The sequence below is a fragment of the Oryza brachyantha genome, chromosome 4 (assembly GCF_000231095.2).
Source record: "Oryza brachyantha chromosome 4, ObraRS2, whole genome shotgun sequence".
Classification (NCBI taxonomy): domain Eukaryota; kingdom Viridiplantae; phylum Streptophyta; class Magnoliopsida; order Poales; family Poaceae; genus Oryza; species Oryza brachyantha.
The window spans coordinates 448,402-708,100 of record NC_023166.2 but is presented as its reverse complement, the minus strand read 5'-3'; the positions used below and the strand labels follow the sequence as shown (position 1 = coordinate 708,100).

The 259,699-nt window shown below is 41.4% G+C and overlaps 21 protein-coding genes and 1 pseudogene across 26 annotated transcripts; 12 read left to right on the top strand and 10 right to left on the bottom strand.

The window, feature by feature from the left end:
• Nucleotides 1-8,250: 8,250 nt before the first annotated feature.
• On the top strand, nt 8,251-11,339 carry LOC102721268 (WEB family protein At1g75720-like). Its single transcript, XM_040523617.1, has 2 exons — nt 8,251-8,621; nt 10,361-11,339. Exons 1-2 carry the CDS (start codon nt 8,429-8,431, stop codon nt 11,113-11,115), a joined length of 948 nt encoding a protein of 315 aa, XP_040379551.1. The 5' UTR covers nt 8,251-8,428; the 3' UTR covers nt 11,116-11,339.
• Nucleotides 11,340-24,731: 13,392 nt separating this feature from the next.
• Nucleotides 24,732-26,539, bottom strand: LOC102712982 (very-long-chain 3-oxoacyl-CoA reductase 1-like). Its single transcript, XM_040523499.1, has 2 exons — nt 25,822-26,539; nt 24,732-25,317 (listed from the first exon to the last, which is right to left on the bottom strand). The coding sequence occupies exons 1-2, from the start codon at nt 26,451-26,453 to the stop codon at nt 24,993-24,995; spliced, it is 957 nt and encodes a 318-aa protein (XP_040379433.1). The 5' UTR covers nt 26,454-26,539; the 3' UTR covers nt 24,732-24,992.
• Nucleotides 26,540-46,208: 19,669 nt separating this feature from the next.
• LOC102720980 (WEB family protein At2g17940-like) lies at nt 46,209-47,922 on the top strand. The gene is made up of 2 exons (XM_006653049.3): nt 46,209-46,424; nt 47,059-47,922. Exons 1-2 carry the CDS (start codon nt 46,245-46,247, stop codon nt 47,755-47,757), a joined length of 879 nt encoding a protein of 292 aa, XP_006653112.1. The 5' UTR covers nt 46,209-46,244; the 3' UTR covers nt 47,758-47,922.
• A 12,374-nt stretch (nt 47,923-60,296) lies between these two features.
• On the top strand, nt 60,297-60,767 carry LOC121054137. Its single transcript, XM_040522972.1, has one exon. The coding sequence runs from the start codon at nt 60,297-60,299 to the stop codon at nt 60,765-60,767; it is 471 nt and encodes a 156-aa protein (XP_040378906.1).
• A 6,133-nt stretch (nt 60,768-66,900) lies between these two features.
• Nucleotides 66,901-71,984, top strand: LOC102720701. 2 transcript variants are annotated; one of them, XM_040522959.1, is made up of 3 exons: nt 66,901-67,019; nt 67,338-70,381; nt 71,371-71,984. In XM_040522959.1, exons 1-3 carry the CDS (start codon nt 67,005-67,007, stop codon nt 71,372-71,374), a joined length of 3,063 nt encoding a protein of 1,020 aa, XP_040378893.1. In that variant the 5' UTR covers nt 66,901-67,004; the 3' UTR covers nt 71,375-71,984. The 2 variants fall into 2 exon arrangements, with proteins under 2 accessions (XP_040378893.1, XP_040378892.1); XM_040522958.1 differs by lacking the exon at nt 71,371-71,984 and adding an exon at nt 70,491-70,590.
• Nucleotides 71,985-76,675: 4,691 nt separating this feature from the next.
• LOC102720423 lies at nt 76,676-80,774 on the bottom strand. The gene is made up of 3 exons (XM_040523339.1): nt 79,966-80,774; nt 79,768-79,868; nt 76,676-77,613 (listed from the first exon to the last, which is right to left on the bottom strand). Exons 1-3 carry the CDS (start codon nt 80,661-80,663, stop codon nt 76,952-76,954), a joined length of 1,461 nt encoding a protein of 486 aa, XP_040379273.1. The 5' UTR covers nt 80,664-80,774; the 3' UTR covers nt 76,676-76,951.
• Nucleotides 80,775-85,245: 4,471 nt separating this feature from the next.
• LOC102713260 (G patch domain-containing protein 8) lies at nt 85,246-89,403 on the bottom strand. Its single transcript, XM_006652017.3, has 7 exons — nt 89,296-89,403; nt 88,920-89,181; nt 87,151-87,305; nt 86,782-86,925; nt 86,537-86,643; nt 86,278-86,428; nt 85,246-85,601 (listed from the first exon to the last, which is right to left on the bottom strand). The coding sequence occupies exons 1-7, from the start codon at nt 89,296-89,298 to the stop codon at nt 85,515-85,517; spliced, it is 909 nt and encodes a 302-aa protein (XP_006652080.2). The 5' UTR covers nt 89,299-89,403; the 3' UTR covers nt 85,246-85,514.
• A 1,310-nt stretch (nt 89,404-90,713) lies between these two features.
• Nucleotides 90,714-97,893, top strand: LOC102713538 (tRNA (adenine(58)-N(1))-methyltransferase non-catalytic subunit trm6). Its single transcript, XM_006652018.3, has 13 exons — nt 90,714-90,836; nt 91,026-91,144; nt 92,890-93,010; nt 93,098-93,179; nt 93,267-93,337; nt 94,193-94,234; nt 94,409-94,533; nt 95,262-95,355; nt 96,083-96,345; nt 96,417-96,525; nt 96,607-96,712; nt 96,802-96,888; nt 97,377-97,893. The coding sequence occupies exons 1-13, from the start codon at nt 90,733-90,735 to the stop codon at nt 97,482-97,484; spliced, it is 1,431 nt and encodes a 476-aa protein (XP_006652081.1). The 5' UTR covers nt 90,714-90,732; the 3' UTR covers nt 97,485-97,893.
• A 3,850-nt stretch (nt 97,894-101,743) lies between these two features.
• On the top strand, nt 101,744-107,536 carry LOC102713816 (transcription factor E2FB-like). The gene is made up of 13 exons (XM_015836327.2): nt 101,744-102,277; nt 103,563-103,689; nt 103,792-103,848; nt 103,922-104,007; nt 104,255-104,343; nt 104,426-104,480; nt 105,992-106,044; nt 106,130-106,180; nt 106,246-106,294; nt 106,373-106,438; nt 106,521-106,615; nt 106,703-106,922; nt 107,002-107,536. Exons 1-13 carry the CDS (start codon nt 101,837-101,839, stop codon nt 107,065-107,067), a joined length of 1,455 nt encoding a protein of 484 aa, XP_015691813.1. The 5' UTR covers nt 101,744-101,836; the 3' UTR covers nt 107,068-107,536.
• A 14,943-nt stretch (nt 107,537-122,479) lies between these two features.
• On the top strand, nt 122,480-124,025 carry LOC107304099. Its single transcript, XM_015836471.1, has 2 exons — nt 122,480-122,708; nt 123,107-124,025. The coding sequence occupies exons 1-2, from the start codon at nt 122,483-122,485 to the stop codon at nt 123,514-123,516; spliced, it is 636 nt and encodes a 211-aa protein (XP_015691957.1). The 5' UTR covers nt 122,480-122,482; the 3' UTR covers nt 123,517-124,025.
• Nucleotides 124,026-125,428: 1,403 nt separating this feature from the next.
• Nucleotides 125,429-129,043, top strand: LOC102720139 (ATP sulfurylase 2-like; the record flags this gene model as incomplete). Its single annotated transcript, XM_015836509.2, has 5 exons — nt 125,429-125,913; nt 127,690-128,095; nt 128,166-128,426; nt 128,579-128,665; nt 128,748-129,043. Coding segments are annotated over 5 exons (1,365 nt in total), but the record flags the coding sequence as incomplete, so codon positions are not given.
• Nucleotides 129,044-129,710: 667 nt separating this feature from the next.
• LOC121054144 (putative disease resistance RPP13-like protein 1) lies at nt 129,711-131,443 on the bottom strand. Its single transcript, XM_040523001.1, has 2 exons — nt 131,405-131,443; nt 129,711-131,309 (listed from the first exon to the last, which is right to left on the bottom strand). The coding sequence occupies exons 1-2, from the start codon at nt 131,441-131,443 to the stop codon at nt 129,711-129,713; spliced, it is 1,638 nt and encodes a 545-aa protein (XP_040378935.1).
• Nucleotides 131,444-133,836: 2,393 nt separating this feature from the next.
• On the bottom strand, nt 133,837-136,688 carry LOC102719579 (putative disease resistance protein At3g14460). Its single transcript, XM_040523000.1, has 4 exons — nt 136,399-136,688; nt 135,680-135,710; nt 134,194-135,561; nt 133,837-133,884 (listed from the first exon to the last, which is right to left on the bottom strand). The coding sequence occupies exons 1-4, from the start codon at nt 136,686-136,688 to the stop codon at nt 133,837-133,839; spliced, it is 1,737 nt and encodes a 578-aa protein (XP_040378934.1).
• Nucleotides 136,689-155,983: 19,295 nt separating this feature from the next.
• LOC102719009 (disease resistance protein RGA2-like) lies at nt 155,984-170,123 on the bottom strand. Its single transcript, XM_015836508.2, has 3 exons — nt 169,827-170,123; nt 164,921-167,841; nt 155,984-156,389 (listed from the first exon to the last, which is right to left on the bottom strand). The coding sequence occupies exons 1-3, from the start codon at nt 170,121-170,123 to the stop codon at nt 155,984-155,986; spliced, it is 3,624 nt and encodes a 1,207-aa protein (XP_015691994.2).
• Nucleotides 170,124-177,407: 7,284 nt separating this feature from the next.
• Nucleotides 177,408-183,207, top strand: LOC102718733 (E3 SUMO-protein ligase RanBP2). The gene is made up of 7 exons (XM_040523088.1): nt 177,408-177,745; nt 178,560-178,936; nt 179,814-179,892; nt 180,373-180,464; nt 180,542-180,690; nt 181,670-181,747; nt 182,745-183,207. Exons 1-7 carry the CDS (start codon nt 177,532-177,534, stop codon nt 182,788-182,790), a joined length of 1,035 nt encoding a protein of 344 aa, XP_040379022.1. The 5' UTR covers nt 177,408-177,531; the 3' UTR covers nt 182,791-183,207.
• A 1,477-nt stretch (nt 183,208-184,684) lies between these two features.
• LOC102718450 (pentatricopeptide repeat-containing protein At5g08510-like) lies at nt 184,685-187,064 on the top strand. The gene has a single exon (XM_006653040.3). The coding sequence runs from the start codon at nt 184,739-184,741 to the stop codon at nt 186,320-186,322; it is 1,584 nt and encodes a 527-aa protein (XP_006653103.1). The 5' UTR covers nt 184,685-184,738; the 3' UTR covers nt 186,323-187,064.
• A 1,068-nt stretch (nt 187,065-188,132) lies between these two features.
• On the bottom strand, nt 188,133-190,844 carry LOC107303979 (probable carbohydrate esterase At4g34215). The gene is made up of 2 exons (XM_015835863.2): nt 190,091-190,844; nt 188,133-188,628 (listed from the first exon to the last, which is right to left on the bottom strand). The coding sequence occupies exons 1-2, from the start codon at nt 190,736-190,738 to the stop codon at nt 188,416-188,418; spliced, it is 861 nt and encodes a 286-aa protein (XP_015691349.2). The 5' UTR covers nt 190,739-190,844; the 3' UTR covers nt 188,133-188,415.
• Nucleotides 190,845-192,257: 1,413 nt separating this feature from the next.
• Nucleotides 192,258-199,576, bottom strand: LOC102714089 (SWI/SNF complex subunit SWI3D-like). Of its 2 annotated transcripts, none has more exons than XM_006652020.3 (7): nt 199,028-199,576; nt 196,259-196,800; nt 194,521-195,207; nt 194,262-194,428; nt 193,652-194,181; nt 192,931-193,094; nt 192,258-192,795 (listed from the first exon to the last, which is right to left on the bottom strand). In XM_006652020.3, exons 1-7 carry the CDS (start codon nt 199,395-199,397, stop codon nt 192,580-192,582), a joined length of 2,676 nt encoding a protein of 891 aa, XP_006652083.2. In that variant the 5' UTR covers nt 199,398-199,576; the 3' UTR covers nt 192,258-192,579. The 2 variants fall into 2 exon arrangements, with proteins under 2 accessions (XP_006652083.2, XP_040379239.1); XM_040523305.1 differs by having other exon boundaries at nt 192,632-192,795; nt 192,896-193,094.
• Nucleotides 199,577-202,058: 2,482 nt separating this feature from the next.
• LOC102714366 lies at nt 202,059-203,394 on the bottom strand. Its single transcript, XM_040523476.1, has one exon. The coding sequence runs from the start codon at nt 203,251-203,253 to the stop codon at nt 202,657-202,659; it is 597 nt and encodes a 198-aa protein (XP_040379410.1). The 5' UTR covers nt 203,254-203,394; the 3' UTR covers nt 202,059-202,656.
• Nucleotides 203,395-207,589: 4,195 nt separating this feature from the next.
• LOC102718170 lies at nt 207,590-209,520 on the top strand (annotated as a pseudogene).
• A 3,581-nt stretch (nt 209,521-213,101) lies between these two features.
• Nucleotides 213,102-224,027, top strand: LOC102717892 (probable L-type lectin-domain containing receptor kinase S.5). 3 transcript variants are annotated; one of them, XM_015836332.2, is made up of 4 exons: nt 213,102-213,157; nt 213,291-213,352; nt 217,408-218,736; nt 222,994-224,027. In XM_015836332.2, the coding sequence occupies exons 3-4, from the start codon at nt 217,452-217,454 to the stop codon at nt 223,836-223,838; spliced, it is 2,130 nt and encodes a 709-aa protein (XP_015691818.1). In that variant the 5' UTR covers nt 213,102-213,157; nt 213,291-213,352; nt 217,408-217,451; the 3' UTR covers nt 223,839-224,027. The 3 variants fall into 3 exon arrangements, with proteins under 3 accessions (XP_015691818.1, XP_015691817.1, XP_006653101.1); XM_015836331.2 differs by having other exon boundaries at nt 213,129-213,177; XM_006653038.3 differs by having other exon boundaries at nt 213,132-213,352; nt 217,404-218,736.
• A 2,516-nt stretch (nt 224,028-226,543) lies between these two features.
• Nucleotides 226,544-233,652, bottom strand: LOC102717612 ((-)-germacrene D synthase-like). 2 transcript variants are annotated; one of them, XM_015836342.2, is made up of 8 exons: nt 233,595-233,652; nt 232,711-232,817; nt 230,701-230,980; nt 230,210-230,588; nt 229,589-229,810; nt 228,831-228,960; nt 227,330-227,581; nt 226,544-227,122 (listed from the first exon to the last, which is right to left on the bottom strand). In XM_015836342.2, exons 2-8 carry the CDS (start codon nt 232,807-232,809, stop codon nt 226,832-226,834), a joined length of 1,653 nt encoding a protein of 550 aa, XP_015691828.2. In that variant the 5' UTR covers nt 232,810-232,817; nt 233,595-233,652; the 3' UTR covers nt 226,544-226,831. The 2 variants fall into 2 exon arrangements, with proteins under 2 accessions (XP_015691828.2, XP_015691829.2); XM_015836343.2 differs by having other exon boundaries at nt 230,701-230,977.
• Between the last annotated feature and the right edge of the window lie 26,047 nt (nt 233,653-259,699).

The following is a 259,699-nucleotide window of genomic DNA, read 5'->3' as shown; positions in this document are numbered from 1 at the left end:
CGGGCCGGCCCGTCCCGCCCTTTTTTAGGCTGAGCAGCGACCCTACTATGCTTTGCTTGTGGCTGAGTGAGTGCCCGATTGCTAGAACAGACGATATCCCACTGGACGGTACTAGTAGTAAGTGAGACTAACGAATGGTTCTGTTATCTCGATTCTGATCCAGTCGTGGTATCGTGTGGGTAACGCTGGGCAGATGCTACAGAGTCGTATTGTATTCGAATACGCCGTGCTCCCGGTTAATGGTGATGTGTCATTGGGTGATTCCTATTTCTTATGGTATGAGTAGATTTTATAACTAAAATTTGGATTGGAATAAGATGAGAATGATGGTGATTAATATTGCTACGTTTTAAACTATCGATTTGTAAATGTTTATAAATAAACTATTTTATCAAAATAGGAAAAAACTAATTATAATAGGCTTGTTATCAACCCATCTTGATGAACCCTATATCATTGTACTACTTACATGTATTATACTTGTATTCTTGAATCGTGGTTTACTGGGTACGTTTGTACTTACCCCTTGCATAAAATGTGGTTCAGAAGAGCATGTCTTCGTCAAGGTTGCTTGTGTTAGGGTCGCTCCATCCGCTCAGGCTCGCCTGTGGAGTTGTTGGGTCTTCTGCTTGCTGCTTGGTTGGTCTTTTCGAAAGCTAGGCCGACGTGCCATATTTTCGCTGCTAAGTAAGTTTTCTTCGCTGAACTTGTGCTTTTATACCTTTTCTGTGTGCAACTGAATCCTGGACAGTTGTGGCTAGTGGTATTCCTGTTTATTTCAGGTACATACCCACAAATAATTATAGTGTTGTAACCTAATAAATTCATAATACAATACTGCCATAGGACAAATTAAAAAACCGATTCTTAAATACATGCCGTTTCATTAGAAACCGGCCGATTCACTGGTTTTTACCGGTCCGGGGATCTTTGAGCATAACTGAACCATCATGGGAATTATTTCATTTTATTTTTAAAAATATTTATGGAACTATATTTCCATTGCAAACATTTGCAATTCTAACCTCCTCACGCCCAACCAGAGGGCGCGATATATAAAACGCCCTTTGAAAGGGCGCAATAGGTGACGTGGCAAACAACGAGGAGGCCACGGGCAATGACCGTTGACGTCATGGGAGGTTTTTTGTATTTTGGCCCCTTGGCGCCTTTACAAAGTGCAGGAATGGAGCCAAATGGATAATGCCACACGCGCCCGAGGGCTGGGGATGGCCTTTTTGTAGGTGGCCCCATTGCCCCCCTTTGCGAGGGTATTTTGGGTTAGTTTTGTGTTAGGGTTAAGTTAAGGGGTTGGGTTAGGGTTAGGTTTAGGTATTAGGAGCCAAATGAACCTGTACGTACGACGTGTACAGTCTGCTAGCACGAATTGAAGGCACAATCCAGTCTGCTAAAAACGTTAATGCCGTGCCATACGTTATGTTCAATTATTAATACTTCTTAGTTGCAGTGTGGCTATTAGGTATGTTTGGACAAAGGAAATATCTCATTCTCGAAGTATTGGGTTGAAAGGATATAGTAACCTGACAGCGATCTCCACAACTGCATTTTGGACATTCAGACCATTTTGGTATGCCCAACGAATTATGCCTCCAACCCATGCTAGCAGACTGTACACGCTGTACGTACTCCATCCATGATAGCAGACTATACTCGTCGTACGTACATGTTCATTTGGCTCCCAATACCTAATCCTAACCCTAACCCTAACCCAACCTCTTAAGCTAACCCCTACACAAAACTAACCCAAAACACCCTCCTAGAGGACGACAAGGAGACTGCCTGCAAAAAGGCTAGCCCCGGCCCCTAAGCATGCGCGACATTATGCATTCGACCCCCTTGCCACCCTGTAAGGGCGCCAAGGGACAAAAATACGAAAAACCCCCGATATCAACGGCGCGGCCTCCTCGCCGTTTGCCACATCACCTTGCGCTCTTTCAGACGGTGTTTTATATATCGCGCTCTATGGTTGGTACGAGGAGGATAGAATTGTAATTTTTTCAATAAAAATATAGTTCCTTAAATATTTTTAAAAATAAAATAGAATAAAATTCTCAATATGACTATCATTCCGGTTTTTCCAGTTTAACCTCTGGTTCGATCCGGTTAATTAATTCCATCCCAGCTATGTCAGGCCCAGTTGGTAGAGACCTGGCCCAAGATGGCAGAAGCCCAGCCTCCAACCTCTTCATTATTAATCGGACTCACCTCCATTTCTTTCCCCTCCTCCACGACGCCACCCCCCCCAAACCCTCGCCGCCGCCGCCTCCTCCTCCCTTCGCCGGATCCCGCCGCCGCAGCCGCGATGCCGTTCACCCCGGGGCCCTACTCCGGCGTCAGCACCCTCGCCCTCGTGAGCATATTCTCTGCTCCTCTCCCCTCCCTCCCTCCCTCCGTTCCTCCTCCTCCTCTTCCTTCCTCCTGCTGCTGCTGTTTCCAGATCGGATCTGATCCGTTGGTTGGTGCTGGTTGCTGCTGCAGGTGGCTCGGGCCTCCGCGCTCGGCGTCGGCGTCGTCTACGGCACAGTCAAGCTCTCCATCCTCAAGGTAACGGCTCCCCCGCGGGCACCTTCCGACCGGGTTGCCCCGATGATGATGATGCTAGGTCGATGATCGTTTCCGGCGTTTAGTTCAAGGCCTAGGGTTTGAAATGGAAGGTGTGGTGCCGGAATTAATTAATTTCGCCCTGGTTCCATGCGCCCAGACCCACTCGAGAATGCGCCTAGGATTATAGTTTCTGATAAAATTATCTCTGGTTCCATGCGTTCAGACCCACTCGACAATGCGCCTAAGATTAGAGTTTCTGATAAATAGAGTTTCTGATAAATAGAGTTTCTGATAAAATTATCTCTTGCTTGTTGTATCTACTACCATCTGTTTACTTTGTAGCCATGTTTATTGCCTGTATTGTAGTAATATTGATCAGCCATGTGCCTGACTGAGTGGCACTGCGGTTTAGTTGTTCTAAAGTACATGAACTGAAAACTCCACTGTCAGGCTCAAGTAGCTTATTTGTCTAGTTTGGTTGAATCCCTTATGGGGTTAGGGCCATAGGATTGAGACTTGAGAGGCACTTCTGGTCTCGCAGGAAGGGTCATCTGATATTATTTGGATGCTGTGGTGGTAACTTTTTATGTAATCATCTTGGGGACTGAGTTCAATGAGTGTTTAACACCTAACTGGGTGTCTGCTTAGATTGTTCTGGTGTTTGCTGCATGACTTCATGATGATTGTGCCAGATTTGTTGGCACTCAGGAATGAAATCATTATATCCTAGTTCTGTTCCTCCTGTTGCAGTGTTTTATCTATTGAATTGCCCTTTCATGCTAGCAAAACTTAGTTATCTTCTCCTATTTTACTTTGTAAAGAGCAAACATGTTGTGATACTTTTGCCACTGTGATCTTGGTAACATCGAAGTCATCCTCTTGACACCTGATTATGCGGTTGACATTGGTTTCATCTGTTGTATTAGTTGCTATTTTATTCCTTTTTCACTATCATTCTAGTTAATAGAATGATCAATAGTGTCATATTAGTTGCCACTGTGGTCTGAAGATTCATTTGTTTGCTATCAAGATTTCTTGTGCTATTCATCTTTCTTACTGTGTACTCGCTTGCTCTCCAGGCAACTAAACCTCACAAAAAGGAGGAAGCAAATGCGCATCACTGAGGACAGGAATGCGTGGTGGTCGCTCCAACGGAAGGATGCCATAAATTCTCAATGTAGCCCTCGTCTATACTGTGCTCTTGGTTTATGATTTGTTGACCACTTGTCTGAAACCCAGCTGGGAGATACAGTTAATCTTAGTTTTTTTTTGTTGGTAATAATTTGTCGATCAAATGATTGAAACGAAGGGAAAAGGTGATCCAATTTTTGCATGATCTGAGGTGTTAGCATTCGGCCATCGGAAGTTGATCTTGCAGATGAACTGAAATTTAGCTTTGTTATGGTGTTGATCCAGTTTCGTGGCTGCATTTTGTCCTTTTTTTTCCCCAATGCCTGAATGCCTGTTCGTTCTCCCAGCTAGCATGTCTTGTTATACTTAGATGATCCTTATCTCTAAAGTCTCGCGTAAAGATGATGCTTAATTGCTTATCTCATAGAGATTTGATATTTATCCTGATCCACTGTCATTGTCATTCTCATGTCAACATAACCAAATGGTAACTTATAATGTCGAATCGACAAATTTTATCCTCTTTAACATACACCTGCAACATTTTACAAAGACTTCCATGCATGCATCCTCCCAACTTGGATTAAGCGGGGCATGATCTTGATTGCTGATATTTGGAGCAGATAGGTACTAAGACGAGCAGGTGATACTCTGAATTGGTCATCTGGATGACTTGCATTGTGAGCTTGTACCCCATACTTTTGCACAGGTAAGAATCAAGTAGTCACATCAATTTCCCTGAAGAAATGTTGGTGGTTTTCTATCTGCAGTTTAGACTCCTGTGAATATGGAAGATAGAGTGGATTAATGTTTGTTTCGTTAAGCATCCTGCATCAAGAGCTGTTGGTTGTTTTATTAATTTATTATTTATCTTGAGAAGAGAGCTGCTGTTGTTGATACTCACTGCATGAAACACATACTGACATTTTAATGTTCACAAACGACAAGTTCTCACCATAGCGGATTATGTATCGCTCACTCTGTTTTACATTACAAGGTGTATTTGGTTTGTCCTAAATATATTTTAAGTCTGATCAAGTTCCTGAATAACCTGACCATGTTTCATTTTCAGAGTTAGCTACACAGTTGCAGATGCTAAAACCTGAGAAGCATTCACAAGCATCAGTTATACCTTTGTAACCTGAAAAGGCTTGAGGTGCAGCAGCTGGAGGAAAGTTCTTGGTTGGCCTTTTCTCAACGTTGTCCAGTGTTAGACAAGAGCCAACCTCCTGCAAGCTCTTAGGTCCCGTCATCAGCATGATGTGCTTGACCAAAACATATAAGATCCGTACTAATGCTAAAGTTCATCTCAAGATGGAACATTCTCTCGTCTTCTAAATGAACCTAAAAACTTTAGGGATGGGCATTGATCGGCCCCTGGATAATACATGATCGGTTCTACTTCAAATAAATAAATTATTAGAGCCAACCATGGATTACCCATTCCTAGCCTAAAACAGAAAATTCAGCAAGCAGATTCGACCATGTAAAATCACAACATTCAGAGAACTGGCAGTATGGCATCAGCAAGCTTCCAGGACCCCAACTCGCAGGCGATTTAAAAAGTGGTGGTTTGGAAATGTAAGGTCTCAAGTAACTGTGGAAGACGGAAATGTTGCGCAGAACGAGACAGAATGATTGTAGGAAGGAAAGCTTTGTTGTGAGACATGTGAAAACGATCCATGCATAGTTCCATACCTCAGTATTTTGAAACATCCTAAGAACAATATTATTCATGAAGTCAACCTCCCTTGATATATGCAGTCGATCAAAACATTCATCCAAATTGCAATACAAGGACATTCATTAAGGAGTGTATATGAGATCCTGGTAAAGAGAAATGAAAAGAAATTGTTTTTGACTCTGACTTCCAAGGGTAAATGACATATATATTTAGAAATATAAAATAATTTATGAATAAAATTTTATATATGTGTTCTTAGTGATCTAAAAGAAAAAACTGAAAAAAAATTTATATACGATGACAAAACCTCAAAATTAACTTAAAATTTAAGGTAAAAAAATTAAATTTTGTCTTATAAGCATAAGGGAAAAGACAAGAATGCAAGTAGTTTTCAAGATTACCGACAAGCAAACATCCTTGCAATAAGGTAGAAAACATAAAGCACGGATTTCGTACCTTGCAGGCTTGCAGCTAACCACTTTTCTTCCGAACCAAAGCCAGAAATAAGATAACTCCACTTAGCCTTAAATTCATCCGGAGTTTCAGAGCCTCAAACACAATAGCGGACCTGTTTATAGAAGAAAAGTTCATCGTCTCTTATAGAAGGTTGACATTGTCTGAGAGATGGATTTTCATTATTCAGTTAGATATCCACTCTTTTCTTATATATCATCTAAATAGTTATCAGAAAATTTGAAAAAAATATTAACAAGATGATTTAATATGAGATATATTACTTCACAAACATTCAACTTAAAATATGATTCCTACAAGTTGTAAAAAAAGTTAAACTAAAAACTAGTATACACCGATTCAAAGTTACATTTGTTATTTTTGTCACAACTCAACTCGTAGAAGTCGAGTTTGAATTTGCATGTCTATTGAGTGATATATATCATATTAATATATATTGTTAATTTTTTTAAAGAAATTATAACTATTTAGATGACATGTAATAAATGAGTGGATATCTAATCGATCGATGAAAATACTTTCCCCATAATCTGGACCATGCTTGCTAAGTGGGAGATCAACACTATGAATAGCCGCCTTCATGCATGATAGCATCTTCATCAGTAATTATAAATTTAGGTTCCTTCCCGCACATTGGTTTTAGGAATGTCTGAAACATCCACTTGTATGATTCTATCTTTTTCATTACAGAGATGAATGCAGCAGCAACCATGACACATGTTTTTCGACCATTTACTCCAGTTAATGGTGTAAATATTATACCATATTGGTTGGTTTTATAGATGAAATAATCAAAAGACAACATCTCCAAGTATAAATATCTTTTTTTATATAAGCGTAGAACACACGGCCGGACCAAATGTTTGTCATCATCCAAAACATAGTCATAGATGGATAATTAAGAGAACCGCCTATGGATATATACATATTTACCCATATGGATTTCTTGAACATACCACTAGTAAAAATACCTCGATTTTTATAAGTGTTACTCTAAAGTGCTTCGCATGTGGTGTTTACATTAATAGGGACGATTACTTAAGATATCTGCCGGTGTAAATCATTATATTTATATAGGCAGCATATGATCCCCACCCTAGCAAAAATAACATATATATGTTGTTCTCCTTTAGCGTCATCTGTAAGTCTGCATACCGCGAAAATAACATATATATATGTTTTTATCCTTTAGCAACATCGATCTATAGGTCTGCAACATGCGAAAATCATTTGTATAGTAGTTGTGAGATTTTGGTAAATCTCAGTGATCACCTGATGAATAGCAAGCTCTATATAGAGTATTTATATGTAATATATGTGTGCATACCATGTGAGAGGATTGATGATCTAATGGGCTCCATGAATCAAGTGTGTATATAAGCCCATTTGCTGGAAATTTACAAGATGAAAAAGGGCACGCGTCTAGAGATGGCCAAGAAATTAGCTTACAAAATTAGACGAGAACCATGTTTGAAAAATACCTTCCTGGCAGGCTAGCTAGCTAGGCCCAGCTATAACTAAACTAACAACCAATATATGCATCGGTATCATGCATGTACTGTAAGATGAAGACATGAATTGTGTGTTGGTAAGCCGTCCCTCTCTCTCTTATCACGTCCATAGCACGTTGCCTAAGTATTCATAAATACACGCATTTAGGGGGAGATCCTTTGGGCTGTGAATAGAACTTATATATATATATATTCTTAGCAATATCAAATAAACTATGATAAAAACCCTAAAATTAATTTTAAATTTAAGGTTAAAAATTCAAAATTTGTCAATATAAATATAATCAGAAGCGAAAAAATGAGGCTGCTATGCCATGTGCATTATCTGTACACAAATATAATCATATCGGATGTAACTTAGCTTAGGTCAGCTCTCTCTACGTGTACGTACGTAGCTAGCTCGTAGTGTTGGGACGATCTATCAGCATTCAGCAGCATGCATGATCCAGACCGTTCACCTGCAGCTGCAAGCAGTGACCCAAAAAAGAAAAAAAACAGAGAAAGAAAAAAGAAAGCTAGAAGATGGAATATTACAGTGAAGTGGACGCGAAGCAACGAACCCACACGCATTATATCATCTCAGCTGATCGATCTAGCTTGATCGAGATATCTGTATTTGTATATATCAAAAGCTACTAATAAACAACCTCCATATCGTCGTCGTCGATCGTCTCCAACTACATTCCCACTTGGTATACATCGATCTAGCTCTAGCTTGTGTTGGTGTTTTGTCCTGTCTCCAGTAGTTATAACAGCAAGCAAGCTTTTGCCCTAGCGAGCTAGCCTCCCTCCCCCTCTTGCTTGCTTCTCGATCAATATATATATCCTCCAGCTTTCTGATCCATCACATCGTATAACAGTATATATAATGATCATATCGATCTCCATCCATGATCCATCTATCTGTATATATACGGATGTGTCTTGCTTGATTCATCCATTAGATACATCGATCCCATGCATCCATGCATTTTGTTCTCAAGGAGATGATAGCTAGATTGATCGAGTTAGCAAGAGATCTATAGCTAGCTGATTAAAATTGGTGCAAAGCTAAGGTACGTCTGCCATGGCCGGCGGCGGCGGGGTGACGGTGGTGGGGCGGGCGGAGATCGACACGAGGGCGCCGTTCCGGTCGGTGAAGGAGGCCGTCGCCCTCTTCGGCGAGAAGGTGCTCGCCGGGGAGCTCCACGCCGGAGCCGGACGCCGGCTCGTCGGCGCAACATACGACCAGCAGCAGCAGCAGCAGCAGCAACAGGTATGTACGTCGCATATATTGCTATAGTTAATGTTCGATCATCACACCATGCATATGATTTTTCTGTTTCTTCATACATAAATCAATCTGAAACACGCATATATATATGGATACGACTTTTGTTTCAATTTCTTATATTACAATTTATGTGACTCTGCCTTTTATTGTTTTCAGCAATGTAAATGAGTCAAATGACTCCTCTGCCTTCAGACTAATTAGCTATCTCTTGTGTTGATTAAGAATAATCCATAACGGAAAATGACTGAGGATTAATTTCTGCTGATCTCTCTTTTGCCCCCAGTTGCATTTTCACCCAAAAATCCTAAATCCATTTCCCATAGGCGTTCCAAATTGTAATAAATTTATTGTCCCCAGCATCAGAGTTAGTTAATTAATTATTGCACTTCTTGACCAAGTTGATCCTAGCTAGCTTCTTGTTGCCTGCCATTGTGTTTACTATTCCAGATACAGTGCTAATCTAATGATAATTACTTTATTAGTCTTGCAGCGCACTTAATGTATTTAAATAATCACAATTAAAGCTTGTCTTTACCAGTTCCTCCATTGATGTCGCTGTCAAATGACTGGCCATATGCTTTGTCTTGCTACTGGTTATAGCTATACCTTTCTTCTGAATCAAGTAAAAAGATGTGGCAAAACATCAGCTAGCTAGCCTTCTCTGCCAATGTCCACGTTGTTTTCTTTGTCTACTTGCAAACTATGCTATATGGAAAGTATGTGCACTAGCTAGCTAGGACTTTGATATGTTCCTTCCATCTGAATTAAGGAACCTGTAAAAGGTGTACATGCAAAGCTGCCTAGAGCCTTCATTTGATATCGGTATTAATACTTTCATTAGGTGATTAGGTCCACTAATGATCGCTTTGTATATAATTAATGTATTCGCATGCAGCACTAGGCTTTCTGAACTTATATGTATATCATCATGATATAGAATTATACCATGTACCTCGTTATAAAAATTAATGATGCCATATGTGGCCAGTGGCTCACTTACTTCATACTTGCTCTAGAGAAGAAACTAAAACAATGCACGAAAATCCTCTACGCATATATACATATAGGGGCTATTGTATAACTGACTATTTAGGAGGGAAACATTTTTAATGTCATCTAAATAGTTATGAACAAAATTTAAAAAATAAATAATATAGGTTAGTGATACTATGATATATTACTTTACAAACATATCATGTTAAATTCGGCTTTACAACTTATAGAAAATAAAAACAATTATTACTGTAAATATGCTTGTCCTTATTCTGTTTGTTATGACATATAAAAATTCTAGGCCCGAGCCTGACAATTAGAAGAAAAACAAAGCTCAGGTCTAGCCTGACCTAGGACCTTTCGGACTTTTTATAAATTACAAGCTTTTGGGCTTCAATATCTAGGCCGGGCCTTGTGGGTTGGGCTTGGACAAGCCCCTAGTTAAACATGCTTAATTATGACTTAGAGAAGTCAAATTTAAATTTACATCTCCGTGAGATAATATATCATATGCTAATTTATGTTATCGATCAACTCTTTTCATTTGGATGCTATCAAAGAGCAAGACAACATCCTCTCAAGTGAGTAAAATCCATTCTCATTTGAGAGTCAGAATATACTAGAAACATTGTTTAGAAATAAACGCAAAATGGTAGAGTAGAGAGAAAGAAAATGAAAGTACAATGAAGTGAGAAGAAGACGGTTGGATTAATTAGTTTGCATTTTTGTTAGATCCTTGGAATTATATGGTTATATTTGCCTCTGAAAACGTTTTCATTTCCCAACAGAATCGTGCTGCCGCAACTCCGCCGGCAATACGCCACGTGCCGGTGACGGCGGATCAGCTGGAGGAGGCGAAGCATGAGCTGGAGAAGGAGCGGTCGGAGAGGCAGAAGATGGCCGGCTGCATCCTCTCCCTGCAGGAGGAGCTCAGCAACGCCATGCGGGAGCTGAAGAAGCTCAAGGCGCGCGACGACGACGACGGCGAGGGGGCGGCCGCCAAGGTCATCGACCTGCAGGTGGAGGACCTGAAGTTCATCGAGATCGACAGCAAGCCGCAGCAGCAGAGCCAACAGCCGCCGCCGTCGACGGTCACGGCGGCGGCGGGGAGCGCGTCCCCGGTCGAGTTCCAGAAGAGGAGGTACGTGACGTTCGCCGACCCGCCGACGGCACCGGCGTCGTACCGCGCGCCGCCGCCGGACGTGGTGGTGATGGAGTCGCACAGCTCGTCGCACCATCATCGTCGCAACGCCGCCCCGGCGACGGCGCCGCAGTACCGCGAGGTGCGGTGGTTGCAGAGGCAGATGTCGGCCGGGCACGAGGCGGTGAAGGCTGTGGCGGCGGAGCAGGAGGCGATGACGAAGAAGAAGAAGAAGAAGCCGCTGATGCCGCTGGTTGGCGCGCTCTTCATGAGGAAGAAGAAGAGCAGCAGCAGCTGCTGCCATGACGACTCGGCGCTCAACTCGCGCGCCGCTTTTGATGGATGATGGCAGCCATTTTATGTGTACGGCATACATCAATACATGCGCATATATGCATATAAACTTTTTACAAGGTATACTGAGGTATTAGAATTATATACTAAAATTTTTAATTTTTTAATGCCTCAGTGTATTTATCAAGGATGATAAAAAAGACCCTATACATATACATGTAATTGAGCGAGTGTAATTACATATGTACGAAAAGTGTAGTAGTTTGTTCAGGCTTGTTTTTAGACAATGAAATGAAATAAAAATTTTCATCACAGCTTTTTTTTTACCATCATATTGAGAAGGTAACTTGAGTCCTGAGGTTAAAAAAATACTTGGTATGAGCTTGGGCTAATTTATTGATGATCTCTGGCTACACGTATTTTACTTGCAACATCACCTGCGTAATACAATACTCCCTCTATTTTTTATATGACGCCGTTGACTTTTAAATCTATGTGTTACTGTTCATCTTATTTAAAAAATTTATCTAAATATACAAAATTATAAGTCATACTTAAAGTTTGCATAACAATAAATAAAATTTTTTATTTAATAATTATATAATTTTTAAATAAGACGAATAGTTAACGTGAAAATAAAAATCAATAACGTCATATAAAAAATAAGAGAGTATTAACTAGATCCATTACACAAAGACTCATGAGCCTGTGCAGAGGCCCATGATCTGCCATTGAGTGTAGTTGGATACGTTGAGGTATTAAAATTTTATACTTAAAAATATTATCTTTAAAAATTTTCTTAATGCATGACAGTAAAAGTTCTCAATTGATTGTTTTACTCAAGGACAAACAATCCTGTAATTACTTGTTATCGGTTTATGTTCCTGGTACCTGACCAACATTGCTGCTGCAACATGTTTCCAAGATCAACTGGCATATTGTCCATGAAATTGTGGCCTCTGTTTCTGACGATGAAATACATTATGTTTATCTTAAAAAAAAACCTTCAGACGAGTCTATTTTTCGTCCCTTAACTAGAATAATAGAAATATATATATCTCTAAATTCGTATAATCCGTCAAAAAAAATCCCTCGATAATATTGACTCATTATTTGTTTGGTTTTGATGACGTAGCGTCTGGTGGGTCTTACATATCAGTTTTTTTCCCTCTCTCCTTCTCTCCCTCTCCCTCTCCTCTCCTCTCCTCTCCTCTCACTCTTTTTTTCCCTCCCTCCTTCTCTCCCTCTCCTCTCCTCTGACTCTTCTTCCTTTCTTCTCCACTTCTCTCACGTCCTAGCTCACGACCAGCCTGGACTTGGACTCGTTGTTGGCTTAGCCCAGGAATCAAACTACCGGGGAGCGACTTACTCTCTCCGGCAAAAAACTCACGCGAGTGTACACACACGAGCAGCAAACAAGACGAAATATACACTGAGAATACACACTCTGGGGACGAACACCACTTTGTTTTTCAAAGTATTGCTTCTGCCACTTACATACTGATGAATACACGGCTTTTATAGCCTCGCACACACGCACACGACTAACAGCCCAGCCACGTCATAAGCACGATCATTAGCCACTAACTCATGCACAATCTGACCACACAACACGTACGCGCGTGCTCCACTAACCTGCAGCATGTAGCTAACTAATTTGCCGTTACTACTCCTTTTATTCTCTAGGCTGACTTATAATTGCTAGTCATGCATACACTAATCTCACTAGCAATGGCTAACTCTACATGCACCATGAACTAATCACAGCCTACGTGACACACATGCGTCCATTTACTTCGAGGATCCACGTGAACAGATCACGTGCCTAGCTATCTACCATCAACTAATGCAAATATTCTAAAAACGTGTACAAGTCAGGATTAGTGCTAACAATTTCCCCCCTAATCATGACTTGCATTTTATCATGCATCATCACAGAAGACATGGCTCGTCGTCCGCCGCTGCGAGCATGGCCTCTTTCTTATTCGGTTTGCGACACTCACTAGCAAAGTGCCCATGAATTCCGCAATCGTAGCACCTTCCTTTCTTCCTATCCGACTTGCGCTCGCCGTCGTCGGAGTTAATGCTTGTGTCGTCGGAATCGTCGTCATCGCGCTTAATTACGGCCGCCACTACGGCCTGCCTTGCCAAGTTGCCATGGCCACCACCATGGTTGCGACTTCTTGGCTCACTGTTCTTCTTTTCTTTGAGCGACAGACTCTCCACTGTATACGAGTGAGCAACAAATGCCCATCTTCATTTTCACGGCGCCGACCTTTCAAGCATTCCTCGAACGCCCTCAAGGGCCGATTGCCTCCGTCACGGACATCTTTGACACATCACCCCATTGCTATAATATTACAGTTGCACAATATGCTAGCTAAGGAGTAAGCATCAGCCAGCAGCACGGAAGATGTGGGACACGATCGATCTAATTCTTTTCACGGGGCATTTCCATCTGTGGAAAAATTATCAAAACACCACCCGTAAAGTCAGCATTTTACAAACACCATTAGTAAATAAGAACCCTCCAAAACACCACTAATAAACAGGGTAGTTATGCCAAAACGCCAAAACTCACACATTAGAGTGTTTTAAATAAAAATTGACATTAAAATTGACCATTCTACCCCTAAGCCTTGTATTAGCCATATATTATTCTAGAAATTAATAATATATATATATATATATATATATATTCGAATAAATATTCATAGAAAATAATATTTTCTACGATTATTTATTTGAAAATTAATAAAAAATAAAAAATATAAATTTTCGAATAAATAATCATAGAAAATATGATTTTCTACGATTATTTATTCGAAAATTATAATTTTTATATTTTTTATTATTCTGGAATAATATATGGCTAATACAAGACTTAGAGATAGAATGGTCAGTTTTAATGTCTGTTTTCATTTAAAACACTCTAATGTGTGAATTTTGACGTTTTGTCATGACTACCCTATTTACTAGTCTTGTTTTGGAGGGTTTTTGTTTACTAGTGGTGTTTTGACAATTTTCCCTCCATTGTCATGAACGCCCAGCTGCCCAATTAACATTAATCTTTTACGCATGCTCTTGAGACAGCGCATGCATCGATGATCGATCACTTGGGTATGCTATCCATATATAACCAGCAGTACCGAATAAACCCGTTTCAAAATAATTTCTTCATGCATTCTTTTCTATCACGCGCAGAAATTCCTCACATAAATTTCTAAACTTAATTATATATTAAAATCCCTGTCTAGAACCAGCCAGGGTACATAAATAGACGATATTGATTATATAACCATCGTTCTTAGAAACAATTTAAAATAACATTTATTCTAACGAAAATGCAGCGGAAAGAAAGGTAGACTAACTCTAGCGGGTACGGCTCTAGTCCACAGGCAAACTTCGACGGCAGACCAACTCACTCCTGAGAGTCACCTCCATCGGACTCAACTTCTAACTCTGGAGGGAGAAATTGGGCAAGGCTGAGTACAAACCACCGTACTCAACAAGCAGCACGGAAAAGAGGTAATAAATGATGCATAAGGGTCATCAAGGACAGACTAGGGTTAGTTGCAATAAAACAACAATTAAATAAATAACAAAGATTAAACTGAATAAAGGTGATTAAATAAATTAAAGAATAAGTAAATAACAGTTGTAAAATACCACAGCACCGTCCAACGTTACACCATGTTACGACTGACCCAGCTACTACTCAACGTTACACCACGTTGCAGTAATCCAAAGTGAAAGCCAGTTTACCTAGGTCATTAAAGGTTCAACTAATCACAGTAAAGCTGGGAGTCCGCCCGTAATTGTGGGCACGAGTATTCGAAAAGATTATACTCTGATCAGAGGTGTACTACTATACCCACAAGACACGACTCCATTACACTTGAACGTGTGACGACATACCACCATGACATACCGGAAAGGAGACCGTGATAGGACCCGTCACATAACCCTCCCTATTTAATCGCATCGCACTTCAAGTTTCACCCCCTCCTTTATACCAAGTCGGGCAGTCCCCTTTTGTGTCTTGGTAGATCCGAAAGCAGCAGAGGCTTTCATTACACCACGATTGCCGGTCCATACTCCATCACGCCTACCCTTGTCTTGGTATGTCAAACACGTCAAATAGTTCAAAGCGATGCTCCAGATCCCACCTTACCCATTCGGCATGTGGTTAGCACTAACTTACTTCTAGGATTTCCCGTGAACTGGTCCTTAATTGCCATGAGTCCGACTCTCAAAACTATGCACCCACAGCCCACTATTAGCAATATTTTAGTTGACATTAACCCGAACCGGGTAAAGAATCATAATTAACAGCTACTCAGAACTAGTAATGATTGAGTGTGATCCATGAGCTACTTGTTCTAAACATGGCTAAGCATTAACCTAGGCCTAACTCTAATCAAGTTACCCCTGGTACAGCATAAATAAAGTTGGGTAAACAACGACATAATAACAAGGGTTACCCGAAAATAAATACAATAAATACTTTAATCAAAACAATGCATATTTGAATAAATAAAGAGGGAAATTTGCAATAATAGGTTCAATATGATCAAAGATGAGTGCCACTTGCCTTGCTCTGGTCCTTGGGGAACTTCAGCGATGATCTCGAAGTAAACCGGCTCTTCATCGGGGTTCGAATCTAAGCGAAAAAGCACAAAAATAAATAAAACAAGCACAAACTCTACTGAAATAGTAAAGGAAAGTATTTTTAATGGATTATTGACAATTTTATGAATTTAATGAAATATGAATGGACCTAAATAGAGACTAGATGAATTAGATATGAATTTTAGAAGTTTTCTAGGTTTTTAATTAAACAGAAAAATCCTAAATCAATTATTACGCAATTAATAGGGCTGCTGACGTCAGCGATGAGAGAGGAGGCGCTGACGGGTGGGGACCACTTGTCGGCGGGTGAGAGAAGGAAAGGGGGCTGACAGCTGGGCCCCACGGGAGGAGAGAGGGAGGAGGGCCGGCAGTGGCTAGCAGGCTGGGCCTACCGGCTAGAGGGAGAGGGGAGAGAGGATGGGAGGGGCGGTCAGCTGACGAGTGGGACCCGCTTGTCAGCGACCAGCAACAGAGGAGGGGGATTAGGAGGAGGGTGGCTCGGCCGATTGCAAGGGGAACGGCGAGGGCGGCGACGGCGCGATTCGGCGGCGGCGACGGGCGCGGCAGCAATGAAGGGGACGGCGCCCGGCGACGGCCGGGACAACGGCGACGACGCGGCGCACTGCGACGACGCGGTGGGGAACGCCGGTCGGCTCGGGGAGAAGGCGGCGACGGCGTGACGGGCGAGGCAGAGCTCCGGCGGCAGCGGGGCCACTTCGGCGACGGCGAGGCGAAGGCGGACGTGCCGGTGCGGGCGCGTCGACGGCGACCGGCGACGTGAGCGCGTGGCGGCGGCGCACGGGGTTAGCGGCGACACCCGAGAGAAAAGAGGGGAGGAGAAGGGAGGGGTGATGCTCACCGGCGAAGCGAGAACGGCGGTGAGTCGGCGAGGAGGAACGGGTGATGGCGAACGGAGCGGGGGCGGCGATGACCCGAGCGCGGACGGCGACGCGCGGACGACAAAGTCGGGCGCGACGGTGAAAAGGGCGAGGAGGCGGCGAGGATGCTCGGACGTCCACCGGCGGAAACAGAAGCCGGCGGAAGGTCGGCGAGGTCGAGGCGGCGGCGGCGACGCGGATAGGCGGCGACGTCCGACTGCCGGCGGCGAGATCGGTCGGCGGCGGCGAGGAAGTGGTGACGGACAGGTGAGGCGAAAAGTGGCGGCGGGGCGAAGAGGTGGGGGCTCTATAGGGTGGCGGCGCCGGCTAGGGCGGGACGGTGGTTGCGGAGTCCGCACCGGCCACGGCGCGACAAAGGCGCTGGCGGGTTTGGCCACGATGCGGCGGCGCGGCGGCGTGACGAAGTCAGGGCGGAGGTGGACACGGGTGCGGCCGGCGCGGCGAGGGCGGTCGCGGACAGGCAGGCCCCGCCTATCAGTGCCGCAGGGAGGAGGGAGTTGGCGGCAGACTTGGTGTGCGGCCGAGCGGGCGAGCTGGGCCGAGGCGGCTGGCGGCCCAGGCAGGGGCACGCGCGCGCGGGAGAAGAACAGCTCAGCTGGGCAGGCTTGGAGGGGCGGAGAGATGGGCCGGCTCGGCTGGGCCGGCCCGGGAAGGAAGAGGGGAAAAAGAAAAAAGGAAAAAGAAAAAGGGAGAGGATGAAAATTGGACTTCGGCCCAATTTGGGAAGGAAAGGAAAAAGAAAGAAAAAGGAGGGAAAAAGGAAGCCCCACTCTTGTCGAATTTTAAATTAATTTATTTGGCCAAATTTTATACTTCTTTAATTTGAGTTTAAATCCAGTTAATCGATTTGCGAACCTCGATTTAATTAAATTAATTTCTTTTAGAGGGATTTTCCTGAGTTAATTAAGCTAATTATTATTTACGATTTTCTTTTACGAATTAAGGCTTAGGATAAAACTCCGGGTGTGACATTTTCTCACTTTTAATAGTATATCTACTAGACCATATAAGAAAAACTCTTTTCTTTTACCATCCTTAACATGGTAACCTGAAGTATCACACTAATAATGTTAAAAATCTTAATATATACCTCCAAATAATATGTTTATAAAATTCTAACGAATGGATGAAATGGATGTAAAAGTAAAGTTAATTTAATTCTAGTCTAAGTAAAAAAGGTTAATTTTATTCTAGTCTAAGTAAAAGGCTCTTGTGTGATGTTCTGAACTTCAACTCCAATCCAAATTAAGAGCAAGGCTAATCATATAGTAAGCAAGCTGACTAGAATACTCTTTACAGTCTTCTCTCAGCTCATCTATATAGCAATATAGTAGTTAGCTCTCCATCATTAATACATTACCCCCTTGTCTCTCTCATATAGTTTCTTGATTCTTGTGTCCGAGCCGACTATAAGCTTACATCTCACTTCTTCTCTACTTCCATCTTTCCTCTACCTTAGAGCATCTCTATCAGATGCCCAATCTCACTTTCTAAGCCAAAATTTGACCATTTTGACAAAAAATAGCACTCCAATAGATTGGCCAGCTGGCTAAACCAGCCCCTAAACTGGCCAAATTTAGCCAGCCAAACTAACTTGCTATCTATGGGCCCATAGTCTAACTCTCCCTCTCTCCTCCTCCCAGCCTCCTATCTTGCGAGCCCCCTCCCCCCACCACCGTCCGGCAAGGACGCCACTGCCGCTGTCCAAGTCCGGCCACCCCATCGTCGCTCCCCTCTCCAGTCGGCTTCTACGCTAGGACCGCCGCCTCGTGGTTGCGAGGCAGTCGCCACCACCGTCGAAGTTGGGCGCTGCCGCCTTCGAAGTCCGGCGCTTGGGAATGGGGCGAGGAGGCCGGCAGCGGGTGCTCGGGTCGTCGTCGTCGTCAGGTCGTCTTCCACCGCTTGGGGCGGGCGCTCGGGGTGTCGTTGGGTCGTCGTCGTGGCGAGGCCACCATCCCTGGCCGGCACGCCGTCCTAGGCCACGGCCGCCGCCTGTGCCATCCACCGCCGCCTGCCTCTGTTAGAACAGTGGGAGAGAGAAAGATTGAGAAAGAAAGAGAAAATGAAAGAGAGAGATTGAGAGAGAGGGAGAGAAAAAGAAAGAGAGGAGGATGACATGTGGGACCTAGCTGTCAAGGTCTCGAAACAGAGAGGGTGAATGGAGAGACCGTTGGAGTAAAAAATGAATTTGAGTGGCTAAATGAAATAGGGAGTGGCCAAATAGATATTTGGAGAGTCCAATTTAGGCTGTCTGTTAAAGATGCTCTTAGCGTTTAGCCGGCTTACGACCTACTATTATACTTGCTGTAATTAAGTGCAAGAACAATTCGATGAACGTACGCCACGGTGGTATGGTACGGTTAGTTCGTGTAACCTAGTTATTATCACTCTCTTTATTATTGGTTAATCATATTTATTTTCTAGCCTGGGCGCAATCCTAGCCTGTGCAGCCCCGACGCGGATGCATGACGCGTGGATGAGCCTACCATCCGACGGCTGGCCCACACAAAGGATGTAAATGTCTTGCACAGCCGAGCCTGCAAGACGGCTCGTGCTTGATCGGCTCCCTCAGCCGCGCCTGCAACACAGATCGCGCTCGATCGACTCGATCTAATCCCGTTTCATCCCAGTGGTAGGCTCCTCTCTGTCATTCCTCTCCACCCGTTTTCAGTCTCGCCTGTCATCGCCGTCTCTTCTTGTCGTCGCCGCCGGTGCGCTGCCCCACGCATGGGAGCCCTTCCGTCGTCGCCGCACTGCTCCACGCACGAGAGCCCTTCCGCTGCCGCTGCGCTGCGCTGCGCTGGAGGGCACCGCCTGGCCGTCCAAGGGAGCCACCGCCGCTTTTCGTTTCCACCAGTAGTATCTGCTGCCCATAGCTGCTGCCAACTTTCTCATCGCACAATGGGCCAGTGTTGCTGTCCGCTTTGAAGGTTTCTGCTTGCCATTCTTTGCAGGAATTTACAGTTAATTGATTAAGGAATAAGAACTAGCTTCAGATATATACCTCATTCAGTCTGATAGCTAGGTTGATAGGTGTATGTCAATGGACATTGACAGTTAATAATTTCAGGAATAAAATTTAGTTGATATGTATGATTCTTCCAACCTAATATATAGGTGTATGCCATTCACTATAGGTTCATATACAGTAATTATCAGTCAATTGCAAAAATGTCCTCAGATTGATAGGTCCATCCTGATTGTTAGAGGATACCAGTAAAATTTTGACTATGTGTGTTGATTGCCAAATACTAAATTGCCCCTTTCATTTCTACATACACCATCTTTGCAGGTGAGATATATGGGACGCATTATGGCTGAAAGTTCAACATTACAAGAGAAATGAATAAGATGCTGCTGAAGAAATGACACAGAACAATCAACGACAAGAAAATGGAGTGAGGACATGTTACTTTTCTGGAGGAAGTTAGAGCTGATGTGTGACATGGTTTTGCCGGATGTCAAGTTATCCTTTTAATTGTTGTAACCTTATGCAAAAGTCAAAAGAGGGAAATTGATTGCCTGAAAGGATCGTAAATGCAATGGATAGAAGAGGAGATGGTGCTGAAAGGATTTTAGTTTGATGAATGTAGTCATTCCTGTTAATCAGTACTATGTAGTCTGTACACTTTTTAGCGGTTCACAAGGATTGTAGTCCAGATGCTGTAAAAGTTTGAACCCCATTTTTTTTGTCAAATTGCAAGGAAACTTAGATCACTATGTAATCTGTACAATGTATTTCTTTTATTTGAAATACACATGGCATGTTGGATGTTCTGAAATCTGCAATGTGATTGATGCCTTTAAAATATTGTGATTGTTCATCTGATTCCTTTAGAAAATAAAATATGGATTACTGTGTGATCTTAAAACCTGAAGTTCAAATCTAGAATGTGATATGTACAAGCTAGGTATTTCAGAAACAATGTAGGTAATTCATATCTCGTACATAGCTACCAAATTCATGGACAAAACTGATAGCATCAATGAAAGTTTAGTGTAACACGCTGCAAAATGAAAAAAAATATTGTGCTACACAGTAAAAGAGTACAAGTTCATCGATACACCAAAATCTATTAGAAAAAGCCTATTCATTGTAGGTTTAGCCAAATATTATTAATTGAAATGTAACTTCCTAGCAGCCATGACTGAATCTTGCTGAACTCCAAATAAAAGACTTGTATATCCGCCTTGGAATAAAGGAGCAGCCATGGTTGAGGATTGCCCAAACAGATCATATGCAGCCATGGTGGAGGACTGCCCACACACATCATTTGCAGCCATGGTTGAAGGCTGCCCACACACATTACCAAAATCTTCATCTCCATCTTGTAATGCATCATTTAGATCTTCTCCTATAGTTCAAATATACAAAATATCAGAGCATAAAAAATTAATTATACAAGTATACAATGGAAATAAACATGCTAGAATAGGTAGGATCAATACCTTTATCCTCAGCGCTTTTCGTTTTCTTCCGTCTCTTCTTTTCAATTGTATCTTTTGATCGTCTACTCTTTGGGCCTTTGATCACTCGAGGAACTCTAATTGATATTGCACCATTTAACGTGTCCATATCACAATAATTTGAATTTAGAGGAACCTCACATATTTTTTCTTGCATCTTGCTTAGAGAACGGTCTGCCTCCAAGTCCAAATTATTAATGGCTTTCTCTAAGTTATCAAGAAGTTCTTTTGACACTGAACACTTCAATGCAATGGAGGTTGCCTTCCGAGAGATATGTGCAGCATGTGTTTTCAAAGTTTCCTTCTCACCTTCTTGTTTATCAATATTAAATCCTCTTTTCGCATATTTTGTCCATCTATTGAGTATATATTGAGATGGCATAGTGAAAACTTCATTCATATTGAAGTTCTGAGGGCGTACTTGCACAATATACCTGCAAGATGTGAATTTCATTTTTTAGATGTTTGTATAAAAAAAATATGACATGATTTAAAGTGTGCATACATACCAATGGACTCGTACTTTCTGCAAGAACATGTAATGGTCATGTCTGCAGTGTTATACACAACTGTTGCTTCATGATCTGATTCCATGGGCATAACCATGAATGTCAAGATTGACCCCTCAGTTTGCAACAATTTACATGATAATGAAAATTGTTGTGTAAATTCCTCTTCAAACTCTAAATACATCTTCCTTGTATATGAGTCAGCTGCGGTCTTCAACATAGGTAAATTTGGGATGCAAGTAACGGGGCTTGAGTTTCGTGACTTAAAATCTGCATCCAACTCATTTTCACGAAGACTGGCAGCAACCTTATCACATTCTACAAGGAGCTCAGAAAGACCAAGTTTCCTACGAAATCTTTTCTTGAAGACATTATTCATACCTTCGCTCCTTTGGGTCGAGGTCATATCAGCTGTAAAAGAATCACGAAAGACAATAGCCCACTTTTTCCTCAAATTATGTATATTTGACATCCATACGTTATCCTCAAGCTTGTATTCACTCAACAATTCATGCCACATCTTGTTGAAATGATGCTCTGATCTGTCCTCATAGACACATCTCTTAAAATCTGTTAGAAACCTATTAGGATGCTTATGAATTACATGACCAAGATTTTTACCACCATTTAGATAAATGTGCCACAAACAAAGACGATGTCTTGTATCTGGGAATACTAAAGCAATTGCTGCTGCCATGGCCGCATCTTGATGAGTGAAAATTATGTTTGGATGCTTGCCTGACATTGCTGTTAAAAAGGTTTCAAAGAGCCAAACAAATGATTCAATAGTTTGATTAAATAACAACGCAGCTCCAAAAATTATTGTCTGCTTGTGATGGTTGGTTCCAAGGAGTGGAGCAAAAGGCATTTCAAACTTATTAGTATCAAATGTGGTGTCGAATGACACAACATCACCAAAACAGGAGTAATCCATGATAGATTGACCATCTGCCCAAAAGAAATTAACTATCCGACCATCTTCCTTGTCTATCTGGATGGCATAAAAAAATCCTGGATCCTCTATTTGCTTATTCTTCAAGTATTCCAACAGTGTTTGTGTGTCATTAGATTCTAAATACTTCTTGCGTTCACGACCAATCTCATTATTGCAATCCATCTTTGAGAATGGCACTTTGTCAGCTCCTCCATACCACTCCTTCATGAACTCATACACTTGCGCTGGCTTCATCCCGGCTTCCCGTATTTGGCCAATTAGCTACCTATCTGCTTCTATAACACGCCGTTGGGACCTCAACTTGTGCGACTTATTTGGACTAACAAGACAATGGTTGTGTTCAAGTACAACCTTTTGCACTATCCAAATTCCCTTTCGACAAATACTAAACTAAACATGAGCATCACAACTCGTCCTAGTAGTGTCTAGTGATGACTTAGTTTGTCGTTGTTCTTGGTTACTACAAACTATATATTTCTGGTATATAGTTCCATCGGCTCGATGCTTTGCTTGGCTCTTTCTAATACTAAACCCGATCTTCCTAGCATAGGTGTTGTACATATCATATGCTTTCTGCTCTGAATCAAAAGCCATTCCAACTTGAGGCAAGATCAGTGTTTGTGCAATTTTATCATTGGCCTGTTGTACAATAAATGAGTTGAGAAATTTAGAGTTATATTACCACAGTACGAAATATTGTGTTTCCCGTATAATTTGTTATTAAATTATTATTACCTGATTTGGTGCTTTGTCTACCATCTCTTCACGTACTATGCAACAGAGCGTGTTGTCATTGCCACTAGCGTTGGCATCGATAGCGCCAACATCTTCTTCCATGGTCATAAACTCAGAGACATGTGCAAGACGATCATGCATGATATGATCACATATCTGTATGTATTAGCCACACATCAGTATTTGCAAAGAGGGGCATGTAAGAAGATAACTCACGATCATACAAACACATACAGTTGAAAAAGCATGAGTCAATTAGCTAGGCAACATACCTGCGTACTCTGCTTGCCATCGGCTCCACGATCCCCGACGATTACATCGTGTTCTTGTGAAGGTTGTCCTACCATGTCGTGCACCACTGCAGGCGAAGGCTGCACCAGAAGCCCGGCGACGCCGGTCCTCTTCTCCTGGAATCCTTGTCCTGCCATGTAGCAAAACTGTCTCGCTCTAGTCCTCCGCCTCTAATCACGCCCTACTCGATCTAATCTGAGTCGTGCGAGCCGAGCTGAGGGAGAAAGATCGACTTGATTCTCGAGCCCAGCCGAGTGCGAGGCATATGAGATTACTCATCTAATTCTGAGCCGTATTAGTCGCTTACTCGCTTGTGTGGGCCGATCGTCGGATGGGTGCCTCCTCCACGCGTCATGTATCTGTGTCAGGGCTGCACGGGCTGCTGTTTGCACCCGGTCTGCACCACATTTTTTTCCATATTTAAATGACCTGAGGAGATGAATTACGTTGCACGGCACATGCTGCCCACAAAATTCAACGACAGTTACACGTCCAATCGAAAACACTTGGCATATATGTATTCTCACGTCCGACGTTAATTGGGACCATGCAGGTTTATCACAGATCACGAGTGCATGATGAACCTATTCTGTAAATGCATGTGATGAATTAATGTAACTCTTTCCCCGCTGCTCCTCCATCTTTTATATAATACCATTGACTGACTTTTAGATCTACGTTTAACAGTTTATCTTATTTAAACTTTATCTAACATGTAAAATTATAAGTTATAGTTAATGTTCCTATAATAATAAATTAAATTATAACAAAATAATTAGTAATTATATATTTATTAATAAAATAAATGATCAAATATTAACCTAAAATTCAATGGACCGGGTCGTATAAAAAAAAATAGAGAGAGTATATTACATAAAATGATGGGAGATGCATACACCAGGTACCACTATACGCACGCTCACACGTACCACAGTACACATCTTCTAATAAGTTTAAAAAGAAGGAGATCAATTATAAATCTCGACCTCACTAATTTAATTCATATTAAAAGCACATCCGCATGGGCATATACTTGTAGGTATTAGAATTTTAACCTTGGTGTGCAGAACCTCGATTACCCCTCTTACTTAGACTTTGTGAGAAGTTGGATTTAAAAATCGAGCGATAATAAACAAAACCAAACAAAACAGCTCGTGGACAGTAAGAACATATCTTGAAGCAGATCTGATGGATAGAAAATCGATTGATAGATTACAATTTTCACACGCACGATTGACAAATAGCAAACTATCGAGGTGCCCAAACATATCTGGTGAGCATCAGGATTATTTAAAGCATGGTTGGTGGAGTAATAAATTAGCAAACTTCATCACCTTAATAAGTTTATATATACTTGATGAACAGCAATTAAATATGCAATTATATGTGTTGAGGAAGAAATTAAAATGAAGTGTTGATTGATGAGCGGGCGGAAGGAAGATCAGTTGAGGTTCCAGAGGATGGCCCTGTGCTGCAGGTGCTTGCGGAGGCGGTAGGAGTTGTGGGCGAAGTCCGGGACGAAGGCGGCGAGGAGCCACTGCAGCTGCTGGCCGGCGTCGGGGACGGCGATGTGGCCGTGGCCGATCCACCGCGCCGCCGCCCGCGTGTAGGCGTCCGCCGTGGCGACGAACGCCGGCAGCAGCATCCTCGCCTTCACCGCGGCGGAGAGCATGTTGGTGTGCACGTAGAAGGGCACCTGCAGCTGCACGTCGATCCCCTTGCTCCTGTACTCCACGTACAGGTTCCTCGACAGCTCCTCCACGTACCTGCACACGTAGCCATGCCATTTCAGATATATTCAATTCGCTTCTCGTGTGATGTTTATAAGTCAAAATTTGAATTTCTATTTTTAAATTTGGAGTTGATTTTAAGGTTTTTTCACCTAAGAATACGTATATAAAAGTTATATTCATAAATTATTTTTTGTTATAAATATACTGTTTGACTTTTTTTCATAAAAGGCCAAACAATCACCCAATTATATCATGGAGTAAGTGACCTAATTAACACGTACGCGTGCGCTCTAGTTAATTACAAACTTCTATTTCTCTTCTGTGTTTTCAGTCATATTTGTTGCCAGAACCTCATAAATGATTACTTATTGTAATAATATTTAGCATAATGTATAATTTTACGTATTTGTATAAAAGTTTTAGATAAGATGAACACGGTTAAACACGGTTATAAAAGTTAACCATGTCGATTTTTAAACATAGTGTTTATATGGATGCATGCATGCGTAGGCTCAAGTACATGTACGTGTATTGTACCGTTTGGAGGAGCTGTAGACGGTGTACAAGGGGAAAGAGGGGACGGCGACGGTGGAACCGGAGCCGACGTTGACGATGGCTCCCCGGCGGCGCTTCACCATGCCCGGCAGCACGGCGGCGGTCACCTCCGTCAGCGCCATGGCGTTCACCCGTATCATCGTCACCAGCCGCTCCACGTCGGCCTCGTGGAAGTAGAGCGCCCCGGGCTTGGCCACCGCCGCGTTGTTCACCAGCATCCCGACGTCGCCTACCCCCTCCACGGCTTCCCTGAGCCGCCGCATCGCCGCGTCGCCTTCCCCGGTGCCGACGAGCGAGAGGTCGAACACCACCGTCCTGGTCTCCACGCCGTGGGACCTGCGTATCGTCTCCGACACCTCCCGGAGGTTGCCCGGGTTGAGGTCGAGGAGGACGAGATTGAAGCCGCGGCGAGCGAGCTCCATGGCCATGGATCGTCCCAGCCCCGTCGTCGGCCCGGTGATGACAGCCCACGAGCCGTAGCAACGGCGGAGGTCCTTGGGCGGGAGAAGGTAGAGGGTGAGGTATGGGAGGAGGCGGAGGAAGACGACGGACAGGTAGACGGCGCCGAGGCCGGCCAGCGAGGTGAACCATAGTGGCGCCGCCGCGGCGACCATGTCTTGAGCTACTAGTTTCTTTTCGGATCTCCTACAAGCTGCTAGCTAACCTTATTAGGCTATTGCTACTGCATATTTATAAGAGCCTGTTGTGAATTTCTGATGATCGAATATATGACCCTATTGCTACTGCATATTTATATATACGTGCTAATTAACCTTATTAGGCTAGGTTATAAAATGTGCTTGCTAGCTACATTTCACGTTCGTTAACTGATTTTAGGGTATTTTATTTATTTGGTCCCCACTATATATAATTATATATCATTATATATATATATATATATAATTACAAGGGTAATTTTATCATTCTTAAAAACAACAGGGGTAATTGTTTGCCTTTTTTATGGAAAAAGCTAAACGACATATTTGCCAACGAAAAATAATTGGCAAAATTTGCTACAGGACATCGAAAAAACGTGTAATTAGCCGATGGGCACAGTAAGATCACAAATTTGCTGCAGGGTACCACAAAAGTGTAGTAATTAGCTATAGGGCACTCCGGCCAATTTTTATTATTTTCAGAGTCAAAAATTCTAAAAATGACGAGATTGCCCTCGGCGGCCAACCCGTTATGTCGATTGGGTCCAGTCAAACCAGACCCAGTTGGTCTCGGCACCGCAGCACACCTGAACCCTAGCCTACAGGATGAGTGAGCAGGCGACGACAGTGGCAACCCAGCGGCGATAAGGGCGCATAACGGGTTGGCCACCAAGGGCAATCTCATCATTTTTAGAACTTTTGACTCCGAAAATAATAAAAAATTGGCCGGAGTGCCCTATAGCTAATTACCACACTTTTGTGGTGCTCTGCAGCAAATTCGTGATCTTATGGTGTTCACCGGCTAATTACGCGTTTTTTCGATGCCCTGTAGCAAATTTTACCAAAATAATTTGTGAAAAAACTTATATATATATATATATATTCTTAGCGATTTAAAATCCAAGATTGAAAAATAAACTTGAGGGTGAAAACCCTAAAATCTACTCCAAATTAAAAGTTAAAAATTAAAATTTTGGCTTATAAATAGAAGCATAAACAAAAATATGAGTGTGAATATCAGGAGTATCATATTTTTCATGTAGAACATCAATATCTTTAGGTATTAGGTAACTCGAGGTATTTATAACAATAATAAAATTTCTCTTATATACTTATACTACAGTACCATTTACTCTCCGTCATAAAATAGATCTAACTCTTAATTTCTAACTTTGTTCAAAATAAGTTAACTATGCATTCTTGTCAACCTAGCTGTTATAATGTAAAACTATTTATTATGTTAATTAATCTAGACATTTATATCAATAATATATTGATCAATAGGTTAATTTAGACATTACTAAAAACGTCTTCTAGTATAAAATAAAGTATGTAATTTATATGAACCGCATGTACTTAATTAAAATTTGGCTTTTAAGTGAGTGAGAGAGCTAGCGCGGCAGATAGTAACGACTAACGGCCACCTAACTTGAAAAAGACGTACGGGTTGTTAATCTGTTGTTTTATATACCGATGCTATTTTTTCAGAATAAATTTAAAAATGGGCATAAATTGTTGTTTGTGTTCTAGTAGGAAAACACAGTCTCTTATATTTTCACCCTTATATTATCGCTTATACTTATGCTTATAAATTAACTAAAATTTAAAATTCTAGTCTTAAATTCGGAGTTGATTTTAAGTTTTTTTTATCATAGTTTACTTTTTTACATTTGATTATATATCACTAGGAACCTATATATAAAAGTTTTATACATAACTTATTCTTTTATTTATACACATATTGTTAAAAGCAAAAGACAGCGCCCTTAAAGTCAGAGTTAGTTAAAAGAATTTTTGAACCCCCACATACAGGTATATACATGTTTGTGCATTGCAACATATTATCGAAAATAGTAAAATTAGGTTTTGTTGAAAATAATTATTTAGTTCGTTGAAACAAGATCACATTTGTGTTATAATATGTTTACAAAATAAAATATATTTCATTAAAAAAACATGCTTTAAAAATGGAGTCGTAGGACTGGGTAAGTACAAAGAGCGGTTGTTGCATTCATAAGCACCAATATAATTGCTCACTGAACAGATATGCGGTGATAAATTATTTATTTTTGCTATTGGGTTGAAGTCATTGCACAAGGTGACATTTGTACAAACTCAAGGTGACATGACCGCATTCTTTTGTAGCGGTAAGATGCACGTTTTAGGAACTGCAAAATCGTACATTTTGTAAAATAAAAAGTTTCATTCGTCGTTTTATTTTTCTAAAATAGATTTTTAACTTTATAGTGATTAATTTTATGGTTTGCACTATTAAATATCTAACCAAAATTCAGTACAACTTCCATCCATAAAGGAAGAGTACCGATTAACAATCATCACTTATTAACTGCTTTTGCTGGCAGTTAGATGAACAGGTAAGATCCAAATAGTTCAGGTCTAGGAAGGTGGAAAGAATAAAAAAGAAGAATCCCTAACTACTTTTGCTGGCAGTTGATGAACTTTCAGTGGGTAATTAACTGGCCGGGCCGTACCTTAACAGTGAAGAAACTCCACATAGGACAGCATCTTTGGTTTGCACTCTTCCAGCAATGGTTTCATATGCAAAAGAGTAGATTTCACTTGTTTTTTTTTTTCCTTCTCAAGTCTCGGAAATAAATCAATCAATCCCTCGACAACAAAATCAAGCATTATATATCTCTTTAACTATCAAACCCTTGGTAAATGACACTGCAGAGCTATTAACCTGATATTTGGCTATTAATATTATTCAAAATTTCAGTGAAAATACGGAAAATACGTCATCATGTTTAATGTTCATTTAATGGTGAAACAAGTAAAAAAAAATCAACCATACTTACGCATATTTTTAAATAACATGAATGATCAAATGTTGTATATTGTAAAAGTTAACGACGACATCCGATAAAAATAAATGGAGTAGTGTTTTTTACTTTGTATGGTTTTGAGAGCTACGGAGTATTACTCCTACAAATTAGAAAGGTGAATATATTGATGCATTGCACAGAAGGAAGGATAGACACAGGATGATGGCAAATTAGTAGTTCAAATTAAACAGCTCTCTGTACTTAGAAGAGATACTGCAATTCCGGTTGAAGATGCGGATAGGGATGGTGACTCTGCCTTTCGCATCCTGCATTATTTGTTTCTCCTGTTTTCGGCTGGGCCAGTCTGCAATTTGTCGGCCTGGATCAATTGTATTTTCTTTGCTACTAAATGTCACTCCTCTGCGTATAAGCTAAAATTTTAATTTTTAACATTAATTTTTTAAATTGATTTTATGGTTTTTTCACCTATATTTATTTTTCTAGCCTTGTCTTTTGGATTGTAAAAAAATACATACATAAAAATTCTATTCATTAATTATTTTTGTTTACAAATATGTTATTTAGCTTTCTTCGTGAAATAGACAAAAATCACTCCATGTTGCCCATTAATAGGATGCATGTCATTACAATGCCAAAAAAGGGTCCTGGTGTTATGTCTGGTTGTTGTAATCCAATTCAATCATAAACAATAGATTACGAATTTAAACCCTAATCAGCACATGATCACCAATTAATTCAAATGCGGAAAACTTAAATAAACCTGCAGATGAAGCCATCTGATTCCCTTCTTTTCTTTTCTTCAATTCCGTCTTCTTTCCTTCGTCTCCGGCAAGATTAGGTCACCGGTGATCTGATTTGAATCTCCGACCTTCGGGTCTCCAACGGCACTGTCCTGGAATCGCCGCACGAAACCCTTCCAGCGCTTCTCTGATCGGGAGAGCTCAATTTCGAATTTCTGGTTTAGAGAATAAGCGACACGAGCGTCCCCGTGGGCTCCTCTTCTTTTATATAGCACTGGTGGGCCTCGGGGGCTTTTCCTAATCCGATTCTGACCCGTAACCACCGATCGCAGTTACGGCCCATAAGGGTTACGAATTTCAGAGTTAGAGATGGATTACGGATAGGATTACGGTGGTTATATCCTTTCCTAAATATCGGCTAACCGATAAATCAACCAACATTCTCCCCTTGATTTAGAGGTTAATTACGATTCCATCATACAATACAGCTCCCTAAAGCAATGTGTCACAACAACATTTCGCATCATTGAGACGACAACACTTATAGTTCACAATATCATACGAATAAACCCTTGATTAATTAAGCGGGTGTTGATCGAACTTAATTGCCCCGGTTTCCAGGATCTTTATTCAAGGTCATTACACAATCCCATGTTGGCCACATGTTCTTTGAACAAGTTGGGAGGTAAGCCTTTAGTTAACGGATCCGCAAGCATTGATTTAGCATTTATGTATTCAATTTTGATTGTTTGATCCTGTACTCTATCTTTCACAACATGGTATTTAATGTCAATGTGTTTGGCAGCTTCACTTGACTTGTTGTTACTCGTATAGAAAACTGCGGCCTCATTGTCGCAGTATATAGTCAGTGGTCTTTCAATGCTGTCAACCACTTGTAATCCCGGGATAAAATTTTTAAGCCATACAGCCTGCCCCGTTGCGTGATAACATGCCACAAATTCTGCCTGCATTGTCGACGATGCAGTCAGTGTTTGTTTAGTACTTTTCCATGAAATGGCTCCCCTCGCAAGAGTGAATATATACCCAGAAGTAGATTTCTTGGTATCTAAACACCCTGCGAAGTCAGCATCCGAATAGCCTAAAACTTCAAGCTTATCAGATTTTCTGTATGTGAGCATGTAATGTTTAGTTCCTTGCAAATAACGCAATACTTTCTTTACTGCCTTCCAGTGGTCCATACCTGGTTTAGACAGATATCTGCCAAGCATCCCAGTTACAAACGCCAAGTCTGGTCGCGTACAAACTTGAGCATACATTAAGCTTCCGACAGCTGAAGCATATGGTACCTTAGTCATTTCCTTTTCTTCCAATTCATTTCTCGGACTTTGGAATGAACCAAACTTGTCCCCTTTCATAATTGGAGCAGGTGATGTCGAGCATTTGCTCATATTATATCTTTCCAATACTCTGGAAATATATGATTTCTGTGATAAACCTAGCACCCCTTTGGACCTGTCTCGGTGAATCTCAATACCCAAAACGTATGATGCATCACCGAGATCCTTCATATCAAATTTCGATGACAAAAATTCATTGGTTTCTCGCAGCAGATTCTTGTCGCCGCTTGCTAATAAAATGTCATCTACATAGAGTACTAGTATAATGAATTTCCCACCTTTAATTTTGGTATAAATGCAGTTGTCCACCTTATTTTCCTTAAATCCGAATTTCTTGATAATTTCATCGAACTTAAGGTTCCATTGCCTTGACGCCTGTTTAAGTCCATAGATGGATTTCTTAAGTTTGCATCCCATATGGGTCTTTCCTTCTACAACAAAACCTTCCGGTTGAGCCATGTAAACATTTTCATTTAAGTCGCCGTTTAGGAATGCTGTTTTCACATCCATTTGATGGAGTTCTAAATCATAATGTGCCACTAGCGCCATGACAATTCTGAATGAGTCTTTCTTAGAGACATGAGAGAATGTTTCATTGTAATCAATTCCTTCTCTCTGCGAAAAACCCTTTGCCACAAGTCTTGCTTTGAATCGTTCGATATTTCCTTTGGAGTCCAATTTAGTTTTGTAGACCCATTTGCAGCCTACTGTTTTTACTCCTTTAGGAATTTCTACTAGATCCCACACTTTATTTTGGCTCATTGATTTGAGTTCATCTTCCATGGCTTGAACCCACTTGGATGAATTTTTACTGCTCTTCTTTAAATGAGGTGGGGTCGTCTACCTTCCCAATATCTTCACCCATGTAAATTTCATAATAATCAGGGATGGCAGATCTCCTGTTCCGTTGTGATCGTCTTAATTCTTGATTTTCATTATTGACCACAGACGGTTCAGGATCAGGTTGCGGAATTTCTTCTTCATTATGTATCACAGGACTCTGTTGAGGCTCATTATTTTCATGGGTTTTAATATTTTCCTCAGCAGTAGCCGTAGCACCAACTATGGGAACTACAGTTTGTGGTACATTATGAAAAATAGGGACATTATTCTCTTGGATTTCCGGAGGAGAAGAAACACTCACCCGAATTTCCTCAAGATCAATTTCCCTTTCCTGTGAGCTCCCCATTTCATAATTTTCCAAGAAGATTGCGTGTCTGGTTTCTACAAATTTAGTGACACGGTCTGGGCAGTAAAATCGATATCCCTTAGAATGTGACGGGTAACCGATAAAATGACAGCTCACAGTCTTGGGGTCTAGTTTCTTTAATTGGGGGTTGAATAATTTTGCTTCTACACGGCAGCCCCACACTTTCAAATAATTTAATGTCGGTTTTCTTCCGGTCCACAGTTCATACGGAGTTTTCGGCACGGACTTGCTTGAAACTCTGTTTAGTATGTGTGCCGCCGTTTTCAATGCCTCAATCCATAATTTATTTGATAAGTTGGAGTGACTAAGCATGCTCCGCACCATCTCCATGAGTGTGCGGTTGCGTCTTTCTGCCACTCCATTTTGTTGAGGCTCCCCAGGCATGAAATATTGTGCAATAATCCCATGAATCTGAAGATATTGAGCAAATGGACCAGGACTTTGCCCAAATGGAGCATGTTTCCCATAGTACTCACCACCACGGTCTGATCTCACTATTTTAATTTTCGTGTTGTGTTGGTTTTCAACTTCTGCTTTGAATATTTTGAATTCTTCGAGAGATTCAGAACGATCGCTTATGGGGTAAATATATCCATAATGGGAGTAATCATCCGTAAATGTAATGAATGAATCAAAACCATCTACAGATGTCACTGGGAACGGTCCACAAATATCAGTGTGAATTATTTCTAGTGGACTCGTGCTCCTAGTGGCTCCTTTCTTAATTGATTTAGCAAATTTTCCTTTAACGCAATCTATGCAATGATCAGCGTCAGAAAAATCTAAGGGGAGTAATAATTCTTCTTTAATGAGACGTTCGATTCTCCCCCTAGAAATGTGGCCTAAGCGACAGTGCCACAATTTCGATGAAGTCTCATTTTTATCATTGCAGGCATTTATGACATTCATCACAGTATGATCCAAAGAGAGCAAATAGAGTTTGTCTCGCACGAAGGCAAGACCAATTACTTTATTTAGATGCTTAATGTAACAAGTTCTCTTGGAAAAATAACAGTCATATCCTGACTCTGCTAGGACTCTGACTGAAATAAGATTTCTTTTAACGGAAGGAGCAACTAAGACATTATTAAGTATTAAATTGTAGCCACTGGGAAGCTTGAGTGTGAGGTCTCCAACAGCCTCCACTTCAATCTCCGCTCCATCAGCTACTCTTAGGTTGTGCTCCCCCTTTCTTAGCGTCTGGACGCCATTCAATCCCTGTAATGAATTAGTGACGTGCACGGTGGCACCTGAGTCAACCCACCAAGAATTCCGGGAAAACTCAACATATAGGGATTCATTAACGTTGGAAATTTCATTAATTTCATTTATACCTTTACGGGCCAACCACTCCTTGAAGCGGGGGCAGTTTTTGTGCCAATGTCCATCACTGTCACAGAAAGTGCAGTGAGGATTCTTGAATTTTGGCCCAGCTGAAGGTTGAGCAGTTGATTGAGCAGCCTTACTCCCTCCTTGTTTCGGAGGGTGAGGTGGCTTGCCCTTTTTTTTTGATCCAGAGGCTTCTCCTTGATGGAACTTCCTCTTGCCCTTAGAGTTGACGAGGTTGAGCTGGTCAATGTGTTTCTGCCTTTTGGTCTTTTGACGCTCTTCCTCTTCCACCGCATGGGAGATAAGCTCTGAAATGGTCCACTTTTCTCTTTGAGTATTGTAGTGAATTTTGAACGGATCATAATCAGAGTTTAGTGAGTTCAGGATGAAATGGACAAGATAGGCTTCCGAAATTTCCATGTCCATCGTTTTTAGTTGATGAGCCATGTGTGACATTTCCATGATATGTTGTCGGATGCCTTTCTTTCCATCATAGACAGAAGAGCCCATTTTCATGATAAGAGTACTGGCATAGGTTTTGGTACACGCCTTGTAGTTTGATTCAATGTTTGCCAGATACGTCTTAACATTGTCAGAGTCAGCAATCCCCCCTATAATAGAAGGAGAGATGTTGCTCTTGATGTACATTAGGGACACTCTGTTTGATTTCTCCCAAGCGGGCCACTTTTCATCGTAAGCCCACTTGATATTGATGTATTCCTCATCATTCTCATCCATGAAGTCAGCTAATTTTGGTTCCACAGGTGGATCCTCTCTAAGTGCGAGATCATTTTCCAACAGCCCCAAATTCAGGAGCATGTTGTTTTTCCATTCAGCATAATTAGCCCCATCAAGTGGCTCAATCCTTTTAAGCTATGACAAAGCCGCAGATAACAATTTATAATATAAAACATTTGATCAAAAATAAAATAATATGTGTATAATACTTCTCCAAATCTAATCACCGTTGGGCAGAAAAGACTTAGAAAAATAAAATAAATCCTTAATTATATCACCGTTGGGCAGAAATAATCAAGGAAGAAATAATCAAATTTAAATTGACGTGAAATCATAAATAACGTTGGTCAATAAATAACTTCACATCATAAATTCTTTCTAGCAAACTTCCCATTGGTTCCATTTGACTAGAAATAATTTTCTAAGCAATAAAATATATTTTATCAATTTTATTTTATTTTATTTATTTATTTTTTTTGCAATTTTAAACAGCCCATAACAAGGTATAAACTAATTTTTGGAATTTAAAAAAAAATAATCATTTTTTTTGGCCTATCCATTTACCGGGCCGGCCCACGAGAGGCCGGCCCGTTAGGCAGCGCGCGCGTAGGGGCACGGGCCCACGCGGCCGAGTCGACCCATGAGCGCCGACGGCCCAAATAACGGCGGCGGCCCAGGAATAAGGGCGCTCGGCCCGTGGCCGTCTAATCTGATCGGACGGCCAGGATTTGGTGCGACGAGATCAAAAAAAAACCCCGCGACCGAAACCCTAACCCTAGCCCCTTTTTTTTCGACTCCTCCCTTTTCTCCTCTTCTCCAGCGGCGGGCGGCGAGCGCCCGGCGCTGGATGGCGGCGGCGGTCTGGCGGGGAGGGCGTGCGCCAAAAGCGCGGACCATCACCCACCGGCTGGGGGGGCGAGCGCGCCCGAAGGCGGCGGCGCCCAAGCCGGCCGTTCCCGTCGGCGCGGAGACCCGGCGACGGTGACGGCGCACGCGCCGCGGAGCCGGCGAGGCCGGAGGAGGAGAGCGGAGGCGGCAGCGCCCTCGCACCGGCGCGCGGCAACTACGCACGCGCGCGTGCCACGCACGGGTCGAAGCCCGCTCGGCGGCGGCGGCGGTGGATGGCGACCGATCCCCGGCGCAAATAACGGCGGCACAGGCGTGCGCACGGATGGGCGAAGCCCACCCGACGGCGACGGCGACGACCGTTATTGCTCCGGTGAGCTTTCTTCAATCCGAAGCCGGATCAAATAGTTTTGGTTGACTGTAATTTGATCTAGGGTTTGAGGTTTTGATTTCTCGGTTTGGAATTCGAATCAACAACAGTGTATGCAGCTAACTCGAATCCTGCACCGATTAGATTAATTAACAGACCGAAAACAATCAATTGATTCATAATCAATCAGTGATGGGATCAAATACGACTAGGATTGGCTCTGATACCACAATGTTAGATAATCCAATTCAATCATAAACAATAGATTACGAATTTAAACCCTAATTAGCACATGATCACCGATTAATTCAAATGCGGAAAACTTAAATAAACCTGCAGATGAAGCCATCTGATTCCCTTCTTTTCTTTTCTTCAATTCCGTCTTCTTTCCTTCGTCTCCGGCAAGATTAGGTCACCGGTGATCTGATTTGAATCTCCGACCTTCGGGTCTCCAATGGCACTGTCCTGGAATCGCCGCACGAAACCCTTCCAGCGCTTCTCTGATCGGGAGAGCTCAATTTCGAATTTCTGGTTTAGAGAATAAGCGACACGAGCGTCCCCGTGGGCTCCTCTTCTTTTATATAGCACTGGTGGGCCTCGGGGGCTTTTCCTAATCCGATTCTGACCCGTAACCACCGATCGCAGTTACGGCCCATAAGGGTTACGAATTTCAGAGTTAGAGATGGATTACGGATAGGATTACGGTGGTTATATCCTTTCCTAAATATCGGCTAACCGATAAATCAACCAACAGTCCATTCCAATTTGTAGTTAAACACAACTCTATGGGTTAGACATTCATCATTTTTTATTTCTTTTTATTCAATATTCACCAGCTTTACCTCTACTAGTGATAGAAAACGAGAGTGCTTCCTCTTTCTAAGAAACGAAGTTGGTCAATTTAATTATATGTAGTTCAAAAACGTGGCTGGATTTCCCTTGCGGACATATTAACTGTTTTTTATTTTCAAAGTTGAGAATTGTAAATACGGAGCATATTTTTAATTTATCAGTTCAAAGTGCAAAACTTGGAGTTTACCTAAACGAAAATTTATGGTACAGAACTTTTGATTTGACCCTTGGATCCCTTTGAAATTTATACATGGAGAAAGGGAAGAACAATTCTATGTTCTCGTGGGTAGAGGCGCATGCAACTAGCCAACCCTTCGCGCTTTTTTGTTAATTATACATAGGTTTTCTATAATCTACATTGTAGGTATGACTAAATTACCATGTAATTACATTATAATTATGTTTCAAAGTTTTCAAACTTAAAGAACCTCAGAAAAAAATATAGTAGTCCTTTTTAAAAATAAAGTTACAGAGTTTTATCCTTAAACTCTATGCACTAAAAGGGTAGCTAATTAACTAATAAAAAACGGCTGTATCTGTGTGCAGTTCTACGTGCAGGCATAATATTTAGGTGCAATTTAGCTGTCATAAATATTCCTATATTGAAGACTGAAAACCCTATATATAGCCTTTTGGCTTAATTATTTGTGCTTGATCTGGCCTCCTAGTGACGATGACAACAGAAGGATTTTATGATTAATTTGCGCTAGGATTGTCTCGTTTTTAGTCATAATCCATGAGGCACTACTAGAAAGTTCGATGTTCCCTATAATTAATTAATTAATTATGTCCCTACCAGTGTGTACAGAGGCTATGCATGATAAATACGTCACCGAAAATATTGTTCACTGCAGTAGTTCTCACGAAACTGTAGAGAAATTAATAACCACGGGAGGGGCCACCATGATCTTCTATTTTTTAAAACCTTTTTCTCTCAACTAGAGATAATTAAATTTCATAGATCTCCGATCACTCCACAAGATTATTATGATGCTCTCTACTGGGCCTATCAATCATATGAGTTATTTTTATTATTTTTGAGAAGTACAATTCTATAACAAAAATTTTAAAGCGAAATTCGTATACTTACCCCAAATTACTAAATTTTTATACTGAAAGATGTGACACCTTAAAATATTTATCAAGGATGATAAAAAAACTCCAATCATATATAGCGTGTAGTAAATTGTAAGGTAACAACACTGTTAACACTTTACAAGCTAGCTTGATTTAGGCCTTTTTTAGTTCCAAAATTTTTTTCCAAAAATATCATATCAAATCTTTGGACATTTAAATAAAGCATTACAAATAGATAAACCAAAAAACTAATTGCACAGTTACGGAAGAAATCTTGAGACGAATGTTTTAAGCCTAATTAGAAAATGATTAGCCGTAAGTGCTACAGTAACCAACATGTGCTAATGACGGATTAATTATGTTCAAAAAATTCGTCTCGCGGTTTCCAACCGAAATCTGAAATTTATTTTATAATTAGACTACGTTTAAATCCGAAAACTTGATGTGATATTTTGTAAAAAAATTTTACAAACTAAACACCTACTAAGGAGATGCGTGATTTAATCAGCTGCAAGCGAAGCCACAGAAGGCTGGGCCGTACTTATATTGTCGACGTCGGAAATTTTAATTCTGGGATATCTCTACGCCTAGTTATATATAGCTGTCTCATTAAAAACTTTTCGATCAGGCCTTGCCACTGGATGCTTATAATAAATGGTCCGGAGTCTCCGGACACGTGAGCATACAGCTAGACAGTGACAGTGATATGACCTACATTATTCATAGAGACGATGGTCTCACGTAATACTGCCTCCTCTCCTTAACAATGTCATTTTTGATGTGTCTAATTGACCATTTATTTTATTTAAAAAATTTGTATAAAAACTTTAAAAAAATTAGTCACGTATAAAATACTATTTATATTTTACCATCCAGTAACAATAAAAATATTAATAAAAAAATTTAAAAAAGACGAAGAGTCAAAACATTACGTTTAAAAACTAAAAAATAAACATAATATATAACTTATAACAAAGGTAGTATATTTATATGATATTTAGAAAATATTATATAAATATGTGACTTATTGACTATACTTTCATATGATATGTTGCTATTTGGAAATGACATCTGATTGTTTTATAATACGTGGAACAAATATATGCTACTAAGATCAATATTGATGATCATGTCCGCTGAACTAATAATATGCACAATATTAGAGAACATGTTGTTGGATAAACCCAACATGAGACACAGGGCTAGTCCGGACCTTTCAGGGCCCTGGTGCGAAGCTAATTATAGAGGCTCTTATCATACTATATAATAATAATCTATATATATATATATATAAACTAGCAAAATACCAATTTTGCTATAGAAATGTATTATAAAATGTTATAGAAATTTTTTATCAACTATACTAATATCACTTGTTTAAACCAGATATAGACTGTTCCATAATATCAGAAAATACAATGGGCGAATTTGCTAAAGAACGGTAGAAAGCAGCGGGGTGCTGCCACCACTGCTAGAGATATTTAAAGTAGTGTAGATCATTATCGTGAACATTTAAATTATATTTAGAAATAATATTTATGTAGAATGTGTGTCTATATATATATATATATGAATTGTTGTCACAAATTTATACATAAAACATTTAAATTGTATGTCAGGGGCGGAGGGCCCCTAGGACTTGAGGGCCCTGGGCGGGCGCACTGGTCGTGCCCTCAGACCAGCCCTGATGAGACAGGACAATAGCATTATGTGATGGTGGGGCATTTAATTATTTACCATTCTTACTTACGAGTGGTTTTAATATTGTCATTTCCATGTGTATATGATATATGGGACTGAGCCCATATATCATATACGCATGAGATTAATTGTATTTATAAGAGTGACAAATGGTTAATTTTTCCGTCATGGGTTGGTAGGTAATGAGCGAGAATGAAATGGAGAGGGTGTCATTTTCTCATTTTACTCTACTTTGAACCATGTTTAGCATGTTGCAGACACTAATTTAGATTAAGGGGTGCACATATTATGAAAATAGATGGACTATTGGTAAAAAAAAAATTATGGACCGGGTTCTTAGGCACCCATCTCCCTACATAGCTTTGGCCTTGTCAATTGGACTCGAGCAGTATTACTATAGAAATCTTAGACATGGTATTTTCATAATACCTAACATATATTGTTGCTTACTTAATTAGGGATTGCTCAACGGTACCCATAGATGTATAATTATAAAAAATCATGTTTGTTATATACAAACATATAGTGGGATATAAAATGATTACGATAGAATTTGTCTCTCGTATATTTAGGCCATGTTTCTGCATAGGATTACAAACATTGTTAATAATAATTTAAAACAAACAATTAGATTATTATGATAACTTGTTATAATCAAGAGCCTAGATTGTTGTAATATGATAAGCTCATCTAGAGATGATTATTGGTTGGCTAAAAACCCACTACCTCAGATAATTCAAAAATAATTATCCACCTTGACATTTTTTTATATTTTCTTAATCCTTCGTATCTTGGTCTAGATCGAATAGAGACTTAAAAGAGCGATTGGGCTATCTGTGAAAATTTGACATGAGACTTAAATTGATTGTTGGGGGATGCACTGGATCGGCACGTGATCGATATGAGGGTGTTTTTAGAGGAAAGGCTCACGACCCTGCTTTTTAAAAGCAAATATAAAGTTTTGCTGGGACGCCAGCTTACAAAAGTCAGGCTCAGACCAAAACAGGAGCTAGTAACAAGGACCACTAAACATTCAAAACAGACTGAAACTAGAAGCAGAAAACAAACTAAAACTAGGCCACACCCCTCCTCGGACTTAACTTGTGAACCCCCTCCAGAAACTTCATCCTCACTTGCGACTCTTCATCCCGCCTCACTGCGCCAAAAAGGAAATTCCTTTGTAAATCAACGAGAGGTAACTAGCTTATTATTAAAAACCATATCATTTCTGGTTAACCAAATAACCCAGCAAAAAGCACCAAAAATCATCATCACAATTCTACAGCACTTAGCTGAAAAACCATCAATCCCCACTTGACAGAACATATCAAAATTGATTGGCACCATTGGCCAACCCAAAATATCTCTGCAAACACACCAAACAAGCCTGGAGACAGGACAGCAGAAAATTAGATGCTGAGGTGATTCAATCTCTCCACAAAGCTTACAAAGCTCAGAGCCATCCCACTGTTTATCTTTCAAAGTTTTCGCCGCCTGAATCCTATCTCTCGACAACAGCCAAATAAAATGTTTTACTTTCAAAGGGATAGGAGCATCCCACATAATCTCCATTCTCTTATCTACCACATCTCTGAAAGATAGAAACCGATAAAGAGATTTAGAAGAGAACACTTTTTTCTTCTCCAAATCCCACATTATAACATCTGTACTATTGTCAAGTCTAGTATCCAGAAGCAACTCTTTCAGCTCTATCCAGTTAGCCTGCTCAATATCACCAAAAACTCTTCTAAAAGTGAGACCCTCCACCCCCTGCCTAAAAAAATCATGCACCAACCAAAATTGTTGATTACAAATCTCATATAACATGTAAAAACTACTTTTGAGAGGACAATCCAAAATCCAAACATCCTCCCAGAAAGACACACTTTTACCATCCCCCACTATCCATCTACTCCCCATCCTAACCCACTTTCTGATATGAAGTAAATATCTCCAAAATTGAGACCCCTCCATTGAAGATAGCAGGAAAAAACCAGCTCTCCTAAGATACTTTCTTCTAAGCAAATTAATACACAAGTTATCTTCAGCCTCACTTTCCATCTGGACAATCCATTTTGCAAGAAGAGCAATATTTCTCTTCCTAGTATCAGAGAAACCCAAGCCCCCAAAGTCTTTGGGAAAAGCTAAATTTTCCCATCTTACCAAATGAGGGTGTTCAATGATGCTATACACAAATATGCCCTTATCTTCCATCTGGTAAAGTCACATATACCATTTTAACATGATAGAATGATGTTTCAAAGTGTATGTTTATGCTAACAAGAGAATATTAATTACCTCGTTGACTTGGGCTATCCAAATCGTGTAGGATTAATTTCTAGCTCCATATAAAGGGACTAAATACCATTTAGCAGAGTTTCGAACGGATTCACGTCGTAGTTTCATGAAGGAGGTGTTCAACTTCTATTTAGCTCTCCATAACATGATTGAGCGTTCTTTTTGTGTTTTCAAGATGAAATGGAAAATTCAATTCAACTTATCGAGTTATCCGATGGTCAAATAAAAAATAATATATGGATATATGATGCATCATAGTTTCATGCGATATAGTAAATTGAGTGGTGAAAAGTTTGATTGGTAGGATAACGATGAAAACTTCACACCGATGCCTTAATATCAAAGGAATGCCTTGGGTTCTGAAGAGGGCGACACAAATGCCTTCCATGATAATATTGCCAATGCTTTATTTACTAGGACATAGTAATTTAGTTGTTCACCTTTTGTCTAGATAAAATATTGATGAATTTTAAAATACTAATTTCTAACAATTTTATTTAGCTACTTCAAATTTTTATTTGTTATATAAAGTTAGAACAAAGCATCCAAAAATAGTTGAGGGTATTATACACTTCTAGGTCTCCAATAATCTAGAAAAACAAAGAACTCGTATTTTATAGGATGTATTCTTTGGGACCAAATTATTCCTTGGCTTTTCCGGACGTGCTTCCTAAACAGTTAAATGATGTATTTTTTTGCAAAAACATTTCTATAGAGAAATTCATCATCTTATCTTTGTAGAGTGATTTTCAACTTATAGTAGTTAATTGTGTTGTTTATACTATAATAGCTATAAAAATCGAATATATAATCTTTCATCAACCAAAAGAACATTGCCACAATAATCTTGTTTATAGCAATTTGGTTGAATAATCCAAATTATAATAATTCTAGCAGAAACAAATGGTGTCTTAAAAGTAGATATATATGTAGGTCCTTCGATGTAATAGACAATTGAGGAACATGACTATGCTGAGTTATTGAGAAGTCGATCATGAGTTGAGTAATTTAACACAAAATGGAAAGAGAACGTTAAGAGCTATTGATAGTATGAGACATATATCACCTTAAGCTTAATCGTTATCATGAGTTAAAGGGTATATACATACACTACACGTTCAACCAATAACCCATAATATTTTTATATATACATTGGGGTCAATATATTCTACTAGATACTGATGTTAGATGCGTGGATTGAAATGTGCTTTTGAGTTGTAACCCAGTGGACATGCATTAACCTACTGGGTCGCATATATAAATAAATAGGTCAGAATGATATGCCCGGATAGAGATCCAAATTAATGCGTGGTCAAATAAGTTAGGGATCCTAATGGGTCTTAGCCTAACACAATTGCATATATAGAAGGGAGCATATAGATAAAAGAGAACTTTTCGACAAGCAAAACCCTGGTAGCACCCAAACTCTGAACGGGTGAATCCCATATATAGTAGAGTCATGAAAGATTAGAGCAAGATTTTTAACCATATCAAATCATATGGCCAGCTAAAACATAAAACGGTAGCTAGCCGGCCGATCCCTGTCGTTATACATGTATCTATCTAAGTAGTTCAAAATATGTGGCCTCTCTATTTTTACAGCGACAAAAACCGCAACTGATCAGAAATCTAATTTTGCTGTGACTTTAGACGAATTTCTCAGAAAATTATATATAACAAGCATTTATTTTTATGAAACTACAGTTTTAACAGCAATGTCTAACAGGTGGGCCTAATTAAACCAATTAGACACATCATTCAGTGCGTTTACGTACCATGCTGTCATCAACTACAATTGCTCTTTTTTTTTTATGAATGCGCGCCTGGGTCGAACTACCATAAACCAATAGTCTTGACATGACAGTTGTAATTATCTAAAATTTATTCTTTAAAATCTGGAGCTATAATACCATAATGGGAATATCTAGCTAGATTTAAGATACCTAAAAGTTTCGAGAGCTATAGTAACTTTTCTTCTCCGTTGGATGAGAATCCAAATTGTTCTCCTCACTCCCATGCATTTACATATAAAAGGCTGAAAAATAAATTATTATGACATGTTAATTTTTTAAAAACATACATAAAAATTATATATAACTCATAAAGTATATATACAAATTTCACAGATAAATATTCAAAGTTAGATAAAAATAAAGTAAAATCATATATCACTACACCAGAGCAACATATCTACGACGGCCCTGTCTGATGGGCCGAAGTGTTATGTTGTTAACGAATAGAGATCTAACTATGGTATGGTATTTAAAGACGTAACACCAATTCAAACCGTGGGCCGGGACGGGCGTAGACACATCCTGGCCGAAAAACCTAGGCCCAAGGACGACAATTCACGAAAAAAACGTATAGAGCCTCGACCGGTCCGACCCTCAGTATCCTCAGGCTTTCTTGGACCGGAATTAATGGGAGATCCATCAGGGGCATGGCGGATTCATCACCGATTGTCCCATATTATATAGAGTTATGCAATTTTTTTGTGATATATTAAATGAGAAAGGTTGAGATAATTCATTACATACATGAATTAGATGAGACATTAATTGATGGTTGTGACTAGTAGAGACAAGAGATTTAGTTAACTAAGTAGCTACTACCTTCGTTTCATATTGTAAGGCTTTATAGTCTTGTCTAGATTCATTCATTGATAAATGTATAAAATTTGTATATATGTCTAAATTCGTTAAGGCTAGAAATTCATCATACATCGTGAAACGGAAGGAGTATTACTACAGAACATAGCAAATTTGATAGGTCATCTGTGACGGAACCTAATAGCCCATCACACCCACACTCATCTGTGGCGGGCCAAAATAAGGCCCGTTGTAGATGGCTCTATTCAGTTTGGCCCGTCACCGATGACATATCATCTGTGTTGGGCCAAAATTTACGCCGACACGACTTATCCGTGAAGGGCCAAAATCAGCGCCCGTGACCGATGACACTCATCCGTCAAGGGCCAAAATAAAGGCCCGTCACAGATGACTTGTCAAAGATGAAATGAGTCATCCGTGACGGGCCATAATTATGGTCCATCAAAGATGACATGAAAGACTTGTAATGAAAATTTTTCCTCCTCACCACTTTCAAATTTTTATCTTTCCCGGCCCCTCCTCTCTCCCTCCTCCTCCTGATATATTTCTCTTCTCCTCACTCGTTCTCTTCATCTCTCACTCTTTCTCTCCTCTCCCTCTCTTTCTCTTTCTCTCTCAACGCCGAGCTCGAGTGAGCGGCGTGCACGTGGCGGCCGGAACGTCGCCCCCGTCGCTCGGGCTGCCCCCTTCACGGTGGCACCGACCCCGACGATGGGCGACGACGACAACGAGTGGGCGACGACGACGATAAGTGGCCGGCGACGTGGGCCTCGTCCTGCCCGAATTTGTAGGCGGGAGTGGGCGGCGAGAGCAGGGACGACCGGTGGCGGGAGCGGGGGATCCGACGGCGGCTTGGAGTAGAAATTATTTTAGTGTACTTCTAATTGAATGTAGTTTTAGTAAAATTTCTACATGCTGTGTAGTTTTTATTTTAGTGTTAAAATTAAAATAATGTATGGATGGATATATATGTGTGGGGTTCTGAATATATATATATATATATATATATATATATATATATATATATATATATATATATATATATATATATATATATATATATATATATATAAGGCCATAAAATAAATCAAATTATTTTTTTGTTGTGTATTTCACTATCCGTGACGGGTCGTATCTCATAGCTCGTCACTGATGAGTCATCCGTGACGGGCCGTAATTTTAGCCCGTCATAGATGAGTCATCCGTGATAGACTATGAGCATATTGATAACGGGTTTTACTTTTGGCCCGTTAAAGATGATATCCATCGGTGACGGACTTTAGCCCGTCAATGATAGGTTTTTCTCATCAGTGACCACTCATCACTGACCGGACTATTGTCCGTCACAAATAAGGATTTAGGCCCGTCACAGATAACCGGTTCTATAGTAGTGATATATATATATTATATCGGCCGGTGAAATGATCGATCTGGACCATTGTTCACCTGCTGCATGATCGATAAAGATAGAATGGATGCATTGCTTGTGTCGCATGCATGCATGAACGAATATTTCAGTGAAGTGGAGCTGAAGCAACGAAGCCCCCACCGGCACTGCACCACAATATATTCGATCAGCATTAATTAATTCTTCGTTGCCTGCCTTGTGAAACTCTACATAATGTAGAATACACACAGCATATATATACACTTCCATCCAGCACTTGGAGCTTAATTTATCTTGTGCTAGCTTAGCTAGGCCTGAAGCTGGCTTGCATCGATCACACATATCGATCGTTGAAACATAGGTCAGAGTCTCAGAGATATCGTACGTTGAGGGCTAGCTAGATCGATCAAAGTGACTACAGAAATTAATGGGCGGCGGCGGCGGCGACGGCGACGGAGTTACGGTGGTTGGGCGGGCGGAGATCGACATGAGGGCACCGTTCCGGTCGGTGAAGGAGGCCGTCGTCCTCTTCGGCGACAGGGTACTGCTCGCCGGCGCCGACGGAGCTGCACAACAGCGGATTAATAGGAGTTCTTCCGATCTTAAGGTACTACTATAAATAATCTGTCATGCTATTTTTAACTAAAATCACGTACATATACGTAGTTATACTGTCATTACAATGTAACTGCCATGTAATATTCTAATTTAACTAGCACTAACATGTGCTTTTTTTTGTGAGACCTACATGATAGTTATATACTAGTTACATTTGTAACTACGTGCTAGTTAGTTAAACTTTAGTTATGCTATAATTATATTATAATTACAATTGTGTGATTGTAAGGAAAAATCACTCTGGTGGTATATATTTCTTTATTTCAGAAACGCTGGGAACTTAGCCCAAGTAGAGGATTTGAACCCAAAACACTGAGTACTACTCAGGTCCCTGTAACCACTATACTACATGCCCTTTCACTGATGGTATATATATATATATATATTCTCACTCTCTTTTTCAGAAGTCGTACTTTAGTAGCAAGCTAGCTAGCACTCATATAAGTGTATAAGTGTATAATGTATGTCAAGCCTATTTGCAGTTAAAATAAAATAATATATCAACCTGCAGTTTTTGCCAAAAAAGTTAATAGTTTGGCTTAATTTCTCATAACTCCAAATGTACACTCCTAATTTTGCCTCCTCCGTCTTCATTTCTCGTACCTCCTGGTAATGTCGAACAGGATCGAGCTGGGGAAATGCGACCATCATACCACGAGGCCGTCGGCGTGCTCGCCGCCGCGTCGCGCCAGCGCCACACACCGGCCGTCGAGCTGCAGGAGGCGAAGCAGGAGCTGGAGAAGGAGCGGTCGGAGAAGCAGAAGATGGCCGGCTGCATCCTGTCCCTGCAGGAGGAGCTCGGCAACGCCATGAGGGAGCTGAAGAAGCTCAAGGTACGCGGCCAGGACGACGACGGCGGCGAGGCGGCGGCCAAGGTCATCGACCTGCAGGTGGAGGACCTCAAGTTCGTCGAGATAGCCAAACAGAACCAACCGGCGAACGCCGCTGACACCGACAGCTCAACGGCGGTGACCAACCGCCCAGACGAGTTCCAGAAGAGGAGGTACGTGACGTTCTCCGACACACCGCCGACGGCAGCGTACCTTGCGCCGCCGCAGGCACCACTGCCGGACGTGGTGATGGAGCTGCATCATCATCGTCACAGCGCCCCCGCCCCACCGCCGCCGCAGCTCCGGGAGGTGCGGTTCCTGAGGCAGATGTCAGCCGGGCACGGTACGATGAAAGCGGCCGCCGATCAAGAGGGGAGCAAGAAGAAGAAGAAGAAGGCACTGATTCCTCTGGTTGGAGCGCTCTTCATGAGGAAGAAAAAGACGAGCTGCTGCCACGACGACTCGATGCTCAACCCGCGCACCTCCTTTTGATGATTGAATTACTACAAAATACATATATACATACATTATCTATACGATATATATACGCAAGCCATACATTGAGCTGTACACGTACACAGTTCATGCTTATTTTGATCATTGATAAACTTGATATATAATTATATATAACATGCTTATTTTGTTTGTACACATGGATGGGAGCCAATCAATCAAAGAGAACGCGCAATGGAGCGTCAATTGATCGATTTTGATTATATACTGAGCATGCAATTAATTGCGATTAATATCATAGTAATCGACAAGATTGACGACGACGACGACACGTGTGCAGCTCGCCGGTCAAAACTGCGGCCGTGACCTGACGTCGACCCTGCAGGTCGCCGGCGCCGCCGACTTGTTGAAGAACTCGACGCAGTCGGCGATGGCCTCGTCGTAGTGCGCGTTCAGCGGGTGCAGGTTCGAGCTGCACGACCGCTTCGGCGCGTCACCGCCGCCGCCTCCACGGTGGTGGTGGTGCAGGTCGTCGTGGTCGACGGTGAAGGTGACCGTCGGCGGCCGCGGCGGGAAGGAGAAGAGTCCGACGAGCATCTTCCTGAAGCCGTCCATGAGCCTGGACGGCCACCTCGTCTTGGCCTTGCTGCTGTGATGAGACGCTTTCCTCCTAAAGCTCTTTGCTTGAAGCCTAGACATGATTCCTTCCTTCCTTGTTGATGCTAGCTATCTAGCTACTATAGTCACACACTGGCTAATTGATGATTGTGTGGCTTAATTTGTGGTGATCTAAACAACTTAATTTGCAAGACTATTTGTGATGCAAGTTATGCATGTATGCATAACTACTGCTCCTAGTGGTCACTGATGGTCCTATGTATAAGTGCCTACTGGTGCTTAATTTATACATATGGTGCTAATTAATTAAAAACTTATTTTTGGTGGGGATGGGAATGCCTTTTTGGAAATTTTAAGGCTTGGGAGTACAAGGATCCATGTGCACTAATCATCACATTAGGGCCCCTAACTTAATTAATTCCATTCCTTTAGTTATTAAGGTGTCCTTCAATAATATTTTTCCCATAGAAAAATGGTGAAAGCTTTGGTTTTTGAATTAGTAGTAATAATGGCCTAGCAATCATCAATTTCAGTAAGACATTTAAGATGCTAAGATTTATTCAGATCATCTAATTATGAAAGGATCTATACTGTGACTATATATCCCAGTTAACGGACAGTTGAATTTAAATGAGAATTTCATATTTAAGCATAAATAAAAACAGGTCCCACACAAAAATAATATGGGCATGAGATATATATATATATATATATATATATATATATATATATATATATATATATATATATATAGGAAGACTCTATCCTACTATTAGGTGTAGCTACTCTCTTCACGTCTAAGTATAGACAATGTTAAATCTCATATGAATGATACAACTATACGTATAAAGTTTATATTTTCTGTTGAAAGAGAGCAAAAATATGTATGGAGGTGTTTCTGCACCTTAGACGTGAAGGAAGTAGCTACACCTGGTAGTAGGATCTAATTTTCATATATATATATATATATAGTTTAGCTACGGTGAGTTGCAACTCACAGGTTGCTCCGTGAGTCGGGGTCTAAAAACATATCAAATCACCTCTAAATTTTGATTTAGCTGGCTCACTAGATTCTTCGTATCAAAATCTCGTAGCACGTAAAAATTTTCTATTTTTAGAGATTTTTAAGTATTTTTTTGAGATTTCTAAAAGTGATCGTACTATATTAATAAAATAATCAATGTGTTATGTACCACTTTTAAAAATCTAATATATATATATATATATATAAACTGCTCCCACACAAAAATTATAAATAATATGGGCATATATATGCATCATCAGATAAACTAATTAGGTGTGTAGGCTAGTAAGTGGATAAATAATCCAATTACATTGTGCACGGGAAATTTGTTAGTAAAAAGTAAAACTAGCTGTCCAGGCATGTAAAATTGTATTGTTTTTGGGATGGAGGGGTAGTAGAAATTAGCATGACTAATCTCTTTATTTGTTAATAAAGTTCATGATCACTGCTAATTGCATCGAGATGTTGCACTCTTCTTGTTGGGATCTTTGGAAACATCTAACATGAAGATGAAGTAAACAAACATGTAGAGAATGAAATCCTACTGCCAATGTTAATGTTTAGCAAAAGTTGCCGCGCAAGTTGCGCTTGGATGTAGCTAAGTGACTTTAGTCCTGGATAATGTTCAGTAATCCTGGTTGTCATTTGTTAAATTTGCTACGCGACAGATGTTTAGCTTAGCTTTTATCTGCAAAATGAAAACAATCATGGCCAGTAAACTAATGTGAACTTTACCTGTATATAATTCAGCCTTTTGAGTTAACTGAGGAAATGATCGAGTAAATTATTAGGAACAATAGATGCTTCTACTACTCGCACTTATTCGGTTGGCTGTGCGTTAGTGAAACAACAAAATATGTAAGAAAATTACCGCAAACATTAATTCATTTGGTGCATGCATGATAACATTGATCTTTTTTCTCTCAAACATAATATGTATTTTAATATGTGCCAGCCTTGGTCATTTAATTGGTCTAATAACCAGATTTAAAACATATGAAATTTTAGGATCAAGGCTGAGCTAACTTGGATTACCATAAATATTGGGATTTCTAGGCTGTCCCGCACCCTCTCAAAAGGAAAAAGAACAAATGTTCAATTGTAAATATGAAATGAGACTGGTCCACACTCAACAGTAGTGACGGACACATGTGATTAGTAGCTGTTGCAGATATTAATTTGGTGTATAGTGCACTACATTGCTTCACATATCTTAATAAATTATGAACTTTTAAGATTAATCTAATCGATACACTAGTTAACAGCTAGCCCAGACGGATGTCAGCACTAACTTAATTGATTAATGATCTTTTAGTTCAGGAATGTAAGGACATTGAAACAGCTGTCCGTTGTTAGATTCTCTCTTTCTTGAACAAAATAAAAGCAAAGATGTATTTCTGACTTATTAACAAACCTACAATTAAATTAAAAATCGGGAAACAGAAAGCAAGCATAATAATCAAGGCCGTACGCTCAGAATTAATCATTTTACACTTTTTTTTTTCTACGTTTTTGTTTTTTGCAGGATAATTATGTCATTTTTGCATCTACAGATAATATGTTAAGGGGGAGAGCTTGTATGCCGTTACCAGTGGTAACCCCAACTGAGATATCAACCTTATCATCCATCTATAACCATGTTCTTCTTGACATCAGCACCGTTATCATATTTATCTGTCCCACGGCTCATGTGGATCTAGGCCTATTGGTCTTATTGACCATAGCATGACGTTGTATGGCTCCTATGAAACACCATGGAGGAGGGAGTCATTGCCGTACAAGTGGGAGGTAACGGTGTTTGTTGAGAAGCGACCGGTGTCCCTACACATGGAACATTTCTGATGCCAGTCTCCTTACATATATACTTCCTCTCTGTTGTGGTTGTCAAGGTAGTCCAGCATTGGCTACATGGTGACGCATGACCACTATGGCTACCATCACAGTGCAGAGAGTGGCAATGAGTCGATGCACTATGCATCTTGAGTCGAACTCATCATCCACATCATTAGGATGAAAGAGATTGGTGTTGGTGCCATACCATCTCAGATCTAGAGAGATTGGGCTCAAGCTACATGAAAACACTCATTTATTCTTTGTTGCTGCCATTGTAGCAGTAGCTCTGCCAACTACCCCCGCGCACCTGGGGCACCAACAATGTCATCGTGGATGTAGTGTCCATTTGGTGGCTTACCCTGATTTAGTATGTGAGAGTGATGAGAGGGAGAGAGTTGCTTGGCGTCTGCAGTAGTCAACGCTAGACTTGACAAGGAAGGTGTGGATATGCTCGGTCTCGGTGGTGTCCATAGTGCACCTTGAAGCTATGTCACCGTGTGCTACCACTAGATAGATATAAGAGGAGAATGATAGAGGAATATATATATAGAGAGGTAGCTACTGACATTTGGATTTGTTTGTTTAAAAAAAGTTTTTGCCAATTGTGTCACCTTGTAGACGACATGTTGGATGAAAGCCAAGTCAATTTGCTACATTGGTGCCACATAGGATGAAAACTGACATTGAAACCAATACTCTAAAAACTGAACTGGTGTGATATAGTCCGTCCAGTTTCATAATATGTATCATTTTCGACGACAATATGGTATAATAAAAAATCTCTGACCACTATTTTCTATTACAATATATATAAATAAAATCAAAAAACATATGATTTTAGTGACCTACTCCCTCTGTCCCAAGAAAAACCAATTCTTCAGTTTTCGTATCCAACATTTGACCATCCGTCTTATCTGAAAAAAATTTAGGAAATTAAAAAAAATAGTCACACGTAAAGTATTATTCATGATTTATCATCTAATAAAAACAAAAATATCAATCGCAAAAAAAAATGAATAAGACAAAGAGTCAAAAATTATAGGTAAAAATTGAAAAACTGGTTTATTTTGGGACGGAGGGAGTACATTTCAAGATTAATCAATACTTATAGTGTTCATGCTTCTAAAGTAAAAATATATATTTAAAATTTATTTGTATTAAAATTTTAAAATTTTGACTTTAACCTTCGCTGCAACAAAAATGAGCCATAGAGAAACTTTTCAAATACTGTAGAGACATTTTTCAAATGGCTTTACAACAAGGTAAAGATACATTTAAAAAAGTACCTTATAAGTGTGTTGTAGTGTTTTGTCTTTACAAACAAAAAGACAATTTATAAAATGTTTCTATGTCTTGTAGCATTTTTATAGAGACTTTAAATTATACTGCCACGGTAGCAAACCGCTGTAGAAAAATAGAAAAAAGAAACATATCTTTACACCTAACCATCCTTGAACTCAAGACCTATTGACATGAGAGTTCTTTGTCTATCGTCCATCTAATTATCTTGATTTGAAGTGATTATTTGTTTGTTAATATCTTGTCTAACATATATTTAGTTATTTACTGCGCGTTAACCTCTAATTAAGTGTCTCTAAGGAGGTTAAAATGCCTCAATAAAGTATCGATGCATATGAGGTAGACTATAAAGTGTCATAAAGATGTATATATAAGATAAATTTAGCAAATTAGGTTAGAAATTAAACTGCCTCTAAAGTATATCCAGTGTAAAAACAATAGAGACAATTTGTAAAATGACTCTAAACAGTGTCTGTAGACTATATGAGTCTTACTTTTTAGAGGAGTTTTTCAATTTGCCTTAGCAAAAGTGCCATTACCTAATGTTTTTCTACGGTGCTTATCTAAAAGAAACCGGAGGACTATTGAGTTTTGCTGTGGAGGGGAAGGTAAATCAAACTCAGAAGAGGGAGGTAAAATGTACTGTTGTTGGAGAAATAAAGCATGTAGCAAGTTGGCACCTTGCAAGGTCCATGATAATTCCTAATTAGGCCCAACCGCTAGATTGAATTGGCCCAGAAGAGCAACGGCAAAACGGGCCAGGAAAAGTTCACAAAGGGGTCCGTAAACTTAGAGCTTTTTCATCCTTTAACCAGAATACTAGAAATGTGTACCTCTAAACTTACGGAATTCATTCAAAAAAGATCCCTTTGTGGTATTCACTTATTTTTCAACTGGTTTTGCTGATGTGGCGTTTGGTGGGTCCCACGTGTCTTATTTTTTCTAAACTTTTTTCTTCTCTCTCCTCTTCGTCGTATCTTCTTTGTTTCTCTCCCGTCCTGGGGCGGACAGCGGCAGGGCAAGAAGGGCTGGGTGCGCGGTCGGCGGGGGCTGGGCGAACAGCGGTGGGAGCGTGGTGCGGAACGCGTCGACGTCCGGGACCAGCCGCAGAATCTCGTCGGCAATGCGGACGCCGTTGAGACTGTGCACGGTGGCGAGGTCGAGGCCGCGGAGCCCCGACCGGTCGCTCATGTCCACGTCACCGGGCACCACGGGGAGGTCGACGCTGGCGTAGAGGAGATCCACCTGCACGCCGTGGAACCTCATCTTGATGACGGGAACATGTGCGCCGGGCATGGGCTGGAGCTCGGTGACCCCCACCGTCTCCACCGGCGCCGGCCAGCACGTCGAAGAAAAGTCACGGTCTGTTACATATGATCCATGATCAAGTCAGTATCGTTACTAACTGTGTCGTAGTTTGTTAGCATGTTAGTCTGTGCCCGATACATGTCGCGTCCATGCAAGGCACGTTCTCCCTTCCCTTTTCTTTCGCGTCGTAGGTGTTATGCGCGGCTGTACGTACGTTGGATGGCAGTATGGCACGATTCGTAGTGGCGTGCGTGCTGCACATGTAGGCAGAATTGCTGCCATGATTAGCTTAGTAGTTTCTTTATATAGCAATCGAAGAACACCAGAAAAGCTGCCGCATATTTTTTGCAGCACTAAACACTCGAGTTCATCGTGTTCTGAGTGCGTTTCCGAGAGCTCGCCGGTGTTTTGACTTCCGGCGAACTCCGACACGGTCGACGTACGATGGCCCGACGACGAGCGCGTCGATGTCGGAGCCGCGGCCGTGGACGCCGAGGCGGTAGGAGCTGAAGGGGAGCACCAGGGTGGTGGCCTGGTCGACCATGCCGTCAGGGTACCCGCGCTGCCGCGTGAGGCGCTTCACCCAGCGGTCGACGATGCCCCGTAGGTCGCGCAACACCTCCTCGCGGACTGCTGTCGCCCCAGCCGGAGGTTCTCCAGCCGCGCCGTGCCCTCCAGGTCGGCCGCCGTCCGCTCGCGGCTCGCCGGCACCCCAGCTCGTCGGCTGTCGTTGTCGCCCGCCATCCACGGCCCACCGCCGCCCCAGCTCGCCGATCATCGCCGTCGCTGTCGCCCGGCATCGCTGTCGCCGCGCGGCCCACTGGACAGCAGAGAGCTAGATGCACCAGAGAGAGGAAGAAAAGAGAGAGGAGAGGAAGGGAGAAGAAGAGGAGAAAAGATAAAATAGGAAAAAAAACTGACATGTGGGATCCCTGGACTCCACGTCAGCAAAAACCGGTCAAAAAAATGAGTCAATACTGCTGAGGGACCTTTTCTGAACGGATTCTGTAAGTTTAGGGGTGCACATTTCTGGTATTCGGGTTAAAGGACCAATAACAAACTCGGCTCTAAGTTTAGAGACCTCTGTTAGACTTTTTTCAAACAGGCCGGGTCACTCTCTGCCATCTATGGGCCATAGCTTACAAACCCAGATACTGGGCCATGTAACTCTGTATAGCTAGAAATTTGAACCGAGTCCCTCTCAAAAGAAAAAGGAGATTCGAACTGAGTCCAAATATGATCTTATGCAAGATTTAATAATATCAATTTTCATGTAAGTTACTAAGTATTAGTAAATTTTGAGACGTCCTTTTACATGGATGTTCATGCATACATATCTATCGTACTACTTTTCTGAACATCGAAATTATGTATTCAATTCGATCATGCATCCTCCATTAGTGGTCTGGAGGATAATCGACCTTCTCACTAATAATTAAGCCGATGGCATCGCTGTGGATTCTTACCGAGAACCCGTACTAATTAATATGTTCACGCATCGGTTTAATTATTATATATATGTCGAGTGCTAAAAACTATTTTGCACAAGTTTTTTCGACAACTTTTGCAACGTATTCATTGCAAGGGCTCTTTTGAAACGCCTGACAGGGATTTTAGCATGACTTTATGTGTAAGACAGGAAATGACATGACAGGGAAAAAAAATCAAGTATGGCTATTTGGATAGATTGCAAGAAAAATGTAAGGGTGTGTTTGATTTCAGGGCTAGGATGAAACCAATTCATTCCTGATACCGTTTAGTTGGTGAAGAGATAAGATGAGTTTGACCCAAGAGAAGAATATTTCTCATATATTCAGGTCCATCCCAGGAAAATACCCGGACCGATCCGTCCTGCACCGCGCATAGAGAGACGCTACGCATAGAGAGACAGAGGGGCGCAACCGCCTGAGGGTATCGGCACCTCCTCCCATCCAGGCGGCGCGACGGCGCGGGAGGGCGGGCCCGACGGCCAGCGGCGCGTCGACGCGGGCGGGCGGCTGCGACAGCCAAATTCAGGGAGAGCGGTCGTGACGGCCAGATCCAGGTGGCGCGTGGCTGTGAGAGGGCAGCGCTTGGGGTCGCACGGGGAGGATGCAGCCGAGGTGACCACCTGGGAGGGCTGCGGTGGCCGCGGCCGGTGGTGGAATCGGGTGGCCGCCGGGGAAGGTGCTGGCCGTGGCTGGTGTTGGCGTCCGATTCCATTTTTCTTTGGTGTTTTGCAATTTATACTGATTGCTGATTCAGAACATGAAGTATACATGTGCTTTGCTGTTTTTGCACTGCATGTACATGTGCGAAGCAGAGATGCATATTCAGAATCTGTTTTCTTTTGCTGTCCTTTGTGTGTCTCTCTTTGCCTGAAATTACATCTGTAATTCCATGTATTATTTATGGTTATAGTTAATAGTAAAATGTCCCTACCATTTATTTACTAAAAAATATTCATTTTATTTTATTAAAATTATTTAAAATATTTTAAATGTAATATACATTTAATTACTTTAGGTTATTCATATATTAATTCTAGTATTGAATATTTCAATTTAGATATGAGAGGTAACCTCACCAACTTATTATGAAGAGGTTATCACATCCAACCATCACAAGTTCATCCATCGAACCAAACAGACGATGTGTTTACTTCATCCTATCTCATCCTTTCAACCAAACAAAAAACAGGGTCCAACCCATCCCTCCAACCAAACAGAAAATTGAAACTAAGGCCCTGTTTCTTTCAGCTCGGGATTATTATAATCCAGATTATTAGGAGTAAGCTGAAAGAAACAGACAACTTATTGAAGTATTATTATAATTTGGAGCCCAGGTTATTATAATCTGATAAGCTCATTTAGGTGAGCTTTTTCCAGATTATTAGGTGAAAAATTACCCACCATGTCACTCCACTGCAACCCAATAATCCAGACTAATAATATAGAAAAGAAACAACTCACAGCTTATGCTACTACAGATTATAACAATCTGCTTATAGTAATCTGACTCAACAATCTAGATTAAAATAAACTCATCGTACAAAACAGGAATGGAACCAACCCATCCCATTTAGTCCACGAACCAAACACATCCTAATAAAATTAAGGAGATATGAAGACAAAAAGAAAATTCCTATGCGGTTGCACCTTCTGTTCAAATTTATTCAAAACTCTCATGGATCGATCGGGTCATTCGGTCGGTAGGAATAACCAACTAATCCTTAATTTGTTCCGAAGGACCATATAGAATTTTTCTCAACAAAATTAAATTCAAATCCAGCGAAAAATCATATATAGATCTTTTGTTCCAAATTAAGGGGACCTAAAATGCTATAAGAAATCTCTCTCTGACAGAGGCGTAACCAGGAAATTTTTGTTGGGTACTCCTATCCATTCAAACTATAACGTTGTAAGTTGACGCGATATAAAAAATTAAACACCACGATCACATGTATGGATAAAAGTTTAGTTAAATATGATAGAATATAGAATTATCATCTTAGGACATCAATAATCCACTAATTTGACAAAATCGAAATGTTCAAATACTATGATATCCTCTTTCCTCCATGTTTTACCCAAATAAAAATAGCCCAATATAAATCTTATAATAACAATTAACAAGTAAACAATGAGATGATGTAACTTGCAAGTTTATAGCAAGTAAATAATATACATCTGTGCATGCGTAGAACAATGATTTTCATTCTAGCAACAGATTGAAATTTAATTAGTGACTATACAGAGTAGTGAGTACTAGTAACTACTAACCAGTAAGCCTGTAAGAGCGTGCTTAGATTTTTAGACACTAACTAGATAGTAATCTAGTAAAGACTGAGAGAGAGAGAGATTCAGAGACAACGCGAGCAAGTTCAATAGTATAGCTAATTACTAGCTCCAATTCATCTATAGTCAATCTAATAACCAATTCATACAATAGTTACATACAAAACATTAGTACATGGTCCCACATATCATACAACACTGTGTCTTGAAGTCCGTGTGCAGCTGGCTACAAATTAGTAGCCCACCTCTCTTCTCTCTCCTCTTATCTCTTTAAAATATACGTATAGCTGGCTTATAGCCTGCTATTGTACCTGCTCTTAGCCACTCACGGTCACAGTATCACCGCTCGCAGCAGGCAGCGAGAGGTTGGCTTGCTGGGGAGCGGGCGCCAAGCGTCGTGCGTACAGGTTGGTCGCAGCGGCGGCGGCGGGCGTCGACCAACCAACCGCAGGCAGGGCGTCAGCCGGCTGTCTGCAGCCGCAGGTGCAGGTGGGGCGGCACCGTGGCGGTGACAGCGGGCATTGGCCGCCGGCCGGAGAAGCGTAGGGGCATCGGCAGCAGGCGTAGCCGGTAGGGGGCAGGCAAGCAGACGCGAGCACCGGGCGTTGGGAGACTGTTCGCAGCAACAAGCGGAGAGGCCGCTGTCCGCTGGTGGATGGCATGGCGCAGAGATGGGCGAGGTAGGGAGTGGAGTGAGGGAGAGTTGGAGAGGCGCCGCAACTGCAGCCGCTGCTCCTGGCTTTTGCGCATCGCCAAACAAACAAACCCTAGCTCTCTTTCTATTGGGTTGGCTGTGGGGTTACTAGTTCATGGGCCGATTTTGGGTAGTCACAAGCCCACCTGGACTACCGCTGGCTACGTCCGTACTCTCTGAAGCTTCAAACATGATGTATCACAATGCAAAAGTATTCTCACATAAAAGGGCAACATTAACAATCCCCTATTCACTATGCCTCATCTTCTCCATGGCTTTGGTGAGATGATGTGATGCCACTGTAAATGTTGCCGATGATCTTCCAGCATCATGCATTCTCAAGTTGTTTGGAGTAGTATATTTTAGATTTGGACAATCTATTCAGCTACCAGCCGGAGTACATACATGTGTATAACTGATTAAGCTATATATAGCCTGTGTTTTTATCTGCATGTGTTCAGTTAGAGACTGGTCTTAATCATGCTTAATTAATCGGGTGGTCGGCCTTATAATTGGGGAGGTCAAATTAAGGTGTGGAATCAAATCCCCCAAACAGGGCAGTGGTTGCTCACTGATTTGGCCCTCTTGCATACCATATTTATGGTATTTGTATTTGTATATTTGTAGGGTCTAGATCTGTACATACGTGGCTCATTGTTTGTATATGCATCAAATCTTCTAGAAAGGCACCAGCTAACCATAATCTATGTAAACTAGTGGAAAATTGCACATTGCTTATTTCGTTCTGGAAAAGTATGCAGGATACTTATTTGGATGCTCAAATGTGTTCTTCATTTGCTCCGTTCCATTCGATAAGTCCGTCCCATCCGCTCGCAACACCGATCCTAAAATTATACATCATGTTTAAAATTATTATTATATATATGTGGTTACTTTGATTTTTCTTATTTAATATAATAGTCTAGATTTACGTTTGACCGTTCGTCTTATTCGAAATATTTATACAGATATATAAAATTATAAGTCATGCTTTAAATATATTTAGTAATAAATCCAATCATAAAAAATAATTAATAATTATATAAATTATTTAAAAAAGTTATATGATCAAATGTAAAAGTTAACCGCGCCAAATAGAAAATATACAGGGAGTATCAATTTACTGCAGTCAACAACAGCAAATAAACTCCCATCGATCAGCCCATGCACATACATGGTCTAGTAAAACAGAATTAACTATTAACCAAATTACACCACTAACACTACGTACCATCTCTAAGCATTTTCTCAATAATGATAAAAACTCAATAAAATAAATTACTATTAATTCTGAACATTTTAGTAAAGAAAAGGTTATATGAGAATACAGAAGTGATGTTTATCTATATATTATAGAATTGATATGTATCTATATTTTTGTACATCCTGATAACTAGTAACTAACGAGACTTTTAGATAAAAAAAATGTGATATCTTCCAGTGTTTGAGAAAGAACTAAAGGCAAAGCTTCCAAGATAATACGATGCATTTTCTATCAAAATTGGTCATATTCTTACACTCACTGACTAATTCCAGGCTCAGAATTTTCTCGGCACATTTTTTTTTTTGAAAAAAACGAACCTTATTTTATACGGGCGATCGAATGGACTCTCCGTATATGTGACAAATGAGACAAGTTTGACTAGGTGTCACATTGCTGGTCTTCCCTGGAATAAAGGGGTAGCCCTAGCTTTGCATGCAACATGCACCATGTGAATCAGCAAAGATACACACATGTATATCCTATATTAATATGCATGTTTTGCTTTGTATTAATTGTTGCTGTAACAAAAGGAATCAACATTTTGTGATAGAAAAATCCAGTGCTGACCACTAGTAGACAAAGAAGAAGAATCAAGATCACCAAATTGCCCTCTGCCTCTTCTTTTGTATATAAACATCTCCAAAACCTAGCTAATTACTACCTGCATCTGTAGTGACAACCATCACAGGGTAGCTAGCTTAGCTAGAAAGAGAGAACAAAAGCCGTGTGCTTATCATCAGGAGAGCTCGAGGGAGAAAATTAATGGAGGAGAGGTTCTTGGCCGAGCCGCTCAGAGCAACCACCGTGACGTGCATCCCAAGGCTGCGCGGCGGCGGCGGCGGCGCTCGGCGGCCGCGAAGGGCTGCTGCTCCTGCTTCCTCCGCCGGCGCGGCGCCGGTCTCCGTGCTGGACCGCGTCCGCGACGTCGTGCTGAGGCTCGCGATGCTGTCGGCGGCGACGACGAAGGGCGCTTTGCCGCAGCAGCAGACGGCGGCGACGGTCAAGACGTCGCCGGGCCGGTCGGCGGCGAGACGAGCCGCGGCGGTGCGGATGAGCCCGTCGTCGGCGTACACCGACTCGTACCGGAGCGAGGCGGTGGACGAGTGCATCGAGTTCTTGAAGAGGTCGGCTGCCGGCGTCGGCGTCGGCGGCGCTCATCCGGTGGCGGCCACCGTGGGAGTAGTAATAAACTCGCCGTCACCTTTGCATGCATCAGCTTCATGTGCCATGTGAAAAGCACTATCACTGTTAGCTGTACATACATAGTTAAAAATCAATAAAAATGTTGTCTTTGCCTTTCTGTTTGTGGTTTTGTGAGTGGATTCTTCTGCCTCCTCAGTTTGTTCCGGTGGCCGGAGAGATTCTGATCAGGTCCCTTCCAACTAGCTAGCTAAGCTAGGTCATGTTCATGTTCATCCATGTGCATGTGTTATAAACTGGATATGAGTTGGTAGAGATTAGTGGTGGGTGAGGAGGATTAATTAGTTTGTGATGCTGTGTCATCCTGTAAAACTGATTTGCATCAACTTGCTATTATTCTTAGTAGCACATCACATGCATTATTGGTAGTTGCATGCATCAGATATACCTAGGGAAAGTTTATACTGTTATTGAGAAAATATATCGAGGTATCAAAATTTAAATGTATAATTTTTTATACTTCGAAGTATTTAGATCTTAAGGTATCAACGTTTACACTATAACAAACAAAATATGATAACTTAATGTATTGTTTTAAGATGAGTAAAAAAGCTCCTATACATATGCTTAGTGTACAGAAATTGATATCAGAATGAGAATTGTTCCTGCTGACGAGTACAGTGTGGATATATACAATATATGAGGTATTTTGTGCATCACCGATTTTTTTTTACAGAAAATGATTCGGCACGGGAGATACCAGCCCAAATATCACGCATGTGCCCTCCCAGCCACATGCGTCTCTACATGCGATATTTTTTTTATTTTTAAACCTTTTTAATAACAAAACATGTAACAAGCTTTTTAAATTACGGCAAAAAGACACATTTCTCTTCTCTTTTCTTCCCAAAATATATAACAAGCTTTTAAATTAAAGGTTAATGATTTATTCTTATAAAGTAATATATATATGTGCTTCAATCCATATATTTTTAATATCCCTGTTTGTTGAATCAAAATGTTGTATTAGATATTTTGGCCGGTATTTGTTTTTTTTTCTTGCTGCTTCAATTAATATATTTTGGTGCTCTTAATGTTGGAATGGAGTGTTCCACCGAGTATTTTTTTTACTTTGTTTCATACTTTTATCTTTCATTTTTTGTGAATTTATGAATATTTCAGCAGCCAAATGTTTCATATATGAAAGCTAAATGTGTTTTAATTCGTGATGCAATTGTATTACTATTTTAATATATTTAAACATTTCTTACACAGTAGTGAAATACTTTTTTAGTAGTGGTGAAACATCAAAGATTGATGTTTCATCTATAAAAGCTAAATGTTTTAATCGGGATTCAACTATATTTCAAAAGTTTAATATATTGAAACACTTCTTACATAGTGATAAAACAATCTTTTTTGCTTCAACAAACTGAGATTTGGGAAAGTCACAAGATAGATGGAAAAGGTAAATAAAATATGCTCATTTCTTGGTCCCTTTAAGCATGTGTTAGGATGGATATTCATAGGCATGTGAGTTTGGTGTGCGTGTGTAGTATGTGTGCATATGCGTCTTTCGTGTAATTAAAAAAAAAGGCTCATTTCACATGCAGTTTCCTAGCTCATCCATAATTTGGTCGTATTTTGGCCCAACTCTCATGAGAGAGGAGAAGCAAGCACCGGTGGCCTCTTGATTTCGGGCCATGACTTTGTTTGTGTACAAGTCGAGGAAATGGTCGGTTTGGCCCATTTTGCAGTCAAGGGGAAGAAAAAGAGAACATATCTGCCAAGTTCAAGAGAGAAGTGTTCAGTACAATGGATATAAATTTAAGGAATTTAGGGTTTACCAATGGGTTTCCGGTTGTGGATGCCAATCAAAACTTTTTAGCAAACTTAATTCGTTGAAAGTTTTGGATTTCTTCGTTTGAATTTCCGTAATTTTGTTATAGAGTTTGCTATTTCCATTACCCACCAAACTATTAATGCATTCTGGAGAAATTAACCGTACGTATAGAAAGATTAATTGGATCCCCTGGGGTTGAAAGTAGTAGATCAAGTAATAAACAAATTAAAGAACAGGGCTTTCGCTTTATCTTTAGCTTTATATATATGTGCTCTTTATTAAGGAGAGGAGGCCCAGTTGCTAACCAGGGGTCAGTGGCATCCCAAGCAAAAAATCTGCATGCATGGCTTTGCAGATAAGAAAAAAAGAATAAATCACTAAAGCAGGAAACACTGAAGGAAAAACATAATTGCAGACCTAGCAAGCATGTTGTCACTACTAGGGTACACGAAACCGTCGGAGACCTCCAAACTGACCTGCAGTGGAGCTACGGTTACGGCAAAACAATGGAAACCACGAAAATTTTGATTTGAAAATTTTGAATTAAAAAACAGCAAAAACCGCGGTATGTCGGGGAAAGCCGTGCGGTTTTACGTAGAAACTGTGTGGTTTCTAGATAAAACCGTGAAGAGTGAAATCCAAGGGTAAAAGATTCAAAAGGTTTAGAAAATAGTGTAAAATTATATTACAAATAGGAGAGAAGTAATATGCTATAATTGTAACGGTTAGGACATGTTATTTTAAAAAAAAGGTAAATTTTAGCGTGACCTCTATTTAATTAGGGACATTACAACAATTATATATATAATAATTGATAAGTGGCAATTAATATAGAAGGCAAGTCATACTTCAAGTATATGAGCACACCACAATACAAGTAATAAGTAGAACAAATGCATGTTAGATTGTCCATAGTACAAATAGCGTGTCCATGGTACAATCCATAATACAATAGATGTTCCCACACAAGATCAATGGTTCTATCCACCATTAGAGCAACTCCAACAGCTCCTCAAATTTCGTTTCCCAAATCCTGTGTTTTAGCAAGTTTGTAAACAATATGACAAATGAATTTTTATTTTATCTTCAAGAGTTTGGGATATTGAACTTGTCAAAAACAGAATTAGTTTTCAAAACCGTTGGTAGTTAAAGGAGATTGCATCCAGCTTCTTGTGGCCGTCGCATACCTCGCATCCATCCCGCGCTGTCGGCTGCGCCCCCCGAACCATCACATCGCATCACGCACCCCGCGCCGGCGGCGCGCGCTGGCCACACCAACCCTACGCTGTCCCACACCGTGCCACAAGAAGCTCTTCCATGTATGCGGCTATCAATGTTGTTCTAGCCCATGCAAATTATGAGATGATGGGATGACCCAAATTCCATGGCGCAACACAACATCATCCTTTGACCAAAGCCTGTTCTCTGATACCAATTATCAGCAAAACACACACACGGTGGAAACTACAAACTCTGAATTTTGCCTTACTGCTACAGTAACCTGATGAACAGAGGTTCAGAGTTCAACAATAGAGTGAGTAAGAAGCAGAGCGTTTGGGCGCGGCACCGGCCGGCGGGGGTGGCGAGGCGCGCGTCCACTTGGGGCATGGTGGCGGCGCGGGGCCTTGGGGCGGCACCGGGCGGCTGTGGGCGCATGCGCGCGGGGCCAGGCTGCGGCGCCGAGCGGCTAGCAGCGGGCGAGCGGGCGGGAACGGGGCGCGGTGTGCGGGAACGGTCCTCGGCGGCAGCGGGACGGCAGGCGGCGGCAGCGGAACACCGGTCGACGGCGGCGCGAGTACTGGGCGGCGACTCCGGAATATCGAAGACAAGACCGCGACGAGGGGCGACACCGAGACTCCAGAGAAAAGGAAAACGTCGCACCGTGAATTTTCCAGGCTGAGCCGCGAGAGAAACTCAGCGTTGTACTTTCCTACATGCCAAGTAAAACCCGGACTCCCATATATACGCGCAAACGAGAAGATATGGCAAATTGCTAAAATTTGGGAACCCAGATGGCAAACTGTTGAAGATAGTTTTTTTACAATTTGCCAAAAAAACAGAGATGGCAAGTTAAGATGGGGAGCTGTTAGAGTTGCTCTTAGGCACATCATTCATGTAACTAACAAATGATTCACATAATATCTAACTACAAACAGTTCCATTTGTCCTACATACATCTCCCTAGAAAGTATAAATGTATACATACAGATAATTCAAATAGTAACTATTAACTAACAAGTAACAAATAACAAGTATGATTTTCATTTTTCATACAACCTTAACCCTACAACGTACGTACAAACACATGTGTGGATGGCTACAAATCATTCACATACTAACTAACAACGTCATTTCATATTTTTCATGCAACCTTATACCTACAAAGAAATATTATAACATGATAGCTAGACTGGAAATTAACCATCTGCCTACAAACAATTAATATAAAATGTCAACAGATCAATTACATACACAAATCGTTAAAATACCCAAGGCATTTAGATACATTTTAAATTGTATGCTCGCTCACATGTAGGCAGAAAATAGAAAACTATCAGTTTACTAGAAAAAAATCACCAATTAACGCATGGTTATCATAGTTTGAGGGCCATAACCGTGTCATTAAGGTGTCGGCGCTAGCTCCAACACCTGACAGTGGCCGTCCCAAACCACACAGCTTCCACACTACAAACCGCGATTACCGTTGCTGCCGCCCCGGTTGGGAACTTGGGATGTCCTTGCATACTGCATTTTTCTTTTGTTTTTTTTGTCATTTTTTCATTTTTCACTTTATTTATGTGTTTAAATTTGTTTTTATCTATTTCTTTCGCCAAACATCACCACATTTTTTGAATTTTCTCATTTTTTTTGAATCCAGTCAAATTTGATTTGTTCCAACTACTGACTACTGGTACCGCACCCTGGTGGAGACCTTGGTTACCATGGCAGTAACTGCGCCGTGCGCCGTGATTTAGTGAACCTGGTCAATACTACACAAACGATTATCCTAGGAAACCATACTAGGCACCATATAAGATAGGCCGGCTATATGAAAATTTTGATTTTTTAGTTTCTTTCACCATCATATTACCTTTGACATTGCATAGTTAAATTGGTAAGTATAGAAATTAAATTCTTAATAGACCTAGAATTGCCCAAATGAATAATATTATTTCTAATTGTTTCCATATATTATTCTATTTTATATGTAGGTGAGATATGCATAGCAGCCAATCCATTTTTGTTTGTACTTGGGCTACAACTCTTTTGCCTGCTTAGGGCATACACAATAGAGGTCACTCGAGTGTGTGGTCCCAAACCTAAAATCGGCGCAACGTTAGATAAGGCCGCATATAGGAGTATGAAAAATATTTATATTATGGAACAACATATATTCAATTTTTAAAAATACTTACATTTTGAAACAGAGGGAGTTCGTACTAGCAACATCAAGTAAACATCATCGTCCGTTTTGCTTTTATCTTTATCTTTGTAAGAGTTCTTTAAGGATGGCCCAGCTGCTAACCAGTGATATGAGAGGCAGTCCAAGCAAAGAATCTGATGATTATTCATGGTGCGTGCAGCTTGGGAGATAGTATATCGATTTGGGACATTAATTTGCAGAAAAGCAAAGTAGCAAAGCAGACGGAAGCTAGGAATAACTGACCAAGCTCCTTCTAGCTAGCTCTAGTCCTCCCCATTCCTCCAAGGCCCAAGCATCGTCTTGCATCCACTTCTTAGATTGTTTCGATTCTACGCATGCCTTAGTACGTTACTTCACTCGATCCCGGCCGCCCAGTTTTCTCAGCATCGATCGATCGTGATCAAGGTAACTGTTAATTAGCAACTTGCTTTCTCTCTCTAGGCCTTTCATTTATCTCTCTATAGTGTTGGTTTTCAACTAATAGCTAGCTAGCTAGCAATTAATGGATATTCATGAATGAGTTTGTTTACCGTTCTTAAAATGGTATATTAAGATATCAGTACTCGAGGTACCAAAATTTTACTCTAAAAATCTGATAGCTCCATATATTTTCTTAATAACACTAAATTTCCCGATGTTATACTCCAGTTAATTTGTAATTTCCCCGAAAAAAATAGTATAACAGATTTGATCTTAGATAATCGAAATACTTATCCATATAGAATCGTTGATTGATTGCATCGACATGTCCATTAATTACAAACCCAGCAACATTAATTATTGTCTATTCGGCTAGTCATGCAATTAATTTGTTATGGCTTGTGTGAACTATATATATGTGTGTATATAAAATGTGTAGGCCTGAGTGAATAATAACTATATAATCCAGTAGTGTGAAGGGGTGGAGAAATGGATGGATGATCAGTTGTTATCTGTATATCTGCAGCCTGCAGGCCGACCCTCCATATATCATGGGTTAGAATTAAAGCCAGCTCTTGCTTCGACATGCATATATAGGTTTCTAACGAGAGATATCCAAAGACCACCGACAGATCAACTCATCATGCCACTGGAGGAGGTAATTCACTTGTTGAACTCAAACGTACTTCCTTTGTCCCGAAACAAAACAACTTTTCAGTTATTAGATACAATGTTTAGCTCTTCGTCTTATTAAAAAGATTTTATGATTAATAATTTTATTTTTATTAGATGATAAAATATGAATAGTACTTTATGTGTGACTAATTTTCTAAATATTTCTTAAAAAAAATTTAAAATAAGACGGATGGTCAAATATTCGACAAAAAATCGAAAAATTGGTTTTTTATGGGACGGAGGGAGTACTACTGTGTATGTTTGATTGTTTAGTGATAATGCATGATTGGTTATTTTGCAGTGGACCCGGCTGGACGCAGACAGCTTCGATGGTTTAGCAGGGAAAATAATTGATTTCCTGGAGGATACGAGCAACACAAGTACGGTGATCTATGTGGAGGGCGCCGTTGGATTGGGGTCATCCACCATCCTCAAAGAGGTGGCTAAGCGACTGAGGGCCGAGAAGCTGAAGATCATCCATGTGGACTGCTCGCTGTGGCAAAGCAAGAGGGCCCTGCAGAAGGCCATTGCGCAGGAGCTGGAGCTTCCTTGGTCGGTGATGGCCTTGTTCGACCACCACGACGAGGAGGACGATTTCGACGGCGTGGAGCAGGGCGCTAGAGGGGTGATACCAGATGTCACGCGGGCGATTTTTAGTAACCTTGCCACCAGCCGCACGTTCCTAGTGGTCTTCCACAACGGCGGCGGTGGCTTCATCGATCTACAGGAGTGTGGCGTCCCTTTGATAAAGGGGCTCTACCTGTGGACGTCCCAGGTCAGGTTTGGGCCCTGGCACGGCCGCCCTACTCTTCCCCCGCAGGAGGTTGTTGGACCGAGTGATGCTGCCATCTTCGCTCTTTTGATCGGTGGGTTGTACCTGTTGCATGAGGAGGCTGCGGAGGTTGCCAGGTACACCGGTGTCCCCAAGCCTGGCATGAGCCCCGAGGTTGTCAAGGAGTGCATCAACTACTACAAGGTGGTGAGATTGGTATGTGGCAACAACCATGGCATTGACTGGGCCACCCACGCAGCTAACTTGTGGGTGTGCAGCGGGATCATACAATCCTATGGCGGTATGCCGGCATGGGAGATTGCGCAGGCTCTGCAAACCAACCTAAGATTGGATTGGGATGACCATCTCAATACTAACAAGTGGAAACTACAAAAACTACAAATAGTGCCTTGTGATTCTGTGGAGGCATCCTTCTTCTGGACTACATCTCTTGGCAACAATGACGCAACTACAGGCTGTAGTGAAACACTAGAGGCCAAAATATTCCAACACTCATCTGTTGACAAGCTGCGTGTGATACATCTCTGCTGGTGTACATTCAGTTTTGCATCTCCGCCCTTCCTCCACTGCAGCAGCCTAAGTTTTCTCCTACTTGACCATTGCAAAGACAGCGACCATGAGAATAATGAGTCAATAGCACCAAGGATGACAGCGTGTTTCCAAAAACTATGGGTGTTGGAGCTGAGTTACACAGACTGGTATTGGTTGCTATCGACAGAGGCACTACAGCTAATGGTTGAGCTCAGGGAGCTCAATCTAAAGGGAATCAAGCATTGGAGCATAAGCCATCTAAGCCATGATGATAACAATGCTAACTCTAGTGCCGGAAGAAAGACCAAGCTCAGGATGCTCAACCTTGTCAAGCTCCGAGTCACAGCCGAACCAACAGAAGATCTACATGAATCACCACTAGAGCGGGAGGAAGAGTCAGAAGAAGCAATATTAATATTCCCCAATCTATCTAGCTGGAGATTAACCCTCAGTACAATCATTCTTGAAGGTTGTGTTGAGTTGAAGCGAATTGGCCCTCATGTGCTGCCGCCATCACTAGAGTCATTTAGCTTCTCTAGCAGCAGCAATGATAATGCCCAAGTCTCGGCCAATATAGAGAGCATCTCCTTCCAGGGATGTGCCCAGTTGAAGAGTTTTTTGCTGAGAGGGCTGTTTGAGAAACTGCTGGAGCTGGACATGTCTGGCACATCTGTTAAAACCATCGACTTACGTGCAATGCGTGGCACTTGGTCCCTCGAGAAGCTCTTTCTATTGGGATGTGTGGAGCTTCGTGCAATACTATGGCCCGAACAATATGTAAGGTTGGAGGTTTTGCACATCGACGCTACTAGGTCAGACATCAGACATGGTGCAGATGTAGCAGCATCATCATCAACACCTTCTAGCTTTAAATGGCATATTTCCTTGAGGGACAGAAGGCTACTTCGCTCACTAAATGATGTAAATTCTTCCTCGGGTAACCTATGCATCGAGATTTCATCTCTTGGTAGTAATAGTATTGTTCATGTTGCTAGTGATGATTGTTGTGAAATAATAAGCAAGAGCAAGCCTGCTATAATTATCGGGGCCGCTGGCAGCAAAATCCGGCAGCGGCAGCAACAATCAGCTGCTGAAAGCAACAAGTTATATGCAGATGTCGACTTGAACGCCCAACAACAACACCTGCAGCTGCAAGCAACCATGCATGGCAACTTGATGTGGCCTTGCGAACTGGGGGGCAACACCACTCACTACATCAGCTTAAAAGATGAGAGAAGGATGTCATCGCCACTGCCTTTGCCAAGTTCCATGTGTGAAACAGCTTTAGGCCTGCATGTCCATGACAGCATATCCATCACAAGTATCACCAGCCATTCAAACATGGCACTGAGATGGCGTAACATCAGGTGGTGCAGAGTTGAGAGATGCCCCAACATAGAAGGCGTTGTTTTCACTCCACCTTCTGTTACTAGTATTGGTGAGTCCATTTTTATGTGTCTGAAGACATTCTGGGCATCCCAACTAGCAAGGGTGAGATGCATCTGGGACTGGCGCACAAGGGGCCAGCTGCGTTTTAAGCCTGGATATAGTTCATTTCAAGACCTGCAAGCGCTACACCTGGACTGCTGTCCTAGGTTGATATTTGTGCTCCCCTTATATTACAAGAACAATTTCTACGCGTGCCGTATGTTGGAAACCCTTGAGATTGTGTGCTGCGGTGACCTCAAGGATGTCTTTTCAGTGGTTGAGAATCAAGCTAGAGAATTCCCAGCGCTGAGGCGCATCCACCTTCACGATCTGCCCTCCCTGCAGACCATCTGCGGGCAAAGGATGGTGGCGCCCAAGCTGGAGACCATCAAAATCCGTGGCTGCTGGGGCCTCACCCGTCTACCTGCTGTTGGTCATGACAGCACCTGCAAGCCCAACGTGGAGTGCGAGAAGGAATGGTGGGATGCCCTGCAGTGGGATGGGTTGGAGAAGGGACACCATCCTTCCCTCTACGAGCCCACCCACCCGCTCTACTATAAGAACAAGAACCTGTCCAGAGGCTCCGTTATCAGGTACGCATGTATACATATAGATTATTACGGATGAGCAATTTTATAGTTCTTGAGGAGGTACCAAGTACCAAGAGGTACCAAATCACAGTCATTGATTGTGTTTGATCAGATGGCTCTGATTAATGGGTACCTCTTAGTACCTCGAGGAATCCACACATGGTAATTTGGATTGGGAGGGCAGAAATGGAATTTCGCGTATATGGAATACAGTGACCACCCAGCTTCTCCATCACTCCATGTCGTTCCTCCTTGCTCTCGGCGGCATCGGGGTCTGGTCGTGATGGCGCGGCGGCTGCCATCGGCAGCGGGTCGGGGAAGTCCACCCTCGCTGCTGCAGAGGTTCTACAGCCCGGGCGCCTGGGAGATATTGTTGGATGGCCATGGCCTTGACACGCTTAATGCGGAGTGGCTTCGGAGCCAGATAGGCCTAGTGAGCCAAGAACCTGTGCTGTTTGCTACCTCCATTAGAGAGAATATATTGTTTGGCAACGAGACGGCCTCCCTGAAGCAAGTTGTCGCCGCGGCGAAGATGGCCAACGCTCACGAGTTCATCGTCAAATTGCCCCATGGATACGAAACACATGTACGCAACAGTTACAGACTTACACTGCTAGCTGCGACGCGATGAGTAGGCTTTCATGGCGTTTCTTCTCCGGCGCAGGTTGGGCAGTTCTGGACGCAGCTGTCGGGAGGGCAGAAGCAGTGCATCGCCGTCGCGCGCGCTCGTCGGAGACCCAAACATTTTTCCCTAATCCATTTGTTTTTCCTTCCAATCTTACCCCTAACGAATCAACGGTTAGATTTATTTGGTAGCTCCTCAAAGACTATAAAATTAGTTATTACTGACATGCAGTCAACGATTACATACATATGCACGCACATATATACTTACATGCATGCTTCATATATCTATCGGATTGAGCTTTTTTTTTTTGGTTTATTTGATCCACTAAAAGTGTCTGATTAATTGCATGTTTTCCTGCTTGCAGGTGATTCATTCATCCTTCGCCTTTGAGCGGTTCTGTCCCTTGGGTTGTTTTATCGTTTTGCAAGACAATAAATAATGATGATGAGTACGTACGTCTCCACCCGGTGGCCAGCCACTCGTCATCGATTATGTTAATTTCTGCTTGGTTTTGTTTCACGTATGCATCATCTTTCTTTTTTTCTTTTTTTTTTGGATGAGAATATGCATTATCTTTCTGGATAGATGATCATACGTACAGATGACAGCTTTGATCTACAGCTGATCGATCTGGTGTGCTAGCTAGAGATCACTGATCGAATAAATCATCAGCATCAGTAGCATGAGAAGATCTAGTCGGTGCACAACTCATGCATGTACACCGTACCTCTCATTTCTCATTCAGCTGAGTTTGTGTTTGTGTGATTTCTCAAGACATATATGGACTGACCTCATCAGGGTGTTTACTACTCTACTTGGCGTGTATGAGTCCAAACAATGATGATTATGTGTGTGATTGTATTGATAAAAAAAAATGTCGTGACATTTATATGTATCAGTTATTCTATACATTGCTCTGTTATTTGGAAAGCATAAGTTCTGCTCTCGCGTTGATGGATATGTAAAGTATTGTTGTGCATCAAGGAACACAGAACATTGTCTGGATTGGTCATAAATTTTAAGAAAAAAGAACATAGGCTTTTGCAATCTTATACCTGTCCATGGTCACCACCTATAAGCTGCAGCTATTAGGAATTCAATGTTGAGTTCTAAAAGAGAAACTTTTTTGTAGTTGAGTAATTTCCTCTTCATATTAATTTATTTGGATTTTTTTTACTTTTTATTTTTATTTAGATAAATCTGTTATCTTTTTTCCTTACAAATTAATATACTTTTATTTGTTTTCTTCTCTGCTATGAAACGTGGTAAGGAGGAAGCACTGGATGACCATAGGGTTTTGTCATGAATCACTCACCATGTCCATATATAGCTGCTCCGAAAACATATCTCTGGTACTTCTATTTGTACCTTGTGTGTTAGGCTGTATTCGGCAGCCAGTGTTCCCAACCTCTCCCCCCCTGTTTTCCACTGTCACATTTCTCAAATAGCTAAACGGTGTGTATCGTAAAAAAAAGTTTATAACAAAGTTTTAAAAAATTATATGAATCAATTTTTTAAGTTTTAAGATAATACTTAATTAACTATGTGCTAATCCGTCGCTTAATTTTACATGCCTAAGAAATCTTTTCCCAGCCCAAGAACACAGTCTTAGGCCGCGTTCGGCACTCATGCTAACCTAGATTCTCCTTTTTTCCTCGTACACACGCTTCCTATAGGAAATTGCTTTAAAATATTATATTGATCTATTTTTAAATTTTTTTTATATTTAGTAATTAATTATTTATGTATTAAGTGTTTTTCATGTCAGATAACTTACCCAAAACTACCTAAACCAAACCCGGCCTTAGTCATACCACCAGGATTCTACACTAACCAACAAACACTAGTAGTGTTGGGCCTCTACAATTACACATATTTGGCCCATCGTGGCAGACGGGTTGCATCGATCCGTTAGAAAATAGCCCGTGACAAGAAGACACACAACAGTGGTCATTCCCACATTTTGCTTTACTTTCAGGCTCAAATTCTTTTGAGCCCTACAAAAAGGTAAGAGCATATTTTGCATATCAATTTTCCTTCTTTCCTCAAATTTTTAGCCTTGTGGTGTCGATGAACTTTCTTCAGTGCATGGCTACAACACACAACTGAAAATTACACGTTGTAAAACATAAATTTTCTGCTAGTTTCAGAAAGGAGGAGAAATTCCTTTTGACCCTCGTCGATTTACATCCATCCAGTTTGCTTAATTTGTTACAATTACGTCTAGCTTTTCCGACAGAGTAGAGTCCCTTAATATTTTTAAGCATCATGATTCATGCATTCACTGATCATGTATTCCTGTTCACTGCAGAATGAGAGGGAAAGACTATGTACCATATCACATTCTCTGATTGTATAATAATTAATTGTTTTCAGAGTTTCAAAAACTAGATTGTGACACATTTTTTTATGTATAATTAGTTGGAGTGATGCACACTTTATGCTCACCGAAAGTGCTCCAGGAAGAGATTAATTAACTAATAAGAGAAATGCAAGCGATGCTTCCAAGTCAGGGAGAAGTTCAGTAGCTGCGACTGCGAGACAGCTTCACTCCAAGAACAGCATCTTTGCCTCTTCGGAGAGCAGGAACAATGCAGCACAGCCTCCGTTCCAAAATAAACGATTTGTCATGTGTTTCTGATAGAATTTTGACTCTTTGTCTTATTTGAAAATTTTTATGATTAATATTTTTATTGATACTATATGATAAAACATAAATAGTACTTCACGTGTAACTAATTTTTTTAATTTTTTAAATAAAACAGATGATCAAACGCTCAATCTAAAAAATCCAGAAATCTTTTTTTTCTTGGACGGAGTAGTACTGCGTAACAACCGTGAAAATCACAATCCCTCTTCGAGAGTAATATTTAATAATACAACTTGTGGAGCAGCTCGAGAAAAAAGGGACTTACAGGGAGCATCAACACAGACGGTTGCCTTAGCTGGTCAACTAATTCAGCCGCTTGTAAAAATGGACCTAAACCGGCTTAGGCCACCGCTTGTCATGGTAATCCAACCAAGGGTAAGGCCAGGATAAATGCTTAAATTCTTCTCATTGCTCATGATTATACAGTATTTACAAATATTACAACAAATGTTTGTATTATGGAATAAATTTCAAATACTATAAGTGTTTATATTTTAGAATACACAGAACACTATTAGTGTTTTAAATGCTTAGCCTAGATACTACTCTAGGCTCTAGATTCCTGTGTATAGCTAGTCAGTTGACATATACGATTAAAGAGGTATAGTTAATCTATAAGCATATGCATCACTCAAATGGCCCAGATAATTAATATTTCCTTCGTCCCAAAATATAACTATATCTAGTATCGAATTTGATATTTTCTAGTATAATAAATCTGAGCAGGACGTTGTACTAAGAAAGATTAAGTCTTGTACTATGTAGCTATATTTGGGAATGTAATGAGTAATATTTTGTAATCTCTTAATGAACACTATTGTCAAAACTGCATCAAGTGGAAACAATAATGCACATAGATTCCATTTGAAACCATCATACATGTGTGATCTGGGCTTCCAGCCTTATGTCTTCATGCTTGAAGGTGCTGACGGAGACCACGACATCTTTTTCCATTTCACCTGATAGTCAGCACACAACTTCATGAGGTTTTCACCTAAATATATTTTTGAGATCACGTTTCACAGGCTCGTTCAACATGGCACACTTAGATCGGAGGATAATTAAATTGGCAATATCTAGCTAGGAAGACAACAGAAACAACATAATCATAATCATGTTGCAAGGCATTGACAACTCTGGCAAAACCCAGTTAACATAAGAGATGAGTAAGTTATTTATTTTTAAGAGAAGAAAACAAATAAAAAAAGGGTGTAACTTTGTTATAAATTTAGAAAAGAATTTAAAAGATAAAAGGACCTATATCCAAAAGCAGAAAAGATATTTAATATTTCTGTTGTTAGCAACTACACTAGCTCTAGGTGATCGAATTGGAGAGGTTACGGATTTTAACTTTTTATTTTCTGTTTGGTATTAAGTAATTGGGGAACATAATGGGTTGAATTGCTGATCTTATTGAGCAATCAAACTTGTTTGCCGTGTCACATTTAGTTAAAACAGCCCCATTAAAGTTAAATAAACAGTGCCTTCGTATTTAAATACAACTTTGGCCACTATTATTCTATTAGAAAATAAAAATAATATATAACAAAATTATAATATTGTAGAAATTTCTTATAAAAATATACATATGTTATTTTTATGCTTCCAGAGTAAATATTTTGAGAGGCATTGATGGTTGGAGTTTCAAAAGGTTGATCAAATAAAGTTAACAACAGTATAAATTTAAATTAGTAAAGTAATCGCTCCTGATCAATCGCGTACCCCTTTTCATGTATACCCATGATTTCTGGAGCTCAAAGGAATTATCTCAGTTGTTTCAAACATAAAAGGAAAAAGTATGGCTCTCTCGCTCCCAAAATAAGTTATCACTTTAAATAAAGAAGACAAATTATGAGAAGATAAAAATGACTTTGATGTCCCTTAGATCTCTTATTAAATAAGGGATGGTTGGTAGTAGGATGGAAAGAAATTTTAATAAGAAATGATTGATAGGATAAATACTAGTATACTAAACATGGTTAGTCTATTTTAGGGTAAGTTTTCACTTCAAATTAATCACCTGTCATCAAATGGAGGGAATAGAAATTTTGAACAAATCAAACAAATAAGCATGTATAGTACATGTTAACTTTCTTCAATCCGTAATTAATTAAGAACTGACCGAACTCGTAAATTTTAAAGTGAAATAGGTCGCCATGAAGATTAATCTGTAATAATCATTGATCTGATCCAACTAGAAAAAGGTGAAGACAGCCATGTGTGGTTGACTTTGCGACTAACCGTTCGGCAGATGATAAAAATATATTTGGTCAAAAAGTTTAGCAGCAAAGGCATTCATGCATGCATGTATCACATCTAGCAAAGGTGAGATTCCATCTGTCTCTACATGAATCCATAGCTGATTGATCTGATCATTCACAAGGGGTTAGGTTTTTCACTCACCTATATCTATGCGCTTCTATTTATATTTATAAGCCAAAATATAAATTTTTAATCTTAATTTCAAGTTAATTTTGAGGTTTTTATCGAAGTTTGTTTTTTAGCTGTTTTTAGATTCGCTGAGAATAAGTATATAAAATATTATTTATAAATTTATATTTTCATTTGTAAATATGTTGTTTGACTTTTTTAACCTTTTTTTTAAGTTGAGAAGAAGCTAGCTAGGTCCACCAATACTGTTAACTAGTTAAGCAAACAAGCAGGTGATGTGCATTGCCCAACTAATGCAATCACAAGAAAATTCATGCACATATATCTTTAGAAATGGTATTGGATCATGTACGTATCTTGACAAATAATTGTTGCAAATTGGGTAATACGACGACACCTTATGAATTTATGATTAATTATACGTACATGCATCGGATGAGCCATCGACCAGAATGATTAGTTGATGCGTGTAGATCGAAGCTTTGTCTAATCAACTAGCTAGTAGTTTATTAATTATATATATATATACAAAATTAATAAACTACTAGCTATATATATATATATATATATATATAATTCAGACTGACATTGCAACGACAAAAGAAACAAATTAATCAATTAAGCTAGATTGAACAAACTAATTAATTTCCCTCGAAGTGCATTTATACATTTAATTAGTACATGATCATCCTAAAATAATCAATTTCTGACGACGAATCCTGACGACCAAAGCTGGCGGCCAAATTCGCCCTTAGAAATTGGATTTCTCAAAGACGTGTTGATCGAGAAAGAGAACAATCCACGATACTTTTACATACATACGATGTTGAAATCGTTGGACGATTAATACAAACAATAATTGATGCGATTAACATTTTAAGTGTTGGGTTGTTGCTTCGATCGGTCACTCGGCGACGCGGTAGATGACGACGAAGCACGGCAGTATGGCCCTCGGGTTCGCCACGAACAGCTCCTCCAGGTTGCCGTACACGCTGCTCGCCGCCTCGTCGCCGGCCACCGAGTCGAACGCTCCCTCCTCCGCCGCCGCCGCGTCGTCGGCGTCGTCGGCGTTCCGGCGCCGGACCCGGCCGGCGATGACGCGGCACACCAGCATTGCCCGGCACCCCTGCTGCGCCTGCGCGGCGCCGCAGTCGTGCGCGCGGCCGCTGCTCGCCGTGGTGCGCACGCCGAGCGGGTGCGCGCCGACCCACGGCGCGAGCCCGTGCCGGATCGCCGCGCACACGCCGCACGCGCCGCCGTCCGCCGCCGCCGAGGAGGAGGAGGCGCAGAGCGAGGTGGCGCCGTTGAGGCCGAGCGCGCAGGCGAGGCCGGCGGAGTGGAAGCGGAGCAGCTCGTTGCCGTCGGCGGCGGCGCGCGCGGCGGTGGCGCGGCAGCGCGTGCGCACGGCGTCGCGGTAGGCCTCGAAGCGCGCCACGGTGCGCGGCGCGTTGTGCACCTTGAGGATGCGGTCGATGTGGCAGATCGGACGGTCGCGCTTCTGCCAGCTCGACTTGAAGATTATCTCCACGATGTTCCTCCCCGAGTCCTCCGGCCCCAGCTCCGACACTGCAATTATTCAAATTTAATTCATTTATTAATTACTAACTCACTGATTAATTAACTGTATTATGATTAATGTGTGCGTTAATTCTGTTATGCGTACAACTTGACCATCCAACTTACGTACGACCAAATTGATAAATGGCTACAGTGGCATTTACTTTGATCCCTTTGCCTAATTAATAGTCAGAGTGTTTTAATTGTATGCAGATAGTACAATTGGGTTGTACTTATAGCTTATAGCGGGACTGGTTAATCCTGCATAGAGCAAGCTAATCAATTGGATCTTACCGTAATACAATTAGTAGAGATTAATTAACCACACTGCTAGCTAAGTGCATTAAATGCAGTGAGTGGATCTGCATGTGCAAAGCTAAGCTTAAGCGAATCAAGCCTACTACAGTATTATCGAAGTTATCGTAGCAGACAGTGTGCAATCAAGGCACTGAAATTCAGGAGCTCAGTACTTCATCTCGGCATCATCAACAACAATAATTACATTGCATTAAGGCACTGTCCTGTGATAGGACACTCCAATTGACCTAAACAGTTCAAGAGGGTGATGTACATGTTCATGACAAAAGTGAGGTTGCACTGGTAGTTTAAAAGTTGTATTTTGGTCCTGAACACAATCTGAATTCTTCACATTTTTTGGTCCTCATGGAATACTTAATTTCTCAAACTGTATAATAAGGGGTGTTTGTTTCTAGGGACTAAACTTTAGCCCCTAGTCACATCGGATGTTTGAACATTTATTATAAATAGTAAACGTAGTCTATAAATAAAACACATGCATAATCTTGGACTAATTTGCGAGACGAATCTAATGAGCCTAATTAATCCATGATTAGCCTATGTGATGCTACAGTAAACATTTGCTAATTGTGAATTAATTAGACTCAAAAAATTCGTCTCGCAAATTAGCTCTCATTTATAAAATTAGTTTTTTATTAGTCTATATTTAATACTTCAAATTAATGTCCAAACTTCCGATATGACATGGGGCTAAAAAGTTTAGCCCCCATCTGAGTAACCCTAAGTGTGTTCTTGTTTTCTTTTGGAGAGGGTACACAAAGTGCATGGAAATCCTGTGTGTGTGTGCTGCCAACTGCTATAAATTGGTACAACTAGATTGGATGGATACTTTGCCCAACTGCTGTAGTTGTAGAAGCACTGGGGTCTCAATGTGCAGCCTTTCTAAGTACTACTAGTACTCCTACATTGATTCTCTGGCTTCTGGTGTATTGTCTTAATCAGGCACTGTGTTGTCAGTGTTGTTAGCTAATGATCTTTATAATAACTATAATCATGTGCATTGAGATATGCCATCAGCAGTCAGAAAGCTTCTAGCCATCTGCCTTCAGCAAATGGCTACATACATATACCTTTTGGTTTGCTCTTGCCATCCAATGTTGAGTAAATTAATTAATCAAAGATTAATGTTAATTTGCTTTGGGTGCTCATGTACACAAGACAGTAGCTTCCTTGTAACCCACAAAAGACAAAGGAAAAGAGGAAAAGGAAGATGCGGTTAATAGCTTTGATGAGCAGCATCTTCCTTCTCCTTTCTGTTTGTCTCCTCTCACATGGTTTGATGTGCCAAGAAACTAGTAAACTAATAGCACTGTTACTCCACTAAGGTTATTATAATAGTAATAGTAATAGTAAGATTGGTGTCTGTGGTAATATCCATCATTCTGTCATGAGTAAACCAATCATATTGACCAGCCAATATATAGCACCCGCACACGCAGATCTCAAGGCCTCTTCATTAGTGTTGCTAACTAGGATTGGTACTAGTACTATCTTAACTTGCTATACACCCCAAAAGCATTGACTACTATTCACATAATAAAAATCTCAGTTTGTCATTTCTCGTTTAGTTACGAGACCATGGGCTTGTCTCGAGAAGTTCTCGTCGAATCTTCAGAAATCATAAGTTTTCCAAATATCGCTCAGCTTACGAGAATTGAGAGACTAAGAAGTTGGCTTCTCCCTAGCGGTTTCTCAGAATCTTAATCTTTCCTAAAAAGGCCCCATGTCTATGTATAAAACGATAATCCATTTACAGCCTATGTAAAATTCATAAATTTCATCGAATTTCATATGAATTTCACGGAAATTTTGCGAGAATAATTAGCGAAGGAAATGTTGATTTACCGGCATGGCGAATGGCTTGATGGTGCTCCAAGCTTTCGGCCTTGGTGAACACCTCTCCACACTGTGAGCAAGCACACAGCTCCCGTGGCCTCGGATACCTCCTGATTAACACCAAGATTAATCGCTAATCATGTTAATTATGTGATTAATTATGGGTTTAGTGGAGAGGTAATTAATGGTGGTGATTTGTTAGGAGACCTTGACATGGGCTCGACGTTGATGGCGCGGCACTCGTAGCAGCCGGAGAGGCCACGGAGGGCGGGGTGGTGGCCGCCGCCGGAGGAGGAGGAGGCGGCGCGGTGCGCGCGGCGCGAGGAGCGGGTGAGCGGGGTGGTGTCGCGGTCGACGGACGCGGCGGCGGAGGAGGCGGCGCCGACGGAGCTGGCGGCGTCGACCACGTCGCGGATGGCGCACAGCGACGCGCCACACGCGCCGGCGCCGTGGCTCCGGAGGCGCGACAGCGCGGACGGCGCGGCGGGGTCGTGCACGCGCGCCGCCGCCGTCGCGCTCCGGCAGCTGAGCAGGCTCTTCAGCTGCTCCCACGACGACACCGGAGCCGCGGACGCCGACGCGGGCGCAGGCGCGGCGCGCGACGGCGTCATCGTCGGCGCCGCCGCCGCCTTCTTGGGGTGGTGGTGTCCGCTCTTGGCCGCGACGAGGGCCTGCTGCTTGGTGCTCTTCTTGGACGCAGTCACCGTGGCCATGGCGCGATGGCCAGCTCCACTCCCAGGAGGCGGCGTTCTTGGCATCGGTGAGAGCGGCGGCGGCGGCGGCGGCTTCTTCTTGCGCTTGGTGTGGTTCTGGTGGTGGTGATGGCGCCGGCGGTCGGAGGTGTCGGTGACAGTGGCCGTCTTGGAGGTCGAGGAGGAAGGGAGGAGGAGAGTGGAGAGCGCCATGAGAAGAGAGAGGAGAGGAGGAGACTTTTGGTAAGCGAGGTGGTACTAATAAATGTTCTCCTCTTCTTCTCCTTCCCTCCTAGTTAGTGCAACATGGGAGAAGATGTGATATATACGAAGGCCCCCCCTCTCTATACTGTTCTTGTTATGCTTTGTTGCTTTATAATTCTTTTCGTCTTAGATAATGTTAAAGTAAAACTACAAGAACTACGACTATCAGTAGCTTCTACAATATTTAGTTTGGACACCAGAATACGATATATAGATTAGTAGTTTGGACACCAGAATACGATATATAGATTAGTCGAAGAAAGTATTTTCATAAAATTAAATATTTACTTATTCTTTATATATATTATAATAGAAAATTGTAGACAAAACTATATATTTTAAAGACCGTGTTGTTGTGTAAAACACCAAGAATTATAGAAACATGAGGGAGTACAATTCTTAAACATTTAATTTTAGAAAGAAAAAAGTAGAGAAGAAATTAAGGTGGCAATGGATGTTGTGTGAGAAATTTTTTGGATCTGAAAAAAATTAAAGGAGAGGATGGAATTAATGCAACCTCCGGACCAGGGTAGTGGGGTTGCATGCATTTATTAAATACCCCTGGACCATAGTGTGAAATGTTGAGTTCACGATACTTTTCATTCAGAAACGTACAGTGGAATGACTGTTGAAATGCGCTTTTGTTATGGCAAATAACAGAGATATCTGGTGTGATAACAACACATTGCATTGTACTTTGGGTTGCCATCTCACTCTTTCTTTGGAACCAGCCCATTAAAGAGTATAATAGCAGACTACAAGCTAACTAAATGTTTATGTGGAGAAGAGAGAGAAATAATAGGTTGTAATCTTATAGCTAGCTTGGACACAAGAATAAAGAAATTACGTGGAAGTGACATGTGGGTTCTGTATTGATGATAAAGAGTTTACTACTATATGGATGGGCTAAAAGAAGACTACAAGAAATTTTATAGCCAGCTTATTGGCTATATTATTAGCCTTGCTTTTAGAGTCATACAATACAACCAAAAAATTGCAGTCTGTATTGTAACTTGTCTGTCTACTCATGAAACCTTACCACCATATGGTGATCATCAAGTTGGTGAATATTTTGTAATTAACTTTATAATTCATTGACTTAAAACTTTCTGTAAAATTTGAAGGCAAAAGATACATTTACAGCACATATAAAACCATGTAGAGTAGACAAAAAAAATGAGAACCATTGGATCCTTGGTAGGTGAGTCAAAGTATGAGTCCAGGATTGTTGCTTACTAGTCAATGTGGCAGATGTTTCATTTTTGCCTTGAAATACACATTATATTAGGCCGAAGTCAAACTACCATCATATCTAAGCATTAGTAGTGCCGGACCAATTGTCGAATTTGATTGTCAATATTAAGAATTTGTTACTGTGTATTGTCACACAGAAATGAAAAAATCGGTTTGCACATCTACATCTTTTCAAAGAAGAAATAGTGATGAACTGGATTGTCCTCTCCAGCAAAGATTGGCCCAGTTGACATTTCCTTGTTGGTACAAGCTTGCATGAGACATCCTAACATAATGGTTGGCTTAGCCACCAACAGGTGAGAAAAAACGGTACTTTCTTTCTCTGAAAACAACATGTGAGAAAAAGGTACTTATGTAGTGCATAGTATATGGTCAATAGGTTCCAATAAATTGAGCAGCTATATTATTTTGAATGGTTGGTCCTTCAGTCAGGACGGAGCTAGAACAAAATACAGAGATGGTGCCACTCATTTATTTTTAGTCTTTTGAATCGGATTTAGACTACTACAGATGACTCAATTTAGATTGAGAGGGTGCATATATGGTGAAAATAGACAAATTCTAGTTAAAAAATTTTCTGAACAGGGTACCTGGGAACCCCCCAGCTCCATATTGCTCTGCCCCTGCCTTCAGCAATGAGAGCTATCTAGGACTCCAGGTTCATAAAATTTGACCACCTGAAATCATCGAAAAATACCGCGAGTCCGCAATAGATGAAAGAAAATAAACTATCTAGGACTCTAGTTCCATAAAATTTGACCACCTGAAATTGTCGAAAAATAACGCGAGCCCGCGATAGATCACAGAAAAGAATCTGAAATTTTCTCATGCTTGAATCATGAATGCCAGATCGATCTCGATCATGTGTGTCTGCTTGATCCAATTTTTTTGCAAGTGGTAAGAGTGTGGGACAGTTTCCGAGGATAGTTGTTGGATTTGTTCACGGCATGGTATGTTTGTATGGACTGCAATCTTGTGTTGTGGAGTAGCTAGTACCAAAATCTTGTTTGGTTGCATACTGAAATTGTGTGTAGAAGAAGGTGATCAACAGGATCTTGGCAAAGTTATCATCAGGTTATCTGAACAGTACACTACTGAGATACTAGAGGTTTTTATCTCATTGTGTATCATTGTTTATAGGAGAGTGACAGGGACATTGCATTGCATGGATTGGTACCACAATTTCATAGGAACCGAAGAGCTGCGCATTATTCGCGAACATGTTCCCGAGTACAATGGCAGAGTCACTTGCAGATGAGCTGTCCAGCTATTTTTTTTTTGTAAAATAACCATTTTTCGCTGTTTAGCAGGAGTAAATAATAATTTAGAAGTGTTCCAAAATTATACTGCAATCGCTGAACCACCGAGCTAGATGTAGATGCAGAATGGGAAGTTCAGAAGCTAAGTTCTGAAGACAGATATTAGTGTGTTGATGAGAAATTTGTTGATGAGACAAGGTCTCAACAGCTAGAGTGTGGAATATTTTCCTAACAAATTAAAACAACACTCCTACAAGATATTGGAAGATTTCAGGACCAATTGGGTGAACAAAGTAATGCATAAGCTAACCAAGATCGTTATTATTAAGTTTTCACGATCTGAATGTAACTCTGATTCATTTCAGAAATCAGAAGTGAGGTTATATATCTGAAAAAGAGGAGGAAAAAAGGACAGAGGGGGGGAGGTTGAGCTTCCCCATCAAGTCACAGGATGAGGGAGTTGCTAAGTACTAAATTAATATGCTATTCTCAGTTGCTTACCTGCCTCAAGTAGGTTAACTGCCCTCTCACTTCATCCATGCCCTGATGTCCCTTTCTCTTCCTTGATATAATCTCTCTCTACAATTAGTTAATGTCAGGATCATCTACGTGTTTTGTCTCTCAAATTTGGAATTATTTGGATGCAATATTTCAGTTTCTTGGCAATAATTTGGATTGAAATGATTCTAATGTTAGCAACAAACATGCCGACAAAATGCCAGGACTCCTTGTGACCTTGTCCATGAACACAAGCATACTATATTTGCAAAAGTAAACTACTTAAATAAGATACATGACGTCTTCCAAATTCATACAAGAGGAACAAAAAATGCCTCATGTAGATTTTTGCCATAACCAAACTTAGGTTCTTTAACCAAAGTAACCTAGCATCTTAATTACCAATTAAACCTAAGCTTGCCTCTAAAAAAGGATACACAAAATTATTTCTATTTTTTAGAAGAAGTTAATTATTGCTGAAAATGTTGGCATGCTAGTGACAAGCATGCCATGGTAACATGGGAGCTAATGCTAGTGAGATATAAGCTTTCTGGCCAACCATGCATGCCACCATTTTGTCTGTTATTCCTTCTTTTTTTTATGAGCTGAAAGGAACAGTGAAGAGGGATGAGTCCGTGGTAGGTATGAGGCATCTTCAGGGTGAGCTAGCAGCTGGCTTGCATGGCACCAATTTATCACAACAAATCCCCAACCAAAATGCATCAAAGGGAGAAAAGGAAAGAAATAAAAGAAACCAGGAACGAGGGAAGGAAAAAATTGTACCAATAGAACCATGGTTGTTGATCATCTGATCAATCTGCTAACCTCTTTCTGGACTTGGGTTTCAGAACCTGTACTTTTGAGAGGAAAAATGACAACAATTCCAATAATTGAATTGGATTGGGTTAGCATTTGTTAGGACAAATGGCTGATGGATGCATCTGATCAGCATCTGACATGCTTCCACTGCACGCACTGACTTGCTCTGCAAATGTTGGCGCAGAGCAGCAGATCTGTGCATTAACTTCTGGAGATGTGAGGAGTAAAGGTAGTACAGGCAGCTGATCCACATGTATGTATGTATGTAATGTAAAAATGCAGCTGTTCTATTCTAAAACCTGGACCACAGATCCATGGATCCAACTGCTCCCTCATGGGCTCCATCAACAAGCTGTTTGCGCTTTTAATTAGCCTACCTTTTATTCTATCTACAACACTGAGATTGTCATACAGAAATATAATTATATATATATATATAGTCCTCTCCAGGTAGAAACGATGAAAAACAAGTGGTGCTTTAGTTAAGCGTTCAGCTGTTCACACACCAAGGCAGGCAACCAACTACAGTTGAATAGTGCCATCAAGGACAAGCTTTCTGGAAACTTTTGCCGGGTATGATGCAAACCACGAGTTACCAGATGCAATCCCATGTCTGAATTGAAAGGTGCTAAATGAATGCCAACACAATAATACAAAGCTGTCCCAAGGGCCTTGTCTGTGCCCTAGGACAGGATCACAGGTTTGTACTAACTAATCAAGTTCCATATCCAACAACTGTAGTGGAAACTGAGTTACTCTTCCAATGTACCCTCGACTTGATACAATTAACATTTCAACATTGAAGTTCATATGTGACTCGCCTGAGATGCCACCGTCCACGTCAGAAGGATTAAATAGTATTATCATGACAAAGATCATGGCATGGCATTACACGTGTCATGGCATGTTCACAAAATTAATTCTCTTCTGCAGGACCCTTTCCTTCAGTGTGATCACTACTGGGCAAAGATCATGATTCTTCATCACTTTCATTGCCAAATACTGATGACACTTTCGTAGCGACCTTTGGTTTCTTGCTTACGTTGCCAACTGGAGCCTGTCCATGCAAAGGAGTGATCAAGTTAACAATTAGATACTGCTGCAAAAAATACTGGTTAAACAGTGGCTTTCTAAAACAACGTAACGTTTTGGAGCTCCCATGGCATTATAGTATAATGGAGTTCACTGGAACAAAGTGGACCCTATTGGCATGTTGAAAGGATAATGGTATATGCATTGTATTCTCACTTTAGGCCAAATAAGTTAGGGCCTGTTTAGATCCATTTGGAATAACAAATGGCAAATGACAAAATCGAATAACAAATGGCAAATGACAAAAGTTTTGGTGACAAAAGTTTTGGCATTGCATTTTTGCAACTTGGTGTTTAGAGGCATGCAAAAGTTGCCATTTTTTGGGTAAAAGTGAGAGGTGGTCCGTATCCCTATGCGCTTTTTGACGAAATTTGCTATTCTAGACTGCCAAATACCAAATGCAAAGTTGTCATTTTCTTACCCTAGTGTTTAGATCCATTTTGCCAAAAAGTGCTCCAAAATAGCAAAACTTTTGCCATTTTGAAGTATCCAAACAGGGCCTTAATGTGTCAAAACTAGAGTAATGAAAAATAGTGGAGGATATAGGAAACAAAAAACTAATTCATGTAGTCTCATGCAAGCACATAAACTACTTATGGTCATATCAGTTTAACAAATTATGTTATCAAGGTAAGTGGTACCTTGGAAGGAGCCATTTTGGAGAAGCCAAACTTCAAGGTTTGACGCTGATCCTGATTTCCAGGGTTAGGCAAGTTCTTCATTGTAATTCTCTCTGATGAGCTCTCCGATTGTTCTTGCTTCTGCTGCTGCTGCTTCCTGTGAGCATCAGCCCTAAAGTTCCATTAAGGAAATTGCAAGTTCAATAAACATTAAGCGCTTATTCATAGTTAGCACGTCATCGAGTTATCATTGCCATCAATTAAAATATGGAATGGATACAGTTGAGCAAATTTTGCCAGTTCCTTCTCTTCTCGTTGTTGCTCACGTTTTTGCCTGTCATCACGGTTGCTGCTGCCGCTTTGCATTTCTCTCATTTCCTTAAACCTCTGTTGTAACCACATGGAACTTATCAGAAATGTAGCCTTGACCAACTTATCAGAAATGTATGCATGTGCATGGATACTTCACAAAAGAAAAGGGAGCAGAAGAGAAGTTCGATGCACCAAGTGTTGCAAACACATTACCTTCCTATGATTGTGGTCGTATGAGCTCAAATGAGACTCAAATTCATGTGCCAATTTGTATTGCTTGTTACAGAGACTGCAAAAGAACACCTTCTGTATCTCCTTGACCTCAGTACGTATTTTCTGCTCACGTTCTGCTATGACCTGGATTGTCATGATTTGCACCAAGCAGGAAAAAGAACCACCAAATAAAAAGTGCACAAAATGCTCAAGGTTCATGTGGGCTGATGCTAGCAACTCTCACATGAAAAGGGTGTGACAGCTTATACAGTATCAATTGTAATGTCAACAGCTAGATATAGGTTTTTCAAGTGCAAGCATCAAGCCCAAAGAAATAGAAAAGTAGGGAATCAGTGTTTGATTGCACACCTCGCGCTTCTTTATATGTTCTTCAGTCTCCTCAAGTTCTATATTTAATTTCTTCCTTTGCACATTATCTTCAGATGTGAAGAAGTCATCCTGCTCTTGCTTCCCCACGCCTAGTTTTGCATCTCTGATACCAGCTTTTATAGGCTCTATTATACCTGTATCATGTAAAAGAATGGTTTTATCATGAAGGTGGCAGCACTTTACCAGAATAAACTGAACTATTTTGTTTTTCAATGATGGTAACTGGTGAGAAAAATAGAGAGAATTCTTCAAAAATGATAGTTAATGAATAAACATCAAGGTATAACTAACAAAACAAGTAAAATTGAACAGTCATATGGAGCAGCAAGCATGCTCCATAAAGTTCAGTAAAATCATTGTGGCATGGTGATTATGACTAGTCTACTACTCTTCAAACAGCATGAAGTACAGGGGGAAAGGGGAAGGTTCGGAGAAGAATGAGGAAGGAGCAAGGATAAATCAACAACACAAAACAAAAGAAAATAGAGTAAAGTAACATCAAGAAGAACAAAAGGTTGCAAATGAATTTACTTAAACCTAAGGTGAAAAGGCCTATAGCCTAGCTGTTACAGTGCTTGAGTAACACCTCCTTGGTCTTGGGTTTGACTCCCCACAGGAGTGAATTCAGGCTTAGTTAGAAAAGGTCACTCGATGGCCCCTCAAAAACATGCGCTAAGAATCGATCTATGGAGAGTGTGCCCCTGTGTATGGGTCAGGGGCCTCAAAGTACAGGTTAACGACCGATCCATAAGGGCTAAGTTCGCGTGTGGGGGGCAAGGGTTTATGGTCTTTCTTGGCCGGTTTGGTTGAGGTTTCTTTTTAATGGGTAGCCATGAGGACAGTCATTCCCCCACCAGTCGAGTTTTTTTATTTAAACCTGAGATCCAAACAACCCCTTGCCTAAAAGAAATAACCAAGGTGAGCAAGGTTGGTGTTTTGGAATAAATAAGTGTGAACTGGGACACTTTTGACAAAGTCAAGTGAGTAAACTGAATGATTCTTAATAGACATAACGCTTATTAGAACTCATCTCATATGCATGAAATTACTTCAGCAGCCGATACATAATCATCCAATCCAAAGCACTCCAGCCAAAACATTCTATCCGGAGCACTGTTAAACAAGATAAGTAGCCTCTTAAGACCTACCACAGGACATTGTTGATAGATTTGCTAAATTCACACTCATGTAAGAATAAAACTAGCCTTTGGCAAGACAGCAATTCAAATATAGTGCCTTCCACCGAGCATCCCTCACAAATAACAATATGACAATTACAGATACTCCCTGTCAAGACAAGATTAGCATGGCAGTGAATCAGCTCTCAAAAACACTCAATTAACCTCAACCTAATGCTACAAGCCTAGAACAGCAACAAAGCAAGAAAGCTGCCACCAAAATCCTCTTGAATCTCACGGTGCCTTACTAATTCAGTTACTGTACATCCATAGCCATGCAAACCGCATGCTTTTATACATGAAGAGTAAGCCCGAAGTAAGCCTAAGACAAGACTACAAATGCCAATATAGAGACAGTTCATATTGTCGCGAGCAAGCCACAACTAAACAACTAACGAAATCAATAGGAATCGTGGAAATTGACAAGCTTAGCTTAGATGGCAGAACCAAGTGTGCCAACACTGCGCTGTTGCTGACAATGTAGTTGAGAAGATCGCGAATTGGCGATTCACAGTAGTGCGATGTGTAACAGGATGGAGAAGGCAAGCAAGAAGAGGGAGGAAGCAAAACCTTGCTCGTTCTTGCCGAGGCCCTTGCCCTTCCACCCCATCTTCTGGAGCAGCCTGAAGCCGACGTTGGAGGCGGTGAGCTGCGTGTCGACGGAGGCCTGCTCCAGCCCCTCCGTGTCGAGGTTCTCCGTGGGGCGGTGGCTCATCGGCAGCCGGAAGTCGTCGTCATCCTCCAGCCCGTACACTCCATCCCCCTCCTCAACCACCGGAGCTCCAGGATACCTCCTGCTGCTGCTTCCTCCGCCGTCGCGATCTCTCCTCTCCTGAGAACACCACCCATGCGGCGGGCGGAACAAGCAGGGGGTGTCAGAGATTCTAAGATGGATCTGGACGCGAGCCGACGAAGCAAGTACGAAGGGGCGGTCGCGGGGACTCACCATGGCTGCGTAGAGGCGAGAGGGGAGGAGATGCTAGGGTTTTCGCCGGAGACGAGCGGGCGCCGCCGCAACGGAGTGAGGAGGAGAGTAGAGCGGAGGGGAGGGGAGGTCGGCTCGTACGGTCTCTTTTGTGTTGGGCCCGAAGGTGATTATATTGGGCTCTGTGAGGCGGGCCCACTAATATTGGGCCCAAACCGGATTGTGGGCCCCTCTATGGCCCGTTTGAGGAGCTTCTCCCGGTTGCACTTTTTTCTAAAAGCTGCTTCTAGCAGAAGCTGTCCTAAACAGTTCACAACTTTTGAAAATCTGTAGTTACAGATTCTGAAAAATAAACTAAAAATTCAGAAGCTGGAGAAATTGGGTTTATGAGTTTTTCCAGATTCTTAGAAGCTAGCTACCAATCAGCTACTTCTCAGAATCTAAAGCTCCCCAAACAGGCCCTATGTAGCGCAGGGCTGAGAGCATGCACAATGGAGATTGAGGGGTCTCAACATACTACGTAAGATAGAGCTATGTAAGTCACCTGACGTGCTTTTTATATTTCACCTCTTACATATTTATATTTTAGCCATTTCCTTTTCTCTATTAGCATATCAATTGAATATTGTACATTAAAACACGTGTGACAAAAAGAACAATTACCTACATATCCTAATATTAAGTGGGCCCACGAGTCAGCCCCTATTCTTTTCTTCCTTCCCTCTTCTCCCCGCCCCCTTTCTCCCCTTCGCCCATCAGCCACCATCGACGCTTTCTCCTACGCGCCACCATCGCCTCTTCCTTTACCGCCACGGACACCGAGCATGGATCCACCTCCACTACCATCGTCACTTCCTCCTCCACGCTGCGGTCACCGCTTTCCTCATCGTCACCGTCGTCCCGTGCAGATCTCCCTCCACCACGCGTGGATCCGCGCCGCCGACACCACTACCTTCGCTGTCGTAGTCCTCACGCGCGGATCCACCTCAGTCACCGTCACCGAGCACAAATACATCGTCACCGCCACTTCCTTGCCTCCAGCGTGTGGATCCGGCAACAGCGCCATAGGATCCAGAAAAGCGCCGGTGAGCAAATCCAGACGAGCTCGAAGGTGTCGTCGCTATGGAGCTCCCCGTCAACGCCTTCCTCTCCTCTGCTCGTGGCTCCATCTGATAGGGGTACAGTCTCCTGTACGGGATACGTGCACCTATATGGTGGGGTACAGTCTCCTGTAAGGACACAGTCCATAGCCGGCTGGCACTTACATGGTGGGGTGTGGCTATTCGCCACGTCTTCTTAATGTGAATATGCCTGCACGCAACCTATTTTACAGATAGCTTTTTGGGCCGTGGAGGCCTTATTGGGCTAGGCCCAAAAAGCGGAATCTCGGCCCAGACAACAGGCATACCTCCGGCTAAAACCCTCCTCCGCCGTCTCCGCCGCTTTGCTGCTCCAACAATGGCGGCGCCGGCGATTCCCCGCGAGGCATGGGAGGGCTGCAGCGTACTCCTCGACATCAACGACGGCGATCGCCTCGCCTTCTTCCGCCTCACTGCCGCCGCGTCCGTACCTCCCCTTGCTTCTCCTCAACTTCGTCTTTCTTCTTCTTCTTCTTCTTCTTCTTCTTCTTCTTCTTCTTCTTCTTCTTCTTCTTCTTCTTCTTCATTCTCCTCGATCCCTCAAACCCTAGAGTAGAGAAGCTACTTGTGCTCTCGCTGATTTTCCCTTCCTCCTTTCATCCGGTGGTGCAGGACGGTCAAGATAGGGAACCGGACCTGCTCGCTGCAGCCGCTCGTGGGTCGCCCCTTCGGCTCCCTCTTCAGCGTCGGCCCCTCCGGTCTCGTCCCCTGCGCCGACGCACCATCTCGCGGTAAGCATGCGAAGGGATTTCCTTTCACTGGTTAGTTCCTCCTGCATTCGCTGTGGAATAGGCCGCACAGAACAGAGCTTACACAGCAGCTTCTTTGTTCTAGTCTTGGTTGCTGTGCCACTGTATACTTGATAAAGCAGGGGAATGGATTGGGGTTTGAGTTGGTATCGTATTTGTTTTCCAGTTTAGTTTAGTTCTCTTTTCTGCAATTAACCTACTTTTTATGGGTTTAAAGCTTATACATGAGTTAGATTTGGTGAAATGTTATGCAAATTGTGAGCACAGCTGTAGGCCTGTAGTTTGCACTCTTCAGTTTTTTTGGGGGGCAATTGCAAATATGCCATCGGTTTGAACCGTTATTGCAAAACTGTCACTAGAAAATTGCAAAATTGCCACCAGAAGTATCACTCGAGTTGCATCCTTGCAATAAAAAAAAAAGTTTTTCATAAAAAAACCAGTGACAAATTTGCAAAAGCCCATTTTTTTGTGATTATTATTTTTTAATTTCACCGTTCATCAAGCTTCACCCTATAGGATTGTATTGCATGTTCTTAATTTGACCTTAGTTTAGTTGTTCCAAAATTTCAGGACTAGTGCACATTTGTTGAGCTGTAATGTGTTATCATGGCATTATTTCACATTAATATGCTATTTTATAGCTTATGTCCAGTTCTATCTTTTAGCAGCTAGCACAGACAGTTTATTGGGTTGTTTCTCGAGGAATTTCATAACTCTGATGTGAAAAATTAACATATACATTTGCAAGGTAACAGCCACGTTAGGTGTATTTAATGAAGCCACCTTTTCCATAATGTAAGCAACATCTGGAAATTAGTAGCATCTAAGAATTTATACCTACTATGTTAATCCATTTTCTAAGAATACCAAAGCATGAATCAAAACATGCAGTCTTGTTTCCTTAGGAGACATCATTTTCTTATTTGCATAATGAGAGAATAGCGGCAGATATGGTTGGTACATACCAGTGTTCGCCTAAACGGCGTCTAAACGGTAGACGGAGCGAATCTGTCTTGTTTATGGCCTAAACAGTGAATTAAACAGACCGAGCGTTTAAACGAGCCGAAACGGTTTAAACGGGCTAAACAAAATGGTAGTCAGTCCGTCTAGACAGTGCGAGAGCGGATTAAATTCCGACTCGGCGAACAAAATTTGGTGACGGCAGAATGCGCGCGTCAGGGGACAAAAAATGCAATTAGGGTTTCTTCAGCTGCCGCACATTTTTTTCTTCCCCGCTACAATTACATCCAGTTCTGGTTTCTGAATTAATCAATCAATCCACTAATCAGTGATTGATTGAATGAGTTCTTATTTCTTTGAATCAGCCCTGTTGTTCAATGATGGATGAAATTGTAGTGATTGATTGCTGGTAATACTTGAACTTGTAGTCTTGTAGATTGTGTATTTTTGTGCAAAAAGTAGGAAAACCATTTAAAACGTTTAATCCGTTTAAACGCTAGACAGTGAGTAACCGCCCGCCTGACTAGCGTTTACCGTTTAGGCAAACACTGGTACATACACCACTGTTCCACATCTAGGATGAGTTGTGGTGGTGGAAATTGAAAAGAAAATTCAAAGTGAAATAACTGATCCTTTAAAATAATGTCCTACAATTGTTCTTGTTGAGTTATCCTACAAATATCTCTTTTCATGTTCGTGTACTCATCAAAATACTTCAAAGTGTGTACTTCTTTTTGTTTGTAACAATGGGTCCCATTCATATATAGATGATAGAATGCAAGATGCTGCTGATGGTCCTGTGCAGGATGAAACTAGGGACAATAGGTCTCTGGTCGATAATAATACAGCACAGAATTTATCTAGCGATGACATAGAGGCAATGAAGAGGTAAGTGGTCAGTTATCTTTGAGTAAGCTATGCTTGATTGTTCCTTTTGTAATTATGATTTATCTACTGTTTGATTTTCCAAAACAGGGATGGTGTAAGTGGTGATGAGATTGTGGAAGCTTTGATAGCAAATAGCTCCACATTTGGGAAGAAGACTGTTTTTTCACAAGTTAGTATAGTCTGTTGTCTAGTTGATTCTTGACTTCTTTTTCTAAGAACATTGAGGATTGACTTATTTGAATAATTTTGATTACAGGAGAAATACAAACTAAAGAAACAGAAGAAATATGCACCCAAAGTGCTTTTACGGCGTCCCTCTACCCGAAGGTATTTTTTTGTTGTTTTCTTATAGTTGGGAAGTATGCTATATTATTCTAGAAATAATACCATCAATTCTCATTTTTATCATTTAGAGAACCATCTTTTACCCTCTTGATTGAACTGCAAGGTTGCATATCCACTTTAAGCCCCATTTGGAACACACGAATTTCACAAGATTTTTGCAGAAGTTTCATTGGAAACAGCTTGGACTAAGACCCAATGCTGATATCTGATTGAAGCTAGTGCAACAGCCTTTTAAATTTTCTTGTCAATGGAAGATTGTCATATTAGGAGTACAGCACAACTAGGAAAACATTCTTTGCTTTATTTATGAAAATTCTCCACTTGATTGAATGAAATATGTTCTGCTCCCATTATGTTTAGTATTTTTTGTTGTTTCAATGTCACTTTAGCCTCCATTCCTCCAACATACAAAACAAGATACTAATCAATTTTTCTCTTTATAACCTATTCAGTCATCTTGAATGTAGCTCCAACTAGAGGCACTAAGTCCACCCACTCATTCAATTTCAGTTCCAAGTGCCAGTAACTTTTAACAATCACTTACGGAGGAAAAGAAAACCTAAAAAAACATCTAGTTGAGAACAAAACAACACATTGTATAAAAGATATTGTGAGTATGGTGCTTGTTGGCTTCTCGATATTCTTTGTCTCCACATCACCTATGCAGAATATTATATCAAATGGAGTGATTTTTTAAGAAAGTTGATCTGAATATCTGATCTTGAGCTAACTCAACTCTGATCTGTCAAATGCTACACACATTACGATTTAATTGCCCTATGTTTATCTAGAAGGTGGGCATATTTATCTGAACTTTTTTTCCTTTCCATGCTGCAGCATATGTGAGACATATTTCAAGAAAAGCCCAGCTCGAACAGGGTAAATACTCTGCTTAGTTCATTCGCAATCACCTCTTGGTGTTGCCAACTTGCCATTATAATCCATTTCAGGATTGTTTTTTGTTCATATGCATATAACTTGCTTTCTGAAACAAGCAAATTGCACAAAACACAACCCTCAGTCACTTTATTCTTTCCTTTCTGTGGCTTCTAGGTTTATGCGAGTTGATGCACTGTCCCTTTTGTTGTCTATGGCAAATGTCGGTCCATATTCAGATGTCCTTGTGGTTGATATGGTTGGAGGTTTAGTTGTTGGATCTGTAGCTGAACGCTTAGGAGGTAACATATTTTAATTTCTTATTTTACTTATACCTGTAGATTAAATTACATGTATGTTATCAAATTTAATATCATTCAGCTGTTTGCACGTATATGCTCCATGTGATAGCTTTTCTCACAATTTATTCTTTAAATGCTTGTTTGTGAGAATGGTAGATCGCTAGTAACTCACCATTAGTTTGGTGGCAAGTATCTATATATCAATGTCATTTATTTTAGTTGGCGTGTGCAATAACAAGTCATATGCATGTGGTATTTTATTCCTTAAGTCACACTGCCTGTTGCCACAAGCATTCAATGTATAATTCACAGTGTACAGAAGCTATAGGCACCCGGTGAACTTGAAATGTGTTCTTATAAATTCATATATGCATAAATTAGAACTGATTTTCTGGTTTTTGCTGGCATCTCAATTATAGTGCATCTATTTGTTACTAGCATAGTGCCTGCTATTGTGAGGGATGCTAACTAAATATTTAGAAGATCTTAAAATAAAATGCAAATGATTGTCTTTAAATAAAAAATTGAAATTGTATACACATGATTTAATGAGATCAATCAGACACCTATATATACACATGCAGATAATACAGTTTTATTGGGAAATCCTTCAAAACACATCTGCACATATATTCAACCACAAAATATCTTGGAGTGGGGATGGTTGTACTCCAACCCTGCATTTATGGGAGTAAAGATTATCTTTATTGATTTTCTCTGTATTACAGGTACTGGGTATGTTTGCAGCACATACCTTGGATCTGCTCCTATCTCCATAGACATTATAAGAATGTATAATTTGAGCAGTGACATGACAAGCAGGTAAATTCTTTGTTTAGCATTATATGGATTCTCTGTTGATAAAAGTAGTTTTAAATAGAGTGCACTTGGAAGTAAATATGTTCTAATTTTACATCTATACTGGCTATGACAGCATGTTAAGGAAATAATAAGAGTTGCAAAATGCTTCTATATTTTTCAAGCTATACATTTCTTGCACAGTTTCTTTTTCTTAATGAATCATGGTTGTATTTTCTCAGATATAATACAATACATTGTCTTTAGCTTGATGTATCATGAAATAATCATTGTTGTTGAGCAACTAGTATGAACCATATATTACTTGTATGTTAATCTATTTTTTAATCAGATTTTTATATCTTTGGTCAATAGTGCCATGTAAAACTATTATACTCATTTTAAGTTATAGAGGTCAATGTGAAGCAGTTGAAGCTATTATAGAAGTACTAGCAAAGTACCCATGCTTTGCAACCATACCTCAAATGTTCCATAGATTTTTTTTGAGAGGGGTAAACTTGTATTCTAGAGATGAAATAATATATTAATAACATATAGAAAGACTATTTTTTAACGCTAAAGGACATAGAGTAGTTGCTAAAGAAAATAAGATAGGTGGTGGGATGGCAGATTCACTACCACCACCATTGCATTCTTTTAAAGGAGTATAGATGAAACACACATTTTGTTGTTCAAGTGGTCCTTAAGAGTTGGACGATAGTAGACAATATTTGATAAGCTGGTATTTCAGGATTGTTCAGGCACCGCTAAGTGACCTCTGCTCCTTGCAAAATTCTGGCAATGCACCTTCTCTTCTCAATGATAACATTCAAGGTGAGGCACCAGAGACAACTGCAGTACCAGTAGAGAATAGTCAGCCATCTGTACCACAGCCAGCTGACACAGCAATATCAGATGAGAAAGCACAGTCATCTAAAGAACAATCCATTGATATAGACATCTCTGAGCCTTTATTGGATGAGCACATTAATCAGGATGGTGATTCTTCTTTAGGTAAGCAACTGACAACACTAACATGAATAAATTGTACATTTGTGACTTATTGATGCTATGTCGGTCTGTAGATTGTAAAGGCGATGAGGATGGAAGTTCAATAGCTTCCAAATCACTCAAAGCAGGAAAGACACCATCACCAGAGAAGATGAAATATTGGAGCGAACATGGATTTAGCAGGTAACGCTAAGTTACTATTGAAGAAAACTGCAATAAATAGCTGCATATTCTCATTGACATGCTGATTTTATTTTGGTGCAGTTTGATAGTTGCTGCTCCGGGCCATGATGTTGAAAGTTTTGTTGCTGATCTGCTTCCCCTCTTGTCTTATTCAGCTCCATTTGCTATCTATCACCAATACCTTCAGGTAAATTTTCGTAGCTTCTTAACTTCAATTTTTTAATCAAGATTTTTGTTTCCTCTATAAAATGTGTTTTTTCTATTATCAACATGCAGCCTCTTGCAACATGCATGCACAGCTTGCAAGTATCAAAACTGGCTATTGGATTACAAATTTCTGAACCCTGGCTTCGTGAATACCAGGTCAGTACTCAGTAAATTAACAATGAGGAAGATTTTAAACTGTTGTTCTGCTGAGTATTGGCATAGTTGTTCTTATCAATGTGCTACTGCATGTAACTAAAGACTATTTACCTAAGCCATGTTTAGCTGGCAGATAAGTTGCAAACAGTTAATTGAATATTTGTAAGTACATATGGAATTATCTCAAGCTAAATTATAATAGGGCTGGTTACAATGAAAATTCGTTTTGTTATTCTACTTATAGTATCAGGATGCATGATATGTCCACTAACTATGCCTAGCACAATAGTGTCAACATATTTAAAAACATATTTTTATCTGTTATCATGAGACACAAGAAAGACAGGTTATTGCTTTGACATAATAGCATCCAACAAATCTAGCTTTTCCAATGTTTGCACTAGCTTTTATTTTACAGCTGTCCGCAACGTCTGAGGATTTGATGTTGGAACTTATAGACTTCCCGGTCTTCCCTTTCCTTTTTACAGGTACTTCCATCACGAACTCATCCACACATGCAAATGAATGCATTTGGTGGTTATATTTTGAGTGGCATTAGGATACACAACGGTGATGCATGTAATGGAATCAAGTGAATGGCTGGCCAAGCACATTTATGTATTTTTCAATCCATGGAGGAAAAATAGGGCCACCATTTTACACGGTAGCTCGATTGCTCGAAACAATAGACACAATTTTGTAGTCTGGAGAAGGCAACTTGTATGCCAAAGCTATTTATGTGATCAGTAGAAATTGGTGTGCATATAGAGATAGAAGAACATGACATGAGCATGTACACCAAATCCATGTAACTTGCATATTGTTATGTTGTGTTTTTTTATGAAACAAATTAATCATGTACGGACTGAGATATTCGATAAGGTGTGATGTTTATTCACCTGTGAGATAAAGGGCACTCCTAAGTGTTCATCTTTGTTAAGTGTTGTGCTTCAGGACCCTGTTTTGAGATAAAGGGCCTATTTAGGTCAAATGTTTTGTTTTAGCAACTTGCCTGGGTCAGTACAAGTTTTGGTTAGATTTACGTGGGTTACTAGAATAACTGACCAAGTTATTCCTTTTATCCTTGTTGGCAATGACCGGGGTTAGTTTGCTAATTTCCTTCTCTGTTTTATTTTTCTTTAGTTTACTTTTTAACTAAACTACCTTTACTTATATTTGCTCAGACCACAGCGATTTGACAAATCAATAGCTCTTTAGGATGCTGGAAGTTTATGTGCTAGCCGGTTGAGCTATGGCCAATAAGCCGTATAAATATGTACGGAACACTAAAAATAAGGGAAAAAACCAAATATTTTGCCACCTCAATTATTCAGACCGGATGAACTGCTCTATAGACTATGTTTTAGCTTATGATTATGTTTTTAAGTTAAAATTTGAATTTTCAGCACTATGAGTATATTTTGAGATTTTTTTATCATAGTTTATTTTTTAGACTTGGCTTTTAGACTACTGAAAACATGTATATAAAAAATTATTTACAAAAGTATTTTTATTTGCAAATAAACCAAATAATCACCTCCTAATTAGTCCAATGTGGCAATCCAATTAAGAAAATAAGGGACTCACTTGACGTTCTCTCACTATTCTCTCGTTATCCCTGCACTGGTACTGGACTGCTAGAGGATGCAATAGGTGAGGAGGCAGGTCTGGCTAGCGACGGGCAGGGTGTCGTAGAGAGTAGCGAGGAGGGCGGTACGTGATAACTATGCCTACGCTTATCATGAAGGCATTGAAGGCTGACTAGTAATGTAGCTCAAGAGTTATCAAGTATGGTTGTAGAGTCAATGGTTCATCAATCTTGTTATCTGAGTTTAAGCTTAGCCTTAGAATAGTTTTGCGGCCGGAACTAGTGGCTTATCGACCTTTCCGACCTTCGCTTGTTGCCCCTTCCATTGTCTCAAGGCCAAGCAGCCATCATGCATCTCCCCTTCCATAGTGGCTTCGATAGCCTTCGATGCGAGGCTAGTAGGCTACAAAGCCCAAACTTGAGGAGGCGACCACTATCGTACGTCTTTTGCTCGACCTTTGATACAAGAAGGCTACATATAGATCAAGGAGAGAGCTATCGGTGCAAATTTCCTCAGCCTCCAATGCAAGGAGGCCTAAGTAAAATGACATAGGCTAGGCAAGCATATATGGATGGAGAGTGGTGGCATGCTTGTTGTGTAGAGGAGATTCGTCAAGTGAGCTCGACAAGCTGACCCACCGCTGCACGCTTCACCGCAGTGAGAGAGAAGATAGGGAGAAAGGGATGGGGGTGAGGATTTAAGAAGAATGGAGCTATGCATGTGTGACTTGTAATTTTCTGTGTTAACTAGATTGCCATGTCTGCATTATGTTAGATTGAAACTGGATTGGGGTTGAAGGGGTAATTTGCTCATAAAGGCTATTTAGCGAATGTTCGTGTGGAAGGTTTCCGTAGGAATGCTCGTTATTTACTCTTTTTTTGGGCATATATTCCTTTTTGGAAAAGTTTATACATGTAAAGTTTATACCATCTAATGTTTATACATATAAAGTTACATATTGAACTCTAATTCGGACTAGAATTCAATTTTTTTATTCTAAATACATATGTTTATATATTAAAAAGTATATATACAAAGTGAGGTAGACTTACTTAATTTGTTCAGTTTGAGATGTTTAGGCTGTAAAATGTTTAGTTTTTAAATTCAGAAGGTATTCAACCTTCCCAAATTAAAAAACAACCAATAGCCGAGACCTTTATTATTTGTGACTTAAAAAGCAAAGTTGAAAAATACATTGAAAGAAACCATCCAAAATAATCTCTTTTAAGTTTGAAATTTAGTAGTACTTACGAATGGTAAGTCAACGACCATTATTTCGATTTTATTAGAATAAAAATTTCTTTTGTGAAACCTACAAAAAATTGTACACTAGTATTGTACTGTACTGACCTAGAAAGGCTAGAACTAGCGTTTGCCGGGCGGACGGCCAAACCAAACGGTATCCGTTGGCGTCGCGTCCAGTCTACCGCGCGTTGACTATTACCAGCACAGCATGACATGTGGGCCCCACCCCAGGGGACGGTCGCGGGGAAGGAAAAAAGATGTAGCCACGGCCGAGCGTGCCCGCTGACAATGACACGCGGGCCCTCGTCTTGTCTGGTGGGCCCGCCTCGTCAGCGTGTGTGACGAGCGGGCGGGAGAAACAACCCAACCCAACGCGTCTTCCCGCTTCCTCCAGCTGGATAGATTCCTCTTTCCTAGACCCGGCCTACGTGAGCCGATGACCGCGGGTGACTGGTAGGGCCCACGGGACGGAAGAGAGCGTCCACCGTACACCGATGCGGCAGACATACGATTCCGTTCCGCGCGCGGCGGTGGCCAACCGGCTGGTTTTGACACCAGCGTGGGCTTTTTTGTTTCTTTGATCCATCATCCATCTCCTCCCTAGTTTTGATACAAAACCCAGCTGATTACGATTACAAAGTGTATTTTCTTGCTTCATCAAATAATGTATATTGCATCCACTTTAGCATGATTAAAACATTTTTATTTTGTTCTTACATTCTTTGTCACACATGGTTTTTATATAAATGGATAATTAATAATGCATTAATGTTATTATGATAATAAGTTATAGCAATGCTAACATATTTCATGAATTGATGATGATCAAATATGAGTCATGGTTTACTTTATTCAATATTAATGAGTTCTTTATCCTATCTTTGGAATATCCATGTTCCATGTATTTAATTTTTTTAAAAAATATATCGTAACATAATATAATGGTGCATATAATAATTATATTTAGATGTGAAAAATATTATTCTTGTTTCCTCAAGTAACATTGCCTAAATTTTGCTGAAATTTATGTGCATCCATAACTCACATACTATGTTAGCTCACACATCCCATTCATATAGGAATTTCGATTGGCCAAAAAGATATTAGATAAACTATGGGTTCTAACGTGCTTTGGCTAATGACCGGCACCACAATATCTATATGTCAAGGTTTTTCCTACAACATACCCCTCCCTAAATGTTTGACGCCGTTGACTTTTTTATACATGTTTAACTATTCGTCTTATTTAAAAAATTTACATAATTATTAATTATTGTTATATCATTTCATTTATTGTTAAATATACTTTTAGCTTTATATATTTTTCAAAAAAATTGAATAAGACGAATGGTCAAACGTACATAAAAAAGTTAACAGCGTCAAACATTTATAAACGGGGGGTAGTATTAGAGAATCGTTTAGTAGCATATTGAATCATGTAAGCGATGCATTTCCATTGTAATCGTTTTTGTCACTCGTATATCCAATTGGAACTAGCCGTTGGTTTTAGCCTTATGTTACCAGCCAGACAGCCAGATAAAGTAGGTAATTCTGTGAGCGATAAACATGAACACTTGCGGAAAATAGGTGTTGCCAGCTTAGCTTGTTTTCTTAAGCAACACAATAACAACACACCTGGACTCTACAAACAGACACCGGTTTTTATACCCCACGTTAAGTGATATCAACACGGGCACCCACTGACTTAAGGGTCATATTTTTAAGTAAAACAAATATCATAGCCTTATCATATCATATACGTACAAATGTGAAACCGTTTTTGCGTGTACAGTAACTTGTAAATAAATAACTACCAAAACTGCTATGGGGTAAACTTGATAAATACCCTATAGAAGACCTTAGGAAGCAAGAAGAAAAGAGAGAAGAGATTTAGAAGAAGAAGAGAGAGAAAGAAGAAGAAAAGAAAAAAAAACGGGAGAGAGAAGAGTAGAGAAGAGGAGGAAAGAAGTTGTTGAGTTGTTTTCCCTCCTCTTCCTCTTCTTCGTCTTCCTCTTCCCCAACCGCGCTCGCTTCCCTCCTCCTCCTCGCCGACGCGCCGACCACCAAAGCCCTACCCTCCTCTTCGCGCTCCCTCTCTCGCTCCCTGTCTCGCTATGGACGGATCCTCCAGCATCCCGCTCCCGCACCCGGCGCCGCCGCCCGCGGCCCCGCCATCGCCCGCGCCGCAGGTCTTCCTCCGCCGCTCCGTGCTGCCGCCACCGGACCCTCGCCGCGGCCCCGCGCTCCCGCACCCGCCCCCGGGAGGTGGTCACGTCCACTACTACCGCGCCGCGTGGCCCATCCCCATCTACTCCTCTCGAGGGCCCGGCCCTCGCGCCGCTGCGGCCTCCAGGCCCCCGAGGCCGCCACCGCCGCCGCATCTCCTGACGCCTACCTCTCCTCCTCCTGCTGCCCCCGCGGTGGTGCCTCCTCGGGCGCCTCAGAAGCAGCAGCAGCCGCCGGTTGCTGCGCCGCCACCTCCGGCTACCGCTATGGATACGGAAGAGGTGGCTGCGCCCCCGCCGGGGACGGGGAATCCGACGGCCAACGCAGAGGTGAGTCAATGGAATGCCCGCAAGTTAATTTTCCGTTACTGTTCGAATCATTTTGTAGCTTATTGCTGTGCTTGTATGCTTCCTTCTATCGTTTAGTTGAATCGTTCCATCAGCCAATCTTGGATGGCATGATTTTGGTAGATGTCTCTGGGGACTGTTACCATCTGGTTAGGTTGGACTTTTTAGTAGAAATTTCGGAATGCATGGCTGAATTGATTGAGTTCTGCCTGCTTCAGATACTCCTGTGGGCAATGCTACTGCATTCAGTTTTCGTTTCAGGACTAAGGGCAGCAATGTAATGTTGCAGTCAACATTTGTAGCTTTAAATATCGATACGTGTAAATATGTCCTGGAAAATGCCATGCTAGATTAAGCGCTGTTAGGTGCTTGCGACGTTCGAATGAATCTGCACTATGCCACTGCAGACATCATATGAGTAAGTATGCATCCAGAGTTGGAATATGTTTGGTAGGAGTATAGATGTGTCTGGGGTCTGTTTAATCTGGTGGGAGATTGATGGAACTTTATGTTGGCATGAAGATGGCTTTAGTTAGAATTTTTAGCATGCATGGCTGAATTGATTGAGTTCTTCCTGCTTCAAATCTTCCAGTGGGGAATAGTACTATATTCAGTCACCTTTTTCAGGAGTAAGGGAAACAATATAATGTTTCTAATGACATTTGTAGCTTGTAAGTTTGATATATGTAAGTATGATTTGGAAAAAAAACCCTGCTAGATTAAGCTCTGTTAGGTGCTTGGGATGTTCAAACGAACCTGCACTGTGCACTGTAGACATCATATTAATACTCATCCACAGTTTCTTTTATGTCAAGCTTACAGGTGCTTCAACTTATAGTGGCTCTTTGGAACATGTTTGCTAGGAGTATTCATAAGCAATAGACTTTTATGTTGTGCTCTTTGAATTGAAGTAGACGATTTCAACCTTTTGGTTCCTGGACTTAGGAATTATGAGGATGTCCTGGTACTAGGGTCTCATGATATTAGCGCAAGCCAATCCCTACCATTTGTTTTGAGAAATCTTGCAACTATGTATCATAATATGGTGGAATGAGTGTTTTGTACACCTACAGAAATTGTATCTTCTCTTTCATTCTTTTGAGGAAACCATTTTCCAGGCTCATATTTTATACTTGATCAGCATTCAGAAGCGTAACATTCGAAGATGGTTGCTGGATTCGTTATATTCTGTTAATGTATTTCTATAGTTTATCTTCAGAAGCATATCATTGACAATGTTGTCTTGTGAATGGTGTATATGTTTTAGGACAATGAGGAAAATGAAAGAGAAACTCTGAAGTCTGAAGATGGCAAAGGAGAGGCTGTGCAAGGGCCTGTTAAAGGAAGTACAACTGGCACAATGAAGGGCATCAAGCGGGCAAGGAAACTAAAGGGTTTTGAACTTCTATCCAGTTTACATAATGTGCATTTCTCTGATAATTTCATTGTAAAGTTTCATAGTGCCCTTTGCTTAGCTTATTCTAATTTCTTTTCAGGAGATGCTGGGCCTTCTTTATATTCGCCAAACAACTGTAGATACGACAGTTCACTAGGTAAAGTATTACGCATTTCTTCCAATGAAAAAAATTCTTGTTTCTTGTTTCTTATAATTATTACTTTTGACAGGTCTCCTAACAAAGAAGTTCATCAACCTTCTTGAAGGAGCAGAAGATGGAACCCTTGATTTAAATAAAGCAGCTGAGACATTGGAGGTCTGGTTTAGTTAGGGGTGGTAATGGGCCCAATTTTTTTGCAAATAAAATTTAAGGGTTGGAGCTAAAATTTTATAGAATTTTGAACTAATTTTTTTTAAGGATTAGATAGGGTTGTGAAAAAAAACCAAGGGCCTTGGCCCATTAACACTCCTAGATTTAATATTAAAAAAACGCTTAAAGGCGTTTCAATCTTTTTAATCATCTAAAGTGCCCTGACGTATCATAGTTTAATGAATTTCTGTAGGTGCAAAAAAGAAGGATATATGATATAACAAATGTTTTAGAAGGTGTAGATTTAATCGAAAAGAAGCTGAAGAATATGATACGTTGGAAGTAAGTGTAGTCTGTTTATGTTTCTTAACGCATTTCACAAGTTAAATTTTAGTTTTTACTGACAAAATAAATACGTTGAAAGGGGATTTGATATGTCAAAGCCTAAGGAGAGAGAACGTCAAATCTCAGCATTGAAGGTATGTAATATGCCATATGATCTTCATTCTGTACATATTTTATGATTTTAACTGTTCTCATGCTATAGCTAGGTAAAATACGCATGCATTATTGTGGGTTCCATTCTTTTTCTTTATTGATAGAGAGAGATTGTTCTGATGTTCTGTTGTGTTCCAAGTCAGAAATTAGGATAATTTAAATTGAAGAGATAATTCATTCTATGCCCCTGAAAATTTAGCCAATCCCTTATATACCCCTGAGTTCTGGTCACTCTCCTATATACCCCTAAATATTTGTTTTGATCCCTTCTATACCCCTCCCGTTAGTTGACCGTTAAATAAGTGTAAAAATGTCTATTTTACCCCTGAATACGTAAGGAATGAGAAAACAAAGTATTTACACACTAAAAATACAATACTTTGTTATATGACAATAAGTTTGATGTATGAGAAAGTAATATGGTAGCATAATAGATTTTTAAATGGTAACCATAATAAATTTAAGTTATCGTATTTACACATTAAAATTTTAAATATATATTAAAAATATGTGTAACATTTTTAAATTATGGGTAACATTTTTTAAAGTTATACGGCACATAGCAAATCTATTATACTACTATCACAAAAATGCATTACATATATTTTTAATAAAAATGATATATTATTTTATTATTATAAAATATTTTTGTCATGAAAAATACCTTACACGGTAAGGAATATAATAATCACACGCAACGAATTTATAGCTTTTTAATACTATATTTCACATATTTCTATTGTTTTTCTTTCTAGGCATAAGGGCAAATTGACATTTTCGTAAAAATTAAACGGTCAACTAACGGTCAATTGACCAAAAGGGCATAGAAGGGATCAAAATCAAATTTCAAGAGTATGAAAAGGAGTTAGCAAAATTCAAGGGCACATAGGGGATAGGCTAATATTTGGAGGGCATGCAAGGAATTTTCCCTAAATTGAACCATGAACTACCACTAGGTGATATGCTTATAGTCAATTTACTATATGGTTACAGAAGAGACGAATTATCCCAATTGAAGTAAATTGAACAAAAATAAAGATATGTGTTTTTGAACCAATTATGCTATGGCTAAACTTTGTTTTCAATTATGTTTAGTAAAATAATATTGGTAACAGCTGCTGGAATTGAACTTGATCACCTTGACTGTTTTGGTACCATGTTGTACCATCGAAGTAAACCATGGTTTATGTTTCCTGGCAGTTTTCTGATGTCATACCTGACACCTGTATGACTGCAGATTGTAGTTCAGAGTGAAGTTTTAGTAGATGACATGCTTGGCTATACCTGCAAAAATAAAACGTATAAGTTGATCTGAAAGTAAAATATTAAATATGCAAAATATTCAAGCTAATATGAATATATGAAACATAATGCCCGATACAAATCTTCTGTTAATCTATTCTTGTTTAGTTGGTTGACTTTCTTAAAGTTTGAAGAGCTGGCGATGCAACAGCATATTTTTAATGTCCTGTTGGATTTTGATATTTTGCAGGAAGAAATTGAGGCTCTTTATGATGAAGAATCCAGGCTGGATGATGAAATAATGCAAGTACTTTTTGAAAGTAATATGTATGCCTGATTTATATTGTCCCCGTCCTGCTCTTTTGATATGTAGTTGCTGATTATGCAGGGAGGCAGAAGAGAAACTGAATGCCCTTAGAGTTGATGAGCACCAAAGAAAGTAAGATTCTCATTTGCAGTTAAGTTAGTGTTTCTATGGTGAACTGAGTCGTGTTTGTCATTTAGGTTGTTGTATGTTTCGAAGGAAGATATCCATGTGATTCCTCGCTTTCAGGTTGGGACTCTTTTGACCTCTTGTTTATTTCTTCCTACAATTATAAAGTTATACCAGCAAGTTCCCCGTTGATGTCAGGGTTCCACTCTCATTGCAATAAACGCTCCTCGAGGAACTTATATTGAAGTCCCAGACCCTAATGCGGTATGTGATCTTTAGCTACCTTTAGTTATGTGGTTGGAGATGTTGAATCTGTGTAGGTTTTGACATTTTCTTCCTTCACCAGGATATGGACATTTATAAGGACATGGATAATCAAGAGAAGCATTACCAGATTGTATTTAGAAGTGCAATGGGTCCTGTTGATTGCTTTTTAATAAGGTAAACTCCCATGAACATGACTGGAATTCATTCTACTGTCTCTGTCTTCTGTGGTAGTCATTTACCAAACTGTTATCTTGTCACCAGTGACCATCAGGAGACATTTAACCCAGACCAGAAGACGGCACCAGACAATTTGGATGCTGCGGTCACTAGTGTAAGTTCTCAAGTCCCACAGCAGATGGATTATGTTCAAAGTCAGGCACTGGAAATTGGGGAGAGCAATGGTGGAAGAGAGCATACATCAGAGCCATCCAAAAGATATGATCCAGTGCCTGGCATTCTGAAAATTGTACCATCAAATGACGTAAGGAATCCCCTACTAAACCACGTCAGAAAGCAAATGATTAAATGCTATTTGATATTAATTCTTCTTGCTTTTGCAGACTGCTGCTGATTACTGGCTTGGTTCTGACACTGACGTTAGTATGACTGATACATGGGGCACTTAATTGATGGCGCTTCAGATTTTCAGTTTCTTTAGATAGAGAAATAGCAATGACAACACAATACAACAATTGCATTGACGGAGTTGGGTCAGCTGACCACCTTCAACTAAAATCCTGCTTTGGTAACTGCAGAGATTTTTGCGCGGTCATCGTTTGACTGGCAGATCACAGCGAATACATTGTACGCAGTAGATCATGTACATTGGCAGAACCATTTTAGTAGTTGGTGCTCTGCCACAAGCATACTTTCAGATAGATGTTGCAGTATGTTTCTGCTGTTAATTATATTGGCCTTTGTTTAGAGGGACTGCGTGTGTGCATATCAACTTAGAAGGCAACACAGTCCAGAAGGCAATGCTTATCTGGTCTCCTCCCCTTAAACGGGGGACTATTGTTGTACATTCTGGTTAGCAATCTGGAATGCTCAATGATTGATAGCATATCAATAAAGATTTTTCATTTTCAAGTCATGTTCAGGGTCCATGTGTTTGCCAATATGTTCCATAAACGGTTGTTACTCATTGTTGACATTTCGCAAGCATATGACAGTTGCAAATATACTTCTGCATCACTATTTTATATATCTCAATAGTTGCAGATCTGCATATATACATTTCCTCTGCAGGTCGATGATTGTGTGCTGAATGCAGATAGCCAGATTGTGTTGAATTCCTTATTGTGTTCACAGAGCTTCATGTGTCAGGAATGCAGTGCAGAATGCAGCAATCTGAAGGTTCCCTTGCCTGGGTATTTTAGGCCATGGATTAGCTGATCAAGCAACAGGACGAGTATGACTATGAGTTCACTCTCCAGGTATAAATATAACATATGCAGCTATTTGTTTATTTGTGCAGTGCTTAAAAAGTTGTTAGAACCTATAGCACTTAAGTGGTACTATTGTTGTTGTGATGATACAGAAACTAACAATTAATGTCATCATTTCAAATGGTGGTCCTCTCAAACTTTGAGCTAGTTTCAAGCGTGCAAAGGAATATATATATATAGCTTTTTTTAAGCGCGCATTTTTCATAGTGGGGCATAAATCTTAACTCTACTCTGCAATTCATGGAAATTGAATAAATCTTTTCCAGAACCAGCAGCAATAGAAAAACGTTCCCAGTAAAGACAAAAGACGTATACTGCCGAATAATTAATTCAGCAAGTTTCGAGAGAGTTGGAGGACCTTTGCTAATAAGTTTGTGCTCTAACTTGCACAATATAATTTCAAAGTCCTCTGTACATTGGGCCCAAGCCCAGAAGGCCAGCCCAGAAGGCCAGCCCAGAGAGAGAGAGAGAGAGAGAGAGATAGCAGAAAACCTAATTTGATTCATATAGCCACTTTTGATCTATATGCTATATTGCGAGGTCTCGGTTAACGGAAAAGTGATACTGCTTTTATAATATACGAGATGTATTTCTAAACCTACATAGCTGATGATTCTTCTTCTTCACATGTCTCTTTGTATATATGCTTTTGGTCTTTGCTCCGAAAGGAGACAGCATGTTGATGCGGAAAACTACTTGTTGCAGAGGGGGAAGGTGATTAACGGCACGTTTTCAAGGTAAAAGAGGCTTAATTGATTTTACTAAATTATATTAAGACGGTACCATTACTCTAAGACTATATCTATTTCATAATATAAGACCTTCTACTATTAATTAGATTCATACGGATGCTAATGAATCTAGTTAGACATGTTTAAATAATATATATATTAATATATAGATGAATCTAAACACAGCCAAAATGTCTTAGAGTATTATGTACAATAGAATGCACCTAACATATTGATATGGCCTCTAATAAGTTAATATGAAAACTAAAGATGAAGTACTCGAAGTTTGCAATCCAATTCAATCTCTACTTTAGACCATAACTATTTGATGGAAAGTCTTGAGTCCTTTTTTCAACGGAGAGTCGCCCTTTTAACATAGTGTCATCTTAAAATTCTATCTTAGTCAGTCATAATTGAAAACTAGTAATAGTGCACATGCAATGCAGGTTGAGATCAATGTATAAGAACTTAACCAAACATACTGTACAAGGATAACGATGTACGAATTTACCATATATATATAATAATTATCGATGACAAGATAAAGTTAGGGGACCAAAAAACTCAGGTTACCTAGTGACGGCTAATTTTAGATGATCCTGATGGTTATCCCTTGTACTTCACACGGTCAGACAAAGAAAGCACCATCCGTATTTCTGCAACACCATAAGTGATGAAAAAACAAATTGTCTGAGAAACAAACATAATGAAAAAGTTGCATTTACCATTATCAGGTTGTCAACACCTTGCAGTGCATTAACCACCTGGAGCCACGAATATAAAATTTTAATGTTTTAATCGTATGTAGAACTGCTTGAGCCAACTTTATTTGCCCCTGGCATTCTTTCCTGGTAGCAAAAATTGCTTCTAGACTTTGCTTCAGCACGTATTGAAAATTTTCTGGAGTTACGCATTTTAGGTTCCATTGATACATATGAAACTGAAAATGGGTAGAAATGCTATGCTGAAAATCCTTTGTACTCTAGTATTAGAAAATCAGATCTCCGTGATAATTACCAGACTGCCCATACGTGAAGTTACATGATATTTTTCCGCATGGTGGGAGAGAAGAAAATGGTATAGATTAAAAGAAGAAATTACTTCGAAAGTGATGATCAGTAGATGATTTGAGCAAGGTTACCCAGTCTGCACACTAAGGAAGCACACAAGTAATACAGAACTAATATTTAGTAACCCCAATTGCTTATTCCAACAGCAGATAAAAATTGATACTGACAGTTCTCGATCGAACTTCCCTTAAGAAACATGGGGTTGTGTAGAAATAGGTTACTACTGGCTGCTAACTCAACTTTATTAGATAATCCTTGAGTACCCCTTATACTTCACAGTGTGATACAAATAAAACACCATCTACATCTGCAGCACCTAATTGATAAAAACACATCATATGAGAAATGAACATAGTGTTCTAAAAAAGAGTGAAAGGAATAGAGTTCCATTTACCGTTATCAGTCAGGGAGAGATCATTGCCGCTAGTTTTAATAAGCGGACCCCTATTCATAGCATCGAGCAAGATGTATAACGCCCAACATGCATGAGAAACAGAAAAAAAAAGAACACGTTAAATAGGAACAAAACAATCGTATGAGATTGTACCGAACTGCCCTTGCAACTGCAAATGCCACCAACAACACAATCAACACACTCTCCCCAGATGGGCTACGGCGAGCAGTATTGCTTCGTGATGCTCCTACGAACACCATCAAACAAGGGGCTCTCTTGCTGGCAAGGGGATCCGTCCGAGGATTGTGCCATCAAAGAGAGCAGTAGCAGCGCGCGCTAGGAACTGCAGTTGCGATGAGAGGCTGACATGGCATCGCCGCTGCATTGGAAAGCGGTAGGAAGAGGATCGGAGACATCAGCAAGGGCACCTTCATAGGCAAGTGCAAGTGTGAAGTGATGGAGGTTGAAGTGTAGGGACCGGCAACGGAGGCGGTGGTGAGGGAGGGAATTGAGCGAGGGATTTCAGGGAATTTAACTATTTGCCACTTTTAGATTTGTCACTTATCCAAATGTCCCTCTTAGGTTTGCGCATAATATTTTGCCACTAGAGAGAGGTTGTTTCTTAATTATTTGTCACTTTTGCTTACGTGGCGAGCCAGCGTGGCGTGCCCGCATGGAAAGCGCCGTGGACCCTACCCGTCAGCCCCTCCCCTCTCCTTCTTCTCCACCTTATCCGACGGCGTGGGCGGAGGGGCGTTTCCAGCGCTAGGTGACGGATCCAGCGGAGGGGCGTCGTCGGTGACGTGGGCGGAGGGGCGTCGCCGGCGCTGAGCGGAGGGGCATCGTCGGCGTGGCATTATGCAGCAGCGACTCCACCAGCCTCGCCGCATCGATGCGCCTCCAGCCCACTCCCGCCCTGCATCACGCGTGCCAACACGGCAGCACCGGCACGGATCCGCCCCAGGCGCGGCGACCTAGGCACCTAGCGGAGGAGCTCTGCCCCCGCGACGACTGGCGTGGGACCAACAAGCCGACGGTGCGGATGGCGACGACGGAGCTATCGTGGATGCCCAGAGCACGATGAGCCGGCACAGTGTGAGATTCGGCACAAGGTTGGTGGACGGCAGCGGGAGCATGGTGGCCGGGCAGGTGGCGCTGCCGGAGTCGATCCAACGCAGATGACGACGACGACCGGAGGTGGAGAAGAAGGAAAGGGGAGAGGCTGACGGGTGGGGTCCACGTCACTTTCCACGTGGGCACGCCACTGTGGCTCGCCACGTAGGCAAAAGTGGCAAATACTTAAGAAATAACCTCTCTCTAGTGGCAAAATATTAAGTGCAAACCTAAAAAGGGCATTTAGATAAGTGACAAACCTATAAGTGGCAAAATAGTTAAATTTCCCAGGGATTTCGGGAGACACATCACGAGAGACACTGACGTTGCGGCGGATCACCTGGCGCTAGCTTAACGCTGGTCCTAAAACAGCTCCAGCGCGGAACATGCAGCGATGATCAAGGATGTGTCCTGCTAGTCGGATTGCAAGACCCATATGCGACATGGTATTTTCAGCCGTTGGATTGGTTAATCAGACGGTTTTGGATTGATAGGTAAATTCTTGTGTATGCATTGTTGGGTGGTTATACAAAAAATATAACTCCTTTTTATATGAGTATAGAAAAAAAGGTGCTACACTACATGTGTTGGGCCTATAGTTTTGTAACTTCATCTTGGACATCAACCTAAATGAGGCCCATGTTGTGTGCACCCCAACTAGATGAAGTATAATCCTATGACCTTCTTGGTCTATCCCTACACCTTTTTTAAATAGCTAGGTACCTATCTAAGGTTACTTGGATTATTTGGAACTCCAGCTTACAAAGTGTTTCAATATATCATGATCTTTAATTCCTATTTATGTTTATGTTGTTCTTGCTTAATTTTGTATCAATTTACTTGTCAGAATAAAGTTGATCTGTACTAACAAGATCAACACCCCACGAAAAAGTGTATCAATCACTGATATGAAACAAAACAACTTCTCATACAGCTATAATCTTCAAAAATTTATCTCCTACACTATAGTTATGTTCATCCCATTGAAATATCAGACCGCCACTGCTCATATTACATTTGATTATTAAAAAGAAGGAGGAAAGGATATACCAATAAAAATCATGTCGCAGCGAAATACATCTACTGTCTGACAACAATTTATGAATACGATGGGGGCACTTACGGCTTGACAGCCTTGACCCGATGTTTCTCCGGAAAAAGGAGGGTAATGGACCCCTACTGATGTGGGCCCTAGACTGTCGCCCCCTCTGCCTAGGGGGTAGAGATGGGCCTAATCATCTTGCCACCATCTGTGCATTAGGAGGTCTAGATTAGTCCTCATGGCGTCCGAGAAGGGGTCCTTGTCGTTGTCTATGTTACGTGAGCCAAAGGGCAATGACTCTTCCCCTTGCTTGGCTACCTGCGCTACCGCAACCACTTCCGCTATTAGCCCGTCACCAACCTAGGTGTCATGTGTGCCTGCGTTATAAACCTGGCCAATTCAAGGAGGTCCAAGATCTAGATGGAGGGATACTGAATCTAACCGCCAAGCTAGGAGGATGAAGGGGGTAGGGTGGCAGTGGTTAAAATTTCAATTTTCAGTTGTCTACCGTTACCTGCATGGGGATGACATGGGATCGTTTTCATCCATCATTCATTGTGGTTTTGCTTTGGTCTTGAAAACAAAAAAAGGTGGAAAGAAAAGACAAGAAGATGAAAGAATCAAGAATAATGGCACATCAAGGGCAAAGGTCCAAAGCAAAAAAGTGCCCAAAAGGAACCAGATGGCATCTTGGTTGTTGTTGACTTATTGGTTCAAAAATAAAACCTCACCACTCATCCTCATCCTATGTACTACCTTCATTTCATAATATAAAATATTTGACTTTTTTGGTTGCAACGTTTGAACATTCGTCTTATTTAAAAATTTAGTACAAATGTAAAAAAATAACAAGTTGCGTTTATACTTCTTTTGATAATAAAGTAAGTCACAAACAAAATAAATGATATTTACATAATTTTTTAAATAAGACAAATGATCAAACATTGCAAGTAAAAAAGTCAAACATCTTATATTATGAAACGGAGGGAGTATTAGATATGTTATGCCAAATCTATCTCCAATTCTCCTGTGGTAGCCGCCACAAAGAATATGGAGGGCTCCCAATTTTTTGAGCTCCCTCTCTCTACTCTGAAAGTGATGGAATGAATGCATGGAGCCTCAGCCCATCATATGTTGCTCGCTTTTTCCACGGTGATTCGTGGACATGAAACGTACTTGCTGACGGCCGTGCGTTTGGAATCAGAATAACCTCTTTTCTATGCTCCGTGACTTCACTTTCGGAGATTATTATTATGGATGGCGAAGAGGGAATGGAATCATCTTCTGCTCACTAGGATCTGATTCCGGCTATGAGAAAGAGAACCGTCTTTTTTCCTTTTTTTTTCAATGACTTGTACCAAGAAAACTATGTATATATTCTGTATACGATTAAATCATTTTTTGAAGATGAATATACTGGTAATGGTAGAGTCAGTAACATTGTAAAGCCTGGATGATGTAGAATGTGTTTTAGAGATGAAGTCTGGAAATCTGCCAAGAGTTGACTCTACTGCTAGATATTGAAATAGTATTCGCAAAAGAAGACTGCTATTCATTTTGTGGCTAGGGTAAAAACTATCATGAAAAATTCCCGAACGACATCTGTTGTTGCTTCTATACACATATATAGTTTATTTTCTTTAATTCTGTCAGTGCCATATTATAAGTTAACAATAAAAGTTAACAATAAATAGTTAAATTGGTAAATATGGTTGATACCTAATTAATTGACCGATTCTGACCGTTTTTACATGACCCCTGTAAATATTATTTGGGGTGATTGTTTGGCTTTTCTATAGAAAAAGTCAAACAACATATTTACAAACGAGAAATAATTTATGAATACAACTTTTATATACATGTGATTAGTGATCTAAAAGCTAACGCTGAAAAATAAACTATAATAAAAAAACTCCCAAAATAAACTCAAAATTTATGGTTGAAAATTCAAATTTTGACTTATAAGTATAAGCCAAAAGATGAGGTGCTCGTAGTCCAATTAGAGCTTAACTATTACGCGTATGCATGGGATGAACAAGATGTATCGTTTCTTAAAGAAATTAGGACACGTACAAAGATGTTTATTAGCTGACTTTCTCGATCGCCACATAAGTAAATTTGGTGACGTGGAGGAAAGAGAGAGAATGCGAGAGAAGAATTGTTATCATGCATGACAACGGCTTAGAGTCGTCTCTTAGCATTCATCTTGATGAATGTATATAATTTATATATGTGTCTAAATTCATTAGCATTCATATAAATCTAGACAATGCCAAAAAGTCTTACATTGCAAAACGGAGAAAGTATCTTCTAATTCATGTAAAATAAAGTATTTATATAAATTCGTAAAATCCCATTGAAAAACTTTACTTTATTCCAATTTAACAAAAATCCACTATAAATCATAGGCCAGGTAAAATAAAAACCTAATTCAGAAATATAATTCTATGTATAATGATTAATCTTATAAATTTTTAAAACTCAACATGTCATAACTTAATCACTTTAGGTAATTATAAGAACACACAATATATAGCATAATTATAGGAGCTATATACATGAAAAGTGTATAGATTTATATTTTATAGGAATTTTCTAATATATACAAAGAATTTTTCTATGCATGACGTGGGGGAGGTAGAGTCGATCTGAGTCATTCGATTGATATATATAATTCTGCATTGTTGGATTTGTCACGTGAGGCAATGACTCATGATTCACATCAGTTGGTGCACTTTAGTAGAAAAAATATCACTATAACAATTATGCATTTAATTTCAAACATATATCCTGATATACACATTCGTGTTAACAATATGAAATATGACACACGGTGGTATTTATAATACCTGTTAACGCCATAATTTGGATAATTGCCGCTGGAGATTAAACTGTGATTAAAGACCGAATCAAACATGAAACAGGACAATCGGATAGTAGACCAGGTGGAATACGACTCGGATTCAGCCGATGGAGTCTGGATCAGATAAGAAATAAAGTACGATTAGGCCTAGAATGTTACAGATAAATTCGGAAATAATCAGAGTCCGTGTAATTATCTGTTAGTTAGAGTTAGTTAGGATTTCATCTCTAAGAGATTAGAGTCCGATCGGGACTTGTTTGTTTTCTTTTATTTATTAGAAACCGTGTCGTGTTAGAGATATAGTTTGCTATTTCTTTTTATCTATTAGGGCTCGTGCTCGACATGGACTAGCATCCACCTAAGTGTATAAATATGTATGCCTGGGGTCATTGTAAATCATCTACACATCAATTAGATCAATTACCTTTGGCGCATCGCCACCCTCCTAACCGAGGTTTCAACTCTGGCGGAACTTGGCACCTGACGCTGGGCTGCATCGCTTTGATCTCTAGCGGAAGGGTAAGTTCATCGTTCCGCTGGACCATGGTAATCGCGCGGCTAGATTAGAACTGTCTCGGTTCGGTCCGATCTTCTAATCTGGTTGTGCGATTGCCAGTTATCGTATCAGTTTTAATTCAAGTTACTTCGATATCTTGAGTTGATCTGGTCGGCCACTTTATGTGATCTCCGTTGGTTTGATATTCGCTGTTTGACATATTCAATCTAGTACTGTCTCGGTTCGATCCGATCTAGTAGATTGCGTTTATCAGATAGTTTATATCAGATTGATGTACTTTGTTCAATGTTTTATCGAAGTACCAGCCGATAAGTTACCAATCAGCTCATTGGCTTGATAGCAATTCAGATCTGTTTAGTATCTATCCTGACATTGCTAGTTTTAATCTTAAACTATCTCGGTTGGGTCCGATCTTTCGTGATTATTCTTAGCAATCTGGGCTAGGTATTTTATAGATCTTGGTTGTTTGTCCGCTGTCTATAGCCGATGATTTTTGCCGATTTACATGTTCATTATATTTACATCAATAGAATAGCTGATTGCTTTACTGTATTATTTTTATACCAATCGGCTTGCTTTAGTTACATCGGCAGTTATTTATGTTGTATCGGGTTGTGAGAATTACACGTAAATTGGGTTTAGTCGATCATAACATATGATTTATTGTTTATTCCAAGTAATTTGTCGATTTATTTATTAGCCTTATCGATCTTCATGTTTCCTATAATCATATCGTGCTCGACTACATACAGCCTTGGTTAAGTCCAATCTTTGTACGTCTAGTTCGATCTGGTTATAAGGGCTCGTCCGATCGACTAAGATTAATAAGTAACTTGGCGGATTACATGGTCTAATATTTAATTCTAGTCTATTTCTGTCAAGTTTCTAGCCGATCCAAGCTTTTTACAGCCGATCGTTTATCCTATCGGTTAACCGTTGCAGCATCAATATCTAATCGGCTGGATATTTATTCACCTATCGGCTCGATAGCCGATCGACTTGTTTTACTGCTTATCTGGTTAGTTGCAGAATCAAACTAACTGGCACGCCCACGCACCTTCTAAGATTTAGGTCCTGCACTGGAGCTGTTTAGGATTGACTCCTAGGCTTTCGTGTGTGACACGTCGTCGGATCATTTTCGACGTCAATAATACCCTATCGGTATCTTTTTATATGTATATAAACATAAATGAATCAACAGTGTCAAATAAAAAGGAATGAGTATAAAATAAATTTTGTAATATATATGTATATATATTATTTAAATGGAAGCCTCTATCCTACTACCCGGTGTAGCTACTCCCTTCACGTTTAAGGTACAGAAACATCTTCATAAATTTTTCAGTTCTCTTCCAATAGAAAATACAAACTCTATATATATAGTTGTATCATTCATACGAGATTTAACAGTATATATACTTTATGTTAGGTGGTAGCAGAAACAGTTATGAAAGTGTTTCTCATCATGGACGTGAAGGAAGTAGATTCTTCATATATATAGCTACGATGAGTTGTAACTCATGGACGACTCCGTGAGTCGGGGTCTAAAAACATATCAAATCACCTCTAAATTTCGATTTATATGGCTCACTAGATTCTTCATATCAAAATCTTATAGCACGCAAAAAAAATTAATTTTTGGAGATTTTTAAGTATTTTTTTAAAGATTTTTCAAAATCTTAAAAAAATACTTAAAAATCTCCAAAAATTAAAAAAATTTGTGTGCTATAAGATTTTGATGTAAAGAATCTAGTGAGTCATATAAATCGAAATTTAGAGGTGATTTGATATGTTTTTGGACCCCGATTCATGGAGCCTTCCGTGAGTTGCAACTCACCGTAGCTAGACTCTCTCTATATATATATAACACGATAGATTCTGTCCGTTGGTTGTCCCATGAGTCATGATTTTTATGTTTACTAGTCATCGTGCACGTACATGATACGACTGAGGTCATTACAAATTAAATTGAACACACACATATACATACATACATACATATATATATATATATATATATATATATATGCATATACATATATATATATACACAATATATATATATATATACATATATATATATATATATATATATATGAATAATGGTAGTAGAAAAATATAATCCTAAGCTCTAGGATATTTCTAGAAATTAAAGCTTCATTTAAATTTGCATAATTTCAGGAAATGTGCTGCTGGAATCCACGAAACTATTAAACCATTGATTATCAATACATTGTCCGTCATGGAATGAGTTTAGCTGGGGACAACAAAATTAATAGCTAATACATGCATGAAAAAAAAAGAGTATAATTATCTACTATATATAATTGATAAGTATCTACTATATATCTATATCTATACTAATATAAAAAAAATGAGTTATAATTTTTCTAGAACCACCCAACAATGCACACATAGAATTTTACCTATCAATCCACGACCATCCGATCAGTCAATCCAACAGCCGAAAATGCCATGTCGTATCTGGGTCTTGCAATCCTACACGCAGGACACACCCCCGATCACAGTTGTTTCGAGAATCAAGACCAACAACGCCTTGAGATTCGCCGCTATGACCGTCCCTTTTCACGATGCATCTCCTAAAATTCCTCCCCAAATCCCTCCCTCAACACCACCGTCGTTGCCGATCCCTTCACTTCAACCTCCGTCACATCTGCTTCATTCCCTCCCCACCGCTGCTGGCGGATCCCCTTCCTTGCCCCTCAGTAGCATTTCTCCTTCATTCCCTCCCCACCGCTGCTGCTCTCGGCGATGGCACAAATCAGAGTAGACCGGGTAACTGAATATTAGTTCTTCATTCGTTGTGTGCTTTGCTGGTGTGTTGAGACCGGGTAACCTTGCTCAAATCATCTACCGATCGTCACTTTTTCAAGTAATTTCTTTTTTTAATCTATACCATTTGCTTCTCTTCCACAATGCAAAAAAAATATCATGTAACTTCACGTACGTATGTGCAGTGCTTCTGGTAGGTATTATCATGGAGATCTAATTTTCTGTTACTGGAGTACAGATGATCTTCAACATAGCATTTCTACTCATTTTCAGTTTCATATGAATGAATGCAGAAAATTTTCAATATGTGATGAAGCAAAATCTAGAAGCAATTTTTGCTACAAGGCAAGAATGCCTAGGGCAAATAAAGTTGGATTAAGCAATTCTACTCTGATTTATGAACTTTCCACGTATCCTTTGTTAATGCATTAATCTTTATTTAGACACTGTGAAACACAATTCTACACACGATATCTTCGATATTGTACAATTGAAATGTTAAATCTTAATACCTTGAGATAATATAATTTTGCACTAAAATTTTTGAGACCTAAGGTACTTTTTAAGGATGGTCTTATATATATGTTTGGTAGTGTGCATGTTCTCATTTGTGTGAACATGCTGAGATGAACCTCACAACTGTTTTGTTCAATTTATGGGTTTTTTTAATGTTTTTATGAAACAGAAAAACATTTAGATTGTACCCTCAGATAACAACTGAATTGAGCGCCTGCTGTGTTGATCCATATTTGGTCAGCTAACATTGATCTGAACCTTGCTTATGAATTAAAATAAAGTACTAAGAAATTTTGTTCATCTGAGTAGTGATCACCTCTATTGTTTTAGTTGCAATACATACTAATTATAACCAGTAAACGTAATCTCATTGTATTGCAAGCTAAGAGTGTTGGCTATTATTACTGAATCAAAGTGTAATTGTGCTATAAAAAAAATCACCCCTGATAGTAATACAAGCAAATGTATGTTCATTTCTGCATGGCTGTGCAGATTGGCAAGCCAATTTGACTGGTATGAACGTTCAAACATTGGTTAATCTATTTATTTTATATAATGCATGACAGTTTTCTCAGAAAGAGAGGGAAGCCTCCCCCGTTTCATTGCATCATATTCATCAATGTCAGCAGTATCGAAGTGGTATGTAGTAGTCCATAGCCTTGTTTTATAGTTTGTTCCTTCAAAGATAATGACACACAGGCTTTTAGCCTAATGCTATTAGTGGGCTGAATTGAAGATTATATTTTCTTTGCATGATTTTTGGATTTGCTTGGCATGGACTAAACAATTATTATCACCCCATCTTTTTGTTTTTAATTATGCTTATAAACTAAACTTTGAATTTTCAACCTTAAATTTAAAGTTGATTTTGGAGTTTTTTCACCGAAGTTTTTTTTCAACCTTGACTTTTAAATCACTAAGAATACGTATATAAAAAATTTATTCATAAATTATTTTTCGTTTATAAATATGTCGATTCAATCACCACATATATGTATATGATAAATTCATACATTGTTGTCCATGTACATCATGTTTGGTTGAGTTTGTATACATTGATCTCAACATGTATTGCATGTGCACCATTACTAGTAATTGATAATTGATAAGTAAACAACATTACAACAAGAAATAGAGGAAGAAGATCGTATATTTATCTATTATAATTGATAAATAAGCAGCATTAGAGCAAGGAATAGCATTACAATAAGGAATAGAGGGAGAAGCTGACCACCTCGTGATGAGCAAGAGCTAAACGTAGATCAGCCAACTCCTTATTTCTCGGCTAATGATAATTGACTCATTCCAAGGGAGAAGAGGGATCGAATTGGAAATTGTGAAATGAAGAAATGGGACTGATCAAACTTTGTAAGCTCCAAAAGATGAGGCATAAAAAGATTAACAGATTGACGACCTAAAGAATACAAAATAATTTATGATATCTGAGACGCAAGCAAGTAATAGAACATAACATTTATAAATAGATTGAAAAATTGGCTAATGATTTGGGGAGCCTAAAACGGTGCGCAATTGTGGGATGAAGATCAGCTAATGGTTAATTATTGGCAATACAGGATGATTTCACGTACAACCAATGTTCGTTTGCTTTGCAGTGGCTACAAAAATCAACCGACAGTGGCAGTCGTTCAAAAAGCAGTTCTACATTAATCCTTGTTTGCTAAGTTGAAATTTAAAAGGTGTTCTTGTATAGTGTATGATGAGAAAAGGTTGGATAACTAAGTGGGTTTTCAATCTCATACCTGCTGTGGGGTTGCTACTGCTGCTAGTCACATGCTACCTCCGTTTCATAATATTTGATGTTTGATTTTTTTAACATTTGATCATTCATCTTATTTAAAAATTTAGTACAAATATAAAAAATGATAAGTCGTGCTTAAAGTTCTTTTGACAATAGAGTAAGTCACAAGCAAAATAAATAATTTTTTATAATTTTTTAAATAAGATGAATGATCAAACATTACAGCAAAACGAATCAAATATCTTACGTTATGAAATAGATGAAGTAATATACATAAACAGAGTATCCCTATATGGCTAGATGGGGTTAACTTATGCGCATGCAGGCTGCAGCTAGCATCAACATCCAATAATTCAACGATTGACACAAAATTTATTTGTTTTGGTCAGTATTTATGACCCCATGAAAGCTTGCTGCTCCGGTGACAGCTCCGATTCAGCACTTGGATGGCTTCTTCAATGTTTGACCTGGAAATAAAATGAACTAACCAAAGCAACAAGGAATGAGGCCAAATATGAATTAGGTAAAGATGATTAGCAAAGAAACCCTGAAGAATTTATTAACCTGCTAGTAAGTTGGACAAATCCACAAAGCTTGCTACAAGAATTTGCACATAACCAATTTCCCCATATGGAGTAAATTGGTGTCCATTTTACATTGGAATGTATCCCGCACACAAAGATCTATTGCACGATACCAAAACAAAGATGCAACAATTCTTAGAATTAAGTAAACCAGAAAGTTACCCAGAAAGTTACCCACTGTTGTATTAATGAGATCATCTCCAAATTGTTTCCTTGGTAGCTATGGTGAGCTACAATGACAAAAAAAAGTAAGTAAATAAGCAACATAAGTTCAGAAAGATGACATAGCGCCGATCATATCACCAGCTCTAGAGGTCCTAATCGCCACCTGATGCTCTTCTTAAATGGTTAAATCCACTGCTACAAAGTGGTAGCTTAAGCTCAATTAGTATGAAATCTTGGCTCTTAAGATATAGATAACAATTTCATGGTACCTTAATTTGGAAACAAATATAATATATAGACATGGAATAGATAGTAGAAATTGATATGTAGCAAATCCATTAGTTAGTATACTGCATATGGAACCAAACACACAACACCAAATCTATCGGTTAATGCTGCGACGAACCTTTCAAAACCATACAAGTGCTACTGCTGAGGGATCAAACAGTTTGTAAACATTACCAGAAGATATAAACAATTGAACACCATGCAAAAGTATGAGATGGGCAGTCCAATGGCATGTGAATAAGATAGTTCATACTTGGGAGATCGATCGAGATGACGACCTAATGTTGTCGGGTGAGGTGAGCGGAGGATCACGTATAGAAAAGGTAGAGTTGAGGATTGGCATGTCTGACTGAGGTGGATCACATGAATAGCGTGTCGTGGATGTGACCTGCAACGTGGAGGGTGACCGACAACGGGCGTCGGCTTGGGAGCGCCGGGGGAGACTGGCGGCGGTCGACAGGAGCGTGGGTGTGGCCGGCGGCGGACGGGATCGTTGGTACGACCTGCGTTGAATGGGATCGGCTCGTGGGGAGGATTAGTTAACGGCGTGGAGGGCGTGATTAGAAGGGTGTGTCCTACGTAGGATTGCAAGAGAGAGACACATCTAATTATTTTAGGCCATTGGATATCTATATCTAACGGTATAAAATCGATTTAAAGTAGGATAGATTTGCTTAAAACAGGATCGAGCGCAGCTGATATTATTTAATCATGACTTTTGCCCAAAGAATATATGTTGGTCTAATCTTCTCCAAGGGATGAGGGCGATATCCGTACACCGGCCTCTACTACGGAACCCTAACCAGGTTCCTCCCATCCAGACGTACGCGCGCCGCCAACCTCTCGTACGTCTCATGGCAATGGCTTCCTTGCTCATGCGGGCATCCCATGCCGCTTGCTCCGCAGCACGCTCATGCTTCGCCCGCTTCTGTGATAGAATCAATCTCTCACTGACGCCGGCGGTGGCGGCCGCATCTCACACAGGTTCATATCGATATATCGTAGATGCACCGTCCCCCCGTCTCATCAAATTCACTGTTTTATTACTTTTGGCTGGTTAAAAACGCTGCTTAATTACCGTGCATCTGGGTGAATAGAGTATCACATGATGGGTGTTTTACTTTAGTTTTTACAGTGCGTGCACCTTGCGAATTAATCTGCAGAGGTTTGCTCTAGTCCAACAAAAAATACCCCGAGATATCGGTACCTCGTGATACCAAATTATTTCTAATCGTTGAATCTAACAGTACGCATCTTATTTAGCTAGATCTAATAGTAAAAAATAATTTGATATCTTAAGATACCATTTTGGACCGGAGCAAATATCTAATTTGCAACTCGACATGAGACCGACTACCTCTTTTTTTTCATTTTTGCTGTAGACAAGTTGAAAGAAGTTAGGGTGAAGTTCGTAGCAGAGGAGAAGTCCATTTGGGATTTGTACAAGCGCTGGTGCAAGGCTTTCAGCGTGGAGCGTGACCATGCTGAGATGCTCCACCGCTTCCCTGCGTTCAAGGCTTCTGTGCTGTTTGTCCATCACACCAACAACAGGCCTAATCTCTCCTACAAACTGGAAATAACCAAAATGGCCGACGGAAAGCTCAGGGAAATCTGCATTACTGGCAAGCGGCCTGACTATCAGCTTCGCAGGGAGCTTGACTTTAAACCTGCTCTCTTCATAGGTAGCTATCGCAGATGCTTGAGGCGGGTCTACAATGATTTTGAAGTGGTCGATGGCAGATTGTACGTTGATTTACCTGAGGGGCTTCAGCTTTGGAACCCCAGATCATGATGCGATCGGCAGCGGCGGCAACAAGCAGATTGGCGAGTCATCTGCAGTTTTCTTTAAAGCTAGCAGTGGCAAACTTTTGAAGCGGGTCTACTCTGTTTTTGAAGTGGTCAATGGGAGCCTGTTTGTTGATTTACCAGATGGGATTCATCAGCTGGGAACCCCAAAGGATGAATATGGACTCTGAATCTGCAATACTCCATGCGTCACCACCAAGCCTGAATATCTCCTATGAGTCTTCTGCATGCCATGGAATGCATATGCTGACTCTTCACTCCTGCAAAGAACACGTCTATCTCTACTAAGTTGTGCCTTGCCAATGCATGCAAATCTTCCAAAGTTGTATGCTTCTGTCCCGAGTCATGAATATTTGTGCTGGTCAAGGATGTTTTTAAGTTTCCCTAAAGGTTATATAATAATTCCAGATTCATCCACCTGTTCTAATTCATTGGAGTTATCTTTTTTGAGATAAAACTGTATCAGTTGGAACGCTAAATTCTCTCCAAATAACACAGCTGTAGCTTCCTGAGCTAATAATGTTTCTTTTGTTGCTCAACAGTACATAGAATTTCTCGTACTGGTCCATCCCACGTATAAACGAAAAAAATATCAGCCCAGGTATAAACAAAATTGCCCATCTAACGTATAAATAAAAAGATTTACTCCGATCCAACAAAAAGTATTTTTAAGGTACCGGTATCTTTGATCAGAAATGATTTGATACCACGACGTACTGGCATCTCAAGACAGACAATTTTTGTTGTACTATGAAATTGCTAATAAACGAAAGAACGTCAGCACAGGTATAAACAAAGTCTTCTAGCTATCAGTCTAATCTGCCCAGGAGTTGGCACTACTGCTCGATCGATATTAAAATAGTATTCGCAAAGAAGACTCCTATTCATTTTATGGCTAGGGTGAAAACGAAAACGATCATGAAAAATTCCCGGACAACATCTGTTGTTCCTTCTACACATATATAGAATTAATTTTAATTAATTGTGCCAGTGCCATATTATTTAACAATAAATAGTTAAATTGGTAAACATGGTTGATACTTGATGCTACCGATTCTGACCTTTTTCACCTGCCCTTGTAAATGTAATCCATGAGATTGTATTCCAACTAGAGCTTAAATATCACGCGTATCATATGCAGGGGATGAACAAGATGTATCGTTTATTCGTTTCTGAAAGAGATTACTGATCAAATCCCGTTTCTTTAGTTTCTTAACAATTAGTGACTTGACATGACATAACTGCATACGTAGGAGCAAGGGCTAAAAACTTTTTTAATCTCCTGTCACATCCAATGTTTGGACACTTATTATAAATATTAAACATAGACTATTAACAAAATTCATCCGTAATTTTAAACTAATTTGCGAGACGAATCTATTGAGCCTAATTAAACCATAATTAGCATATGTGATACTACCGTAAACATACGCTAATTATGAATTAATTAGGCTTAAAAATTTATCACGTGAATTAGCTCTCATTTCTGTAATTAGTTTTATAACAAGTCTATGCTTAATTTTTATAAAAAGTATCTAGACATCCATATGATATACGGCTAAAAAAGTTCAGCAACATCCAATGCCTCCAATCACCCGCTAATATAATCTTACACACAATAGAAGATGTGGTCAACCAAGAGTAAGACCATGAGAGTGCATGTGTCACCTCAAATGTCATCACCTGCCTTCCTATTATATATAATCACCAAATCCCATTCCGTTCCAACAACAAGGGCAACCAAACCAATTAAACCCCCAAAAAATAAGAAGAAAAAAAAAAGCGGCTCCACGCGACGCGTCCCGCGTCGAACACCTTGCGCGCCCCCACCTCCACCCATGGACACCACCCACCTCCACCTCCTCACCCCCCCTCGCCTCCGCGCCTCCGCCCCCGCCCCCGCCCCCGCCTCCGCCGCACGCCACCGTGCCTCCACCGCCTCGCTCGCATCCCACCCGCGCCTCCGCCTCGCCGCGCCGCGCCCGGGGCCACGCCCCAGGCGGAGCGCCATGTCCGTGCGGAGCTCCCTCATCGACCCGGACGGGGGCGCGCTCGTCGACCTCGTGGCCCCGCCGGAGCGCCGGGCCGCGCTGAGGGCGGAGGCGGAGGCGCTCCCGCGGGTCCGCCTCGCCGCCGTCGACGTCGAGTGGGCGCACGTGCTCGCCGAGGGGTGGGCGAGCCCGCTCCGGGGGTTCATGCGGGAGCACGAGTACCTCCAGACGCTGCACTTCAACTGCATCCGCCTCCCCGACGGCGCGGGCATCGTCAACATGTCGCTCCCCATCGTCCTCGCCGTCGGCGACCGGGAGAAGGAGCAGATCGGGGACAGGCCCGACGTCGCGCTCCAGGGCCCCGATGGCGGCATCCTCGCCATCCTACGCAGGTGACCTCCTCCTCCTCTCCTCTCCCTTCCATTTCTTACTGATTTTTCTTCTGTCCCCTTTAATTTTCGATCCGTTCTCCATTTCATCTCTGCTTCTCTGCACCGTTCAAAGAGAGCCTGTAGCTTTCGTACAAAAATGGCTACCACATGGTTAATTCGTCCAATCTTATCGCGTATTGTGTTTGAAACTCCTGTCTATGATGATGGTACTTTTGTAGTCTGCTGAAATTTTTTCAAGGCAATTTTTGGTATCAAGGTTTATTGTATTTTTTTAGATAATATCATGGTTTGGTGTGTATTGGTTTATGCACATTGTACGTGACTGTAGCAAACGAGCATCGTGATTTCGAATTTCATCTCGACTCAATCAACAAATACAGTAACAGAGCCGTTGCAGGATTTACAAGCTATCTTTTCATTCTGCAAAGAAAAATAAAACTACAAGCATATTAGGCTGTGATACCTGCCCTTTCTACCTCACATTTTGGCAGGTTTGGGGACCATAGCTGTAGCAACGTAGCACCACTAGCAAGTTTAATGGTTGAGGATTTTTTGGCACATGTTTTTGTTCTCCTTGACTGCTGCTGCCTTTCACTAATGTCACTCTCGTTGTTATCGCATAAGGATTCTCTAGTGATCCATTTTTGACCATGTGAGCAACAAGCAAATTGATTTTTAGCAGCTCCCTGGAAGGTCTAACTCTGGCCCTGTACTGTTTGTGTTGGCGACTACCACAGTTCCGCCATACTTTTGGATAAAACTGATCAAGCTATGAGCGTCGTCTTTCCGTTTTTGCTTATGCTTATAAATCAAAATTTAAATTTTCAACTTTAAATTAGAGTTGATTTTAAAGTTTTTTCATCGTAATTTATTTTTCAGCCTTTGCTTTTAGATTGCTAACAACACGTATATAAAAAATTATTTCATAAATTATTTTCCATTTGCAAATATGTTGTTTGAGAAAGCGAAAAGATGACTCCTATAACAGTTCTTTTTATCTTAAAAATGGAAAAAATATGCATTTGAAAAAAACATATCTTTATGGCACTGTTTACATATTCTCACTCAACATACTTTTGGGATGTAGAGCAAAGATGCTGTTTCTGTGGGTATGCAAATTACCGTGCATCAACTTGCATGTGACGACTCTTTTGATAGGACTAATATATTCTTGCCCTGTCTCATGGGAGATTACTCATACCACTATCAGCTTGTCACTAGTGTCCTCTATTTCTTGGAAGAACAAATTATTTTTAATTCCAAAGAAGCCAAACATATATAATTGGTTAGGAAATAGCAACTCTTTCCATTTGCATCACTGTTAAGCGCATCTACGATGCCATAGAAAAACTTAAACTCCATCTTTTTTTAATTAATGTTTTTAACAATTTTGTAAAGTAAGATTTTCATTAGTGATTTCCCACAAGGGTAAGCTTTAGGAAAGGCAAAACATTTCCACCAGTTTTTCTGACATGGTCAGCAGATAGTACAAAGGTCAACTTTAATTGAAATGCTTACGATGAAAAATCAAGAGATAACTATTTTTTGTAGTTGGTAATACGTTGCTTTCTTCACTTTTTTTATTAACTGCGAATCCGTCATACATTAAGCATTTGATTGACAAAATATTGGAAGATATGGTCTCAAAAGGCTAGGGGTGGTTTGGAATAAAGGAATTCTGTAGGAATCTAATCTTGTGGAACAAAGAAATGCACCCCCAATATTGGAAGATATATATTGGATTCTCATATGTACCTTTTTTTCTCTATTTCTCAGGGTGGAAATATACCCTCACAACAAAGAAGAAAGAATCGCAAGAACATGGGGAACAACTGCACCTGGTTTACCTTATGTAGATGAGGCAATAGCGTCAGCTGGGAACTGGCTAATTGGTGGTGATCTGGAAGTGATCGAACCCATCAAATATAACGATGGTCTTGATCACTATAGGCTCTCACCCCAGCAACTTAGGAATGAATTTGATAAGCGAGGGGCTGATGCTGTGTTTGCCTTCCAATTGAGAAATCCAGTACATAATGGGCATGCCCTGCTGATGAATGATACTAGAAGGCGCCTCTTGGAAATGGGCTACAAGAACCCCATTCTACTGCTGCACCCATTAGGTGGCTTCACGAAAGCTGATGATGTCCCGTTGCCTGTTAGAATGGAACAACACAGCAAGGTAGTCATTTGTTTATGCAGGTATTTTCTATTTCAAATTATACAGGTTACTAAACATGATCTTATGTCAGGTCTTAGAAGATGGAGTTCTTGATCCTGAGACTACTATAGTGTCTATTTTCCCCTCTCCGATGCATTATGCTGGTCCAACAGAAGTGCAGTGGCATGCAAAGGCGCGGATTAACGCTGGTGCCAATTTCTACATCGTGGGTCGTGATCCTGCTGGAATGGGCCATCCAACAGAGAAGAGGGATCTGTACAACCCAGATCATGGAAAGAAGGTCCTTAGCTTGGCTCCAGGTTTAGAGAAACTAAACATATTGCCCTTCAAGGTATTTGATGCACACAAAACCCATTAGCATTTAATGAATTATTATTTGTTTTGAGGAAACATGTAATATTTGATTCCCTATCTTTCTGCTAGATTTTGTATGTTTAACCAACTATTTGTTCTTCCTCTAAAAATAAAAATTATTTGTGCCAGGTCGCAGCGTATGATACAGTGGTGAAGAAGATGGCCTTCTTTGATCCTTCCCGGAGTAAAGATTTTCTGTTCATCTCAGGAACCAAGGTATAGATAGTTTTTCATATAATTGCTTTGCAGCAGAGACAAGTTGATTCTGTTAAAAACTAACTTTACATATCATATCCAGATGCGAGCTTTTGCGAAAAGTGGAGAGGACCCTCCTGATGGTTTCATGTGCCCTGGTGGGTGGAAAGTTCTTGTGGACTACTACAACAGTTTGCAAACTGAAGAAGCTGCCGTGGCACCTGTATGAGAAAAAGCCTACTGGTTTGCTGAGATTTGTTCAATCGCGGCAGGCATAAGATCTTTGGATCTCTCGAGTTTTGTTACTCTTTGTAGGTTGATTCGATTGATGCAATGAAATCTTTATTCCAATTGATCATTTTTTAAATGTGTTATCATGAAGCTTGACATTGAAACTCATAGTGCTGGGTAAATTGATCTGAAAGTCACCTATACAGAGAATAAAGTTGTTTTTTTTTGTTAATATTGTTCTCCGGCAGATATGAGCTACGACCAATTAACATACTAAATTATGTTCAGTATCACTGGGAAGCATCTTTGATGTAGTACTGAAATTATGGACACAGAATCAGCCTACTGGAGTTCAAATTCATGGTTGCACAATTAAATGATTATGTGCATCCGTAGTTGGTGTAGAGACCAAAAGTTATTTCTGATAGAAATGCATAGTGCTACCGTGCAATTTGCAAGAAAGGATGCTGAAGTTACTACAGAATACAAGCAAGAGCCAAGAACAAAGTGTGAGCTTTTTCGCATGCTTGTCGATTAACTCTACACTACCTTAGAACCATCAGGAATGCTCACTTTGAATCATCAGCATAAACTGAAAATGCTGGGACCAGATAAAGAATATAGGGGAAATATATAGATGCACAATACTGTGTCTCAGAAAAAAACTAAAAACATCGAACAACCTTGTGCTTCAGCTGCCAATGTCGTCAGGCAACACACACATCCAAGTTTCTCGACAACACAGTTACAACACACAAAAAAAGTAACATATGCCCCAAATACTGGTATTGGACTGACGCAAAACAATAGGCCTGAAATGCACAGACAGAGATTTCTAGGGATAAGATGAAAATCTTTTCACCAGGACATTGGCGATCTTTTGACAATTAGGATCTCCATCCTTCTGGCAGCTCTTCATGAACAATGGATCGCATTCCTCGACCTCGAATGACCTTAGAGATGCAGGAAGTGCTGGAAGTGACTGAATCTTCTTGCAGCAATCCAAACGAAGATGCTCAAGTGATGTCAGGTTCGCCAAATTCTCCGGCAATTTGTTCCAATTGCAGCAACTGAAATCAAGGGATGTCAGTGAAGTAAGCTGCTCCAAGATACCTTCTTCCCTCAGCTCCTCTGATTCGTCGATTCTAAGGCTCCATAGGGATGAGCAGCCTTTTCTTGACAGCAGCTGTGGAACAAGTGGTATGTCATCAATGGAAAGTCCATGAAGACTTCCAACTTTCTCATCTTCTCCAAGAGCCCTAAGTTTTGGACATTTGGCAATGGTGAGGTGTTGCAGCCTACTGAGATGGTTCAGGCCTTGCAAGTGAGCAAACTGGAGGCAGTCCTCAATGGAGAGGTCAGAGAGCTTTGCCATAAACTTCATCACCTCACAAGGGATTGCTGTGAGAAAGGGAAGACACCTTAGGTTCAAGCTAACCAGGTTTGCAGAGCCTCTCAGGCAACTGTGCAGGACTGTGTCTGTGACAAAGCAGTATGAGATGATAAGCCTATCAACCACTGATGCAGGAAGTGCAGACTGGGAGTAATCTTCTTCTCTTACATGGCCACGGATAAGTCTACCAGGCAAGTTACCACATCTGCCGAAAATGTTGCACAAGATTGTGTCAAACCTGTCAGGCTGCTCACCAGAGAACCTGTCAATCTGTACTACATCACTAGCACTAACATTCAGAGATGGCTCAGTTCGAGTTGCTTGCTCAACAAAGTTGCACCTTATCATGTTCACATCTTCCCTACATGTCACCACAAGGGCATTGCACTGCTCAATCTGCAGGTTCTCCAGTCTATCCGGTAGTCTTGGCAACCTTTTCAGTTTGGGAAGGCCAATGAGTCTCAGACGGCGAATGCAAATGAAAAGTTTACGTATTTTCGGAAGATCTTCTAGATTGTTACATCGGCAGAGTTGGAGATCTTGCAGGTTTCTAAGGAGACCATTCAGATTTTCTGACGACAGCCAGCTTGGGCATCTCAGTCCATTGTACTGTCGTATTTCCAGTTCTGTGAGCTGTGATGGTGGGCAGAGGCCTTCAAGGATCTCTACTTGCAGGTCTGGTGAGCAGCTATGCTGCTGCCCTGACCATTCAAGCGACAGTGATGTGAGGTGCTTCTTGTCAGTTAGCTTGGCATCTAGAGCTGCCTGCTTGCTTTCCACACTCTCAAGGCCACTGATTCTCAGCCTGCCGCGAAGGTGATTTATGCTCTTGAGCTGCTTCAGCTCATACCCCTTGTCCTTTCTAACTCTGAAGTCACACAATTCTCGAAGTGATTTCAGCTCCCCAACGTCAGCAAATCCTGGAACACCAGAGTTTGGAAACACAAAACCTGAATTCCTAATGTCACGCAAGTTAATCAGGTGCCTCATGTTTTGGACATTGGAGAAGTCTAACACACCTGCACCACAGAGCTCTAAGATCTGCAGATGATAAACTGTGTCCAATTTTTTCGGCAAATGTACATTCCTTGACCAGGGGCTATGGATTCTGAGAAATCGTAGATGCTTCAACTTACAGATGCATCCAGGGACTGCCACCATATGTCCTTGGACATCTACGTACACCAGTCGTAGCTTCTTTAATTTCTTTAGCATGACCTTAAATTCTTTTATGGTTATCCCCAATCCACCAGAAGAGGCAACGTGCCAGGATCACAGCACTAAAGGAACAAGACGCTACCTCCACCTTTTATGAACTGAAAATCAACTCTAGAAGGAGAAAGCTGCTGATCCCTCGATTGGAAGCTGATGGACAGGTCCTGACTACTCAGTTAGACATTGCGGAGGCGGCTAGAAAACATTTTCTCACAATCATGGGGGAAGCTGAAAGCCAGTCCAGAACACTGATTTTTCAAAATTTAAACATGCCCCGACTCGACCTGACAGACCTGGAAGAACCTATATTGGAACAGGAGGTTTGGAAAACAATAAGAGAGTTACCAAAGGATAAAGCTCCGGGGCCCGACGGCTTTACTGGGGCGTTCTACCAACACTGCTGGCAAGTTATCAAAGGAGACGTCATGGCAGCACTCGGGAGGTTCCAGACTGGAAACAGCCAGAACTTACACCACCTAAATACGGCGACGATCGTCCTGATTCCAAAAAAGGAGCTACCAGCAAGCCTGCAAGACTTCCGGCCGATTTCTCTAATTCATAGCTTTGCCAAGTTAGCTTCGAAGATCCTGGCACAAAGGCTAGCGCAGAAAATGGATGCTCTGGTGTCCCCTACACAGTCAGCATTCATTAGAAGTCGTTCCATACATGAAAATTTCGTTTTTCTCAAAGGAGTACTGGACAGGTTCAACAAGCAACGAAAACCCCTAATGCTCTTCAAATTGGACATTACTAAAGCGTTTGACACGCTTTCCTGGTCCTTCCTAATGGATATCATGAGACAAAGGGGATTTGGTTCAAGGTGGTGGCTGTGGATCACTTCGCTCCTAGGTTCGGCGAGCACAACAATCTTGACTAATGGTCGAGCAGGGCAGCCTTTCAAACCGGCACGGGGGCTGAGGCAGGGCGACCCCCTCTCTCAACTGTTTTTTGTGATCGCAATGGATACTTTGCAAGCTCTGTTCACGTCAGCGCAAAGGGCCGGACTACTGCAAGCAATCCAAGCCTCGAGACCAGTGCCAAATATTTCACTGTATGCAGACGATGCAGTTTGCCTATTCAGGCCTACGGCTCAAGAGACAGCGGTTGTAAACGCACTGCTTCGACTGTTTGGAGATGCAACAGGACTGCGCATCAACCTTGCCAAGAGCGCAATCACGCCGATAAGATGTGATGATGGACAAGTGACGCAGGTTGCACAAGCCCTCAATTGCCGAGTGCAAATGCTCCCAATAACATATCTGGGCTTGCCACTATCTTTGAGACGGCTAACAAGATCAGATCTGCAGCCATTACTTGATAGGTTCTCCAAAAAAATTGCAGGCTGGAAACCGAGACTACTCTCGCCGGCCGGGAGGCTTTGCCTCATAAAATCAGTCCTCATGGCCTTGCTACCCCACTACCAGACAGTACTGACTCTGCCAGGATGGGCAACCAAGGAAATTGAACGCAAATGTCGCGGCTTCCTTTGGAAGGGCCAGGAAGACATCAATGGAGGTCACTGCCTAGTGGCTTGGAAGAAAGTCACAGTACCAAAAGAGCTAGGGGGGCTGGGGATAAGAAACATAACTTTTTTCGGCAAAGCTCTGCGGTTGAGATGGCTGACTAAGAAGGCAGAGCAGCAAGGAAGACCGTGGACCCTGGTGAACATCAAGCAAGAAGAGCAATTATTGGATGTTTTCCGAGCATGGACCTCCATCCAAGTTGGCTGTGGGAATATTGTGGATTTCTGGAGAGACCCATGGGTGCAAGGACAGAGTGTTCAACAAAAGTGGCCGGAGCTATACAGCTACGTCGGCAGAACAAAGGGGACGGTTAAACACGGAGTCACAAATCGAAACTGGATCAGGCAGATCAGGGGAAGCTTGTCAGTTGTCGCGCTCGTGCAGTTTCTGCAATTGTGGGACTTGGTCAATCAGGTGGCCCTATCCAGTGAGCCGGATGTTTATACCTGGAAGTTGGAAAACCACGGGATCATACACGACGAGATCAGCGTATTCGGTGTTCTTTTTGCCAAGAATCCAATCAATCGCAGGGGCATTGATCTGGAAATCGAGGGCATCGGGGAGAGTCAAATTCTTCATGTGGTTGGCAACTCAGGGAAGCTGCCTAACAGCAGACATCTGGCAAAACGAGGGTGGCCCGGGCAATCGAGGTGCGCCTTGTGCCAATCTGGAGATGAGACCTGTGAGCATATTTTCCAAACCTGCAGCTATACATCACAGGTATGGAGCAGCCTCAGAGCTTGGACAGGAGTGCATTTTCCTCTGCCGAGTGAAGTGCAGACAGACCTGGTGGGCTAGTGGCAAATAGCCAGGGGAAGTTTTCGGACGCGCTACAGTAGTGCTTTCGACTCACTCTGCATGCTTGTCACCTGGATGGTCTGGAAACAGAGGAATCAAAGAGTTTTCGAGAGGAGGGCTGCTTCAGCGCAGGACCTTGTAAGTGACATTAAAGCAGAGATTTTAATTTGGAGAGAAGCAGGGATTTTTCGGGAGAGAGACGACTAGTTTTTAATCTTCATCTTTGTCTTTTTCTCTCGTCGATGGCCTACTGTCGATCGCTGATCATCTTGATCAGTTTGTATTTTTCTCCACAACTTTCTTAATTCAATTTGGCCGGCCCAGTTGGGTCGGCCCGACAAAAATATCAGTGTGCGCAATTTTTCCAATTTGCAAATCTTCTCCACAACCTCTGTTTGATCATTTGAGCAGACAAAAAGATGTCGGACATCAGGGGGGAATTCTTTCATGTCACCACTTTCAACTCGAAAGCAATCAGTTCCAGCAACCATGGCTGCCAATTCATGCAGCAAATCATGGATAGTGAACCACTTATTCTTACTGCCAAAAGAGTCCTTTGGTTGCAGAAATGAGCACGACACCAGTTCATCGAAGTAGTTCTGGCATACACCTTCTATTTGCCCAGCCGAATCGGTTGCATTTATAAAGGCTTCTGCTATCCATAGGTCAACTAGCTCATCACGTGTAAACATGTATCCTTGGGGAAACAAGCTGTAATATGCAAAGCATCGCTTAACCTGCACATGCAATTGCTGGTAGCTCCACCATAGGGCTCCCACGGTATCAGTCAACAGGTGCTGATCTGCAACTCTTGCCCTGACATCAGCATCTTGTTTCCGTAATCGTGCTGCCACTATTCTTGCTGCTAATGGTGATCCCTTTAGCTTTTTCACAATCTTTCCTCCAATGATAAGCAACTTTTCTTGTTCTTGGTCATTAAGACACACACTATCATCAATTGCATAATGCATGAAAATTTTGAAGAAATCATTCTCCTTAAATTCAGGTACTGGAATAAGGTCCTGGGCACCAAGAGACATTGCTACATCTTTGAATCGAGTTGTGACCAGAACTTTACTCCCTACCTTCCCATCCCTCAATGGAGAAACTAGCTGATCTAGTCTGTACTGCATGCTCACAACATTCTTCTCAGCCCTGATATCATCTAACAACAGCAAGAACCTTTTGCCTTTCAATTCTTCTTTTAGCTTCATTTGTAGAGCCTCAAGGCTAAGACTGCTGTACTCATCAGATGGCTTGCCATGGGTGGCTTCCTCGAGCATCGCCTTGTAAACTCTCTGCATGTTGAAATTTTGAGGAAGGTGAATCCACATGATGGGGGAAAAATAGCCGTCCGTTTTCTCATAATCACATACATATTGTGCCAAGGTTGTCTTCCCAGACCCACCAACGCCATACATGCCAATTGTTGAATAACACCTAGTGTTACTGGAGCTCGGTTCGTCATCAGCTGGTGCTTTACGCAGCATATTTATTATCTTGTCACGTTCCTCATCTCTTCCGATTATGACCTCTGTAACAGGCAATGAAGTAGTCACAATCCCAGTCTCTTCCGTAGCAGTATTTGTTATGTAGTTTCCATTGTTTACTGTTCTTCCCAACAGTTGCAAAAACTGAGACCCTTCTTCAGTGATTTTTTCTAGCTTCATCAAAATCTTCTTCAGCTTACTAGTTTTCCCTGATACGATACGTTGGATGCCATCTAGCTTCAACTCAATACGAGAGTGGTGCATGACCTATGTTGGAAGATAACAGAGGTATCCTTATAGATTTCCAGAGAGAGATTTTGCGGTAAAAAAAACATATAGGTTACACATTTTTTGAGCTTTACCTCCATATATGGGGTTCCATAACCAGTATATTAGATTCCCACTTCATCATTTCTCTAGTTCACATTTTAAATTTAGAGATAGTATCATTTAATTTTTAAAGTTTATTTTTATTTTGGGGGCAATTGCGTTGTTGCCCCTACTTTGAAGTCCAATAATTGTGATTTTGCCCCTTTTCAACCCTAAATTTTTCTCTTTTGAAACAAAGCCAACTTTTGCGAGTGGTTTGGACAGTCAGTTCGACAGTGTCAATTCATTGGCAAAAGGGCAATTTAAGTATTTAACAAGGGTTTTTTTATCATAATGAAAAGTACCTCAAAGTACCAAGAATTTTAGTATAAATTTTTGATATTTCAAATTACCTGGAGATACTTTTTCAAGGATGGAAAAAAACTCGTTTAACAATCCATAGCCTTATTCAGTTATTTGTTCCTGTATTTTGTACATCATTTGTGTTTTTGCCTTTATCTTGCAAATAAATTTCATCTATTTAGAACTGAGATTTTGTGAAATAATTCAATTCTGAGCTAATTTTTGACTAATATGACATTTTTGTTCAGAACTTCAACAAGATTTGGACACAACTAGAAATCATATATAGCAAGCATCACCAAGTATTATAGCAAGGAAATTGCAAAATCCGATACCTTGCTTGGAACAAAAGTCAATCCACAAGTTACTAAAACAAAACGATCTTTTCTTGTGTATTAAGGAAAATTAGATAAGAAGAAGAGATGTCGAGACCTTGTTGTGAAGGCGGTGATAATCGGCAGCATCGAAGACGTCTTCGGCGTCGTAGAAGGTGGAGCGGAGGCGCTTCGCCCATTCCTCTCGTCCGGAGGGATCGTCTCCAGCTGCTCCAGCACCAGCGCAAGCTGCGGCAGAATTCGGGTCTCCAGTTCCCGGAGCTTCCCGGATTCGTCGAAGCCGAGGAGGGCGAAGCCGTCGTTGAGGAGCATGGTGGTGATGGGCGACACGATCCACCCGGCGATGGACAGCCCCAGCCCTGCTCCGGCAACGGCAACCGTCGCCATGATCGTCAATCCACACCTCGTCAATCCCTGCTAACTACTGTACTAGCTTCGTCTTGTGTGTTTAGTAGGTAATAATCGCAAGTCTAAGTCGTGTTAAATATGTGATCCGAATTTTAACTGGAATTATATTAGTTTTCTAGTAAGTTTCTCTCAGTTGTTTTCTACTCGGAGTCAAATTAGTTTCCTAATAGAATTTTTTCGTCTTATCCTATTAGGACTCTTAGTTTTTTCCCTTATATATACTCTTGAAGTCTGCACGGGAAGAGTAGAGTTCTCATTGTTTCCCCTGCATTGTAATCATATCTTCATAGTGTTTATTGCCAGTTGGCACCCGTGGTTTTTCCCGCAAGGATTTTTCACGTTAAATTCGTGTCTCGTTTGTGCTTTTGTTTCTAATAAGTGGTATTAGAGCTACGGAGTTGCTGTTCCGTTGAATTGCATTATTCGGCGAGATCCGATCAGACACGTCGCCCTGACACCTCCGCTCGACGTCGGGTCTGCACAGAGAAAAAAAGGAGGCAGGACGCACGCGCGCATGCCCGCAGGGACAGACTCCTGTCCACACGGCACAAGCAGCAGAGAGGAGGAAAATTGATCCCTACTACTCTCACGCACGCAGAGGAAGTGACAGATCGTGCCATCCAATCCATCCAGGTTACTTTATCGTCTACAGTATAATTTTTTTTTTTTAATTACCATGTTTACCCGATCTTGTGTATCTCAAAAGTTGTCAGATCATCAATTGTGCATCGTTCCGAGCACTAGAGTCTCGCGTATCTGCTAGGGTTCAATAAATTAATACCAGCAGATTCAGGATTTATTTCCAATGGCGAGTTTGAAGTATGATCTACCTCTTTTGGACCGAGACAAGATTCTTATTGTGGCAAGTGAAGATGCGTACAATTCTTGCATAGCAAGATCTCGATGATGCGTTTGATGGATTCAACAACAAAAGAACAAATGATTGGTCCGACGATGAGAAGAAGAGAGACCGTAAGGTTATGGCATATATCTATCTTCATCTATCCAATAATATTTTGCAGGAAGTGATTAAGGAGAAGACAGCTGCCGCGTTGTGGTTAAAGCTGGAACAGATATGCATGACAAAGGATCTGACCAGCAAGATGCACTTGAAGCAAAAGTTATTTCTGCACAAGTTGCAAGATGATGAGTCTGTGATGGATCATCTCTCCACTTTCAAGAAAATTGTTGCTGACCTTGAGTCCATGGAGATAAAGTATGATGAAGAGGATTTAGGCCTTATTCTATTGTGCTCATTGCCTAGCTCATATGCAAATTTCAGAGATACTGTCTTCTATAGTCGTGATACTCTAACTTTGCAAGAAGTTTATGATGCTTTGCATGCGAAAGAAAAGATGAAGAAGATGGCACCTTCTGAAGGTTCTAACTCACAACCAGAAAGCTTGGTTGTTCGGGGCAGACAACAAGAGAAGAACACAGACAACAAATCAAGAGACAAAAGTTCTAGTGGCTACCGCGGGAGATCAAAGTCCAGAGGCAGGTATAAGTCATGCAAATACTGCAAGAGAGGTGGACATGATATTTTCGATTGTTGGAAGCTACAGAACAAAGAAAAGCACAAGGAAAATTATAAACCGAAAGGTAAGGAAGAAGAACAAGGTAAAGCTGCAGTTGCTACTGATGATAAACCAGATACATAATTACTGGTTGCTTATGCTGGTTGTGTACAAACCAGTGACGAGTGGCTTCTTGATACTGGATGCATCTATCATATGTGCCCTAATAGGGATTGGTTTACCACCTATGAACCTGTACAAGGTGGTAATGTTTTGATGGGTGATAATACGCCCTGCAAAGTTGTGGCCGTTGGTACTATACAGATCAAGATGTTTGATGGCTGCATTAGAACATTATCAGATGTGCGGCATATTCCCAGTTTGAAGAGAAATCTCATCTCTTTATCTACTCTTGATCGCAAAGGGTACAGATATTCCGGCGGAGACAGAATTTTGAAGGTAACAAAAGGCTCTCTTGTTGTGATAAAAGCTGACATTAAAACTGCCGATTTGTACCATCTACGAGGTACTACGATAGTAGGTAATGTTGCTGCAGTTACTGGTTCATTATCGAATTCCGACTTTTGGCATATGGGTCTCGGGCATATGAGTGAAATTGGTTTGGCAGAATTGAGCAAGAGAGGATTACTAGATGGACGAAACATCGGAAAGTTGAAATTTTGTGAGCATTGCATTTTTGGCAAACACAAGAGGGTGAAGTTTACCACATCTACACATACTACAGAAGGTATTTTTGATTATGTGCATTCTGACTTATGGGGTCCTTCTCGTAAGAGGTTATTTGGAGGTGCTCGTTATATGATGACTATCGTTGATGATTATTCGAGAAAAGTTTGGCCCTATTTTCTAAAGCACAAATTTGAAACTTTTTCGGTATTTAAGGAGTGGAAGACTATGGTCGAAAGACAGACTGAAAGGAAGGTAAAAGTCCTTCATACTGATAATGGGATGGAGTTCTGTTCTAGGCAATTTAAATCATATTGCAGGTTAGAAGGCATTGTGCGCCACTACACCGTTTCTCATACACCTCAACAGAACGGCGTAGTTGAGCGTATGAACAGGACAATTATTTCAAAGGCCCGTTGTATGCTGTCAAATGCAGGTTTACCTAGACGGTTTTGGGCGGAAGCTGCTTCCACTACTTGTTATCTTATTAATCGCTCACCCAATTATGACATCAGTAAAAAGACTCCAATTGAGATGTGGTCTGGTTCCCCAGCTAATTATTCAGACCTGAAAGTATTTGGTTGTATTGCTTATGCTCACGTTGATAATGGTAAATTGGAGCCTAGAGCTATTAAGTGCATTTTTCTTGGTTATGCTTTGGGTGTGAAAGTCTACAAGTTATGGTGTCCTGAAACCCAAAAGGTTGTGATTAGTAGAAATGTCATCTTCAATGAATCAGTTATGTTGAATGATAAGTCTTCTACTAATGTTCTGTTAAGAGTCAGCAGAAAGCAAGCGTGCAGGTGGAGCGCTTGATCAGTTCAGGACATGTACCAGAAAAAGAGAATATTGTTAGTAACCAAGATGTACCGGTTATTGAAGAGTCAGACTCTTCTGTTGTTGAGCAGTCACCAAAATACTCTATTGCACAAGGCAGAGCTTGGCGAAATATTAAAGCCACTCAAAGATTGATCGAAGAAGCGAACATAGTTGCTTATGCTATGAGTGTGGCGCAAGAAATCGAAGGTAATGCAAAACCTTCTTCATATTCTGAGGCTATTGTTTCTGCCGATAGCAATAGATGGATAGCTGCCATGCATGATGAGATAGAGTCACTTGAAAAGAATCATACTTAGAAATTAGCGGAATTGCCAAAGGAGAAGAAACCTATCCGTTGCAAATGGATTTTCAAAATAAAGGAAGGTATATCTCCAACTGATGAGGCAAGATATAAAGTAAGGTTAGTTGCTAAGGATATAGCCAGATTCCAGGTATTAATTTCAATGATGTGTTTTCTCCAGTTGTGAAGCATAGTTCAATTCGCACTTTACTTGGTATTGTTGCAATGCATGATTATGAACTAGAGCAATTAGATGTGAAAACTGCATTTTTACATGGGGAGTTAGAAGAAGACATCTATATGGAGCAACCGGAAGGTTTTGTTGTTCCTGGTAAAGAAAACCTTGTCTGTAGGTTGGATAAGTCCCTTTACGGGTTGAAACAATCACCTCGGCAATGGTACAAGAGATTTGACTCTTTCATGCTTTCTCAGGATTTTAAAAGATCACAATTTGATAGTTGTGTTTATCTCAAAGAGGTTAATGGTTCAGCTATATATCTGCTTCTTTATGTTGATGATATGTTGATTGCTGCAAAGGACAAATCAGATATAGCAAAGTTGAAGGCACAACTGAGTAGTGAGTTTGAGATGAAGGATTTAGGTGCAGCAAAGAAAATTCTCGTTATGGAAATTACCAAAGAAAGACAGTCTGGCAAGTTGTATCTTAGCCAGAAAGGTTATATTGAAAAGGTACTTCGTCGCTTCAATATGCATAATGCAAAACCAGTAAGCACTCCTTTAGCTGCACATTTCAGATTATCTTCAGATTTCTGTCCATAATCAGAAGTTGATATTGAGTACATGTGGAGTTCCATATTCAAGTGCAGTTGGTTCACTTATGTATGCCATGGTATGTTCGTGTCCTGACTTATCACATGCATTGAGTGTTGTCAGCAGATACATGGCTAATCCTGGCAAAGAGCATTGGAAAGCAGTTGAATGGATTTTCAGATATCTGCGTGGTACTTTTAATGCTTGTTTGCAGTTCGGGATGTCTAGAGATGGACTTGTTGGTTATGTGGATTCAGATTTTGCTGGAGATTTGGATAGGAGAAGATCGCTTACAGGTTATGTTTTCACTATTGGAGGTTGTGCTGTTAGTTGGAAGGCAAGTTTGCAAGCAACTGTTGCCTTATTTACTACTAAAGCAGAGTACATGGCTATTTCTGAAGCTTGCAAAGAAGCTATTTGGCTCAAAGGCTTGTATACTGAGCTTCGTGGAGTTACGTCTTGCATAAATATATTTTGTGATAGTGAAAGTGCAATTTGCCTTACAAAGGATCAAATGTTTTATAAGAGAACTAAGCACATTGATGTCAGATATCACTTTATTTGAGGCGTTATTGCTGATGGTGATGTTAAGGTATGCAAAATAAGTACTCATGATAACCCAGCTGACATGATGACAAAGTCAGTTCCTGCCACTAAGTTTGAGCTTTGCTCAAGCTTGGTTGGTGTTACAGTATAGTCCAAGAGACTATTTGGCGCGCAATCAAATTGACCTATGAGGTGTTTATTGGTGATTGATGATTTTGATGCTACAAGAGAAAATTTCGTCTCAAGGTGGAGATTGTTAAATATGTGATCCGAATTTTAACTGGAATTATATTCGGATTAGTTTCCTAGTAGGTTTCTCCTAGTTGTTTCCTACTAAGAGTCAGATTAGTTTCCTAATAGGATTCTTTCGCCTTATCCTATAAGGACTTTTAGTTTTTCCCCTTATATATACTCTTGTAGTCTGTACGGGAAGATGAAAGTTCTTATTGTTTTCCCTGCATTGTAATCATATCCTTATAGTGTTTATTGTCGGTTGGCGCCCGTGGTTTTTCCCGCAAGGGTTTTCCACGTTAAATTTGTGTCTCGTTTGTACTTTTGTTTCTAACAAGTCGTGTGCAAAATTTGGTGGACTGATCAATCATACGCTGCCTTGACTTGGTACGGTTTAATTTGTATATTTATTCATTTTGAAATTATCGTCGCTGTCCGCATGCATCCAGTGGTAGCAAGATTAGTCAATTAGGGTGTGTTTGGTTACTTGCATTATCCTAGCCTGGACTATCTCTCGCATTCAGGGCCTGGCTGTGGGGATACTCATGCACTTATTTGGTTGTGGGTATCAAGTTAGCCTGGTTAAAAAGATATTATGTTTGGTTTCTTGTACGAGAAATATGATAGAGGAAAGATTTTTTTGTCTGTTTGATTACATATACGATGCATATATTTTTTGTTTGCCTGTATAGTATTTTGTATAACTATCCACACCCAAAATAAAATCATTGAAAATAGAAAAAAGTGGAAAAGGAAAAAAAATGAGGAGGAGGCAGGGTCCACGGCTGCTTGTTGGAGGACGACGACCAACATCGCAGCAAAACAGCAGCGCCGGCGAACGGCGTCTAGAGGGTGGACGGCGTCGGCGGTGGATGAGGGCGGCGGCGGCCATCTCGGGTGGGCGGATGGGGACGGCGGCGACAGATCTGGGAGCAGGACGGCCGCAGCAGACACCGACGAGGGCAGCAACGGACGGCGTCGAGCGGACGGACTGGGGCGGCGGCGGAGTGTGTCGACCTGGCGGATGAGGGCGGCGGCGACATATCTGGGGAGCAGCAAGGCGGAGTGCGTTGACGGGTCGACGGCGGACGGCATCAACCGGGTGAACGGGGCGGACGATATCGACTGGGCGAACGGGGCGGCGGCGACTGGGCGAATGGGTCGGTGGCGGACAGGGGCAGCGATGGGCGGTGGGGAGAAGGCAGATGCTCGAGCTCGTGGGCGACCGTTTCTCATTCGCGCACACGCGCTTGCATCCGCCGAGCCAGGCCCGAGAGCGAAGTTGGCCTACTGCGTTTCTCGCGGGCCTAGCTGCGGGACTAATTTTGCATGAGTTTAACCTGGCTGCGAAAAACATGCAGGCTGCCAACCACTTTCGTTGCATCCATTCATGCGAGCCAATGTATACGCAGGCAACTAAACACCCCCTTAACTGCTCTCTCGGTTATAAAGTTTCTATTATTAAAATTTTATATAAGAGTATAAGCATTTCTACACCGACTTTTATGATTTTAATTATTCCAATAATTTCATAGAAAGAGGATTTGAACAATTCAAAATTCAAAAATTGGTCACTAAAATAATTAAAATAAAATCTTTTAACATCTTCTTGGACTATTTAATAAATAGTACAGAAATACTTATATTTTGGAATGGATGTTTTACATTCTAATTTCTAGCCCTCAACTTCGTCTGTCAATGAAAGCTAAAGCTGCTTCGATTATTTCTCCATAAATTTATCCATATTGCAACTTGGAGGAGAGTAAATCCACGTGAGGCCATCTATCCTCCGACACCCAGGACGTCCGTAATCTTGTGCCGGTTTGACAGTTCTTCATGAATGATTGGTTGTAGAGTGACCGGATGGAAAAAACTAAAACATACATATCTATAAACGAAAAATAATATGTGAATGAAAAATTTATATATTCTTAGCAATCTAAAAGATAAGACTGAAAAATAAATTTTGGTAAAAACCCTAAAATCAACTTTAAATTTAAGGCTAAAAATTTAAATTTTAGCTTATAAACACGAGCCAAAGCGGACGGATGGTATTAAAGTCAAACACGAGCCAAAGCGCAACCAAATTCCGTGGCGACTATTTCGACTGATGGAACTAATTATATATGATGATTTTCTTGAGGGAAGCTAGAGAGGTAACCTACTTCTTCCCTCCCTCAGTTTCTCGGATTCTAATGTCCGTAGGGATGAGCTGCATGAGCAGCATTCTCTTGACAACACTTTTGGCACACAAGTTTTATGCCATCAATGTAGTGCAGGTAGAGCGAGGTTCTCCAAGATCCTCACCTCCATGTTGTCTTCCCACTTGGATGCGCTGGTCGAGGTGAACCAAAGCGTCTTCATTAAAAGCCGCTCCATCCACGACAACTTTCACTATGTCCAACTGGCGGTAAAGCCACTGCATGCTAGGCACACCTCTCGCTTTCTTCTTAAGGTGGACATGGCTAAGACCTTTGATACGGTCAGCTGGCCCTTTCTGCTAGAGGTCCTTGCCCACCTTAGCTTCAGTCCGCGCTAGTGCGACTGGATCTCCATCATCCTGGGGGCCTCCTCCTCGAGAAAATGGACATTGTGCCACGTTCAAATAGTGGTTTCGCTAGAGTGCCATCCCGAAAACGCGTTTCTTTAAAATGCCATACCAAGCGAGTGCTTTCATCCACTTTGCCATTTTTTCTGGTTTTTCGAGTTTTTCTAATTTTTTGGCTCATCAGCCGGGCGACGGGCGACGTGACCAAAATGCCCCTGTTCCATATGAATGAAACGTGCTCTGGTGTGTTCTAGTCTAGCCAGTTCGTTCAGGAGGAGACAGCCACTCCTCACTCGTCTTCCTCGGCTGCCCCCGTGCCCCCCCTGCTTAGTCGTCGTCGCCTCCATCCTACCCACTGCAGCCACCGTCCCCAGCCAGTTGCTGTGTCCCGAGCGCCACCAATCCAGTCGTCATCGTCAGCCGCCATCCCTAGCCACCGTCCAGAGCTCATCCACAGCATGGTGTACACATGTAAGAGTACTAGGGTTAGGGTTTGGGTGAGGGAGGCAGGACTTCATCCCCAACCCGAGGAGCCCTGTAGCCGGCAAAATGGTTGGGTGACGGTCCTCGGCGACTATGGACTGTAGCTGGCAAGAGCTCCTTGTAGGATCGAACAAGATCAAACAAACCTACCAGAGGGGGGTGAATGGTAGGGAAAAACAAAACCCAAAAATCTTTTGCGGAATAAAGGATTACCTCTGGCAAGAGCTCCTTGTAGGATCGAACAAGATCAAACAAACCTACCAGAGGGGGGTGAATGGTAGGGAAAAACAAAACCCAAAAATCTTTTGCGGAATAAAGGATTACCTCTGTCGAAGAAATTGACGCAGGCTTGCTACCTTGATCGCGTCGCTCCTGTGTCGCCGCTATCTTGATCGCGTCGCTCATGTGCCGCCGAGCAGATCATCGAATCGCGCCACTCCTATGACGTCGATCGGATCGTCGGAATCCAAAAAAAAAAACACCAGTAGATGAAAGCCGAAAACGTAGATTGAATGATCTTGACTTTATTGCATCAACTGGTATTTACAAAATGTACCAACAGCACTCCTATCAAAATCGTCGATCTAGAACCAACAACTAAGTCTCACAAAAAGCACACCGGGGGCATACCCCTCGGTCTCTATTTATATCGAAAAGTCTATCACCAAATAAGAGTAGGACTCCTTATACTAATATGACTCATCTCTTAGTTTTCCTAATTAAATCCAACATGCCAAAATCAGGCGTGCTACAGTAGTCCGGCTGCTACAGTACCCGCCGCGCTACAGTAATCCGGGTCCGCTACAGTAATCCGATCCGTTGCTACAGTGCCACGTGCTACAGTAATCCAGGTACTACAGTATCGTGTGCTACAGTATGGACGCTGCTACAGTGTCCGAACCTGTAGCAAATTTCTTTTCTTTTCTCATCCAGTTTTGATCCGATTTACTTCCCGATTTTTCCGGCGCTTACACATACAACATGTGAAGCCCGTTACGATTCCATCCCACACGGTGTTGCTCCACCATGTGCCAACTCGTATTCAATATCGTCACCTGGCATCCTCGATCGTCCGGACCTCAGCTCCTCCCTGAGCCTAGTCACGATCCCACCGCCATTGACCGATATTGACCTCAAGTCACCTGCACAACTAGAGACAAACCAACCGTTTCCGAGCACAGATATCACAACCTGACTCACATTAGTTACACACACTCGCACCAACACCTTGTTTCCAAACCAAATTCAATTTATAAACCAAATGGTAAGCCAATTGTTCATCAGAAAATATTAATCATGCTTATGATCTTACACTCCTGGGTGGGTAAGTGATTGCATTTTCAACTTGTAGCTGCAATTTGTTGTTTCGATTGTGTCTGAGTTCGTCGTAGATTGCGCCTCGTTTAACATGCCTCATTTTTTTTTTTATCTCACCAAGCTCGAGGAGGAGCCTACGCGTAGTTTAGCTGATGCGAGAGTGGGAGTGGGAATGGTAGAATCTGGTGAGGGATGTGTACATTCTGAGACGGGGGTTGTTGAACCGATATGTGTTGTTGAACCAGGAGTGGTCAATGAAGTTAATGCCCCTGTTTGTGTAGATTGGGATAGCCTAGAGATCTTGGCTCGGAATGAGAAAGAAGGGAGGCTAGAAATAGTTGACGATGACAGGTTGTACGAGTTGTTGGGATTGAGGGCTGAGGATGAGCAAGCAGAGAGAGCTAGGCAGGCTGATGGTGAAGGAGGAGCAGAAGGTTACTCAGATGGCAGCCACAATGGTGGAATAGGAGGTGCGGCAATTCCAGTTGATGATGCAATTCCCGGTGAAAGAGTGATGACATATGACCCTGATAACCCTTGCATGGATCTTGGAAGCCTATACCCCAGCATGAGTGAGTTTAGGTTGGCTATGAGACAATTTGCTATCAATAAGGAGTTTGAGTTGGACATGGTGAAAACTGACCCAACTAGATTTATAGGCGGTTGTAAAGTGGATGGATGTGTGTGCCATATTGTCGGAAGTAGGCAGGCTGACATGAAGACAATTAAGGTTCATTTACATTTCTGTGTTGTGATTTCAGACATACTTTTTAAAATTATTTGATCTTGTTTAATTGGAGTTGGGCAATTGATGCAGGTGACGGTCCCGAGGGATTTGCATACTTGTACATCTAGCAGCAGGAGGAGGACAACTACAGCAACCAGTAAATGGGTAGCTTCCAAGGCAGTGAGAATACTAAAAAAAAATCCAGGTATGGGGCCTAAAAGCTTGATGACCCGGTTGCAAGAAGATCACAAATGCATAATTAATTATGATGTAGTGTGTAAGGGTAGGCAAAGGGCTTTGTTGGAGTTGTATGGGTCATGGGAAGAGAGTTTTCACATGCTATATAGATGGAGGGCACAAGTGCTAAGAACAAACCCTGGTAGTGTTGTAGAGATAGATACAAAGGAGGTTGATGGGAACGTTCATTTCAGCAGATTTTTTTGGGCACTCAAGACTTGCATTGATGGGTTCTTAGATGGGTGTAGGCCATACATTAGTGTAGATTCTACTGCTCTGAATGGTAGATAGCCTGGACACTTAGCTGCTGCCACAGGTATAGATGGACATAATTGGATGTATCCTTTAGCTTTTGGGTTCATAGATGCAGAAACAGAGGATAATTGGGAATGGTTTATGAGGCAATTACATAAGGCTATAGGAGATGTTGAACCATTAGCTATCTGCACTGATGCATGCAAAGGACCGGAGAAGACTGTCCATACTGTTTTTAGGCATGCTGAGCAGAGAGAGTGTTTTTGGCATCTAATGAAAAATTTTGTGAAACGATTTAGTGGGGATGGTCACTTACACATGTACCCAGCAGCTAGGTCTTATAGGAGAAGAGTCTGGCAAGAGCACATGAACCAAGTAATAGCATGCCCTGGTGTTCTTGAGTGGCTTGAGACCTACCATCCATTGAAGTGGATGAGAAGTGCTTTCAACCCAGCAATAAAGTGTGATTACATCACTAACAACCTTGCAGAGAGTTTCAATAACTGGATCAAAGACTATAAAGATCTACCTGTATGTGAATTAGCTGACAAGTACAGAGAATGTGTTATGGTGCTTTGGAACAAAAGGAGGAGGATAGCATAGAGATTGAGTGGGAAAATTTTACCTGTAGTGACACAACAATTGAGGGCAATGACGAGGGGATTGGGTCACCTGTAAGTGGTTAAAGCTGATTGTTTCACTGCTGAAGTTGTTGACACTAGCACAACTCATGGGAAGTATGTAGTCAAGGCTTGCTTGCAATATTGTTCCTATGAAGTGACACCTAAAACATCACCTAGAAGAAGTACAAGAAAGCTTACGCCCAAGAAAGGGCCCAAGAAATAAATTGGCCTATGTATCTGTTGGTATTAATATTTTGGTTCAAACCTCTGCTTATGTCAGACAACTTATGTAATATTTTGGTTGATACCTCCATTTGGAGCTATTAAAGCTCCCAACTATTTGGACCTCTATGTATGGCAAAACTACTGCTATGGAGCTCTTAAAGCTCCCAACTATGTGAAACTGCTATGAGACCTCTATGTTTTTGTCTCTGCTTTACTTGTCTGAAGCTGTGCAAAAATTGTTTCATAATTTTTTTGTGTACTGAACTGCGAATTTGCACTTAGTGCTTTGCATTCTGAAATTGTCTGTGTATCTGAATCTGAAATTTGCAAGATCATAGTTCAAAAAATGTATCTAGTCAGTGCTTTGGATTCTAAACTTTCCAACTGCTACCTTGCATTCAGAAATTTGCAAGAGCATAGTTCAAAAATTGTATCGATCAGTGCAACAGCATGGCTGCATTCTGAAGTTTGCAATCTGAAATTTGCAACTGCTATCTTGCTTCTAAAAATTGCAACAACAGAGTTCACCAAAATTACAACAGAATAGTCACGGACTGATTTTTTAATCATTCCTGTAGGGGATGTACTTGAAATAAACAGGAATCTCACACGCACAACTGTCCAGGATTCAGTTGCGCACATAAAAGGTATAAAAGCACAAACTCAGCGAAAAATACTTACTTAGCAGCGAAAATATGGCACGTCAGCCTAGCTTTTCAAAAGACCAACCAGGCAGCAAGCAGAAGACCCAACAACTCCACAGGTGAGCCTGAGCGAAGGAAGCGACCTTAACACGAGCAACCTTGACGAAGACTTGCTCTTCTGAACCACATTTTATACAAGTGGTGAGTACAAACGTACTCAGCAAACCACGATCCAAGAATACAACTAGAATACATGCAAGTAGTACAAGGATATAGGGTTCATCAAGATGGGTTGATAACAAACTTGTTATAAATAGTTTTCCCTACTTTGAAAACAATTTATTTGTAAACATTTATAAATCGATAGTTTAAAACGTAGCAATATTAATCACCATCATTCTCATCTTATTCCAATCCAAATTTTAATTATAAAATCTACTCATACCATAAGAAATAGGAATCACCCAATGACACATCTCCATTAACCAAGAGCATGACGTATTCGAATACAATACGACTCTACAGCGTATGTCCAGCTTTACCCGCATGATACCACGACTAGATCAGAGTCGAGATAACAGAACCGTTCATCAGTCCCACTTACTACTAGTTACTGCCTAGTAGGATATCGTCCGTCCTAGCAGTCGGGCACTCGCTCAGCCACAAGCAAGGCATAGTAGGGTCGCTGCTTTCATAGGTGCCACTGTTGTGAGATCATGTCAACTTGGCCTGCGGCCTCTTACACATGTCCACTCCTGTATGCTCCTAGAGACGTTCTAACAGTCATTCGTATAGTGGGACCACATACTAGGTTAAGTCCGATTACTCGATCATGTGGATGGGCGCAAATTATATCACTTTCCATGGCATAAGAGGGTTTATCCTTATATCCGGGGAAGCAACTAAATTAGAATAGCACATGCAATATAATAAACACAGTGATACATGTCATAATATCCAGAACAACAACCTTCACCCGGAGTAACCTTCCATATCACTCACAGCGAGTGATTTATATCAAAACAATATTTTATGCAGCCCGATAGCGTCATCATGTGACGACGGGCAAAACAGATGTATGTGTATAGAAGTTTGGTGGTATTATCCACTACAATGTTAATCTAATGAAGTGTACAACTTATACCTAGGTTATCAGAGAACAGAATATGGTAGTTTGTGGTATTGGCAATAATAGTAAATTAAGTACAGGCAATAACTAATGTAACATGATTATTTGAAAGTAATAATACGCCAAAATAACTTTGCAAGTAAATAATGCATAAAATAACTAAGTGGTTCTCTACTTAGGTTCTCAAGATGATCAAAGGATGGTTTCGTGGCTTGCGTTGCAATATGTGGTTTTCTGGGAACTTCAACGTAGTCGTCTGGGTCCACGTCAGCTCCTGCAATGGCTTGATAGACTTTTCTTCCATACGATCTAGCGCACGCACACAAGAACAAGCAATAAACAAAACCATAAAACTAAAAGTTGTAAATAAACAATAAAATAACAACAGAAGTTGGAGCTGGCTGAAGAGAGATAACAGCTGGGTAGATGATTGGTGGGATTTGGAAGGCTTTTAGACTGATCTAGGATTAAGATCATGATTGTATACCTAAGTGGAAATGATCTAGAGTTAGAGTGGTGTATGATAGATATTGGAACTAAGGAAGATAACAGTCTATGATATGATTTTACGTGGCTTCGCATAATGTGGGATTAATTTATGTACCACATAAATGGAGATCGATTATAACTCGGGACAAAGGTTGATTCGAATAAAAGAAAATACAGATAGACAATGGATGGTTGAAGGTTAGGGCTTGCTATCCCATTGGATAGAAATAAGATTTTAAACTATATATGAGAGAGGCTATGTGGTGACGTGTCGAAAGAGAAAACGATAAGTCTGATGAGATTATTTTGTGATAAACAATGTAAGCTTGGAGTCAGGAGAATGTCAATAACTGGATCAATGTGTGAGTCGTGATAGCTGGTTGTATGACAGTTTGAAGTGGTGGTTCTAAAAAGATATCATAACAAATTGGAGGATGAATGAATTTGAATAAGCTTTGGTTGTTTCGAAGAATAAGGTTAGGGTTGAAAGTCCGGATAGATATGACTTAGGGCTTATAGATGCAAATGATGATAGTGGAGGCTAGAGTTATGGGGTGGGATGATTGTGCTATGATCATATGTGTCTTTATAAGATGAGGGGGTGATTTATGTGTTAAACAACGAGCAAACTTGGGATTTAACCCGAGATATTGTCATAGACATGGAAATTGATATAGATAAAGGAATATAAATGGGTTTATAGTTGGTGAATGGTTACAGATGCTTAAACTGGAAACAAGATTAACCGTGTGAATTGTATACGTATTTAAAATTACACTATGCGTATCGGAAGAGAGTATAGGGATCAGATATGGTTGACTTAAATCAAAGGGGTGACTAGAGAATGAGGATAGGTTATTGAGTTATTGAATTAAATCAATAACTTAATTGTGTATGGGATAGCGTATAAGAATAAAAGAATTTGGGAGTCAAATGGGTCAGGTCGAGATGAATGATATGAGCTCGACGCTTTGAATGACATCGATATTTTAGGATGAGGTGTGGATTTGGGTAATATGATTTAAATAGATAAGGACAGTTAGCCAGAAAAAAGTTTATCGGGTCAGGGTTGAAATGAAATTTAAATAAATTCGAAATATTCGATGAATAGTAAACCTGGTTACGACTTCAGAACTTTGGATGGTGACGAAACTATCGCCGTTGGATCCAGAATAATTCAAGGAGTTAAGAATGGGTCTCGGATTTTGATTCCAAGATCAAAGGATAAGTGAACCAATTGAACTAGAGAATAAATAATTTCTGAAATTATTTTCTTTTAGAAAAGGATTGAACTAAAATGTGGAATGGTTCGAAGAGGTATATAGCTTGGTTTTGGGCCCGTGTTTAATATGATGTGAAGGGATAGTTGCCTCCGAGGTTCAGGTACTTCAAGATGTAGCGGAAGATTGTATTTTGAGATGGTTGAATCAAAAGATGAACCGAAACTTAGAATCGATTTAAATCGTGAAGATTGATTTCAAGATTCTAGTGTCAAATAAAATGGATGATTGTAATCCAGGATTCATGTACTATACAGTATACAGTATAAAGGAAGACTTGAACAATTTTGATCACTGTGACAGTAAACTGGAAATAAACTAAATAGATGGTTCACTGTATTAGTTTGTTGGATTGTGGTTGGGCTGAGTCAAATGGGAACAGTGTCTGCTTGGCACTGTTCATCCTCTTTCCTGGCTATCACGTGAGCACAGAGAAGAGGAGAGCAAGGGCGCCGGCGTCCAAGGGATGGAACGGCGACGATAGCCAAAACACAATGCATCCCGTAGGATGGCTCTCCCACAGGAAGCAACGTCTGGCACTGGGGACAGGGGAAACAACCAGAACATGGCCGCAATGGTTTGGACCCGGGAGGAGAGAGGAGGATGAACCAGCGAGCTCCGGTGGATAACGCGGCTGGGTTAGCACGTCAAAGGTGTTCCACGGTGAGGATTCCATTTTTGTGGTTGGTGGAGGCATAAGGGTAGTGTAACAAATTGTTCACGTCGGGTTGGATCTAGGTAAAGTGCAGCCATGGCGGCGGCGCTCTGGTGAGGCTCCGGCGAGGGAGACGGACGGGAGGCTATTGGGGACTAGGGTGAGGCCAGCTGCAGCCTCAGCGGAGGCCAGGTTGGTTGGGAGCAGCGGCGCGACGTGCGCCGGTAAGGGCAGAACAGGGGAGCGACGGCCGGCGGTGGCGCCGATGGGTTCCGGCGGCGATTGGGCTCGGGAAAGTGAGGGGAAAAAGGTACACGGTTATGGCGAAGGTGATGGATACCTTGATTTTGGAGGAGGGGAGTCGGTGGTGGCGAATTCGGAAGAGATGGCGTCGGCGGCTAGAATGGAGCCGACGGTGTCCTCGCGTTGGCGACGACAACTCCGGCGACGATGCACTTGCTGGTTCGGGGAGGGGGATGATGGGAGGCAAGAGCTCTGCTTTCTCTGTGGTTGGCGGCTGGAAAAGAGAGACGGAGAGGAAGTTTGGAGAGAGACTAAGGCGGTGGCAAGGAGAAGCGGCGGCGAGGGGATGACAACGGAGCAGTACTCGACTTCAAGTCGGTTTCGGCTATGTCGGTGGCGAGGCGCACATCCTACGACGACGCGTGGGCGCTGCCGTGGCCCAAACAGCTGCGTGGCCTTGACTTTGGCAAGGCGGCGACGGCAGCGGCGCCCACAGAGAGGCCGGGAGAGAGAGATTGTGTGAGACAGAGAGAGAAGCAGATGGTAGATGGTTGGGTGGATGGTTGGCTCGGGTGGATAGATGAATGTACGAAATGGCGATTTCCGTCGGATCGGCGGCAAATCGGAATAAATAAACTTGAGAATTTTTGGTATTGAGGGTGGTTTGGAAAATTCGGAATATATTTAAATGGGACATGAACATGTGTTTTGAACTTTTGGTGGCGACAGTTTGATATCGATATCAGAGTATTGAGGGTGAATCTGAGTTTGAGGTAGATAATTGAGTAAACGGTGATGGCGATTGGAGCCTAGGTGCACAATACGAAAGAGCGGCAGAGAGAACGAGAACGATCAAGAGAGAGATTGACTGGTCTGGGCTAAGCTAGCTTAGACTAAAAAGAGATGGGCCAGATCGATTTCAGTCCAGCACAAAATAGAAATAATTTTGGGAACTTCTAAGATAAATTTGTATAGGCAAAGCAACGGCAATTCACGTAGTATTTGGTAGAGTGTTCCAAGTTGTGAACTCAGAAATTTGTATTTGAGGTGTCTTTGAGATATTTGTGATACCTTTATATGAAGATGAAGATGAATATGGAGATTTTAGAATTTGGATAGTAATATGAATAGAGATTCGATATGGAACTTAGGATAGAAATAGGATTGAACAGAATTAAATAAATACGACTGGAATTTCTAGATATAAGCATGACTTCGAATAAGGATATTTATGAACACCGGAATTTTGTGGCACGAACTTGACAAGCAAATAATTGGAAAAAGAATAGACAGACACTTAACTCTAGGATCAATGGTGGGAATCGGATAATGGTTAACCATGGATGTATTTGAATTGATGGCAGTGACTTAGATAGACTGTGACGGATAGGATAAAGATAAAAGAGGATTGTATGGAATGGTCTTAAGAGCTCCAACTCGACAGAATAGAGAACGGAACTTTTACAAATATTTTCGCAAAAATTTTACCCTAAAATTTTTAGTATATTACAATTCCATTCAAAAAATTTACAACAGCAAAGTCACAGAGAGACCACCGAAGGCAAATTTATATTTTTTTTATCACTCCATTCAGCGTTACAAACTCGCAGAGGTCAATGCATTACAGCCGACTGATTATACTTCAACTAGAAGAGGTCACTACATTACACACGACTGATTATACTTCAACTACTCCAGCTTAGAAATGACTGACACTAATTATACTACTACATCCAGCACTCAAATTACATCATTTCGCATGAAAAAAAATCAAAACTAAGACAATTTGGCCAATGTTGATCAACACAATAAACTTCAGCCATTTTTTTTTATCTCCTCCATCTTTGCTTCACTGATCATGGCATCTTCACCGTGATTTGATCTTGCCATTGGTATTTCACCTTCATCGTTGGCATATAGATCCATTCCTTCAACCATCCTCTGGTAACTATCCAACCACTTGAAGAAAGTGCATGAATTTGGAACCTACAACAGCAACAAAAATATTTCATTTCCCAATTCAATATGAATGGCCTACTATACAACAGTCAAACATTAAGAAATTACTAACAAATTGTTCGTTCCTCTCGTATTTGAAGAACACCCGACCTCCTTGCTTCCAAGATTTGCATTCAACAATGGCACTCCCACACCTTGGACACTTCACAAGAGGGAGACCACTGGGACCAACTAGAAATCGAGATAATTATTGGCCGGGAGAACGAAATGAGCTTCCTTGAGACATGCTGCCTTCGCTTGTCGCTCCTCCTATCCACCGATGCATCGCCAAAATCCCTAGGGTTAGGGTTCTTACTTGCCTGGATGGGCAGCGGCGGCATGAGATGGAGGGATACGGCGGCAGTGGTGGCACAGCGTCGGGGGCGGCGGCACAGCGGCGGGGGCGGCGTCGCAGCGGAGGGGTGGTCGCTGCGTCGATGTCCTGGGAGGAAGAACACGCCGGATCAGATGGAGACCAGAGCATGTTTCATCTGGAATAGGGGCATTTTGGTCACGTTGCCTGGCTGATGAGCCAAACAAATTGGAAAAACTAAAAAAACCAGAGAAAATGGCAAAGTGGATGAAAGCACTCGCTCAGTATTGCATTTTAAAGAAACGCGTTTTCGGGATGGCATTATAGCGAAACCACTATTTGAACGTAGCACAATGTCCATTTTCTCCTCCTCCCGGGTTCTGATCAACTGGGTGCCAGGGCCCTGCTTTCCTCACCAGAGGGGCCTCCTTTAGGGGTACCCCCTTTCCCCATGCTTTTTATTCTGGTCATGGATGTGCTGAACACGTTGCTACGCAAAGCCTCCATGACAGGCGGGCTGCTACCACTGGGTGATCAGGCCATTCGTCTTTAGGCTTCCCTCTATGCGGATGATTTAGTCCTTTTCCTCTCCCCCATCCATTAGGTCCTTGAGTTTGTTCAAGGCATCCTCTCGGTCTTCTGCTTAGCCTCCAGAGTCCACACCAACTTTGCTGAGTGCTCGATCACTCCGATTCGTTGCTCAGCGGATGATCTGGAGCTGATCCGCTCCTCCTTAATCTTTGATTTTCCTTGCACCTACCTCGGCATTCCGCTCTCCGTCCGTAAGCTCCCGAGGGTGGCCTTGCAGCCACAGGTTGACAAGGTATCTCGTCGCTTGCTCCCGTGGAAGGGTTGGCTCCTTTCCCTTGCTGGCCACACGGTGCTCGTCCATTCGGTGCTCTCCTCCATCTCAATCACTGTGGCCATGTCGGTCGGCCTACCGAGTTGGACACTAAAGGCGATCGACAAGAGGCGTCGCACCTTCCTTTGGGTGGGCTTGGACTTGGTCCATGGGGGGCAGTGCAGAGTGGCCTGGACTAACGTCTGTCACCCTAAAGCTCTGGGAGGGGGGTTGGGGATCCCGAACCTAAGATTTGCTGGCTTCGCCTTGCGTTTACGCTGGCTTTGGCTTCAGCACTCAAGCTGCACCTATTGGGTCGGTCTTAAGGAACACTCTGAGCGCAGTGTCTTTGACATGTTCGTCGCCTCTTCCTTCTTCGTACCTGGTAATAGGAATTAGCTCTCTTCTAGGCTAACTAATGGATCAACGGGCGCTCGATAGCTTCCTTGGCATTGCTTCTGCTCCTTGTTGTCCCTCACCATCTCTGGAATCAGTGCTCTGTCATTGCTGCCCTCGCCAACGACACCTGGATCTTTGATATCTGGGCGGTGCTTACTATTTCGGTCATCGGTTAGTTTCTCCTCGTTTAGGAGGCGGTGCGGCATTTTTAGCTCTCGCCCAGGGTCCTGTACCATCTTTGTTGGCGCTGGACGAGGGACCATCGCTACTCTGCCCTCTCGGCCCTTCTTTGTCAGCCAATAGTCCTTTTCGTGTGCCGACTTGCTTTGGCACACAAAGGGCCCAGACAAGTGCAAGTTCTTCCTCTGGTTCGTGCTCCGGCGGCGCTGCTGGACTGCCGACCTGCTTCACAAGCACGGCATCGCTAATCACATGGTTTGTCCTTTGTGTGGCCAGGATCCCGAGATAGCGGACCACATCCTCCTTGACTGTGTGTTTGCTAGGCAGGTCTAGCTCCAATAGTTGTCGTCCCCGGGTTGGGCGTCCCTCTCACCCACCAGAGGCGCTTGTCTTTAGGACTGGTGGCAGTCTTCTAGAGCCAGCTTACCTCAACGCATGAAGCCCAGCTTTGGCTCCTTAGTCCTCCTCGTCACCTGGCAGCTGTGGAATGAGCGGAACAGCAGAATCTTCGACTTAGCGTTGTCTTTTGTCCAAGCTATTAAGGGGCTCGTCGTTTCGGAGGGCCAGCTATGGTCTGCCACCGGCATTGCCACATTTGGGGATTTCTTAGGAGCGTAGAGCGGGCCTACCCCTTCCCCTTCTCTTGGAGTTGCGTTTGTTTCATAGTCGTGCTTCTAGTTTAGGCTCCGGTTTCCTTTTCTGAGTCTCAGCCTAGGGGCCGTCAAGCCTCTAGGCGTCGTGTTTCAGACTCTTTCCTTCTAATTTATTGACGTGCAAGTCTTTTGCGCATTCAAAAAAATAGTAGGTAGAGCATGCCAAGGGCTTGCACTTTCTTGTCCTATTCGATGGCCGTTAGGTTGCAGGTAATCCAGGATGATGATGGCCCACCCCTCCGCCTCTTGCTTTTTCTGTCGGCCCCTGATTTCGCTAATCGGTAACCTTCTGTGTTTATCAGTACCAATCCCTGGATCAGTAGTTGGTACACACATACATAGTTGGATCATCACATATCATGACAAAAAGATAAGGTGGAAAGGGTTTAATTACGAACCTTTGGTTAAATCAAAACCTTTATAACAGCAACAGCGAAAGCAAAAGAAAGCAGGAGGGCACATCTGACACGACACAGGCGGCGGCTGGGAGACAGAGACCGTTAGACAACCGCTTCAACTAGGATAACTCTGTAGCTCTACAACGGATCTAGAGCCAAATCCTCTTGAGCACTGGAGGTTTATATTTAGCAAGGGTGAGTACAAGCTACTCAACAAACCACCATGTAAATATGCACATGCAAGGCTCTAACAAGGAAGGCTATAGAGTTATTTTGCATAAAAGCGACTTCTCAAATAGTTTTCACAAGACCTATTTTCTAGCGGCAATTTCTATACCATGAGTGTAATTAAATAGCCATGAAGATTCTATCAGTCATCCACTGATGGTTTCCCTTCCTAGCATCCATGCCATCTTCTAGATAATTCAACCCTTTGCATCTCAAGGAGTGAATCACCTAGGCAACCATACACATCTTTTATTCTCATCTCATACTCATATGTTGGGTTTTATAAGTCTAACCAAGTGTATGTCATGTCCCGGTGCTCATATTCGAGAGCACGGCTATTCGAATAGATTTAAACACACAGTGGTTGTACACTTTCCCCATGCTCTACGACTGTCCAACACATGAGACGTGTCATGGCAAAGCCTTTCGATAACCTTACTTTGGCAGTGCCCGCTCCATAAACTTTAGTTCCCATTGCACCCTAGACGTGCGGTTACTAGCAGTGAGGGGAGTTCTGGCGTTCCCGAAGGAGGATTAAACCAACAACATAAACACAACATACTACAACTCACTGGAACTAATCTACCCGGTCATTCCTTGTGTATAGTAGGCTTCCCGCCTACTCGCACACTCATAAGAACCATCACGGCTTGGGCACCGCCTCCGCTCGACTATTTACTAAGCTAGGTCTATACCCATTCGAGAAACACGGTTGTACGGTCCTTAATTGATCAGGGCGGCTAACCTTTCCCTGGAACCACCCATATTCCCACAGTTCCGCTCTGATCAAAAATAGTTTTTATCTCAACATGGCTGGGTGGCGCTCATGCCACCACCTGCCGTCATGCAATTACTTTCACTGAGTAATGCCTCAACATCATCATAATCATTCAAAAGTATAATATTACATAAAATACAGCTAATAGTAGGGCTAAGCAATGTCATAAGTTCACTAGGTTATAGTTGAGTAATGAGGCTACAAAGGTTTCAGGGTAATCAAGCATATGATGGGTATAACTAACTACAGTGGGTCTCTAATTGTTCTGCGTGTAATTTAAAGTAAAAGAATGCATTTTCAAACATAGGTTCAACATGGTCAACATGTGTGGTGACTTGCCTGATTCGAAGTCTCGCAAAGTTGGTTTCTCGTATGACTCGCTTGCTATACCCAGGTCCTCGCACGACTCGCTCGCCACTCCCAACACTAACAAAACGAACGATCGGCGCAAACGTGAGGACGCTAACGGAAAAAAGCGATAAAAAGGACTCTGGACGATTTAAAAGAAAGAAAGTGTTTTTCGAAGAACGACTGAGTAAAATAAAAGGTAAAGACTTTTATAAAATAGATATTTTGAAAACATGTTTATTTGAAAAAAAATAAAGGTTGAAATCAAATATTTTCTTAGAAAAGAATATAACTCTTTTCGGAAAGAAAACAACTAAATTAAATAAAATGGAGGAGTTTTAAATAAACAAAGGTTTTTGCTAATAAAATAGTTTATAAATAAAATATAGGTTTTGAATAAACCAACATGCTAACTTTATTTAGAAAATAGATATATTTATATACTAATAATAGATTTGTGGCGGTTTCCAAAACAAGGGAGGGAGTAAACAAGTATTTAATTAAAAATAAATAGTTTTGAATAAATTTTTTTGAATAAACAATAAAGGTAAATAAATATTTTTGGATAAATAATTATAGCTCCGAATTACTTAAATTGCTCGCTAGGTTAAGAATATTGTGGACTCGAGGGAAAGATTTACCTGAGTACACTCAGGTCTGAAAGAAATGGAGGATGTCAACAGACTTCGGAAGATAGAGAAGATGAATAAATGGGCTTCGGCCTTGGATAGAGGCTGAAACAAGGGTGGTGGGCCAGAAAAAGGGTCCCAGGTGGGGTCCAATTTACTTTCTCTTTCTTTTCCTTTTCTTTCTTTTTATTTTTCTCTTTTCTCTCCTCCTTTTCTCAACACCCTCCCGTATTCTCTCCTTCCTCTCTCTATCTCTCAGGGAGGCGGCAGGGGAGGAAAGCAGGCGGTGGCCGGGAGGGTGAGCCGGCGGAGGCAGAGAGCGGCGCAGGCGGCGGGGAAAGGAGGCGGCTGTGCCGGTGGCGGCAGGAGGGCGGCGGCCGAGCCTTGCTCCTTTGGCCTGGCGGCGCCTGGAGGGGAGAGAGCGCCGGCGGCGGCTGAGGCGGAGGGGGCCGGCCGGTGCTGGGGCGACGGCTGGGCCTTGCGCCGTCAGCCAGGCGGAGGGCAGGGAGCGCGACGGCAGCTGGGGCGGCAGGGCGCATCGGCCGTGTGGCGAGGAAGAAGGAGGCAGAAGCGGCGGAGGAGTAGAGGGCTCTGCCCGCCTTTTATAGGGGAGGCCGGCGAGTAGCTGGCGGCGGGGAGCAGCGGGGTGGCGAGCTGGCGGATGCGGCCGTCGGGCAGAGGGGAGCGCCGGCCTGGCGCACGCGACATCGACAACGTGCCGGTGACATCGACTTGGCGACGACGCGACGACGGCTGAGGCGACGCGTCGGCCAGGCGGTGGCTTGTGTAGGAAAAAGGTGGCTGGTACGGCAGCGGCGAGGCGACGCATCGGCCGGACGACGCCACGCGACTGGGATTTGGCGACTGGGCTTTGTTGCTTGCATGATTGTAGTGCATGGAAATGTATAGGATGTCCGTGGAAAATATTAGTGGTATATTGACAAAAAAAATATAAATGGATGGAGTTTATCGGTCTTCCGAGAAATAATTAGATACGATGAATAATTGATTTTCGCTAGAATAATATGGTCTTGGATAAATGGAACGGATAACAGTCGTAGAGATTAGTATTTAATCGGACCACTGGAATTTGGAATAAAAGAGATAGATAAAGGATGAGGCGAATAATATTTATTTGGACGATCGAGTCCAGAACAAAAAGGAATATTGGGACGGATAGAATACAAGGAAAGATACTTAATTTGACGGTAGAAGTTCGGAATAAAATATTCTGAACGGATATTACATAAGACGAATAAAATTCGTCAGGGCGATTAAGCACTCAAATAAATAAATTTCCGACGACCGGAAATTTTATTTGCACAGTTAAATTCTCTGAAAAGAATTTTAGTTGCGCGGATTTTTGGAGAGTCGGGGACGCCGAGAAAGGAATAGATGATTTTATTATTTCTCTCAAACAATTGAGCTCGGGGGTTTGGTATGATAATAAGGATTTTTGAGATTTGGATTTTTGATTAACGAAATTTTTGGACTCGCGAAAATCATGATGTTACAAATACCTATTGTAGGATCAATATGTCGACTATAGTGGGGGTGAACAGATGATATAAAGTTAAATGACACCTAATTAAAACTAACCTAAGTTGCTTGGCTCGGTGAGGGACAAGTCTAACTAAGCACCTAGGTTATATTTTGCAACACTAGGGTAAAAGTGGCTCAAATATATCACTAGGAAAGTAAATTGCATAAATGTAAATTCGACAAGTAAAAGAGGCAATGAGACAAGAATTTTTTCACCGAGGTTCGAAAACTCGCCGGTTTCCTACTCTCCGTTGAGGCGAGCCCAACTCCACCGCTCAACCACAAAGCCACCACACGACCCCTTCATTAAGGGGTGCGCAAGGCGGGAGCCGGCCTACGAAGAGGACTACCCAAGCCTCGGTCACTCAGGGTAGTTCTTCTTTCACTCCGAAGGTGGTGAACTACAAACCACTCACAACCAGCGTCGGGCCTCCTCCACAATCTTCTTGGAGAGGTCACCGGACAACTCCTCCACAAGCCGTCTAGGAGGCGGCAAACTCTAAGAGTAACAAGCGATAACCCGGCTCAGAGATCAATGATCAAGTGCCACACTAGCTCTACAATGAAAGCAATGCACTGGACTCTTGGTTAGAACAACCTCAACCACACTAGATGGATGAACGCAAAGCTTAAGTGGGTGTGTGAGAGATGCAAGGGTTGTATGCACTTGAAAATGGGTGCCAAGAGAGACCCCTTGCTGCTGGTGGGGGAGTGTTTTTACTCCCACCAACCAAAACTAGCCATTGGGGTCAAAATCTCCCAACTCTGTGTACTGCCAGTCTGACTGGAGGTATGTGGCTGGTTAGACTGTGCTACTCGCTACTCTGCAACAGCTAGAAAACTAGTCGTTGTAGCCCTGTCAGAGGACCCCATCGGCCTGGCCAGTCAGACCGGCCTCGGCTCGGTCAGACCACCCTCGGCTCAGTCTGACTAAATACAGCTCCGGCGGCTTGGGATCGGGCATCCCAGAGCACACCATCCCGGCCTCTAGGGGGCCGGTCAGACCGCCCATATACCGTCGGTCAGACCGTCACTAGGTGGCCCGTCAGACCGGCCAGAGACCGCCACTAGGTGGCCAGTCAGACCGGCCAGAGATCTTCGGTCAGATCGGCAGCAAGCGTGTGGTCAGACCGGCCCTGGTCAGGCCGAACACGGTAAATAGAAGTGTGTGTTGTGAAATGTGAGCACAATTCTAAAAGCATAATGACCTAATGTGGCAATTAAGATCATCTCTTTGCTAGGTCATAAGCCCTCTTAATAGTACGGCGAAGCTAAAAATAAACTAGCGAATTTTATCGCCCTACACCTCGATCAATTTAAAAATAAAGCACTGGTTTACCATCTTCTTTTCCTTCGCTTTGCGCTGTCAATTTTAATCCAACGATAATCATCCATGCGCACACATGATGTGAACCTAACTCAAAATATATATGTCAAAAACAACGGTTAGTCCACAATTAGCGTTTGTCATTAATTACGAAAATTAACGTGGGCCTAGATGCTTCACCTATTACGAGCAGAGTGGGTAAGCCAATTGGTTTCTTTCGGAACATATTTAATTCTTTAAAAAAATTATCTTAAAACTATATAAAATTTTATTTTCAATCTATTTTAAATCCAATCTTTAAGTTTCATAGACAAATACGTTGGACTCACTGCCACCTCTCTACAAGAGATGAACGTACTTACGTGGAACAAACATGACAATATTTAATACTAGTGTACTACTACTGAATATTTCCTTTCTCCCAAAGTAAACACAGCTCTCTAGTTTAAATTTAAATTATAGAGCTGCGTTTAATTTGAAAGGGAGGTAATATAATTAATTAGGTGAACTCATAATAAATATGTTTTGATTAGGTTTGTTTATTCATCACTTGGGATTTCTTTTTGTTGCTAACTATTAGGGAGCGTTTGCCAAGGATGGATTTAGAGAGAAAAAATCATTCAGTTTTTCATGTGTATGCTCCTAAACCACTATAGGTTTGTTTAATTATAGGTTGTACCACATTATACTAACTTAAGAGTTTTTAAGTTTAAACAGTAATGGTAGAACTTGTAAGTCCATCTTTATATACTAATTTCATAAATATTGAAACAAAAAATTAATATACTAATTTCAAAACCACTACAATATCAAATTCACATATTGCAAAAATATTTTTAACTAAATATTTTATTCATATTATGTGATATTAATATAAAATTTAAACTCTATAAAGCTAATTTTAATGAAAACCACTTTATACAAATATAAGTTGCATCACATACAACTTTCTGTCTACCTATAATAAATGAAATTTTATTGACGTTGCATATATCAAAAGCACAAAACAACTGTACAACTCTCTAGTCTAAATTTATTATGAGTTTATAAATTTCTCCATGTTTTCTTGTATTACATGAAAATATATTTAAATCAAATATTAAGTGATCATATAATTCATAGCAAATATTTATCACACGAGTTCTTGTAGTTTAAAAAATATATGACAATTTTTTACAAAGTGAAATTACGAATTATATTTTTCATTAGTTGTGTTTCCAATTAATTATTATCAGTAGGTGCACATATATTTCCATGATTTAAAAACTATTTTACACTAATGCGTCATTTGACAGATCAATCAATTTACTTATTTCACTTAAAAATATGATATTAACAAAATATTTCTAGAATATCATATACTCATTCCTATTTTATAAGAGATTTATATATGATATTATTGTTAGTGATTTGACTATTTGGCCGTCCAATAACAGTGGTCTAGAGCCTTGATCAATTTTATGTTTAGCGTAACTATGGTATGACATTGCTTACAAACTTTATTGTTTTGGTATCATTGTCAGTGTTCTGAAGATGTGGTTAAAAATTATGATTGAACTTTAATTCTAAAGATATATATTGGATATTTGCGGATATTTTTTTTATTAGAAAGTATATATTTATCTTTATATAAAATCTAATATATAGAAAATGTTTCTAATTGCAAATATATTTTCTGACATATAGAAACTCAAAATGTTTCTAATTAGAAAGATATTTTCTAACATATGAAAACTAATAATTGCTAAGGTAGTTTCTAATTTCAGAAGTCATTGATATATGAAAAGTCTATGTAAAAAAAGGTGGAGTATGTTCTAAACGTCCAATCTTATTAAAATAATTTTAGCCGTCAAATTTGAAGAATGATGAATGAAGTATGTATGATAAGTAAAATTAGTTCGTGCACTGTATAGTGTAGAGCAGATGCAATAAATGACATCGATGATAGAATTTAAATGCTAATAAATGGCATCTTAGAGAAATGACATATGAGGTAAGAGCAATTTAGTCCTGGGATTAGTGTGCAACGAATGGTTTAAATTAATTTGCTGCATCTTAATCCTTCACATAAACGACTTAACTTAGACTTACTCTGGACCTTAAGTATAACATATACTCTTATAGACTGACATTATATTAGGTTTCATAAACTCACCCACATGTTTGACTAAAAGTAATTTGCAATGTGTTCGTATCGCCGGTTGTTAGAAAAATAGAGACGCAACGAAGATACTAATTTAATGTGGAAACCCTTACGAGAAAAACCACAGGTACTGACCAACAAAAACCAATATGAGATGGTTACAATACAGAGAAATATAACAGACTGTTGCACCTTCCCGTGCAGCTTACAAAAGAAATATGAAGAAAATCTAAGAGCCCTAATGGTAGAAGACTACAAGTCTTATTAGGAAATTCCTAAGAGTTCTAAAGGAAAAAGATTACGGGTCGTATTGGAAAACTAATAACATACTCCAAATACATTGTATATTGTAATTTGAATCATATCTCTAACATTCATAATTATAATGTTTTCTAGGAACATGTGCAATCTTGTGCCAATTTGGATGTCCACTCTCTTGGCAGCTCTTCATGAATGATGGATGGGAGAAACCGAGTTCGAAAGACTGTAGACACACGGGTAACGTTGGAAGTGATCGGATATTTTTGCAGTTCAGCAAAGTCAAATGTTGGAGGCATGTCAGGCTTGCCAAGGTCTGTGGCAAGTTGTTCCATTTGCAGCTATGGAAGGTCAGTAACTTCAGTGAAGTCAATTGCTGCAGGACCTCTTCCTCCCTAAGCTCCGTGGAGTGAGAAACATTAAGTCGTGGTAGAGACGAGTAGGCTTGCCTTGATAGCAGCTGTGGCACAAGGGTTATATCACTAACGTCGAGGCAGTCAAGGGCTTGCACTTTGTCGGCCTCTTCAAGGGTCTCAAGGTTGGGGCAGTTTCCAATTGAAAGTCGTCTCAGGTTATTGAGATCAGCTAGGCCTTGCAACCGAGTAAAGTGGACACAATCGATGACATGGAGAATGACTAGAGACTTGAGCAGGCCGTAAGGGATTGCTTTGCAAAAGGGTACTCCCTGTAAGTCCAAAATCGTAAGGCTAGTACAGCTACGCAAGCAGTTTTGCATGACGGTGTCTGTAATGATGCATCCCTTGAGACGGAGACACTCGAGTGATGCAGGAAGCAATAGTTGGGGATAATTTTCTTCTTCTGTCTGACAACTGATAAAAGGCAGAAGGCTCGACAGCATATTTTCAATGCTTCCAACCTCAGGAGCAGATATGCCTATGATGTCGCGCAAGATTGCACTGAACATGTTAGGTTGCTCACTGGCAAACCCACTAATTTCCTCAGGACGTGTAATTCTCAAGGACAGGCCATCAGTTCGAGAAATCCTCTCAAAAAGCATTGACCTTATCATCTCCACATCTTCCACACATGTCACCACCAGGGCTTCACACGAAGTTATGTGTAACGTCTTAAGGTTATCCGGAAGTCTTGGCAACCCTTTTAGCTTGGGAATACTAATGAGTTGAAGGTAACGAAGATTACTGAAAAGTTCAGCAATATCTGGAAGAGATTCCAGATTAGAACATCTCCACAGATCGAGAGATTGTAGGCATTTAACTAGACTAGTCTGATTTTGTGATAACCAGCTTGGATATCTCCATCCTTCGTAGCCAATTACACGCAGTTGTGTGAGCTGCGATGGTGGACACAGGCCCTGAAGTATTTCGGTTTGGAGGTCTGGATTGCAGCTCTGGTCCTGGTGGTACCATGCAAGTGTCAATTCTGTGAGGTGCTTCTTATCATATAGCTTGGCTTCCAGAGCTGTTTCCTTGCTTCCTACATTTTGAAGGCCACAAATTCTTAGAGAGCCACGAAGATTATTTAGACCCTTTAGCTGCTCTAACTCATGCCCCTTTTCTTTCCTCACTGAGAAGTCACTTAATTCTTGAAGTGATTTCAGCCGCCCAATCCTAGGAAAAGACAAAATGGAAGAATCGGAGAGTAACCAACCACCAGGGTTTCTAACATGCCGCAAACTGACCAGGTTGCCCATGCTTTTCACGTTGATACTTCTCAAAACACCAGTATTAGGGATCTCTAGGATCTGCAAATGATACAGTTTGTCAAACTTTCTTGGCAAGTAAACCTTAATCCACCCAAAGTTGTGGATAGTGAGACATCTTAGATGTTTTAAGCCACAAATACTGGTTGGAATCGTCATCATTTCACCATCTAGGCATACTTTCACCACACGCAGTTTTCTTAATTTCTTCAGCATGCCCTCAAGTGCTTCTATGGTTATTGTCGATCCACGAAAAGTAGTAGTGAATATTAGTGTACGCAACTTTTTCAGTTTGCAAATCTGCCGTGTAGCCTTCACTGCATCATACAAATTGATAAAAAGATGGCAGGCATCTGGAGGAAATTCTCTGTTCTCGCCTTCTTCTAATCGAAAGCAATCATTTCCAGCAACCATCACCGCCAATTCATGCAGCAGATCATGCATTGTAAACCTCTCATTCTCATCCCCGTCATCTTTTTTTCTTGTTTGTAGAAATGAGCATGACACTAGTTCATCAAAGTAGTTCTGGCCTACATCTTCCATTTGCTCATCACCATTGGCTGTCTTTATAAAGCCTTCTGCCATCCATAACTCGACTAACTCATTACGTGCAAACATATGCCCTTGAGGAAACATGCTACAGTAAGCAAAACAACGCTTAATCTGCCCATCCAGCTGCCGGTAGCTCCACCACAGAGCTCCCATGGTATCACTCAGCAGGTCCTGGTTTCCAACCCTTCTCCAAAACATGGCATTCAATTGTTTGCGTAGCCGGGACCCTACTAGCTTTGCTGCTAATGGAGATCCTTTCAGTTTTTTCATGATCTCTTCTCCAATTGCCTGAAACTTTTCTAGTTCTAGGCTCTCAAGCCTCACGCCATCAAGTGCATAATGCATAAAGAGCTGGAAGAAATCCTTGTCATTTAAGTCGGGTATTTTCATGAGGTTCTGAGCACCTAGAGACATAGCAGCATCAGCGAATCGAGTTGTGATTAGGACCTTACTCCCTCTCTTCCCTACCTTCAATGGAGAAAGCAGTTGATCCAGTTTTAACCGTGAATTCACATCCTTCTCAGTCCAGACGTCATCCAGTACTAGCAAGAATCTTTTGCCAGTCAATGCTGCCTCTAGTTTCATCTGTAGAGAATCAAGATTGCAGAACTCATGGGATGGTTCCCCTGAAGCTGCTTCAAGCATCTCTCGATAAATGTTGCTCACACTAAAACTTTGAGAAACATGAATCCACATGACAAGGCAAAAGTAGTTATCCCTCCGTTCATAACTACAGACATGCTGTGCTAGCGTTGTCTTCCCAGAACCACCGATGCCATAGATGCCTATCACGGAATAACACTTGTTCCATGAGCTTGGTTCAAAATTATCTTCAGTTTCATGGAGCAACCTTAAAATCTCATCACGTTCCTTGTCTCTGCCAATTATGACTTCTGTAAGAGCTGAAGAAGTCGTGATAGTTCCAATCATTTTGTTAGCAGGATTGGATATGTCTGTGTCACTGCCACTTGTACCATTGCCAGTTGTGCGAACCAGAAGTGGCAAAAACTGTGACCCTTCTTCAATTATTTTCTCTAAGTTATTTAGAATTTTCTTCAACTTGCTAGTTTTGCCTGACATGATATCTTTTGCATGATCTAGCATTGGCATGACAGCTGGCTTAGAATTAGAAATGACCTGCATCACAGCGACACATTTCAGATTTCTACATAGCGTTTAAATTTTTACAAGATCCTAGATACATGGGCATAATAATCAATCAACACCCAATAAAAATAAGTTGATTACAATCAAGTTATTACAGCAAATTAAAGGTATTGGTGCCACCATAGCATATTAATCGCTCTTTCGGTTTGCTATTACACTAAGACTGAACTCGTTAGCCTCAATATTAAGTGTGAGAATCTTGGTTGAGTCTCCCGGCCACCGAACCAGAGAGACATGCTTGGGCTTGGCCCACCCATCGCACACACGGTTAATGTCGAGGAGTGAGTCTCCGACTCTCCGTTAGTCCTTGCAAGACTGGACTCACCATTTTTCTCAAAGGAAATCAGCCCCAATCTCTCCTGAATGCATCAGGAATCATGTCGTAGGTATGTACAGAATACCTATTCTGAAACCTTAGCTCTACTGTTCCGGATGAGCATTGAAGTGGACTGAAGGATGAGTTTCATCGCCATTAATCATCTCACCACTTTTCCTTTCTGATGGACAATTGCTAGTAACTATGCAACGACATACCAAAATCACTATCTAGTGCAAACATAGGCAGATGGTTATATGGTTCTGAACATAAATGCATCAACACTAACAATAAATACTAATATGCCAGGAGCAGAACTGGTTGCACTCTCCAGCCTTAATTAATTTTTGCTCGTTTTGCACCAGTTACCACTAAAGCACACGTGAGGCATCTACAGGCTTCTCCGTCGTACAAATATTGCGAAGCTAACAGTTGCTAAGCTAAACACAGCCCAAAAACCAAACAAGCATCATGAAGATGCAAGGAAAATAACCTGGTCACGTCACGGTCGTGGTTGGCGATCGAGTTCACCAGCGACGCAGTCGCAGAGCGCAGACTGGACGCGACCATGGACGCCCACGATGACATGATCCTAATGTAGTTGGACAGCGACCACGCCGAGAAGAACCCCCTACCGTCGCCGCTGCCGCGAGGAGCCTGCCGTTCAGCACGACCCCCGAGGGCGTCAGCGGTACCCGGGGGGAAGGGGACCCGGAGAGCGGCGGCGCCGGATAAAGCGGCGTCAGAGGGGGCGAATGCGAGCAGGCGACGACGACGGGTAAGCGGCATCGGCAACGCGGATCGAGCGTGGGCGGCGGCGAGTTGGAGGCGACACAGATCAGCTACGGGCACCAGGAATGCGATTCAGTGCCATTGCGGTGTCACCGACAATGTCTAATCCAGATCCCCCGGGGAGCGGATTGGCCGGGCAAAGTCAGAGGGACGTCGGACGTCGCTTCATCGTACGCTTCCGTTTGTGCGTGCGTTGTTTTTTTTCTTTTTCGTGTGCGGCATTTTCTTTTTTTTCTTCGATTTGGCCATGTGGGAAGTTCTTTTTTTTTAATGGAAGGATGGGCGGATGAAACGCTTGGAAAAATATCATTCCTTATCTTTCATATATACTCTTATATATACTGAATCCCCAAACTCAATACAATACGTTAAATATTTATAAAAGGACAACTCTCCGATACATTTTATACTACAAGTAGAAAAATGGTATTTTTTTTACTTTTTTAATTACTTGATTAGCATTATTTTGTAATTTCGTTTTTTTCGATAAAGATCATAATAAAAAGGACGATATTACCTCTTTAAATTTCTAGACGCCTAATATTATTGATATATAATTTAATCACACTCGTCGGATAAAAATAGATTAACAGTATGGATTAAATTCTACTACCAGTAAAATACACCAGAGTCGGCTCCTTATAAAATATTTGTAATATGAGCAATTTTATCTTCATGTGAGAAAGTATCGTAACTAAAATTTTGGTGACTACTAAAGTACCATAAAATTAAATTGTTCTTGTAGTATACGTCTCTCCCTAAACTACCCAACGTAATTTTCATTCAAGCGATTAATTAGAAGAGCAACTATACTGATTAGAAGAGAGTTAGAGAGTTGGAGATTAACCTGCTTCTCGAGGCGATGGTAATCGGCGACGTCGATGATGTCCTCGGCTTCGTAGAAGGCAGATCGGAGCCTGGTAGACCACTGCTCCAGGTGAGCCCTCCCAAGGCCAGGAGGGATCCTGTCGTCTTGCTCCAGCAGCAGCGCCAGCCGCGGCAGAATTCGGGTCTCCACAGCCCGCAGCCTCTCGGATTCGCCGACGCCGAGGAGGTCGGAGCCCTCGCGGAGGAGCCTGCTCACCACCGGCGACGTGATCCACCCCACCGCCGAGATGGCCCACCCTACCGCTACCTCCGCCATGAGCGACCGACGTCCCTCTAGCTTTGCTTGTGTTGCGAGACGAAACGATCGGTCAAGTACGTCCACCAAAGCAGCTCAAGTTTTTATTATCGCAAGATGTCCTCAGTCATTATTTTCTTGATGGGTTAGCTTATTGTACTATATACATAATTTGTCTTCATTAGGTTAGGTTGTTTATTCATCACTGGGGAAATTTTCTTAACAACTGATGCCTTCGAGCATTTTAATAGATGACATTGTTAACTTTTTTTTACGTAGGGTTGACCATTTATCTTATTGAAATTATAAAAAATATAAGTTATAATTAAAATATATTTAGTAATAAATCCAATCACAATAAAAAATAATTATATATTTTTAATATGATTAAACCTGTCATAAAAATCAACAATATTATCTATTAAAATATATTCCGAATAGATCATTGGCAAGCTACTCCAAGATGGACTAAAAGAGGTGATATGATCGGGTTGTGTCACCAATAATGTGGAAATTTTAAATAATGTTAAACGGCGATGTTTTGTGATTAAATACATCAACTGGTCGCTCAAAGTCTTGTGGCGTGTATTAGTTGTTTGAATAGTATATCTTTTTCTCACAAACTTGCAGAGAAAAAAATGAAAGAACAGAGCATCACACAAACATCCATCGGTTGACCTATGGTTTTGTGATTGATGACAAGCCAAAAGCTCTTGTTTCGCCATGCACAGAATGACAGAAATACCGTAGCTAATATTTATGTCATGGCACATTTGTAACCCACAAAAATTATGGCAACAATTCAGTCATTTTTTTTTCCAGTGCATCGTATACCATAACTGTATATTCTCAGAATTTTATATTTAAAAAATAAATTTAAAATATATTCTCAGAATTTTATATTTAAAATATAAATTGGCTTGTAGCGTTCATTCTATAAATTATTATCACTGTCATCATCTCACTGTCATGGATGGCAACTACAAACGGAAGTGCTATGCTTCAGAGGAGCAAATGTCAAAGGGCAGATTCTTTATTTCTCCAGTTCAAACAGAGGCTAACAACCAACCTGCTACCGTTAGTGGTTTGCTATAGAGATTCAGCAAAATAGAGGGTATATTGTAGAACTTGGCAAACTCAATGACATATCGTTGAAAGGTGACAAAGTCAGTGGCACACAGTGAATTTTCTCTAATTTTATTTATAAATTATTTTTTTAACTCAAGATCGACACGAATACGTATATAATAGTTTTATTCACAAATTATTTTTTGTTTATAAATATGTTGTTTAACTTTTTTTTCCGAATAACCCAAATAATCACCCCTAGGCCCGTTTGACTGTTCATCCATCCCTAACATCACAATGGAAAAGGATCAACGAGCATGCATCACAGATGATCAAGTACACAGGCATGCAGCGGTAAGCTTTGGTAGGGATAATCGAGCAGGCTTGTGGTGATAGCAGTTGTGGCTTGTCATCAACGGTGAGGTGATGGAGCAATCGTCGCAGTTTCTAATGCTCTTGAATGTGAGAACCAATTTATAATGAAGAGTTGTTCCAGGATTACTGAGATCACCTTGTGAGTGAGTTTGTCTCCTTATATTATATGATTTCTCTGAGAAAGGAATTTCATTTAGGCTCAAGCTAGTACATCTTCTAAAGGAGTTCTCCAGGGAATTGTAAGTGATGGGACCACTTGTAATAATGAGATAATGAAGTGATGCAGGAAGCACCATTTGGGGATAATCTGCCTCCATCTGGGGTCATTGTTTGGTTGTTTTAGGGAAAACGCTAAATGATATATTTACAAACGAAAAATAATTTATAAATAAAATTTTTATATGTGTTCTTGGCGATCTAAAAACAAAGGTCGAAAGATAAACAACAGTGAATAAACTCTAAGATCAACTCTAAATTTAAGGTTGAAAATTTAAATTTTGGCTTATAAACATAAACAAAAAGCTAGAAAATGAGGATGAAGATTTTCATAACCTATGAAAGGATAATGGACCTAATATATAGGATATTTTTAGTGTACCATTAAATGAATGAGAGCCATCCATTGGGCCTAATCCAACGGATCAAACACTCGATTGAGGAATTTGTGGGGGTAAATTTGAAAATAAGTGTATTAATTTATCAAATAATGTGAAACTTGGAAATACATTATAAAGAACGCATGGATTGAGGAATTAACCATAGTGATTTTCCATATGATCTCTATGTGGGCATGCGAGGACTCAAATCCGATGATGGAAAACACTTGCGTCGGCGGGCAACTACCTCCTTCCAATGCAGCGACCGTCGATCGAGTCACCGGACGTTGTTGCAAATGAGAAACGGATGCTGGGAACGTAGATAATGGAGGAGTGCATCTTTGACGCCTGCGCTGACACCCTGAAAATCGCGATGTTAAGCTACCAAATAATAAACTTCCTTCTTTTATAGTCAAGAATATCTCTGTTGTTCCGTAAAAGAAGAGTACCAAGGCACCGTTCGCAACTGACACAGGTGGGTAAATTTTTCCTCTTTTTCTGGTACGCATGTTTCCCAAACGGTTAAATAGTGTATTTTCTAAAAAATGTTTTATATGATAGTTGTTTGAAAAAAAATCAGATTAACTCATTTTTCAAGTTTGCAAAAACTAATACTCAATTAATTATGTGCTAATGGCTTTCCCCGTTTTACGTGCGCTGACTAAGCTTGGTTGCTTAGTCACTTTCGAACCGGCCCTAAACCACCCATAGCAATCAATTGATAGATTTAATCCCTAATGCACTACTGCCCATACTGGTGTAGGTACTATAAAATGTAATGACCCAATAAATCATATCTTCGGCTTGATAAACACTACGGTTAGAAGGGTTGTTGGACCGTGGGTCACCTGAGGGACTATCCTGTACGGTGAACAGCAATGACCAGTTATGGAGGTGGAGATTATTGAATAATCGCACCTTAAGATCAGATAGTGTTGATCAGAGAGGGCGAATGATCGTTGATTTCTTTTTCAAAATAATGAAACAAATATGCGGCAGAAATAGCAATCAATAGTATTAAAATTATTCTAATGTTTTTACAAACCCAAACCAAAAAGGCTCTGAAAAGCTAAAAACCGTAAATATTACAGTACCGCACCAAACTAATCACCCAAGTATAAAAAGTCCCACAAAATCTGAGAACCGTAACGATACAGTACCGCACAGGATCACGGTACATTACCTTGGCGGAGCAGTCCCAAACAGTAATAACAGGAACCCACCTTTTGATCAAATTCATTATAATTTCACTGATTCAAATTCGTTTGAGGTGAAACTATAAATATGAGTTCTAGACAAAGGCTAGGTTCAATTTTTGACAAGAAACATGAAAAGCAATGGACCAAATTGATGGGATCTAAGCAAACATTAATCTAACAATAACTAACTCATGTCCACTAAAACCTAGGTTGATTAAAAACTAACGGATAGAATTGCTCAAGCTTGGGAGGCAGAAGCTAGACTTACTCCTTTCGTTTCATATTATAAGATGTTTTATGTTTATATTCATCCGTATATCAATATTATTGTTTATATATATTTAGATTCATTAGCATCCATCTAAATCTAGATAATGCAACAAAATCTTACATTGCAAAACTAAAGAAAAAACTACACTCAAATCTAACGATTAGATCGACATCTGGAAGCAAACAAAGATCTAAAAAAATCAACAAACCTCACTGTACACGAAATCCAAAATGAAAAACAAAATTGATTATGAATTTGATGAACTTTATTGATCATTCTTATTCTAAAAGTTCTAACAAAATCATCACATCCCTCTCAACTTTCGGTCTCTCAAAACCTAAATAGAAAACATTTTTTTCTCTCTATGTTATCTCTCTATGTCTATCTCTCTACCTTTTATACTGGAAAGTAGACATGGGCCAATAGAAAGATGCATTGGTCCAACATGGCCTAATTAGTTCATATGGACACCCAAGATCATAATCAATTACTACTACAGATTAAGCCATCGGCCTACATGTTGAACTACACCATGTTCCAACACCACTACCGAATCTTCGCAAAATCCCCCCATTCCACATCATCCATGATCTTCATGTGATCAAGCTAGAGCATATCCATACAATGATATCTTTTGACCGACACTGGCCTCAGAAACCCTATCCTAATCTCAGTCTCTCATCACTCACCATGATCACTTCCTAGCTTCTCCGATACATCAAAAACAAAGAAAACATTTTCGGAACATGTTCTTCCCAATTTGATCCATATTAGTCAAAACAATAATCTATCTTGCCAATTACTCATCATATATATCACACCTGATTATACAATCTCACTCTTGATGAATACATTGGTAACACCTCAGAAATACATACTTAAGTATCATAAAACTAAAAACTAAAAAAAATATTAAAAAGCACAAACAACTCAAAAATGTTTCAAACCACAAGTGAAGAGAACCCCACCCCACCCCACCCACCCCCCAAAAGAAAAGAATTTCTCCCTCGACATTGCAATGAAGCACAAAATCAAAATATTCAAAAAAATCCACAGCTCCCCCTTGATTAATGCATTTTCCTTATTTCTACCCCTTTGACAATGATTTCATCAAAAACCAAAAAGAGAGAAGACATGAACACATATGCCATGAATATGTTATTTCTTTTCATGTTACTTATTTTTTTAATGAGCTTTGAACTATACCTAAAGTAATACAAGGACGTGTCGCAACACAAGGGAGATATATTAGTTAATTAGCAAACAAGTATGGATTAAAGTTCAAACATGAATATATGATTTTATAATCCAAACCAAATCACCACTAAAGATTCATGATTTCGATACTTTATAATTTAATGTATGCGCAGGTGCTGGGTTGAACAAAATACCCTCATACGTAGACAAGAAGGTTAAAGTATTCTTTTCTCAAATTTATGTGTTCATAGAAAAAGTAATTAATAAAACTTATTCAGAATGTTGCAAGAATTTTGAGTTTTTCTTAGTTGATAGAATTATGCATGTAAAAGAAATCTCTCAATTATCTCGGGTACGCACTTTTTGTGAATATAAGTTTTAAATATTTAGTCTTATCATTTGTCTCACAGTGGACACACACTTGTCATTATTACTATTTCCAACGATTTGCGCATCAGTCACATCAATGATCACCCTAAGTATTTTCTAGATGTTGGAGGCCATGATCAGTTAGGTGCTTCCCCCGCACAATCCACATATCTATTGGCTACGCTGGCAAATCCAAGGCTCACCATGAGAGAGGGGTGGAGGACGTACGGCGGAGGGCATGGCGGCACTCCACTGCTGATCTTTCCATATGTTTCTTCGACAGTCGAGCCATCAAGGTGAGCCTGCCACACTTGAAACCCCCTTCCTAAGAGCATCCTAACAGCTCTTCTAAATTTGATCATCCATATCTTTATTTGAATGATTATCTAAAACGGTTTCATCTTTCATATCTTTTTATACTCCAGCAGATCATCCATATATGACATCCTTCGTATCTCTTTGGAGGATGAGAGAGAACATCCAAATATAAAGTTTCTCTCTCCTAATATAGATGACATTCAAAAATAGAGGATATGATGGATGTTTTGTTGGAGCTCAATTTTTACCCTTCATCCTCTATTTTTAGGATGGAGAATGGGATGGATGAGCTGCTGGGGATGCTCTAAGGTGTGAGTTTCTCCTCATGCACGTGATGTGCATGCGTAGCCAACGGTGAGCCAGATAGTGGATGGCATGTGATATGTTTTTCATCATGAGAAATCCCCTTTCTAAGAAATGCAGCTATAAATCCTGTTATGAGACCAACAGGGGCACAACGGTAAGTGCAAAGCAATTTCCTATTAAGGTTCTATACCAATATACTGTGATAAAATTCCTTGTACAAGTAAGAGGTGATGATGATGGCGATGGGGCGAGACATCGAGGAGACGGCGACTATGGGGCTAGATGGCGAATAGGAGTAAGAGGCGGCAACGGTGATGGGGCGAGATGGCTAGGAGGCTATGAGCCAGCGACTGTTGGATGAGGGGTGACGAATATGGCACAACCGCAAAAGACAACGAGGAGACGACAACAGTGGCAATAGGGCGCGCTAGACATCGCTACTTGCAGTGTCGCACATGTCACGACTTGTGTGGAGTTGGGGGTGGAGGGTGTTGTGGGTGTGGGGGTGGATTGGTAAACAAAGTCAAGCCGGGTTAACACCAGTTGGACACTTGGGGTGGGAGGATTCAATTGAATGGTTGATGTATTACTTTGGATATCTGTAGGAAAATTCTGAATAGTTTTTTATTGTTTTCCGATTTCAATAGATATCACCTTTGTGTATTTGTTTCTGTTTTCAAAGAAAAAAAATCCTAATTTGATTCCGCATTAGAAAATTTCTGGAACTTTTCAATAGAAGCTGTCCGAATCCAAAGAAAGGTCTAGACGGACGGAAACTATCCGAACCACTTTCTTAGTGCGGGCCATTTGTATAACACTGCATAGGATGCACAAATAGCAAGCAGTAGCAAATGTGAACAAAAACTCGTCAAAACAAAACATGCTTGGTGCTTGCGCTCCGTTTGAACCAGATTACTGGGCGGGTCATTTCCTGCCTTATCGATCTATTAATTATAAAGATTGATTAAATATTTAAAAATTAAACTTAACAGACATATTTAAACTATGATCTAAAAGCAGAAGAAATTTTTCCGAGCAAAAGTATTTTTTTTAAAGTATGGAGCAAATAATCCATCCCAATAATTCGATGAATAAATAAGCAGAAAAGAACCTAGCCTGAAACGCGTTACATTACAAGACATCCATTGAAACATTTTAGCCCATGTCTAGTTCCGGCCCAACACCCAAAATAAAAACAAAATTGAAAGAAAAGAAGAGAAATTTGATTAAATTAAATTACATTAATCAAAGAAGGAAAAACAAAAGGAGGAGAAATTTAAGAATTTTTTTATTAAATAAAAAGTAATTTTATTATTAAACCACTGGACAAAATTTTTTCAAAACTAAACCTTTTGACCATGTGGCAAGACAACGCTATTAAGCAGCCTGGTTGACGTGACAAGATTGTCACACCAATGTTAGTGTTACCACGCCATTGTCCAATAGTATGGTAAGCTGTTTCGCCATAGCAAGTTGGTGGTATGGGCCGCATGTCCAAAGAGTTTATAATGTGGAAATATTTTTCCGTAGGTATAGTAATAGAATTATTTATTAAAAATGTTTTAAGAATAAAAAAATTTCGAAATTTAAACCCTAGGCACTCCAATCCGACCGAAACCGAATATACCCTCGTCGTCTCGCCTGGATCCCATTCCTTCCCCTCAATACCTCCCTCCTGCCTTGCCTTCCCCCAAATCTCCCAAACCAAATCCACCACCCCTTCCACGGCGATGGCCGGCGGCGGCGGCGCGGGCTCCTCCACGGGCGGTGGCGGCGGCGGCGGAGGGGGGCGGGAGGGCGACTGGGACTGCGGCGGCTGCGGCAACCGCAACTACGCCTTCCGGTCCCTCTGCAACCGCTGCAAGCAGCCCCGCCTCCTCGTCGACCCCAACACCCCGCCCGACTCCAAGTGGCTCCCCCGCGCCGGCGACTGGATCTGCACCGGTAACACCTGCTCCTCCTCCTCCTCCTTTACCCCCTTTGTTTCGCTGCTCCCCTAATTAATCAACAATACTCGTTTGAGTTAATTGATCTCCTATACTGGTGGTGGAGGTGCTCTCCCGATCTCCACTTTGATTTCTACCTATGTGGTGAAAAGAAGAGGATATCAATGTTAGATGCTGGAAATAATACTGGAAGTGGTCGCCATGGCTCCCAGCTTCAAGTTGGCTCATGGCTTCCCTCTGCACGCTCCCATCAGGAGTCTGCACTTTTCTTGTTTAATCTTAGTTTTTTACTCTGTTTAGAAACTAAAAGGGCTGCACTGCTTGCTCATATTTATGGTTGAGTTGTTGCGATAATCTTAGTTTTAAGAGTTAGGCTGTTTAATGAACAGCATCAATGAAAATAAAGAGACAACCGAAGGGCTAACCTTTGGGGTTTCTTTTCCCATTCCAACCAATCTTTGCATCCTGCAACAAGTTTTACAGTTATCTTGATAAATGGATTTTGTTAGTGGTTTCAAGCACCAAGACCAACTTATCATCAAGCAAAACGACATGTTTTCAGAAAGTCGGGTTCCATGCTTTTTAATTACTTGCCTTTCCTGTTGGAATTTATTTTCAGCTGCTATTTATTGAGTATTTATATCCATAGATGAAATTAGAAAGATACCATCCAGTGTGCTGAGTAAATGACTAGTGTGTGTGTGTTTATTCCTTTCATTGGGTTTGTGCGGGATGGCTGGTTGGTGTGCGTGTGCTCCGGTGCGTTCTCTCCCTGCTCTGCTGGTTGGTTTATGCGACAAATGGATGAATAGGTTGCAGTAACAATAATTATGCATCCAGAAAGAACTGCAAAAAGTGTGGCCTGCCGAAGGAGGAAGCAGCAATGCCAGCATTATCAATGGCAGGAATGGCCATGCCAGCTTATGCAAATTATATTGCTAGGATGCAAGGCCTTGCTGGCTTTAAGATGAACATGAACTTTGGGATGGCTGGCAATTCTGCTTTGCAGCAGCAGCTACTTGCAAGTGCAAACTGGCCTTATGCATTGGCAGGTAGATATGGGATGCAATCTGCTGCCTGGCCATTTGGTGCCAGCAGCACAAATCAGTTTTCAGCTGCTCCAAAAGACTGGCGTAGTGGTGACTGGCTTTGTAGCTGTGGATTTCACAATTACTCATCTCGCACGCAGGTAATATATATATTCTGCTTTTAGTGATTTCTTCATTCACCCCCATAATCATTATTGGTGTGGTTTTGTCCTGCCTTCGGAACAGTAATACATTATTGTTCATATTTGTTTTTCTTGTCAAACATGTCGATGTGCCTGCTTCATTTGAATAAACTATTTTGTGAGATTATGGATACAGCTATTTGGCGCTAACTTAATTTTGGTCCTGCCATTTGATTAATAAATGATCTGACCTGTTCTGAGATCAACATTAGAGTTTTTATTTAAGTTGCAGTACCTAGTTTCTTTTCCCATCTTAAGGTTCTGCACTTGTGTTTCCTTGCTATTATTCCTAAAACTTGCTGATTTTCCCACTCAATTTTGGGCTGACCTAGATTTTAAAGAATTGGATTTCATTTTTATATTTTGTTTTGAAAGATATAACTGTATTTGTATACAACAGATTATATATTTCTAAAACAGAATTGGATTCCATATTTATTTTTTTGTTTTGAAAGATATAACTGTATTTGTATACAAGATTATATATTTCTAAAATAGAACTGGATTCATATAAAACTTAGTTTTTGTTGTCATGCATGCATGCCTTCTGTTATTATAGATGCATTTCTATTTTGTATACAAGTATATCATCATTCACAACCATTAAAACATCGATCTGATTTAGTAATTTCTGTTCTTCTAGATCGGATGGTAGCTCCTTTTCGATCTATCTTAATAATATAATAGATAGGTTGTGATTGACTATTTCGAGAAGCATGTCCCATGCTCTTCTTTCATGATATAATGTTTACCCTGTTCTTGATTCTCAGCAGTATACATTTTTCCTATCAAGTGCATAAAGTGACTTGTCATCTTCTTTTGTTATGTTTTCCAGTGTAAACAGTGTAATGCACCTGTACCATCAGGAATTCCCTCCACGACAATGAAAACCACAGTACCAGACACTTCTTCCAGTAAGACAATTGTTTCTCTTACTTCCAAATATTTTCTTTACCTCATCCTTTTAGCCAGTGAAATGAAAAAAAATCTTCTGGGTTAAAACTGTATTTTCTATTACAAAAGGACAACTCAACTTTGCCTCTTCAATAAGGCAAATGGCCCGTACTAGTAAATGCAAATTTGGAATTCAGAACTACTACTTTTCAATTCTGAGGCATCTGTGTGTAGTGTAGGCTGATGTTTCTTTGTGATGCCATATTTCTATGATCAACATAAGCTGATAATAACCATGAACCATTTTCAGTTTGCTAATCTGCTCATATTGCTATGGTAATGAATCTTATATTGCAGTTTCAACATTCATTCCCTGTTCTTTTCACATTATGAATTCTTTTGCTTCATGATGTGTCATAACTGGAAGTTCTTTTGTTACATTTTATAATTGTTGCCATTAGATAATCAAATTGTAAGTCTCCAATCTCTGCTTATTTCAGCATTAGGTACTAAGCGGTTGGCGTCAGAGGAACTTGCCAATGACTGGGATAACAAGAGGCTTAATCCAGGAAATGCAAACTACCCGCTTTCGGTATGTGTTTATGGTCCCTTTTAGGGTGGGCTCCCTAAGTGTTATATGATATTGGTTTATTTCCAATTTGATTGCAGACAACAGGTGCAGATAATTTGTTTGTGGGTATTGAGCAAGGAGCTGGAAGCAGCAATGGTCAGACACCTTATTCCAAGTTTGACAATGGAAACTCAATAGCATTGCCTTCTGGACAGGTCTCAGCAATGCCTGGTCTTATTGGAAAAGGGTAAAGACTACATCCTTAAGGGCCTGTTTGGCGAGACTCAAATCTTGGCTTGAGATTTGTGGCCTTCCAAACGAGGTCTAATTGAAGATTCCTGATTTTTTTGAATCAGCACATACTGTATGAGTTGTAGTGTTTTAGAAACCTGTTGTTTTTTTTTTTTTGGAGGGGGGGGGGGGGTTGCACTATGTTTAAGATTTAGCGGTTCTGAATATTCAATTCATTAGGACCTCTCAGTAACTTTTTTTTTTGCCCACAAAGCATTGTCCTAATATTGTTGTCAATCAATACTTCCCTCAGTTATAATATTTGCGAGGTAGCGGCTACGTAAACAAGATTAATATTTATATTAGAGCAGTGTCACTGATGTGTAGGTGGCTTGTGTTAATTGTCTTAACAAACCTCTGATGGACTGGCAGATGGAAAAATAGTTGAAGTATGGTCCATTACGATAAAAAACAAAGCCAACCAAATAAGATTGGGAGGTCTCAGTCCTGAGTAATGATGCATGGAAATATCCACATAGAGACTGAACAGGAGATTATGATCCATGATTGATGATTCCATGGTTGCTAGAGGATTACTAATAGATAGGTGTAGGGAGAAAGGAAATTATACCAGAGCAAATCTGGTAGCAAATTTTGAAACACTGAGTGGTGATAAACAGGCTGGGTTTAACTGTGGAACTATATTAGAATCTACTTTGTATCCTTTAGTTCTTTTCATGATCACTTGCACGGTCTTTTTTGTTGGGTGAAACAGTATAAAAAATTTGTGGAATTACTGGATACATCATAGTTCTGTACAATCTCTTGACTCTACTCAGTTGTAGTTATATTACTATTATGTGATACTTCATTAAATTGCTGCTTTACGCATTATGTGTATGTCTAATGTAATTCATTATTTGTCTGAATAATCTACTTCCATCTATACAAAAGGTTACATAGCTAATGGATATAGCATGTTCTTCCTCTTATAGAGCAAAATGGCGTGAAGGAGACTGGATGTGCAGCACCTGCAACAACCACAACTATGCATCTCGAGCCTTTTGCAACAGGTATTATTGTCTGGCCTCCTTTAGTACTTTTGCTCTACAACCTCCGTTTTAAATATGACACCGTTAAAACTGTGCAAGTATCATTTTATTTTGTTGTGGCTTGTTTTATCGTTTAAGGCATTTTAAGCATTACTCATATATTTGCATATAGCAATAAATGTTTTAATAAGATGGGGGTCAAATGTCATGTCAAAAGTCAACAGCGTTATATATTTTTTTAAAAAGGGAGTACTTAACTGGTCAAGCCTACGTCTCTGGTTTCATTTGTCAAGCATGAACCTTTTGAATTAAATTTATCAATAATTTGGGTGTAAATCACCTTGTGAATCTCTTTTCTTGCAAATGTTGTTTGCAAAATTTATAATTTTTCTCGTACGAAATTGCTGTTTTTAACTCACCCTAGTAGTGATTGAACCACTTGCACCTAGCTGAACTTGATCGCATGCCTTGTTAATGATGGCTGCATGATGTGTATAGAGGCCAGGCCACTTCAAGTCCTTAATGGAAATTTGTGCGTTTTTTTCCTTTGATAACTGAAAAAAGAAATTCTATCATGTTTTCTCCTTGGTCGTATGTTATTCTTGTAGATGGCCACATGTATGAATGTGCTGTCTGGTTGTTGATAGCTTAGTATTTTGAAATTATTGTGCTGTTCTATGCATGTTAAATGATTCTAGAAATCATAATGTGAAGTAGTGAATGTTTTCCATGCCCCATTTTGTATGTAACTGCTCAAATGCAGCAGTTCTTGAATTGTTTTATTTCCTGATTCTGTGAAACCCACCAATTATCACCGTCCTCTCACATAGAAAATTTATTTCAACATTTCATAGGGTGTCATTTGTGGTGACTCCTATAGTGTGATTTGCATTTCATACAAATTATCAACAATACCATTATAGGAATGGCATGAGCATTGTCTATCCATTCTCATTGCTTACTGTTTCCTATTTGTTTGTTTTTCCTTGTGTTGTAACTGAGCAAATCTCGTGTGCAGGTGTAAAACTCAGAAAGAGGCATCGGTTCATCCCGGTGTGCTATAGCTTTGCTTGATAGCCCTTGGTATGTAGCATGAAGTTTCCTGGATCTGTTGGTGATTAGTAGCTTGGGCGGCCAGGGTTGTTCCATTTGGGGTTTGATTCCTTGGTGCTTCAGCTGCTGTTTAATGCTTGCCCCCCCAGTGCTTTGTTGAAGTTTGGTATTTATTTTTGTCGGAGAGCTTGAATAAAATGGTTCCGCAATGCACCAGCCTGCCATCTGGTTCTTTGGGAATAATTTAATTAGTTCTTTAGTAATTGGACGGTGATCTAGACTTGTAATGTTGGGGTTTTTATTGCCTTGTGAATCAAATGTACCTCCTTGAAGTTTTTGTAATCCTGTTTCAGTATTGCTGTATTAAACAGAAAATTGTATGCTGTAATGCACATTCATTTCATTCGGGACATAACTTATGCAGTTTTGATCCTTGACCCTGAGTATGTTAGCAGGCGAAACGTAAGCCTAGTATGTAGAATACATAGACGTCTGCAGTTTGCACAGCCACCATCATTTTTGGAGTATATTGTAAATTTTTTTGCAAAATTCTTGTGAATAGCAACGTCAAATTCTTGAAGCCGGATAGAAACCAGCAAAAATGTTTTTTTTGTGTGGTTTTTGAAACAATAAGATTACAGTTTTAATTCAAACACTATTCAATACAGTCCATCAATGAACTTGAAGTTGAGCAGCTTGGTAAAGAGGGGGTGATTATCTGGGAACGTGGGTCTCCAAAACCAAGGTGAACAGTATATTTACCAACAAAAAATATTTTATATTAAATTTTTATATAAGTGTTCTTAACGATGTAAAAATCATAACTAAACCTTTATATAAGTGTTCTTAGTGATTTTAAAATCATAACTAAAAAACTATGGTAAAAAACTTTAAATCAACTCAAAATTTTAGATTAAAAATTTAAATTTCTCATTATAAACGTAAGCAAAAACGAAGCGAAAAGATGAGAGGTGAGAAAGTTGATCGGCTTTCCTGTTTTTTCTTTGGCTTTTTATAAAAAATAATATGTGAAAAACAAAAAAAAACTTATGAATAAATTTTTATATACATATTTTTAACGATCTAAAAGTCAAGGCGGGAAAATAAACTTCAATGAGAAAACCCTAAAATTAAATCTAAACTTAATGTCGAAAAATTTAAATTTAGTTTATAAGTAGAAATGTAAGAAAAAGATGGGGGTGTCAATGTTTTTGACACGGTTAGGGACTAATTTCTAGTCAATATTTTGATGTTTTTTCTAACAAATTTATAAGTCAGACGATAAACTCGATGGAAGTTGAATTAAAATCTGTTGAAAAACGGTCGAAATTTATCAAAATCGTGATACCGACAAGGTTCAAAGTCATTGACCTATTGTCCCATCATTTCGCCTATACTTATGTTTATAAGCCAAAATTTAAATTTTTAATCTTAAATTTAGAGTTGGCTTTAAGGTTTTTTCACCAAAATTTATTTTTCAGTATTAGTATTTAGATCGCTAAGAATACATATATAATTTTTTTATTCACAAATTATTTTCTGTTTATAAATATGTCATTTAACTTTTTTTTAAATACCCGAACATTCACCCATGTATACCTTGCGTGGAACTTTGTGAAATTCCTGTATAGAAACTAAATGGTGAAATATTTTGATAAATTGATAAAAGAATGTAGGTGAAGAATTTGTTATACTCCATACAAACAACCTTGAATGCTAAAATTTGTTATATTTTAGGATAGATGCAGCCGTACTAGTAAAAATGAGAAGAGAGACCGGTAGAGAAGAAGGAAAGCGAGCAGCTAAACCCAACCTGGTTTGTTCGTCGGCGTTGCGGCGCCGCCGCCTCTGCCTTGGCCGGCGGCCACGCAGCGTCCGGTCCTACTCGCTTTCCGTCGGAGTGAGGCGGGAAGGGGAAGGCTCTTGGAGGTTGCATTGCGGCTGTGTAATGCGTCGCCCATGCATCCCCTCACCCTCTCCACCGCCCTCCTCCGCCTCGTCAAGTCGCTCTCGCCGGCGGTGCCTGGGGCACACCTGTCGGCGTCGTCCATCCACTGCCTCCTCCTCAAGGCCGGCCTCCTCCACGTCGGCGCGCACCTCCCGACGGCGCTCCTCTCCGTGTACGGCGTGCTCGGCTGCCCAGACCACGCGCGCAAGCTGTTCGACGAAATGCCCCGACCGGGCCTTGTCCCGCGAACTGCCATGGCCCGGGCGCACGTGGCGTCCGGGCAGGCGGCTCAAGCGATCACCTTGTTCGGGGACATGGTTGCGGATGGTGTCTTCCCAGATAATATTGCCGTGGCGGTCATGCTTGGGGCATGCCATGGCGCTACGACTAGGAGGAATCCTGGCAAGATGATCCATGCTCTCATCTTTACCAGTGGCATTGTGCCAGACGTGTTTGTCTCCACCGAGCTGATAAGGGTCTATGGGGAGTGCGGCGAGCTGGCGGTTTCTAGGAGAGTGTTCGATGACATGCCGTCGAGGACCAACATCAGTTGGAACGCCATGTTGCATCAGTATGCCAGGCATGGGAGTGCTGACACAGCTTATGATCTGTTCCTCGCAATGCCAAGGAGAGATGTGGTGTCCTGGAACACGGTGATGGCCGGCTACTGTGCTGCGGGTCGGTGCAGGGAGGCACTTGGGTTGTTCCGTCAGATGGTCTCACCATCATCATGTCCAGTGCATCCTAATGTGCCTACAATCAGCACTATCCTTGGTGCGTGTGCCGACGCAGGTTGTTTGGAAACCGGGATTTGGCTTCATGCATATATTGAGAGGAACAGTATGAATGATGATGGATGTCTGGATCGGTGCCTGATAGACATGTATTGCAAATGTGGAAGCATCGAGAATGCCTTACAGGTGTTTGAGAAGGCACCTAGGAAGAGGGACCTATTCTCATGGACAACGGTCATCTGTGGGCTTGCGATGAACGGACGGGCCTCTGATGCTTTGAGGATGTTTGGCATGATGCAAGATAACGGTATATGCCCGGATGATGTCACGCTTGTTGGGGTCCTAAATGCTTGTGCACATGGAGGTTTAGTAGATGAAGGTCTTGGCTACTTCTACTCCATGGAGGCAAAATTCAGAATCACACCCAAGATTGAGCACTACGGTTGTATGATTGATCTTCTTGGACGTGTTGGGCGACTGCAGGAAGCATATAGCATGATAAGAACAATGCCAATGGATCCTAACACAGTAATATGGGGTGCATTCTTGAGCGCATGCAAAGTTCATGGCAACTTGGAACTCGGCAAAATTGCGGCAGAAGAGATCACTAGGTTGGATCCGGATGACCCTTGGGGAAGAGTGATGCTGTCCAGCATGTACGCGAAAGCGCAAGATTGGACTGCTCTTGCTCGGGAGAGGAGGGAGATGAACAGCTTGCAGATGAAGAAGACTCCTGGGTGCAGCTTGATTGAACTCAAAGGTGAGGTCCATGAGTTTGTCGCTGGTGGGAGTCAGCATCCTCAACATGCTGAGATTTGCAGTGTACTGCAAGATGTTGAAGCTCAAACAAATGGAGGTTGAGGCACGCAGACTTTTTTTGTTGAGCTTCTTGTGCTGCCAGGATTTTGGCCAGCAGGTGCATTTATCTTTGAGCATTCACGAGGATGTTCCTTGCTTTGCACGTTGGCATGTGGAGAACCGAAGAAAAGATTAGCTAATCAATCAGTTAAAATGCGAAGAACTAACAATTTTGCTGAGTCCAATATAAACTTCATGTGCTGGTTTTATGGGCTACGGTTCATGGTCTCATGGAGGGTAAACACCACCTAGAGGATGGTGCCAGCTTGATTGGCATAAGAGAAGACTATTTATTCGGATAAAGACCTTTGAGGGAGATAAACTAGATTAATACATCTTCATCGCTTGATTGCTAATAGATGGAACCTTTTATAAGGAATGGCTTGACTGGACAGCTGATACATAGAATAGTTACATCTCCTCATAACAGCTGATGAAATTTCTTTGTTCTTGGTCAATTTGAATCAACGGCAGGATGTTGAAGGCAGTTCCATACATTCGCCGTAATGGCATACTGAGCTTCGCACTCGGGAAATTTTTTTCAGAATTTTTAGTGCATTTTTTATGTGCTTTTCATGCCTTATGGTCAGAATGCAGATGGCATGACCACCAGTGCATTCTTCTTTCCCCCATACTAAGAATCTAACCATTTATAGAGTTGGACATGGAGATCTTTAAGAAAGTAGGTGAATGATAGAGAAAAATTGTAATTGATTTTGAAGAAAATACAGGTAAAAAAAATTAAATGGAGATTGGTTGAAAAGATGACATAACCATAAGTGTATTCCTTTGGTTTTTTTTTTAATTTTCAATATAGTACGAGTGTTCAGTACTAAAGGCTACATAGGTCAGAAGATATCTCTTGCTGAATTAAATGAATTCTGGATTTCGTTTTAACTGACCTGTCACTGTTTGGTGTTGTTAATTACTCAACCTCTTTATGCCATTTTCCTATCTCAAATCAAATGATGGTCAATTTTAAGCCTGTACATTGTGAAGTTGATTCCACGGCGAATTTTTTTTTGTTCAAATGCATATATTTTACTCAGGATTTTTCTGTAATTCAGAGATTGCGTCACGCAAGATTAAATCTCTAGTGTTATACACTTCATGTATACTCCCCTACTAAACATTTCGAAGATTTAAATCTTATACTAAAATATAAATATTTTTAGCACTATTACATTACTATTTATATCATCGATCACTTATTATTTAAAATTCTTTCTATTTTATCTCTACCTACCCTTGCACCTACATCTGATTCTCATCTATTAAAGGATAAAATAGTATTTTCTTCTCAATCTTAATCCATACTAAACAACTTAAAACATTTTAGAATTTTGACCAAATTATATTCTAAACGACAAATATTTCTGACCATGGAGTATTTTAGAACGGAGCACAGTAGCTCATCCTCGAGGTGCCAGATGATGTGTTCTGTAAGCTGCTGGCAGAGGCAGATTATTCTCATGCTGGCAGAGGATGACAGAAAACTTGCCCAATGCTGAGCTGGCCATGTGTTACTCCCTTTATAGAGAAATTTAGAAATGATTAAGATATTGGCACAATTTTCAGCCTGGTAAAGGCTTTATTTTATAAATATGTTAGCACGAAATTATAGAAATATCATTTGATATAGAGTATTTTCGTGATGAGTCCAATGATATTAATATCCAAGCAATCGAGATAAATAGTTCCTGAAATTTTGCAAGGATGAGATATGTATTGCAAAATGATATTTTAAACTCCAGTGTCAAAAATATTTAACTGGATTTTTTTAATTCAGTACAGCATTAAATTTGTAGCTGAGTGTGGTAACAGTCAATATCATATGACCAATTATAATGGGTAAGTCAAGATCAAATTTGTTGGGAATAGTACCAATATCCCAGTACAAATGCTCTTCAATCAATAGGAACAATCCTTTCCCCTGTAATTTACAACATGTCAGTTAAATCGTTCATTATTGTACAGTGCATTCCTGGGTAGATCGCTCTTGTACAATGATCTACACTCTACAACGAAATATTTGAAAGAATGATGGTATTTGTTTTTCACTCTACAACTAATGAAATCCGACAGTGTTATCGACGCTATAGCATGGAACCTCTAGATGAGTTAAATTCTAAATAAGCTTCGGCCAGCATGCTACCAAGCCGGAGTTGAGCTTCTGTGGAGAGGTGTAACTGATCATCTCTGAGTGGTAAACCCATAGCATCGACAAGAAGGACATTAGGAAGGTTGATATTTTTCTGAGCTTCTCTCACAATGTCAGTGTAATTTCCCTCACCTGATGCAAGACCAACCTGAAAGCATGAAACATTATGTAAATTTCTTATTTACCGTACAGGACATACATGAAAAGAAGGAAACTATATATGTTTTTACTATTTCTTCTGTAAAAAACAAATATTGTGCTCGAGAGTGCAGATTTCTAAAGCTGCAAATCAGAGATAGCTGAGTGATGTTCAAGACAATGCAGCAGGTCTGGAATTTAAACTTAACTATTGCATCAATGACTTTCCTACAACTTTACTGGTATAAAAATCACTTCCCTACAATAGTACAATTGCATCAACCGCTATCATACCTTGAGGAAACAATGCTAATCCTAGAAAGACTAGAGCAACTCAATTGGAATTTTGTATCTCTATTTTCTGTTATGATATTCGCTAAGCACTTCAATATTGAAGTATCATAGTAATCAGCTGAACAATGATCTGGACACTACTGACAATTCACAGGCTACATAAGTAGGCCATATAATAGCAATAATAATGTTAATATGTCCCTGCAAAAAACACACTATTAAGGTATGAGGCAATTGGATTAGGATGATAATTGATCAGAAACATGATAAATTGGTCCGCAGTCATCTAACTGATGATATCCACATGGAGTTGAAGGCAAGAAAAAATGACACTGATATGATAAAGGATCTGTTGGTATAATGGTAAAAGACCAGTTGGTATAATGGTACTATGTGATATGCTGCTTAGATGACATAAATTCTAACAACACTTTGGGTGAATGTTTGAAGTTGTGATGGCTCTTTCTTACATGAAAGTTAAGAGGGGTACTCCCCTGGAAGATTACAAGACGCATGTTATAGTGGTCCAAAATCCTAGTACAAGTTTAACCATTCGTTGGACAGAAGTAGATCATATCAAACATCAAAGGATGAAATGAATACTCCCTTCCTGGCACCAGGGAACCTGTTCTTTGATAAGATGACCTCATCATTCCTCCTCTAGTCTTTAGTGATGTTTAATCTCAACTTTCTGCCTCTAGTCAATATCTACCAGTTAATTGGCATAGACATTTAAGGTATGCTGTACTGCAAACTTCATGCCTCCGAATTTGATTCCCATACTACAGACAGTTAAAAGGAGGCATGAAGGACTAATGTTAAAAGGCTGACTGGCAAAAAGATGGCATTTCATACAACAATTATCAGAAATGCTTTCCTGGGGATTAGTTTTTGTATATAGTAGCAAGATGCAATTTACTAATTCTTCCAAGCAGCGAATGTTTCAGGCGGAAACCTTATTCCAGAGTGATTTGATAATAAGAATGTAGGAAAGCAATGCAGTGAAATAATCATGATAATGAGTGGCAAGTTGAACATTTCTCTTTAGTTCTCCAAAAACTACTCCATCGATTAGTGTCTTAGTGACATCAATAATGATAAAGGAGTTAGCTTTAAGCTACAATTGGACCATAATTGAAGCAATCACATGGTGAGTGATTGGGGGAAAAAGAATTGACCTGGATGACGAGCAGATTGGGCAATTCGAGATCGGCCCTGAGATCGGCGACGAGGCGCTCCATCTTGCCGCCGTAGGACTGCGCGTCGTCCAACTCGATGGTGTCGCTCTCCCCCTGGAACCACAGCACAGCGGCGAGCGTCCCGCCGCCGTCGGCCACCGCGGCGCGCGTCCGGGCGACGGCGGCCTCGTAGAGCGGCTGCCCCCTGGCCCACATCCAGATCCTGGTGCCGCCGACCGCGCAGGGCACCAGGCCGAGCACAACGCCCTCCCCGTCGGCGGCGGCGAGGAGGCGGTGCGCGAAGGGCATGGCCGGGCCGAGGCCGCACGTCTTGTGGGTGTCGATGTCGGCGTGGAGCGGCGGCGCGGCAGCGACCCAGCGGCGGGAGGCGGAGAGGCGGAGGAGGCGCGGGTGGGGGAGGTAGGGGGCGGGGAGCGGGTGGAGGAGGTCGCCGCGGCCGGCCATGTTGGACTGGCCGGCGAGGAGGAAGAGGAGCTTGGGGCGGTGGGAATAGGGCGAGGAGGGGAAGAGGGAGAACGGGGAGAGCGCGTCCGGCGGGGCGACGAGGAGGAGGAAGGAGAGCATCGCCGCGGCGGCGACGGCGGCGAGCAGCAGCCGCAGCGGCTGCCGCGCCGGCTTCATAATCATCTTGTGACCATTGACTGCCCTGTGCTTGCCTCCACTTTCTTATGCTGTTTTGCTCGACGCTGCTGTCCTGGCCGCTGCTCATTGGTAGGATTCTGACAGATTTGATTTTTCTTTTTTTTTAGCAATTACTCATAAGACTAAGCTTCGATCATTTGACATTCTGTTAACATAAATAATTTGATAACGAAAAAATATCAAATCATCAAATTTATGGACCGATTCTAACTTCTAAATTCTACTCTGTTGAGAAGAGCTGCAACCGTGAAGTTACTCAAACATGTTTCTATAACTGCTAAGTAGAGCTAGAGCTAGGAAATTGTCGAGTTACTTTAACATGTCTCTATAATGCTATGAAGCTACTTGAACCTCGCTCCACCGTTTATTTTTTTCGGTACCATCCACAGAGAGCGTAAGATTCTAATAAAACAACCGGTTACAAAGATAACTAGTTAGAATATGAGAAAAATAGAGTTTTACAACTTTTAGTTTATAGTTCATTTTATGATTTTGCAATCATATATTCTTAAAATTCGAGTATTGTTTGAGAAGCTTCTAACACCTAAATATTATATAGAAGCTACCGTGGTCAGATCCTCTTCTAAAGAGCTGAACTGTTTGGGTTGTAGCGTCAGCACATATCACCTCATCTTTTTTTCTTTATGCTCGTGCTTATAAGTCAAAATTTAAATTTTTAACCTTTAATTTAGAGTTGCTTTTGAGGGTTTTTACCGAAGTTTATTTTTAAGTCATGACACTTAGATCGCTAAGAATACGTGTGTAAAATTTATATTCACAAATTATTTTTTGTTTGTAAATATATCGTTTGACTTTTTTTTGAGGCAGAGCTTTGTGAAGCAAGCCATCAGAATATATTTTTTTTAATTCTATAATTTTTGGAATTTGGGGGGAATTAAAGTTTGTGCGGTCCACATATGGAATTGCCCAAACTTTGCTGTCTGTTTTTACATAATTGGTTCATGATATGTAGTAATCAAGATAACAAATGCATTTGAGTTTAGTTGAGAGTTTAGAGCAATGGAACAATTTTTTTCGAATATTAGGATTCATGTAATTGCGTTTGAGTTTAGCGAGCAACAAAAGGAAATGAAAGTGGTTTGTGAGATTTCTTTGGTACTCTTGGGGTGGTCCAGAGTCAAGATCGATGGCAAGGTCACGTCACCATCATTCCAACGTAATTAACATGCTTTGATGCACATGTGGTGCAACATCAATCAGTCGTTGTTAGATGCGATTAGCCATGATTTTGTTCCTGGTTTCTTCGACACATCACATACGCAAGTACGCAACGATCCATCCGTTCTTTTTTGTTGTAGTTGTAAGTTGAGCGAGTCTCTGCAAAACAACATGATATGTTCATGTCTGTCTTAATTTTTTTTAGTTTTTCTTTTCTAGTCTGTGCATCTCGGCTTGATGCAGAGGCCGGGTGTAATTTCACTCTTAATGAAATTCGTCCAATTATCTAAAGAAATCCATTAGTTCTTGAGAAAACCAAATCTCATTCTGAAAGCATAAAATTAGCATTGCAGACAGAAGCACGGGAAACAAGCCCAGATCTTAAAACCATTATAATATACATACGATTTCCAGGTGAGTGCAGTTCTACAGACCCTATTACGCTAACAGGGGCTAATTAAAAGCTACTAGGTGGGACAATGTAAGCTACGCAAAGTACTCCTGAGCCTGTAACATACTAACATGGGATGTTGCACATGGTGGTGGGTTAGATTAGAACAACTACAAAAGCCAGCCCTACAGCCTTATCTATGTTTCTTGGAAGGTGAACATCACATTAAAGGTCATTAGCACATGAGAAGTAGGCCTCAAGATCGCCTCAGTTGCTGATGCAGACTATACCCTAATTGTAATCTGCTCCCAGGTTGGTTTGGTCTGGGTGGCAGTGCTGCCATCCGAGAAGCGATTATAGCACTCCTCTCCATCAGAAGCTTCTTCCGGGTATTTTCGGTGTGCTCCCTCATTCGTAAGAACAAGTTCTGTACTTCAGTGAAAAAGGACATTTTTGCTTGCATCTTGTGGAACTGCAGGAAATATGATCTTGATTAGACGAGGAAAAAGAATAAAGGCAATGCATATTGTATGGTCATACACACATATAACTGAAGGTGCATGTTGAATTACATGTAACAATAACGTTGTTGTTGGTTATGAATCACCTGCTTATCAATCACAAGTGCAGCTAATCGCTGGATTTGATATTCCTCCTGCTTTGCAAGGAGCTCAGCCTTCACAGCAGCTGCTGAAATAGCAGTAGCTGCTGCCCGCTGTAGTCTTTGTATGGAAACATCATCGACAACAATGTCCTTAATACTGTTAGGATCTGCAAAGTGACAAATATGGACCAATACTTATTTCCGTGTCACATAGCAAAAAAGCATACTATACATCCAGAAATAATAAAGAAGCAGAGGCCCAGAGGTATTTCTCACATGTTAATTCCTTTTATATTCAAAACATTGTAAAATTGCAAAAAATCTAATAAGTATACTACACCAAAATCAGGAACAAAAAGATTCAGGTGTTCTAATACTATTTGTATAATATTATGAAGTTAATGTTATTTGTAACCTCCACCTTACATGATCCAAAACCCTCAAAATAGCACATCACGGCAACTAATACTAGATTGCTTTAAATACAAAGTTGTATGTCTTGGAGTCTCAATTTGGTATCTTGTCATTTCAATTCCAAAATTCGAAATCAATAATTGGCAAGTTGTACACCAAGATGAATGACCAGATTATTCACTATTTATCTCATTAAGACGGGAATTTCCTCAGGGTGCCCAATTAGTATATGCATATGTAGATAGATTTGTAGCCATGTCTGCCATCCAAGGCTGATCCCAAAACAATGAAGACAAGCTAAACAAGTTACCTTCAAAGTTCCCATTTTCTGAACTTGTTCGGATGGACTCATGTAGCTGTAGAGTAGATAAGTCAGTGACTCCATGCTCGATCTTGTTCAATTCTGTCTTTCCTTGTAATGGTGGATCCTCATAAATTGGTTTACCCCCGTCTACATGTCCTGGATCACTCGTGTCCTTTGTGCTTCCTGCACTGGTCTCTTGGGAAGATATGGAACAAGATTCATTTGTATTATTCAGACTGACAGGAAGCAAAGTGCGACTGTGTCCTCTTATATTATCAGATGCACTCTTTGCCACCTGCCTAATTGGATTGTCACAATCGTTAGCACTACTGGGTTTAGGCTCCCCTTGGGGACATTCATCCTTAGATTCCTTTATGGTAGATATGCCCCTGGTGTTTTTTGATGAAGTGGATGTAGTATTTTGCTCTTCCACAGATAAAGCAGACCCTTCTTTTAAATTGTTGTCCTTGTCAGCACCATTTGGATTTGAAGTAGCATCCTTGTCTTTTTGTTGCTCACCATCTGTGTCTGCAGGGCTACAAGTTCCAATTCTAATCAGTGAGATTCATGATTTCAACTCTATTCTAAGCAAGATTCATGGTATGATCAACATTACCTTATACTGACTGGCAGATCTTTGTGGTCATTTGGTGGATCTTGAAGAATAAAGCAATGCCTTGTTGCCAGTTGAAGAGCAGGAGACATATGAGATATAGCTTTCAGCGAACTACAGCACAATGTAGTAGCATCATCATAATCCACAAGGCCAGATAGAAATGCTGCCTACACTTGTTTTTAAAAAGAAAACATCAAAGGGCATTCCTTCTTTAAACTTTGAAATGAAAATTGATAAAAATCTAGACAAATGTACTTACCAGTCCCATGACAGGATTTCCTGCTTCAGTAAATGAAACCAAGTCCTCTTTCTTTGGAATGTGACCAACAGCTTCAAAAGCAGATTTCAGGACATTATTAACAATGTTTGATGTATTTTCTACAGAAGTTTCCTTCTTTATAGGTTCAGTATCTGAAGATCTATTTGATCCACCAGTGTTGCTACATGCATCCACATTGATATCACCTGAATTCTTGGTATCATTATTTGCAACAACATTATCGTCTAGGTTTCCTTCTGTTTCTGTCAAATTAAATTTTGTTTCTGCAGAAGTTTTTCCATAATTAGTTTTAATTCCTGCTTTGTCTTCGGCTACCACCATTTCCTCAGTTACAGAAGTACCATGTTCCGCTGAGACATGTACTGCAGTTTCCTGAGATGTTTCACTAACATCTCCATCATACAAAAACGAGTCCATAATTGGCATTTGAAGGAAGTGTAGCATGCACTGTGCTTTGGTTTTTGTAGCAACATGCTCAGCAATGTCACTCCATTTTGCTTGGAAAATTTCTAAAGCTTCCAAAAGAAGCAAGGTCTCCTGGTCAGTCCAGCTAGTGCTACCATAACCTGGAATTTCTGCAGATTCCATAAGGATGAAATCAGTTTGTGACATGCCTACATCCAACTTTCCTTCGTTATAGCAGTCACAACATAAGTCAAAGTCTGCCTGGAAAAGGTTTAAGATAAAACAATTAGCATTCAACTAAATAAATTTACCATTGGACCCTAGAACTATGCTCCAATATTTTTGTTAGAAAACGAGGGAAAAAATAACCATAAATGTATCATCAGCAGTGCAGCACTACACCTACAACGGTAGAAGTGCTGCTTCTATAGGGGCCCTAATGGGCTGCATAACGCAGTAGCAGTAATATAGCATGAGAATTTGGTAACTGTGTATCAATTGGACAGAATAATTTTTTGTTCAGATCAATCCAAGCAGCAACTCCCCAGAAACCGCTGCATAAATATGGACATGGTACTGGATTGAATTGTACATAAGTATCTATTCGCAACACCCACACAAATATGTTGCAATTAAACCCATCCCATCAAGCCCCTCTAGTCTTTGATGCTACCTATGGTTCTTCCAGGCCTGAAATAGCAACCCAGAGTCCCAGAGCAGAACCAACAAAGAGAGCTAAAAATAGCATCTGCACTTGCCCTGTGTAGAGTACTAGAGTACAAATGAGAGAAGGCAAGAAGGGAGGCAGAGCTGCCACCTAGCACTCCTTTAGGCTATTGCATCCATATTGAGTTATCAACCTTACCATTATACGACATACACAAGAAACAAGGTGGGTCAGGCCAAGGGGTGTGAATCAAATGGCTTTGCAGTTGAGGGATGTTTCCTAGAATCAGGTAGTCGACTAACAGTTGACTTGAGTGCTGTGAAAACTGGAGTTCTTCTTTTTCTTGTACAAAGTACAATGTTCCAATTTATTATTTAGCCACAAAACATAAGATAGCATGATAGTACCTTTGTAATCTTATTCATGCAAGACAAAAGTAATATCATTTAACAAGATGATAAGGGGCTACACAAGCTGACAGAAGTTATTCAGCAGCCACGCTATAGATCTATTATATAAAAGACTCAACTCTGCTAAATCGACCAGATAGGTTGCTATAAAAGAAACATCCATGGTAAAAATGATACAGAGTATAATGCAGTGAGGTGATTATTTTGTTGGAGCGATGAAATAGAATGAACTAACCTGAGTTCTGCAATGGTGGCGCTTCCTTGAGCAATCAACTGAACAAGAGTTGCAGTGATACTCAACAGAAGACTCGGCTTGGGTAATAAAATCTTCAGTTAACGTAGGCTCAGAAAGCAAGCTAGGGGAATGAGTTGGAGCTGCCACCTCTGCTTGGTTCGGAGAAGTAATGAGATACGACTGAACTGTTTCAAACTGAAATAACTTGTCCACTAGAGAAATTTTCTCCTCTGTATCAACATTTGTTTTGGTATCAACCAGTGCACTCACCTCCTGTGCAGCTGGTGGAAAAGGGTGGAAGTTGATCAAACCCCAGTGCGACAAGAACTCGAAGACTTCCAACCGAGCATCCATCTCCCCATCAGACAACTCAGACAAATCTTTGAACTCCAAATGCATTTGAGGATTAGCATGAAATTTCTTCATAATAAAATTTCTAATTTCCAAATATATGTCAGGTGTCCTCTGTAATGATATCCCATCAAAAAACAAAGGCAATGCTTGCTTTTCAATTTGGTGGATGTCCTTCCATGAAAACCATCCTAGAGGGAGCGACAAACAAAATAGAGACAATTAATACATTTTGAGTGTCAAATTGAAGGATACACAAACCACAAAAATAAACAGAAATATAGACAACATATAATGAAGAATAATCAAATTACAAAATAATTAATCGCAATTGAAAACAACTCAAAAATCAAAAGTATGAATTAGTTACTGCAGTCAATAAGATGGATCAATTGTAATGCTTTACAGCTGAATATTTCTCCTTTCTAAGTCAGACCATAGCAATTCCCATGAAATAAATATGGCATTGTTAAACCAACTCTACAGTGTTATACAGCTGGTATCAATATATATGTACTGAATCTATTGATGACTGATCCGTACCACACACTCACAGGAAAGATGCAGTGATGTTTTCACCTTCTAGTCTTTGTCCAAAGCCACCGGTCCTGGTTTCTTGGGATCCAACTGGTGACATGGTCTGCCTTTTTACACTAAGTTATGAATGCATGGTACTATGGTAGTCAATTTGCGTTTTGCGATTTTGTCTTAACTAATGAGTTCATGGTCAAAGTCAAAACACCCTACATTTAGTGACAGCATGAAAAGGCACTGTTATGAAAGCATCCTTACACATCAAATGGAACAAAAGATAAATCTTTTCAGTGAATGGAAATTTCCAAAGATTAACTTTTAGAAGATCTTTTGGTCCTGAAGAGGTGGATTGTTGGCAGAATTTGAAAGAAGAGGCATACTCAATACAGGGTGAGGGGGACACTGATATTTTGACATGGGAGTTGGAAAAATCTAAAAACTTCTCTATCAAGTCCATGTATAGAAATCTAACTTTTAGAGGTGCGGTACCTGCTAGAAAGAAAGATAACTGGAGTGCCCCTTGTCCTTTAAAAAATAAACACTTTCTCTGGCTGGCTGACAAAGATAGGTTCAATCTGCTGCTCAGTTAAAAAAGAGAGGTTTGGTCGGTTCTGAGTTATGCCTTCTTTGTAATCAACCAGAGAATTCCCAACATATTTATTTTTCCAGCCCTATGGCAGTGTTTGTTTGGTGTGTTTGCAGAGACGCTCTTGGTTGGAGGGAAACACCTAATAGTTTTGAACATTTTACCCATTAGTTGTAGGAAGAGGTGGAAAAAAAAGATTATAGAATTAGAATTTCTCTTTTAGCTGCTGTGAGCTGATCTTTGTTTAATGTGAGAAATGGACATGAATTTTTTAGAAAGAAACTGATTTCTGGACCTATAATCATCATCTTCCGTATTGTCTCTTCTTAGGCAATGGAAGATCTACTGAAGACAAGGGAGGACGACATGATGGACCAGATGCTTCAGGAGCTCCAAGAAGGAGTGCTGGCTGTAAGACAGTCAAATAATAGAGTTGGGGTGGGTTAGCTTTTTGTAGAGGTGTTTGTAAGGATCAAGTTCCGTTTGCAGAGCTGGATTGTGGCCTTTTGGTGTGCTGTTTTGTTTAATACCTGGTAGTCTGTGTTTGCAACATTTTTCTTCCCTCCCTACCAGAAACTTGATGCAGCTGTTGATAGGAGGTACTGCTTGTTGTTGCTGGAAGGTCTTCTGTTGGGGTTTGGCAATTACCCAGGTAACTCAGAGTGAGTAGTGTGAGTGTTTTGGCAAAATACTACCTGGTGCTTCAATGTAAGCTGGCATCCCCAGAAATAATCTGTTTTCCTATGCTTTCAGTAAAAGCAGGGCTCCTCCCTGGAGCCTTTTCTCAAAAAAAAAAAAAAAAAAATCTTCATATAATATCCACTCTCATGTTCCCAAGTTTTCAGCCACATCTTATGAAATGGTGCTAATTTGGCTACAGCACCTAGAGGTTAATAATTAATATTTATTTATTTGGTGAAGCACAGAAGAGGTTTAGAACAGTGTTATATACACAAAACAATAATCCCACTGGTCGACTAAACAAAACCTAACTTGCAGTCGTGCAGAAGAAAACATGTTGTAGTTAAGCAATCAAACGGATGGTTTACCTAATCCACTCATGATTTGTTCCTTAATGCGTTTGTACAGGTAGAATCAGGCACATCAATTTAACTTAGCACCAAAGTGTCCAGATAAAACAAGACAGTAACAGCACAGCAAGTCTTTGTTTAACAAGAATGAAGTCATTTTAAGAACAAAAGCCCTAGGCTTTTTTCTTAGTACAACTTGTAATAACGTATTAAACACCCTTAAATTGTAAGTAAAGTTCATTGTGGAATCTGCAGTCGGGGGCTTACCGGCGAAGGTGGGGACGACGTGGACGCCGGCTCCGCGCGACAGGACGGCCTCGACTTCCTCCTTCACTGGACGCAGCTTTGGCGCCTCTCTCTGAACGCGCGGCGGCGGCGGCGGTGGCGGTGGCTCGCGCTCCCCGTCGGCAAGCTGGGAGGCATCCTCCGGCGCGGGGTTGAGCGGCGACTGGCGGGTGTGCGGGGGCGGACTCTCCCGGGCCTGGCGCTTGGGCGGCGGGGATGGCTTGGCGGCCTTGGCCTTGCGCTTGGGCTTGCGGCGGTAGGTCGTCGGGGTGGCGGAGGCCGACGGCGGCGAGGGTGAGGGTTTGGGTTTGGCCGCCATCGTTGCTTGCTCTCTCGTCTTCTCTTCCGGCATTTATGTCACTCAGTCTCACTTTCTCACTGAGTTGAGTGTTGACCAGGGTCAACACGTTCGTCTCACTTACAGGTGGGACCACTGGGACTGTGACCTACCCAAGTGTATATATCCTTACGAGTCCTCAACTGTTTTTTATTTAATGTTAAACTTTTGAACTATCATTCGTCTTATTTAAATATTTTATATAAATATATGAAATTATATATTATTTTTAAAGTTTTAATAATTAATTAAACATAAAAATATTTAATAATTATATAAATTCTTGGAATTATACAAATGGTTAAATATAGAAAAAAAACGTCAAATAAAAAATAGAGGGAGTACGCAGTATGGAATATTACTACAAGCTTCTAACACACCTTAAACATTAAAGTGAATCATTAGTCTCATTAAATTTATATTGACAGTGAACTCTAGTGTGTGATAAACTGATGATGTTCGTGGACATGGTGATAGGTAATCTTATGCAATTGGGGCACAATCGACTCCCATGTTTTTTTTGGTTCTCCTAAACTTTTCTTTTCTTAAAGAGAATTTTAGAGAACCCTGTATTTGTATTATAACACCCTCATATTTTTATTTATAATTATTCTTATAAGCCAAAATTTAAATTTTTAATCTTAAATTTAGAATTGATGTTAGGGTTTTTTATCGTACTTTATTTTCCAGTCTTGGCTTTTAGATTGCTAATAACATATATATATATATAAATTATTTTATAAGTTATTTCGTATTTGTAAATATGTCACTTGATCTTTTTCATGAAAAGCACCAAAAGATGACCCTTAGGTTATGAAAAAAGAAGTGTATTATAATTTATGCCACATAATCATATGTTTTATGGTTACAGGGTTTTATAGAACCCCATAGTATTCAAATTTTATTTTTTGTATATTTTAGTATATCAAAACAATATTATTTGAAATACATAAAAGTTAAACCAACATAAGTATTACAAAATCAACAAGTAAAAATTTCATGCACGTTATCATATGAAAAGTTAAAATATATACTTATATTTATAGGATGGAGTTTTATAAAATCTTCGAACCATATTATCCGGGGTTACATGGCATATATCATAGTTAATTTTAACTTTGACTATAAAACATGGGTTCCTAAATTTACTTTCTTTTTAAGTTGTAAAGTAATAAATTGTGCAAATCCATAGTTAGCACGAGAGCGGACATCAATTTCGTTAGGAATAGCGGATGTTGACATGGTCAACATCATCTCAAAATAAAACCCAATCTTAATTTTGAGGCCTTTTCTTAAATACGGCTCTAACAGTTCCTATTGAGGCGTGGAAAAATTATTTTTATTTTCAAATATGCCGGTTGTTTAGTTTTTTCATCACCCCAAACAACAAGAAGCATATTCTCAAAAAAAAAAAAATACAAGAAGCAGTGCAGTTGATTGTAGTAATGGAGTAATGCATTAACTTTGCCGCTTTGCTCTGCCACTGTGTCTTGTGTTGTGTACTCTGCTTTAGTGCAAGTGTAATGCACTAATGCCTTGAATCAACTTCTCAACTACTAGTGTTATTTATCTATCAATTAATTTTATTGCTAGCTGGCCAAAGAAGTACTTGCACCCTTATCTTTTGCCTTTTACTTATATTTATAAGCGAAAATTTAAATTTTAACCTTAAATTTAGATTTGATTTTGAGTTCTGTTATTGTAGTTTATTTTTCAGGTTTGGCTTTTAATTGCCATGAATATGTATATAAAAGCTTTTTTGCAGTTTTTTATTTGTAAATATATCATTTTTCCTTTTTTGGGGAAACCCAAAAGATGACCGGGGTCAGTTAGATTTAGGGGGTGCTTAGTTGGTGAAATGAAATTTTTTACGTGTCACATCAGACGTTTGACCGGATGTCGGAAGATGTTTTCGGATAAGAATGAAAAAACGAATTTTACGGCTGGCATGTAAACCGCGCGACGAATCTTTTGAGCCTAATTAACCCGTCATTAGCGCATGGAGGTTACTGTAGCATTTATGGCTAATCATGTACTAATTAGGCTCAAAAGATTTGTCTCACGATTTTTCACAGCAATTAGTTTTTCGATTTATTTATATTTAATACTCTATTTAGATATCTAAAGATTTGATGTGATGTTTTTGGAATTAAACGGGGCCTTAGCTATGCTCTCAAAGACTCTGACTGGAGTGTTGACCATGGTCAACATATCCGTCTCATTTAAAGGCGGGATCTATCTAGGGATGATTGTTTGTTTTTTTTAAAAAAATCAAATGATATATTTGCAAATATATATATATATATGTTCTTAACGATCTAAAAATTAAGGCTTAAAAATAAGATACGATAAGAAAATGTTAAAATCAAGAATGTGCAAGTTGTTCTACTGCTAAAGGTTTTTTCTTCTTTTGAGAGCTGAACTCAACTACCACGGCTAGTCTCGCTAATAATACTCGTTGTTTTGGACTAAGTCAAACTTTTAAAAGTTTAATAATGGATAAATTTTAAAATACTTTAAAAAAGTAATTTAATAAAATCTTGAAAGATAATATTGTTTTTAAAGACTATTTGCTTATCTAAAATGATAAGTATTATGGAATAGAGTAGCTCGTAAAACATACCTAAAAACCGAATATTTAGTCTTACTAAATTTTATATTGAGAATGTGCACAACTTTTGTGCTTCTCCTACAGTGTAAACTTTTCTTTACCATTTTTAAGTTGTAAACTGATCACAAAGCTTGACAGTTTGTAGACACAACAAAATTACAAGAAGCAGTGTCGTTGATTGAAGTAGTGGAGTAATGCATAACACAAAGCGCAAAGGTAACTTGGCAGCTCTGCTTCTACTACTGTTGTGTACTCTGCTTTGTGTGAGTGTAATGGCTTGGATCATCTTCTCAACTACTAGTACTTATTTATCCACCAATTAACTGGCAATGGTCAATCTGTGCACATGTATGAAGCTGACTAATTAAAATATTAAATCGATCCTAATGATTCTCTGAATCTGCAAGCTACCAATTCCTTCAAACATACTCTTTGTCTATCACCACTTTTCAGAAAAACAAAACTAGAAGAATCCAATAATGTCAATCATGATATGATGCTGTGAATATTCAGATATTTATAAACTATGAGAAAATTAACACCATGCATCTCTGATTTTCACGTGACAAAGAAACCAAAAGCATGTACATTTCCTGCAAAATTAAAAACCGAAATTAACTAAGCACAAAAGAAGGAGGAGGAGAGATTAATTTAGCTGAGTAATCAGGGCAGGTAGTGCGTGAGCGCGTAGGCGACGGTGGCGCCGTAGAAGACGAGGCCGGCGACGACGAGGGCGGCGAGGGCGAAGGTGGTGCCGACGGCGAGCGGGATGTTGCAGGAGACGAGGCCGAACTTGAGCTGGATGGCGTCCACCATGGAGAGCAGCAGGAAGAAGGTGCCCATGATGGAGCAGCCGGCCGCCAGCAGCATCATCGGCCGCGCGAAGCGGAGCACGGTGCGGCGGCGCTCCCGGGGCGCGGCGGCGCGCCACGCGGGCATCTCCTCGCAGTCGTCGGACAGCGGGGGCTTCTGGTCGCCCTCGCCGTAGAAGTCGTCGGTGGCGAGGAGAGTGACGGCCAGCTTCATGCCCTGCGCGACCAGGCTGGAGAGCAGGTAGAAGCCGAAGGAGAGGATCTCGAAGAGGAAGAAGTTGCGGGCGATGTCGTCGCCGGCGACGCAGGCGGGCGGGATGGAGGACGACGGCGTGATGGTGCCGGTGATGCCGATGAACACCGCCACCGTGAAGAAGGTGTTGGCCGACACGATGCCCTCCAGCGCCTTCACGTGCACCTCCGGGTTCCGCCGCCGCACCGTCGGCATTGCTCCGGCTAATTGATTGCGCGCGAGGAAGAAGACGAGAGGACGACGTGGTAGCTAGCTTCAGTGAAGTGAGCCACTGACCCACAGTGTACGAAGAAGCAAGCACGCACGCACGCTACACTTGTTAATGATGGATATGAGGGAGCTTGCTCACCTACCTAGCCACATTTGCATTAAACCTTTTTTGAGGGCATGTTTGGGAGCTCGTGGCACCAGCAGATTCCTGAACAGTTTGGATTTTCATATCGATTTCGAGAATAGTATTAGTAAAATTCAGAAAAATAACCTAGAAAATATAAACTTAAAAACAATTTAACTTTTCTATATGAGATTTGCTCCGGTCTAAAAAAAATACGTGGAGGTACGGTATCAAATCGTTTTTTGGCGGATTGGATCTAACAATGGTATCCAATGATGAGAAAACTGTGAGGTTTGATATATTTTTTGTTAGATCGGAGCAAATCTCTTTTTATATTATGAGAAGTTGATTTCTGTCCTGCATCTGTTTGTTGAAATTTTAAGCTTTTGAATAGACCCTGAAGTTGCTTTCTTCTGCCCCCGGTCTTTATAGTTATTTTTATCGTATCAAAATCTAAGTGGCATAGTATCAAAAAAAGTCTAGACGGTACCAAGATTTGGGTAGGGAGAAGAGAAAAAAAAAAGTTTCACACAAGCGTGTTTTTAATACTAATATTCAAGTTAAACACAACTTACAATCTAATTACACTCATGTACGTACTATAATCATATTTGAGGTTTCAACCCAAAATATTTCAGGTGCTGCACTATATATGTACCACATATGCAGAGCGAAGGATACTTAATGGGAGCAAACATCTAGCCATAACTTGGAGTTTGGCAAACCTGATGGGAGCAAACAATTCCCCTGCTGTGGAAAGTAATGGTATTAGTTTTTTTACCATTCTTGAAAAAGTATCTCAAGATACCACTTTTTTAATGTAAAAGATATGGTACCTTGAAGTACATTGTACCTTGATATATCAAAAATTTATATTAAAATTTTTAGTATCTTAAAGATGTTTTTCAAGAATGATAAAGAAACCCTAATTATATATATAGCTGTGCACGCAATTTGCACAACCACTACTCATATATATTGTATATTTGTATTGATAGCTGCATCCCAACAACCGGTGGTTGCTTCTGTTTTTTTCTTTTCTTTTTGCCTGGTTTTGGATAGCAGCAGCATGAAAGCCGTAGAAGATGCATGTCCATGGACGATTGTCGCATTACGAGCTAGGCACATCTTATATGATTGCTACCAATTATATAAGACACTTGATTAAAGTTATGTGTTCTTGGTAAGAAGAGAACATCACATTGGAAAATCAAGTCGGCTTTTATCACATTGCTTGATCCAACATCCGTTCATAGGAGAACACGAGATGGGCCAGTATCGATCGATCAGGCCCATGATACACCCAATTACCCAGGGACTGCACACTGGGCCTAATCATGGTTCAACACTATCAAAACAAGATTTTTTTGGATTTTTAATTTTATTTATTAAATAATTCACAAATTTGAATTTTCATTTTGCAAAAATCACAGATCTAGCATCCTGCCATATGTCCTCTAGGAGGACGAAAAACCTACGTGGCACACGGCGCGACACGTGATGACGACGCTCGATGATTTTTTGCATTTTACCCCTTTTCGCCCCCTATAGAGGGCGGCAAGGTGTTTTATGTAAAATTACCGATTGACCTGTGGTTTTATACATATATTTATAACGTATGTAATTATTTAATCATGAGCACTATCTTAGCTCAGTGGTCACCACCATTTTCACGAGTATCCAACCTCTGATCTCTTAATAGAAGAGGAGAACAGTAACCACTGAGCTAAGCTAGTAGTTGTGATTAAACAATTACATACGTTATACATATATGTATCAAACTATGGTTTAATCGAAAAGTTCTTGGGCACGAGCAACATTTTTGCATTTTTGCATAAAACCCCTTGCCGCCCTCTGTAAGGACGGAAGCGGCAAAACGCAAAAAATCATCGAGCGTCGTCATTGCGTTCACTGCCGTCCGCCACGCTGTGTGCCACGTAGGCTTTCTGCCCTCTTAGAGGGCAGCGGGAGGTTAGATCTGTGATTTTTCAAAATAAAAAATCAAATTTGTGAATTATTTAGTAAATAAAATTAAAAATCCAAAAAATTCATCAAAACAACCGTTAAGGCCCAATTGACTTTGTACTCGAGGCCCAGATCTGGTTCTATGAGCAAGTGCCAAATTATCCAGGGAGCAAGATATAGTGTACGACTAAGGGTGGTTTAGATGAGACTAAACTTTTTAGCCCTATGTCATATCGGATGTTTGGGCACTTATTATAAATATTAAATGTAGACTAATTATAAAACTAATTACAGAAATGATAGCAAATTCTTGTGGCAATTTTTTTAAGCCTAATTAATCCATAATTACCGCATGTTTACTGTATGGTTGTTGGACCATGTATATTTGCTACCAGATCTAAACACCTCTCTCAAGAAACAACTGTCGACTTTAAGAGTTGCTTAATTTCAATGGAAGTGCATGTTTGTTGAACATATTAGTTGACTTATTCACAATATTTGGTTGGCCAAATCAAAGTCATCGTAGGAACGAAGCTGGGTGGAAATTATACTGGTAAGTTGTTAACAATTAATTAGCATAAGAACACAATATACACTATATATATATATATATATATATATATATATATATATATATATATATTACTCCCTCTGCATTTTAAATTTTAATAGATAGTACCACTAATTTTTTAACACACGTTTGATCATTCATCTTGTTTAAAAAATACATGATTATCATTTATTTTGTTGTGATTGAATTTATTACTAAATATATTATATTATAATTTATATTTTATAAACTTGCATATTTTTTTAAATAAGATGAATGGTAAAATGAGGGTCAAGAAGTCAACGGTGTCTTAGGTAGAATACCAATGATAGAAGCCCATGTCTGACAGAGTCTAGTAATATACCTTGCCCTGTGCTAGAAACACGATTGTTTAGACACGTATTTGACCGTGTTGAATTAATTACTATATATACAGACGGCTTAATAGGAGCTAAGCAGCATTCGCATGTATTAGTACACCACTAGGAACTTACCGTACTAACGCTACGGTACTATGCACATCGTCTAGATTAATTTAAGTATATTAAGATATTAATTAAGAACTAAAATAAATATTATTTATAATCGAAAGAAACAATTGATATTACACATGATAATAATATGCATTAAGATATTTAAAAGTTAGAATTAAAGTAATAGCAGAAAAAGAACATAGAGAAAATATATCTTAAGCAACCAGAAAAAACACATGTTTTCACTGTTGTGTTTTTCGTTCACTATCATCTGAAGTTAGCACAAGGAAAGGAAGATGGCCACTGGGACCACGCAACACCTAGTGATATTAATTGTCAGCCATGATTTCCTGGTCCGATGCTGGTGAATGGTACTGTAACGGTTCCTCTGGCCAAGATCAAAAGAATTGGTCCATGCACCCAGAGCAGTCGCAGGGGTACGCTCGGCCGCTTACCCATCTTCACCGATTCAGGTGTGATTTTTAATGGGGAATACTCAAAACGCCCCATGAAAGGCATTACAAATTCATCAGCCGGGTTGCTCTACGCTGGCTTAGACTGGAGTCTGCGGGCGATCGATAAACAGCATGGCCTTTAACATACATAAGCGTCGATCCACAGGTGAACCAATCGACCATTAAAGGCCGGTGTGTCTTTAATCCTCTTACCTCGAGCTTCAGCAGAAGATGTATATACATACCACCTCTGGCCAGTGATGTGAATGGCGCCCTCGCTCGTCTTCTCCGCCAACAGTACTTTTAACGATGGCCAATTAACCGTAGAGATGGGTACTGTACAAATTCTTAATACTTCGGTTTCCGCCGTGGCCATCAAAACTATGATCTTACCGGACAAGATATCAGCAGCAGAAAACTACACCGTATGGATTGATTACCACCGTGCAGTGTGGTGTGATTACCAATATAGACAGCTGGGTTTGGCACCACCCTCTATTTACCCAGGTTCCCTGGTTTTCCACCCAACTAACACGTATGTTTTTTCTAAAAAAATTATATAGGAAAGTTATTTAAAAAATTATATGTTTAATATTTTTTTCTAATTAATTACTTAATTAATTAATTATGAAACTAGTAATATTTTTTAGGTCGGATAACTAGATCTCACGTTCTTCAAGGTATCAGCCGCATCAGCATAAAGGTCTTTGTCGACAAGACAGGAAGGACAAAACCTGACAGTCCCGTAGAATGCATGGACTTCGATATCAGGAAATACGACAGCCTGAACCTGGAAGGCTACTTCTTCTCCTCGATAGGGGAACTGTCACGCGCGTATCCATGAATTGAACACGACGTGGTTCGACGAGATCGTGTGTCGTGGCCAAGGTAACGACGAAATGAGTTTGGCGACCATACTGGCTTCAGTTTTGGGATAAATAGGTGGCAGTGCAGCCATTGGTGGCGTTGTGGTATGGTACCTCAAGTCCTCCTGGAAGAAGGAGCTGAATCAGCTGGCCAAGACCATGGAAAGCCTCCCAGGGGTGCCTGTGAAGATCACTTCACAGACATCAGCAAGGCCACCAACAACTTCCACCACACCATGATGCTGGGCACCGGCGCTTTTGGGGCCGTCTACAGATGCAAGCTTCACTGCTTGAAGGGGCAATCCATGGAGGTGGCAGTCAAGAAGTTTACACGCAGCGACACGCGCTGCTACGAAGACTTTCTAGCCGAGGTCAGCATCATCAATCGACTGCGCCACAAGAATATCGTCCCTCTCATCGGTAAGTTTGTCCTCCAATTTTTCCCACATTTTTTTTTCTCTCTCTCTCTCTATATATATATATATGAATCACCTTAGTTATCAGTTAGCTAGTTCTTTCATCGTTAAAAGTACCATCTACGTATATACTCTATCCGTCTATCCGTTTCATTCTGCGGTCAGTTTGATTTTGGTACATGTTAAACTTCTTCAAGTTTGAATAGCTTTATAATCTTTCTGTTTCATTATGTGGTCAGTTTGATTTTGGTACGACCTAAATTTCTCCAAGTTTGACTAGCTTTATTTGTGAACAAAATACATCAACATGTAGAATAACAAACGAAAACATTATCAGGGCATATTTCATGGTTGACTTAATGGTACGAGTTTTTCTTTAAGCATTGTCAAAATTAGAAGTATTTTACTTAGATTAGAACTAAAATGGCAAACAAAATATATATGAAACCAATTAAGTGGGTATTCGTAATATAGCTTGTTAACATATATTGGCCCAACCAGGAGTAAGCCTTGATATACCCTAAAAGTGAGGGACTTGTCACATTTTTAGCTTGGTACAACTACTCATTTATTTTTTAATATAGGACTATTCCAACAACATATGCTACGAAATTTCAGGATGGTCATATAGAAAAGGAGAGCCCCTACTTATCTACGAGTACATGACGAACGGTAGCTTGGACAGGCATATATTCCGTAGAGCAAGTACTACAAGTGTCCTGCAGCAGAAGCAACGTACCGGTACCGCGATGGAACAATGGGGCACCCGCTACAACATCGTCAGCGACATCGTCACCGGCCTGCACTACGTCCATCACGAGTACGAGCCCATGGTGCTCCACCGCGACGTCAAGGCCAGCAACATCCTCCTCGACTCCTCCTTCCATGCCCGCCTCGGCGACTTTGGCCTTGCCTGCACCGTCGCCGGCAATCGGAACTCCTTCTCAGGCGATGTTGCGGGAACATTCGGCTACATTGCCTCCGACTACGCCATGAACTGCAAAGCTACAAAGCAGACTGACATCTACGCGTTTGGGGTTCTGGTTCTCGAGATTGTCACCGGTCGCAAGGCGATGCTGAATGATGCACAATTTGTCCATATCACCGACTGGGTATGGCATCTGCACCATAGGGGTAGGCTTCTTGAAGCCGTCGACAGCGTGCTTGGCAGTGCCATCCATGGTGGTGAGTTCGAGATGGAAGAAGAACCAAGACGGTTGCTTCTCCTGGGCTTGGCTTGCAGCAACCCCAACCCGTCGGACCGGCCAACGATGGTGGAGGCCGTGCAGGTCATCGCGAAATCGGCACCGCCACCGGAAGTCCCACTTGAGAAGCCGACGGTCGTGCGCTTATCTCCTCTGCCTCCACTAGAAGGATCATCTTCGTTGGAATCCACTGATTAATACGGCCTATCCGGTGCATTAAAAAGGTTTTCTTTTACTTTGTTAATTAATGGATTAGCCGTATCTTTGTAATTTTTCTTAGCAATAAATTTCATAATAAAAAGGATGGTATTATTCCTTTAAATTTCTACTGCAACTACTATTGTTGGCAGTACAAGTCGTTCGATAAAAATAGATCAATAATGTGCATTAAATTCTACTAACAGTAAAATGCACCGGAGACGGAAGTCGTTCGATAAAAATAGATCAATAATGTGCATTAAATTCTACTAACAGTAAAATGCACCGGAGACGGACCTAGTAAATATACATCCACTAGGTTTCATATTATATAAGACTTTCTAATTTTACCTAGATTCATATGTGTGATAATGAATATAGACACATATAATCTGATACATGGACGAATCTAGACAAATCCAAAAAGTCTTATAATATAAAAGAGAGGGAGTACTAGTCTATGCAGACAGATCAAGAGTTCGATGGTATATTATAAGTGTTTGTTATGTCAGTCATCAGCTTGTACGTCTACTATGTATATGTATCCTGTTATTAATTACTTCAGATTCATGTGTCCCGCTACGCTCTCCGCCGGTAGTAGAAATAAGTCTAAGCTTATCGAATGATTCATATGTATTTATACGACCAACTCACTTGATAGTAGTAGAAACATAGAGGGACATAATTATCAAAAATATGTATGGGAAAAATCATACATATTTACACGCGTGCAGACGGATGAGGGTTCGAGTATGTGCTAGGTACGATGAATGGATAAAACCTCTTATAAATAATTAATAAAATCATAAATATCAACATTACCCCTAATCACTTAAGTTATTAAAGTATTAAACTGATAATATACTCTAGTAGAGAGGATCATAGTATAATAAACTAACAATATACTCTAGTAGAGATTTACCAGTTATATTGGTAATATAATACCATAGTATAATACATCAATTCATTTTAATTTCTCCGGTCGATTTTGCCATTGGCATCCGGCCACATGAATACTGTTGAATAGTCCCATATTGGTTGTGAAGGGGCAAAGGACCTAGGATATAAGTGGGGGAACCCCTCACCTCAATGGCTAGTTTTTGAGGTGAGAAATGCCCTTTACGCTCCTACAATTGGTATCAGAGTCTGGCTAGTTTAACATCTCTGGCCCGATAGACACAATGTGTAAAGGCCTGATGGACCGTAGGGTGGCTGCGGAGATGCGGGACCCGTACCTGATGGACCGTGGGCCAGTGGGGGCACGGATACGGTGAAGGGGCGGTGAAGGGTTGAGGGACACTAATGTATGAAGGGGGAGATTGTTGAATAGTCCCACATTGGTTGTAGAGGGACAAAGGACCTAGGATATAAGTGAGAGAGCCCCTCACCTCAATGGCTAGCTTTTAAGGTGGAAAAGACCATTTACGATCCTACAAATACTTCCATCATGTCCTTATACAGATCAGTTATAGACTTCATGTATATATCGACCACTTATTTTGCCGGTGACTCAGGTGTGGCCACAAAAGACGAGATTGCAGGCCTGTAAACAGTGGACTTGATTTTGGGCTTTCTGTGATATCTATCTGTTTTTCAATAGTTTATTTTTTAATTACAAAATTTTAAAAATAGTTTTTTTTTTCAAAAGTGCAAATATATACTCTCAACACACAGCCAGTGGGCAACACATATAAAACACCCATTAACGGTGCGCAAAATCTTTGCGATATCTATGACTGATGTGCTACCTTAATGAACTATTGTTTTAAAATAATTAACTTATTAGTCTCAATATCAGAAGTAGAATATTGGGGAGTAATTTTACAGTACTTGAGAAGGTATCAGAAGATACTAAATTTTACACTAAAATTTTGGTACCTCAAAGTATCTATTTCAAGAAACGTAAAATTGCTCATGTTCAAAATATTGTCTCACGTCACGAGAGATTCAAGCATGGGGAACATTCCATCCTTGCGCAAACTTGATCATCATTTATCTTTGTCTGACCCCTTAGTGAAATTACTGCTACAAATATAGTCATCCTTTGTGTAAGGTTTTGTTTTGTACATTTATCAGACATTCGTTCCAAAAGCCGAGGTCAACGAATGAACCTGATCTCCAAAAAAAGAAAAAAAAAGGCATCTTTAACAACTCATTTCAGACGGCTTCCAAACAATCGAATGATCTACAAGAAAAACGTTTGCATGCAAATAACGCAACTGCCAGTATACATATCATGCATATATGTTGACATCACAAAATTAGTCTAGCTATGATTTGGGCCCAACTTGAAGCAAATCTTGGGTCAGGCCTAATGTACGCACTGAAACCAGAGTTCTATTTTTTATGCCTTGAGATACCTTTCCTAGTAATATTATATATCGTAAGGTATCAAAATTTTACGCTAACAACTCATATGTGAGATAATTTTTCAGCGACCATCAATTTTTCCACGAAATTAATATGGGCAATAGATATGATCCTGTGTCACCAATTCACAACCTTTCAGATAGAAAGACCATCTTGATTTTATCCAGAGATTATTTTATCATATAATTACAATGAACATGCATGTACAAGAAAAATCGAAGCCGTAAGACAAAAGTGTACTAGATGAGCATAACGTACAACTTGAGAATTTCATCCGAGCAAACCGAGAATTAATGTTACTATCGTCACACTTGCACAGTATGGCTGTAATAAATCCAAGATCCCTGCTACTTGCACACATTAAAGGTACAAGTTGAGTTTCTACTTGTATTTACCTACCATCTCAGTAATCGACACACCATAAACAAAGCTGTTTGGTATATAAAGAGTTAGTGGTTATCATAGCTCCACGTGAGGATCGATGAGATGCAATTTAATTATCCACATGAATATTACTACCTCCGATCGATTACTAATGTAAAATGTTTGACTTTTTTCATTGCAACATTTGACCATTCATCTTATTCAAAAATTTAGTATAAATATAAAAAAATGGCAAGTCGTGCTTAAAGTCTTTTTGATAATAAAGTAAGTCACAAGAAAAATAAATGAAATTTTCACAATTTTTTGAATAAGACAAATGGTTAGATATTACAAGCAAAAAAGTCAAACATCTTATATTATAAAACGGAGGGAGTAATATTTACTGTGTAAACAGTTTACATGGTAAGTATATGATGGGTCAAAAGCACGCGCGTGTAAATGGACACGTGCCTTTTCGGTTATATTTTTACTTATAAGCCAAAATTTAGAGTTTTAATCTTAAATTTGAAGTTGATTTTGGGTTACGAATCACCGATTTCAAACAATTCAGTCATGGAGCAAGCCTTGTTGGAATTAATCACATGCATGCATGTATCTGTAGTGTGAGCATGTGTGTTAGTCGTGTGCATGTGTGATTAGAGAAAAAAAATCATGATATGCGTGCAAGGATTAGTCCTGACTAGGTGGTGCAGCCAAGTTTGTGGCGTGCAGTGTGGATCAGCATGCATGTGTTAGTTAGATCGAGGTGCTTTTGCATGGAGGTAATTATTTAATTAAAGTATCTTGCATGTAGGGAAGTCCGGAAGTGAGATATATAAGCGAGTGATCAAAATTAATGTTTGGCTGAGTCGTGCGACTGAACGTGGCTGGCATGAGTTAAGAGGTTGTGCCATCGGTAAACTAGTGCGTGCGTTTGTGTGGCTATATTTTTTGCTACTCGGAGAAATATAATTACGGTTGATAAACTACAATTGGGAGGTTAATTGGTCTCATAATCCAATCTGACCAATGTGCAGTCTTGAAGAAGAATCATTGCGCCACATTTTAATCATGCATGGAGTGTGCCTTCGCCGTACAGGTTTGGAGTTTAATTTTATCGTGACTAGGTTTGCCCCTACATTGTTCACGTTCTTTTCATATAGATTACATGCAATGGTGGAGAGCTTAGACCATGTTTGTTTCCGGGGATTTTTTTTAAGTCATTGTCTTATCGAATGTTTAGACACTAATCTATCTATTATATATATATATAAAGTAATAGAAAAATGAATTCGCTCTCACGGGCTAGAAAATATCACGTTAATCGAGAGAAAATAAGAAAAATAGAAAATCCCACGTTAATTGAAAATAATATGGGGAAAAAATTAAAAAAGAGTCACATCCACATTAATAGGATCGGAATCAAGAAAAAGAAAAAAAATACAGTCCGAGACCGTGTAGATTGATTCTTTCCTTGGGAAACGTATTTTAGAAATTAACTTTTATGTGCTGGAAAATCTCTAAGGATAAATAAAAAACAAAAATTTCAACCGGAGATGTCGACGTTAATATGATGGAAAACAAACTGCATCCACATTAATAGGATCGAAATAAAGAAAAACAGAAAAGAAAATAGTCCAAGACCGTGTAGATTGATCGTTTCTTTGGGAAACATATTTTCGAAATTAACTTTTATTGGCTAGAAAATCACTGAGGATAAATAATAAAAAAACAAAAATTTCAATTGGAGATGTCCACGTTAATATGATGAAAAACAACCATAAAAGAATCAATTGGATTTAATGCCACGGATATAGTAAGTACTTTGTATTCATGTGAAATACATTAAACTAAAAATATTTAATCCTATATAGCTAATTTATTTCGTTACCATTCAATTAACCAATGTTGGGCATGTATCCTTCAAAAGACTGCGCGTTTGTTATTTATTTAAGTAACTGCCACATAAAACATATCAACTAACTAATTAATTATTAGCTATAAAGATATAATAGATGAATTGATCTAATTTTAAAATAAACTTTCATATATTTTTTCAATAAATATACTGTTTAGCAATGTAGTAAGCATGCACACAATAAAATAGATATATAGGTTGGAAAAAAAACCCCAAGTGCATAAAAGTACTTAATTTTAGGCTTTTTACTATCCTTAAAAAGTATCTCAATGTACCAAGAATTTTAGCACAAATTTTTGGTACCTCTAAGGTACAATGTACCACAAGGTACCACCCCTTTTACATAAAAAATGTGATACCTTGAGGTACTTTTTAAGGATGGTAGAAAAACTCTTAATTTTATGATAGATGCAGCATTTTGAAGAGATCACGATTATCTTCATCATGGCATGACCAGTAGGCATGAAGAAACCACCAAAATTGTTTTCATGTATCAATCGGACATGAAAAAGATCGCATATCGTTCAGAAAAGAATAAAATATCAATCGGACAAGAGCTAATAACATATGAATCGGAATAAGAGATAAATACGAAAGAGCTACACAACCCCTCACGTCTCATCTCATCTCAAGAGAAAATATCAATAGGAATAAGAGGTGTCTCAATAACCTATCCAATTTTTACCGACTCAGTTTCTTTAGTAATATACAGTAACACATTGTACCGTTGTAAGCCGATTGTATTATATTTCGTTACACAAAACTTTGGATTAGGCTGGAAAAATAATAGATGACCCTACTCCCTACCTAATTTGAATCATATGCCGTACTACATTTATCTCCAAAAAATCACTTATAATAAAATTATAAGAAGAAAAAATTGATCTAAGTGCGCTTAATAATGACATAGCCCCCATTTTTTCGCTTATAATTATCCTTGAAAAAGAGCCTCCACATTGTTTCTCACGAGCTAGAAATTCTAAGATTAATTGAAGAAAAATAAGAGAAAAAAAGATCAACTAGACACATTATAGAATCCTGATAGCGTCTACGTTGTCTCTCACGGGTTAAAAATTTTGAGATTAATTGAAGAAAAATAAGAGAAAAAAGATCAATCGGACAAAGGAAAAAACATCAACCAGACACATCGGGTTCGCTTATAGAATCCAGATCAATAGCAATATTAAAAAAGAAAAGATCACATCAATCGGATTTATAATTGTATCTCATTGTTAGATAAAAATAAAATCACATACATATATATGTACATGTACGTATGTACATACGTATGTGTGAATGAGAAATAAAATCACATACATATGTGTATGTATGAATGAGAACCAAAGACATTTCATGTTCATTCTCACGGGCCAGAAAATACCACATTAATCGTAAAAAAAAAATCCGATTGAAATTAAAATTTTGGAATTAAATAAAAAGAAAAAAAATAAAAGAGTCATGTATAAATATAGTTTAGAAACTCCAATCCAAATTTTGGATTAAAACATTTATAATAATTTATATTGAGGTAAGAGTCCATCTATAAATACAATCTGGAAATCTCTAAAATTTTGGTTAAAAAGAATCCGATTGGAAATACAATTTTAAAATTAAAAATAAAGAAAATTAATAACAAGATTTAATGTGTAAATATAGTTTAAAAAAAATCGAAATTTTGGATTACAAATTTTAATATAATTGGAATGGTGTCATTGGGGATAATGAGAGCAACTACTATTATATTGAAGATAGAGATGGAGAGAAGAAGATAAACAAATATACCATAAAATTTTTATATCTTTGTATTACTTTATTATTAAGAGAAAATAAAACATTCATCATGTTTGTTTTATGCACATACGAATCACTATATTAATTAGAATATCATCCATATAATTTTGATCGGGTTGGAATTTAAATTATATTACTACGTAACACATTTTTTCACAATAAAATATGTGAAAGAATTTTATATCAAAGCTAGCCGCGCAAACTGCATGGACCACCATGCTAGTTAGAAGTATTAAATATAGACAATTAATAAAACTCACCTTATACTTTAGACTATTTTACAAGACGAATCTATTGAGCCTAATTAGTTCATGATTAGCGAATGTAATGCTATAGTAAACATTTGCTAATCGTGGATTAATCAGGCTTAAAAATTTTGTTTAATGAAATAGTCTTTATTTATGCAATTAGTTTTGTTATTAGTCTATATTTAATACTCCTAATTAACGTCTAAATATCTGATATGACAAGAACTTAAAAAAAGTTCCTGGATCCAAACACCCCTTAATTGCCGTCCGAAGGTATAATAAGGGAACATAAAAAAATATTCCAATGCCGGAATTATGGTGTATGTGGCTACAACAGTGAAGCTTTTCGCCTGTAATTTCCTGTACCCTCTTTATCTGATGGTTAGGGGTGTGACCTAGTTTTCGATTAGGGTCTTAGGCTAGTCTCAGTGCATAGTTTCGTGGTATAGTTATCAAGACTGTAAACTAGATAACTGAGCCGGATAAGTTTTATGGGGATGACAAGTCAGCAATTTTACTGATGTGACACTTTATTTAATGTGCATGACACCCCTATAAAACATGCATTGAAACTGACCCAGGTATGTAATAAAAAAACGGTTGTCTGGTTGGTACTTCTCTTCTACTTAATAGTATTGGGATAGTTCCTGCCAGCTTCCTCGAAATAAAAAGATTGAAGCTATGTTGACGAAACACGTACTGTTAATTACTCCACTTTTATGTATGGTTTGGTGGTTTTTTAGCGAACTACTGATCCGAATACCAGTCTCATGTAAGCTAGTAGTAGCAATTAGACCAAACCAAACCATATTGAGAAATAAAATAAACCCTAGTGTGGCACTTGTGCAATTGGCTTTTATTTTTAAATCTACATCTTTTAAGCCAAACTTTGAATTTTTAGCCTTAAATTTAAAGTTGATTTTAAAATTTTTTTTATTATAATTTATTTTTCAGTATTGACTTTTAGATCGGTAAAAAAACCTATATAGATATTTATTTAGAAATTATTTTTCACTTGCAAATATCGCTACCCATACGAATAACCGAGTAGAAAGACTTCCCCGTTGCATTTGGAGCAACCGAATGTACGTACATGTGCACTCAGTTTTTTTAAGGTTTTCCTGTCGGTCCTACTCCTGTCAGCATTGCATGCAAGTACCACTATTAATTTGTACTCCACGTGTATTTGCAAGCTAGCTAGCTAGCTACCTAGCCCTCGTCATCTGCTTCTCGTTGGCGCGATGGGTTATCGAAATATGATGAGGCTCCTGTACCTCGTCATCTGCTTCTCGCTGGCGGCAGCAGCAGCAGCAGCAGCGTCGTCGTCGTCGTCTGGATCATCTGCGTGCAGCGGCAGCGACGACACCGCATACAGCTTCCCCCCAAATCGTAGCGAGGATACCTTGGCGCTGCTCCAGGACGCCGAGGTCAGTAATGGCATCCTCCGCCTCATCACGCCCGCGGCCTCCGGCAACAACTCCGGCGGCACCGCGCTCCGGCCAGCTCCCGTCACGCTCCGGTGCGCCGACTCGCTGGGGGTGCCGCAAGACGCGTCCTCCTTTGAAACTGCCTTCGACATCAGCGTCCAGCGTGAGGAAGCTGCAGCGAGCAACAAGAGCGACGGTGGTGGCCTTGCGTTCGTCATCGTCCCCACCATCAACGGCGTGTCGCCGCCGGGACGCAGCTCCGACGGCGAACGCTTCTTCGCCGTCGTGTTCAACTTCAGCATCGACGGCAACCGCGTCGGCGTCAGCATCAAGAATGGCAGTAGCACTATCGTCATCCCCGAGCAGGCTGTCCCGCTGTCGCATGATCTGAACATGAACGCGACGACGAACAACTACACGGCGTGGATCAACTACAAGTACAAGCGCTACGAACTCCGCATGTCGATATGCATGGATTTTCATGGCCGACCAAAACCAGACAAAACCTGCCTCGAATGGCCCCTCAACCTGAGCAGCTACGTTCCTGATAGAGCATTCATTGGGTTCTCGGCGTCGTCAGGATCGTCGGCCATGGCGCTCCATCGCTATTCTATCTTGAGCTGGGACCTGAAAGTGAAGCTAGCTTCCTCAGGCGGCCTGGACATCGAGTGGAAGGTGATACTGCCCGCAGTTCTTGGCACGATCGCCATTACCGCCATCATGAACGTGATAGTGGCCGCCCTGTACTTCAACTCCAAGTACAGGAAGCTGAAAATGGAGCTGGTGCTGACGGAGGCGCTCCGGCGGCTCCCCGGCACGCCGAGGGAGTTCAAGCACTCCACCATGAGGAAGGCCACCAACAACTTCGACGAGGGCAGGAAGCTCGGCAGTGGCGGCTTCGGCGCCGTGTACAGGGGCACGCTACGGTCGTCATCGTCGTCAGCCGGCGGCGGCAAGGTCGTCGACGGGAAGACGACGGTGTCCGTGGAGGTGGCCGTGAAGAAGTTCACCCGCGACGAGAAGCGGTGCTACGACGACTTCCTCTCCGAGGTCGACATCATCAACAGGCTACGCCACCGGAACGTCGTGCCACTTGTTGGTAAGCATCATCGATCGATCTCATCTTCTTCCTCCATTCAACAACCTACTCGTAATACCTAGTCGTATCAAGAATTCAAGGTTTTTATCAGAATTTCAACGTTGTGCACTCATGTTCCGGTCAAAAACAACGGGGAAAATCACTGTTGCTTAGTGTCGGTTACATACATGAGCTATATTAGTCAAAGCTAGGAAGTAATTTTGTGGTGCAGAATTATATAGAGGCCGGTTTCAATATGCCAGCTAACAAGCGTGCCCGTCTCCGTCAGGGGTAGTTCCATCGGTTGAAAAAACTGCCGGTATCTTGTCAGTAAAATTAAAAGGAAATAACTGTCAGTAGTTTTCAGTAAGAGCCTTGTTACTGTTCAAGTCCTCTCAAGATAAGGTGAGAAGAGTAGCAATCGAGAATGGTCGTAGTTGTACTACGGATAACCCTGAATGAAAACATGTCCATAAAAAAAAGAAAAGATCCTTCTGGGAATTAAAAATATGTATATATAAATTGAGGGAATTCTTGATTCATTTACCTGTGAAATGTACAGTGATGACTATTAGACTGTCCATCGATGCATTTATAGTTAAAATTGACAAGTAGTGTACTACAATCATGGAAAGTATTATTTTACAAGTTATAATAGGTCAGTATACAACGTTGTACATTGTAAGTACTTTTCAGATGAAAAAATATATCTGATTTGTTGATTGCTATTTAATAACATAAATGATGAAATTAGCTATTATAGAGTTGAAAAAAATACTTTAGAAAGGTAACATAATAAATTTGTATATGGATATTTTTGGTAAAAATAACATACTGTTCAGCTGTTCGACAAGCATGCACAAAACCCGAGTAATATTTTGGGGGATAAGCTATATAAATGAACACATCATAAAATGGAGGTTTTGTGGTAACTCTAAAATTTCAATAAGGAATCACAATTTTATTACCTGTCGTTCTGGTTATTAATTTTGATATCTCAATTTTCATATCAATCATTAGCCCATTAGGGTCTTCAAATATTTTTCACTCTTGTCAACTCACAGGTAACTGTTTACTTGAAATGTGATGTCAGATTTTATCAAATTATTTTCTGTTGTTAAAAACTACATATAATTAATATTTCAATGGAACAAATAGATACTGAATCCAATATTAAATTTATTTTTGAATTTTCAAATTTCGCATGTGGCTTTTGAATTCAACTATCTCTGTTCCATGATATAAACATGTCTATGTTGTTTAGTAGATATTAAAGTTAAGAAAGGAAATACTATGATACCACTAATAAAATAAGGAGTCAATGAGAACGAGAGGACACGTGGAGATAAAATGGAAAATTTTTTAAATAGAAAGTAATTCATGTTACAAGTAGTAATTTTAAAAGCATAATACTTACATTTTGGAACAGAGGTAATTTATTAATAAAACATTAGTATGTTGTACTTACCATACATATAATCCCTATAGATTTTTTATATTGAACGTCGTTAACTTTTATACATACGTTTGATTATTTGTACTATTAAAATTTTATGTAATTATTATTTATTTTTACATATTTGTAAAAAAATTGATTATGACGAATCATCAAATGTTTATTCGAAAGTCAATAACGTTAAACATACAAACCTGGAGAGGGTATGATTAAATTAAATTTCATGATTTTTAATTTCTTTATGTAGTTTCCAGACACTAGAATATTCTTTGCCACTACCGTTTCTGTTTATATGCTTCTTAGTTCAAACAAGGATTAGAATATTTTTTGCCACTATCCTTTTTCTGTGATTTCCTTATCATATACATCGGATTAGAAAATTTACAGGGTATACATCAGTCAAATTCCTTAGTCAATTCTGCTAATCTGAAATAAAACCAGTCAACTACTCTAGATGAAAGGATGAGCCATTTTATTTACACACAAGACTCTAAGATCCAAGCATGCATGGTGTTAATTCCTCTAGTGTAGCATTAATTTGTATCTAACATGATGCTTATTAGATTTGTGGAGAAGAATTATATAGAGGATACATGCATATATATGGTACTACTAGTATATCCCTATTCTTGACAGTGTCAGTAGTCACTTACATCGCCATCGATCTTATCATGCATGGATTGAAAACCTGCACGCTAGGCTTCAGGCAGATTAATCTCTTACAGTCAAGCCCTCTCTAAACATAAGAAGAGACAATTTATTAACGCAATATAGAAGAGTATAATGTAAAATGGCCATAAAGTCGTAAATATTCCGGATAACTCTTCATGGAAACAGATGAAAATAAAAGAAAAAACGAACCCACTGGAAATAGAAATATGTGTAAATTGGTCCAGTTTTAAATTATATTAGTTGATGACTAGTCCATTGGGAAAGAAAAATAGCTGGCATGGACTTCTCTTGTTGTCCACGGATATAATTGTTAAATAAAATTGAAAAGTAATGTACGACATGCCTGTAATGTCACTATACACATTGACCTCCAGTACTACGTACTTAGGTGGTATTTGGATAGGGACTTTTTTTATCCCTTGTCATATCGGACGTTTAAACGTTAATTAGAAGCATTAAATATAAACTGATAACAAAACTAATTACATAAATAAATGTTATTTCATTAGACAAATTTTTTAAGGCTAATTAATCCACGATTAGCAAATGTTTACTATAGCATCACATTCACTAATCATAGATTAATTAGGCTCATTAGATTCGTTTCGTGAAATAGTCTAGAGTACGAGATGAGTTTTATTAACAGTCTATATTTAATACTTTTAATTAGTATCCAAACATTCGATGTGACATAGACTTAAAAAAAAGTTGCGTGGATCAAACAGGGTCTTAGTCCGTGGATTGTTATTGTAGAAACTGTAAATTTCAGCCCAAAATAAGCACTTTCTGATCAGGGCCTTGTGGTATTTTTCACTCAACATATATGATTGAAATCTTTTTTATTATTAGTTAATTTATATAACTTAATTAATTGTATACTTTTTTTGCTATCCTGTCATTTTACTAGCTATCGTCACCACCGATAATTTTCGGGGGATGAGAAAAAATTACAGGGTATACATCAGTCAAAATATCTTGGTCAGTTCTTCAAGCCCAAATAAACTATTCCCGTCCATATTCCTCTAAAAGACAAGATAAGCCAAGACTGAAAGACTTTTTTAGATAATGGATTTGTTTTACAATCGGGTCTTGATTTCGGAGAACCTACGCTCACTTATTATAAAGATGTAAAAATCAATACCATTAGACTTTCACAAAGGCTAGAACAAGCCACGAGCCCGAAGACAATACATGAAAATATGATGCACTAACAGGAGATGGTTTTACTGAATCCTATTACTAAATTAATATCCAACCAAGACTTTGAAAGATACAAGCATGCCATAGATGTTCATTCATCTAAGGGACTAAGAGCTAATTAATAATCATAATGCTAATTAACTTTTATATAAAACAGAGAAAACAAGAAAAAAATAGACATGTGCTGTTCATTTTCTTTAATACACAGATAGCCTTTTACAATTTCAATCGTAGTGCATGCAGAAATAAATGTTTGATATTCTCGCACACCATTAATTAACTTATTTTGAAAATAAATAAAATCTATCTCGTTGTTGTGATTAACAAAGATAATTAATTCTGTTTTTAGATAATTGTGCATCGAGTTCAAAAGTGTAACTTTGACAATTGTTTTTTCTTGTAATATATGCTTTAATTCCTTGCTATTGGACGTCTTCAATGACATGGTTTTTATGCACAAGTTTTCAATTCTAATAATAAATACCTACTTTTTGATGACAAGTCTAATAATATATTTTTTACATTTTAATTCTTAATTGATAGAAATATAATTCTGTTTTAGAATGAGTTTACAAAAAATGTTGATTGATTGAAGTTTTAGACTTTATGTGTGTTGAATTTTAAAGGGTCTTTCTCGCTCCAACGGATAGGCAATGAGGTAAGGGTTTTTCTACTTATATATTATAGGTCCATCGATCATGCAGAATCAATATGAGTATATTTAACTACGTGTTATTCATCAATATGTTAATTTTGATAGAAAAACTTCCGCTCACTGAGTGCAACATCTATTCAAATTCACCCAAAGATATAAATTCCAACAATTTCAATTGTGTCGATCCCGAAACGTTTTGAATTCTGGGGTGGCATCATGATAATTAAACATTAATAGTACGTTGTTGTTACTTGTTAATTAACGAAGGATGTTGTTAAAAATTAATACTGTGTAGGTTGGTCATACGCGAATGGGGAGCTGCTGCTGATATACGAGTACATGCCCAACGGCAGCCTCGATCAGCAACTGTTTCCCAAGGAGAAACCCCCCGGACGCGTGCTTCCATGGGCAAGGCGCTACAGCATCGCCATGGACGTGGCGGCGGGGCTCCACTACGTGCACCACGAGCACGAGCACATGGTGCTCCACCGCGACATCAAGGCCAGCAACATCCTCCTCGACTCCGCCTTCCGCGCCCGCCTCGGCGACTTCGGCCTCGCCCGCGTCGTCGGCCTCGACAAGAACTCCTACACCGACCTCGGCGTCGCCGGCACCTGGGGCTTCATCGCGCCGGAGTACTCCGTCAGCCACAAGGCCACCCGCAAGACGGACGTCTACGCGTTCGGGGTGCTGCTGCTCGAGATCGTCACCGGCAGGCGAGCTCTCTGCAAGCTCCACGGCACCTTCCAGCTGCTCGCCGACTGGGTGTGGCGGCTTCACCGGGACGGGGCGCTCCTCGACGCCGTCGACAATGGCGTTGTCTCCACGGAGGAGTTTGACGCGGATGATGCCACCAGGCTGCTGCTGCTTGGGCTGGCTTGCAGCAACCCTAACCCGTCGGACCGGCCGAGCATGACGGAGGTGGTGCAGGTGGTCGCCAGATCGGCGCCGCCGCCGGACGTGCCGCTAGTCAAGCCAGCGTTCGTGTGGCCGCCGGAAGACGGGAACTCCGATGACGTCAACTCAACGGCGAGCGATCTCGATGCGAGCCTAAGCCTGAATGGATGGGAGGAGACGTCGAGCAGCGAATCCCTTGCGTCAGACATCGCCAGGAGGGCAAGGTATGGGCGCTTTAATTAGCCAGCGCAATGGAGAAGAGACTACAGCTCAGTCCTGCTCTGTAGCTGCTGTAGATGTGTAATTATTTTTGCTTTGCAGAGGAAAACAAGCAACGTTGCCAGCTGCGCGATTACGCGGCTAGCAACCGCTATGAACTTATGTATACTTTCTTCTAAAATAATTGATAAAAAGATGGCTCTGTCTTACTTAGGGATGTTAAACACCGAGTCTTATCGTTCATATGCTTTGCTCTTGGAAACAACACAAGAAATTCACATATACAAGAATGCCACGATATGATCTAAGTTGCAGATGAATGACTAACCTACGAATTTGGGGTTTACAAACTGATTTATTAACGAAAAAACTGCAAAGCGGCAGACTAGTCTATGCAGGACACAAATCTAAAAAATAATGACTCATAAATAAATATGACAAGGGATGTTCTATTGTTAACTCAGGGTGTATCCGTACCCTAGGCTTAGCCCATGGGACAATTACAAGGGCCAAGACAAAAAAATAAATTAGGACCGGATAATATACATGTCTTGTTTTGGTGATTCAGATAGCTCATGATGAATTTTAATATGAAACCAAAACCATTTAAAAGTAGAATATATATGATTTCCAACAAGTACTTATGGTCCGGAGAAGTCTTCTGAACTAGTGGCAAAGTCTATTTAAAGTGGCGTGCGCTAGCAGGAGACCCGAACCTGAATCTAAAATGTGAGGAACTTCATCTCTTAGCTTATATGGTCCAATAGTGACATGGCAGCTTAGGAGAACACTTCAAGAAGGTCATGGCACTACTACATCCTAGACCCCCTTAATATATCATGTGAACCGTATCAGACACCGTTTGAGATGGACTGTGCTAGGATTATAGGCCCACCTGTCGAGGTTATCGCAGATGGGGCACTTAACAGGACCGCCTGCGATAAAGTAGCACTCACCAGAGATGGTCGTCTTAAGTGACCGCACACGATTAGTGCATAGTCACTTGAACTGCTTACCCTAGGCCAACCCATGTTATTTTTATGCAAAGTTTATTTCTCCAAAAAATAGCAGCATATAGGATGGAAGGCTTTGAGTTGAATATATTCTTTGGTTTAAATTGATACACAAGGTTAATTATATACATGTATCCTCCTCCATGGCAACTTTGTTTTTTAATTCTGTCTGTCTGATTCAGAAAAAATAGTTGTGTATTATGGTGGAGGCTATGTGATGTTTTGTGATATGTTATCATTGTTAAATTAGTTTAATGAGTATAATTTATTATATGTATAGTGATGAACCGTTATTACTACGTTTTCAAGTCATTAATTTGATGGCACCTCAAATTAAAAAACCGTATCAAACGAAACCAACCATTTTGATGAAAAACACTGTTTTCGCACGAAGAAACGTACTATTTCCTATGAGCCACATCATTGTCACACAAACCACGTCGTTTTACATGAACCAAATAGTTTCGCAGGAACCATATCATTTTCGCACGGACCACCCTGTTTCGCACCAATAAACATATTCATTTACACAAACCACAATTTTTTTACTTTTTTACCACGAACCATATTTTTTCGCACAAACCGTATCATATCTGCACGAACCACAACGTTTCGCACGAACCATACTATTTTTACACGAACCACATCCTTTCACACAAACCATATCGTTTTCGCACAAAACACACCATTTTGCACGAAAAAGTGTATTTTTTTCGCACAAACCATATCGTTATTAGCATGTTTTCAAGTCAGTAATATGATGGCACCTCACATTACAAAAAAAATGTATCAAATTAAACCAACCATTTTTGCACCAGCAAACATATTTTCACATGAACCACATCGTTTTTGCATGAGATTCTAATATTAACCAAATGCATATATTGTCTGACAGATTGATATTGCATGGATGTATGATATACCGAGATTTCATCCATCGTATATGTTGGAAGTCAAAACATTTCTTATGGAGCCCAAGACACATACTTTGAGAGAGAAAAAGAGATAAATATGTTGTCCATGTTCCTAAGTTTAATTATACGTTGGAATTTCTTTCTTTGATATATCTATGAGTATGTTCATATTTGACAAAACATTAAAATAGAGTAAATACTTATTTTTTTTGCTAGACAATACTATCTCAGTTGGTTGGTTGATGTCTAAAGGGCCGTCTGCGAATATTGATTATCGTTGGCGGCGAACTTATGAGGGTCACCTTCGAAGAGTGAATATCGCAGGTGGTCCATGCATGCACCTTTGTTCGTATCCAAGCCAGTCATCTCCTTGTCGTATGGTAAATGGAATTAGGGGGAAACTCTTGTACCACATCGTGAAGTGGGATAGTTAAATGTTCTTAGTGTAGCTATGGATAGAGTGTTACAAATTTGCGCGGTGTTAAATTAAATCGTTATACATGTGTGTCTCCCAGGTCGGATGCTATAGTCAGTTGCTAAGTGCTCTATTATATTAAGCGACCAAGTTTAACTTAAAACTAAAACATACTATATTTATTTGAGTTAATTTATTTATTTGAATTAAAACAGATCCTAAATTATTCGTGGGGTGAACAAGGGTAATTTAGTTTTATAACTTTATTTACACAATATCTCTTATTAAATAGACCTAGATTTGATTATAAATTGTGAATGATGATGGTGTTGATGTGAACGATGATATAAACGAGGATCGTCACAAAATCCATTATTTTTTGCAGAGACTTGCATGAGATATATATTATTTATTACAGAGACTTGCGTGAAATATATTGCGAACGATGAAGCGATATTTTCTTTATCCTACTGAATGTGACAACACGCAATTTTTTTGTGCTGCCACAACTGCACAGCTTTTCTGGTTTTTCTTATTATTATTGCTTAAGTGCTGGACGACAAATTACTGTAACACACACACACGAAACATGCAACAAATTAATTAAGCTCCCGTACATACATACATACATACATACGTGCATGTACTACGTACGTCTTAATTAATAGTAGATAATTAATGGAAGACGCAGGTATCCAGGACGTTGGAAATGGGTTCTGTAATTCCAGAGCAGACTGTGTAGCCATGGCCCGTCTTGTACGTGGTTTCCATGAGCCTTGCAAGGTTTATCACACGCTGCAGCAGTGCGACTGGGATGACGGTGTTGCTCACAAACTCATGGTTCATGCTCCTCCACTGCTCCTCCACAAGACACCACAGCGCCTTCTTGGCCACCTGGACTCTCACACCATGCTCTTTCATGTAGCATTCTACTGTATCAGGGATGCCACTTCTGTCTTTCTCGGTCTGCAAAATAAAAAAGTCTTGTTGAACTTGGAGCAGTGTTTAAACTAATTAAGAGCATTTTTCTATCGTTGAGAAGGTAACATGAGATATCAGTGTTTTCTATGTAAAATTAAATTTGGTACAGGGATATCTCACGGTAGTTTCTCAATGGTAGGAAAAATGCTCTTAAATTAAACAAGTTAAATTAATGTATCATCGATCATTGACCTCATGCCCCGAAATGTCATCCATTAGGCGTGCCATCGTCGCTGAGTTTTCTATAATTTTTGGTGACGACATTGTCCAACCAAAAACGCCGACATCATCGTTTGCATCCATTGGATCTACAAAAGATATGCAGGCCAATGCCCAGTAAAACGTGCTAACTGTAGAGAACTTGAGATGGTCATGTAACAGCGGCGCTTGTCCCTCTTCTCTCCAGATCACCTCTTGCAACATGCATCTGCTCACCTCCTTGATCTACATTTTATTTTTGGAACAATTAATGTTATTAACTGCATAATTTACATCCAAAGAGCTGGTGATCACTGCAAATTAGGTATAAATAATGCAACCCACCTTTTGCGTCAGCCATCAGTATAAAATTCTAAAGGTTAAGGCTTCCTTTTTTTTTATTTAGTTTAAGTAGAATGGCTCTAATGAAACGGAAATTAGCTAGGAAAGACTGATCATCCGTATTCTAAGTTTTTGGCGCCTAGCAATTATTGCCTCTATTTTCCATGTATATATATATGTAGAGAGAGGAACTAATTAGCAGTCTTAATGATATCCTTCAATACATTGACCAATTCCTACATGTTTAGGCTGCGTTCGGCAGCTGGGCTTATTAGTCGGCGCGTAAAATACGTTAATAGATTAGTATATAATTAATTAATTATTAAATATAATAAAATTAGGAAAATAGATTAATTTGAATTTTTAAAACAACTTTCATATAAAAATTTTCGTAAAAAACACATCATTTAGTAGTTTAGGATATATGCGTGCGAAAAACAAGGGAATCTGGAAATAAGAGGGGGCAAACGAACGGGGCTTTAGTGGTTCTAGACATGATTAAGTAACTAGATATTATATTTATATACTTAGGCAGACAGTTAACTCTTTAGGATATTGCTTGGTATATTTTTACCCCGGAAGTGAGGCCTGTCTACTACCAAGTATTTACACTTCTGTTCTTTTTTTTATCTTAATTGATACAACTAGTTTTCTAAATATTAAAGTTGTAGACCAATAGAAGAAACATGAGAAATCATATAGTGCTGGAGAAAGTACTTTGAAGTATCAGATTTGTTATATAATATTTTGGTACGTTGAGGAATATTGTAACTCTCGAGGAATATAGTAACTGAATATATATACCAAGTTTTATATATGGTATCTCAACGCACTATTTCAAGAATTATAAAGAGCTCAATTGACATAGGCTAAACTACACAACCATTCTAGAATGTTCAATCAGTAGTTTGCAGTAATACCATATTTAAGAAACTTTCAGGTGAAAATATAAGCCTTATGAAGGGAGAAAAATAATATCATTAGGGGACACTATCATACTAGTATAGATGATGTGATATTTTCCCAAATTAGATGTATTTCATAATTTATCTCTTATAATACTCTTGAACTAATGCATACTTGCATCAGCAAAATAGTTTAATGCAAAAAAAATAGGCTTTTCATATATAAGAAAAAAATATTCATCACTTACGCTCTTCTTGGTACAGTCAATACCCAACGGTGAAGCACCTTCAGCCACAAATTCGTCGAGTGTCTTGGAAAGAAGGGACATCACATATCCGAAGCAACCACCAATTTGTTTTGCTCCATCTTCATCCCATCTGTATATAGAGTCGTTTAACGGAAAAAAAAACATGTTAAGAGTACTCTCTTCGTTTTCTTTTATACGACGTCGTCGTTGACTATTAAGGCTGCATTCAGCAACATGTACAGGATATTTAACTCTCCTCGTTTTCCGTGGGCACGCTTTCCAAACTGCTAAACGGTGTATATTTTATAAAAATTTTCTATAGAAAAGTTGTTTAAAAAACATATTAATCTATTTTGTATTTTTTAAATAATTAATAATTAATTAATCATGTATTAATCTATTACTATGTTTTCCGCACCAGATAACTAACCTACTCCCTCCTCCCAGCCGAACACGGCCTAAGTCTATATTTAAAAATTTATATAAATATTATTTATTTTTATATTATTTGATTTATTACTAAAGGAATTTTGAGAATGACTTATAATTTTATATATTTGCACAAAAGTTTTGAATAAGACGAATGGTGAAAGTTAGATCCAAAAGTCAACGACGTAAAATAGAAAACCTTAAAGAGTATTAAATTATTGTGGATTCCAATAATTGAGGCTATCTATAGTTGAATCTGTTTTTATAATGATTTTGTCTAAAATATATATGTAAACACACCTGGACGAAATTAATTTGTATTAAATTACCTTTGGACTGCTTGGTTAAACAGGTGAAGCTCTTCCAAGGTGCCGTAGGAATCAAATGTATCATCGAAGAAGGAAAATATCTTGATAAGTTTTGCAAACATCATCCGTGCGTTGGCATAACGTGGTTCATAGAACACACAAAGCGCCCAGAAGTAGCACTCCACTGGCCTCACACGTATGTATGGACCCAGTGTGCTCCCAGCGTTAAGCTCCTTGTACCACCTTCCAGTTTGTAATAACATATTTTACAGAGTATATATTTCCATGCTTCTTGAAAATGTATGTACAAGTACCATGGTATATTTTGAGAATAAATTAAAAATGTTTGATTAAATGCATACGTTAGTTTCAACAAGGAAATTGCGAATCAAAATTATTTTTAATATGCCAAAACAATAAGCTCATTTAAAAAAAAACTAGTAGTACCGATAACGGAATGAGCATACAAATGATCCAAATAAAAAACTCAGGGGTACACAGCAGGATAAAGCAAATTAATTTCAGGACGCAGAAGGAATCATATGAAATTTGTGGGGTGTGCTGGGAATTGACAAATACTTAAATGGTGCCATGTTTTAATTTGAAGTATTAATTTTGTGTTGCATTCCTAGTTTTACTCACAGTGAGAAACTCCTGGCCTCATCTCGGTGCATCTGCTGCAAGATGTGAAAGTCCAGCTTAGCAAGCTCCAGTATGTCATGGTTGCTGTCCTCATCGTTCTCATAGATGGAGATGTAGAGCTTGGCCTCCAGCCTCTTCATCCTCCTCATCGTCGGCGAGGTCAGTGCGTGATCTACCTTCTCGACGGTGTGCCGGGGCAGTTGGCCGGTTCCTGCCATGGCTGTGAGGCAGCCGGTGGTGAAAACGACGGCGCTTTTGAGCAAGTCCTCCTCGCAGTAGCCAAGATGGGCTGCCTCATACAGGTTGAGAAGAGCATCAACGTCACGTCTCAGGGTCTCCTTGAAGTCTCCATTGCTGTCGACGAAACTCTCAAAAATATCTGCATCGATCGACCGATTCCTTAATTAATTAGTCTGAACAGCAGCATGCACATGATCATTCTGCAATAGCTTCGATCAAGTTCGAATATTTGCATCTGTGTGTGTGTATACCACATGAAGCATTGTGTTGGTGTTGCCTGAGCAGCCTGAACCGGAGGGCGGCCATGGCCATGTCGACGTTCTCCGTAGCAGGTGCAGGTGTGGCGTTGAGAACGGCCATGAACCTGCTGATCTCCTCCTGGAAATGGTAACCGACGCCGAGGCGCTCTATGGCATCCACCATCTTCATTCCTTCTGGCAGATTATTCTTGCTTGATGTATATCCTTCGATCATGCAACCAACCTTCTTCACAAGCTTTTCTCGCTTCTCCTTCATTGATTCCTCTAGCTGCTAATATGCACAGCTAGCACAATTGTTACGGATACCAAACACTAATTATTAATTAACATCTAGTTTTTACTAACGGAGGCACTTCTAAAAGTCTTTGTGCGTCAACACTAATTAGATAAAAAAAAAGCTAAGAAGTCATACATTAATTAGAATTCCACATTAGTTGACAGAGAAGAGGAACCACCCAGCCTATTTACATTTAACTGCTGTATCCTACGGACAAATTGTAAATTAATCTTTTTAATTGTTTTACATTGTACTCCGTTCGATTCCTCACAATATAAGACTTTCTAACCTTAATTAGATTAATATGGATGCTAATACATCATGCTATACACAAACCATGTACTTTGATTAATAAATAAATCTAGACAATACTAAAAACTTTACAATACGAAACGGAGGGATCGAGCACAAATGCATTTAGTTTGTTGACATACTAAAACATTAAAAATAATTTTTAAAATATCTGGTGCATTTTGAATTAAATGATCATAAGTCATTAGTAAAGGGACATAAAGTTACGATCTGTTAGAGATCAGTTATCTATATATATAATATATATAATAGGTCATAAGTTAGAACCCACCAGAAATAACTTACCACCCATCATTGATGACTCATCTATGACGAGTACATTTGTGATGGGTAGTAACTTACGACCCATTAGAAATGAGTTACAACCCAACATTAATCACTCATCTCTGTCAGGTGTTCATCCGTAGCAAATTAATAAGGTATGTCGTCACTGATAACACATCTATGATCGACAAGGCTTACCCTTGTCTCATATATGGGTTAGCGCCTGTTAGAAATGAGGAGTCCCGTGGTGATATGCTCTAAAACTTAGAAATCCAATAAGCATGATATTTTATTCGTGAATAGAAAAAATTTAGAAATGAAATATCATACTTATTGGATTCCTAGGGATCTCAAAGCATACAAGATATTTAAAACTATCATTTGATGGGCATACAGGAATAACACAGTAACTCTAAAACATAGGAATGATAAAATATAAGGTGAAACCTTATGCTCATTTTCTTCCATAATTATTCTATGATAATCCATTCCATTGGAATTTTAGTGAAATTGGAGGAATAAATCAATTTTTAAAGGACTTTGTATGATATACTATTTCCTATAGGATACAAATACTCTTGAATTCCTATGTTTCCCTTTATTTCAAAAAGGTCCTTTACTTTTGTTCTCGGTTAAATTTCTCAAACTTATCTAAGTTTGTAGAATACATGTTAACTAAGTTTTATTAAAATCCACCTTCTAATATAGTTTGATACTATATTTATTTGGTATTTATTTTTTATACAGACCTAGGCAAAGTCTCAGGCCCCTTTGATTTGTAGAAAAAATATAGAAAACTCGGAGTATTTCAATCTGATCAGAAAAATTCGTGGTAAAGCCTTTGAAACAGGGGATCGAAACCTATCCTTTGAAATTGCCATGAAATAAACAATCCTACATGGATTCTAAAGGAAGGTTAGAAAGTGCTCCACTGTGTTAGAAAATTTCCTTTGGGTCTATTTCTCTCGTCCAAATCATATATTTTTCATGTACTCCATCCAAACGACGGTCATATGTTTATTTTCTTTATTTTATATTTGTATTTGTGTCAAAATCATGTATTTTTCTATTGCTCTGTTTTTTTATTCAGACGTTTAAACGGATTCCTAAAAAAAAAAACTGTGTACAATATGAGAGGGAGGGAGTACCTGACATGAACAAGACAAGGAGGGCGTGTCTATAAAGTATTCAGTCCATTTGCTCTCCTCCGGGCGCACAATCCGTCGTTGATGGTGCTCATGTTCCATACTATCCGCTTTTTTTTCAGAAAAAGAAAAGAAAAGAACAAATTTCATTATACACAACAGTCAATGTTTTAGTTATATGTTAGCTAGACTACATATCAGATTTGCACGTAACCTTTAAAATAATAAAACCAGCTAAATTAACATTCTAACACTAAAATTTCACTCTACTGAAATAGGGTTCTATATATAAACATATTATAAAATAACACCAGCACCTATATATAATTGTACTCCCTTTGGATTTTTATTTGACGTCATTAAAGTTTAAATCTATGTTTGTGTAAATATGCAAAATTATTAGTCATGCTTAAACATCGGCAGAACTAGACTGTGGTCCGAGGACCATCCAAAAAATATTAGTTATATATATATATATATATATGAGTAAAATATTATTTATTAGCATATACAAAATGCATTTTTATCAATTTTACATTTTTATTATATGTATTGTATATTATATTCGTGGTAATTGAAAAAATATGTAATTTGGACCACCCAAATAAAAATTATGGATACTCCACTACGCTTAAAATATAATCAATTATAAAATAAATAACAACAAAAAATTTATAATTATGTAAATATTTTGAATAAGGCGAATGATGAAACATAGATATAAAAGTCAATTACATCAAATAAAAACAATCATAGGCAGTATTAAAAAGTTATTCTATTACCAAAACAATAGTTCAGATATATATTTTTGAATGATGAGGAATCAAGAAATAACTAATCACATAGTAATTTACTAACATTTAGAAGAGAGAGATGTTGAGGTAAACCTTGTGTGACTGGCAGGGAGGAGTACTTTTGAGCTATGAGATGAGATGATAGGAATGATTTGTACAAAGAACTGCTGACTTTAAATAGGCACAGAGAGCAATCTCCAGGACTCAATTATAATGCGCTGCCAAGCTGTACCATCGATATGTTCCAGGACTCGAGACCTATGTCTGTCGGACGATTATTGGTTACAGTACATATGAGTTATTAATTTATTTTTCCCTCAAAATATTCCTTTTTAATGCCTAAAAGAGTGGTGATGTATCACGCCCAGAAATTTACACCAAATTTCTTAACAATAGCATATATTAAATCTCGGTTCAGGAATCAGTCCGAGTACACACTATGACAAATTAATACACAGTTCCACGACTTAAAAACAAATAAAAATAATTATCTATCGAAATGTAGCGGGAAAAGAAAACAAGCTAAACCAACTAATCTTCAGCTCAGCTGGCGATGACGGCTCCACACCACAGTTATTCTCGACGGCGGACTGAACCTCACTTCAACCTTGGGAACAACCTTCTGATTGAAACTCTGGCACTTGTTCTGGTGAGGAAAAATTAAGTAAGACTGAGTACAAACCACCGTACTCAACCAGTAACACCCAAGAGAGGAAGAATAACGAATGCAATTGAGTAACAAGGATAGACTAAGGTTAACTTGCATAAAAGCAACAGTAAGCAAAACTGTAGATAAAATAGACTGAAATAAAAGTAAAGTAAATATTTAAAATAATCATCCACTGTCCAACATTACACCACGCTGCAACAGGCCCAAACCACTGTTCAGCGTTGCACCACACTGCAACAGGGTCAACCCTCTGTCCAACGTTAAACTACGTTGCAACAGACCCGAACCACTGCCAACGTTACACCACGTTGACAGGGTCAAACCAGTTCCAGATTCATCAAGTTATTAAAAGGTTCACTAATCCCAGTGAATCTGTCAGTTCGCCCGATAACCGCAGGCATGGCTATTCAAATAGTTTTACTCTGCAGAGGTGTACAACTTTACCATCAAGACAGGGCTCCCAATCATATTACCATGGCCCAACATATCACCACGATACCTCAGTACGAAAACCATGATAAGACCTTTCACCTAACCCTCCCTAGACAATCGCACCGTACTTCAGGTTTCACCCCTCCTTTACACCAAGTCGGACAGTTTTCTCTTGTGCCTTGGTGAATCCGGAAGCAGCAGAGGCTTTCGTTACACCATGATTGCCCGTCCATACTCCATCACGCTCACCCTTGCCTTGGTACGTCGAATAGGGACAAGCTAGATTACGAGTCTCACCGTTGACCATTCTGGCTTGTGGTTAGTACGTGTAAGACTTTCAGGGCTTCCTGAGAACCGGTCCTTAATTGCCATGGGCACGACTCTCAAAACCATGCATCCACAGTCCACAATAAGCAATATTTTAGTTGTATTTAATCCACATCGGGAAATTACTCATGATCACAACCATTAAAGGTCTATCGAAGTCTAATCAACAATTAAATAAGTGATAATAGGTGAGCTAGTTGGACTAAGTATGGCTAAGCATTGCCTAAGCCTATTTCTAGTCAAATTTACCCTGGGATTACAATAATAAATGGGAATCAACGGATATAAAGGTAATAGCCCAATAGATAAATAGAATAAATAGATTTGCATAAAACAATGCATGTTTGAATGTAAAGCAGGGAATTTTGTAAACATAGGTTTAACATGATCAAAGAAGGGTGCCACTTTCCTTGCTTAGACCCACGAGGAACTTCGGCGACGACTTCGAGAACGAACGACGCTTCAACGGGATCAAAACCTACGACAAACAAGGCAAAACCAGCAAAAACAAGCTTTAAAACTACTGAAACAAAGAAAGAAACTATTTTTAATGGATTCTTGACATTTTTTTGGATTTAATGAAACTTGAATGGGCCTAAACGGAGACTAGATGAATTAATTATGGATTTTAGAAGATTATCTGTGTTTTTAAACTAAACAGAAAACCTTAATGATTTATTGCGCAATTAATTGGAGGGATGACGTCAGCACAGGAGAGAGAGGAGGCTGACGGCTGGGACCCACGGGTCAGAGAGAGAAAGAGGGAGAGAGGTTGCTGACGGATGGGCCCCACTGGTCAGGTGGGAGAGAGAGCAGAGGAGGGAGGGGAGAGCGCAGGCGCTCGGCAAAACGGCATGGCAGGCGGCTGGACGGTGAGGGCGGCGCAGCGGCAGCGGACGGCGGCGACGACCGATGGCACGGCGAGGGGCGGCGCTAAGAAACGGCGTGGAGGCGATGCGGCCGGTCATGGCGGCGACGATCATCGGCCTACAATGGTGCGAGGCGAGGTAGGGAGAGGCGACGGTGTCGGATTGGCGGTGACCCTGCAGCGATGGCGCGTGGCTCCCGGCGTCTGGCGACGGCGCAGGCGCCCCCACGACGGCGGTGGAGGGAAAGAAGAGGGGGAGAAAGAATTAGGGCGCTCACTAGCGACGACGAAGATGTGGACGTGTCGGTGTGGCGGCGGAACACGTGACAACGACCGGCGAGGAGGGGAGCGAGGAGGGCGAGCCACGGCGGTCGGTGATGTCCCGAGGCGGCGACGGCGTCGAGAAGACGACGACGGCGCGTGATGAGCGGTGCGGAGAGGAGCGATGCCCGACGGAGATCGGCGTCCGACGACGGATGATGACACGGGGCGGCGGTGAGGGGCGAGCGCAAGAGAGGCGAAGGAGGGCGGGAGCGGCTCGAGAGGGCGAAGAGGGAGCGGTGGCGGCCAGGGAGGGGATTTATGGTGGCGGCCGGCGCGTCCGGAGGTGGTTAGTGGCGGTCGGCGTGGGCGCGGAGGAGGCGCGGAGGTTGTTAGCGCCGGCGCGGATGCGGCGCTGGGATGTGCGGGCGGCGGTTGGCGGCGCCCGGGGAAAGTGGAAGGTGGTTGTGCTGGCACGAGCGGCACGCGCACGCGGATGGAGAGCGGCCGACGGGGAGAGGATGGCCGGGACACGGCGTGGCGCGGAGAGCGGAGTGGCGTGCGACCGACAGCTCGGCGGCACGATGCACGGCGAGGTGAGGCAGAGCAGCAGAGCAAGGACGCTGGCGCGGTGGCGAGGTGGTTCGGCGCACGCGAGGCGGGGGCGCAGCTCGATGGCAATGATAGGGCACGGCACTATCGGTGGCGCAGAGCGGCGACACGCGTGCGGACGTTGGCGCGGGTAGAGGCGGTGAGCGGATGTGGTGCGACCGACGGCACGAGTGAGTCACGGCCGGTGCGGCGAGGACGCGACGCAACTCGGCCGGGGCAGCGAGGCGAGGCTTGGCGCGACGCGGCGCTGGCTCAGCACGGCAACGCGACGCGGGCGCGACAACGGGCACGGCAACGCGGGTGATCGGTGATTGCCAGCAAGACCGAGTGGCGGGCAGAGGTGGAGGCGAGCTTGCGGCAGCAAAGCGTGGCAACGGTAGCACAGGGCGCGACGCGACAACGAGCAACGAAGGCAGCAATGTCGGGAAACACGTGCGGTGACAGCGGCTACGTATGCGCACGTGACGCAGCGGCGGCGGCTAGTAGCGGCATGCGCGCCAAGTGGGCGGCGGTGGCTCGTATGGCGACGGCAACGGCAGGAGGAGGAAGGAGATCCCGAAAGGTGGGGCCCACCTGTCGGTGTCCCGAGGAGGAAGGAGGTGTTTAGGACTTCGGCTGCGTGAGGCGACAGTGGGCCGTGGCTCAGCTCATGCGCGGGAGAGGGGAGGGGCCGAAGGGAGAGAGGCGGAGGCGAGCAGAGTGGCCCCCGGTTGACGGGCCGGCCCACTGGAAGGGAAGGAGAGAGTTGTGGACAAGGGAGGCGATGCGGACTTCGAGCGCAGGTTGGGCTGCGGCTCGGAAAATTGCGAACAGTACGGTATTCGCATAACAGAACAAAAACGTGCATGAATAAGAGATTCGCACGATGAATCAGATCCGAAACGCGAACCCGTGAACTGTTAGCGGAACAACGACAAGAATTAAATGACCCGTTAAATTGAGGTTTAACGACTCGCTAACTGAAACTAAACGACTTTAACGTAAAATAAATCTACACGTATGAAATTGAATTTTATATTGTAGATCAATCTCACTCTAGCTAACTAGATTAGAAAACCTATGCAGTTACACGGTAGATAAATAATAGATTGATTCGCAAGAATAAAATAGATGCGAACCTGAGATTCGGTGGAGAAATTGGCGACGGACTGCTGCTGCGAACAGGGACGGGACAGCAGCGGCGCAGAGGAGACAGCCGGCGGCTTGCTGCTAGGACAGGGGTGGCAGGAGGCGACTCGAGGAGCACGGGAGAGGGAGACGGGGAAAACAGGCGAGGCTCTAGGGCGTATTTATAGAGGGAGCTAGAGATAAATTTAGTTACCTATCTCCTATTAAAAAAGGATAGATAGGGTTTTAAAAGAGATAAGAATTGGAATCCTAATAGATGGGAATTTGTTTTCCGTGAGAGAGAGAGTTGGGGCTCACGGCTGGCTGGCAGGGAGGAGATGTGCGTGCGTCCAGGGGGAGGATGTCACGCCCAGAAATTCCTCACCCGAATTTCTGAGCTTAATTGTGTATTAAATCCCTGTCCAGGACCAGCCAGGGTACACAAAAAGACAATGTTGATTACATAACCATCGTTCTTAGAAACAACTGAAATTTACACTTATTCTAGCGGAAATGCAGCGGAAAGGAAAAAAAACAAAGGGGTAGACTAGCTCCAGCGGGTACGGCTCCAGTCCACAGGCAACACTTCGACGGCGGAACAGCTCACTCCTGAGAGGCACCTCCATCGGACTCTGCTTCTAGCTCTGGGTTGGGAAAGTTAAGCAAGGCTGAGTACAAACCACCGTACTCAACAAGTAACACGGACAAGGGGGAAAAATAAATGATGCAACGGAATTTACAAGGACGGGCTAGGGTTAGTTGCGACAAAGCAGCAGTTTAAATAAATAACAGAGACTGAAAGAAATAAAGGTAATTTAAATACAGTAAAGCATACATAAAATAAGCAGTTGTAAAATACCACAACACTGTCCAACGTTACACCACGTTGCAACAGGCCCAACCACTACTCAACGTTACACCACGCTGCAGTAGTCCCAAGTGATAACAGATTTTACTCAAGTTATTAGGGTTCACTAATCACAGTGAAGCTGGGAGTTCGCCCGTAACCGTGGGCATGGCTATTCGAATAGTTTATACTCTGATCAGAGGTGTACTACTGTACCCACAAGACACGACTCCACTACACTTGAACGTGCGCCGACATACCACCACGGCATACCGGAAAGGAGACCGTGATAGGACCCGTTACACAACCCTCCCTATTTAATCGTACCACACTTCAGGTTTCACCCCCTCCTTTACACCAAGTCGGGCAGTCCCCTCTTGTGCCTCGGTAGATCCGGAAGCAGGAGAAGCTTTCGTTACACCACGATTGTCCGTCCATACTCCATCACGCCTACCCTTGCCTGGGTACGTCAAATAGTTCGAAGTCATGCTCCAAATCCCACCTTACCCATTTCGGCATGTGGTTAGCACTTAACGACTTCCAGGGTTTCCCGTGAACCGGTCCTTAATCGCCATGGGTGCGACTCTCAAAACTCTGCACCCACAGCCCACCATTATCAATATTTTAGTTGACATTAACCCGAACCGGGTAGTGAATCATTATCTCGGCTATTCAGAACTAAGCATAATTAAATGTGATTCCATGAGCTATTTGTTCTAAGCATGGCTAAGCATTAACCTAGGCCTGACACTAATCAAGTTACCCCTGGTCCAGCAATGAATAAAGTTGGATAAACGACGGCATAATAATAAGGTTTACCCGAAAATAGCATAAAGTAAGTACTTTAATTAAAACAATGCATGTTTGAAATAAATAAGCGAGGAATTTGCAATAATGGGTTCAATATGTTCAAGGATGAGTGTCACTTGCCTTGCTCTGGCCCTTGGGGAACTTCGGCGACGATCTCGAAGTAAACCGGCTCTTCGGCGGGGTCCGAATCTAAGCGACAAAGCACAAAAATAAATAAAACAGGCACAAACTCTACTGAAACAGCAAAAGAAACTATTTTTAATGGATTCTTGATAATTTTATGAATTTAATGAAATTTGAATGGGCCTAAACGGAGACTAGATGAATTACTTATGAATTTTAGAAGTTTTCTGGGTTTTTTAACTAAACAGAAAAGACCTAAATCAATTATTGCGCAATTAATGGGGCTGCTGACGTCAGCGAGGAGAGAGGGTACTGACGGCTGACAGGTGGGGACCACCTGTCGGTGAGAGAGAGGGGGAGGGAGAGACTGACATGCGGGCCCGGGAGGAGAGAGAGGGCGGGCGCGGGGAGCGACTGACGAGTGGGTCCCACTCGTCAGCGAGAGAGGACAGAGAGGAGCGCGGCTCGGGCGGACGGCGGCGACCGGCGGGAGCGGTGGGCGACGCGGCGGCAGCGGCGCACGGCGACGGCGATGGCGCGACGGCGACGACCGGCGAGCGGCGACGGCGCGACGGCGATGACGGCCGGGGCGGCGGCACACGGGCACAACCCGGCAGAACAGCGGCGACGGCGACTGGCGAGCGGCGGCAGCGCGGCACGCGCGGGCGCAAGAGACGGCGGCCAGACGGCGGCGACGCGGAGGCGACGACGACCACGGTGGCCGACGGGAGCGGCGGGCGACGGCCTCGTCCGGCGACGGCACGCGACTCGGCGGCGGTCGGCCGGAAAGGGGGAGAAAGAGGGGAGGAGGGTGCGGAGGCTCACCGGCGGCGGCGAGGGCGCGGACGGGTCGGCGAGACCGAGGCGAAGGTGGCGACGCGGGCGGGAGCGGGAGATCGGCGGTGGCGGCGGAGATCGACGGGTGCCGGCGACGGGCGAGACGCGGCGGCGGAGAGGTTGGAGGAGCTGCGGCGGGCGCGAGACGTCCACCGGCGACGACGAGACGTCCAAATTTTAAATTAATTTGTTTGGCCAAATTTTATACTTCTGCAATTTGAATTTAAATCCTGTTAGTCGATTTGCGAGCCTCGATTTAAGTGAATTAATTCCTTTTAGAGGGATTTTTCCTGAGTTAATTAAGCCAATTGTTATTCGCGTGCCGTCGCCGGACGAGGCCGTCGCCCGCCGCTCCTGTCGGCCACCGTGGTCGTCGTCGCCTCCGTGTCGCCGCCGTCTGGCCGCCGTCTCTTGCGCCCGCGCGTGCCGCGCTGCCGCCGCTCGCCAGTCGCCGTCGCCGCTGTTCTGCCGGGTTGTGCCCGTGTGCCGCCGCCCCAGCCGTCGTCGCCGTCGCGCCGTCGCCGCTCGCCGGTCGTCGCCGTCGCGTCGTCGCCGTCGCGTCGCCGTCGCCGTGCGCCGCTGCCGCCGCGTCGCCCGCCGCTCCCGCCGGTCGCCGCCGTCCGCCCGAGCCGCGCTCCTCTCTGTCCTCTCTCGCTGACGAGTGGGACCCACTCGTCAGTCGCTCCCCGCGCCCGCCCTCTCTCTCTCCTCCCGAGCCCGCATGTCAGTCTCTCCCTCCCCCTCTCTCTCACCGACAGGTGGTCCCCACCTGTCAGCCGTCAGTACCCTCTCTCCTCGCTGACGTCAGCAGCCCCATTAATTGCGCAATAATTGATTTAGGACTTTTCTGTTTAGTTAAAAAACCCAGAAAACTTCTAAAATTCATAAGTAATTAATCTAGTCTCCGTTTAGGCCCATTCAAATTTCATTAAATTCATAAAATTATCAAGAATCCATTAAAAATAGTTTCTTTTGCTGTTTCAGTAGAGTTTGTGCCTGTTTTATTTATTTTTGTGCTTTGTCGCTTAGATTCGGACCCCGCCGAAGAGCCGGTTTACTTCGAGATCGTCGCCGAAGTTCCCCAAGGGCCAGAGCAAGGCAAGTGACACTCATCCTTGAACATATTGAACCCATTATTGCAAATTCCTCGCTTATTTATTTCAAACATGCATTGTTTTAATTAAAGTACTTACTTTATGCTATTTTCGGGTAAACCTTATTATTATGCCGTCGTTTATCCAACTTTATTCATTGCTGGACCAGGGGTAACTTGATTAGTGTCAGGCCTAGGTTAATGCTTAGCCATGCTTAGAACAAATAGCTCATGGAATCACATTTAATTATGCTTAGTTCTGAATAGCCGAGATAATGATTCACTACCCGGTTCGGGTTAATGTCAACTAAAATATTGATAATGGTGGGCTGTGGGTGCATGGTTTTGAGAGTCGCACCCATGGCGATTAAGGACCGGTTCACGGGAAACCCTGGAAGTCGTTAAGTGCTAACCACATGCCGAAATGGGTAAGGTGGGATTTGGAGCATGACTTCGAACTATTTGACGTACCCAGGCAAGAGTAGGCGTGATGGAGTATGGACGGGCAATCGTGGTGTAACGAAAGCTTCTCCTGCTTCCGGATCTACCGAGGCACAAGAGGGGACTGCCCGACTTGGTGTAAAGGAGGGGGTGAAACCTGAAGTGTGGTACGATTAAATAGGGAGGGTTGTGTAACGGGTCCTATCACGGTCTCCTTTCCGGTATGCCGTGGTGGTATGTCGGCGCACGTTCAAGTGTAGTGGAGTCGTGTCTTGTGGGTACAGTAGTACACCTCTGATCAGAGTATAAACTATTCGAATAGCCGTGCCCACGGTTACGGGCGAACTCCCAGCTTCACTGTGATTAGTGAACCCTAATAACTTAAGTAAAATCTGTTATCACTTGGGACTACTGCAGCGTGGTGTAACGTTGAGTAGTGGTTGGGCCTGTTGCAACGTGGTGTAACGTTGGACAGTGTTGTGGTATTTTACAACTGATTATTTTTTTTGTGCTTTACTGTATTTAAATTACCTTTATTTCTTTCAGTCTCTGTTATTTATTTAAACTGCTGCTTTGTCGCAACTAACCCTAGCCCGTCCTTGTAAATTCCGTTGCATCATTTATTTTTCCCCTTGTCCGTGTTACTTGTTGAGTACGGTGGTTTGTACTCAGTCTTGCTTAACTTTCCCAACCCAGAGCTAGAAGCTGAGTCCGATGGAGGTGCCTCTCAGGAGTGAGCTGTTCCGCCGTCGAAGTGTTGCCTGTGGACTGGAGCCGTACCCGCTGGAGCTAGTCTACCCCTTTGTTTTTTTTCCTTTCCGCTGCATTTCCGCTAGAATAAGTGTAAATTTCAGTTGTTTCTAAGAACGATGGTTATGTAATCAACATTGTCTTTTTGTGTACCCTGGCTGGTCCTGGACAGGGATTTAATACACAATTAAGCTCAGAAATTCGGGTGAGGAATTTCTGGGCGTGACAAGTTGGTATCAGAGCCTCCTTTGACCGTAGGATCAGCCCAATGGAAACCCTAAGAGCCCTCTGCTTTTCATGTTTGTGCATAGTTTGCGAAAGTGGGAGTGTTTTGAAAATGGGTTGGTGTTTTTCAAAAGCGTGAGTGATTTAAAAAGACAAAACCCCTTTTGTTGAAAAGCGTGAGTAAATCGATTTACGGGTAAAACTTTATTTACTTTCTTTCTTTTATGATTTATTTATCTTGAAACAAAATTTTGCATCTATTGATTCCAAATCCTTGTGCTCTTTAGATGGCTGACCACCTCTTGTACCATCGTGGAAACGGAATGGCTGGATTCGTGGCAGAGTTGGCAAGAGTCTCATTCACCGCAGGATACCCCTATGAGCCGGAGTACACCACGATCCATCCTCTGGAAGGCGAGTTTCCCCACCGAGTAAGATTGGAGCTACATGGAATCCCCGGTTTCCTCCCTAACTTGGAAGCAGAAGGAGCTGGAGGTTCGCATGAGCATGCCTGCCAGGAAGCTGCCTACAGTCTGATGACGACGCTCAGGGCCAGGCATGACCTGACGTTTCGGCATTCGGCTTACCGGTATCACCCTGGTCGTGGACCCAATTCCATGGTCAGTAGGTTTCGGTCTGCCCGAAGTGAGCAAGACCCTACCTTCGGTAGGATGTGCACGGTGCTGCAGGGTCTCGACCAGATGCATCACGACCTCCACGAAGCGTCCAAGGCTCTGAACGACGCCAAGCTCACCCAGATCATTCGTCTGCAAGATGAGGTCGACCGCTTGAAGAAGGAGAACGCCAGGATCAAAGGACTCCCAGAGCCCGGAGGTGCAAGGTGTCGCACTACGGCAAGAAAGCGAACCCGTGGGCCGCCAAGAGTTCAGTCTTACCCCGGTGCCCCGGATGAACCAGGACCCCTGATGCAGATGGTGCCAACCTCTCCGACCCCAGTGCCCGAGGAAGGTGTCTCCCCGTTCAACGCAGCAAGGAACCACAACAGGGTCGTCACGGTCTCGAGCAGCAGCGAGTCCGCTTCTGGTGAAGATGAAGATGGCCTCCCCAGCAACTCAAGAAGCCGCTCTGAAGATGAGGAAGAAGATCCGTCTCTGGTCGTCGGTCGTCGCTCTCCTTCCGTGCCCTAGACGCCGCCCTTAGCTTCGTTTTAGTCGTTGTGTGCTAGTTTTGGTGTGTTAGGTTTGCTTCGCTTGGGGCTAGTGGTGAACCATAGCAGTAGTGGGGTTATGGTTGTGCCGCCAGGAGTTGTGTGGTTTTTAAGTGTGTTTCTTAAGCAAGACAATTACAGTTCACTAATTAAATAAAGCCCCTGTTTGCTTAGTCGTTTCTTTTTCTTCTTTCTCTTTCTGTTCCTCCCGCCCCGCAGATGGTGAACACCCGCCACGGCAACCGCGACACCGACCAGTCCAGCACCGGAGGACCGCCCCCGCCGCCCCCACCAGAGAACCCGTCACTCGCCCAGATTCTTGCTAACCAGACACAGATGCTCTCTTGGATGATGCAGCAAATGCAACAGCAACAGCAGCAACACCAACAACTGCTACAGCAGCTTCTAAATCAAAGTCAGAATAACCAGCAACAGCAGGGACCACCCCCAGTTCAGTCCAAGTTGCCGGAGTTTCTCCGCGTCCGTCCCCCAACTTTCTCAAGCACCACCAACCCCATGGAGGCAAGTGATTGGCTCCACGCCATTGAGAAGAAGCTCAACTTATTGCAGTGCACTGACCAAGAGAAGGTTTCTTTCGCCGCACATCAACTGATGGGTCCCGCCTCTGCTTGGTGGGATAATTTCCTGGCTACCCGCACTGCTACCACAGAAGTGACTTGGGCGGAGTTCTGTCTTAACTTCCGCAAGGCCCATATCCCTGACGGGATAGTCACCTAGAAGAAGCGTGAGTTCCGCGCTCTGCAGCAAGGTACCAAGACAGTGACAGAGTACCTTCATGAGTTCAATCGCCTAGCGCGATACGCTCCCGAGGATGTCCGCACCGACGCCGAAAGGCAAGAAAAGTTCCTCGGAGGCTTGGATGATGAACTGAAGAAGCAGTTGCTTTCGGGCGACTATGCTGATTTTGAGAAACTAGTAGACAAGGCCATCCGTCAAGAGGACCAGCACCTCCAGATGGACAAGAAGAGGAAGGCCTCGCAGTTCAGGTCTAACCAGCCGCCTCCTCAGAAGCCCCGATTCCACACCGGCCCCTATCCTTCGAATCAGCAGCACGGGCAATCAACCTTCATTGTCCGCCAACATCGTCCTTACAATCCCAACAACTTCTCCAGTGCTTCGTCCCAGCGTGCTCCACCTCAACGCGCTCTTCCTGCACCAGCTCCCCGGCAACAGAATGCTCCTCCACCGACAGCTCAACCTCCTCCAGCCAGGAAGGATGCAGGTGCAAAGCCTGGGGTGTGCTACAACTGTGGCGACCCAGGTCACTTTGCTGACAAGTGCCCGAAGCCGAAGCGCAGTGGGCAAAGGTTCGTACAAGCTCGCGTGAATCACGTCACCGCCGAAGAAGCACAGGCTGCGCCAGAAGTAATACTGGGTACGTTTCCTGTCAACTCCGTACCTGCTACAGTACTTTTTGATTCTGGTGCTACACACTCTTTTATTTCAAGGAAGTTTGTGGGAATGCTTGGGTTAAAAAGGGAAAAGTTAAGAGACCCGATGCGGGTTAACACTCCAGGGCATAGTATGTTCTCGGACCTTTATAGCCCTGTTGTGCCCATAGAAATCCAAGGGACACCCTTTCTAGCCAATCTCATCCTTCTCGAATCTAAAGACCTAGATGTCATTTTGGGAATGGACTGGCTTACCAAGCATCAAGGAGTGATTGATTGTGCCAAGCATACAGTCACCTTGACCAGCGAAGAAGGTAAAGTGGTGACTTATCAGTCGCTGGAGTCAGTGTCAACCAGGACTTGTTTGAATCAGATGGAAGCCGAAGAGCAGCCCTCGGAAAGAGCCAAAGACCCAAAGAAGTTGGAAGACATACCAGTGGTTTGTGAGTATCCGGAGGTGTTTCCTGATGATCTCACAACGATGCCGCCAGAAAGAGAGATCGAGTTCCGTATCGACTTGGTACCCAGAACCGCACCGATCTATAAGAGACCCTACAGGATGGCCGCCAATGAGATGGCAGAAGTGAAGAAGCAAGTGGATGAACAGCTCCAGAAAGGTTACATCCGACCGAGTACCTCGCCTTGGGGTGCCCCGGTTATTTTTGTTGAGAAGAAGGACAAAACTAAGAGAATGTGTGTGGACTATCGTGCTTTGAACGATGTCACTATCAAGAATAAGTATCCTCTGCCAAGGATTGATGACCTATTTGATCAGTTGAAGGGAGCCAAAGTTTTCTCCAAGATCGATTTGAGATCAGGGTATCACCAGTTGAGAATTCGGGAAGAAGATATCCCTAAGACGGCATTCACTACTCGCTATGGCTTGTATGAGTATACGGTAATGTCGTTTGGACTTACTAATGCCCCGGCATTCCTCATGAACCTCATGAATAAGGTGTTCATGGAATACCTGGATAAGTTTGTGGTTGTCTTCATCGACGACATTCTTATCTACTCCAAGTCAGAAGAAGAGCACGAGCAACATTTGCGGATTGTGCTAGAAAAACTAAGAGAACACCAGTTGTATGCCAAGTTCAGCAAGTGTGATTTTTGGCTGTATGAAGTGAAGTTCCTTGGCCATGTGATCAATGCCCAAGGTGTAGCAGTAGACCCCAGCAATGTGGAGTCAGTGATCAAGTGGACCCCGCCTAAGACGGTTTCCCAAATCAGGAGTTTCTTAGGACTTGCGGGCTATTACCGCCGGTTCATTGAGAATTTCTCAAAGATAGCCAAGCCAATGACACAGTTGTTGAAAAAGGAAGAGAAGTTCAAGTGGTCAAGTGAGTGCGATAGGAGTTTTGAAGAGCTCAAGCAAAGGTTGGTTTCGGCACCCGTGTTGGTTTTGCCGGATCAAGCGAAGGACTTCCAGGTTTACTGTGACGCATCCAGATCCGGACTGGGATGTGTGCTAATGCAAGAAGGAAAGGTGGTTGCTTACGCCTCTCGCCAACTAAGACCACATGAGGGTAACTATCCGACTCATGACTTGGAATTAGCAGCTGTAGTGCATGCCCTAAAGATTTGGCGACACTACTTGATCGGTAACAGGTGTGAAGTGTATACGGATCATAAGAGTTTAAAGTATATCTTTACACAACCGGATTTGAATCTCCGTCAGCGAAGATGGTTGGAATTGATCAAGGATTATGATCTAAGTATCCACTACCATCCAGGCAAAGCGAATGTAGTTGCAGATGCCTTGAGCCGGAAGAATTACTGCAACGCCGCGATGTCAACAGAAGTTTGTGAGCAGTTGCAACAGGAGGTTGACCGACTAAATTTGGGTTTAGTCGACGAAGGTTTTGTGGCAGCCCTAGAAGCGCAGCCCACTTTGGTGGATCAAGTACGCCAATCCCAGGCAAATGACCCGGAGATAGCCGAACTAAAGAAAAATATGCGAGTTGGTAAGGCTCGAGATTTTTCAGAAGATGAACATGGAACAATTTGGATGGGAAACAGGTTGTGCGTACCAGATAACAAGGAGTTGAAGGAGTTGATACTCCAAGAAGCTCATCAAACCCAGTACTCTATTCACCCTGGGAGTACTAAGATGTATCAGGACCTCAAAGAAAAGTTTTGGTGGGTTAGTATGAAGAGAGAGATTGCAGAATACGTCGCCTTGTGCGATGTTTGTCAACGAGTCAAAGCAGAACACCAAAGGCCAGCAGGACTATTGCAACCTCTCCAGATTCCAGAATGGAAATGGGAAGAAATCGGGATGGATTTCATCACTGGTTTACCAAGGACTGCTGCTGGTCATGACTCGATTTGGGTAATTGTTGATCGGTTGACAAAGGTCGCTCATTTCATACCAGTTCACACTACCTACTCAGGGAAAAGATTAGCCGAGATTTACTTGGCTAGGATCATGTGTTTACATGGAGTACCGAAGAAGATCGTTTCTGACCGTGGGAGTCAGTTTACTTCAAAGTTTTGGCAGAAGCTACAGGAAGAATTGGGAACCCGACTGAACTTCAGTACGGCCTATCATCCTCAGACAGATGGTCAGACAGAGAGGGTAAATCAGATTCTTGAAGATATGCTTAGAGCTTGCGCTCTCGACTTTGGTGGAACTTGGGATAAGAACCTACCGTACGCAGAGTTCTCATACAACAACAGTTACCAAGCCAGTCTGCAAATGGCACCTTTTGAAGCATTGTATGGGCGAAAGTGTCGTACACCCCTCTTCTGGGATCAAACAGGAGAACGCCAAGTTTTTGGGACTGAAGTTCTAAGCCAGGCGGAAGAAAAAGTCAGAATAATCCGTGAAAGGTTGAAAACGGCCCAAACCAGACAGAAGAGTTATGCAGATAATCGTCGAAGGGACTTAGCCTTCGAAGCAGGAGACTATCTGTACCTCCGCGTCACACCTTTGCGAGGAGTGCACCGGTTTCAAACCAAAGGGAAATTGGCACCACGTTTCGTGGGACCATACCGGATAGTGGAACGCAGGGGAGAAGTTGCGTATCAGTTGGAACTCCCCGCTAACATGGCCGGAATCCATGACGTGTTCCATGTGTCGCAGCTCAAGAAGTGTCTCCGTGTGCCTGAGGAACAGACCAACTCCGAGCACATCGATCTGCAGGAAGATCTAACGTATGTGGAGAAGCCAGCACGGATTCTAGAAACCAGTGAAAGGAAGACTCGGAACCGTGTGATCAGATTCTGCAGAGTTCAGTGGAGTCACCACTCAGAAGAAGAAGCAACATGGGAAAGAGAAGATGAGCTCAAGGCCGCTCATCCGCACCTCTTCGCCAGTGCCTCCGAATCTCGGGGTCGAGATTCCGTTTAAGGGGGGTAGGTTTGTCACACCCGGAGTTTCGTCCTAGCCTAAATCGTAAAAAGGAATCCGTAAATAACAATTGGCTTAATTAACTCAGGAAAAATCCCTCTAAAAGGAATTAATTCACTTAAATCGAGGCTCGCAAATCGACTAACAGGATTTAAATTCAAATTGCAGAAGTATAAAATTTGGCCAAACAAATTAATTTAAAACTCGGCAAAAGTGGGGTTTTCCTTTTTCCCTCCTTTTTCCTTTCTTTTTCCCTTCCTTCTCAAATTGGGCCGAAGTCCAATTTTCCTCCCTCTCTCTTTTTCCTTTTTCTTTTTCTTTTTCTTTTCCTTCCCGGGCCGGCCCAGCCGAGCCGGCCCATCCTCCTCCTCGGCCGACCCAGCCGAGCCGGCCTCCCTCCGCCCGCCAGCGCGCGCCCCACCTGGGCCGCGGCTTCGGCCCAGCTCGCGCGACGCCGCGCCGCGAGTCCGCGCCGCCTCCCTCCTCTCCCGCGCGCCACTGACAGGTGGGGCCCACCTGTCAGTGACCATTTCGGCCGCCCGCGCCCGCGCCCGCGCCGGCCGAGTCCGAGTCGCCGCCGCGCCGCAACCGCCGCCGCCGCATCCGCCGCCGCCGAGACCGCGTCGTCGCCGACTCGGTCTCCAACCTCCGCCCGCCCTAGCCGGTCGCCGCCACCCTATAAATCCCCCTCCGCCGCGCACCGTCGCTCGTTTTCCATCGTCGCTCGAGTCGCCGCCGCACTGCCGCCGTTCGCCGCCGCCGCGCAATCTCGCCGCTAGTCACCGTTCGTCGCCGCCTAGCCGCGTCATCACCTCCGCGCCGCTGTCGCCGACCGGCCGCCACTCTCGTCGTCGCCGGTGGACGTCTCGCGCCCGCCGCAGCTCCTCCAACCTCTCCGCCGCCGCGTCTCGCCCGTCGCCGGCACCCGTCGATCTCCGCCGCCACCGCCGATCTCCCGCTCCCGCCCGCGTCGCCACCTTCGCCTCGGTCTCGCCGACCCGTCCGCGCCCTCGCCGCCGCCGGTGAGCCTCCGCACCCTCCTCCCCTCTTTCTCCCCCTTTCCGGCCGACCGCCGCCGAGTCGCGTGCCGTCGCAGGACGAGGCCGTCGCCCGCCGCTCCCGTCGGCCACCGTGGTCGTCGTCGCCTCCGCGTCGCCGCCGTCTCTTGCGCCCGCGCATGCCACGCTGCCGCCGCTCGCCAGTCGCCGTCGCCGCTGTTCTGCCGGGTTGTGCCCGTGTGCCGCCGCCCCGGCCGTCGTCGCCGTCGCGCCGTCGCCGCTCGCCGGTCGTCGCCGTCGCGTCGCCGTCGCCGTGCGCCGCTGCCGCCGCGTCGCCCGCCGCTCCCGCCGGTCGCCGCCGTCCGCCCGAGCCGCGCTCCTCTCTGTCCTCTCTCGCTGACGAGTGGGACCCACTCGTCAGTCGCTCCCCGCGCCCGCCCTCTCTCTCTCCTCCCGGGCCCGCATGTCAGTCTCTCCCTCCCCCTCTCTCTCACCGATAGGTGGTCCCCACCTGTCAGCCGTCAGTACCCTCTCTCCTCGCTGACGTCAGCAGCCCCATTAATTGCGCAATAATTGATTTAGGACTTTTCTGTTTAGTTAAAAAACCCAGAAAACTTCTAAAATTCATAAGTAATTAATCTAGTCTCCGTTTAGGCCCATTCAAATTTCATTAAATTCATAAAATTATCAAGAATCCATTAAAAATAGTTTCTTTTGCTGTTTCAGTAGAGTTTGTGCCTGTTTTATTTATTTTTGTGCTTTGTCGCTTAGATTCGGACCCCGCCGAAGAGCCGGTTTACTTCGAGATCGTCGCCGAAGTTCCCCAAGGGCCAGAGCAAGGCAAGTGACACTCATCCTTGAACATATTGAACCCATTATTGCAAATTCCTCGCTTATTTATTTCAAACATGCATTGTTTTAATTAAAGTACTTACTTTATGCTATTTTCGGGTAAACCTTATTATTATGCCGTCGTTTATCCAACTTTATTCATTGCTGGACCAGGGGTAACTTGATTAGTGTCAGGCCTAGGTTAATGCTTAGCCATGCTTAGAACAAATAGCTCATGGAATCACATTTAATTATGCTTAGTTCTGAATAGCCGAGATAATGATTCACTACCCGGTTCGGGTTAATGTCAACTAAAATATTGATAATGGTGGGCTGTGGGTGCATGGTTTTGAGAGTCGCACCCATGGCGATTAAGGACCGGTTCACGGGAAACCCTGGAAGTCGTTAAGTGCTAACCACATGCCGAAATGGGTAAGGTGGGATTTGGAGCATGACTTCGAACTATTTGACGTACCCAGGCAAGAGTAGGCGTGATGGAGTATGGACGGGCAATCGTGGTGTAACGAAAGCTTCTCCTGCTTCCGGATCTACCGAGGCACAAGAGGGGACTGCCCGACTTGGTGTAAAGGAGGGGGTGAAACCTGAAGTGTGGTACGATTAAATAGGGAGGGTTGTGTAACGGGTCCTATCACGGTCTCCTTTCCGGTATGCCGTGGTGGTATGTCGGCGCACGTTCAAGTGTAGTGGAGTCGTGTCTTGTGGGTACAGTAGTACACCTCTGATCAGAGTATAAACTATTCGAATAGCCGTGCCCACGGTTACGGGCGAACTCCCAGCTTCACTGTGATTAGTGAACCCTAATAACTTGAGTAAAATCTGTTATCACTTGGGACTACTGCAGCGTGGTGTAACGTTGAGTAGTGGTTGGGCTTGTTGCAACGTGGTGTAACGTTGGACAGTGTTGTGGTATTTTACAACTGCTTATTTTATTTATGCTTTACTGTATTTAAATTACCTTTATTTCTTTCAGTCTCTGTTATTTATTTAAACTACTGCTTTGTCGCAACTAACCCTAGCCCGTCCTTGTAAATTCCGTTGCATCATTTATTTTTCCCCCTTGTCCGTGTTACTTGTTGAGTACGGTGGTTTGTACTCAGCCTTGCTTAACTTTCCCAACCCAGAGCTAGAAGCAGAGTCCGATGGAGGTGCCTCTCAGGAGTGAGCTGTTCCGCCGTCGAAGTGTTGCCTGTGGACTGGAGCCGTACCCGCTGGAGCTAGTCTACCCCTTTGTTTTTTTTCCTTTCCGCTGCATTTCCGGTGTCACGCCCAGGCTTTGCACCTGCATCCTTCCTGGCTGGAGGAGGTTGAGCTGTCGGTGGAGGAGCATTCTGTTGCCGGGGAGCTGGTGCAGGAAGAGCGCGTTGAGGTGGAGCACGCTGGGACGAAGCACTGGAGAAGTTGTTGGGATTGTAAGGACGATGTTGGCGGACAATGAAGGTTGATTGCCCGTGCTGCTGATTCGAAGGATAGGGGCCGGTGTGGAATCGGGGCTTCTGAGGAGGCGGCTGGTTAGACCTGAACTGCGAGGCCTTCCTCTTCTTGTCCATCTGGAGGTGCTGGTCCTCTTGACGGATGGCCTTGTCCACTAGTTTCTCAAAATCAGCATAGTCGCCCGAAAGCAACTGCTTCTTCAGTTCATCATCCAAGCCTCCGAGGAACTTTTCTTGCCTTTCGGCGTCGGTGCGGACATCCTCGGGAGCGTATCGCGCTAGGCGATTGAACTCATGAAGGTACTCTGTCACTGTCTTGGTACCTTGCTGCAGAGCGCGGAACTCACGCTTCTTCTGGGTGACTATCCCGTCAGGGATATGGGCCTTGCGGAAGTTAAGACAGAACTCCGCCCAAGTCACTTCTGTGGTAGCAGTGCGGGTAGCCAGGAAATTATCCCACCAAGCAGAGGCGGGACCCATCAGTTGATGTGCGGCGAAAGAAACCTTCTCTTGGTCAGTGCACTGCAATAAGTTGAGCTTCTTCTCAATGGCGTGGAGCCAATCACTTGCCTCCATGGGGTTGGTGGTGCTTGAGAAAGTTGGGGGACAGACGCGGAGAAACTCCGGCAACTTGGACTGAACTGGGGGTGGTCCCTGCTGTTGCTGGTTATTCTGACTTTGATTTAGAGGCTGCTGTAGCAGTTGTTGGTGTTGCTGCTGTTGCTGTTGCATTTGCTGCATCATCCAAGAGAGCATCTGTGTCTGGTTAGCAAGAATCTGGGCGAGTGACGGGTTCTCTGGTGGGGGCGGCGGGGGCGGTCCTCCGATGCTGGACTGGTCGGTGTCGCGGTTGCCGTGGCGGGTGTTCACCATCTGCGGGGCGGGAGGAACAGAAAGAGAAAGAAGAAAAAGAAACGACTAAGTAAACAGGGGCTTTATTTAATTAGTGAACTGTAATTGTCTTGCTTAAGAAACACACTTAAAAACCACACAACTCCTGGCGGCACAACCATAACCCCACTACTGCTATGGTTCACCACTAGCCCCAAGCGAAGCAAACCTAACACACCAAAACTAGCACACAACGACTAAAACGAAGCTAAGGGCGGCGTCTAGGGCACGGAAGGAGAGCGACGACCGACGACCAGAGACGGATCTTCTTCCTCATCTTCAGAGCGGCTTCTTGAGTTGCTGGGGAGGCCATCTTCATCTTCACCAGAAGCGGACTCGCTGCTGCTCGAGACCGTGACGACCCTGTTGTGGTTCCTTGCTGCGTTGAACGGGGAGACACCTTCCTCGGGCACTGGGGTCGGAGAGGTTGGCACCATCTGCATCAGGGGTCCTGGTTCATCCGGGGCACCGGGGTAAGACTGAACTCTTGGCGGCCCACGGGTTCGCTTTCTTGCCGTAGTGCGACACCTTGCACCTCCGGGCTCTGGGAGTCCTTTGAGCCTGGCGTTCTCCTTCTTCAAGCGGTCGACCTCATCTTGCAGACGAATGATCTGGGTGAGCTTAGCGTCGTTCAGAGCCTTGGACGCTTCGTGGAGGTCGTGATGCATCTGGTCGAGACCCTGCAGCACCGTGCACATCCTACCAAAGGTAGGGTCTTGCTCACTTCGGGCAGACCGAAACCTACTGACCATGGAATTGGGTCCACGACCAGGGTGATACCGGTAAGCCAAATGCCGAAACGTCAGGTCATGCCTGGCCCTGAGCGTCGTCATCAGACTGTAGGCAGCTTCCTGGCAGGCATGCTCATGCGAACCTCCAGCTCCTTCTGCTTCCAAGTTAGGGAGGAAATCGGGGATTCCATGTAGCTCCAATCTTACTCGGTGGGGAAACTCGCCTTCCAGAGGATGGATTGTGGTGTACTCCGGCTCATAGGGGTATCCTGCGGTGAATGAGACTCTTGCCAACTCTGCCACGAATCCAGCCATTCCGTTTCCACGATGGTACAAGGGGTGGTCAGCCATCTAAAGAGCACAAGGATTTGGAATCAATAGATGCAAAATTTTGTTTCAAGATAAATAAATCATAAAAGAAAGAAAGTAAATAAAGTTTTACCCGTAAATCGATTTACTCACGCTTTTCAACAAAAGGGGTTTTGTCTTTTTAAATCACTCACGCTTTTGAAAAACACCAACCCATTTTCAAAACACTCCCACTTTCGCAAACTATGCACAAACATGAAAAGCAGAGGGCTCTTAGGGTTTCCATTGGGCTGATCCTACGGTCAAAGGAGGCTCTGATACCAACTTGTCACGCCCAGAAATTCCTCACCCGAATTTCTGAGCTTAATTGTGTATTAAATCCCTGTCCAGGACCAGCCAGGGTACACAAAAAGACAATGTTGATTACATAACCATCGTTCTTAGAAACAACTGAAATTTACACTTATTCTAGCGGAAATGCAGCGGAAAGGAAAAAAACAAAGGGGTAGACTAGCTCCAGCGGGTACGGCTCCAGTCCACAGGCAACACTTCGACGGCGGAACAGCTCACTCCTGAGAGGCACCTCCATCGGACTCTGCTTCTAGCTCTGGGTTGGGAAAGTTAAGCAAGGCTGAGTACAAACCACCGTACTCAACAAGTAACACGGACAAGGGGGAAAAATAAATGATGCAACGGAATTTACAAGGACGGGCTAGGGTTAGTTGCGACAAAGCAGCAGTTTAAATAAATAACAGAGACTGAAAGAAATAAAGGTAATTTAAATACAGTAAAGCATACATAAAATAAGCAGTTGTAAAATACCACAACACTGTCCAACGTTACACCACGTTGCAACAGGCCCAACCACTACTCAACGTTACACCACGCTGCAGTAGTCCCAAGTGATAACAGATTTTACTCAAGTTATTAGGGTTCACTAATCACAGTGAAGCTGGGAGTTCACCCGTAACCGTGGGCACGGCTATTCGAATAGTTTATACTCTGATCAGAGGTGTACTACTGTACCCACAAGACACGACTCCACTACACTTGAACGTGCGCCGACATACCACCACGGCATACCGGAAAGGAGACCGTGATAGGACCCGTTACACAACCCTCCCTATTTAATCGTACCACACTTCAGGTTTCACCCCCTCCTTTACACCAAGTCGGGCAGTCCCCTCTTGTGCCTCGGTAGATCCGGAAGCAGGAGAAGCTTTCGTTACACCACGATTGTCCGTCCATACTCCATCACGCCTACCCTTGCCTGGGTACGTCAAATAGTTCGAAGTCATGCTCCAAATCCCACCTTACCCATTTCGGCATGTGGTTAGCACTTAACGACTTCCAGGGTTTCCCGTGAACCGGTCCTTAATCGCCATGGGTGCGACTCTCAAAACCATGCACCCACAGCCCACCATTATCAATATTTTAGTTGACATTAACCCGAACCGGGTAGTGAATCATTATCTCGGCTATTCAGAACTAAGCATAATTAAATGTGATTCCATGAGCTATTTGTTCTAAGCATGGCTAAGCATTAACCTAGGCCTGACACTAATCAAGTTACCCTTGGTCCAGCAATGAATAAAGTTGGATAAACAACGGCATAATAATAAGGTTTACCCGAAAATAGCATAAAGTAAGTACTTTAATTAAAACAATGCATGTTTGAAATAAATAAGCGAGGAATTTGCAATAATGGGTTCAATATGTTCAAGGATGAGTGTCACTTGCCTTGCTCTGGCCCTTGGGGAACTTCGGCGACGATCTCGAAGTAAACCGGCTCTTCGGCGGGGTCCGAATCTAAGCGACAAAGCACAAAAATAAATAAAACAGGCACAAACTCTACTGAAACAGCAAAAGAAACTATTTTTAATGGATTCTTGATAATTTTATGAATTTAATGAAATTTGAATGGGCCTAAACGGAGACTAGATGAATTACTTATGAATTTTAGAAGTTTTCTGGGTTTTTTAACTAAACAGAAAAGTCCTAAATCAATTATTGCGCAATTAATGGGGCTGCTGACGTCAGCGAGGAGAGAGGGTACTGACGGCTGACAGGTGGGGACCACCTGTCGGTGAGAGAGAGGGGGAGGGAGAGACTGACATGCGGGCCCGGGAGAAGAGAGAGAGGGCGGGCGCGGGGAGCGACTGACGAGTGGGTCCCACTCGTCAGCGAGAGAGGACAGAGAGGAGCGCGGCTCGGGCGGACGGCGGCGACCGGCGGGAGCGGCGGGCGACGCGGCGGCAGCAGCGCACGGCGACGGCGACGCGACGGCGACGGCGCGACGGCGACGACCGGCGAGCGGCGACGGCGCGACGGCGACGACGGCCGGGGCGGCGGCACACGGGCACAACCCGGCAGAACAGCGGCGACGGCGACTGGCGAGCGGCGGCAGCGCGGCACGCGCGGGCGCAAGAGACGGCGGCCAGACGGCGGCGACGCGGAGGCGACGACGACCACGGTGGCCGACGGGAGCGGCGGGCGACGGCCTCGTCCGGCGACGGCACACGACTCGGCGGCGGTCGGCCGGAAAGGGGGAGAAAGAGGGAAGGAGGGTGCGGAGGCTCACCGGCGGCGGCGAGGGCGCGGACGGGTCGGCGAGACCGAGGCGAAGGTGGCGACGCGGGCGGGAGCGGGAGATCGGCGGTGGCGGCGGAGATCGACGGGTGCCGGCGACGGGCGAGACGCGGCGGCGGAGAGGTTGGAGGAGCTGCGGCGGGCGCGAGACGTCCACCGGCGACGACGAGAGTGGCGGCCGGTCGGCGACAGCGGCGCGGAGGTGATGACGTGGCTAGGCGGCGACGAACGGTGACTGGCGGCGAGATTGCGCGGCGGCGGCGAACGGCGGCAGCGCGGCGGCGACTCGAGCGACGATGGAAAACGAGTGACGGCGCGCGGCGGAGGGGGATTTATAGGGTGGCGGCGACCGGCTAGGGCGGGCGGAGGTTGGAGACCGAGTCGGCGACGATGCGGTCTCGGCGGCGGCGGATGCGGCGGCGGCGGTTGCGGCGCGGCGGCGACTCGGACTCGGCCGGCGCGGGCGCGGGCGCGGGCGGCCGAAACGGTCACTGACAGGTGGGCCCCACCTGTCAGTGGCGCGCGGGAGAGGAGGGAGGCGGCGCGGACTCGCGGCGCGGCGTCGCGCGAGCTGGGCCGAAGCCGCGGCCCAGGCGGGGCGCGCGCTGGCGGTCGGAGGGAGGCCGGCTCGGCTGGGCCGGCCGAGGAGGAGGATGGGCCGGCTCGGCTGGGCCGGCCCGGGAAGGAAAAGAAAAAGAAAAAGAAAAAGGAAAAAGAGAGAGGGAGGAAAATTGGACTTCGGCCCAATTTGAGAAGGAAGGGAAAAAGAAAGGAAAAAGGAGGGAAAAAGGAAAACCCCACTTTTGCCGAGTTTTAAATTAATTTGTTTGGCCAAATTTTATACTTCTGCAATTTGAATTTAAATCCTGTTAGTCGATTTGCGAGCCTCGATTTAAGTGAATTAATTCCTTTTAGAGGGATTTTTCCTGAGTTAATTAAGCCAATTGTTATTTACGGATTCCTTTTTACAATTTAGGCTAGGACGAAACTCCGGGTGTGACAGAGGAGTAGGATCGCACGTGCCGAGGAGGCAGTGAGGGAGTTCGGCCAGGAGGGAAAAATAGAAAAAGAAAAGGGAAAAAAAGGGAAAAAGAAAGAAAAGGGAAAAAAGAAAAAGGAAGGAGGGAAAAAAAAGGAAATTGCCTCCAACTTTACCGATTTTTATTAAGTTTATTTGAGCAAATTTTATTTACTGTAATTCAATATAAATCCTGTTAATCATTTAAAATGCTTTCGGGACATTTTAGAACATTCCGAAAAGCTTCCAATTAATTAAATTAATTTATTACACTAGGATTCTTCTGAACTTTAATTAACAAATTATTTTTAATATATTATTTAATTAAGTTTTAGCTAGGGTAAAATTCAGGGCGTGACATGATGTGGGAGCGAAAGAAATATCTGGTCCTATGTACGATGATAGCCCTCCATACCTTAAAAAATACTCCCAGGGCGTGACATGACGTGGGAGAGAAAGAAATATCTGGTCCTATGTACGATGATAGCCCTCCATACCTTAAAAAAATACTCCCATCATTAAAGCCTATAAGGCGCAGCTATCACTAACACAAAAATTAACACAAACATTCAGGAAGAGGTATAACCACATCATCGATTGGATTGCATAGATGCATGCATGAATGCATCTAATATGGTTGTGTATTTTGATAATAGATCAAATTTGTAATAGAGATGTATTGAAAACGTAAGCCTATATAGTTTTAATTTATTCTATAAATAAATTATGACATTGAATAGGAAAAGTAACAGAACCATCAAATGTGATCAAGACATGCAAATTAAGGAATGACACACATGAATATATCAAATATAAGAACTGAAACGTATCGAAGATTCCGAATCAAATTCAAAAACATATCGCAGATTCCAAATCATGTTCTGAATCATATGGACCTTACGCAAAACACAAGTTGATTATGTCGCGCTGCAGCCTCGTAAGGAAGACATGCCATGGGGGAGGAACAATAAGCAGTCGCGCATAGTACTCTCTAAAAAACTTATTCACTCAGTTTTGGCGCAGGAGGTCGAAGGCGACGATTCCGGAGACCTACTCTCTTGATCGGCCGGTGCACGAAGTAGATACTTGCGACAATGTAGTACAAAGGAGGTAGCAAATGATTGATGAATATATGATAAATATTGTAAAAATGATGCAAGAATGTGTTAAAATGTTGTCAAAATAATATAGATAATTATCATTTGACATTCTTATCGTTAGAACTTAATAAATTATTTGAGATATAGTTTGTTTACCTAAGCATTCAATATAATAATTGTTCTTTTAAGGCACAGTTAAAGAACGATCGATCTACAAGTACGATACCTTATCGACATAGTCGATAGAAAACACATTTAATCTCTGGTTTCCTAATCATATACTCTCAGTTCCTAGCTTTGTACTCCCTCTGTTTCGTAATATAAGTCTTTCTAGCATTGTCTAAATTCATTTAGGTTCTAGTGAATCTAAACACATGTATAAATTATATATATTCATCAATGAATGAATTTAGGCCAGGTTAGAAAGACTTAAAATATGAAACGGAGGTAGTAGTTGACACTAGAGAATCTCTATTCAAAAAGTATTGATTGCTCATCCCTTTTGAAAAAAAAATCATGATACCATGTTATTAAATGTGTTACTTCCTCTATTTCACAGTGCAAGACTTTCTGGCCTTAACTTGATTCATATGAATACTAGTGAATCTAGACACATATATATATATATATTCATCAATTGATGAATTTAAGTAAGGCTAAAAAGTATTACAATATAAAACGGAGGGAGTACATCGTAAATATAAACATCCAACATTCTTTTATAATAGACTACATGTAAATGGTACGGATTCGGATTAGTAGTATCTACACCTCTTACCTATTTATATACCATACATTCTTTTATAATAGACTACCTGTAAATGGTACGGATTTGGATTAGTAGTATCTACACCTCTTGCCTATTTATATACCATATGGGTATATATTTAAGGGCTTGTTTATGGTACCTCTTACCTGAAGTGACAGTAGTGTAGTATAAAAAAT

Excerpts from the sequence above, each read along its gene's own strand:
- LOC102712982 (XM_040523499.1), bottom strand. The coding sequence starts at position 26,453 with ATGGTCGCCGCGGCGGCGCCACTATGGTTCACCTCGCTGGCCGGCCTC. Across the intron at positions 25,318-25,821 it reads GTCTACAGCTCCTCCAAACG|GTACGTGGAGGAGCTGTCGA; the intron begins GTACAATACACG and ends CTACGTGTGCAG.
- LOC121054137 (XM_040522972.1), top strand. The coding sequence starts at position 60,297 with ATGGAGGAGAGGTTCTTGGCCGAGCCGCTCAGAGCAACCACCGTGACG.
- LOC107303979 (XM_015835863.2), bottom strand. The coding sequence starts at position 190,738 with ATGATTATGAAGCCGGCGCGGCAGCCGCTGCGGCTGCTGCTCGCCGCC. Across the intron at positions 188,629-190,090 it reads CCAATCTGCTCGTCATCCAG|GTTGGTCTTGCATCAGGTGA; the intron begins GTCAATTCTTTT and ends TCATGCTTTCAG.
- LOC102713816 (XM_015836327.2), top strand. The coding sequence starts at position 101,837 with ATGGACGGATCCTCCAGCATCCCGCTCCCGCACCCGGCGCCGCCGCCC. Across the intron at positions 103,690-103,791 it reads GCGGGCAAGGAAACTAAAGG|GAGATGCTGGGCCTTCTTTA; the intron begins GTTTTGAACTTC and ends ATTTCTTTTCAG. Across the intron at positions 106,295-106,372 it reads ATGTGATTCCTCGCTTTCAG|GGTTCCACTCTCATTGCAAT; the intron begins GTTGGGACTCTT and ends CGTTGATGTCAG.
- LOC102714089 (XM_006652020.3), bottom strand. The coding sequence starts at position 199,397 with ATGCCGGAAGAGAAGACGAGAGAGCAAGCAACGATGGCGGCCAAACCC. Across the intron at positions 194,429-194,520 it reads GAAATCCTGTCATGGGACTG|GCAGCATTTCTATCTGGCCT; the intron begins GTAAGTACATTT and ends AAACAAGTGTAG. Across the intron at positions 194,182-194,261 it reads GATCTGCCAGTCAGTATAAG|CCCTGCAGACACAGATGGTG; the intron begins GTAATGTTGATC and ends TGGAACTTGTAG.
- LOC102718450 (XM_006653040.3), top strand. The coding sequence starts at position 184,739 with ATGCATCCCCTCACCCTCTCCACCGCCCTCCTCCGCCTCGTCAAGTCG.
- LOC102718733 (XM_040523088.1), top strand. The coding sequence starts at position 177,532 with ATGGCCGGCGGCGGCGGCGCGGGCTCCTCCACGGGCGGTGGCGGCGGC. Across the intron at positions 178,937-179,813 it reads ATTACTCATCTCGCACGCAG|TGTAAACAGTGTAATGCACC; the intron begins GTAATATATATA and ends TATGTTTTCCAG. Across the intron at positions 180,465-180,541 it reads ATGCAAACTACCCGCTTTCG|ACAACAGGTGCAGATAATTT; the intron begins GTATGTGTTTAT and ends ATTTGATTGCAG.
- LOC102717892 (XM_015836332.2), top strand. The coding sequence starts at position 217,452 with ATGGGTTATCGAAATATGATGAGGCTCCTGTACCTCGTCATCTGCTTC. Across the intron at positions 218,737-222,993 it reads GAACGTCGTGCCACTTGTTG|GTTGGTCATACGCGAATGGG; the intron begins GTAAGCATCATC and ends AATACTGTGTAG.
- LOC102720980 (XM_006653049.3), top strand. The coding sequence starts at position 46,245 with ATGGGCGGCGGCGGCGGCGACGGCGACGGAGTTACGGTGGTTGGGCGG. Across the intron at positions 46,425-47,058 it reads GGAGTTCTTCCGATCTTAAG|GATCGAGCTGGGGAAATGCG; the intron begins GTACTACTATAA and ends AATGTCGAACAG.
- LOC102719009 (XM_015836508.2), bottom strand. The coding sequence starts at position 170,123 with ATGGCGGAGGTAGCGGTAGGGTGGGCCATCTCGGCGGTGGGGTGGATC. Across the intron at positions 167,842-169,826 it reads ACCATCGCCTCGAGAAGCAG|GTCATTTCTAATTCTAAGCC; the intron begins GTTAATCTCCAA and ends GCTGTGATGCAG. Across the intron at positions 156,390-164,920 it reads GTGCCACAGCTGCTATCAAG|GTCGGCAGTCCAGCAGCGCC; the intron begins GCAAGCCTACTC and ends CTTGTGAAGCAG.
- LOC121054144 (XM_040523001.1), bottom strand. The coding sequence starts at position 131,443 with ATGTCCAAGGACATATGGTGGCAGTCCCTGGATGCATCT. Across the intron at positions 131,310-131,404 it reads GGCAGTCCCTGGATGCATCT|ATCTTAGAGCTCTGTGGTGC; the intron begins GTAAGTTGAAGC and ends TATCATCTGCAG.
- LOC102720423 (XM_040523339.1), bottom strand. The coding sequence starts at position 80,663 with ATGGCGCTCTCCACTCTCCTCCTCCCTTCCTCCTCGACCTCCAAGACG. Across the intron at positions 79,869-79,965 it reads AACGTCGAGCCCATGTCAAG|GAGGTATCCGAGGCCACGGG; the intron begins GTCTCCTAACAA and ends GGTGTTAATCAG. Across the intron at positions 77,614-79,767 it reads TCAAGCCATTCGCCATGCCG|TGTCGGAGCTGGGGCCGGAG; the intron begins GTAAATCAACAT and ends GAATAATTGCAG.
- LOC107304099 (XM_015836471.1), top strand. The coding sequence starts at position 122,483 with ATGAGGGCGATATCCGTACACCGGCCTCTACTACGGAACCCTAACCAG. Across the intron at positions 122,709-123,106 it reads GGCGGCCGCATCTCACACAG|ACAAGTTGAAAGAAGTTAGG; the intron begins GTTCATATCGAT and ends TTTTTGCTGTAG.
- LOC102713260 (XM_006652017.3), bottom strand. Across the intron at positions 86,644-86,781 it reads ACGACCACAATCATAGGAAG|AGGTTTAAGGAAATGAGAGA; the intron begins GTAATGTGTTTG and ends TGGTTACAACAG. Across the intron at positions 85,602-86,277 it reads CCAAAATGGCTCCTTCCAAG|GCTCCAGTTGGCAACGTAAG; the intron begins GTACCACTTACC and ends TTGCATGGACAG.
- LOC102713538 (XM_006652018.3), top strand. The coding sequence starts at position 90,733 with ATGGCGGCGCCGGCGATTCCCCGCGAGGCATGGGAGGGCTGCAGCGTA. Across the intron at positions 96,526-96,606 it reads AGCGAACATGGATTTAGCAG|TTTGATAGTTGCTGCTCCGG; the intron begins GTAACGCTAAGT and ends ATTTTGGTGCAG. Across the intron at positions 96,889-97,376 it reads CCTGGCTTCGTGAATACCAG|GTACTTCCATCACGAACTCA; the intron begins GTCAGTACTCAG and ends TCCTTTTTACAG.
- LOC102719579 (XM_040523000.1), bottom strand. The coding sequence starts at position 136,688 with ATGGCGACGGTTGCCGTTGCCGGAGCAGGGCTGGGGCTGTCCATCGCC. Across the intron at positions 135,711-136,398 it reads ATCACCGCCTTCACAACAAG|AGAAATGATGAAGTGGGAAT; the intron begins GTCTCGACATCT and ends AATGTGAACTAG. Across the intron at positions 135,562-135,679 it reads AGTGGGAATCTAATATACTG|GTCATGCACCACTCTCGTAT; the intron begins GTTATGGAACCC and ends CTTCCAACATAG.
- LOC102717612 (XM_015836342.2), bottom strand. The coding sequence starts at position 232,809 with ATGGAACATGAGCACCATCAACGACGGATTGTGCGCCCGGAGGAGAGC. Across the intron at positions 228,961-229,588 it reads TTTAACCAAGCAGTCCAAAG|ATGGGATGAAGATGGAGCAA; the intron begins GTAATTTAATAC and ends CTCTATATACAG. Across the intron at positions 227,123-227,329 it reads ATGACATTTCGGGGCATGAG|ACCGAGAAAGACAGAAGTGG; the intron begins GTCAATGATCGA and ends TTTATTTTGCAG.
- LOC102721268 (XM_040523617.1), top strand. The coding sequence starts at position 8,429 with ATGGCCGGCGGCGGCGGGGTGACGGTGGTGGGGCGGGCGGAGATCGAC. Across the intron at positions 8,622-10,360 it reads GCAGCAGCAGCAACAGGTAT|ATCCTTGGAATTATATGGTT; the intron begins GTACGTCGCATA and ends CATTTTTGTTAG.
- LOC102714366 (XM_040523476.1), bottom strand. The coding sequence starts at position 203,253 with ATGCCGACGGTGCGGCGGCGGAACCCGGAGGTGCACGTGAAGGCGCTG.